Source organism: Halichoerus grypus, chromosome 9 (assembly GCF_964656455.1).
Source record: "Halichoerus grypus chromosome 9, mHalGry1.hap1.1, whole genome shotgun sequence".
NCBI classification, from domain to species: domain Eukaryota; kingdom Metazoa; phylum Chordata; class Mammalia; order Carnivora; family Phocidae; genus Halichoerus; species Halichoerus grypus.
In genome coordinates this window covers 105,830,376-106,061,484 of record NC_135720.1, presented here as the reverse complement: position 1 = coordinate 106,061,484, position 231,109 = coordinate 105,830,376, and the positions used below count along the sequence as shown (strand labels likewise).

The following is a 231,109-nucleotide window of genomic DNA, read 5'->3' as shown; positions in this document are numbered from 1 at the left end:
CCAAGTAAAGGAGGAAGCAGCTATGGCTTCTCGGAAGGAGACAAGGGCAGGAGGTCCTGCCAGGCCGGGCCCCCGCCCCAGCCCCACAGACCCCGTCGTGCTCCTGGCCTGGGCCTGGTGGGCAGGGGCGGGGGTGCACTGCCGGAGCGCCCCAGACTCCAGCTCCGGTGAAATGCTCCAGGGTCCGAACTAACTGAGGGCGAGGGGCCCCCTTGCAGCCTGGGCTCAGGCCTTCTCCCCTGAGGTGGGACAGCCAAGGCCAGAGAGGGTGGAGCAAACCGGAAGCTTTTTTCCTCCAGTTGGTGAGGCTTCCAAAAGGTCCTTGGAGGATACTTTTTTGGTTTAGTCCCCCTGCCCCCACCCATCTCTAGGACTGGTGCTGCCCCCTGTTGAAGGCGCTGTGGGCAGTGAGATTCCAGTCGAGACTCAGTCCCACCCTGGGCTCTGGGGGTGGAGCTCAGGGCTGGGAAACCATCTGCCGCTGCCTGGACTGCCTAGGATTTCATGGCTAGTCTCTGATAACCCCATTCTGTCACTGACCCAGAGCACTTCAGTGCCTGGCTTACGTCTGTCCCCAGAGCTTCATTGGTCCTTCGGGTAGGATGGGACAAAGACCTATCCCTTTGCTGGGGTGTGGGCCCAGTGGCCCAGTCCAGGCCCTGTCCCAGACCAGAGGGCAGACAGCCCTGTGACTGCTTTGCTCTTTGACCTGTGGCTGCTGCGAGAATAGCCCCTTCCTCCCCTTACCCCCCACGAGGGCCGGCGTGTTGCACATGCACTAGCTCTCCACCCACCTACTCCACCCCTGCCCCGGCCCAGCCTAGAAGAGCCAGAGGCGAGATCCAGCTTCCCAGGTTTTTCTTTTCTTCTCCCCACCACACATACAGGCCTTTCTGAACCTGAATATCACCTCCCACTTTCCCACACCCCTTCTCTCCATAAGGTAAGGGGACTGGCTGAGCTCGAGTTAACCAGATTTTAGTCCCTTTAGTAGAAATCCTGTTAGAACAGGGTTTCTTAAACTCACTTGAACATGAGTGTCATATGGAATGCCTGTTAGATGTCTGGGCCCACCTTGATCTGCTGGCTTAGGGACCTAGGAGTCTGCTTGTTTAACAAAGCTCTCATGGTCCTTAAGATGAGGCCGGCTGGAGCCCACCACAGCAGGGGAAACACAGGGTGTTGTGCTAAGAGGGGCAGGACCTCCATGAAGTCAAGGTCAGGTTCTTGTCCTCAGAGACACAGCTAGTCAGAACTCCAGAGAGGATCTGTCTCTGCCAGAAACTTGCATCATCCGGAACCGTAAAGGCTCATGGACCAACCAGAAAGCCAGTTTCTTACACAGGCCCTGATAGTGAAATCTCAGGGGTTGGGGCTGTAGTCTCAGGGTTGGCTGCACAGGGACTCTGTATTCATTTTATTTATTTTTTATTTTATTTTTAGCGAGGGTGGGGAGGGGCAGAGGGGGAGAGAGAGAATCTTAAGCAGGCTCCACACCCAGCGTGGAGCCCAACGTGGGGCTCGATCCCACAACCCCGAGATCATGACCCGAGTGGAAAGCTTAACTGACTGAGCCACCCAGGCGCTCCTCTGTATTCATTTTAGAGGGCAATTTCTAGAAAGCGGTTTCCTCTATTTCCCAGTTCCTGGATGCTATCCCCACGCAGCATCTTTTTTTGCAAGTTAGAAGATGGTACTCTTCACACCTTTGACTTCCATCTGTCAGAAAGTCATTTATTTAACGTAAGTTTTGTGAGAATAAGACACTTGGCTGCCAGAGCATAACGAATGGACGAACCTGTGTGGTTTGCGATAGGAATGGCAGTCCCTTAGATCCGGAACCTTGGCTCAGCACACGGCCGGCCACATGTCCCCGGCGGCCGTGCGGCCCTTCAGTTCACGAGTGAGAGCAAAATGCCTTTTCTTGTTTTTTTGTCTTAAAGCCTGTTTTTTGCGACAGATGCACGGTCTGCACCTGACTGGTTTAGAGGAGGGCTCCGTGGGCTGGGCCTCACAGCAGAGGCGGCGGAATCCCTCTTGAGCTTCCCCTGATGGCTCTAGTAAGTTTTGCCGCAATAACAGCAGCAGCTAGTTTTTGTTTTTTATTTTTTTTATTTTTTTTTTTAACATTTTATTTATTTATTTGACAGAGAAAGACACTGAGAGAGGGAACACAAGCAGGGGGAGTGGGAGAGGGAGAAGCAGGCTTCCCACGGAGCAGGGAGCCCGATGCGGGGCTCGATCCCAGGACCCCGGGATCACGACCTGAGCCGAAGGCAGACGCTTAACGACTGAGCCACCCAGGCGTCCCGCAGCCACTAGTTTGAGTGCTGTGTGACAAGCCCAGCTCACCGTGCTTTACGTACTGATTGACCACGGCTGTGGCCTCAGGCCCGGGGATTCCTAAAAACTACTGAAGTAAAACACACATACAGGAAAACATACCTAAGTGGACAGCTCACTGGTTTTTTACAAACTGAACACCTGAGTCACCAGCACCCAGCTCCTGAAAGACATGATTACCAGCGCACCCCTCCCCCACAGACGTATCTCCCACCACAAAAGGAACAGGGACTTTTGTCTGTTTGGTTCACTGTTCTATCCCCAGCACTTAGTCTAGTACCTGGCACAGAGTAGCTGCTTAATAAGTAGCTGCTGAATGAATGAAGCACAGGAAGGTTAAGTAACTTTTCGAAGGTCACACATTCTGTAAGTGGCCCATGCAGGTTATGAGCCCCGGTGGACCGGCTTCCGTGTCTTGGGGCAGAGCCATGATGCCAGAGCACCCTGCAGCTATGGCCCGGCTTGGGCACCATCCCCCCTTCCATGGCTCTCTTCTAGAAGGCAGACAGCTACAGTCTTCAGAGTTCAACGTGGGGAATGCAATTAGGAGGGAGATAATTTTCAAACCTTTCTCCCTTTCCAGAGTTTATAGTTGTGTATAACTGAAAGCCAGCTTGACCCTTATGCCGCTCTCAAGGGCTGGCGTTTTTGTTGTTGTTGTTTTTAAGTAACCTCTACACCCAACGTGGGGCTCAAACTTACAACCCCAAGATCAAGAGTCACATGCTCTGCCGACTGAGCCAGCTAAGGGCCCCTCAAGGGCTGGCTCCTGTTTACAGTTTTTTGAAGAGGAAGCCAAATTTATTCATTCCTTAAAATTATATTCTCCATCTACTAAGGTTGTACCGGCCAATAGAACTTAAACTTCCATGAAAATGATTATGATTCTTTATAAGGAGGTGTTGTTGCACATTGAGAGGGGAGAGAAGCAGGTTGAGCCAGTCACCAGTTCCAGGGGTGGTAACATCTATCACCACCAACCCCCCTAAAATATATAAATATATAAAAGGTTCTCTGTTCAAGAAGGAGAACAAAACGAAAAAAGATCCTCAAGGGGCTCCTGGGTGGCTCAATTTGTTAAGCATCTGACTCTTGATCTCAGCTCAGGTCTTGATCTCAGGATCATGAGTACAAGCCCCGCGTTGGGCTCCACGCTGGGCATGGAGCCTACTTAAAAAACGAAAAAAAAGAGGTGCCTGGGTGGCTCAGTCGTTAAGCGTCTGCCTTCGGCTCAGGTCATGATCCCGGGGTCCTGGGATTGAGCCCCGCATCGGGCTCCCTGCTCCGTGGGAAGCCTGCTTCTCCCTCTCCCACTCCCCCTGCTGTGTTCTCTCTCTCTCTCTCACTGTGTCTCTCTCTGTCAAATAAATAAATGAAATCTAAAAAAAAAAAAAAAAGACAGGATGCCATGTGCAAAGTCAGCTTGTTCAACAAGCAATGCTTACTTAGCCTGTTATCAGGGCTCAACTAGTGTATCATTTTTATGTGGAAGAACAGCTCAGTGAGCAGATTGGTATACACTGAAGAGATCTTACTGGACATTAGCACACCTTAAAATTACTTGTAACAAAGTGTGAAATGGTCAAAGAAAACCACTCTTCTTACACAGTGGTGGAATTCTTGTAGGTGCACTAAGCTTAAAGGAGCCACCTTTAATTAGTGTTGCAATCCACTAATGTAGGGACCAATTTTACACTCACTTAACAGGACTTTATTAAAGCAAATTAAGTCTTATACAGTATATTAAAAAGTCCAAAAAAGGAATCCATTGTGATATATCTGCTAGCAGAGTCCATGTGGGTGGGTGGTTTCCCTCCCCTCCCCCAGTGTCCCAGTGTCCCAGTGTCCCAGTGTTCAATCTGGGGAGACAGCAGACAAGAGATTTCTTCCAGCAGCTTTGGACTAGAGTTTGGAAATTGGCGTCCGTCCTCTGAAAAATTAATTTCTACCTCTTCTGAATCTAAACAAAAACAGGATGTCCTTCGCTTGTGGTTACTGTACATACATACTTCACAATTCTAGGATTTTAATGTGTCTTCAAATTGGAATAGCCTGGGAGTTTGTCCAGCTGCAGCCATATTCCTAAGCTAAGGTCTTTTGGCAAATATCACATATTTCGGGATGAAGAATTTACTCTTTTCAACTAATTCCAAGTAAGTACTGCATTTTATTTATTTATTTTATTTTATTTTATTTTTTAAGATTTTATTTATTTGACAGAGAGAGAGACAGCGAGAGAGGGAACACAAGCAGGGGGAGTGGGAGAGGGAGAAGCAGGCTTCCCGCGGAGCAGGGAGCCCGATGCGGGGCTCGATCCCAGGACCCTGGGATCATGACCTGAGCCAAAGGCAGACGCTTAACAACTGAGCCACCCAGGCGCCCCAATTTATTTATTTTTTAAAAAAATATTTATTTATTTATTTGACAGAGAGAGACACAGCGAGAGAGGGAACACAAGCAGGGGGAGTGGGAGAGGGAGAAGCAGGCTTCCCGCCGAGCAGGGAGCCCTATGCGGGGCTTGATGCGGGGCTTGATGCGGGGCTTGATGCGGGGCTCGATCCCAGGATCTTGGGACCATGACCTGAGCCGAAGGCAGATGCTTAACAACTGAGCCACCCAGGCGCCCCAAGTATTGCATTTTTAAAATGTCTCCTATTCTTATTTTTAGTTAAGTCAAACTGTAAATTGATTTAGATTCTGTGATCTTCTCTTCCACAGCCCAGGGCCTCACATTTAGTTTCTCTAAAATTCACCGAACTAACAAGTAAAACAAAAGGCAATTTCCGTATGTGTCAGTGGGCGGAGGGCATGGACAATTTAGGGATGAAGGACTGTAATTATTTGGTCCATTTTGGTGGCAATTGAAGATTACAGCACTTAGATAATAATTGTTCTACCTTGTAAGATATCAAGGAATAACATCTTCATAACACCCACATTTGATTTGGGTGACAGTATTGATTAATAGAAAAATTCCATTTGAAAACTGATTTGATTATAATTATCCAAGTGTTCACTCTCTTGAAAAATTGTGGGAGCATTTTAAATGTTCAGAACTTAGGGAATGATTAAACAAGTCACAACACATCTACTCAATGTAGCCATTGAAAGCATGATTAAGGCCAAATAATTTAAGGTCAAGAGAAGAAAACATGCTTTTGATGGTTAAAAGTTAAAAAAGAAAAGAAAGAAAAAAGGCCCATGAAATGTCATGTGTGTTATGGTGTTGACATTCTTTTAAATGCCTCTGGATGAGAAAGGAATCAAATTTATTAACTTCAGAACAAAAATCTTGTCTTTCAAATGGAAAGTACACTTAACAAGCTACTCAAAACCTTTATTTTTTTTTAATCCAAATATACCACCAGTATTCATTTTATTTTAAAAAATCATATTATGGCTCTGTGGGTGAAATTATATGTTTCTCAAAATTGTAAGCATCAATATTTAAATAAAAGCCAAATATTTAAATAAAATTCCTTATCAGTATGGAGAGTATGGCCTTTAGCGCCTAAAGGCTGCAAACCAATCACAAAAATGTTATACAAACATTCAGAGGTGTGCATTATGCCAAAAATTCAAATAACTTTGTTTTAAAACGGGTAAGAGAAAAATAAGAGCTGAAATCACTTCTGGACAAGAAAAAGTTCCTGGGTATTGTCTTTTCTTTAAATATTGAGGACAGGGGGTGCTTGGGTGGCTCAGTCAGTTAAGCCTCTGACTCTTAATTTCTGCTCAGGTCATGATCTCAGGGTTGTGAGATAGAGCCCCGCATGGAACTCCACGCTGGGTGTGAAGCCTGCTTGGGATTCTCCCTCTCCCTCTGTCTCTCTGCCCCTCCCCCCTCCCTCTCTCTCTAAAAAAATAAGAAAAAAAAATATATAAATAAAATCTTTTTAAAAAGTAAGTGGAAAAGAAAGCAGTAGTAAGGGAAAAATAATAAATTGCCCTAGGCCACTTATCTATATATTTGTAATTCCCGGTACTGTGCCCTTCTCAGCCTGTTGCCAAAGACCTGTCTATAGGGTCAGCATGAGCACAAGACTCCATTACTTGGGCAAGGCAAGCCCATTTGAGGCAGTCTGTGTGCTAAAAATAGAAAGTTAAGAATGATTATATAATCTTGGGTTCCTCCCGCTCCTAGATTCTACAGATAATGAAAGGGTGAGCGGAGGGGAGCCTCCTTCATTCTACATTCCATACTTAGCTCCTTCTGAAGCCAGAAGAACAAAGATAGGTGGGGAAGGCCACTCTCGCTGTCTTGGGGTTCACTGGGGGGCATCATATTGCTGAATCCATCTCAGTCCAGGATCTTGTCCTAGGAAGAGACCTTCTGCTTTGGGGAAGAAGGGTAGAGGTACACTAACCAAACCAAGGAGCCAATTTATGAAGTGACAGTGAGCAATATAACAGCAAGGGCACCAAGCATTTCCACCCCTAAGCCTGGACTTTCCACCCTGTGGGTACCTCTGTTGAAAGCAGATAGTGTTTACAAAATTAAAACTTTTAGGGTGCGTGGCTGGCTCAGACAGTTAAGCGGCCAACTCTTGATTTTGGCTCAGGTCATGATCTCAGGGTGGTGAGCTCAAGCCAAGCCCCAGGTGGGGCTCTGTGCTCAGTGAGGAGTCAGCTTGTCCCTCTCCCTCCTCTCTTGTTCTCCACCCACCGCCCCCTCCTGCACTCTGTCATGTTGCCTCTCTCTAAAATAAGTGAATAGATAAAATCTTAAAAAAAAAAAAGAAAACCCTAAAACTTTTAGGGGTGCCTGGGTGGCTCAGTCGGTTAAGTGCCCAACTCATGATTTTGGCTGGGGACATGATCTCAGGGGCTGTGAGATGGAGCCAGTGTCCGGCTCTGCACTGGGCATGGAGCCTCCTTGAGACTCTCTCTCCCTCTCCCCCTGTCTCTCCCCCCCAAAAATTTTAAAAATAAGAAACTTTTAGAGGCACCTGGCTGGCTCAGTCACAGTAAAGCATGTGATTCTTTTTTTTTTTTTTTTAAGATTTTATTTATTTATTTGACAGAGAAGGAGAGAGAGAGCGCACAAGCAGAGGGAGAGGGAGAAGCAGACTCCCCACTGAGCAGGGAGCCTGATGCGGGTCTCATCCCAGGACCCTGGGATCATGACCTGAGCTGAAGGCAGACACTTAACGAATGAGCCACCCAGGCGCCCCAAAGCATGCAATTCTTGATCTCAGGATTGTGAGTTCCAGCCCCATGTTTGGTGCAGAGATCACTCAAAAATAAAATCTTTTTTTTTTTAATTGAGATTTTTATTTTTATGTTTATTTATTCATTATTTTTTAAAATTTTTTGTGGTGATGCTGGGTTTCAAACAGGGGCCTCAAACAGTAAATAGTGCTTAGCAGCCTGCCTGTCGGTGAAGAGTTGGGAGGAAAGGGCCGACCTCGCCTTAGCCGACTCAGGGAAAAGCTTCACGCGTTACCTCCACGACAGGGGAGCACCTGCCTCCAGGTGGGCAGATGATTCGCTGGGCCAGAACTGCTCCTGGACTTGGGTGGCCAGACTAGCATTATCCCCAGATACTCCCTATTCCTCCCTTTCCTGGCTGACGAGGGCCTCCTGCAGCGGACAATCCTTCTTTAGATATGCTGATACCTTCCTTCGCTGGGGACGGTCCAGTCCGAGGCGCTGAGCTCGGTGTGGACTGGGAAGTTTTCTTTCCTTCCTATCCAGCTTAGGTGGCGGAGGAGTGGGCGATCTTACTGCCCCCCCGATCTGCTGGCCCCTCCCCGGTCCTCCTGAGGCCGGGCTGAAGGCGGTGGGGGGCTGGGAGGGCCCTTTCCCGCCAGGGGGTCGCCCAGAGGGCTGGCTCTTCCCGCCGGCGAGAAGGGCTGGTTCCGATTGCCCAGCAGCGCCCTCCCCGAGGCCGCGAGCCCCGCAGGGGCGTGTCCCCGCGCTCACCTGCCATTGGGCAGGTGGGGCGGCCGGCCTCGGCCAGGGCCGTACTCTATAAATGCGGAGCGGGCCGGCCGCCGAGCCAGGCGCGCCGCAGGATGGTGGACAGCGTGTACCGCACCCGCTCCCTGGGGGTGGCGGCCGAGGGGCTCCCGGACCAGTACGCGGACGGAGAGGCGGCGCGCGTGTGGCAGCTCTACATCGGGGACACCCGCAGCCGCACGGCCGAGTACAAGGCCTGGCTGCTCGGGCTGCTGCGCCAGCACGGCTGCCAGCGGGTGCTCGACGTGGCCTGCGGCACCGGGTGAGCCGAGGCGGGGGGCGGCGGGGGGCGGCGGGGGGCGGCGGGGGGGGCAGCCTCCACCCGCGACCCGCAGCCGGCGGGGGGGCGGGGCGGGCCGCGGGGTAGAGCGGGCGGGAGGCGGGGCCGAGAACACCCAGGGTGCGAGGGGGCTGTGGGCACCGCAGGGTGGGGACTCAGGGTGGGGACGGCCGGCTCCTCGGGGCGACGCGGCGGCCGGGCTTTGGGGCCAGACCGACGGAAGCTCTCACGGGCCCCGGCTCTGGCACTGCTCCCCAGTGATGGCCTTGGGCAGTGTTAACAGTTAACATTCGTTCAATATTTGCCCGCGCCACGCGCTGTGCCCGGAGCTGTCTTTACGTCCATTTTTAAGGTCCTTACGAAACCCCATGAGGTAAGGAGTGATGTCCCACTTACGGCTGTGAGAAAACCTGCTCCAGAGGAGCGAAGGCCCTCTACCAGCGGAGAGGAGATTCAGACCCGCGCTGGTTAGGGTCCGGCTATACCACCTCCCCGAGCACGGCTTCCTCAATCCCGGGAGCCGCAGGCTGCCCCATCTCCCCGAGCGGGGCTAACACCGCCTACCTCACCGCGTTGCCGTGAGGATTAGTGCGCACTGATAGAGGGCCTGGCTCTGAACGCGTGCTAAAAAAACAAAACCAAAAAGTTGCTACCTGGTGGTAAGGCACCGAGTGAGGAACCTCATTTGAGGTCAGTGGAGAGGGCCTGGGGCGAGGAAGAAGAGGAATGGACTCAAGACGGAAGTGTCCAGCACAGGGCCTCTTCCCGGCCTTCCCAGGCCCCCTGACTGCCCCCCTCTGCCTCTCCCCTCCGGCCCTGCCCAGGGTGGATTCCATCATGCTGGTGGAAGAGGGCTTCAGCGTGACCAGTGTGGACGCCAGTGACAAGATGCTCAAGTACGCGCTTAAAGAGCGCTGGAACCGGCGGCACGAGCCAGCCTTCGACAAGTGGGGTACGCAGGTCCAGTCAGGCCCTCCCTGCCCAGCACCCCTGGCCGCGGTGCTCTCTGCCCTGGGCTCCTTTAGCGCCTGCGCCGGGGTGCTTGTTTTCCTTAAGGGAACAGCAAAATTACTTTCCCTGGAAAGGGAGGCTTAGGCACCAGAATGAGGTATCTGGTAATGCGGGGCTAGTTTTAATGATGTTTGTAATGTCTTCTCCCTTCTCCCAAATAAAAACCGGTAAGCGCAGAGCCTTTCTTCTCAATCACAGCTTCCTCCCCCCTTGGCCCCTCCTTCCCTTCACCCTCCATATCCGTAATAATCCCCTCCGCCTAACTGGATGGGGAGTCCCCATGTGTCTTTAAGGGGAAACTGAGGCAGGGCTGCACTTGGTGGAGGTGGGTACCGCTGGGGCCGTGGTGCCACCCTGACCCCTCTTCCCCTTCCTGGTCCCAGTCATCGAAGAAGCCAACTGGATGACTCTGGATAAAGATGTGCCCCAGCCACCAGGGGGTGGCTTCGATGCTGTCATCTGCCTTGGAAACAGTTTTGCCCACTTGCCAGACTGCAAAGGTGAGACAGGGTGTGGCCTGGAGCCTGGCCCTTGCTTTGAGCTATACTTCTTTCCACAGACCCCTAGGTGCCTGCTCTCCTGCCAGAGCAGACTCCCGTTTTCTGCTCCTCTCTGCCTTGGCATCGGTATCCCCGGGGAGGAGAAAGATGGGAGGGAGGCTGGAGCTCGGGGCCCTCAGCAGACGCAGCCTCTCTGCCCCTGCCCGGAGCGCAGGAGACCAGAGCGAGCACCGGCTGGCCCTGAAGAACATCGCAAGCATGGTGCGGTCGGGGGGCCTGCTGGTCATCGATCATCGCAACTACGACCACATCCTCAGCACAGGCTGTGCGCCCCCAGGAAAGAACATCTACTATAAGGTGGGGCCCCCGGGGGTGGGAGGCCCAGAATGGGGGCTGTGGTCCCAGGGTCCAGGCTGCACGGTGGTTGCACAGGCTAATGCAGCCTGCACCACCGCCTACAGAGTGACCTGACCAAGGACATCACGACATCCGTGCTGACGGTGAACAACAAAGCCCACATGGTGACCCTGGACTATACCGTGCAGGTGCCGGGGGCTGGCCAGGATGGTTCTCCCGGCTTGAGGTACCCACTGGGCTCAGCAGGGGTGAAGGGGGGTGGTGCTGAGGCCACCAGTCCTCATGGCTGCTTGGGGGCTCTGTTGCAGTAAGTTCCGGCTCTCCTACTACCCACACTGTTTGGCTTCCTTCACGGACTTGCTCCGAGCAGCCTTCGGGGGCAAGTGCCAGCACAGCGTCCTGGGTGACTTCAAGCCTTACAAGCCGGGCCAGGCCTACATTCCTTGCTATTTCATCCACGTGCTCAAGAGGACGGACTGAGCGCTGAGCGTGGCCTCAGCTCCTACAACCCTCTGCCCAGGCACTGCTAGATCTGGCGGGGGAGGTGGGGACTAGCGGCCCCATACCAAGGCCAGCCCCCAGCGCAGATCCTCGGGTGTGGGGAGGGGCAGACCGCTGCTGCGGGTGCAGGGATTTGGGTTCAGGCAAATGGAAGTGTGAGCAATACAGTCTGTGCCTTTTTCAGTCCCCGCATGCCTTGTGTTTCTGTCAAAAGGCTCGAGCTCCCCGAGGTGCCCTCCCCTGGGGCTTACTCCTTCCGCAGGCTTGCTCTTCCACGCGCCAGCCTTTCAGACCACAACCAGCAGGGGGCAGCATACACTTTATTTTCAGCCAAGACTGGGGGGTCGGGGGGAAGCAATCCCCAGAGCTGCGTCCAGGCCCAAGCTCCTCCTCCTGAGCAGAGGGTCTGTAGTCTTGGAGCTGGAGCTGGCCTGGAAGGACAAACAGGTAGGCAGGGGATGACGCCCTCTGAGCTCTTGTGGGGCTACTCGGCACCGAGGGGGTCTCCTGGAGGTAGGCAGCCTTTGGGTGCAACAGCAGTATGCAGAGAGGGAGCCCTTTGCTGGGCGTCTGTGGGGACAACCTAAGTACCTCCAGCCCCGGCGGGCAGGGTCCTGGACGGCGGGAGGCCCCTAGCGGGCGGCAAGCTTGCGCTGGATGCGCCTGTAGCGCAGCAGCTCCTGCTCGCTGACCGAGGGCTGCAGCCGGGCCGCGGCCTGCAGCAGGTCCTCCATGGTGAGCAGCAGTGCCGAGCTCCCAGGCTCCAGCCCTGCGGGGTGACAAGGGGCCAACAGAGGCTGAGGCCTACGTCCGAGGAGGGCAGAGCCCTGGGGTGGGCGTCTGCTTGCCCAGAGGCCCCCAAATGTCAACAGTCCCTCCTCTGATATCCAGGAGCCGGCCTGGCTCCCGTTAGCTTTCTGGGTGACCTCCGGGGCGGGCAGACGGCTCACCTTCCTCCAGGTCCTGGAGCCTGCGTTTGAGGGCAGCTGTCATGGCGTCGGAGCAGAGGGAATAGAGGTCTGCACCCGTCAGCTGGGGAGGGCAGCGATCCAGCACGTTCACCAAGCTCACAGAGGGCTCTAGCTTGAATCTGTTGCGCAGATAGAGGAAAGAAACGGTTTAGTCTGTCAAAAGGCATCCCCGGCCAGCTTATTCTGCACGTTGCATTTATCCCCCTAACCACCCCAAGGCCCAAGCCCCTTGGGAGTCTCCCCCTAACAGGGCATACTTGCGTGTGATGGCACTTAGAACACGTAGCTGGGAGGCGCGGTCCTCGCTCACCCCCACAAACACCAGCTTGTCAAATCTTTAGGGAAACAGGCAGGCGTAAGTGTCAGGAAGCCCAGCACGAGGGTGGAGGAGGCACAGGACGGGGGTCAAGGGCCAGGCCCAGAAGGGCGCAGCAGAGGTGAGAGGTATGGGGTGCGCACCTGCCAGGCCGCAGAAGGGCAGGGTCCAGGAGGTCTGGTCTGTTGGTGGCTCCAATCACAAACACATCCTGAGTGCTGTGAAGCCCATCCAGCTCAGCCAGGAGCTGAGACACCACCCTGCGAGTGAGGACATGGAGGCCAGAGAGTCCTTGGGCCTTCCCCAGCCTCTGCCCTACCTGTGGGGCCCTTCCTTGCAGGCCTTCTCCACGGGGCCACCTGTGCGGTTGTGCCCTGTAGACCCCTCCATGCAGGCCCCCCTGTTCTCCTCAGTGTCCCCCACCTGACTCCACGGCCCCCCTTTTGCTGTTATACTGTTTCGGAACTGGAATGGCAGGAACTCTTTGGGCTCTGAAAACTGCTGCAACCTGTCTCCCATCCCTCCATCTCGGACCCCAGACTCCAATCTGGCTCAGACCCCCACCTGTCCATCACACCTCCGGAATCTCCGCTTCGCCCCCGGCTTGGGGCCAGCGAGTCCAGCTCATCAAAGAAGATAATGCACGGAGCCGCGGCCCTGGCCCTGGCAAACACTGAGGAGAGAAAGGGACCCACAGGAGGGGGAAGCTCAGGGGGGATCTGAAGTCAGGCGATGGAGGAGGGGAAGCCAGGAGTGAAAATTCACCACTCCAGGCACTAGGCCACCCTGGGCAGGTCCTCTGTAGAAAGGACCACGAGATGGTGGAAAGACCAGGAGCCGCCGGATGGGGTGGGGGTGGGGGGCAGCACAAGGACCCAAGGGTTTGGCAAGGGCTAGAAGCCTGGCCCCTCCTCACTCACCTTCTCGCACGTTCTCCTCACTCTGACCCACGTACATGTTGATGAGCTCAGGCCCCTTCACGCTGAGGGAGAGGATGAGACTCGTCAGATGCGTAAACACACAACTGACCTGTCAGCCAGCCCCTCCTGCCCCCCAGCCTGCTGCAGCTCCCAGTCTGCCCACCACCCCTTCCACACCCCCTCGCCACCTGAGGAAGGTGAGGCAGCATTCAGTGGCTACTGCCTTGGCCAGGAGGGTCTTGCCCGTGCCGGGGGGACCATGAAGCAGAAGACCCGAGCGCCTGAGGCCCAGGCTCAGCAGCTCGGGGTGCTCTAGAGGGAGCTGAATGGTCTCCAGAATCTCCTTCTTCACCTCCTGCAGCCCGCCCACATCATGCCAGGACACTGAGGGGATCTAGGAGATGGACAGTGTGCGGTTGGGGACAGGGTGGTGGAGAGAGCTCCTGTCCTACCTCGGAGGACCTGGAGTCTCTACCTTGGGGGCTCCAATGGCCTGGGAGTGGGCTGTCTGCATCTGCTCAAGTGCCTGCCCGAAATCCTCAGCCAGAAGAGGAAAGCCAGCGGCACAGAGCTCCCCCTCCTCCTCCTCACTCAAGCCACCTGCCAGCCTGCAAAGACAAACCCAGGAGGGCCTCTGGAGGACCTCATCAAAAGCCTCCTCCCCATCAGGCTCCTGGTTCCTCCTCCCCCCCCCAGGCCCCACCCTCCCCCGGCCGTATTTCCTCTTGCCTCCTTTTCCCTCCTGCGCCCAGTTTCCTCACCCCGAGTTCTTGACCCTGGTGCAGGCTGCCCGGCTGCTGTGGGTCAAAAGGGCATAGAGATCCCCTACGACGAAGCCCTGAGGAACCACAGCAGAGGAGCGTGAGCAGGGCACAGTAGGCAGGGACCCTCAGGGGGCCGGTCCCCCAGCGGGAGCCGCGGCCCAGGGTTGAAGCCCCCACGGGCAGGGCAGCGGGACTGGGGGGGCGGGGGGGGCCTGTCTCGGCACTCACTGCACACCGCCGCGCCAGCTGCGTCAGGTTCACCTCTTGGCCCAGGGGGAGGTGGGCAGTGAGGGCCCGCAGGACACTGAGCCGCTGGCCCTCTGACAACACGGGCACCTCCAGCTCGTGAGGGAACGCGGTCTGCACGTCGGCGGGCACGTCCCGGGCCTGGCTTGCGGTGGCCACGACCATCAGGGGCGGGCAGCTGCAGACACAGAGGGGCGCTGAGGGCCAGAGTGCGGCTGGCGGCCCCTGAGCGCTGTCTTGTCACGAGGCAGCGAGGCGGGTGGGTGCGGGCGTGGGAGAGGGAGGGGAGCGCCCCAAGGCTTCCTGCCTGGGGCTCCGTGGGCACACCTCGAGAGGGGGACCTGTGTCCCCCCCCCATACACAGGGAGCTCACCGAGGGTAGAGGCTGTGCTTTTTCTCTGACATAGTGCTCCCCACGAAATACTAGGGACCGTACCCCCGCCCCTCTGGATACCCCAAGCTCCTCAGCTCAGGACTGTCTGGAGGACAGCCAAACGGGCGAGATGTCTGAGAAGCCATTGAGGAAGAGAGGACAAGAGGCTGCAGAGAGGTGGTGGGGGGGGCCCTGCCCTTTTACAGACTCAGCTCTGTACAATACCTGGTGAGGGGGTCCTCATCGAGGAGGAGGTGACGCAGCGTGGCCACCACACGAGCGTCCTCACCTAGCCCGTCACGGTCCCGGCCCAGAAGGTCCACGGCTGTGAGCAACAGAACCACAGGCCGGCAGCGCCGGGCCCGGGAGAAGATGGCCTGCAGCTTTGTCTCCACAGCCCCGCTGCTGTCTGCACAGAGGCTAGAGCAGGGCACCTGGGGACGGGGCCCCAGCGGTCTGTGAGCCAAGGGCAGGCGTGACGGAGGCAGGAAGGGCGGGGAGAGGAGCCAGAAGAAGATGCAGGCCACCTTGTTTTAGAGGGCGGAGATGCGGAGCAGTAGCACCGGCCAAGTCCTACCTCCTCTTTACCCCAACCTCACTCCCTGGACTGCCCATCACAGTCTTCAAACCCCTTCCTTTTTCAAAGCATCTTTTTGGGGTGCCTGGGTGGCTCAGTCGTTAAGAGTCTGCCTTCAGGGGCACCTGGGTGGCTCAGTTGGTTAAGCGACTGCCTTCGGCTCAGGTCATGATCCCAGGGTCCTGGGATCGAGCCCCGCGTCGGGCTCCCTGCTCTGCGGGAAGCCTGCTTCTCCCTCTCCCGCTCCCCCTGCTTGTGTTCCTGCTCTCACTATCTCTCTCTCTGTCAAGTAAATAAAAAAAATCTTTAAAAAAAAGCAAGCAAGCATCTTTTTGTAGCTGAGAATCATGGGAATATGTCTGACCTACTCAGGTGCCGGGGCCAGGCTGGTGGCCAGAAGGGGGAGGGGAGAGGGAGAATCTGGGCTTCACCTCACCAGGTACCCTCACCTTCAGCAGGTGGAGCCCGAGGCGGCTGCAGGCTGCGGTGACAGCTGTGGTTTTGCCACTGCCTGGGGGACCCCGGAGAAGGACACTGCTGGTTCCTGTCAACAGGGAACCTCTGCAACCAGAGAGCAGACACTTGTCCCCTCCATTCTGCTCAAAATGAAGAGCCCCCAGGAACAGAGGGACCCTTGGATTGAGAAAGCAGGCACCCTCTCTCTCCTGGCGGCCCCCCTCCTCCTCCAGGGCTGGCGCCGTAGCTCGCCTACCACCTGGGGTGCCCTGGCAGGGGCGCGGAGCGTATCCAGCAGCTGGGACAGTTCCCTTTGTCATCACTGCCTTCAGTAAAGCCTTGACTGTTACATCTGGTCTGGATCATATGGAGAGGAATTAGGGGAGGGTCTGTGTCTACACGTAGGCCAGTGGTATGAGGAGCTGTATCTTTTGGGGCCAGGGTGGTGAAGGCCAGAATGGCTAGTGGGCTCCCTAAGGGGAAGGGCAGTCTCAGAGATAGCTGTCCCTGGTGGAGATTCTTCTTCCACAGCCAACCTTGGAGGCTGGAGGTTATCCCCAGAAAGGAGCCTAGGAATTTGCTTACAGGAAGGACATGGGCTAGCGGCCTGGGCATACTGGTTTGAGGGAGGTCCACCAACCCGACACTGGCCAGTGCATTAGGAACTGCTTGTCCGGCCCACTGCCCGTCTGGAGATGTTCCAAGCAGGCCTCTCTCCCCCGCTGAGGCCGCGGCCTCACTCACCCCAGCTGGAGGCGAGGCTTCAGGGCAGCACAGAGCTCAGTCACCAAGGTCTCCAGGCCCGGAGGAGACAAGCTGTTCCAGGGAATGGATTCTCCTGAAGCGAGCCTTGGGACAGGGCTCAGGGTAGAGCCCACCTGTGAAAGGTGGGAGGAAGCTTTAGTGTCTGGAAGCTGTTTCTGTTCCTTTTCCCAGGTCTGGTCCCATCCCCAGGGCCTCACCAAGTACAAAGAGGTATGAGCGGTGTCCGCCAAGTAGGCGCTGGTTGGCCCATCCGGAGCTTCCCCAACAGTTTTCTTCACTTTAAAAAACATCTCCCGCCACCTGCAGGAAAGAAGCCCAATGAGCCGCAGACCCAGAGCCCACATACACCCCTCCCCAAGGATGAGGTGGCTGTCTCAATCATAGAGGTTGACCGCAGGGACATACTCAAGAGTAGCATGAATAACTGCCCCTAGACATGGCAGGGGGTGAGGAAGGGGAGAGGAGGAGGGGTAAAAGAGAGCAAATGGTCTCTCTTATCTCCCTGGCTGGCTCCTGCACATTTTGAGGGCAGGAGCTATAACTGTCCTTACATCCCTCATGACAACCATCAGAGTGTTGGGATGTGTTTCTCCAGGTAAATGGCCTTCCCGCCCATTCCAGTGGGAGAAGCCACAGCTGCGCTAAGCAATGATCATCGGACCATTTTCACTGGCTTCAGAATACAGTCTTCCCTTCCAATTCATACCTCCCAAGGCCTTCCAAAACCTCAGCAGGAAGAGCCTTGGCTCTTACCCAATAATCCACAAAATCGAATTGCATATTCCTTATTAAAGACATCTAATGATTAATTCTCTGTTTGGCTGCATATTAGAATTATCTGTGAGACTTTTGAAAATCAACATCTCCCACATATTGTATGATTCCATTCAGCAGATTGGTAATTGCTGGGGGCTGAGGGAAGGAGGGAGTAGGGAGGGACTGCTAATGGGAAAGGGTTTTGGGGGGATGAAAATGTTCTGGAATTCGATAGTGGTGTTGGTTGCATAACCTTATGAATATAGTAAAAGCCCCTGAATTGTGCACATTAAAAGTGAATTAGATCTCAATTTTTAAAAAAGCAACCTCTATGCCCAATGTGGGGCTCGAACTCGTGACCCTGAGATCAAGAGTTGCATGCTCTACTGAGCCAGGCAGGCACTTCAATTTTTTAAATTAGCATTTTTCTCTCCTTTCTAAAAAATGAAAAGACTGCACAGGCCCCAGCCTGACCTTGACTCTGCTCCAATAGGTCTGGGGTGGGGCTCAGGCATCTGTATTTTTTGAAAGCTCCCCCAGCCATAACAGGGCTGTGCATTCACTGGCTAGTCTCAGAGTGAGCTGGGGCTACTCAACCTACGAAGGGAGCAGAGAGTGGGGAGCAGGTAGTAGTGACTAGCCCTATCTTCCAGAAAAGAAATGTTGAACTACTCCCCTCTTTAATCCTCAGGTGGAAAGGCAATGACTTGGCCCAGACTATAACTTGGGCCTTTTTAAGTTCCAGCCGGTGCAAATTCCTTTGTTCACATTGCCTCATTCATAAAGCTGCTTACTCTTTCTAACTAGGTGGAGGGGAGAAGCATACCAGATTGGTATTATGAATTCCCGCAATTATTAGGGTAGGAAGTTATCGTGATAAAAAGTGGAACATAAGGAAGCCTGTGTCTTACTGTTATTCAGTATAAATGAACAGTGGGTACTTCTACCCACCTGGTAGAAATCTACCGGGCCTCACTATTTTACATGGAACCTGGCATCTCGATCTTGAGTCACAGTATACATGGTGAGCAGTGGAATCCAAGGAAGAACAGCACTGTGGGAGGTTAGGGGGAAGTCCCCCCTCCGTGGACAGCAGTAGGACCATCTCGGTAAGTACAAGGATCAGACCTCTTGAACACATCTGGATATTGCTGGGGAAAGCTGGGTTGTGTTCTCAAGAGCCAGATGGGAGACAGTGGAGCGGGATCCTGCTGGCTTGCTCGGGAGAGGGGAACCGTGGAAGAACCTGCAGAGGCTAACCACCATTGGAATTCCGTTCCAGGGATCATAGGAGCCTCCTAGCAAGGCCTCCCTGAACAGGTCTGGGGGAGGAGGGCTAAAGCACTCATCTCTGTCTGTCCTTGGACCCACCTGCCCACCCGAACCTCACTTTCCAGGACCTGCTCAGGGGAAGGAACTGTGTGCTCAGCACCCAGAGGAGGGAGGCAGGTCTCTACAGGGCTGGAACAGCAGAGATCCAGGAACAGAACAGGCTTGCTCGTCTGTCTCAGAAGGGCCCAGGGCCTGGGCATTCTGTAGTTTTCCTACACAAAGCTAGCTCGTAGATATTGGCTATATTTAAGATGGGAGACACAAGTGGGAGGTGACTAATACATGCCAGCCTGGCATTTTCTACCAGGCCCCAGTTGTAGATTAGATTTGGGAAAGCTCAAAGAGGTGCCACGAGCATTAAATGGGGTTACAAAGGGTTCTACCAGGCCCTTCATGTGGGTACCACAGCTCTGAATGAACGAAGCTCTGAATGTTGACCAAGGATGAATCAGGCACTCCAAACTGCATCTGTCTTGGCAGAGGACCCAGGCTGGCTAGGCCAGAGACCTTGGGCATGCCAACTCTTACACCTCAGTTCCCTCCGGCTGGCCCCACCACCTCACTGAAATCCCCTGTGGACGTTGGATTAGTGTGTCTATCAGTTGTGCTCTCCTTCTAGTACATTGCTACAGGAAATCAGTCCTGGGGTATCAGGCTACATATTCTCCCGCTTCCCAGAAAGCCCAAGCAGTCTCTGAATTCTGTGCCTCACCATTTTACATGGAACCTCTATGATCAGTGTCTAGAGGGAGGAGAAAGCTGGACTCCTTGTTTTGGGTGCTTGGGTCACTTATGCTTAATTTCTCACTCTTTATTGAGAATAAGGAAAAAGAGAAGGCCTCTCAATGACAGCAGCAATCTGTCTCTCCCCCAATTGGGGAGATGGGATTGAAAAGCTGCATGTGCACACACCATTAATTAGTGCAGAAATCAAAGCCTGGGTCTCCTTATGTTGAGTATATGGGAGGTGTGGCCTGAAAACTGGCCCAAATGACCCTGTGGTTGAGAATGAAAAGCAAGGAATCTCATGTTGGGCTAGGCCCTTAAACTTCTTAATGCTTTCCTTTACCTATGACCACCCAATAATTTGAGGATAAACACCTCCCAAGGCAGCAGGCGGTGGTTCTTAATCTTTTTTTCAGTTCCCGTGCCTATTTGAGAACTTGAAGAAAGCATGTACCTTTTCTCTAGAAAAATGTACATGACAGGGGCACCAGGGTGTCTCAGTAGGTTAAGCATCTGCCTTTGGCTCAGGTCATGATCCCAGGGTCCTGGGATCGAGCCCCCAGTCGCATCTGGCTCCCTGCTCAGCAGGGAGTCTGCTTCTCCCTCTCCCTCTGCCCCTCCCCCGTGCTCGTGCTCTCTTGCTCTATCAAATAAATAAAATCTTTTTAAAAATGTACACAACAACCAAGTTTTCTTATATGCAAAATTATTCCACACAACCTGTGGGGAGGGGATCACAGAACTCTTGCACCCAGGTTAGGAATCCCAGCTGTAGGGTAAGAGGCAGCTGCATACCTGGGCAGTTTCTCTGGGCTTCCTTCCAGGATCTCTACTTGCCCAACTGTTGGCACACACAGAACATCCCCTTCTTGGACTGCCCTGCAACACAGCAGTGGCCCTGATCAGCTCACAGTGAGAGTCAAGAGCATGGACCCGACACATCCCCGTATGTCTACTCCCAACCTGCAGACCATAAGGGCCTACCGCCCACCCAGAGATCCCAAGCAGTTGTCCAGAGAACACATCTGACCTAGAATGAGCTGGGGGGAATGGCAGAGAGGCTAGAAAGGGGGAATCAAGGAGCAGTGAGGGGCAAAGCAGGATCCTGGCTCTTTGTGGGCCTGCTCAAATCAAAGAGGTTTCTCAGTTTAGATTGTCCAGATTCACCTCATGGTACCAATTTCTCTTCTATTGACCACCTACCACACCAAGAGGCATCTATCCACAACACTGCCCAAAATGCGGCTTTGTAAAGTAAGTCAGAGGCTCTGTGGGACCTGAATCTAAGGCATGGGATAGGAGGAGAGCAAGGGTGAGATGCTATCCTCCTGAAAGGGGTAAGCAGCTAACCTGGGTGTCCGAAAGTGCCGGTAAAGAACATGGTCATAATTTCCGTTGGTGCTGTAGTGGGGAGAGGACACAATTTCGATGTGTAACTCTTTGGCAAACAGAGGCCCAGGCAGCACTGAGCAGCTTCCTTTGTCTTCAGGGGTGCTGGAGCCTTCCAAGTACCTCTATTAGAGAAATAACGACCACCTTACAACCTTCTCCTAAGGAGTCAGGCTCTGCCCTACCTTAACTTTAGCAGCCAATATTTCTCTTTACATCCTCTAACCACAAGGCCTGTGGAAGGGGAGGCCTAAGGTAGCCAAACTGAATACCTGTATCTTCCCTAGATACAGAAACCTCTCCTTCTCATGGGCACCAGGAAGAGATTTCTGATTCTAGCTGCAAAAGGTTCCCCAGTACAAATAACCTTTCTGTGATACCTTTAAGTTGACCCTGAGCCAGGAAAGTGGTAAAGACATTTAATTCCCACAAGTCCTTTTGAGTGACACCAGGCAGCAAGTGGAATTGATATTAATTGGACATTAGTGGGGACACTGAATTCAGGTTGTGGGGAAAGGATATGATCTCACTGAAGCTGAAAGGGTTGGTTCAGCTGAATGAGCTCCAGTCTGAGGACTCCAGTTTTTCCTCCATTCGAAAGGAAACCCACACCTGACTCCCATTCATGCATATCTTATATCCTTTTTGACATCTTATAGCACTAATTGGCTATGCCAGCATTAGCTAACAGAACTTTCTAGTGATGGAAATGTTACCTACACGTGCTATTGAGCATTTGACACATAACTGAAGCAACTGAAGAACCAAGTTTTAAATTTTATTAGTTTTAATTAATTTAAAAAGCCACACTGTGGCTAGTGGCTTCCATATTGGACAGTATAGGTTTAAACCATGCATCTAGGTGCCTAATTAAACAGTAGACTATATTTGTGCCCCCAAATACAACGATCTTCTTGAAGTAATCTCTTAAAGGCAGAAACCAAAAATTTCTCTTGGGTATATTTACTAAAATATTAAAATCAAATACCAGGCACTAAAGATAATAACGAGCCCTTCCCTTAAAGGAATTTACAATATATAACTGAGGATTAGAGAGAGTACATAATCATAACGGGACAGAAAATAAATGCCCTAAGAAAGGTACAAAACGCTATAGGAGAAAGAAGTCATGTTAAATATATGGTAAGATCATGTACGGCTTTGGGAAGAAGGTGGCAACTTTAGATGGGCTTTGAAGGAAAGGATGGTAGGACTTTAACAGATGAGGCCAGAAGAACAGGAATGAAGTCAAGGATAAGCATGAGCAAAAGAAATGACGTTGCATCCTCCATATTACTCAGTACAATTCTGGATACACTGTAGCAATTCAAACAATTGATTAAGTAGATTAATATACTGTATATACCTGGTAATTTGAGGATGACTCTCTCCTTTCACCTGAATAGATGAAAGCCCTTCCCATGCACCACTACACCATGGAGGATTATATTTTGATTATAGAGAATAGATAAATAAGACTAAGAGACATTAAGATCTAAGGAGTAAGGGATCTAAATTCTACAGCTCTCTTCTTCCAATTCAGTTGAGGTAAGGAAGAGGGAATAAGGAGTGGGAGCATTCCTGACCTCAGTCTTGTATCCTACCTGAATTCTGAGCTCTCCCACTTCCAGGAGATCACAGCCGAGATTAAAAGCCAGAGTGGCAGGCACGAGGGCTAGTCCGTCAGCGAGGGGCTCTCCCGGCTGCCCAGAGCCGGGTCCCAGCCTTTCAGACAGGTCCCAGCGAGGCTCTAGGACCTGCACCCTGGCCAGATGTGGCTGGGAAGTGTTCGACGACTCTCCGGCTCGGGTCACCCACACCCATTCGCCCTGGAAGAGGCCCAGGCTACGGAGACAGCTCCGGCTTACCCCCAGTGAATCTCCAGTCCCTCCCAGAACTCCCCGGAGTCGCCGGACTGAGCGGTTAACCGCGAAGGAGGACACCACGGGTGGGGGTGGGGGCCGGCTGCTGTCCTCAGCCTCCTGACCCAGTTTGGCCCGCCCACGGAGCTCAGTCACAGCCAGCCGCGTCCCTGGGCCCAGCAGCCCTTGCAACGCCGGCCGCGTCTCCAGCACCCGCGGTCCGGGCACTGGCAGGGCCTCTCCGCGCCGCACCAGCAGCGGCCCGACTCGCGGTCCCAGCCCGGGCCCCGGCGGGGTCCCAAGCAGCGCCCAGCCCAGCGCCGGAGGGCGCCGCACGGGTCGCGCCCGCACCCACGCCCCGGAGCCCAGAGCCAAGAGCCGCAGCAGCGCGCGGCTAACCAGCAGCTGCGGGGGCCCCGGACCCTGCTCTTCGGTCTCCGCGCCCGGCCCCTCCAGGGCCGCCACTAGCAGCGCCGGCCCTGCGGGGCTCTCCTCTGCGGGCCGCAGGGCCAGCACCAGGCCCAGCCCCGCCGCAGGCCACGGGCTCCCGGGGGGCAGCAGCACCGCCAACGGGGGTGCCTCGGTCGGGAAGGGCTCCAGGACCCGCAAGACGGCCAGCGCCATGGTGACAGGAGACCAACGAGGTAGACGAAGGAGAGCGGCTTCCGGAGCCAGAGCGCCGCAGGCCGTTTCCGCTTCCGTCGGGGGAGGTGCGAGGAGAGCGGGCGGGGCGGCGGGTCCCTGGCGCGTGCTCCTGGAGGGCGAGCGGCGGCTCAGATTCATGGGTTGGTTCGTCGCTGGCGGTAACGCGTTCGCTGCCGCTGCGCAGTCTTTTGAGACTGTGTTTGCGCGGATCTGCCTTCCGCGCCTGCTAGGGGAGTAACGTCCTCTCAACTGCCCTGCCATGCACGTAACAGTTAATTGAATGATCAGCGAACCCTCAGCGTGCCCGGGACCAGCTTGGCCCAGGGCTGGGAGCTATGGGTGGAGTGTTTAGGAAGGAGTCCAGTCCTCTGTGGAACTCCTACAGTTTCCACGGTGGAACTGTAGGCACTGAGGTTTGGGGGTTGTGGGGAAGGTTGCAGGAGGGAGTGGTAGGATAAAACTGTCTCAGACATGCTGATGGATATGGTGGCTGCCGGCTGGATTACTACATGTGATTCACGTAGCCCTGGAGTACTTGGTGCTACCACACCTGGTCCAACACATCCTACACAAAACCCACGTCCCAGTGTTTCTTGTCCTGTTTATTGTCCTGTTCGTTCTACTCCCACCAAACTTGAAGCGAAGACAACGCAGCTTCGCTTTTTCATTCCTCCAAAACCAGTTGCTGTCCCCGCCCCACCAATCCTTGCAAACTGGAGACCCATGTCCTGTTTCTACCCTGCGGGGTGGGGGGGATGTGTGTTTCCGGGAGGGGCAGTAGAGCAGGCAGAAGAGAGGGGTTCAAGGCTTCAGTCATGAGCACGAACCAACAGCTTGCTTCCCAACTTTGCTGTTACTTAGATACCATCCTTGTGTCCACCTCCACTGCTCTGGACAAGACATTGGACACTGGCAGGCCACACCTCCAGTTACTAACAAAAAAAAAATATTTGCACTTAGAATCAATGGATTGGTTGGTGGTAATCTACTCTTTCTGGACCTTGCATTCTCCAAACACTGCCTAACTCTCCTTTCCTTTACAGCTGAACAACTTGAGTTGGTCAGTCTTCTACTATGTACGTTTTGAATTCCTGAGAATTTCCTGAAAATCTGAGAGTTGAATACTAGATTTATATGTTAGAAGGTATTTCTATTCCTAGCAAGACAAGAAGGTATTTTTTATGTATTTATGTATTTTTAATTTTTTTAAGATTTTTAAAATTTATTTGACAGAGCAAGTGAGCAGAAGCAGGGATGTGGCAGAGGCAGAGGGAGAAGCTGGCTCCCCGCTGAGCAGAGAGCCCAATGTGGGGCTCCATCCCAGGACCCTGGGATCACGACCTGAGCCAAAGGCAGACGCTTAACGACTGAGCCATCTAGGTGTCCCTATTTTTTTTTTTTTAAGTAGGCTCCATACTGGGGCTTGAACTCATGACCTTGAGATCAAAACCTGAGTTGAGATCAAGAGTCAGATGCCCACCCAGGCCCTCCAAGAAAATATTTTTTAGGGGTGCCTGGGTGGCTCAGTCATTAAGCATCTGCCTTCAGCTCAGGTCATGACCCCAGGGTCCTGGGATCGAGCCCCGCATCGGTCTCCCTGCTCCGCGGGAAGACTGCTTCTCCCACTCCCCCTGCTTGTGTTCCCTCTCTAGCTGTGTCTCTCTCTGTCAAATAAATAAATAAAATCTTTAAAAAATATATTTTTTAAATGTCTGATTATAGTTCCTGGAGTATATCTAGTCTTAAACTTGAAATTGCCCAATTCCACTTTTTGTTTGTTTTTTTGTTTTGAGAGAGAGAGAGCACAGGCACGCTTGAGGTGGGGACAGAGGGAAAGGGAGAGAATCTTAAGCAAACTCCACACTAAGTGTGGATCCCGACGTGGGGCTCCATCTTACAATGCTGAAATCATGACCTGACCTGAGCCGAAATCAAGAGTTGGACACTTAACCAACTGAGCAACCCAGGCAGCCCTCTACTTTTTTTTTTTTTTTTTAAATTAACCTCTCTGCCCAGCACGGGACTGGAACTCACAACCCAAGATCAAGAGTCACGTGCTCCACTGACTTAGCCAGGCTCCTCCTCTAGTTCCACATCTTTAAAAGAGCATGCAAGAATGTACTAGGGACCTGAATTCATTTGGATGAAAGTTCCCGTTTGGTAGTTCTGAACTGTATTATGTGGCTCTGTCCCTTGCTTCCCAGAGGGACCAAGATTTGGGGGATGGTGGTGTGAGTCCAAAAAGGATAGGCCTGCTTTACATAGGCAAGCTCTAGGCCTCAGGACTACAGTGCTCCTTGAGGGCTTGGGAATGGGTAAATAAATCTGGTCTCCTGTCTAGTTCAGCACCCATATAGACACAAATATCCATCCACAAATATCCTTCCTTCCCAGGCTTTCCCCCCAGCAAATAATGGTTGGGATACAGTCTGCTTTGTGTTACTTTGAAATTGTCATTAATCATTGGGAGCCAAATACTATTTCCATAAGATAAGAGCCTACATTTGTTGCCTTTACTTCCATACCTCTTGCTCACTCTTCAACCCATTATAACCTTCCTTCCACTTCTCTAAAACTTTCCTGCAAAGATCATTTACAACTATAGAATCAAGGTGGTGTTGTTTGATCTTTATCTTGTTCAATCATTCCCTGGAATCTGTCACTATTGACCAATCCTCTTTTACTTCCTTTGCCATTGCGACACCAGTTTTCCACCTACACCTCTGATGGCTCCAGAAGTCATTTTCAACTCCTCCCTTTCCCTTACCATCTTCCCCACAATTCAGTGAATCACCAAATCCTGTTGATTCTACACATTTCTCGATTCTATCTTTTCTTCTCCCTCCCATGGCCTTTGTCTTATAACATTGCTGTCCTGGTCAAGGGCCACAGGCTTTTTCTTGAGCCTTCTCCAGTTTCTTCATATAGTCAATAGTCTAATGGAATCAACTTTCTTAAGATTTATTTATTTTAGAGAGAATGAGAGAGAGAGTGTGAACAGGGGAAGGGGCAGAGGGAGAGGGGGAGAGAGAGTCTTAAGCAGACGCCAGGCTGAGGATGGACCCCGCCGCGGGACTCAATCTCCTGACCCTGAGATCATGACCTGAGCTGAAACCAAGAGTCAGATGCTCAACCAACTGAGCTACCCAAGTGCCCCCCCAAGTTGGATTTTTTTTTTTTTAAGATTTTATTTATTTATTTGTCAGAGAGAGAGCACAAGCAGGGGGAATGGCAGGCAGAGGGAAAGCAGGCTCCCTGCTGAGCAAGGAGCCGGACCCAGGACCCTGGGGTCATGACCTAAGGCGAAGGCAGATGCTTAACCGACTGAGCCACCCAGAGGTCCCTTGACTTTTTTTTTTTTTTTAAGATTTTATTTATTTGAGAGAGAGGGGGAGAGAGAGAGCAGCTCTTGAGCATGAGTGGGGAGAGGGGCAGAGGCAGAGGGGAGCCAGCGGGCGGCTGGGCTCCATCCCAGGACCCTGGGATCATGACCTGAGCCAAAGGCAGAAGCTTAACTGACTGAGCCACCCAGGCGCCCCTGGAGTTGACTTTCGGAAACATATTCCTTCAGCCACCTCTAGATTTGTGTAATTAATTACATTGTATCTTAAGCATCTGTTTATACAAGTCTATGAACTTCACCAGCCAGTGAACTCCCTGAGGGCAGGAAATAATCTTATTCATTAGGACATTGGCTTGGGCAGGGTGGAAGTAAGGGATGCATATCCTAAAACACTCAACAACGAGGTAGCTTTTCACTGTATTCCCAAGTGTTTCAATCTACTGGTTCCCCAATCCCAGCGCACTTGCAATAGGAACTGGGACCCTCTCTCCAAAATTGTAACAAACCCAGAATTTTCATCTCATCTCACCAAGGTCCCCGCCAGCCAGCCTTCCCCTTTCATTCTCTGCAAGCCCCGTCTAGGAAACGGATGCCGTGGAGGACTATTGGGAGATCTCTCCACCAATTTTGCATATGCAGTTAGTGCTAAGTTACCCTGATGAAGAAAGGTACCCTTCATTTTAGGGCTTCTTTCCTTCCATTCGGACTGGGCCAAGGAGCAGAGCAGGGAAAAGAGTGAGAGCCACTTTAGAAGGGCGCGGGCTACGAAGAATGGCCGAGGCCGACGCACACCAGACGCCGGAGTGCGGCACTGGGTGCTAAGCTGGGGCTTCCCCTTATCCCCGCCTCCTTTGTTAAGCTCGACCCACTTTAGGGCGGGACCTCCCACTTCAACCAATGCTGGGAGACGAACCCTGGCGGTTTGTACTCTTCCTTTCCAATGAGAAAAAAAGGAAGCGGCTTGGCCCCAATAACCAATCCGAGGAGGCGGCGCCTGGTTGTCAGGCAGGTTTGTAAGAGTTCGGGCCAATTGGAGGCGCAATCACCGCTCGACCCGGGCGCAGCGCGCAGGCGGTGGCGAGGAGACGCCGAGCGGGCCGAGTGCGGCCGAGCAAAGCCGGAGCCGGAGCGGGGCCGCAGGAGCCGGGCTGGGTCCGGACGGGCCGAGATGCCCTATAAACTGAAGAAGGAGAAGGTGAGTGTGGCCCTTTCCTCGCGCCTCCGTCTTGGGGCCTGCGCGGAGCTCTGGGAGAGGCCGAGCCAGGCCCGGGACAGCCCCAGACTGACCCTCCCGTCCGGCCCCCGCAGGACTCCCAGGGCCAGCCCTCCGCCCCCGCTGCTGGCCGCACCCCCAGCCTGTGCCGCAGCTGGGAAGGCTTCCTCACCTTGCCCGGGATGGAGTACCCCGCGTACACCTCCATCCTTTCCTCCCTTCATCTACCCCCGGCCCTGGGTAACCACCTCCGTCCAGATCTGCCCCACTCCCAGGTCACTCCCCTGCTTTTTCTCCACACCCCCCCCCCCACCCGTTTACCCGTTTGGGACAGCGCCTCGTCTGAGACTGCACCTCCCTCCAGCCCACCTCCCCCTCGCCCCCCATTGCGCTCAGCCCCTTCTCTTCTTACACGCCTGGGCCTGGGCCTGGGCCGGCCTTCTCCACCGTCCCCTACAGCCCCTTCTCCCTCCCCGCCAAGCTCCTTGACCTAGAACTGCTCTGCTTTCTCTCTCCTCCACCGAATCTGGCCTAGGCCCCTCCCTCTAGTTCTTCCTTCACACACAAACTTGTAAGCCAGGACTGAGCCCTTCCTTCTGTTGATGGAACCTCAGAACGTCAGTGCTCGTAGGGACCTTTGAGCGCATTCAGTGCAATCCTTAGTGATACAGATGAGGAGACTGAGGCCCCGATAAGTGAAGAGACTTGGCCAAGGTCACACAGCCTGTTTGGAGGCCCAGCTGCAATATCAGGTCTCTTGATTTAAAGGCCTCCTTTGTACCAAAGCCTCCCTAACAGGCATCAACCGACTTGCAGGTTCATCCTAAATCAGGTTACCTTTCCTAATCTGAGCAAGCTCCTCCCCTTATTCCAAATCTTAGGATAACCTTTGCATTTTTCCAATTTTGCACCAGTGCTGGATTCCTGCCTTTCTGGGCTACACTACCCTCAAATCGGGTATCTGCACTTACTATCAGATTAGTTTTCCTTCTTACCCCAGAGGCCAGCCAGCCACCCCTGGACACCCTTGACTTTGTCATGGTGTCCTGATACAGACTGTTGATGTTGCCTTCTTTACCTTCCTCTTCTACCTCCATACTGCCTTCCCCTGTTCTTCATCCCTGCCTTTCTCTACCTTCTATTTCCTGCTGTTGCTGAGGTCTGACTCAGAGGTGTGGTTCCTTTGAGGTACAGACTCACACAGAGGATGCTAGGATACCAGTTCCAGCCTCCCCCAGCTTCTCCCCTCCTGGGGTTGGCCCCTCGTGGTGGTGCTGGCTCTGGCCTGGCGCTCTGCTCAGCCACTTTATGACCCCAGAGGAGTCTTGCTTTCATTTGCCCTCTGATGGGCTGGGTTGCTGGGTTGCCGTCTCTGACCTTAGCGGTTCAACTCTTTATCTTGGGGCTTTCAGAGATCTGGCAGGCAGCTCTGATTCTGGGTTGTCCCCATAAGCTCCCAGGGACAGAGGTTCTGAATGGAGGGTTGGTGATGGCGTACTAGGCACTGAAGCTCCTGGGGTCCTGGGCTGGGCAGGTTGGTGTGCTCCATCCAGACCCTGTGTCCTTGGGGAGTGGGCCCGCTGAGGTGGTTTGGGCAGCGTAGCTGTGAATGATGCATACACAAGTCAGCCACACCCGAGGCTAAGGGGTTTCTCCAAGGAGTGTGGAGGGGTGTGGAATTCAGGGGAGCCTCGTGAGGTCCCCACCCATCTGTAGTTTTTAGTCTTGATGGAACAGATACTGTCCCATCTACAAAACACCTTCTACTAGATGATTGAGAAGAAAAATTCTTAGACTTGCTAGGACCATAGGTATTTGACCATAGTATTTGGCTGGGAAAGAGTATTGGAGGAATTGGGGTGCACGGAGCCAGGCATCTTTGATTCCCTTTAAGGTTTAACTTTCTGCTTTTGATTTCCAGTTGCATTTGGCCTCCTTCAATGGTTAACAAGTCCTGAGGGGGAGGTGGGTGACAATGTGACTGAGGTTTGCCTGGATGGGGTGGGAGCAGAGAGGAGGGGTGGGCGGAGGATCTTTATTTTGCATCCATCACCTCTCCCTGTTCTTCATCTCTGCTGGTCCCAGTCTTGGCCATCCTTCACAGCCTTCTCCCTGAAGCCTCTCCTGAACCCTCAGTTAGGAGGGAGCTCTCTCTCCTCCCCTGGATTTGCAGAACACTTGATAGGTCACTTAAGGTCTTTTTGTGTTCCCTTGGACTGGAATTTATTGTGAACAAATCTTTTCTTCCCCCTTGAGATAATAACCAAGCTCCATTTTGGTTTGGCATCTTCCTTGCACACAGTAGGCGCTCAGTAGATGGGTGCTGAGTCAATCCCTTGGGGGCAGTTTGCTTCCCTCCTCCTCCCTCATGTTCTGATCTGGGACATATCTCTTAGGTTCCCAGGCGGTGTGCCCCTGCTCCTTTCCACCTTCTTGTTTTTAATAATAGTAATAATATTGGCTAACATTGGGATATTCCCGTGCCAGACACTGAGCTAAAGGGAATTAGGTAATATGACTGTTGTCACTTAAAAGAAGACTGAGGCTCAAAGAGCCTAGTTCACCTGCTTATGATTATAGAGCTAGTAAGAGTTGGGCCCGAAACAGTGCGGGCTCCAAACCACCGTGCGGGCGGCACTTGACCGTGGGGCTGTGCTGGGGTGCACTGGGGTGCGCTGCGGGGTGTGCACCTCACCTGTTCTGCAGGAGCCAGGGAGCAAGGGTGGTGGGCGTGGTTTCCCCATGCCCCCACACACACCCACGCATGAAGGCAGCTGGTATCTCTCTTAGGAGCACTCCCTGATAGAGAGGTTTGAGCAGTCAGGCTGGTGGAGGGGTGCTAAAAGGAGAAGGAGCTTGCGGTCGAGCAGAGGGCTGAAACACATACAAAGATGGGTCAGCTTTGTCCAAGAGGCCCACGTATGGGGAATGTGCAGTTGCCTCAGTGACTCCCCCCCTGCACCCCTCGTCCTGTTCCTCTACACCCCACACTCTGAGCCATGCTCCTTGGCCCCTTGGCGAGGGGTTGGTGTGCCCAGCCTGGTCAGTGGGCAGTGGAGAGGGTGCTCAGCCCAAAGGAGGAGCACCTTGTGGCATCTAGAGCTGCTCCATACCTGGGAAGGGCTCTCTTCCTCCCTGCCCCCTCCTCTAGCCCACACAGAGCTCTGTTCTCGCAGAAATCCCTGTGCCCCCATAGTCACTATGACTTAACATTTGTCACTGAAGGGGCTCAGGTGCCTTCGAGCGGCAGAATCTCAGAGCTAGAAGTGACTTCAAAGGTCCTCCGATCGAGGCTTCATTTAGGGCTGGAATCCCTTCTGCCCGTGCTTTAGAGGAGTCAGGAATGCTCCTTTGCTTGAAGGCTCTTGGGATTGGGGAGCTTGCAGCCCCATGAGGCAGCCAGTTTCTGTGCCGCTGCTCTAGGAGAAAATTCTTCCTCCTTTGGAGCCTCAGCCTGTCTTCCTGCTACTTTAGCCCATGGCTCTTGGGCCTCTGGATCCACACAGAACAAGTTGCATCTTTAGTCCGCATGCAGCTCTTCATTTATTCGTACAACCCCTCTTGCTCACCCACCCCCGGGACTCCTCCCTTCCACTATTAGCCATCCCAGCCTCACAGCTGTCACTCTCAGGACAGGCTTTTGAATCCACTCCCAGGATGGGTTGTATTTCGCCAGAAGAAAACCTGAGATTTGTCTTTGTCCCTCCCAAAGCCTGATGCTCACGACTGAACCAGATCTTCCCAGATAGCCCCGTGAAGTGCCAAAGTCAGGGGCACTTCCCCGCCTTCCCGTGCCAAGCACTCTACACTCCGGCTGTTAATTGGATGGAAGGTCATGGGGTGCTGTGGCAGCCCTGGCACTTGGATGATTTGTGTTGAGCTTGCAGTCAGATCTGAATTCCCAAGGCTTTTTCACATTTTCCCTGTCCCGTCCCTGTGCAGTTGCTTTTTTTGGCCCAAAGCATAGGAAGAGACGCCGGGCTGGCCAGAGCTCTGAGCCAGTGGCCCGGTTCCCGATGGAGACTTCAGACTAGCGCTCATCTTCGTAGCAGTTCAGGGTTTTACCCCCATCCCTGTCTCTGTGCTTGTCCCCCGGGGTGTTCTTGGGATGGTTCCTATACCTGATTAGGCCAGTAGCATCTTCTAGTCTGGGGGTGATTTGTAATTTCCCAGAAAGGCTTCCAGGTCTTGGCAGATGGCCTTGGGGGAGAGTGGCGACTCCCTCCCCTCCAGCGTGACAGCCTGGGCACCTCCTTGCCCACTGTAGCCAGAAGCCAGTCTGAGTAGCTTGTTCCGTGGCGCTTCCCCTTAAAGTCCCTCACTCTGGTCCTTCCTGGACGGAGGCCCTCCCAGGCCCCACCTCATACACCGGCCATGTAAAGTGACAGAGCACTATCTTACCTGGTTACCCTATCTTCATGATGTCTTCCTGACCAGATTCCAGACTGTGTGGAGGGACTGACTCTCCCTCTGTGTACCCCAAGCCCTCCTCCCCTGGGCTGGGTACAAGGTAGATGCTCAGTGATTCTGATTGATTGATTGATTCGATTAGACAGAGGATAAGTACAACACAGACTTAAGGGGTCCAGATGAGGCCTCTCCCTCCCCCTGGCATCTGCTAACTACCTCCATCTTCCCCCTTCAGGAGCCCCCCAAGCTTGCCAAAGGCACGGCCAAGCCCAGCAGCTCGGGCAAGGATGGTGGAGGCGAGAGCACTGACGAGGTAATGACCATGGGCACAGCCCTCGTTATGGTGCAGGCACCAGCTCCAAGTACTTGACGGCTGGTGGGTGAGGGATCCCAGGGGGCCAGAAGTTACCCCGGCAAACGGGACGGGGATTTCCACAGCTGGGAGAGGGGCTTGGTGAGCCCAGCCAGGTAGCTGCCCTTGGGCAGCCTTCCCCTTTGGCTGGTGTAGAGCAAAGAGACTCTGCAGGTCTTCAGACTCCCCAGCAATTCCCGTGAAAGTCATTTCTCTGTCTACCAACTTTGAGGGATGAGAATTCCTTTCTCCTTAGGGCAAAAACCTAGGGCGTCAGGTGCTGGGGAGAAGGGAAAAAGTATACGGGTGCTCAGTGGGCCATGAGTGGCTTTAGCATGGCTTGGGGTAGGGCAGGGGGTGGGGAGAGGCTGGTGTCCCTGAATCCGGAAGGCAGGGCTGTGCCCACTGCCCTTGGTTCTGATTGTAGGGGAGCTGCTAAAGGACAGTCATGAGCAGAGGTCAGCACAGCTTGGCAAGCTAGGGCTGTAAAGCAATAAATGGCAAGCCGAGAGAGCACTGGAGGGTGGAGAGACTTAAGTCCAGAGTATGGCCAGGAAAGTTTGGGAGTGTGCTCAGTGGGATGCTCAAGATGGTGGCTAGTCCCGTGGACACGTTGACCAAGCAACCTGTGTTACTCAGAAATTGATGATCCTTGGTTTCTCTGTTTCTTCTCTCCTGTTCTAAACTGTTCAGAGGGATGGAGGACAATAGGAAATAGCTCTCCAATTATGGGCAGAGCTTGTGGGTTTTTTGGGAAGAAGAGATTGATTAACAAGTGTTTGGGGTTAACCCTGGATTTAGATTTTTTCTAGGTGCTTCCGGTCCCTGTCACCTCTAAAGAGATCCAAGCACTTTTCACACCTCTGACCACCGTTTTAGGCCTCACTTAAGTAATCAGAAGAAGCAGGGTAGGTTTTCCCCATTTTACAAACACGGGAGGTGAGGACCACAAAAGATGAATTCCTCCTTCCTCTGCACTTATAGAGTAATCTGAACCTGTCTCTAGGATAGACCTTATCACTTGGTGTTGTAACTATTTGTCCAACACGTGTTTCTCTCCCCCAGACTATGGACTCTGAGGGGAGGAGCTGGGTGTGCTGGGGCTGGTGCATTGCTTTTCCCACACACCTGTATGCTCATGCACTTGGTTCTTTTTTGGAGGTGGGGGGTATTTTTATTTATATATATATATATATATATATATATATTGAAGATTATTTATTTGACAGAGAGAGAGCACAAGTAGGCAGAGTGGTAGACAGAGGGAGAAGGAGAAGCAGGCTCCCTGCTGAGCAGGGAGCCCGATGTGGGGCTTGATCCCAGGACCCTGGGATCATGACCTGAGCCAAAGGCAGACGCTTAACGACTGAGCCACCCGGGCGCCCCTGTTTTTATTTATATTTATTAATTTTTTTTAAAGTAATGTCTAGGGATGCCTGGGTGGCTCAGTCGGTTAAGTGTTTGCCTTCGGCTCAGGTCATGGTCCCAGGGTCTTGGGATTGAGTCCCATGTTGGGCTCCTTGCTCAGTGGGAAGCCTGCTTCTCCCTCTGCCTGCCGCTCCCCCTGCTTGTACTCTCTCTCTCTTTCTCTCTGACAAATGAATAAATAAAATCTTAAAAAAAAAAAAGTGATCTCTACACCCAATATGGGGCTCAAACTCATGACCCCAAGATCAGGAGTCACATGCTTCTTTTTTTTTTTTTTTTAAAGATTTTATTTATTTATTTATTTATTCATTCATTCATTCTTTTAAAGATTTTATTTATTTATCTGACAGATAGAGAGACAGTGAGAGAGGGAACACAGCAGGGGGAGTGGGAGAGGGAGAAGCAGGCTTCCCGCTGAGCAGGGAGCCCGATGTGGGGCTCGATCCCATGACCCCGGGATCATGACCAGAGCTGAAGGCAGACGCTTAATGACTGAGCCACCCAGGCGCCCCAAGATTTTATTTATTTATTTGACAGAGAGACACAGCAAGAAAGGGAACACAAGCAGGGGGAGTGGGAGAGGGAGAAGCAGGCTTCCCGCCGAGCAGGGAGCCCGATGCGGGGCTCGATCCCAGGACCCTGGGATCATGACCTGAGCCGAAGGCAGATGCTTAACGCCTGAGCCACCCAGGCGCCCCGGGAGTCGCATGCTTCTACTGACTGACCTAGCCAGGTGCCCCTCATGCACTTGGTTCTTAATAAATCATCAGTCAGCACTCCTGGGAAACACTCCCTCTGGGCTCAGTCTCCCCTTTAGGAATGGTGACATCTGTGGGACCCACAAGGACGGTGGCTGGGAGGTGGCAACTCAGCATTCAAAGCAGCAAGAGGGACTTAGAAATAGGATTTAAAGGGACAGAAAGGAATAGTTAGGGGGCTGTTCTCATCTCTTGCCTAACTAACTCCTACTTGTTCGGTTACTAGATAGACTGGATGTCCTGTCCTAAAAGCAGCCTTCCTTGGCCACCTCCCCTTCCCTCCCCGCCAGGATGTGGTCGGGGCTTCTGCTCTTTGCCCTCCTGACACCCAGTATCACCCCATGGCAGCATTGAACCACAGCTGTAGTTAAACAGTTTGATGTGAATTTGTTGTTCGTCAGTTTTAACTCTTGTGTTAGCACGTGAGCTCTGTCAGGCTCCCCTTCCACACTGAAGGGCTTGGCACACCAGAGGTACCAGTATTTGAATGCATTAGTGACCAATCAGCAAACCCATCAACTTCAAAAAAAGTGCTGGAAATAACCTTAGAGTCTAACCCTCTCCTTTCATAGGTAGGAAAATGAAAGCTCAAATAGGCTAAGAAAGATGCTGAGACCAACTGCGGGGATTTCTCCATTGCCTTTCTGGACGCATGGGTTAAAGGCAGTGGGTTGATATGAGGCCTTTGAAAAAGGAGAGTGCTGAGTTCACCTTGGGCTCTGTTCTGTGAAATGCTGCCCAGGGCTCACCTGTATGAGGCGGTGGCAGGAATTGTGCGTGATTTTCCAGGCGTGTCCCCATGGGTCCCCAGGCAGAGGGATGATGGAAAAGTTGGGGGCTGGGCTCCCAGGCTCAGGTCATCCAGAGCCGTTTGGCACAGTCCTTCCTTTGCTTTTTCTAGTCCAGAATTTGGGGCTTTTCGAGCCAGATTTACCCTCTGTCGTGCATCTGCCAGAGCCTTTTCAACTGATCCTAATAATGATAGCGGCCACCATTTATTTTATTGAGCAGTTACTTGTGTGTTAGGTTCCTAGGGCAGCCGTAACAAATGACCACAAACTAGGTGGCTTAAAATAACAGAGATTTATTCTCTCACAGTTCTGGAGGCCCAAAATCTGAAATCAACATGTCAGCAGGCCATGTCCCTCTGAGGTGCTAGGGAAGAATCTCTCCCATGCCTCTCTCTCCCCCTAGCTTCTGATGGTTTTCAGCAATCCTTGGTGTTCCTTGGCTTATGGATACATCATTCCAGTCTCCTCCTCCGTTCTTCATATGGGGTTCTCCCCTGTGTGTGTCTATGTCTCTGTGTTCACATTTCCTTCTTCTTCTTTTTTTTTTAAAGATTTATTTATTCAGGGGCGCCTGGGTGGCTCAGATGGTTAAGCATCTGCCTTCGGCTCTGGTCATGATCTCCAGGTCCTGCGATAGGGCCCCTTGTTCGGCTCCCGGCTCAGCTGGGAGTCTGCTTCTCCCTTTCCCTCTGCTTGTGCTCTCTCTTTCTCTCTCTCAAAATGAATAAATAAAATCTTAAAAAAAAAAAGGTTTATTTATTCATTTGAGAGAGAGAGAGAGTGCGAGCAGGGGGAGGGGCAGAGGGAGGGAGAGATAAGCAGACTCCCCGTAGTCCAACTCGGGGCTCGATCCCAGGACCCTCAGATCATGACCTGAGCCGAAATCAAGAGTTGGACGCTCAACCGATTGAGCCACCCAGGCGCCCCTGCATTTCCCTCTTCTTTTGAGGACACTAGCTATATGGGAAGCGGACTCCCGACTTGATTATGTCTGCAAAGACCCTGTTTCCAAATAAGGTCATGTTCACAGGTGTTGGGTTGACTTGAATTTGAGGACAGACACTGTTCAATTTACCAGACTCTGTCCTAAGACCTTTGCTTGCATTTAATCTTTTAATCTCATTTAATCTAGACAGCACTACCCTGAGGTCATTCCATTATCGTCATCATCCCATTTCACAGATGAAACTGAGGCTTAGTGACGTTAAATAGCTTTTACTCAGCCAGTAAACAGTTGAGCTGGAATGCAACCCAGTGCGGTGTGGCTCAGGAGCCAATTCTCCCATGTTCTTAATGACATGATACGCTGGCTCTAAGATTCTTAAAGAGTCTTGGAACGGAAAGGAGCGTTGAGAGATTAGATCAGACTCACTGTTGACCCACTGCTGCAGGCAGCGGTCCTTCCTGGTCTGGCTCTGGAGAAAGCAGCTCACTGCCCTGGACTCTTCTAGGTCCTGTGCCCTGTCCTGAGTTCTGGGAGTGGGGACAGAGGGAAGAAAACATTATCCCAGTCTCACCCACCTCAGCCTGTCCTCCCAGTAGCCAGAGTTGTTACACCAAAAACATTTCTTTTTTGTCTTATCAATCCTCTACTTCAAAAGCTCTCTTGGGGCGCCTGGGTGGCTCAGTCACTTAAGCGTCTGCCTTCGGCTCAGGTCATGATCCCAGGGTTCTGGGATCGAGTCCCTCATTGGGCTCCCTGCTCAGTGGGGGGCCTGCTTCTCCCTCTGCCTGCCGCTCCCCCTGCTTGTGTGCGCTCTTTCTCTCTGTCAAATAAATAAATAATTTAAAAAAAAGGCTCTGTTGGCATCTCATTGCTTACAGGTTACAATTCAAACTCACACTCTGGACCCCTGTGAGCTGGCCCCACCCCATTCTTCCAGCACCCCTCCTGGTTTCTCGCCCCACCAGACTTCCCATCCTCCTCCGATACAAGCCCTTTATGACTCTGGGTCCTTACCGATGAGATTCTGTTGGCGTGGACTACTTTATTTTTCTGCTCTGTTTCTTTGCCTGCTAAATTCATGTTTGTCCTTTGAGGGCCACGTCAGAAGTCACCCCTTCAGGAGCGCCTTCACTAATAGTTCAGCCAGAGTTTGTGTTCCCAGATCCGCGGTGGCACACTCTGCTTTGTCATTTCCCCGCTACCAGGAGCTGCCTGTGCCTTGGTCTCGCCCACTGGGCTGTGAGCTCTCTGAGGACACGGGCCACCGTTTGATCTCTAAGGCTTAGCATGACGTTTAATCAATAAATGAAGGCAGAAAATAATGAAGCTCAGGGTGCCTGGGTGGCTCAGATGGTTAAGCGTCTGCCTTCGGCTCAGGTCATGATCCCAGGGTCCTGGGATCGAGCCCCACATCGGGCTCCTTGCTTGGCAAGGAGTCTGCTTCTCCCTCTGCCTCTCTCTCTCTCTCTCTGTCTCTTATGAATAAATAAATAAAATCTTAAAAAAAAAAGAAAATAATGAAGCTCAGCTAGATAGAGCTCTGGATGTCAGGATAGGACAGAATGCCTCTGTGATCTTGGGCATTTTAAACTAAAATGATCTTAATTTGACTAGTTAATTCATTAAGCAAAAGTGATGTTGTTAATCTTTGCGTTTTTCTTTTTTTTCTTAAAGTTTTTTTTAAGTAGTCTCTACACCCAGCGTGGGGCTCGAACTCATGACCCTGAGATCAAGAGCCACATGCTCTTCAGATTGAGCCAGCCAGGTGCCCCAGTCTTTGTGTTGTTCACTGTTAGTTTTACCTTTCATCTTTTTCTTACAATACTTTTTTTTTATATAGATTTTATTTATTTATTTGACAGAGAGAGACAGCGAGAGAGGGAACACAAGCAGGGGGAGTGGGAGAGGGAGAAGCAGGCTTCCCTCTGAGCAGGGAGCCCGATGGGGGGCTGAGCCGCCCAGGCGCCCCCCCCCCCTTTTTTTTAAGTACGCTCCATGCCTACCATGGGACTTGAACTCAGGACCCCAAGATCAAGAGTCACATGTTCTACCAACTGAGCCAGCCAAGCATCCCCTTACAATACTTTCTTTTCTTTTTTTTTTAAAGATTTTATTTTTTGAGAGAGAGAGAACGAGCAGGGGGATGGGCAAGGGAGAAGGAGAAGCAGACTCCCCACTGAGCAGGGAGCCCGACGTGGGGTTCTATCTCAGGACCCTGAGACCATGACCTGGGCCAGAGGCAGGCGCTTAACCGACTGAACCACCCAGGTGCCTCTTTAAAGATTTTGTTTTAAAGTAATCTTTACGCCAAGTGTGGGGCTCGAACTCACAACCCTGAGATCAAGAGTCACATGCTGTACCTGCTGAGCCAACCAGGCACCCCATAATCCTTTCTATAGTACTTAATTTCTATTTCTGTGTCCTGCTCTAGGTTTAAATATTTGGGTTTGATTATTACTGGTGGCTATGTTAGGATTGGTTTGGACTAGGATTGGTTCAGAGTGGGCAAGTTTAGTTGCAGTCTCTTGAATGTGAGCTTGGTGCATAAATTTGAAGTCCCACTTGATTGCTGGAGGCCTGAATCTGGGAAGGCTTCTTAGAGGGGGGAAGAGAAGGACCTCAGGCAGAGGAGATGGCCACTAGAGAGCCTCAGAGGTGAGACCGGGCAGAACATAGTAGGGGGTGGAGAGCAGGTTGGCTGGCTGGCCTTCGGTCAGTGCCCACCCATGCTGGGAGGGTTGCAGAACATTCCCCAGGGGACTCACCTGCTTCCCACCTCCAGCCCAGGTCAGTAGAGGAGTTAAAAGCTGAAGCTTTGGGGCACCCAGGTGGCTTAGTCAGTTAGTCAGACTCTTGATTTCGGCTCGGGTCGTGATCTCGGGGTCGTGGGATCAGACCCCACCTCAGGCTCCGCGCTTAGCACAGAGTCTGCTTGTCCCTTTCCCTCTGCGCCTCCCCCTCTAGTGTGCTCTCTCTCTCTCTCTCTCTCTCAAATAAATAAACAAAATCTTAAGAAAAATCAAACTGAAGCTTTTACAGGGCGCCTGGCTGGCTCAGTCAGCGGAGCATGCAACTCTTGATCTTGGGGTTGTAAGTTCAAGCTCCATGTTGGGTATAGAGATTACTAAAAAATAAAATCTTTAAAAAAAATGTTAAAAAAAAAAAAAGCTGAAGCTTTTAGGAGAAACAGTCGAACATGAAGTGAGTCGCTGGCACAGCCCCATACCTCCCTTCTGACAAGCATGTTTCCCGGTGAAGAGTGAACAGACCAGGGAATGCCTCCCTGAGGCTTGGCGGGCAGGCGCTCTGCTGGCTGGACCAGCTGTCCCTCAGATGCTTCTGGTGTCTGGGGCCCGGGAGCCAATGGTCCTTTTAATACCAGGGTGGCCCGGTGGGGTGGGGTGGGGTAGGCTGCACTCAGCTGCTTTCAGGCCACCCCCGCCTTCAGTGACGAAATCCTAGTGGGGAAGACACCTTAGGCATCGACCTATTGTTTTTTTGTTTTTGTTTTTGTTTTTTAAAGATTTTATTTATTTGACACAGAGAGACACAGCGAGAGAGGGAACACAAGCAGGTGGAGTGGGAGAGGGAGAAGCAGGCTTCCCGTGGAGCAGGGAGCCCGATGTGGGGCTCGATCCCAGGACCCTGGGACCATGACCTGAGCCTAAGGCAGACGCTAAACAACTGAGCCACCCAGGCGCCCCAACCTATTGGTTTTTATTTATTTATTTATTTTTTTAAAAGATTTTATTTATTTATTTGACAGAGAGAGACAGCGAGAGCAGGAACACAAGCAGGGGGAGTGGGAGAGGGAGAAGCAGGCTTCCTGCCGAGCAGGGAGCCCGACGTGGGGCTCGATCCCAGGACCCTGGGACCATGACCTGAACCTAAGGCAGACGCTTAACAACTGAGCCACCCAGGCGCCCCAACCTATTGGTTTTTAAACTTTGATCTTTAGCCATGCAACCCTCTATTCTCTTAACCTTACTTGGAGATTTGTCCATTTCTCTGTTAACAGAGAAAATTGAGGCCTTGCTTCTCCCTTTCTGGGGCGAATGCCTTCTTTCCCTGGACCCCTCCTCAGCGTGAGGTTTGTGGGGGTGCTGGGCATCTGTCTTATCTGGGAGGACAGAGAGAGATACGCTCTTCCTCAGAGTTTTGTTCCTCAGCCGCCCCTGAGCCCCTTGCCCTGGTATCACTAATGCTCCTCTCTCCGACTCTGCTCCTGACACTGCACAGTGCTCTGCTCTGATGGGTCCCGACGTGGGACAGGAAAGGCCTGGACTTGGCCCCCTGTCAGTCAACCATCCAGACCTTCATTGAATGACTGTTAGGTGCCATTGCTGTGTGGGGACCCAGAGGGGTGCAAACCAGGGTCCTGGCTTTCATGGGACTTATCTAGTTGGACATGTGACTACTCCAAGCAAGAGACAGCACTGGGGATGATCCCAGAACCAGTGAAGCAAACAAGTAGTGTCGAGAGGTCAGGGGCAGGGACTGGACACTGCAGGGTTGGAGTTGAGAAGGACTTTTGGAAGAGGGTGGGGCTTAAATGGATCTTGAAAGATGAAATGCTTTCTTGGGTGCCCCCATTGTATTTATTTATTTATTTTTTAGAGAGGGAGAGAGAAGGCAGGGAGGGGCAGAGAGAGAGAGAGAGAAACTTCAGCAGGCTCCAAGCCCAGCATGGAGCCCAACGCGGGGCTCCATTTCACAACCCTGAGATCATGACCTGAGCCAAAATCAAGAGTCAGACGCATAACTGACTGAACCACCCAGGCGCCCCTTGGGTTCCCCCATTTTAGACCAAGGAAGATAATGGACCCATAGGAACATTGAGGTGTGCTAGTTTCAGGAATTTCCAGGTTGCATTCCTAAAATCCAGGGATGGGAAATAATCATGATAACAGTAGAAGACACTTCTTATAAAGCACTCCTGTGAGCCATATAATGTTCTCCTAAATCCTTATTACAACCTTTTGAGGTAGATACTATTGTCACCCCACTTTACAGATGAGGAAACTGAGGCAGACAGACTATATGACTTTCTGGAGGTTACTTGGCTAATAAATGACAGAGCAGGAGTCAAACCCAGGCAGTCTAGCATGAGTCTGTGCTCTTGACCCCTAAGCTCCACAGTGGATTTGGTTGTTCCTATAACAGGAAATGAAGGCCCAAAGCAGGGGTGGGTCTGATGCACACCAAGCTCTGGTGTCCTGCCCTTCTGCCTCGCTCCCCTATCCCTCACCGAGGTATGACCCAGCTGCCATATGCAGGAAGAGAGACCTGGGACTCCAGGGTGCCTTGCAGGTCTACCCAAAACCACGCTGGCTGAGTGCTGGTCATGGCAGGAGAGGAGTGTGGTGGCCGCTCTTGCCCCATTTCCTTGCACTCCCCGAGACAGGTTAGTGTCTGAGCAGTCATTTTAGGTGGAGGAGAGGACCAGATGGCCAAAAAGGTAATGAGCTACCCTGGATCCACAGGCCTGCCCCGGGCTGGACCCAGTGCGTCTCTCCTCTCCTCTGATCCCCAGATAGGTCACAAGCTTGACATAATTGTTTCTGTAAAAAATTCAGAGCCTACAAAGCATAGCATTTCTGTCCTCCTCCCTTCCCCCTATCCCAGAGGATCCCACATTCTCCCATTGTTGTGACAGGAAGTCGGAGTTTGGGGAGGAGCGTGGAGGGGTGGTGGGGATGGCAGGTGTGAGGACAGAAGGTCAGCCTCTCCTGTGGTGTGGGCAGCCAGCTGGACTTGGCCTCGGTCCTCTGGTCCTGCTGCAGTCTCTGGGGGCAAGGGTTGTCCTCTGCCCTCTCCCTGCAGGTGGTTACCTGACGGGCCCTGGGGGTGGACAGCCCTGTGCACACCTGAGCGTAGCCTTCTGAAAATGGGCTTTGTGGGGCTCCGACACCCGTGTCTGGGAGGAAGGAAAGAGATAGCTGTAAAAAATCAGTGGTTTTTCTCCAATTATATAAAAGGGTCAGCTGGTAGAACATTTAGAGACATAGAAAAAAGCCATACATCATTGTGCTACAACGGGAGATAGTCATGAACACAGTGGTGGACTTGCTCTTGTTTTTTCCTTCTTCACTGGGTTTTGGTTTCCGTGCATGTGTTATAATGTGGGTGAGCTCATTCTGCACGTACAGTTTTGCATTATCCTTATTTAACTTAGCATAGGAAGCAATTTTCTGTCATTACGTAGTTTTAGGCTTCATTTTGTTTTATTTTAAATTTTTACCAACATGACAACGTGTACTTTGTCGGGTCAGGTAGTACCCTTGGCCTTGTAATGAAAAGAGCAGCGCCTGCCTAGCCCCCCGCCCTCCTGTTGCTCTGTGGCGACCACTCTCAACTCCCCTTTCCTTGGAAATTGACTTCTATTTTTTTTTTTTTTAAGATTTTATTTATTTATTTGACAGAGAGAGACAGTGAGAGAGAGAACACAAGCAGGAGGTAGCTGGAGAGGGAGAAGCAGGCTTCCCGCTGAGCAGGGAGGCCGATGTGGGACTCGATCCCAGGACCCTGGGATCATGACCCGAGCCGAAGGCAGACGCTTAACCAACTGAGCCACCCAGGCGCCCCGGAAATTGACTTCTGTACTTCCAAAGAAGATTCTTTTACTGCTTTTTGTTCTTTAATTTTCAAGTGTTAGGTATTATCTATTGACTTTCTACTATGGAAAATCAAGGCCTCAGCGTCTTTTATCTCCAACACAGACACTTCCCATGCTCCCAAGATACTTATCACCAATTTTGGGCAAATTACTATGGCTATGTAAATGTTTTCCACAGTTGAACCATGTATGATTACATTTAGTACCTAGTTTTTATAAACATAATTTTAACTCCATGATTTTCCATCCATCCATTTATTTATTTATTTGCTATTACAAATAGGACTGTAAAAAAAAGTGCACACAAAGCCTTCTTTTATATGTAGGATTTTTCTTTCTTTCTTTTTTTTTTAAGATTTTATGTATTTATTTGTCAGAGAGAGAGAGAGCGCCTAAGCAGGGGGAGCGGCAGGCAGAGAGAGAAGCAGACTTCCCGTTGAGCAGGGAGCCTTATGGGGGCTCGATCCCAGGACCCTGCGATCATGACCTGAGCCGAAGGCAGATGCTTAACTGACTGAGTCACCCAGGCGTCCCTCTTTTTTTTTTTTTTAAGATTTATTTATTTATTAGCACACATGTGCTTGTGGGATGGGGAGGGGCAGAGAGAGAGAATCTCAAGCAGACTCCCCGCTGAGCGCTCGATCCCAGGACCCTGAGATCACGACCTGAGCCGAAACCAAGAGTCGGACACTCAACCAACTGACCACCCAGGCGCCCCTGTAGGATTTGTCTTAAGCTATATTTTTCATAGTTAAAACTACTGAGACGCAAGAATGAATTTCTTTCTTTGAACTTTTTTATGGGGGGCGGTGTTTCTTTTAACTTTTAACCAAAGAATGTGATGCATTCAGTGAAGCAGGAAAGTACAGTAATCTCAAGTATGCTGCTTAATGAATTGAATTTTCACGTTTCCGCTAGGAACCACCTCCCAGATCCAGTCAAGATATAGAATATTTCCATTACTCAGAAGGTTCCTCAGGTCCCTTCTCAGTTAAGCCCATAGCCCTACCAGCCCTGCCCTGGCAAGACAGCCACTTTTCTGACTTCTGTTACCATTAATCCATCAATTAGATTTGCAGTTCGTGAACTAGAACAAACATTTTGAAGGCTCTTAATGCACAGGCAGTGGGCACCATTTTGGAAGACACGGCTTCTTGACCACTTTCTTCTAGGGATAGTAGACCTTAGTTCTCGCTGACGCTGGCCGGAGCTGCTCCAGGGTGGGAGACAGCAGCTTGACGGCCCAGGCCTGGCCAGGCATCAATGGACTGGGGGATGGGTGGCGGCCCAGGGTGGGAGGTGTACCTTGGGGAGCCGACTCCAACCAACCATTTGTTTGACTAGGCCCAACCCCAGCCTCAACCGCAGCCGCAGCCGCAGCCCCAGCCCCCGTCATCCAACAAGCGTCCCAGCAACAGCACGCCGCCCCCGACGCAGCTCAGCAAGATCAAGTACTCCGGAGGGCCCCAGATCGTCAAGAAGGAGCGACGGCAAAGCTCATCCCGCTTCAACCTCAGCAAGAACCGGGAGTTGCAGAAGCTTCCTGCCCTGAAAGGTACTTGGAAAAGGTCAAGGGGGCCGGTGCACCAGGCCTAGGGGTCACGGGGCATTGGCGGAATGGAGGTCTGGGGTATTTTGGAGGGATGGACGTTCTAGAGAAGCCAGGGGAGCAGGCTGGCGGCAGGTCAGGGTAGGGGAAAGCCCTGGAAGGCAAGTAGCGCATGGCAGTGAAGGGCTGGGGAGGAGAGTGTGACTGTTACCTCGTTCCCCCGCCCCAGATTCGCCCACCCAGGAGCGGGAGGAGCTGTTTATCCAGAAGCTGCGCCAGTGCTGCGTCCTCTTTGACTTTGTCTCAGATCCGCTCAGTGACCTCAAATTCAAGGAGGTGAAGCGGGCAGGACTCAACGAAATGGTGGAGTACATCACTCATAGCCGCGATGTCGTCACTGAGGCCATTTACCCCGAGGCGGTCACCATGGTGGGCACTGGGCAAAGGGGAGAGTGGGCAGGGACAGTGGCTGTGGAGAAGCCTGGATGGGAGCTCTCACCTGGGTCCTACCCCTCAGTTTTCAGTGAACCTCTTCCGGACGCTGCCACCTTCATCAAACCCCACCGGGGCGGAGTTTGACCCGGAAGAGGATGAGCCCACCCTGGAAGCTGCCTGGCCGCATCTGCAGGTATCAGGGTGAGGGGGCAGGCTGGCCCTGGCTGCAGGGAATGGGGCGCTCGGAGGCTTGCAGCCAGGGTGGGGGGATCTCCCAGTCCTTGGGGAACGCCCCCTAAGCGGATGCTCATTGCCGCCGACAGCTCGTGTATGAGTTCTTCTTACGTTTCCTTGAGTCTCCTGATTTCCAGCCAAACATAGCCAAGAAGTATATCGACCAGAAGTTTGTCCTTGCTGTGAGTCCTTGAAGTTCCCATCCTGCCCTCCTTCCAGTCCATGAACTCTAGCCCCATGGCCCCTCGCTGCAGGCCCCGCTCTTTCTGCATCTGCTGAATATATGGGCTTTCAACTGGGTCTGGTACAAAGGGACTGGTGGTGGTGGGAGGGATAAACAAACCTCTCTGCTCTCAAGAAGCTTCTGGTGTAATTGAAGGAAATAAGCAACAGTTACCTGTTCCCCGGCAGTGGGGCACGTAAACATGCATACCCAGACATCACCCTGGGGAGAGCTGTGTGAGAACAGCACTCTGCTTTCCAGAGACTTGTCCCCACACGCCCCATCCAGAGAATCTCTGGGTGTCCCCTGGCTAGGACCCTGTGTCACCCCAGCCCTGGCCCTCCCTGGCTCCTGCCTCACTCACCAGCTTTCCCCTCACCGGCTCCCAGCTCTTGGACCTGTTTGACAGTGAGGATCCTCGAGAGCGGGACTTCCTCAAGACCATCTTGCATCGCATCTATGGCAAGTTTTTGGGGCTCCGGGCTTATATCCGTAGGCAGATCAACCACATCTTCTACAGGTGAGGCCAGGAGCCAGGCTTAGGAGCAAAGCAAGCCCTGCTAAGTTGGGGTGGGAGCAGGGGCGTAGGGGTACTCTGCACAGTGCTGCAGGGACATCAGGGATTGTCAGGAGAGCCTTTCTTTTTCCCCGCAGATTCATCTATGAGACAGAACATCACAATGGGATTGCCGAGCTCCTAGAGATCCTTGGCAGGTGAGAGATGGGGTGGGGGCATGCGTGCCTGTAGAAGGCTGGAGGCATTGGAGCACTGAACTTGGACGTGGCCCTTTGGTCCTAACAAACCTCCTGTAACTCCTAGCATCATCAACGGCTTTGCCTTGCCCCTTAAGGAAGAGCACAAGATGTTCCTCATCCGTGTCCTGCTTCCCCTTCACAAGGTCAAGTCCCTGAGTGTCTACCACCCTCAGGTGAGCTGTCTTCCTCCTGACGATCCCTGACTCTGGCAGCAGAGAAAAGAGAGGGAGGGGAAGGTATTCCAGCAGGGATGGGGGTGGCGGAAGGAGTGGGTGGGATAATTCCTCTTTACACCTCTTCCTCCATTCTGGGCTCTTGCTTCTGTCCTGACCCCTCTGAGACCTGGGCCCCGCACCTCACCTCCGTTCTCCCTCACCCTTTTGCAGCTGGCTTACTGTGTGGTGCAGTTCCTGGAGAAGGAGAGCAGCCTCACAGAGCCGGTAATTCCCCTCTCCAGCCCCAGGACACCTCTCCTTGTCAGTTAGACTCGCCAGTCTGCCTGTCGAGGAACGCCATAAGCAGGGGCTCAGGAGGGGTGTGGCCCAACAGGTGACATGCTTTCCTCTCTGAAGGAGGAGTACAACCTATATATACCTAGGAAACAGATCCAGGTCAGAGAAACGTGAGCAGTTGGGGGGGGGGCGGCGCCCAAGCTGTGCCCTCCAGGGTGGGGAGAGAGTGCAGGAAGACTTCTGGCAGAAGCAGGCAGGTGTTAAGGGAGAATTTTATCCCCACGTCCTCCTCTTCTCACAGGTGATTGTAGGACTTCTCAAGTTCTGGCCCAAGACCCACAGCCCCAAGGAAGTCATGTTCCTGAATGAGCTAGAGGAGATTCTGGATGTCATTGAACCTTCAGAGTTCAGCAAAGTGATGGAACCACTCTTCCGCCAGCTTGCCAAGTGTGTCTCCAGCCCCCATTTCCAGGTGAGACTCAGACCAGCACATCCCCATCCCCTGTCTTCCAGAAGCCAAGGGAGGGTTTTCAGCAGAGCAAACCGGATCCCTGCTGAGTCCCACCTGTCCCCACCAGGTGGCAGAGCGTGCCCTCTATTACTGGAACAATGAGTACATCATGAGCCTGATAAGTGACAATGCTGCCCGAGTCCTCCCCATCATGTTCCCCGCCCTCTACAGGAACTCCAAGAGCCACTGGAACAAGTACGGGGTTGGGGCAGGGCTGGGCCGTGGGGCTCTGGTTTTGGAGCCTGTGTGGGTGGGGAAAAACTGAAGAGCCAGTGGCCTCATCTGGTCACCGAGCAGGGGGGCTTGTGCCCACTGCATGCTGATAGGCCCTTGAGGACCTGCCCAGGGAGAAGACAGCTATGTGAGAGAGGGCTGCCATACAGCAGAGCAGGGCTTGTGTCCTCTCTTACGGTCAGATAGTCTGCGGCTTTGGAGACCTAATTCCGTGCTCTGGAGAGGCTGATGCGATCTTTGTAGCATGTGCTGCACCCCAGTGTCGTAGAGGCTTTCCTGCTGAAGGCAGCTGCCCTGCGCTGCAGACGCCGTCCATCCTGCTGCTGGCAGGCCGGTAGCAGAGGCCGGAGAGCACAGTGGTGGGAAGAAGGTAGGGCTGGAGCATGGGGTGAGGCGAAGGATGGACAGGCAGACTAACAGCTATGAAGACCCTGAAAGGCCGGTGTGCAGTCACATGATCTGGCTAGAGAGAGCAGCTTACACTGCAGAGGTCTGTGAAAACTCTTAGCAGACACCCCTCCTAGGAAAGAGCAAACTGGGGTCCTGGCACTGCCCTCGGTGTCGGTGAGGCCTCCTACAGCCGACCCTTCTTCCCGGCGGCAGGACAATCCATGGACTGATCTACAACGCCCTGAAGCTGTTTATGGAGATGAATCAGAAGCTATTTGATGACTGCACACAACAGTACAAGGCAGAGAAACAGAAGTGAGTGTCTCTCTACCTGGGGGCTTCCATCTTCATCCCCGGGCCCCTTTGCTTCTCTCTCAAACCCACCCCCCATCCCGTCCTTGCTCTCTCAGGGGCCGGTTCCGAATGAAGGAAAGAGAAGAGATGTGGCAAAAGATCGAGGAGCTGGCCCGACTTAATCCCCAGGTGAGGTTTTGCTGCCACCGCCCTCAACCAGGGGCCCAATGTGGCCGAGGGAGGGTTTGTTTGAGCAGGAACACGAAGCAGACAGGCCCCCCAGCTTCTGAAGGGGCTCTCACCGCCTGCCCGTGCCTCTCCTTTCCTCATCAGTACCCCATGTTTCGAGCTCCTCCGCCACTCCCTCCCGTATACTCGATGGAGACGGAGACCCCCACGGCAGAGGACATCCAGCTTCTGAAGAGGACGGTGGAGACAGAGGCCGTGCAGGTGGGAAGGCACCGAGCGACGGGGAGCAGAAATAAAAGCTCTGGAAGGGAGAGGAGACAGGAGCCCGGGAACAAGGGGAGGAAACCATAGAATCTGTTGGGGATTGGTCAGCATCCCTCACCTTCCCTTTACCCACACACAGATGCTAAAGGACATCAAGAAGGAGAAGGTGCTGCTTCGGCGGAAGTCAGAGCTGCCCCAGGACGTGTACACCATCAAGGCGCTGGAGGCACACAAGCGGGCGGAGGAATTCCTAACTGCCAGCCAGGAGGCTCTCTGACCCCCTCACCGTCCTACCACAGGGCCACGGCCCACTCAGCCCTGGGACGCTGCCCTAGCCCTCCACCCTCTGCTCCCCACTGGCTGACTTGGGGCAAGGCGGTGCCTCTCTAGCTACTCTAGGGAGGGGATGTGGCACTTGAAGCGGGGACCCTCACGCAGTGGTCCCTCTTCTCCCCCAAATGTGTTCATGCCTCCCTGTGGCTAGTACAAACAGGCTGAGCACTGAGATCCTCAGTGCTCAGACAACTTGGGGATGCCTGTCTCCCTCCTGCTCCCAACCCCACAGCTACCTGAGGCTGCTCTGAGAAATACACACAGGAATACATATGCTCCTCTCCCCTTCCCTTCCCCCTCATTTGAACTCCAGGTGTCTCTCCTCCTCTCCCTCCCCTGCAGAAGCATATAGGGAGCAGGAGGTTACTCTCACCAAAGTTATGTCAAGCCCCATTGGCCCCTGGAGTAGCTGGAGGGGAGCCAACCCCCAACAGGCACAAATAGGCCCCCAGCCCCAGTAGTGTGCAGGCTGATGGGGTTGAATTACTTTCTTTTACCCCCTGCCTGACCAAGACAACATGGGAGGTCAAAAGGAGAAAAGCATAGGCTATGGACCATAGGTGATGAATATAGGGCCCAGATGGACCAAGAGAAGGGGGTGAACAAACACCCTACCCTGTGCCCCCTCTATGGTGAGCAGCAGCCCTGGGATTACAGACATGGAAGGGACCACCCTGGGGTTGACTGCTTTCCTGTGCTGTTGGTTCCCAAAGCTAGGAGGAAGCAGGGAGCAGTGCCCCAAGCATGGCTCCCCAAACACCTATTTATTTCCTTGTTTATGCTGATGATGGGCAGGCCCCCACTTGTCCCTTTCGGACACCTTGGAGGGGCAAGGGGCTGAGGAGGGCCAGACCCAGGTCCCAGGGGCCCAGGCAGTGCAGCTTTTGGCTGTGTACATAGGGTGCTTTATTCTCCACAGAGTGATACATGCTAAGATGGGTTGGGCTTGGGCCGATGTCCCCATATGTACAGAACTGAATAAAGTGGGTCTCTGAGAAGAAGTCTGATTTGCCTTGATGTGGAAAGGGAGATGGGAAAGATGGAGATGGACGTTACAACCACGGATATGTTCAGTCCTGTGCTGGTTCTGGCCTGGAATGCGAGGAGATAAGGCAGCTCTCAGGCTAGTTACTTCCAGGCTGGGGTCCCCTGCCGGGCTTGAAGGGCCTTCTGTACCACATCTTCCCACTGGGCATCTGATATCTCCCGAGCCCAGGCAGGAACCCCTGGCGCAGGCAGGCTTACTCCAGCCATCGTCCTTTTCACCAGCTCCACATGTTCTGAAATCACAGAGAACAGGGGATAGAAACTGCGGGACCAGCTTTGCTCCCCACTCCTTGAATTAACCCATAACCCTCGGGCTAGGAGGGTGACCAAATTCATCTTGTTATTTCCAGGCAAGCCTGCCCATCACCCAAGTCTAGCACAATAGCATTTCACCTGGATTCTTAAGTGTGTAAAATCTTAGAATACAAACTGTTGTTTTAGGAACAGGGTGTTCCTCCGTGACTCCCCTTTACTGGGTCTGACCAGTCCCTTTCCTCCATCATTATTCCAGAATGAAAAAATGCTCTCTTTACCCGGGTCCATGGGAATAGAGCTGTGATTGCTCAATCCTGTAGCTCCCTCCTCCTCTTCATCCTCGCTCTCTAATGGTGGGTCTGGCAAATGAAGCCCCAGGGCCTGCAGAGCCAGAGAAGACAGTTCAGGGCCAGCCCTTCAGGGATCCCAGCTTCACCTGGCCAGAACAGTGCCTCCTCCACCATACCTGGATCCGATCCTGAATATCAGCAACTACATCTTCTCCGTCCCCCACCGGCGCTAGCTCCACCTCCTCTTGTTCAGGATCTTGGTTCAGGGGCTGATAGGAGTAGCCAGCTGGGCCTGCCCCCGTTTCCTCCTGCTCTTCCTCAGGCTCCTCGCTGCTCCAATCCCCAGTGCCTTCCGTAGGGCCCTGGTGCGGCCCTAGTTCCTCAGTCTGATTGGGGAAGATACGCTCGGGGCCCATGGTGTCTCCCCCTAGAACTACTGCTGCCATCCGGGCAGGGGCTGCAAGGACAGGGAGGCAGGAGGACAGGGATCGGATAAAATTAGGTCCACCTTCAGCCCCTCATCCAGTTCCTTGTGGTCTCCTGGGTCCGCAAAACATTCAAACGCTCCCAAGCTTCCTGCACCCCACCCTCTCCTGGGCCCTCCACCTTTTAAATCGACTCATATCTTGAACCGAGGCCCACCCGACTTGCTCTGCCAATTCTTAAATAACAGCCCGAACGGAGTCCACGCCACCTCCCAAAAGACTCTACGTCCAGAACCCCGCCCTCTCCTACCCCCCGACTTGGGAACGCCGGGTCGCCAAACAAGCTCCCCTAGACAGGGAGCACCCACCCCCTTCTCCCCTCTCCAACGGGTTCCCTTCTGTACCGCCTGACAAACGTCCTTTAGGCCCCAGGGGCTCCCCTCAAATGGCCCCAGCTGCGGCGTCCGCCACCCGCCCCCACCGATTCTCGGCGCCGGTGTTTCCGCGCGCCTCACCCGCTCGGAGCCCGCGGCTGAACCCACACTTTCACTTCCGGCGGGGCAGGACGTACTCGGGCGCCTGGTCCTCCCGCCCCGCCCCGCCCCGCCCCGCCCCGCCCCGCCCCGCCCCGCCCCGCCCCGTGCTCATGATTGACGCGAACGAGGACGAGCAGTACGCCCCTTGTCCCGCCTCCGCCATCTCCTGCCCAGACAACAAAGGACTACATTACCCAGTGACCCGCACGGGTTTTGACACAGACATATATGCACATGCGCACAATCTCCTTCGGCTCCTGCCCACTCCTCGGCCCCTCACGACTCTCCGGAAACCCGTGGACTACAAGTCCCGGTAGGCTTCGGGCACTTAGCTCTGACTGCACGTGCGCACACGGCTGCCCGCCGGAAGGACCGAGCCTGGCTGTGTTTATCTCGTTGGGGACCGAGGTGTCGGTTGGCGCGCAACGGGTTCTAGACTGCAGGCAGCGCGAGGACCCGCGGCCCCGCCCCGGCCCGGCCTGGCAGGTAGCCCGGGATGGGTTAAGGGACAAGGAAAATTGGAGAGGCTGGGGTCGCCCATACCTGGATCTGGAGTCGTGGGGGAGGGGCCTGAGAATGATGAGGTGGGGGTGGGGAGGGAACTAGGGGGATGATGGGAAAGGAAAGCGTTAATGGGGAAAGAAGGGCTGGGTTAGGATGGTGAGGAAACGGGTGGAGGAGACCTGGTGGTTGGCGGAGGCACTGAAGGGAATTGGAAGGAAGACTGGGCTATGAGGAGAAGGGGAAGCTGAGGAGAATGGAAGAAAAGGGGAGGAGGGTCTAGTATTGTGGGGGAGGGGAGGTTGGGATGACTGGAAGAAGACAGGGATAGCGTCATGTAGAGTGAGGACTATCCCTGGCCGAAAGGGGTCAGTGAATATTAGCTTTTTCTCCCTTAGTGGAAGAGGGAAAATGGAGGGCTGTTGGGGTGGAGCTTGGTGCGGTGGGAGAAGGAAAAAGGAGAAAACTGCAAAGCTCTCAGGAGATCAAGAAGGGCCAGAAATGGGGAGTGAACATTGCAAGAGACCAGGGAGGGGGGTATGTACATGAAGGGAATGGAAGAAGCTTGAGAATGCAGCAATGATGAAGGATCCAGGAGACCCAGAGATAAGCAGGGACCCTGAGATGGTGGGGGCTTTTCTCCATGAGTTTGAGTTGTCCTTGTGAAGAAGCTACGATTCTGTCCACCTTTGGATGGAATTGCTTCTCTCTTCCCCTGTGAATTCTTTACTTTACCTTGATACAGTTGAAGGGGGGAGTAGAAGCTATGAGGGAAAATGAAAGACTCGAATTCCTAAACCCTTCAACCTCCTATCTCCCCGCAAGCCCAGATCCAAGATCTGTTGGATTGAGGACAGGAATAATGAAGTGAGAGTGGTTTCCTGCTGGGGCTATTTCAGGTTTGGCAGGCTGGCTATTTAAAGCATGGGATGGGGGGTTGAGGGAGGTTGAAGGGGGAGGGGGGTGGCAAGCCAGCTGAAGGCCATGTCTCTTTCTTTCGAGGGGCCTCCCTTGCTTTTTCTGTGTCTCAGGTTCTGTCAGACTCTTCCCTCTGCCAGGGCTTCTTGAACAGGGAGCAGATGATCCACTGAAACCCAGCAGGTGCCTGCCAGCGAAGGCAATACCAGTTGGAGGAGCATTTGTCTGACAGAGCCTTCAAGTGTACCCATTATCTCTAGGTTGGCAGGTCATGCCTGGGTCTATTTATTGTCCTGCCCTAGGGCGTTTTTTGTTTGTTTCCTTTCTCTCTGTCTCTCTTTTTTTTAAGATTTATGAGAGAGAGAGTGTGAGCATGAGTGGAGGGGCAGAGGGAGAGGGAGAAACAGACTCCCTGCTGAGTGGAGAGCCCACTCTATCCCAGGACCCCGAGATCATGACCTGAGCCAAAGCCACCCAGGCGCCCCTCCTTTCTCTTTTCTACTGCACCCCTACCCCATCCCCATTTCAGGGATCCAAGTGGGAAAAGAGCTGCTAAAATAGCTTGTTTATCCTTACAATAGCAGGGTTGGGGAAGTAGTAGGAGGCGAAAACCCCCCCTCCTCACTCCCACCCCCTCAGTCCCCAGCAGACACATACCTTTCTGGCTTGAGTTCCTAGTCTTGGCAGGATACCAGCACAGCTGCCAAAGGAACTCCGAGTGCCTGTGAGGGGCCCTGGATGACCCTGATGACAACAGCTCAGCTTGACAGGAGCTCCCTGTGAGGGGCTAACCATCCATGGATGTCCCTGCCCTGAATCAATCCCACCCTGTCCTGGATAGGGGGACTGTTTCACTCTAAAGGCCTAAAAGCTTTTCTGCTTTGAAGCACCAATGCCAGCTTTCAATGGACCGATTGGGGTTGGCTGGGCTATTAATAGTCCTGAGTATTTTGAGATCCCTTTCCCCACCTTAAAGAGCAGAGATTCTTAGAGAGGTGGCAGTAAGCGGAGCAGAGCCAGAGAGACAAGAGAATGCACTGCCTTGGGAAGGAGGATGGGGGATGGGGGGAGCGGGGGAGCACTTGGAGCTTGTGCCAGGCCAGGGACGCGATGGGGCCTCCATGAGTAAATGAGGATGACCATGCCGAGCCCTTGATCAGCAGATTCAGAGCTGTCAGTCAGGTCGGAGCGGCCCCACCCTTTGCTGTTGGAGAACACGGGGCCAGGGCAAACTCCCTGACCTCTGCTTCTCCCCTGGGCCACGGCCAGCCACCTGAACTTCGGAGGGGTGGTGTGGGAGGGAGGGCCACCAGGGTGACACTTGGAGTCAAGGGCTGGTCCTGGGCAGAGTCACGGTGAGCCAGACAAAGGCCTTGCCTGAGGAGCCCGTGGCCCTAACTTGTGTGCAGGTAGCAGAGGCAGCAGGCCGTGCCGGGGGGGCATGTGGCTGTGACCAGTGACCCAGGGGATGTTACGGTGGACAGTGCACCTGGAGGGCGGGCCCCGCAGGGTGAACCATGCTGCAGTGGCTGTTGGGCACCGGGTGTACTCCTTCGGGGGTTACTGCTCTGGTGAAGACTATGAAACACTGCGTCAGATTGATGTGCACATCTTCAATGCAGGTGAGCTAATGCTGAGGCCGTCCCTGGGTACCCACGTCAGGGAGGGCAACGGGTAGCTGAATGAGGTTTGGCGGTGGTCCCCGTGGCCAGAGGGGATGGGGGAATGAATATCTGATTTGGGAAACGGTGAGCAGCCTGGAGGGAGCTTTCCAGGGCTGAGCAGATCTGTGCCCACAGTGTCCTTGCGTTGGACGAAGCTGCCCCCAGTGAGGCCCTCCATCCGTGGGCAGGCTCCTGTGGTACCCTACATGCGGTATGGACACTCGACCGTCCTCATCGACGACACGGTCTTCCTTTGGGGCGGGCGGAATGACACCGAAGGGGCCTGCAATGTGCTTTATGCCTTTGATGTCAGTGAGTATGGGTCGCAGAGAAGCTGTATTCTGCCAAATGATGCCTCGGGGACGGGGGCGGGGAAAGGTGTGGGCTGAGGCGGCTGGGAATAGGACACCCCAGAGTCTAGGAGGGGGCGTCAGAGGTTGCTTACCTGGCCCATCTGCTTCTGTCTTTCAGATGCTCATAAGTGGTCCACACCCCGAGTGTCAGGAACAGTTCCTGGAGCCCGGGACGGACATTCAGCTTGTGTCCTGGGCAAGACCATGTACATTTTCGGGGGCTATGAGCAGCTGGTATGTCTGGGAGGAAAGTAGAGGTTTAGGGTGGGAATGAGAAAGAGAAAGGGAAATTGAGGGTGGTGCAATAGGAGGCTTTGACTTGTTCGCAGGTTTTGAGGGGACAGGTGGAGGGTCAGAGAGTGACCACTGATCCCATGTTTTATTCCTTTCTTCACTTCCTTTCTCTTCCCACTCAGGCGGACTGCTTTTCCAATGACATTCACAAGCTGGATACCAGCACCATGACATGGACCCTTATCTGTACAAAGGTCTGCCCTTTCTTCTTTCTCCCAGATCCTTACCCTCAGTTGAAGAAATCATAGGAAGCTGAGTGAGAGCAGATCCCCTCCTAGCCGCCATGTTGACCCCCTCCCTCTCATCTCTCTGCTCCTGCCCAGGGCAACCCTGCACGCTGGAGGGACTTCCACTCGGCTACAATGCTGGGCAGTCACATGTATGTCTTTGGGGGCCGTGCCGACCGCTTTGGGCCATTCCATTCCAACAACGAGATTTACTGCAACCGCATCCGTGTCTTTGACACCAGGACTGAGGCCTGGCTGGACTGTCCACCCACTCCGGTGCTACCCGAGGGCCGCCGGAGCCACTCAGCCTGTGAGTGTCTGTTTGTCCCTGTGGGGCCCCCCTTTCTGCCCGTTGTCCTCACGCTCCACGTTCCTCTCTCCTTCCAGTTGGCTACAATGGGGAGTTGTACATCTTCGGTGGCTATAATGCAAGGCTGAACCGGCACTTCCATGACCTCTGGAAGTTTAACCCTGGTACAGAGCACTGCCTTTAGGGGAAAAACAAGGAGCAGTTGTTGGAGGAGGGGAAAAAAATCCTAAGAGGGTGGGGGTGGAGAGGATATCTGGACTGGGCAGGTATTAAACCTCCATATACACTTCTCTTCAGTGTCCTTTACCTGGAAGAAGATTGAACCGAAGGGGAAGGGGCCATGTCCCCGCCGGCGCCAGTGCTGCTGTATTGTTGGTGACAAGATTGTTCTCTTTGGGGGTACCAGGTTAGGAGGAAAGCGGGGAGGCCTCAAGGAAGGGCCCAAGTCTGTAACTGCATGGGAGGCATTTGAGCAAGAGGGTCTCATGGGTAGTCTTTCCTCTTTCCTTCATCTCTTTTTTGATCCCTACAGTCCATCTCCTGAGGAAGGTCTGGGAGATGAATTTGACCTCATAGATCATTCTGACTTACACATTTTGGACTTTAGTAAGTACATGTATTCCCAGAGTGCTACTGCCACAGGGTCCCTGGCTTTGGGTGATGACATTCAGGACTGGACCCTTTCCTTGCCTCTGACCATTTCCCTCTCCGTGACTTCTCCTTTAAAGGCCCTAGTCTGAAGACTCTTTGTAAACTGGCCGTGATTCAGTATAACCTGGACCAGTCCTGTTTGCCCCATGACATCAGGTACAGTGAGTGGTTGGAGAGCAGGGCTTGGCTGAGGGTGAGTGGGCAGCACAGGCATGATCTGATGAGCTTGGTCTCAGTATAGAGGGGACAGGGGTTTTTGTTACGCTGGACACGTAGTGTACTTGTGGAGCGTGAAAGGGAAGGAGATTCAATTCCGCCCCAATTATGAGTGGTAAATTATATGGGGGAAAAAAAATCTGGTGTTTCAAACCAAGCTCAGAAGCATCACTTCTTGAGTCCCGAGCCTATTCGGTTGTTTTTAGCATGCTGAGAAAGTTTGATTAAATTTTCAAAGTTAGCTGCGAAGTACCAACAAGTTTAGGAATCTTTGGATCACATTAGTTCCAGAATTAAGGGAGGTCCTTCCTAGCTACTTCCTTTGAATTCCATTCTTAGGTCCAGATCAAGCACCAAAAGTTATTTGGTGTACAGTTGTGTTTTCCTGGGTCATTCTGGACACTTCCCTCTCCTTGTATCAGTTCACTTTAACTCTTACTTGCTGAGAGGGTGTGTGTTCAGCATCTGGTGACACAGTGTACAAGGCATAAGGAGGTACTTGGTAAATCTTTGTAGAATGATAGAATTGTCAAAAAGAGGGGAAAAAAGGGATTTAATTTTTATGTGGTGGGAGGGGCAGGGAAGGCTTTTGGAAGCCTAGGAGAGCTGAGTCAGGCCCTTTAAAGGGATAGGAGTGGAGAGCAAAAACGGGCATTCCTGGTTGGATCTGAGCAGAGGATGAAAGGTAGGTTGGGAAGTTTACTGAGCTGTGTACACAGATGATTTTTTCCAGGTGTTGGGCACAAGCACACATAAACATAGACAGGAAGTCCACATGAGGTTGCAGGTGGAGGAGTGGGTGATGCTGGATTTGGTGGTGGGTGGGGCCTGATTGTTAAACTCATTAGTAAGGCCCCAAGGAAGGAGGTGGCTGTGGGTGGTTGAGCTTTCAGATGTTGAAGGGACTGGTGTGTTCATAGCTTTGAGCAATTCTGGCCTTGGGGGTGGAGGCTCCCCCCCATCTGTCCTTTCTGCCTGTCATTGTTGGCCTTCCAGGTGGGAGCTGAATGCCATGACCACCAACAGCAATATCAGTCGCCCCATCGTCTCCTCCCATGGGTAGGAGAAAGTTGCTGCCGCCTCCCTTTCCTGAGCCTGCTATTCTCTTCACTGCCCCTTCCCATCCCTCACCTGCCTGCCCCTTTGGACCCTGGACTCGGTATACCTCTGCGTGGAGTTGTTGGACTAGAGGTGTTTCCTGTGCTGTGAACTCAGTGGGGAGCTGTAGGGGGGAGGGCGAGATCCCTCCCTCCCTTGGGCCGAGGGCCCCTTCCCCTTGGTGCTCTGTCCCATACACCTCCTTCCAACTGCTCCTGGGCCTCTGCTCTGCCCCAGGCCAGCCAGGCTCTGCTGGGAAGCGAAGGAAATGGGGAGAAGGGAGAAGCAAGCAGTGTCTGAGCCTCAGGAGCTTCCCCCCGACCCTTGTTTCCACCCCCTCCCCCCGCTTGAGCCATGAGCATCGATTGAGAGCTGAGAGGAGTTGCAGCTGTTGCCATGAAACCTCCTTCTCCCTGACCCGGGGAGGCGAGGACCAGCAGATAATCCCTCCCTTCCCTGAGCTGTTGCTGTTCCCTGGCGCTCCCAGCCAGCTCAGATTTTATAAAAATGAATTAAAAATCTCCCAACAAACGTGTGATCTGTTTTTGTGGAATACGATGGGGGTGGATGGCAGAAGCTTGCAGAGGGGCAAGGTGCTGAGGTTCTGGCCTCTCCGCCAGGAGCAAAAGGAAACCAAAACCCACCAAGGCCCGGCCCTAGTTTCTCTTGAGCGCGGAGCCCAGGGCCATGCGACAAAAAGGTGGCGACCTTACCTCGAGTGGGCGCCCGCGGGCCCGGCCGTTTCAACGACCGAGTTGCGCAGACGCGGCCTCCGGGTGAGGCCGGAAGAGGCGGGGCGAGAACCGCCAGGGCGGAAGTAGTGCCTTTCGGTGCCGCGGCGTTTCACAAGCCGATGCCGAGAGAGAGTTCCCGCGCCGCGGCGGCCGCCGGGTCTGCCCGCGGGGCCCGGGGCGGCGGGGAGGACGCCGGGGGCCTGCGGCAGGGTGAGGGCCTGGTGCCGGGCAGAGGGGCACGGGGAGAAGGGCAGGTGGCGGCGCAGTCACCGTGAGAGGTCTGAAGAGGCCGCCGTGGGGAGCGCCTCCGACGCATTGGACAGTGAGGGGGCGCTTCCTGGGTTAGGAGATCTTGGGCGGTTTCTGAAAAGGAGGATGAGGGTTTTCCGCAGGGAGAAAACGCATGTATAAAAGTACAGTCAATCAGGAGAGGCATGGGTTGCTGGGGAAGGGTTAGTAGGTCAGGTTTCGCCAATTTCAGAAACATTTGTTGAACATCTACTGTGTGCAGGCTGTTTTAAATGCCGTTTTAGCTGCTGAAGTTACAGCGGTGAATAAAGCAATCAGAAACTCCTGTTCCTGGGGCGCCTGGCTTGCTCAGTGGCCAGAGCATGATCTCGGAGTTGTCAGTTCAAGCTCCGCATTGGGTGTAGCGATTACTTAAAATCTTAAAAGAAATCCTGTTCACATACCTTTCAGAAAGGGTGAGCAAAAAAAAAAAAAAAAGTAAACATTAAAAGGCAACAGAGCATGGGATTGTGTGTCTTTAAGGGTGAATTCTATGACGTTTGAATTATATCTCAGTTTTTCAAAAAGTTTATAAGGGCTATGGAGAGAAAGCAAGGGAGGGGTTGTAATTTTAAGCAGTCAGAGAAGGCCTCACAGAGAAGGTGACATTTGAGCAACAGTTTGAAGGAGCTGAGGGAGCAAGCACTAAATATATCTGGAGAAAGCTTCCAAGCAGAGGCTATATCAAATACAAAGGAACTGAAGCAGGAACATAGACCTTTTTGCTCAGGAACTGCTAGGAGACCAGTTGACTGGAGAGGAGTGGGAAGGACATGAGATTAGAGATCACATGGGGTCTTTCAAAGCATTATAAGGCCTGTAGCTTTTATTCTGATCAAGAGGAAGCCATTGAGGAGTTCTGAGTTCTGGAGCAATGTGATCTGAAGCATATATATGTGGGAAAGAGATGGGAGTGATGAGATCAGCTTTGCATTTTATTTTTTTAATGATTTTATTTCTTTATTTGACAGAGAGAGACACAGTGAGAGAGGGAACACAAGCAGGGGGGGTGGGAGAGGGAGAAGCAGGCTTCCCACCGAACGGGGAGCCCGATGTGGGGCTCGATCCCAGGATCCTGGGATCATGACCTGAGCCGAAGGGAGACACTCAATGACTGAGCCACCCAGGCGCCCCTCAGCTTTGCATTTTAGATGCCTCTGTCAAACCTGAATTGGGAAGCCTAGCTTCGGGAGGAGACAGAGGTTGGGAGACCAGTTAGCAGGCTAGAGCACTGGGTAAGGTGAGAGGTGCTGAGAGTATGAAGCAGAGCACTGACAGTGGTCACTGAGCAAGGGAGACATGCCCTGTGGGGAAGCCTGTGGAGGCATGATTCAAAAGAGAAGATGACTGTGGCTTGGCCCACCTCCAGCCTTACAGTCCTTAGCCAGGTGAGGCCTCAGGTGGCTGGAGTGGTTGGGAAGTTAGGTGTCAGTGTAGCACCATTATGACCTGTGCTGCCTGGGGCCTGTAGTGATTGGTCTGATGGGGATATTGGAAAGGGTCAGTTACCTAAGGAATGAGGGTGGGATGAGGTCTCTGCAGCACTGGGAGATGCTTTGCTGAGTTGTGTCCCCACCCTTCCTTCCACAGACACATCTAACATGTCATTTGAAGAGCTGTTGGAATTGCAGAGCCAAGTGGGGACTAAGACATACAAACAGATGGCAGCTGGAAACAGTTCTAAGAAGCAAGGTTCTAGACCACGTGTCCAAAATGCATGTGTTGCAGATAAGCACAGGTGAGGAGCAGGGCCTGCTCCAGGAACTGGAGAATACCTGGGACCTTGGGTAGGTGTCTGAATTCTTAGGTGGGAGGCCTTTGATCATGTTTGGAGACCCTGGGGCGCCTCTTGGCTTGGTAGAGCATGTGACTCTTGATCTCAGGGTTGTGAATTCGAGCCCCACATTGGGTATAGAGATTACTTAAAAATAAAATCTAGGGGGGTGTCTGGGTGGCTCAGTTGGTTAAGCGTCTGCCTTCGGCTCAGGTCATGATCCCAGTTCCCTGGGATCGAGTCCCACATTGGGCTCTCTGCTCGGCGGGGAGCCTGCTTCCTCTCCCCCGCTTGGGCTCTCTCTCTCACTCTCTCAAATACATAAATAAAAGCTTAACAAAAAAATAAAATCTAGGGCGCCTGGGTGGTTCAGTCAGTTAAATGCCCAACTCTTGATTTTGGCCCGGGTCATGATCTCTGGGACGTAAGATCGAGCCCTGCATCGGGCTCTCACACTGGGCGTAGAGCCTGCTTGAGATCTTCTCCCTCTCCCTGTAGCTCTCCCCTGCTCATGCACATTCTCTCTCTGTCTCTCTCTCTCTCTCAAAAAGTAAAGAAATTAACTCTTAAAATAAAAAAGACTGGAGACCCTAGACATGTTCTTTAATTTCTCCGTAGGCCTCTGGAAATGTCAGCCAAGGTCCGGGTGCCATTTTTGCGTCAAGTTGTCCCCATCAGTAAGAAGGTGAGGAAGAGGTGGGAAGAAGTGTCTCAGGGGAGACTGAACAGTTCTTTCATACTCTCTCATTCTCTCCAAAGGTAGCCCGGGACCCCCGCTTTGACGATCTGTCAGGGGAATATAATCCTGAGGTGTTTGACAAAACGTATGAATTCCTGAATGACATCCGAGCCAAAGAGAAAGAGGTTTGGAACATGAGACTGGCTCATGGGGATTCCGAGGGGTGGGAAACTAGGGTAACAGGTTAGTCAGGCAGAGGGGAACAGGGTGCATAGTGGTGGGCAGATTTATTTCTCCTTAACTGATTTAACTCTCCCTAATTTGCTTCCTATTTTCATATCCTGGTTCATTAGTTGACTAGCTGTGTGACCATTGGCAGGTTCCTTAACTTTGCAGTTTTCTAATTATAAAAAGAGGTAATAGGGTGCCTGGGTGGCTCAGTCGTTAAGGATCTGCCTTCGGCTCAGGTCATGATCCCAGAGTCCTGGGATCGAGTCCCACATCGGGCTCCCTCCTCGGGGGGAAGCCTGCTTCTCCCTCTCCCACTCCCCCTGCTTGTGTTCCTGCTCTCGCTGTGTCTGTCTCTGTCAAATAAATAAATAAAATCTTAAAAAAAAAAAAAAAAGAGGTAATAGTAATGCATATCTCAGAGCGTTATTTGCATTAACATGTGTGAACCTCTTAGAATAATGCTTGGCACAGAATTGCGGTTAACATGTACCGACTCCTAACCATCGTGTTCATTTTGCACTGTGGAGCTGGTGAAAAAGCAGTTGAAGAAGCACCGTTCGGGGCAGGAGCATGAGAAACTGCAGCAGCTGCTTCAGAGGATGGTGAGTGGGTCAGAACTGCAGGTGGGTGGTGAGAACAGTTCAAGGCAGTCAGGAGGTGATTCTCAGTCCCTCCTGCCCACCCATCTCACCCACCTCCTCTTGGCTTCTCAGGAGCAGCAAGAAATGGCACAGCAGGAACGCAGGCGGCAACAGGAGCTGCGCCTGGCCCTGAAGCAGGAGCAGAGGGCTCGGGCCCAGCAGGGCCATCGGCCATACTTCCTGAAGAAATGTGAGTGGGGCACAGCTGTCTCAGGCTGCTTACAGGGACGGGCTTGGGTGGCCATGGAGGCAGCATGCTGTGTCGGGGGTCCATGAGCTCCCTGAGGGAGGCAAGAAGGCTGGATGCCATGGGAAGTTGGAAGAAAGTAGAAATGGTAGGGAGGAGTTATTTGTAACTATTCTCCTATCCCTAAGTATAGATTACGAGCAAGGAGTGTTGCTTTTATCTCTCTCCTGCCTCCCCTCCATATGCTGCGCCGGGCACATAAAAGGAGCTCACAGTTGGTGTAATAGAGAAAGCAGCGGATCATAGAAAAAGTCCACGTGCTGCACTTGCCAATGAACTCCAAGTCATGTATCCCAGCGTAGTGGTTGAGAGGTACAGACCTGGGGAAAGGGAAGAGTGCCTCCTCCTTTGCTCACCAGCCTTCTTTCTCCCTGTCCTCTAGCTGAGCAGCGCCAGTTGGTCCTAGCTGAGAAGTTCAAGGAGCTAAAACGCAGCAAGAAGCTAGAGAGCTTTTTGAGTCGAAAGAGGCGCCGAAATGCAGGCAAGGACCGGAGACATCTCCCCTTGAGCAAAGAGTAAAGAACTGTCCTGAGCTCTGCCATTGCTCCAGTGGGAAATGGATCTGTGGGGACAGACTTGGGCCTGGCCTGTTCTGGTTCTTTTCCGTTCAAGGGCAAGGATCATAGCTGCCCTTGAGCTAGATTGGCTCAAAGACGACTAGAGGGCTCTGGGACTGCCCCAGCATTGGAGAAGAAGAGCAGCTCAACCTTGTGCTATGCCACGCTTCCTCCGCTTGGATCTGGTTCATCATGTCCTCATGTCCTCCCATCCTTGCTTTAAACCAGTGGTTGTGGTATAGAAGAGAAAGGGCCAGTGAGTGGTCTTAAGGCTGGTGAAGGCCATGAAGTCCTTGGGCTCAAGGCTCCTCGGGCTGGGACTTTATGTAAGAGTCGATTCATAAACATTTCTGTCACTCTTCTTTTTTTTCTGCTTTTTTGGTGGGCTTTGTGAGTGGCCTGGAACTACTGTTTCAGCGGGCCGCTTGTGGGGGCTGGCAGCAAACATAAGGCTCCCACAAAGAAGGAAGTCAGATCAGAGACTCCTCCTACTTAAACCTCAGAGAAGACACAGTCATTGGAGGAGTGAACCACTCCCACAACTGACCTACTTAGCTTTGGTTTTGGATACAAGGGGAGGTAGGGGGTGAGGACAAAAAGTTTGCCCCGTAATGTGTGAACACAGCTGGCTCTTAGGACTGTTTGGGTCCAGAGTTCAGATTACCTGTGTAGACTGGAAAATCCTCAAGCTAATAATTCAGTTTGAAGTGGTCTCAGGTTGGTAGTGCTCCCAGGCACCTGGCAGAAGCAAATGTAATCTTCTCTTGAGGTTTGTACTTTAAACCCCAGCCTCAGGGAATTCCTTCAGATAAAATTTGAAGGAATGTGTGCTTTTGGTGAAAATACAAAGCACACAATGAAAGAAATCACCATGAGTAAGAGTCATTAGGGACAATAGACAACAGAATCAGACCAGCAAAGACATGTTAGAAATATAAAATACAGGGGCGCCTGGGTGGCTCAGTCGTTAAGCGTCTGCCTTCGGCTCAGGTCATGATTCCAGGTCCTGGGATCGAGCCCCACATCGGGCTCCCTGCTCGGCGGGAAGCCTGCTTCTCCCTCTCCCACTCCCCCTGCTTGTATTCCCTCTCTCGCTGTGTCTCTCTCCGTCAAATAAATAAATAAAATCTAAAAAAAAAAAAAAAAAAAAAAGAAATATAAAATACAAAATAGGGGTGCTTGGGTGGCTCAGTAGATTAAACGTCAGACTCTTGATTTTGGCTCAGGTCATGATCTCAGGGTCGTGGGATCGAGCCCTGTGTCCTGGTCCTCATTCAGCAGGGAGTCTGCTGGAGAATCTCTCCCTCTCCCTCTGCCCCTTCCTCTCTCTCTTTCTCTATAAAATAAATAAGTAAATTTTAAAAAAAATACAAAATATAAAATACCTTATATTTAAAGAAAAAGTATGACTAAAGAAAAGAATATCTAAAAGGACCAAATTGGTTTGATAAAAAAGTAAAGCTTTTAGAAATTAACAATATACTATTTGAAGTTAGAAACATCATGGTTAAACAACAAATTAGACCTACCTAAAAAGAGAATGTACTGCAAGTAGATCTGAAGGTGCACAGGTGGAGCACAGGGATACAGAGAAATGGAAACTAAGGAAAAGAGGTTAAAAAACATGGAGAAAACAAAACATGGAAGATAGATTGAGACATATAATCAAAATTCCAGAGGAGAGAATATTTTAAAGAGGCTGGGTATTTTGCAAGATTGAAATTTATAAACCCTAAGCCTCAGAAAGCCCAGTTAATTCTAATTGGGCTTGATGGCTGGCTTAGTCGGTAGATTGTGTAACTCTTGATCTCAGGGTTGTGAGTTCGAGCCCGACATTGGGCATAGAGATTTTTCTTTTTTAATTGATAAATCATAAGAAATTACAGGACATCTGAAAGACATCTAAAAAGCAGCTATCAGAAAAAGGAGAGAATTAGAAGCTAGGATATCTAATGTTTGATGCATCTGGGATGGGGGAAAAGATGTAACTGTGATGACTGAAATATGAGATAAGCATAAAATGTTTGTTTCCCAGTGACTGTAAGCCGAGGAGTGAAGCTACCAGGATAGTTTGCCTTGCCCAGAGGGATCCAGTGCTATGGGGTCCCTGATGTCACATGTGTCAATCCTACTTTAGAGCCAAAGAACAGATTCTGGCTGATAAAAGCAGAAAAAGACTATTGAACTCTTAGGCTCACAGAAACACTAAGGCTTGAGAAAAGTGTTTTTTAAGATTTTATTTATTTATTTGACAGAAAGAGACACAGTGAGAGAGGGAACACAAGCAGACAGAGGGAGAGGGAGAAGCAGGCTTCCTGCAGGAGGAGGGAGCCCGATGTGGGGCTCGATCCAGGACCCTGGGATCATGACCTGAGCCGAAGGCAGACATTTAATGACTGAGCCACCCAGGCACCCCAAGGCTTGAGAAAAGTTTAAAAAAAAAAAAAAGAGGAATGGTGGTTGGCAGATAAGTCTGAGCCCTTACAAGCACCCTAAATCCTACCTGGGAACCAGAGTGTGGTGAAGATCTCCTGGCTGCCACCAGAGGTATTTCGCTTTTCCTTCCTGCTTTGCTCTAGATTGAGAAATTCCTGGCAGAGGCATTTTCTTGGCTAAGCCGTGGTTATATGGCTGCAGGGGGATAGCTGGGAAAGCCAAGTATCTGGTCCTGTATGTGGTGGGAGGTGGGCTCTGTTTCCTTTCGTGATTTGTGTGGAGTTCCCAAGTATGAGAAGGGGCTTCAGATGAACGGTAGTCAAAACACGATGCACGGCCACCACTGGGTTGTATTGCCGCCCCCACCCCCAGGCCTTCACTTTTCCCCTTCACCAAGGATCCACGGGAGACATTGGAGAGCTCGGAGCTTTAGCTACGGGTTAGTTGGTCTGCTTGTTTCTGGTTTTTATTGGCAACATACTGAGATATAATTCAGTTTACCCATTTAAATTGTACAATTCGGGGGCGCCTGGGTGGCTTGGTCGTTAAGCGTCTGCCTTCGGCTCAGGTCATGATCTCAGAGTCCTGGGATTGACTCCCGCATTCGGCTCCTTGCTCCATGGGAAACCTGCTTCTCCCTCTCCCACTCCCCCTGCTTGTGTTCCCTCTCTCGCTGTGTCTCTCTCTGTCAAATAAATAAAATCTTTAAAAAAATTTTTTTGAAAAAAAATTGTACAATGGTTTTTAGTCTATTCACAGAGTAGTGCAACCATCACAATTTTGTAACATTTTCGAGTGTCTAGCAGACACTCCCCATTTCTTCCCAATCTCCCCAGCCCTAGGCAGCCACTAAACCACTTTGTCTCTAGATTTGCCTATTTTAGAACATTCCCTGTAAGTGGAATCAATATGCGATCCTTTGTGTACAGCCAGCTGTCTGGGATATAAGGAACCGAGGCTGTGAGGAAGGTCTCACAAGGGGGGCAGGGGAGCAAACTTCTGTCCGAGTCAGACAGGAAGCATGTGCCCTGGATGGACGGCAAGTCCTGAGGGCAGGGGGGGAGGCTCACGTTTTCACTGGTGCTGGTGAGCGGGCAGTCGGGACTGCTCACCTGGGTGGCTGCGTTTGGACAAATAAGGCCAGAGTGGACGTGGGGTTACATTGTGTGCTGAGGGCACAGGAGCTGGACTGCAGGCAGGAACATGCAGGGAACTGGGGCCAAGGCGGGTGTGTTCTTCCCGTAAGAATTTGCAAGAGACTCGTCCGTTACAGATAAGCAGGTAGGCACCCTGTGGGAGGCTGAGGGGTTGAGCCTACAGCACGGCCCATGCGGGAGCCTGTGGGCACAGCAGCAGTGCAGGGGGGCAAAGTCCCCTCCTGTCCCCTCCATGTGCTGCATTCTGATCTGGCTACTAGAGCTTGGAGCCTCTCTGGGTTTCTGATGGAGAAGGATAGGCTCAGAAAGAGCATGAGAACCCAGAAAAGGGCAAAAAGTTCTGGCTCGTAAGAGCTAGCTCAAGAATAAGGGCACGGCCTGGGCCCATAAAGGAGCTAGGCCATGATCTCTGGCACGAAGACGGAGAGGCACCCAAGTGACAAACTGCAACAACCCTGTGTGCCCTGGGGCCCAGTGCTGCCCTGGCCTGCTGCCAGTCTTCTGTGTCGTGGACTAGCGTGGACCTACCAGATAGTTCTGCTCTGAGAACCACCCACAGCACCATGGGGCCACCATACTGCAAAGTAAAGCAGGCACGGGCCCTCGGTGGCTACCCTGTTTGCCCTCCGTTTTGCTGTCTTGTCCTGGGCGTCCTGACTCTCCCAAGCCCTGGCCTTTTTCCCTTACAGATTCTATTCCAAATCTCTGTCTTGGGTGGCACCCAGTTCCCTCGGTCTGGCCTCTGTGCCCTCTCTCACCACGTGACTCCCTCACTCCTCCCCCACCGTTCTGTAGCCTTCTCCTAGTCATCTCTTGGCTGCAAGAACCTTGGACTCAGGATGCCTGCGTCACTCCTTCCTGACCCCCGTAATAGCGCCTGCGAGATGCAGAGCTCCTCCCCTGGCACTGGGTCCCCCAGCCCACCCCGCCCTGCCTCAGTGTGGGCGGGGCCAGGGGAGGCAGGCAGCAGCACGGAGCAAGCCTCCCCAACAGTGGCCCGCCTATGGTGCTAGTGGGGGTCTGGCTTTGGCAAGAGCGGCTCTACACGACCCGAAGAGGGCAGCGAGGAGGGGCTCAAGGGAGCTGCAGTTCCTTCTAGGTCTGCTTCCAACCCAGATCCTAAAGCTTCGGGATGGAATGCATATTCAGGCTCCTGGGTGCCTGCAGTGGCCACCAGGGTCCTTTATCTTACCGTGCATTACACTCACTGCTGGGTGCGGTGGCCAAAAGAGTGATTCACTGGCACGTCAAATGCTCCCATACCTGGTGCTCGTCAGAACCCACGGGGACTCTGGTCCAATTCCACAAATGAAAACGGTGGAGCCCTGCTTAACAATCTGCCCAAGTTACAAGCCACTGAGCGTGCGGCAAGGGGGACTTGGGTCTCCAGCCTGCCAGGTGAAAGCACTTCTGACCACAGACTCTCTGAGAAGGACTGAAGGTCCAGCCCTGTCTTGTCTACTTACCGCCCACACACACCTGACTCCCTCCAGCGCTCTCCCCAGGCTGCCAACTTCACCCTGGCAGTGACTCCCGGCATGGGACGACGTGGCCTCAGAGCCAGAGGGCTCCGCTCCCTCTCCGGCCAGGAAGTCTCCGCTGCCCGGCAGAGCCTTAGCACTCACCACACAGGCCACGTAATCAAACTCCCGCACTTTATTTCCGTAGAAAGCACTGGTCCCATCTCCAGGGCTACCGGAAGGTGGAGAAGCTCTGGGGGCCGCTGCAGGAGGCGTAGGGCACGCCCCGAGAGCGGATCTGCAGGGTATGGAAGGTGAGGGGGGGGTTGGGGCCTGAAGAGCCTGGGTTCAGGGACTCGGTGTGAGGCTCCATCACCGTCACGGGGACCGCATAGGACAGTGTGTGGGGCCGGTCGTCATGGCGCCTCACGGTGCCCTGGCCCAGGAGGTGCAGGATACAGGACAGGACGTCGGTACTGTTGCAGGCAGACCCCCTACCGAGGCTGCTGACCAAACCCCGGGGGGGACATGGGCCCTTCTGCCAAGCGTCCAGGACCTGGGAAGGAGAGGGAAGGGGACACAGCAGGTGGCAGACACCCAGCTGACTCCACCTCGAGCTCCCGCTCCGGGCACAGGCTGCCAGCCAGTGAGCTCTAAGCCTTTAGGCGTGCCCCAGCCTCCCCCCCATCCACCTACAGGCTCCATGGTGAGCCAGAGGCTTCCACGGTGGACAGGCCTCCTCCTGTGGGCTGCCCCCGACCCCGAAGCGCCCTCCCCCGCACCCACCCCCGCCTACCCGACAGACAAGCTGGTCGATGTGCAGCCCCTCGTCCCCATGTGCCTTGAGCATTCGGACAATGAGGCAGTTCAGAAGGTTCCGTCTCTTCTCCAGGTTCCGACCCTCTTCATCCTCAGCTTTCAGGTACGTCTGAGGTGGGATGAGCCACACGTTGCCCCTCCTTGGCCTGGGCTCCTCGCTGGCATCTCGAATCTTGAGCACCCCTGAAATAAGCGCTAGTCACCAGTGGGGGGCCCACGAGGAGGCTGAGAGCAGAGGCCCCTCTCCCCAAGTACATACCTCCTGGGACACCCTTTTGCTCTTGAAGGTCCAGGGGGCCTCTCGAAGAGGTAAGAGGCCCAATCGCCTGATCGAGCATGTCTGGAGAGAGCCCAGAGAGTGCCAGCAGACTCTCCACGGAGACAGCCTTCGAGAAGACGAAGGAAATACTCAGGGCTTCCCCAAAGAGTGGAGCAGAGAAGGGAGAGGGAGGGAGGGTAGGGAGTTGAGGTTTAGGGAAGAGGGGTGAGGGACAAGGTAGAGAGAGCAGGGCTGCCTAGCTGGGCTGGGCCACCTTCAGCTCGTTGAGATACAACAGCAACCACATCTGCACGGTGGACACATGCAGGGTCTGGTCCCCAAACTGCAGCTCAGCCCGGCCCAGCCACGTCCACTGCAGCCGCCGATGGGGTCCCACGTCCAGGGCCGGGTAGCTCTGACCTGAGACAGGTCAGGGAGAGAAGGAGGTCAGGGCTGGTGAGGGGGGACTGTTGGTTGAGCCCTGCCCCTGCTAATCTCTGCCGAGCGTGCACCCCAGTGTTCATGGATCCTGTGCTTCCTGAACTTCCAGAGCTTGGCCTTCACCGTGCCCCTCTTGGGTAAACCTCAGGTATCTGGCAGCCCACCCTGTGCCTCGCCTTGTGCCAGGGGGCTCTGATCAGTGCCTTCCAGAAGTTCCCCCCCCTTTTTTTTTCCTAGGGAGACAAAACCATGAAGTGAGGAAGGCCTGGGGCTCTCATGAAACTGGACTATCCACGATGAAAGAGGGAATGAGGTCTCCCTGGTTAGTCTGGGAGCCCCCCAACCCCCCCTGAGGGCAGGGTCTGAGTCTCTTCTCCCTATGTTGCTGCCCAGCCCAGGACCAGCCCCCAGTGGGAAGTCAGGGGACAATGACTGACCAGGAGCCAGACCCCTGCCACGGGGGGCAAGTCCTTCCTGGTGGCCTCAGGTGCCCCTGCCTCCATCCTCCCCACCTCCCACTCTCTAAAGAGAGTCCCGTGTTTGTTTTTAGGACAGAAAAGGCAACAGTCTGGGGACCAGGTGCTTGATAGCCCCTGCCCTCACCCCAAACGTAAGCTCCTTTCTTCTCAAATCCACTCCACTGAGGCTCTCACCCCAGGGCCCACCCCACCCGCAGGCTCCCTCCCTGAATGCCATCCTCTTCCTGGCTCCTCACTCTTGCTGTAGAAGTTGGAGTAGCGGTTCAAAGTGCCCCTGAGGTAGGAGGGCAGGCAGGTTCGGGGGTTCAGCGTGTGGCGGATGGAGGCAATGGGCCAGCAGCGTGGGGACAGGACTAGCACGGACACTTCGGGCATGGCCCCCTCATAGTAGAGATCCTCATCTTCCTCCTCGTCCTCCTCCCCCGCCATGTCTGTGGCTGCTGCTGCCCCAGCTCCCTCTGCTTCCTCTGCCTTCTCCTCCTTGTGCTCCTTGTCACTGGCCTCGAGGCCCCCCTGAGGAAGAAACACGGGGTGCCCGACAGCCGCTGGGCCTCCTCTGGTCTACTCCTCACCTCCCTCCCTTCCCACCCTCCCTTGGCCGGCACCCACGCCCACCTGTATCTTCTTCTCGGTGTCGTCCAGCTTCAGGAGTTCCTGATCGAGCCGCTGGAGCTGGTAGACGTGAAACTGGCGTTGCAGCTCCTCGGAGGTGCTCAGGCTGAGCAGCATCTGCTGGGGGAGGCGGTTGGGGAAGCAGAGGCCGATCTGCTCCAGCACAGCCCCCTCCAGCCAGCTCGAGCCCAAGCTCAGGAGACGGTCTGCCATGTAGTGCCTGCAGCACACGCAGAGCAGGGCCGAGCCTCAGTGCGGCGGCAGCTCGGCCCCCCCGCTCGAACCGCGAGCTGGCGCCGGCCCTGCCCCCGCCTCTGCCATCCGTGCCCCCCCGCGCCCCCACCCCCCAGGTCCGCGCTCACTGGTAGTAATGCTCGAAGGTGGTGGCTATCTCCAGGCCGGAGAAGATGAGGACCGTCTCCAGGCAGCGCTGCAGCTGCCCCAGCATCTCCATCCCCCGGGCTCCACCAATCCGGCTGCCCTGGATCCGCTGGTCGATGTGCCGGGCGAACTGCTCGCTCACCTGCACACGGAGAAGGGCACAGGGAAACCACGGTCAGGCGACTGGAGGAGGGGAGCGGGGCAGAGAGGAAGGTCTGAGCAAGTGCATAGAACAGCTGAGCTGCTTCCCAAGGTGGGCGACATTTTACGGAACTCTTTTATAAAACCATCAACAGTTGTGCAAGTTAACAATTAGGAGGTAGGGTTTTTTTTAGAGATTTTATTTATTTATTTGACAGAGAGAGACACAGCGAGAGAGGGAACACAAGCAGGGGGAGTGGGAGAGGGAGAAGCAGGCCTCCCGCTGAGCAGAGAGCCCGATGCGGGGCTCCATCCCAGGACCCCGGGACCACGACCTGAGCCGAAGGCAGACGCTTAACGACTGAGCCACTCAGGCGCCCCAGGAGGTGTTTTTTTCACACTGAACGTTTCTAAAAATTAATCTAATCACAATAATTTAATGTGAGGAAATGATTTATGTGCACAGAGGTGGTCCCACTGCAGTGTCACTGATCAGACAGAAGGGCCGGAAGCAACTCGAGCAGCCGCTGTTCAGCCCCCCTGCAGCGCTTAGCCTGGCTGACTTTATCACCTGCCCAACCGTGTGCCTTCCCAGGAACCCTGCAAACTTTAAGGAGAGGGACTTTGTCTATCTTCAGCTCTTATCACAGTGCCGGACACATTTGAAGCACTTATTACACATCTATGGAATGCTGGGAATGGTGGAGTAAATTCTAGTACACCCGTTAGATGGAATTCATACAAAAATAAAAAATAAGGACAAAGCAACACTGAAAAAGGCTTTTAAGGTAACAGTCAAGGGCGCCTGGGTGGCTCAGTCCTTAAGCACCTGCCTTCGGCTCAGGTCATGATCCCAGGGTCCTGGGATCGAGCCCCACAACGGGCTCCCTGCTCAGCGGGGAGCCTGCTTCTCCCTCTCCCTCTGCCCCTCCCCCCCACTCATGCGCTATCTCTATCTCAAATAAATAAAATCTTAAAAATATGTATATATAATGGTCAAAAGACACCAGCATAAAGCATTTTAGCTACTTGTGGGTAAAGTGTTACACCGTGCACACCAACAGAAAGAGCAAGCGTATCAAGATAGTATTAGGAGAACACGCTGCAGGTCACTATCTGTGTCTTTGGTGTTTGAGCTTTCAAACACATGGTTCTACGCAAGCCCCGGCCCTTGCTGAATGGGCACGGAAGGGACGCCGCTGTGAGGAGGGGGGCACGGAGCGACTGCAGGGAGGGGCGCGGGCCAGAGGCGAGGCGGGAGGCTCACGTGGGCAGCTTTGAGGAACGGGAGCTTCAGCAGGCCCCCAGCACAGCCGTTGTGCAGGGCTAGCAAGAAGGCCGCCCTGGGCCCGAACAGCTCGGAGCTGGACTTCTGCAGGCTGTGGAAGTGTTCGCAGTAGCGCGGCACGAAGTCGTCATCCCGCCAGCGCGAGGTCAGGAAGCTGCTGGCCTGCAGGGAGGCGGCCGCGGCGTGAGGGCACGCCCCGCAGGCCGCCAGCCGCCCTCCCCTCCCCTCCCCTCCCCGGCACCTGCGCCCGCCCACCTGCTCCTCCACCACCGCCCGCCAACAGCGGGTCAGGTTTCTCACGATGCTGCTGGGAAGCCCCCGGGTGGCCAGGGAGCTCCAGTCGTGGCTGCGGTTTCTGCCCTCTGTGGAGACAGGCAGGGGCAGCCCTCAGCTTGGGGGTCCTCAGACCAGGGTGAGCCCTGGGGCCTTTCCTGACGTGCTACCCGCCCCCTCCCCGCCGTGAGGCTCCTGGGTGGGGGTGACACAAACCGGGAAGATGAACAGCTGGGTGGGGCGGGAAAGCGTGAGAGGGAAGGCTGTAGGGTGCGAGCGGGGGGCCGCAGAGAAACGCTTCTCACCGACCTCCCACCGGAGCCGCAGGTACTCACTGGGCCGGGGAGCGGCCACCGCTGGAGGGGGCGCCTCGCAGGGCTCCACGTGCACTAGCAGGTGGGTGAGGCGGCGCACCCGGGAGGAGAAAGCGGCCGCGCGGCTCTGGGGGTTGTGGGCCGCCTCCCGACACTCCAGGTACTGGTCCAGCAGCCAGCCCAGGGGGCTGATGCCATCCTCATCTGGAGGTGGGGAAAAACAAACCAAGGCAGGGCGTGTCTCCAGGGCAGCGGGAGAGGCTGGGCTGGACAGAAGCACCGAGAATGAGGGATCGGACGGAAGGTACCGGGTGGCGGGGGTGGGGGCAGCTAGCAAGGCCCCCTTTATGGTGTCAGCTGGGAGACATGGGAAAGGAGATGGCCCCTGGGCTGGGAGAAGAGGGGCACTGGGGTACCAAACCACTGCAGGTACCGAAAGGGCCAAGAACATAATGCAGGTGGCTCTAGGGCAGAGCAAGAAGGGGCTGGTTAGTGGGGCCAAGGGTCAGGACGGTTACCGGGGGAGGTGATGTTCTGCACCAGGGGGCTGACCAGGGCCTCCCAGCAGGTCTTGCCCAGTGCTTGGGCAGCCTCGTCATCAGGGAGGAAGCGATCGGCAAAATTCTGCTCCTGGCGCAGAGCCCCGTTGAGTCTGGGGGTGAGGATGGGGGAGGCAGGTGTCAGGGGCTCGAGGCGTAAGTTACCCCAGCATCTGCCCAGCCTAAGACGGCCCGGCTAGCCCCTACCAACCAGACCCAATCTCTACCCAGTACTTCGAAGCTCCCCTGCGTTAACTGGCACATCCCACCCCCCGCCCACGAGAGAAATCTCTTCTTTCCATTCTTTCTTCCTTCCCCAAACTGTAGAACACCCCAGCTGCCTCCCCAAGCATGTTAGCCCTCCATCGAACCCTACCCAGGGTACTACTCTTACCTTTCACACACACACCCAGCCACACACACAGGCTCGCACACACCTAGAACTCAGGTGCAAGAGGCTCCGGCGGTCCTCTGCTATGTCCTGGCTCCAGGCCTGGGCCCGCACCATGTAGAAGAGGCGAGTGTGACGGCACAGCTGCTCCCGAAACACCGGCCAGAAGGTGGGCTTGGGGCCCAGGACCTCCAACCCCCGGATGCGCGTGTCGATGCCACCCTGCAAAGGACGCAGGCCTGTCTTCAGCTGCCCCACGCCCCCCTCAGAGTGCGCTGGGGTCAGGCACACCTTTGTGCCTTACTCCTGGAGTTGCCCTTGCCCCGGGCTGGAGCCCTGGCTCAAGATCTGCAACAGGTACAGAACCCAGAGCTCCATAGCCCCAGACCACACCCCAGGCCCCTGGCAAACCTGCTGGCAGCGCTTTATGCGGATCTGGATGATGGGCCAGAAGCGGTTCAGGTTCTCCAGGAGGACCACCCGGCTGGCGGAGGGCATCACGTTGACCTGGTGCGGGGCACAGGGGCCTGTCAGCTCCCCGTGTGTGGATGGCAGTGCTCAGAGCACCCACACCGGCTCCTGTTCCCCCCTCCCTCAGCCCAGGCGGGTGTGGGGTCCTGACCAAGGGCTCCCAATGCCACCCTCACTGCTTGGGGCCTGATGCCGTCACAACGGCACAGGGAGAAAGGACTCTACTTTCTAGGGGGCTCCAGACGGGAAGAACTTAGGCGTTCAGGAGTCTGGGCAGGAGGGCGGGCCCTGTGAAGGCTGATCTAATGGCATGCGGGTCCCTACCGAGTTGAGTTGTGTGTTAAGAGAGCTGGCGCTGTCGCCCCCAAACACCACCACCCTGGCCGGCATGTAGCTCGAGTCTTCACCAGCCACCAGCAGAGTTAGCTGCCTGGGAGCAGGGATGAGGAAACCATCAGGACCGGAACGAGTCGTGTCCTTGTAGACACAGCCAAGGGGACTCTCTGGTCACGTGTGGGCTCGAGGGGGGCCGTGGTGCTTCCCCCAAGACAAACACAAGGAAGTCACGACAAAGCGCGTATGTCGTGGGGCGCGTTACCTGATGAGGACGCCCTGGCGCATGTGCAAGGTGATGTAGTGGGAGCCGGCGCTGCCGCTGGACTCCCAGTAGGTCTTGGGGTTGCGGTCCGTCAGCTTGCTGGCCCGGTGCGGGTTGGAGGACACCTCCACCTTCTCCCAGCACTTGTCCTCCTTCACTTCCACACTGGAGCCTGGGGGCAGGGGGGAGGGGCGGCCGTCAGAGCCCGGTAGGTGTGGAGGGAAAACAGACACAGGCGTAGGGGTGTGGCGTAAGGCGGGGACAGGCACAGACCCTGGCACAGATATCTGAGGAACACGTCAAAGAAGGGGATGTTGATGGGTCGGTGGGTCCGTCTGTGGTCTTCGATCTGGCCCAGCACCATCTGCAGCCGGAACATCAGAGAGAAGGGGCTCGGGGAGGAGGGAGGAGCACATGTGGAGAGCACATGCAAACATGTATGGAAGAAAGACCCAGCAGCAATGGGACTTCCTCCAGAACCCTGGCGCGGCAGGGCCCGGTGGGGAAGGGGGTGCAGAGAACAAATGCCCTTGGGTTCACTGGACTCTCCTGCCTTTCCCAGCTGCAGGAATACAGCCTCTTCCCCCGCCACTGCTCAGAGCTCATGTTCTTACCCAGAGGCGAACCCACAAGCAGCCCCCTGTCCTCCCTCCTGACCTGGATACAGCCTCCCAGGATGTTGGTGGTGAGTTTCCGGTAGAGGTGGGCATGCTTCTCACACTTGAACACCATGTCCCGCAGCTCCTGAGCCAGCTCCAGTTTTCCCAGGTGCTTTTCCAGGGCCTTGGAGATGGCATCTCGGGCTCCGAGCTGATTCAGCACCACGGCATAGTCCCTGCTCACGGAGGCTAGGCGATGCAGGAAAAAGATCAGCTCCTGGAGCACCTGAGGTGGGGACAGGGCTGGTGAATAAAGGGGACGAGGCCCGGGCCACAGGGAATCTTCTGGAGTATTTACTATGCACCCACTGTGGTATATAGGTGCTGGGGCTACCGCAGTGAATGGACAACAGGAACAAGGGCTGGGTGGAGTTGGAGAACCCGAGGCAAACAGACACGGAAAAGCTAAGAGATGCTCTGCCATCCTGGGGTGCTTGATGACTGATTATGTTGGCAATAGGTGCAGAGAGCTTCCCAGGTGGTTCCTTTTTAGGCCATGTCCCAAGAACCAGTTGTGGGGCTGCATTTTGAGATGCTCAGGCCCCAAGCACAGATACCTGGTGGCAGCGAGGGGGCGGAGAGGGACACTCAGTGAGTCCACCTGCGAAATGAAAATCTGGGTAACCGCCAAAGGTGTGCACGGCAGACACACCCTGCCAGGCCTTCCAAGCCCAGGAGCTCTCTGGGGCGGGGGGCCCTGAGGTATGCTGACCCCTCTGCCTCCTGCATCCCCCCGTCCCCCAACAGGCCCAACCAAACAGGAGCTACTGAGGCTTCTCATGTAATATAGACGTAACCTTTTGTGTAAGAAAGGAGATGGCAAATAAGAGCAAATGCTTGGGCTTATTTATATTTGCATAAGGCCCACAGGAAGTACACATAAATTAATACGAGTGGTAACCAATAAGGGACTTGGGGAGAGGCAATGGGAAAATTAGATGGAAGTGAGAACAGTGGAAGTGAGAATTCTCAGTGTAGACCTTGTTCTACTGTTTTGATTTGTAACTGTATGAATGTATTACCTATTTGGAAAAAAAAAAATTCGATTTTAAAAACAAATCCCAAACCAGAGCACAGAGGCTCCATTGTGCCCTCCGGAGCCTCGCCCAGGGGGCCTGCCTCGTCGGAGGCTGCCTTGCGGCCTCTCCCTCCAGCAGCATCTCCGCAGAGCAGGGTGGGGGTACCTCTCGGTCAGTGTCTGGTGACCGCAGGCAGGCCATGCAGGCGTCCATGGCCTCGTGCCAGGGGAGAAGCAGTGCCTCGGGGAAGTCCACCAGCTGCATCAGGATTCTGGGGAGTGGGGGTGGGGAGGCAGGAGGAGAGAGATGTGCAGCTAGCCTCAGAGACCCCTTGGCCCCATGCCCTGCCCCACCCCCTCACCTCAGAACGGTCAGGTGCAGGGGCTTGTTGGCCGCCGGGCTGGCCAGGCTCCGCATCAGGGTAAGGAAGGGCTGGGGCTGCCGCTGCAGCTGGAGCAGGAACGGCTTGATCTCTGTCTCCTGGGGCCGCCCCGAGCTGAGGGCTCGCTCCAGGTCCAGGAAGTTTCTCCCAGGCGGACCGCAGCCCTCCATCAGTCGCCGCAGAGGAGTGTCGGGATACTGAGTTGGGGGTTCTTTTCCTACAGGAAGGTGGACGTCACAAGAGTTGGCCGTGGTCGGTGAGGTTAAGATCAGAAAAGGACAGACACAATTATAACTCCTAATTTCTCCTAAAAATGTTTTTTTTTTGCGGGGGGAGGTCCCCCTAAAAATTAGTATGGGGATCTTAGAGCATCTCTTAATGTATTTATAAGACTGCTCTGTGACAAATCTTGTGTTTTATATTCTTAAAATAGCAAAGGAGCCTCCCGTCTGCAAATAGCAGAGCATTTCCCTGTATCTAAAAGCACGCAATAAGTTGGCTTTCTCTGCAACAGAAAAAGTTCAATGTGGGGGCATTATGAGGCTTCAGATCTCTTTCAATGTTCCGACTTTCCATCCTCTCCCGCTCGCTGGAGGGAGCTGCTCTACGCTTCATCTTCTTCCTCAGGTGCCAACTCTTCCAGACAGGAGGGCACCAGAATGGGCACAGACACTTCTCCTGGGCTGAAGCCCTCCCAGAGGCCCGCCTGCAGAGCTGCTGCAAAGTCTGTCTAGCGCCCCACCTTCCCCTCTGGCTGCACCTGCTGATTCCTGAGGCTGGGCCTGGGCTTCCAGCAGGCTTGGGTAAGCTGGCTGCCTCGCCAGGGCCTCGGGCCCATATTTCCTGTAGACACGGCAGTTGAGCAGGTCCCTGAGAGCGCTGTCATCGAGTCGCTGTGGCAGAGCCAGCAGCACGTCCTGGGCCAACTCTATGGGCACGGCCAGCTCAGCTAGGATCTCATCATCCAGAACCTGTTGTCGGGGAGAAGGGCTCACTGTGGGTAGCCCTGCCGGCACAGAGGCTCCAGGGGCCACTCGGTAGGGGTGGGGATCTCCGCACAGGCCTTCTCCAACCTGAAGCTCTCCTGGCTGGCAGCTGCCTCCTCCCACACAGCTTGCCAATGCCTCTGAACATTCTAGATCCCTCCCCTGCAGCCCCTTACACTGTGGACCTCCACTCCCCATCCTAAGCCTCCCAAATGCTCTATCAGTCCAGCCCTTGCCGTGAGCCCTCCGACTTCTGGGTATCTCCAGGCTGGCTCTACCTCCCCATCCAGGTTCTCCTGGAGGATCTGGAGAACCTCCTGATGGTTGGGTCCATCGAGCTTCTTGATGAAGAAGAGGAGCTCCCACCACTCCGCCTGGGACAGGTGTTCACTCTCTTCAGCATCCTCATCCTCAGGCAGAACATAGGGCACTGCATAGAGCTCTTTCATGGGCTTCCACCGCCAGGAGGGCAGAGCTGTGGAAACAGGTCAGAGGGCCCAGAGATGTCACTGCTTGCCGGGCCAGACCACTGCTCCTGCGCTCAGCGCGGACCCTGCTTCCTCTCCGGGCTCACCTACGCCCAGGGCTCCACTGACCGCTGCCCCGTGGTACTCATCAGCCTCAACCACATCCTCAATGTCTTCCTCAAAGCCCAGAATTTCCAGCATGTGCCAGTGTACCCAGTAGGTGCGGCCCGTCGACTCCCACAACACCTGGAAGATATGGGGAAAAAAGAGAGGGAAAGGGAAGAGATGGCTCACTTAATGGCTAGTGGTGGCCCAATGATGAGAACATACAGCTCTCTGGCTGACCACCCGGCCAGGTTTGGAACAACCTCCAAACAATACAACGCTGGCCTATGGAGGACACGAACATACACACAAAGGCTGCCTTCTCCTATGGGAATAGGCTCTGCTTCTCCCACCCATCCTTGATGGCTTATGCCCCCCCCCCACTTCCTCCTGGCCTCAGCTACTCTCTCCCTGACCCTGACCTTTGGGAAAGTCTTGTCGTATCCGTTTCTTCCTGAACTCATGGCCTCCCCAGCCCCGATTTTCTCGGCCCTCCAAATGGCCCCCCTCTTACATGCTGACCCCCTTTAACCATTCCAATCCCCAGGTTTTCTCCTGGTGTGGCCTGCCAGAGCCCCCTGCATAGAAGCCCCAGTTATGCTCCCCCAGCTAGATCCCCACCAGCGTCCCCCACGCACCTTTGCTCACCTGCACGGGGGGCACGCCATTGTTGCTCTGACGGAACTCGCCCTCGTCCCCAGCGCTGACCTCCTCATAGTCCTCCAGCATGCGCACTCGCATCCCGGCCTGCAGCGTCTCTCGCACGTACAAGGCGTAAGTGTTGCCACTTGCAAACTCAGAGCGAGGGCGGAACCTCCTTGACCTCCTAATGGAGGGCTGGGCCCGGGTGGGAGGCAGCCCCGGGTTGGCCTCTGCCAGCTGGGGCTGGAAGATGGAGCAGGAGGACCGTGCCGAGGGCCCCTGTCTGCTCGAGGCCCAGTCCCAGCGCATGGCCTGCACCAGCTCTGAGATCAGTGTGCCCATGGCCATGCTGAACTCCAGCTCCAGTCGATCCCTTTCCCCACTCAACTCCTCGGGAGCAGAGTTGTTCTGGGCTCCCGGTTCTGCAGCGCTGTCATTCAGCTGGTCCAGAAGGGAAGTGACATGCAAATAGCGCTTCACCAGGGAGAAGAGCAGCCTTCCTGGGACCTGTGGGATGAAACCGTGGGCCTATATCCACCTTGTCCCAGCTTTAGCTCCTCTTTCCACTCCATCCTTTAAGGACAGGTACTAAGGCCTGGTCCCTAGATCTTGTTTAGAGCCCCCGCCCCCGGTACCTCCCCACAGAATACCTGTGGCAGCTGAATGCCCTCGAAAGACATGGGGTGTTCAGAGAGCGTGGCCTGTGCAAACAGGGCTAGCAGAGCACAGCGGCTGTCAAAATCCAGGTGTTTCTCAATGGCCTCTTGCTGGCTTAGCGACAGAAGGATCTGGGTCCGGGTCCCTGAAACCCACACCCCAGAGTCAGTAACGGCTCCCTCACATGCCCTTCCCAGGCTTCCCTCCTAGACCCTCTACCCTCTCAGTCCAATCCCTTTGTCACCACCCATTAGGGATGACATGATATGCTGATTTGCTTCAAAAGCAACAATTTACTATCTTTTCTATATACGTATTTCGTATACATATATCTTGCAATAGTCTAATATCTTAACTCTTCCTTTGCATAGAGATCCAATTAATATGAGGTTCTTGAGGATTCAGCCCTTCCTCTTTCTTTTATTATTTTTTAAGTAAACTCTATGCCCAACATGGGGCTTGAACTCACGACCCCTGGGAGGAAGAGTCACATGCTCTCCTGACTGAGCCAGCCTTCCTCTTCCTACAGAGATGTCCCCACCTACCTTCCTACCTCCTTTTCTTCCACCTCAAAGAGAAGGGCAACAGAATCATTCAGGCACTGATGAGGCAGAGGCTCCTGCCACAGTGTCCTGTGAGGCCCTGGGCTGACCTAGCTTCCCCTTCCTTTGGCCCCACACTGTTCCTCACCAGCATCATGGGAGGCCAGGGCTTGGATCATCCGGCCCGCGCTCCAGCGGATCTGATAATCAGGACTACTCAACATGTGCATGAGCAGGTCCAGGACCCTTGGGTCTTTGAACACCCCGGTCAGGGGTTCGATGCTGGCGTAGGCACTGAGTACGTGGACCGTGTGAAGCAGAGGGGCAGGAGGGATGGTGCCCGCACACTCCTCCAGCTGCCGGAGGGCCCTCTGAATCAAAGACTTCACATCGGTTTCCATTTCCCCCAGCACAGATTTGTCCAGGGCCCCAGCGTCCCCTGCAATCTCCTGCGAGGGCCCGATGACCTGTCCATCCTCGTCCAGCATCTTGTGGCAGTTGGCGTAGATCTCGTCGTTGGACATCCACAGCAGGATGTGCTCAGCCTTGCAGTCCACTTGGCTAGAGTCCCCTTCCCCGTCTTCTCCGCGCCGGAGGACGAGCCAGCGGATCTGGTACTCAGGATGCCCATCGTGGCCCACCCGCTGGCGGATCAGCTCGTCCGGATAGGCGTGCAAGCCCGGCCCCAGGGGCACTCTGAATTCCCTGTAGCGGAGCTCCCCTACCATGCCGGCACCTGAGACACACAAGCAGAAGAGAACAGGGAAGCTAAAATGAAAATCAAGGACATCCAGGAGTTGGGGAAGCAAATGTGGTAACAGCTGTCCCGTTGACTGGGGTAAAGCAGCGCCCAGGAGTTGCCTGCTGCAGGCTGGGTGGGGCCAGGCCTCAGCAGGGGAACACTGGGGTGTTTGTTCTAAGAACACAAAGTTTGGCTGAAAGGAGGGTCCAAGGCCCTGCAGCCTGGAGTGGGTTGGTTTGGAGCAGTGGGAAGGGGACAGTGGGGGCAGGGCAGCCTTGGAGTTACAAGTGAATCCCAAGGCCCTGGGACAGGCAGCAGCCCTGAGAAGGAGATACAGGACGCCCAGAGGGGTGTGTGTGGGGGTGCAGGTGCGGGGGGGGGGGCGTGTTGGGGAGTGAGACCCCGAGTGTGTCTGGGAAGGGACGCCAGGTCCAATGGTTGAAGCGCAGGAGTGTGTCACAGAGACAAGAGACCCGGAGAACTGTTGGTGGAGTGGGGTGGGGGGAGGGCAAGGCGCTATGGGCTGGGAGAGGCTGGTGGGCTGCGGGCGCGGACGACTGGAGACGCTGGAGCAGCAAGCCGGTGGGGGAGACGGGAGACCCAGGACAGGGTCACGGGAGACCCGGTGGGTGAGTGGCGGGAGGCAGGTGGACGCGAGGGGCCGGGGGCGCGCGGCAAGGTGCGGGGGAGGGGGCTAGGCCACATGAACGAGAATCCCAAGGCACTGTGGAACTGGGGTGAGGGGGGGTGGCGCGAGATCGGGTGGGCGCTCGGCCGGTGGCGAGTGTGCGGAGGAAAACCCAGGGAAGGGGCAGGGGCCGCGGCGGGGCTCTGGCCACCTCAGAAGTCGATGGGGGTCCCGGCGCGAGGCCTGTCCTTCGCTGAGCTAGGGACGCGTCGCAGACGATGGCGGCGATGCTGGCGGAGATTTGGGCCCCGCCTGGGCCCCTGAGGGGGTCGAAGCGGAGAGGCGGGAGGGGGCGTGCCTCCGAAGGACAGGCGGGCGGGCAGGGGGCGTGGCGCGCAGGGACCGAGCACCTCGGGGCGGCCACTGTCACCGCCCGCGCGCACAAGGCCGCCGGGGCGGGCCAGCCAAGGCGGGGTGGGACCGGGCCCAGCCAGCGGCGCCGCCCGCCCAGCTCCGGGGGCTCCGTCACCCGCCCGGAGCCGCGGCTCGTTTCCGCCGGGTCCAGCGGAAAGCTGGGGGCCCTGGGAGAGCGCCGGGGCGGAGTCGCCGGTGCCACCTCGGCGACGCGCGGCACCTCCTCCGCGCCGCCTTTTCCTCTTCCTTTTCGCCCTCCCTCCTCCCACCGGAAGTGCTCTCCCCAATTCCCGAAGTCAGAATTGGAGAAGACCTTGGAGGTCATTTATTTCCGCCCCCTCCGTTAGAGAAAAGAAATGAGACGGGGGCGGAGGGGGGGGGTAGGCTGGAAATGAGGGGGGAGCAGCTCCGGTCTTTGCCGCATATTGTCCTTTCCTTTCTCCTCTCTCATCCTTGTTTGCGCCTGTGTTTTTTCCCCCCCCCGGTCTAGTATGTACCACCCTCCCTCCCAAAAAGACAGTAACAGATAAAAGTGGGGGGCGATTTTATTAGAATCCAGGGATATCAGCCCTGGGCAACTGCCGAGGGCAGCTTCACATAACTCTTCATGGGGGGCAGTGGCCGAATCTTGCGGCCAGCCCAGCCCCCCTTGCGGTGCCATAGCCCACTGGAAGGCCTCTTGCCCAGCCAGCGGTTCCGTCCAGCCTTGCCGATGACGCGTTTGTTGTGATCGACGTTGGACACCCGGCCTACTGTTGCCACGCACGTTTCCAGAACCTGACCGAAAAAGCAGATGGAAGAGAATGCACCTCGGTGAAAGAACCTGACATTGTTGCCTGCGTGACTCTGGGGAGGCTTCTTACCCTCACCGAGAGAAGGGAGAGGACAGGAGAAAACCACAGCATAATTGAACCTGAGTGCAGGTCCTATGGTAGTTGAAAACAAAAGGCACTGTTCCCTCTCCCATTATAGTGCCAGCCTGACAGGGCATGTCTAGTCACATGGCAGAAAGGGACACACCTAGCTCATGGTGGTTCCTAACATAAAACACCTGGGAACTATCCCAGCCAAGAAAGGTACATTCCAAAAATTCCTCCTCTGCTGATCCCTCCCACGTGTACCCACACACACACCTGCATCTGTCTTTTGGAGGGCAGCTGGATGATGGCCGTCCCATTCACTTTCCGTAGCAGCACACCACACGTCCCTGGAGAAGGGAGAAGCAGCTTTGCCACCCTCCACAAGGGAGGAGTTGGGGGCAAATTTATAGGGGGACATACCCCATACCGTGCCCTTGCTTTGCCCTTTGGGAGCAGACACACTGAAGCAGGATGCATGCAATGTTTTAGGTCAAAACACAAGCACCTCTCCACCCTTGTTTTCTGTGTTTTTTCCTTCCCTTTCTCTGCCAGTGGACCACACCTGGCCCCGGAGGTTCAGAGCATTGTGACTTCAGGTACTCTTTGGCTTCCCAAATTGTAAGACCCCCAAGTAGCTCATTTCCTCATACCTGCAGCTCGGATATACTGGGCCCCCCGGCCTGGCTCACTCTCCACATTGTTGATGAGGGTCCCCACAGGCAAGGCCCCAAGAGGATGTGCGTCCCCTTCCCGAGCAGCAACTAAAAGACAGAATTTTTTTTTTTTAGAAAAAAAATTTTTTTTTTAAGATTTTATTTATTTATTTGACAGAGAGAGACACAGCGAGAGAGGGAACACAAGCAGGGGGAGTGGGAGGAGAAGCAGGCTTCCCACCGAGCAGGGAGCCCGATGTGGGGCTCGATCCCAGGACCCTGGGATCATGACCCAAGCCGAAGGCAGTCGCTTAACAACTGAGCCACCCAGGCGCCCCTAAAAGACAGAATTTCATCAGCCCTAGACCCCTTGCAGCCTCCAAGCCCATACACATCTGGCAGCCATCTCTTACCTGCCATTCGGCCTATGTGGTCAGAGTTCAGGATGATATCTCCAGCCTGCATGTTTTCTGTGGCAATGATCCAACGTTTCCGGCTGCCCCCAGCAACCAGAGCTATGTCTGCTGATCTGTTCAGGGTGAGGGACATATGAGCAGACCATCTAGGCAGCCCTACATCTTCTGAAAAGCCACAGAACAGTCATGCAGCCACACCATCATCATCTCACATCCCAAACTTGCCTACAGGGATCATAGCGGACCACGATGACCTTCTCCTCAAACGGTCCTGGCTTCGTTTCCAGCTCAGGCCGGAACCGCAGAAAGTCAATCATGCGATAACGCTGCTTGTGGCCCCCGCCAATACCATGCACTTGGATTCGGCCTGTGGTCAGGAAAGTGCAGAGACATGACCCAAGTCAGATGAATCAGCTCCCAGCAGTGGAAACAGGCCCATCCTGGGCAGAAAGCAGTACTTCCTAACATTATGACACAAGCAGAAAATAATAAAAAATTTGCACAGCACAGGGGGGTAAAAGGGGGTGGGGAAACACCTACATGGAGCTTGGTAAAAACATAATTATAGGATATTGAAATTATATAAAACCTCCAGACAAAATCTCTACAAATTACTGAATTCAGTAAGTTTACCGATGAGTGCTCAACTGTTGTAGATTTCTGAAGGGCATGAAGAAGAATGTCATGTGTATGTTTGGTCTTCTTCAACTACCTAGATGGGTCTTTAGGAGCACAGACCACCTTTCTGTTGCATTGTATTCTACTCTCTCGTTCTTACACACATACTATATACAGAAGGAGTCCAATAAATGCTTTTTATTTACATTCCTCTCCCTGTCAAGAAATAGAACTAGATCACCACATCAAAAACCAATGATTTATTGTATGGTGACTAACATAACATAATAAAATTAAAAAAAAAAAAAGAAATAGACCTAGAGTCCTAACATGTGTTTCCCCTTTAATGCTTAAATCCTCTTGCTCTTGCTCTCACCTGTGTGGTTTCGGCCCCCAGACTTCCTCATCTTCACTGGTGTAATGGTGTACTTGGTACGACTCTTCCAGGACACAAAATTGGCACTAAGGGCCACGGAGGTAAGCAGTGGGCGGCAGGGGAGCAACACTGAGGAAGAGGGCAGCTGGAGAAGGGTAGTACTTGTCACCTAGAGATTAACAGAAATCTCTTTGACTTGAAAGGTAACTGAAGGAGAAGCCCCGGAGGACCAAGGGTGAAGGCATAGACCAAGTAGCCTACTTCCTTCTAGGAATGTCCCAGATCAGCTGTCCAAAAACTCCACCCTTCACTGCTTGCAGACATACCAGGGTGGAATGTTTATCTAGGTATATATGTGTTGATTATCTCTCCTTATTTGATCCTTTAACCTCTGAAGTATTTCTTCAATGGAATGGTCTCCCCTTGGTGCATCTCCTTCCAAATTTGGCTCAAAACTCTCCTTCTCTGGGAAACTGTTCCTTCGTTAAACAACTCCCTTTTCCAATGCTGGTAACTTTCACACATCCATATGCCACCATCAGCACCAATGCCTTTTGCCCCTCTGCATTATGTTTCTGGGAGTTTTCCAGGTGTGAATGGAGGAGAGGGATGATTTCTGTCTTGTTCCCTGCTGTATTCCCAGCATTTTAAAGTAGGTTGCTTTGGTTTTGAATTTTAAGTATGCATCTGCTAAACTCTACCATCATCCAGAAAGGTCCAGAGAAACAAGATTTACACTTTTCTTTTCTGTGACTCACCAATCACCCACTAGGGACATTGAGGATACCTTCACTTTAGGCTCCTAATCTTGTTATTTTGCCCTGCATTCTCTAACCTCAGCAATAACTCATCTTCAGTGGTTAAGAATCCAGGCTTTTTTTTTTTTTTTTTTTTAAGATTTTACTTATTTATTAGAGAGGGAGAGAGAGCACAAGCAGGGGGAGGGGCAGGCAGAGGGAGAGGGAGAAGCAGGCTCCCTGCTGAGCAGAGAACACAACATGGGGCTGGATCCCAGGACCCTGGGATCAAGAGCCCAGGTTCTGAAGCCAGATTGTCTACTAGCTTGTCTACCAAGCTACTACTTGGTGTATGGGGCGCCTGGGTGGCTCAGTCAGTTGACCGTCTGCCTTTGGCTCCAGTGGTGATCTCAGGGTCCTGAAATCGAGCCCAGCGACAGGCTCCCTGCTCAGCAGGGAGTCTGCTTCTCCCTCTCCCTCTGATCCTCCTCCCCACTTGTGCTGTCTCTCTGTCTCAAAAAAAAAAAAAAATCTTAAAAATTACTGGGTGCCTGGGTGGCTCAGTTGGTTAAGCAACTGCCTTCGGCTCAGGTCAGGGTCCTGGAGCCCATGGATCGAGTCCCGCATGGGCCTCCCTGCTCGGCGGGGAGTCTGCTTCTCCCTCTGACCCTCCCCCCTCTCATGCTCTCTCTCTCTCTCTCTCAAATAAATAAATAAAATAAAAATTATTTAAAAAAATACTTGGTGTATGACCTTGGACTGATCAGTTTTCTCATATGTAAAATGGCAATGATAACCACCTTATACAGGGGTTGAAAGGAGCTGATTTATTTAAAATGCCAATTACTTATGCTTGGCTTATGATTGGTACTCATTGTCAGTTACTATTGAAACCTGTAAAATACTTTCACTTCCAATATCTCGTCTGAGGAATCCAGCGGCCCTGCGGGTCAGCAACACTTAATAGAAGAGAAAGCTGAGGCTGAGAGTGATTTATCCAAAGACCCAGGCCGGCGTGATTCCTGACCAGACTCACATCCTCCGCCTCCCATCCCAGGGTGCCGTCTCCGGCGGCCCGAACAGAAGCAGCCTCATTTCCAGATAGGGTGAATTACCTGGGCGGCCGGGAGCAGGCTGGGGCCGAGGGCGGGGGCTGGGGGCGTCAGGCTCAGGGAGCCCAGAGCGCGAGTCAGTGCCCTCAGAGCCATGAGGGCACCCAAGCTCCGCCGGGGTCAGCACACCACCATTACTTCTAGCCAGGCCGCCCGTCGTCTCTAGATGACGCTAACAGATCTCGGTGCCGTCGCTCCCTCCTGACGTAAGGAGGTGGGCAGAGAACCCGAGACCAAGGTGGATACACACCTCCTTTCCTCCTTGCGCGTGGTCAAAGCCAATCCTCTGGCGGCACTTACGTCGCGTGACTGGGGAGCAGGCCCCGCCCCTCGGAGCCGTCAAAACAATTGTCTCGAGCGGCAGCCATGATGAATTTAAAGGGGCAGTACCGGCAAGGGAGGAAGCCAGACCGACAGACTGCGGGTGAGTCTTTGAGGGTACTTCAGGGGCTGAGGGTTGAGGTCCGCTACCCCTTTTCTGCATTCCGGGACAGATGAACAAACCCCCACCAGCCGACCTCACACAACTCCAGACAAGCTGAAAAACTCCGCCCCTCACGAGTCTTCCCGCCCCTCGGCGTCCAGACGGACAGACAGACGGCCTGCCCCGCCCCCTGGGCTACCGACCGACTCGTTGACCTCGGGATTGTCGGGCCCCTGGGTACTCGCCCGTGACGTGGAGCTCGGCGGTCCACCCGCACTTCCCCCATCGCCCCCGCCCGTCTCACTCTGTCCCCACCCTGGGCCCCAGGGCAGGTCGACAGCCGGAGACATTTCTCGACCGCATGCCCAGGCTGGGAGACCAAGTCCCAGCGCCGCGTTTCCCTGTGACCCTACAGCCGCTCAGAAGACCTGCCACTCTTTCCTGCATCATCAGGCGTCCGAGAGGCATCCTAGGGTGACTCCTCTCAGAGCCTGTTAGTAGGTGGTCATCACAGAGACAAAGCCATGAAAGTGAATGGGTCAGGAGTGACCAGGTCTGCCTCCTCACCCTTTCCCAGCACGCCCCTTGCCGCAGGTCTCAGATCAAGTCTCATTCCCTTCTTGGGAGAAAATAGGTCTCGTGGCCTGGGGTGGGAGGTTGGCTTCGGGAAGGAAGAGGGACATTGGTCGCCTTTGAAGGCCTGTAGGTAGAGACAGGGAGGGTGTTTGCCCTGAGTAGGGCTCTGTGCCAGGTCCTCTGGGTGGCTGTGAAGTGGTGAGAGGAGGGTTGGGAAGGCTGGACTTCTGGACTTTGGGCAGGGCCGATCTTTGTGAGTACCTGCCTACGGAAAGGGTTTCTTCCGGGCTCTGGCCTGAGTGCCACAGGCAAGGGCTGTGCTCTGTATACCGGTAAGAATATGGAAAGGTGAGAAGCAAGGCTCTTTTGGGGAAGTAGGAAGAGAGCCTGACATCTGGGGGTTGAGAAGTATGGATTGAAGGCCTAGTGGAGAAAGAGGCAGAGTTTACTAGGTTTGGAGATGCTGGCCTTGGCTCTGAGGGTGACGCAGTCTGAAGACCTTGAGCTTTCTGGGGCCCTCTCATCTGGGTCCTGCAATGAAGGCGCCTTTCTGCTTCTTCTCTCCCTCTTCCCTGTAACTTTGAAACCTGTACCTTTCCTACTTTCTGAAACCTCTGCACCATTTTCTTTATATCTCCTGTCTGCTTTAACCCTGTTTCCTTTGCAGTGTTTTCCAGACACCCTCTTGTGTTCCCTACAGTGCTGTCTCTCATCTGATTGCTTTTCCTATTTCTGACCCAAGCTCTCTTTCCAACAACTTTTGTATTCTCTTCCTAAGTTCTAAATCCGTCTGCTAGTTCTCAGAGCTTTTGTTCCTTCCATAGTCTTTTTTCATTCAAGTCAATTCCTCTCCCTCTCTCTTTCCCACAACCTTAGCTTTGTGCTTAGTGTTGTAGGCTCCCTCCCCACTGGTTACTCTCTCCAATTAAACCAGAAGGTCACCCATACTCTCTTTTGTCCCTTCCCTTGGATCCTCACCACCCTCTAACCAAGGTGCTCAGCCTCTCTTTCTTATCTTTACCCCCGCTGAGCTCTGTTGTTTCTCCTCAGCCCAGGCAAGGTCCCCCTGGCCAAGATGTCAGGCCTGGTGTTGGGGCAGCGGGATGAGCCTGCAGGGCACCGGCTCAGCCAGGAGGAGATCCTGGGAAGCACTCGGCTGGTGAGCCAAGGGCTGGAGGCCCTACACAGTGAACATCAGGCTGTCCTGCAAAGTCTGTCCCACACCATTGAGTGTCTGCAGCAGGGAGGCCATGAAGAAGGACTGGTACACGAGAAGGCCCGGCAGCTGCGACGTTCCATGGAAAACATCGAGCTGGGGCTGAGTGAGGCCCAGGTGAGCGGAAGGAGGTGATGCCAAGTGGCCCTTGGAGGAGCATTTGTCTGATTGGAGTTTTGGGGTCATTTAGGATTGCCTTGTCCTAGATGCTTGCATTCATTCATGCAGTAAATATATATTAAGCCCCTACTTTGTGCCAGGCACAAGTCCTCTGGGCACTGGAAGAACATCACTGAACACAACAGTCAAAAATCTTCGCCGTCTCAGAGCTCACATTCTAGCTGCAGGAGGCAAACAATACACAAATAAAGTAAAGGATTCCGTATGTCAGAGTGACAATTGCTAAGGAAAAGGGATAAAAATAAAACAGAAGGGGAGGAGGGGGTACAGAGAGATGATACAACTATAGATAGGGTGGTCAAAAAAAGTCTAACTGAAAGGTGTCATTTGAGCAAAGATTTGAAGATGAGGGAGTGAGTCATACAATAAATGGGGGAAGAACATCTAAAGCAGAGTGGGTAGTACCTACAAAGGCCCTGAACTGGAGCCTATCCGGTGAGTCCAGTGAGGGACCAGTGTGGCTGCAGTAGAGTGGATGAGGTGAAGCAAAATAGGAAATGAAGTGCAGGGGCACCTGGCGGGCTCAGCTGTGGAGCGTGTGACTCTTGATCTCGGGGTTGTGAGTTCAAGTCCCACATTGGGTATAGAGATTACTTAAAAATTAAAAATCTGAAAGGAAGGACGGAAGGAAAAAAAGAAAAGGAAGGAAGGAAGGAAGGAATAAAGAGAAAGAAAAAGAAAATGAGGTGTAAGAGGTAGAGGGGTTAGGAGTCAAGGGGACAGATCATGTGGAACTTGTAGGTCATCACAAGGATGTTGCTTTTACTTTGAATGAAATGAAAGTTATTGGAATATATAGAGCAGAGGAGTGATGTGGTCTAACTTAACATTTTAAAAGGATCATCTGGCTGCTGGGTTGAGAACAGACTCTAAGAAAAAAGGGCAGAAACAGAGAGGCCAGTGAGGAGGTGATGGTAGTCGCCCAGGTGGGAACCGATGGTGAGCTGGCCCAGGGTGGTGGCTATGGAGGTGGTGACAAATTGGATTCAGGGTGTATTTTGAAGGTAGAACCATTGCTACCCAACCCCGCCTCCTGGCCTCTGCCGGTCTTGCTGCCTCCCGGTAGGCTTCCCTCCCACTTAATCCCAGAATGCTCCAGTCCGGAGTCTGGCGCTCACGGGCTGTGCCCACCTAGGTGATGCTGGCTTTGGCCAGCCACCTGAGCACAGTGGAGTCAGAGAAACAGAAGCTGCGGGCTCAGGTACGGAGGCTGTGTCAGGAGAACCAGTGGCTCCGGGACGAGCTGGCGGGCACCCAGCAGCGGCTCCAGCGCAGCGAACAGGCTGTGGCCCAGCTGGAGGAGGAGAAGAAGCACCTGGAGTTCCTCGGCCAGCTGCGGCAGTACGACGAGGATGGGCATGGTGTGGTAAGCGCACGCCAGCGAGGCTGGCTACGGGGCAGACAGCTGGGAGTCACCAGAGACGTGGGGGGTAACTGCTCATCAGCTGCAGGGACCAGCAGTGCTGCGCGACCTGCCCCCACCCGGCAGAATTCAGGTCCTGACACCAACTCCAAATAGCAACAAGGCGGAAACCGTCTTAACTCATTCAGTCTACATTTAGTTACATGACAGCTGTGTATGCCGGGCACTGCGCACTCTGCTGGGGATGCCACAGTGAACGAGGCAGACGGAATTCCTGCTCTCCCAATTAGAGGTTTTGGGGTTGGGGGGAGACACATAAGCACCCGGACAATTCCAGTCCAGAATCCTAAGTGCTACAGTGAGGGAAAGCATCGCACAGTCGAGCAAGACCCTCCTAAAATTTGCTCTCAAGATGTATGAAATATAACCCTCACTCAACAGGCATGTACTTATCTCTCTGCCTTAGGCGGTGCAAGAGGATGTATGTGGGGGAGATGTAAAGAACTATAAGAGAGTTCCTGCCCTCTCAAGCTTATAATGTAGCTGTAGGGCCAAGGCTTACACACGAGAACACGTATGTGACGCCACTTCAAATGCTCAGTATTGGATGAGTGGTTCAGTCAGTAATGGGAGGAATTCCAAGATTGGTTCATGGGGACTGGAATGGCCTGAGAAGGATTCACAGATGAGGTGGGGTACAGGGATGGGTAAGATTTAGGTTGGATTTTTCCTTATACAGGTTAGGAGTTGGGCTGGATTTTGATGGATGATGAGGGGAAAGGAGGAGCTTTCTAGACTGGGGGTGGGTATGTGTCAATAGATAAGTCTCCAGGGCTGGTGAGCTGATCTCTCCCAGGGAAAGTGGGGTGATTTGCATGGGACACATTGACAAGGCTGGGTGGGAGTTGGAGGTGTTTATACAGGGCTGACGTGCCTGGTGGGGCAAAGCAACTTTCCCCATGTGGAAGAAGGTGAGACAGTGAGGGTTGGGCACTGAGTTGAGAGGGAGTGACGGCAGATGATGGGGACGAGGTTGAGCTAGACGCTTTGGGTATGCTTTGGGTACGTGTCAGTAAGATCAGACACACTCCCTGCCCTTAGGAAAGATAGGACAGACATATAATCAGTGTAAACACACAGGGATCAGCACTGGGCTATAATTACAAGAACTGAGGGGGAGATGGGTGGAGGCTAGAGAATGAGGGTGCTTAGGAAGCTCTCAGTGTGAAAGAAGGAGACTTACAAACAAGAACGGGGTGAGATTGGTGGGCAGATGCCGGCCTTCCCAGCAGCGGGACATGAACAAGAGTCTTCTCCACCTGTCAGTGCTTTCACGGGTTAGAGGGGCCCTGAAGAGGCTACTGGGGATATCTTGGCCTTAGACATTCTGCTTCTTCCCTTCCAGGAGGAGAAGGAGGGTGATGCCACCAAGGATTCCCTGGATGATCTTTTCCCCAATGAGGAGGAAGAAGATTCCAGCAATGGCTGTGAGTCTGCCTTTGGAGTTGGAGGGTAAAGAGGGGCAGCAGAGGGCTGGTCCCAGTTGTGGCCCGCCTTGCATACAGGATGCTCACCATCCAGAAATAGGTTCTTCGCTTCCCCTGGAGATAGGGCAGGAACTGGGCTACTGCTCCCATTTCCTCAGCCTCCCCATTATTCACCAATATTTATTACACAGTTAATGTGTCCTGGGCCCTATAGTAGGCACTAGGGATACCGAGTTGAGAATGACAGAGTTCTTGCCCGTAAGGAGCTCAAAGTCGAATGGGATAATGACCCTGGAGTGAAAGAACATGAGCTCCTCGAGGGAAAGAACCAGTTCTTTCTTTCTTATTTTCGTATCCCTGACACAGTCCCTGGCTCATGCTTGCTGAGTAAATTTTGTTGAATGAATGAGTGATTGGGTGAACGAGTGGGGTTGTGAGGGGCACAGGGACCAGGGAGTGGGCGAAGGAGGGCCTGGTTGGGGGGGTGGGCACAGGCGCAGAACGAGATGCGGGGCGGGGGTGGGGAGGGCGGACAGCAAAGGGGAGAGGAAGAGTGCCCTGAGGACGTCTCCTGTTCATTTTCTGGGATGGTTAGTGTCCCGTGGCCAGGGCACCCAGCACAGCGGATACGAGATCCCAGCGAGGCTGCGGACACTGCACAACTTGGTGATCCAGTATGCTGCCCAGGGTCGCTATGAGGTGGCTGTACCGCTCTGCAAGCAGGCACTGGAGGACTTGGAGCGCACTTCTGGCCGCGGCCACCCTGATGTCGCGACCATGCTCAACATCCTTGCTTTGGTGTATCGGTGAGGCCTGGCCTCTTTGTCTCCCAACTCTGCCTCTGGGTTCCCATCTTGATCCACCTTTGGCTCCCATTCCTCCTCTCCAGAGGGTACCTCTTCTCCCTGCTGGGCCTCCCAAGTGACCCCACTAGGGGCTTTCTCCTGCACCAGCACTCTCGTTCTTTCCATACCTGAGCCCTTGACCTCAGAGCCGCTCATCTCTCAGGCTCTTTGCTTCTCTATTCCCTCCTTTGGGAGGGTCTCTTTCCCTCTCTGTTTCCATCTCTTGCATCCTGTAACTGGTCTCCTCTTGGCATGGCAGTGTTCTGCATCCACATATAGGCGTGTTGGTGAACTCTCACTGCTCACCCCCGGGTTTCCTGTCTCCTCTCTGAGGCCCCAATCCCTAAATGTACCTCATTCATACCGAAGGGAAGGAGGGAAAGAGATGGCTTGGGGGCCGAGTTCAGGGTAACCCCTTGTCACTTCTCTCCTCTTCCAGGGACCAGAATAAGTATAAGGAAGCTGCCCACCTGCTGAATGATGCCCTCAGCATCCGGGAGAGCACCCTGGGCCGGGACCACCCTGCTGTCAGTACTCCTTGCCCTCCTTGCCTCCTGCTCTCTTGGCTTCTCTTGTTCGTTTATCCACTGCCCTCAGCCCACTCACTAGGGGTGTTGAGGGAGGAGGTGTGAGGGCTCCTTTTTACCAGGCCCTGTCTGCTAAGCCCAGTGGTTCTCAACTTTCTGAGACACAATGATTCTTTCTTATAATTAGTATTTTCCTGAAGCATAATTCATAGACACTGTAACTGACCTACACATACAATTCCAAAAAATGTTGAGTGATACCTTATTCATATAAAAATGAGGAAAGTAACTTACAATTCAATAATACATAGGATATGTTACAATGAAATGAAAACATGACGTGGTAACAGTTATTATTGAGTACAACTACAATAGAAGACATAATATAGCAGATAACTTACAATATAATATGATCTACAATTTTAGATTTAGAAAAAGTGAGACCAGTAAGACATTGTATATAAGAAGTATTAAAAAATGACAGAGCAGGGGTACCCGGCTGACTCAGTCAGAAGAGCCTGCGACTCTTGATCTTGGGATCTACACTACGCCCCACGTTGGGCATAGAGATTATAAAAAAATAAAAAAACGACAGAGCAGAAGTATTGGTGGATACAAGATTAAAAACCCATGCCAGACTCAGTAACGACAGGCCAGATTTATTCGTATATGATGAGAGAAAGAGAAATGATAGATTGTCACAGTGGAGAAAATGAGAAAAAGATATTTTTTGCAAATGAGCTGACTTTATGAAAATAGTTCCTTATGTTACAACATGTGATAGGGATGATGTAGCTGAGAAAACAACTCCCCTCTCGATACCCCACTAAGTGTCAAGGCTTACACTGCTCAAATGTCTGGCCGGACACTCCAAAGCTAACAGACCTGTCCCACACGTGCAGAACATCTGTACCATCCTTACCTGCCCGAAGGTGATAGTGCCCCCAGTCTTCATGGCAACCAAAAACCACACCAAACCCCACCTCCAGAAATATCTACAAATCCCCCTAGAGGGCGGTCCCACTCCCAGAGAGAACCTCAGAACCTCCAGGTCAGCAGCTCCCCCCGCCCCGCCCCCGCCCCCCTCCCCCCGCCGTTAGGCTTGCGGAGTCCTCTTCTCTTGGGAATCATGCAGTGTGGGGCCCTGTTGTGCAGGGGGAGAACCTCAAGGCACCCACGCTGAGGGGACAGGCCTGTCTTCCCAGGTGGCTGCCACACTCAACAACCTGGCTGTGCTCTATGGCAAAAGGGGCAAATACAAGGAGGCCGAGCCGCTGTGCCAGCGAGCACTGGAGATTCGAGAAAAGGTGCCTGTGCTCTCTCATTCTTCCCTGATGCTGTGGCCCTTCCTCCACCATCTTTCTTCCAGCCTACCCTCCTCCCTCATGTTTTTCCTTACCCACCTTTCTCTGCCTTGTTGCCTCTCCTGTCATTCCCTTCCCCTGCTCCCCACATGGGTATGTGCGCACATGGTTGTACACACACACAATCATAGCCATCCATCACTCCTTTACTCCTTCTAGGTCCTGGGCACTGACCACCCAGATGTGGCAAAGCAGCTGAACAACCTGGCCCTGTTGTGCCAAAACCAGGGCAAGTATGAGGCCGTGGAACGCTATTACAGGCGGGCCCTGGCCATCTATGAGGGGCAGCTGGGGCCAGACAACCCTAATGTAGCCCGGACCAAGAACAACCTGGTAAGGGAGGAAGGGAAGAAGTCAGTGGAGGGAGGGGAAGGGAAAGCACCCTACTGTGGTACGCTAACCTCGTCACCTTTGTGCATCTGGGGCTGTCTTTGGGGCTGAGGGATCTGCCTCATTCCAGTGGGAAGGCGAAGACCCGTAGCCTCCTGGGAGTAGAGTGAACACCCTTGACCCTGCAGCTAGAAAAGGCAGTATGAAGAGGATCTCTGGGGAAGGTTATAAGGAGACCAAGAAATCTCCTGCTGAGCCCTGTTGAGACCTTGTCTCCGTCCTGTGGTTTTGCCTTTCTGCCTACAGGCTTCCTGTTACCTGAAACAGGGCAAATATGCTGAGGCTGAGACGCTCTACAAGGAGATCCTGACGCGTGCGCATGTGCAGGAGTTTGGGTCTGTGGATGGTGAGTGGGGTGGGCCTGCGGAGGGAGCTGCAGGATGGTGAAGAAATGCAGACTAGGGGTGCCTGGGTGGCTCAGTTGGTGGAGCATCAGACTCGTGATCTCGGCTCAGGTCTTGATCTCAGGCTCATGAAATCAAGCCCTGCGTTGGGCTCCACCTGTGGAGCCTATTTAAAAAAAAATGCTGACCAAAGGTAGGGGGTTAGGCCCTAGTGCTTCCCAGGCAGAGCCAGACCACTTTAGTTCAGCCCCATGGGCCTCGGCTCCTGGCTCCCCACCATACTGTCTAGCTCTGGTCTCTAACCTTCACCCCATCCCATGTATCATTCCTAGATGACCACAAGCCCATCTGGATGCACGCAGAGGAGCGGGAGGAAATGAGCAAAGTGAGTGTGGGGCCCAGCCTGGGGAGCCTGAGGCTACCAGGGCCTCTGGCTTACTCCTTGCATGAGCGTAGCTCCTTGCCTCTTTCCCACCTGACCACCAGTCCCAGATGCCCAGTGCCTTCCCCAGCCCAGCCCGCACCCTAGCCCCCAGCCATCTCTGTGCTCTCATCTCCGGCTTCCCCTCTGCTATGTTCTGCAGAGCCGGCACCGAGAGGGCGGCACGCCCTACACTGAGTATGGAGGCTGGTACAAGGCCTGCAAAGTGAGCAGGTGAGCTGCTGGTGAGAAGCTGGCTTGGCCTCCCACACCCTCCATCCAAACCCTGAGCCTGGCCTCTGGGACCTTTTCCCTTCTTCCCTTTGGCCTTCCCTTGGCTCTGCTCCCTCTCTTTCCTGTTTCTTTTCTGAACCCATCCTCACTCCTTCCCACAGCCCCACAGTGAACACCACTCTGAGAAACCTAGGAGCTCTGTACAGACGCCAAGGAAAGCTGGAGGCAGCCGAGACCCTGGAAGAATGTGCCCTACGCTCCCAGAAACAGGTCAGTGACCCGGAGGGGAAGGAGGCCCGGAAGGTAGGTCCTGGGGATGGGGGACCACCAAGGCTTCTTTAGAGTCTCAGAAGAATAAGAGAAGAGGCCGAGGAGAAAGCCAGGAAAGGGAGGTGAGACTCTTTTGTGGTTGTGGTTGTTTTTAAGTGTGTTCTTTTTTTTTTTAATTTTATTTATTTGAGAGAGGATGAGAGGAGAGAGAGCACATGAGAGGGGGGAGGGTCAGAGGGAGAAGCAGACTCCCCGCTGAGCAGGGAGCCCGATGCGGGACTCGATCCCGGGACTCCAGGATCATGACCTGAGCCGAAGGCAGTCGCTTAACCAACTGAGCCACCCAGGCGCCCTGTTTTTAAGTGTGTTCTTACCCCCCCTCCCCATGCTCTTTATGGTCAGGACTCCCAAGTTCAAGGTTCACATCACTAAGTGGGACTGTTAAAAGGACAGCAATGTCCTTTAACAATTTGAAGAATTTACTGAGGAGGGCCGTGGGTGGTACAGGTGAGGGGGTTGAGGTTGAGGGGAGCCCAAAGTCACTTTCTCAAATTGTGGGTCATGACTCATTAGTGGGTCTTGAAATCAATTCAGTGTGGACCATAGTGAAAATTTATATCTATTTGTAAGTAGGAATACATTGCAAAGAGAAGAGGCGAGTACTTTCCAGTATGTGTGTACTGGGACATCACAAGGAAAAATGTCTCCCCTGTTGGGGCTGATGGTGAAAAAAAGTTTGAAAGCCCCAACCTGAGGAGCTAAGGAGTGCAGATTCCCAGCGCCTACCTTTTCCTTCCAGGGCACTGACCCTATCAGTCAAACCAAGGTGGCCGAGCTGCTTGGGGAAGGTGACAGTGGAAGAACCTCTCAGGAGGGCCCTGGGGGCAGCGTGAAGTACGAGGGAGGTGAAGATGCTTCTGTGGCCGTGGAATGGTCAGGGGTGAGTCTCATTATTGCCCCTTGATCTCTCCGGCTCCCTCCTGCTGGTGTGGTGAGAGGTTCTGGGCCTGCCCATGTAGGACATGAGGGCATGTTGTCCACACTGCAGTTCAGTTTGCCCAGCCCTCTCAGGGGGATCTGCAAGCCATCTATTGATAGGGCTCTTGTTTTCTTTTTCTTTTTTTAAAAGATTTTATTTACTTATTTGTCAGAGAGAGAGAGGGCATGGGCATGGGGAGTGGCAGGCAGAGGGAGAAGCAGGCTCCCCGCCGAGCAAGGAGCCTGATGCGGGACTTAATCCCAGGACCCTGAGATCATGACCTGAGCCAAAAGCAGATGCTTAACCGACTGAGCCACCCAGGTTTTCAATCACTAGGCTTTTGGGGGAGGCGGGATGGTGTGCAGGATAAATGGCAGCAGTAGACTCAGAAGCCAGTCTGCATGGGCTCCCCTTAGCTTCTGTTCCCTATCCCTCTCTCCCAGGATGGCAGTGGGACCCTGCAGAGGAGCGGTTCTCTGGGCAAGATCCGGGATGTGCTTCGTAGAAGCAGCGAACTCCTGGTGAGGAAGCTCCAGGGGACTGAGCCTCGGCCCTCCAGGTACACAGTGAGACTGAGATATGGCAAAGCAGACCAGTAAGCCCTTGCCTCCAACTCCTCTTGGCCCCCCATCTCTGGAGAAGTGTCTTGGAGAGAAACATGGAGGAGGTCAATGGGATGGCCATGGCGAAAGAGTTTGGGAAAAATGGGTGCCCCAGGGGTTGGGAAAGGTGCCTGAGGAGATGCCAGTTACTGCTGAAGATAAGAGAGTGTGCATGTGTACTCATGTGGGGGGGTGTCAGAGGGTGGGTAGGCCATGATCTGATGCGTGCAGCAGTGCCCAAGAGGCCCACGGTGTTAGGGCCTCTAATAGGGAAGAGAAGGGGCCTCAGTTCTTTCTTTTTGCATTGTAGCAGCAACATGAAGCGGGCAGCCTCCTTAAACTATCTGAATCAACCCAGTGCAGCACCCCTCCAGGTGAGAGCAGTGCTCGGGAGCATATTGGTGGGTGAGCAAGAAAGGGGAGCCATGGGACCCGTGCCGCAGGAGTTAGGGAAGAGGAGAGTCCTGTGGGTCGAAGACTCCAGCCAGAGAACTGGAGTTGGGTAGACAAGAATCAAGCAGACACCTTGTTGGGGGTGGTGACCACTACGGGAGTGTTTTGGGCCAGAGATGGTAGCAAATAAATTAATCAGGAAGGGAACAGGAATTGATGTTCTCTAAACTGGTACTTTGGAATTATGAATAATTCAAGAATGATTTGGGGATAGCAACTGCTCTTCCTCCTGCAGCCACCATATTCTTCACCTTGGGGACTCAGTGGCAGATGAGAAGGGAAAAAGAAAAAAAAAAGTATTAAATCCTCTACATTTGAGAAAACAATAGCGACATGTTAATGGCAACTGACCATTTGTATCAACACATTCAGAATATAGGCTGATATTCATGTGGCTCTTCCGAGCATTCTCTCCCCCAGATCATGGCCTTCTTGAACATCCTAGCAAAGGCTACAACTGCACAGAGCCCCAGAGCTTGGGATTGAAGTTACAGGCTCCATCCTAGCTCTAGAGATAGACTGCAGCCATGTAATGGGTAGACTCCAGGGGACAGTCTTTGGGAGGCCGAGGTCCCTGGGCTGATGACATGGTGTTGTCTGTTTCAGGTCTCCCGGGGCCTCAGTGCCAGCACTACGGACCTCTCTTCAAGCAGCTGACATTCAACCCACCCCCCAGGTCTGCTGGGTCCCCCCCACAGCCCTCTCAGCATTCCCTATTGCTCCTGGCTCTTCCAACCCCAAGGTGGGACAGGGAAGGGAGAGCAGTTAACCAGAAGATTGCTGCTGCCCTTAGGGTCTTGGCTCCCTCCTCAGGAATCCCCCTCAGGAAGGACCCTCAGGACATCCTCTCCCCATAGTCCTCTAGAGTAGCTAGCTCTGAGGCCCCTCAAGATGCTTAAAGAGCAGACACGCATCTCGGAGATGGAGCCTGCTGCTGGCTTTTTGGTCAGAGGTTTTGGGGCTGGCCAGCCAAGCTGCCTCGCTCTGGCCTCTCTTGTTCCCTCTGCTGCCTCACTTCAGGTCCGTGTATTTCACTTTTCTTAAATAAAGAATCAGGTAACCGTTTTGCCTCTTGAGTCCTGACCGAAGAGGATAGGGAGCAAGGGTTGTGTTGGGGCCCTTCACAGAAGGGCAAGGGACAGTGATGGATGGGGCAACACGAGAAGTGTTGATTCTTGGATCTCTCCTCTCTTCCTTCCCGTTTGTATCCTCTGCAGCAGGGCCTGCAGGAAGGCATCTGGGGGATGGGGGAGGAGGCCCACAACCCAAGGAGAAGGTGCTATGGACTGGGTTGTCAGGGACATGTGGTGGCCATGTGGCAGGACCCTGGAGTCCTGGCGCCACTGCTCCCGGCCTGTGAGGCCCTCTGTGGCTGCCCCTCCTCCTCCCAGCTGTTTGGGGGAAGGGAGGTCTAAGCAGGCCTGGGGGGCCCTCCCGAGCCAGAGCGGGATGAGGCACTCACTATCCATCCCCTCTCAGCATATCCTGGAGGCCTGAGCAGCAGCTGGGGCCCATCTTCTAAAGCTTGACTCCTTCTGACCCGCCTCCTACACCCCTTGCTGCTTTCACAACAAAGAAAGAATGTGGGGGTGGTGGCGCTGGGAGTGGGGGGTGCCTGGAACAAGGGCTGCGCTGGGCCTCCCCACAGCTGGAGACTTGGCCATGCCCTGCGGCCCAGACTGCCTGGAGATGGACTTGGGATAAATTTGTCAGTTTAACAGCCTTCAGCCAGGCATTCAGAGCCCAGTGTGTTTCTACCTTTGGGTTCAGATTGGTCCAGAGCCAAACCAGACCCCAGCCATGCACGAGTCCCTCACTTCTCCAGGCTGTATCTCTCCTGGGGTTCCACAGTATCTCCAGCTTACCTTGCTTGGGGACATCAACGACACCCTTCTGTTCTAGGTCTCCCTCAGGGTTTTAGGTCGTTGAGAAGTGAGCCAGAGCCTTTCCCCTTCCTACCCAAGGAATTTGGGGGGAACTGTTGTCAGAGCCCCCAGGAAGGCCCAGAACTGACCATCCTCTCCAGGGGCCACGAAAGTCACTTTGGTTCCCCGCGTCCCTGCAGAATGGGCGGTAGGCACAGCCTATGCTCCCCTACCTCGCTCAGGTTCCCCACACTCCCCAGGGCCTCCCTCCCTCCCTCCGTCCCCTAGCCATCTCCAGACCCCTCCCCCTACTGCGAGCTCCTCCCCGCCACGACGGGGAGGGGGCGTCGAAGGGGCGGGGCGCCGCGCGGCGGCCGGCGGGGAGGGGGCGTCGCGGGGCGGGGCCTGGCGGCGGCGGCGGCACCAACAGCGGCGGCGGCGCGCGAGGGCTCGGAGGTATCAGGGGCGCGCGGCTCCGGCTCGGGACGCCTCGGGCTCGGGCTCCGGCTGCGGCTGCTGCAGCGGCGCCCGCGCTCCGGTGCGCTCGGCCTCCCGGGCCCGCCGCGGAGCGCAGTTCGAACGCCCGCCGTGCGCCGGTCGGCTCCTCTTCCCGAGCCTGCCGCGATGGCAGCTGCGCCGGGAAACCCGAGCAGCCTCCGCCGGCTGTCCCTGCTCAGCGTCCTGCTGTTGCCGCTGCTGGGCGGTGAGTCGCGGCGAGCTGCGGGAACGGGGCTCGGGAAGCGCGGGAGCCCCGCGGGCAAGAGGGGGCACCGGGGAGGTGGCTTTGGGCGGCTGGGCCGGGCAAGACACCCTGGAGTGGTGGAGAGGCGGGCGCGAGGTCCCAGCGCCGGGGGTGGCGAAGCCCCCGCGGACTCGCCCGGGCCCCTCTTCCTTCGCGCCGCGAGGACGCGTTTCCAAGCCGCCACAGAGTTTTCCCGGCCTGAGCGGAGAGTTTCCTCGGGAACTGCCGGGAGTTGCTGGCTCCCGGCCCCAGTGGGGAGTTTCTTTTCGGGAGGGAAACGGCTCCCTCCCGACTTAGGGGGGCGCGGTGAGGTGGCTGGCGGCGAGGGAGACGGAATCCCCCCCAGCAGTCTCAGCCTAGGTGAGGGGGGCCGGCCTGGGGCCGGATGCGGGACCGACCTGCGCGGCGCAGAGCGCGGAGCTTTGTTACCCACGCCGGCCAGACGCTCCCGGCTTCCCTCCTCCAAGTTCCCGGGCCAGGCTGGGACCCTTGATGGCCCTGCTGGTGCGGGCGGGAGAAAGGCAGAAATAGGGGCAGCCCCGTCTTCTCCAGCTCCTGGGCCCGGGGCCCGAGCCCCGAGCCCACCCCCAGCCGGGTCGGATCTGGGGAGCGGAGAGTCCGAGGCTGTCGTGGTGACTAATGTGAAGGCCGCTGCCAAAATCGGGCATGGCCGGCCTGCAAAGGTGCGGACGGGGTTGTTCTGCTCCTTCCTGGATTTCCATCCTGTCTCTCCGCACCGAGGAAAGAAAAATCTCTCATTCTGCGGGCAGAAAGGCAAGAAGAGTTCATTCTGCCCTTTCTTGGAGGGCCTCAGCGTTTTGATGAGGGTGTGGCTTGTATATACAGGGCAGACAGGACCCGACCCCCCCTTCCCCGCGGCGCCCCCCCCCCCCCGGCCGCCTTTATTTCCTGGCTTGGTCACACCTGAGAGTCACCACTGAGGTGTTGAAGTGCTTTACAGGAAAGCACCAAGCTACCTGCACACCACAAACGGCCTGGACTGGAAACATCCCCCCCCCCCCCCCGCCCCCTGCCAAAGAAACCCACAACACACACAATCTTTGGTGATGATCCTGGCAGCAGCCCTTTCTGGGGGGAACTCTGCCCAGGACACCTGGTCCTAGCTTAATCACTTTCCTCTTTCTTGGAAGAGTGGCCATAGGGCGGGTGGGGGTAGAGAATTGCCTTTTTTGACGTCTCCCTGGCTTGCCAGCTGGTGAGGGGTTTTGGTGGTGATGGACTTAACATCTACCCCAGCCCTAGTTTAAAAGGAGAGGTAATTGTAACTCAAGACGGAGAGGTAAGAACAAGCTCCTGGGACTCGTAGGAGGTGTTTCTGGAGCTGCCCTGTGTTCCTTGTGATGTGTAGGGTGGTTATTGCTCGTGGCAGAACGCACATCTGCTCCCAGAGGAAGTATGGAAGTTTTTTTGTGCAGCCAGGATCGGGGGCCCAGCCATATGGACGAGCAGCCCCAGCTCATAGGCTTCCTAGGTTGGTGGCTGTTTGGGTTTGGGTTGTGTGGGTTGCCTGATCTGGCTGTCTTCACTGCTGATGTTTAGAGTTCTGGAGTCAAGGGGAGATTCTGGTGGAGACCCGGTCCTTGTTCGTTCAACAAATACTAAATTCCTAAATTCCTTCCGTGAGAAGAGGACTCTGATGTTAATTGATGTTAATCCGATGACGGGTGTTTAGTGGGGGGGGGGGTTCCTGTGGGGGAAAGTTAGGGCAGGCTGAGGGCTTGGGACTGGAGGTCTGCAATCTCCTCTGGGGGTGGGGAGATGTCTTGTGCTCAACAAAGGAACATTTTAATGAGAGCCTTAAATCAGTTCCACCAAATGTGCCTTGGTGTGGAACCTGTCCATGTGCTGTAAACAGTTTCAGCCGGGGCCGAGGCGCCTGCTGTCTTCCAGTGAAATCCGGGACTCAACCCACCCCGGGACGGCATGACTTCAGGGGGCAACGATTTTTTTAATAGATTACAGTAGAATTTTTCCATCTCATTGTTTAACTGTGTCACTAACTGGAGTTTAAGTGAGACCCTGCTGTTAATAAGGCCAGAGTGAGGGACCTAGGCTAGCTTGGTTTGTGGATTGGACCATTTTGAAGTTTGGGTAATTATGCTGTAAATGGTTGAGTAGTGTTCCAAACTTTGAGATTCCTGTCGTGATAAATACGGTGGAGGGGGAGGAGAGGGCTTGATGTTGGAAATCTGGGATTCTTAGCCCCAGCTGTTTGTATGGTCAGTTGTGGTCACTACTCATTCCTGTCATCCCCTCCCCCACCTTCTTCCTTTCAGGCTCTTGTGTCTTAGGGGAGATTGAGTTGTCACATTAAGAGCTAGGCTGTCCTGCAGATTCCTCGAGGCTCTGCAGCCTGTCATTCAGGCCTAGGAGTTGCTTTTATCAGTGATGGGTTTCCTCAGTCGTTGGGATGCAGGAGGGCAAGGGTGATCTCTGTACATCGCTTGCTGAAGAATCTAGTCACACTCCTGGCGTTCAGAGCAGGGCTGAGTGGTGGAGAGAGCTCAGGCAGGGGAGACAAAGTATTTGGCAAAACAGCAACTCAAATTTTGACAGGCCCCGTGGCCCTGGGCAAATTTCATGACCTCCCAGTTTGCCTCCTCTGTAAAGGGACTTACTTCCTGGAGTTGTGCGGAGGATTAAATGTAATGAAGTCTATAAAGGGCCGTTTTCTCGTTCTTCCCTCTCCTGAGGTATGCTTCCCACATACTTTTCCAGCCTCACAGTCACCCCCAACAAGAAACGTTTTCCACCTACTGGAGCCTTCCATTGCTACCCAACGAGTCAATTTACTGTCCCCTGAAACAGGCGTGGTTTCTCAGCCCTTTCCTTCCTCTCGGGCCAGTCCTTGGTGTGTGTTGCCTGGCCCATCTCTCTCTTGCCCAGCCCCACTTCCTCCCCAAAGCTGTCCCCGTTCTCCTGCCAGAAAGAGGCCTGTAGAACTTTTGGACTCTGTCATTCTTAGGACACATCCATATTTTTGCCTCGTTTTGAGTTTTAACTAAAGCGCTTCCCCCTTGTAGAATTCATTATGGGATCATTTATAATGGGTCCTTCTCTAGATTTATTAAAAAGGTGAATGAACCTTTTGGGTACAGGGCAGAGTAATCAAGGGCAAGGGTAAACGTCCCCTTTGCCTCTTGGCTTTCGGGGGTCTTTTGTGTCCCAGCTTCTCTGGGTTGGGGCTGCCTGTTGTTCCTCCTTGTGCCTGTTCTACCGTGACCGAATCAAGGGACCAGACCTTCCCTGTTTCTGGGCTGCCTGTTCTTTGTGGTGGTTTTCAGAGTGTGATGTGGCAGGGCTTCTGGCTTTCTCCAAGAGTTCTGGGTGTGGGCAACCACCTGCACATATGAAGCTGACCTGCCTCGAAGGGCCACACTTCCAAAATGGTGAACTGTATAGGGGCCACTCAAAATAAGCGTGGCATCAACATCGCCTGGGAGCACAAATCAGAAACCCAATCTGCATTGAATAAGCTACCCAGGTGACTGCACCCCATAGTTCCAGGAGTCCTGGTCTCCCCCCCCCCTTTTTTTTTTAATTTGAGAGAGAGAGAGAACACGAGCAGTGGGGAGGGCAGAGGGAGAGAGAGAGGGAGAGAGAAGCAGACTCCCCACTGAGCAGGAAGCCGATGTGGGGCTCCATCCCAGGACTCCCAGGAGATCATGACCTGAGCCGAAGGCAGACGCTTAACTCACTGAGCCACCCAGGTGCCCCAAGTCCTGGTCTCCTTATAGAGAAACTTGAGGTGCAGAGCTTTCAAATTAGGGGCCCTAGATCTTGCACAGTATTTGAAGATTTACCTTAAATAACTTTTAATTCCTGTGAACACTCTTTGGTGTGATGTCTGCAGGTAAAAATTGCCTCACCAAAAAAAAAAAAAAAAAATTACCTCACTTTGGGTTGAATCTGATTTAGATTTTGTCAGGAAACTTGTCCATTAAACGTGGGACTCTGGAAGGTACGCAGCGTTACGTGTGGTGTTCACTTCCTCTTGGAGCCTCAGCTTTTCCTCGAGCGTATGCTCATTTTATAACGAAAGGCAGTGGAGAAATTGGATTTGTGAGGCAGAAATTTGGTCGGCGGATGACCTTTCAGGAACACATTTGATTCCTAAAGGGAGGCAGCAGCGTCTGTGCGGGGCTTCGGCGCTGTAGGGTTGTTAAGTCTTCGGACGACTTCGTATTTCGGAGTGCGGGGCTTTGTGTGAGTTTGTGTTTAAGCCAGTGGAGCTTCCGTGACACTCATCTGGGATGGATGTTGGCCGGTTCAGACTCTAATATTTGAGCCAAGAGCGGTTTGGGGCCAGGGATTCAGTCTTGGGTGTTCTCCTGACAGAAGAAAGGGTCATTGAACAGGCCTGGGTGCCCTTGGTCTGTACCCCCCAGCCTCTCTGCTGGCCCTAACCTCAGTAGCATGCTTTTTTTTTTTTTAAAGATTTTATTTTATTTTATTTTATTTTATTTTATTTTTTAAGATTTTATTTATTTATTTGACAGAGAGAGACACAGTGAGAGAGGGAACACAAGCAGTGGGAGTGAGAGAGGGAGAAGCAGGCTTCCTGCGGAGCATGGAGCCCGATGTGGGGCTCGATCCCAGGACCCTGGGACCATGACCTGAGCTGAAGGCAGACGCTTAACGACTGAGCCACCCAGGCGCCCCTAAAGATTTTATTTATTTGACAGATAGAGACACAGAGAGGGAACACAAGCAGGGGGAGTGGGAGAGGGAGAAGCAGGCTTCCTGCCTGAGCAGGGAGCCCGATGCAGGGCTCGATCCCAGGGCCCTGAGATCATGACCTGAGCCGAAGGCAGACACTTAAGGACTGAGCCACCCAGGCGCCCCAGTAGCATGCTTCTTGGCGGAGCCACGTGGTGGGGTTACAGGCTCAGGGCCACGCTTGCTGGCGCCGGCGCTCGCCTTGCCTCTCTCCTGGGTTCCTGCTCTGCCCCCCTCCCCCCCATCGCCTGGTCCTCTTGTCCCTGACACCGTGGAAGTTCTACCGTGGCGGCTGGGTGAGAGTCCTGTCTTGGGGTTCTCCGAGCTCAGCGCGGAGTGCACACTGGGCCCTGCCGAGCCCCCTGGCGCTTTGTGGAGCTGGCCCAGGAGCTGTTACAGCTAATCCGTGGTTTGAGGAAGCCCTCTGCAGTATGTCACTTTTTCCATCCTCTTCTCTGCGTTTAGGCCATTTCCCTCCCGGTAATGCCGCACAAGCAGCCGTGGGCCAGGGAGGAAGCTTTGTTGGAAGGGCGGACACACGCAGGCGCCTTGCCCCTCTTGCAACTGGGGCTGGGGTCACCAAGCTCCGGGGAAGGGATACACAGGTGAGTGGGACACAGCCTACTGGGTGTCCTGCCCATCCCGAGTTCCTGCCAGAGCCTTAGAGCCTGATGAGCGAGGATATGCATTTGCTGGGTTGGGGGGGGGGGTGTCTTTAATTTCTGAAAACTAGGCCCTGAGTCGTGGGGTAGGGATGGTGAGTCACGTGTCAGGAAGATGTAGATTTGTGGTCCAGAGCCCAGGTAATACAGTGGAAAGGCAGGTAACCAGAGGACCTATTTAAAATTTGAGCCGTCTGGGCCTGACTGCAGACCTGCCCATCAGAATCATTGGGGAAGGAGGCAGAAAAGGTATTTTATTTGCTTATTTGTTAGATTCTGTCGCAGTTTTTGAATAGTAAGCCCAGTCCCAGTTCAATCTCAGAAGGAAACTGCGTTTTAAAATTGCTTCCCAGGAGAAGTAAAATAAAACAAAATTGCTTCCCAGGAGATTCTTACCGACATTCAGGTTTGAGAACCCCTGGGTCGCCATAAGGGGTTTGTCAGTTAAAGTGGAGGTGTGGTGATGAGAAAGGTTGATGTTGAGGGGCTTAGAATGGGGTCAGTTCCAAGTGTCTTTGAGGGTCTTCTGTGGGTGAAGTGTCTCAGCTGGGGCGGGAGGCAGGAAGGAGACGCCATGGAGAGATGGGAATCACATGAAGCGTAGTGAAAGACACCACTTGGTAAAATGCTAAATAGAAGACCATTCTAGAACATGTAGGACAGTAAGTCCATGACGCAGGAGCAAATGGGGAGGGGAAAGGCTTCAGAGAAGAGAGAGAATTGAATTGCTAGTAGGCGTAGGCTGCGGTGACTGATCAGAATGACATAAAGGCATTGGACCAGGAGTCTGAAAACTTGGCTGGTTCTTGTCTAACGTCACACACATCAGTGCATGATAAAGGAGGAGAAGCAACATCTGTGGTCCTGTGACACCTGCTTTTCTGTATTCTGGTCCTGACTCAGTTGCTGCCTAGCCCCATGACCCTGAGCTGGTTAATGAACCTTTCGAGCCTCAGTTTCCTCATCTGCAAAGTACAAGTGCTGCTGATTGCTCCCTCGCCCACCTCCAGAAAGTCGAGGGAGCACTCCCCCTGGAGATGGTTGACCCAGGGGTGCAGCCCTTCTGGCCAGCCCTCATGTCTCTTCCCAAAGACTGCCCTGACCCTTTGTCTCCTTTTAGGGTGTCAGCCTTTCTTTCTGGTCCTCTGTCTCTAGAATGGTTTGCCAGGGCTCGACAGAGTTGCTTTGGACCGGCAGCTTTAGGAGTGGTTTCCTTATTTGAGAGCGCAGATGTTCTAAATGGGTCTCAGTATTCCAACAGCGGCCCAGAAAGGTGGGCACAAGCACTTTGCATTTCCTGGTGGGAACTCTTCTCCCTCTGTGCTCCTAGCAGATTCTCCCAGAGTGGTCACTGCTGGTTCGGAGCCGCCGTCTCCCTGGTTGTGCCGATGTTCTAGGGAGTGGGTAGTGAGCTGTGCTTCCTGCAGCCTCGGCTGACTTGTAGAACAGCCCAGGGAGGGGCTTCTGTGATCACGGGATGGCTGCGAGGCTTCCCCAGTCACTCTGGGTAGCTTGTGTGAACTTCTGTCAATACCATAGGGAGGTTCCCGAGGTGTGGTGCGCTCAGGGATGGACGGCTCTCACTGTGGGTGGTTAAGGAGGCCAGGGCGGGCACTAGCATGTACGGCCTCCGCCCGGAGATACACTGGCTCCTTTTTGCCCCTTCTGGGGTGCCGTTGGTGAGGCAGTGAAGAGAATGATGGTCTGTTTGGGGGATGACTGAGGTGTCCCAGCAGCTAGCTCATAGAGTGCCTTTGTGCGCATTAGAAATAGGCGCCCTTCCTCCAAGTGAATGCAACCCTGCCTCAGGACCCAGGGCAGTATTTCAGTGTTAACACCTTGGCTGGGCACCTTGAGCATCTTTCTCCCTCTATACAGTCACATGCGGCTATCCCGTTGGCAGGAGTGGCCCTTTGCTTCTCAGCTGATGGGCCAAGATGATTTTGGTGACCTCTAATCTGTTTTAGATGAGCCATTTTCTCTACTATTCGCCTGCCTCCTGTGGTGGGGGGCTGGGCACTGCTGCTTATCCCATACTGTAGGAGAAGCCTGGGAGGCTGGGGCCCCAGTGCTGTGCCCGCTCCACAGTATATGTCTGTAGCTGCTGGGATCTCGGTCTGTTTCTGGGCTCGTCCCCCCACCGGAGGATTTTACTGCCTTGCACATGCAGGCTTCTAACACCTTATATAAGAATTAATACGGAAGGCTGGCTGAGTCTTCAGGGAAGAGGGGCTGCTCAGAGTTTATTCCACATCTCATTAAGAAGTACCAGGCTTGCCTCTCTCCCTGGACACACTGGAGCCTCCAACGTAAAGTGCGTAGGCTTTCCTGTTTTAGAGGAAATCCTGCAGTAATGGTAGAATCTCTTCAGTAGCAAAGATGGGTCTTGGGCTCCAGTTCTGGGTACCCTGGAAGTGTATGTCCCTCCTCAGGAGGCACTGGGAGGGAAACACGGGCCCTGCTCCCACATTTGCCCCAGACTGCTCATGTGACGTTAGACAAGTCCCACCTGCCACTCAGGCCTCAACTTGAGGACTCAAGACCTTGGAAGACCTTTAATGTGGGGACCTTTGGGGGCTGACCCAGTATTGCCTTACACAACCGCCAGCTGTGTTCCTGTCATACCTTACAGGCCCTCTTCCTCACCCTTGGTTTTGGGGAGAGGACTTTAAGGGCCGTATTTTGTTCTGGAGTCTCTAGTGCGTGGGCACAGATGTGTTTAGACTCGATCAACTGGTGATGTGGGTATTAGGGTTTAATTCTTTGGGTGCAAGGGGAATGGAGTAAATTCTAGAAAGGTTTGGGAGAGAATTCTTACGAGGGGAAAAAAAGTTTGTGTGGTTTTTTAAAAGATTTCATTTATTCATTTGAGAGAGAGAGAAAGAGAGCTAGAGTGCAGGAACAGGGGGGAGGGGCAGAGGGAGAGGGAGAAGCAGATTCCCCCCTGAGCAGGGAGCCCGATGTGGGGCTCAATCCCAGGACCCGGGGATCATGACCTGAGCCGAAGGCAGATGCTTAACCAACTGAGCCACCCAGGTGCCCCCCAAAAAGAAGGGTTTTTATATGAGTAAAAGGAGGCAGAAACTTACCTGGTTAGTCCTCAAGTACTCGAGGGACTGGTGCTTTGGCGAGGAATACCTTTTCCTTTGCACAGAAGCAGGAGCAACTGAAGGGCGGCTTCTAGCTGGGAGAAGTGGCTGGGTGTGCTTTGGGAGAGCCTCCTCTGTAATCCCAAGTGTACCCACCATGGCAATTGACAAAATGCTTTCACTCACACTGACATTTGATCTTATTAACATGGCTCAGAGGCAGGCAGGATGAAGATGGTTGGTTTTGGGGGTGGGGGGAGCGTCAAGGGATGGGAGGCATTTGACAAGTAGAGAAACTGAGGTGCAAAGTAAGATCCGCTCAGAACTGCAGAGCTGGTAAGTAGGAGAGCTTGTGTTCTCGTATGTCCTCGGGGCTATGAGGTGTTACAAACACATGCCTTGGAGTGGGGTGAACGCTGGGGAGTGGACTTGGCAGACGAGATAACTGTCTGGGTGGGTTTAGGAGCAGCCCTGTTAGAGTCAGAGGGTGGAGGAGCCTTTGCTCTTTCTACATAAGGAGCGAGTGGATCAATAACTTTACGCATGGAGAGACCTTTTGCACCTCAGCATTCAAGATTGCCAAATTTTCTCCCTCTTTTAAAAAATTTGTTGTTGTTACAAAACAGCACGGTTACAGTTTTCAGTGGCCCATTCAGAGGTTTGTGTACATCCTAAAGTTTTTAGAGTTATGGTCAGACCGTGTAATCTAGAAGTCCAGAACACTGCCTCAATCCCCACGATTTGAGCGGAGTCCTCCATCTCTTCCAGCTGGTGCTTCTGGAAGGTCGCGGGCAGTTGCAGGCCCTGGCTTGCAGGGGTGCCGTCACATTCCAGACCCGTGTGCCTGCTGGGAGGTGTATACTGGGTAATGCTGTGCTAGAGACCACGTAGGTGGTAATAGAGTCATCGCTGCTGTGGTTAATAGAGTTGCTGCCTCTCACCACTGTTGTGTAGATGGATGGGCCCACACTTGGTGGTACAGGCCCTGGCACACAGTAGGGATGCGATGGACGTAGGTTTCCCTTCCATTTCTGATTTTGGAGGCAAGCCTTTTAATTCTCAAGAGATTTCAGAATTGCTTGGACAGTGACCTCTGACATTCTGGAACATGCACACGTTTTGGGGCCAGGTAGATCTCCCTTTAGCCGGAGCTGCTAACCGCTCTTGGCTGACCTGCTGAGTTTTGTTCTTCTGTGTCCGAGGCTCTCAGGGTCCAACCTGGGAACCTGGGTCCCATCACTGAAGGGTTACAAAGTGATACTCTGGTGTTCTGATTCTGGTGTAGCTCATCTGTTAAAAAAAAAAGAAAAAGAGAGAGAGAGAGAAGGATCCTTCACGTCAGCAAGTCCTTAGAGAGGAGATGTGCTAGGATAGCATTTGAGATCCCAAGTTCATTTCCAGCTACCCGAAAAACAAAACAAATCACAAACAAAGAAAATGGTTGTCTTGCAGCCTTGGGAAAGGGGTAGGGGGCGGTGGAGAAGATTTGCTGTTGGTCTTGTAGCTCTAGCTACAAAGAGCAAACCATTCTATCTGTTTGGTTAATTTAGCAGATTAACCAGTTGTTAAACTGACCAATTTAAAAAATGCCCAGCTTGCTAGCAGCTTTGTGCCTGTGATCTGGCCTGTGATCCGGGCCCCTCCTCCACCGCAGGGGTCCGGGCCTCCTATAGGAGGAGCTTCCAGGGGAGGAGGAGTGGCTGGGCCCCCAGGGAACAGCCCCGGGGGGCCTGGAGGAGGATCTCGGTCTTCTCTTTACCACCACCCCCACCTCCTTTCTGAAAACTCCTTAAAACAAAAGGCTTTTATTTAGTAAACATCGCACCCTGCCTTGAAGAAGTGTCCTGAGTTTTGTTGGTGGGGTGCAGGAAAAGGGGGTGGCGAATTGGCCCCTTTGTTTCTGGGTAAGGGGCTGGGGTGCTTCTTTGGCCTTGCGTACCTTTTTCGCTCTTAACTCTACCTTTGTTCCCGGGGCCTCTCGAACCTGGTCTGAGAGGTCCTGCTGAGCGGGCCTGCTCCTGTCTCTCCGTGAGCCTCCCTGGGAGACTTCCCCAGATTGCTGCCGTGGGCAGTCCAGAAAGGAGGCCGGCGAGCGTGGGCCCAGACGGGCCTGAGCTTGGGTGGCACCTCTCTCTGTCCCCTTCCCACCCAGCCCGGATCAAAGGAGCCTCCTCCGGGAGCAGGGAAACACTTCTCCCAATAGCCCCACCAGTGAGTAAACAGCCAGGGCCGCTTTTGAAGCGTGGTGCTTCAGGCCGGAGGAATGCAGAACATTTCATTTTAGGAGTGGACTTAGGTTTCCACTGCTTTCGGTATTTGCAAATTTGAAACAAATGCCCTCATTTAGCAGCAGGCAGGCTGGGCAGTAAACGGGGGCTGTTTAAGGGCGTTTATGGCGGTCACAGGTATTTGTGGGTAGGGGGACCCCAGCAGGTTTGGGAAAGGACAGAGGGTTTATGGTTAGGTGGGTTGTACAAAGACCCCAGCCAGGTCTGTGGTAGAGGGTTGTTGTTAGGTGGGCTTTGTCATAAAAAGCTTTGCTGCCCCCTTCCCTCCCCTCCCCGGAAGTCTCTCCTTCTGGCAGACAAAGAGGTTTGAGATGGTGTTTATCCCCCTGGGGCTGATGCTGAGGGCCTTGTCCCTCTCGTTTGGCTGCCAAAGTATCAGATTTCCAATGAACCCTGCCTTCTCCCACCCCCGCAGCTTGAAAGGCTCATTAAATGTGCTTTATATATAACAAGTTGGCTGAGAGGCCCCCCCTCACTTCCAGCCAGTTTTGTGAGGAAGGAGCTAGGAAAACCTGTTTTCCTTTTGTTGTTGTTTCTGGAAGTAGATCTGTGAAGGAGCAATTGCAAAAAGACCCTGATTTTAGCAATCAGCCAAGCAAGTGTTATTTGCCTTTGATGGGGCAGCTTAGCTGGGGATGATCTGCCCCAGGCCTGGTGGGTGCCACCCGCCCGCGCACAGGGAAATTCAGAAATCTGTTCAGGAAGGGAGTTCTGGCTTCACAGCTTGCTCCCTCAGAGACCCGAGATAGTTCACTTCACCTCGCTGAGCCTCAGTTTCCCTTTTGTAAGATGAGGGTAATAATACCGACCCCATTAGGGTGCTTGTAAGGATTCCGTGAGATAATACTGTCTTTCTTCAACTCGAAAGTGCTCTTTTTTTTTTTTTTTTTTCAGTTTCACAGCTTTGAAGCCTGGTGGTAACGTAGTCAATTATGTAGTATTGTGTCTTAGTTTAACTGGGACCATCTCCTTTTAGCGTAACACAAATAACAGTGCATCTTAAAATTGGTGACTCCTTTGAAATTCAGTGTATGGGAAGGACTTAGTCTGTCATAGAGTGAATGCTCCATAAAAGATAGTTATCATACGATGAGGGTGATTTATTTACAGGTCTGCTTTTGTTTGCCATCCACCAGTAACTTTCAATAGAAACTGTTTTCCTTTTTAGTCTGGCACATAAATAACAAATGATGCTTAAGGCATAAGGCATCACGCTAGGTTGTGTATGTGAGAGGGTTGGGGGGTGGGGAGGTACTTAAAGTCTTTAGAAGGCAAGAGATTGTCTAGAGAAGGAGGTGGATGTCCCTAGGAGGGCAAACAGTCAATTATGGAAAGAAAATGCCTTTCTGATGGTAGAGTCTCCACTTTAAAAAGCTGGGCTATTCCTGGGGGAGACTCGAGACTCACTCCAGGAACGGATTGTCTGGTAGGCACATCAAGACAGAACCAGAAGAGAGTAATTAACAAGGCAAGGATGCAGAGAAGCACCAAAGAGGGGGGACCCAGAAAGTGCCAGGCGATGTGAGTGGGAGCAGGCAGGAGAAAGACAGGAGCTGGTTGCATTTCCTTCCCCTCCCAGGTTGCACAGTTGTGTGGGGTTGATCCAAGCTTTGTGGAGACAACTGGGGCTATTCATTCTGCTTTGTGCTACCTCAGCATTTGTCTGAGGGCACCTTCCTCTCCCATCTCCAGGACAAAAGTGGCCCAAAGGCTGGGGAGTTCATCATTTGCTTGAGTTCTGGTTTATTTGATGGTAGGATGGATTAGCTGTGGGGTTGGGGTTTAGATGGTAGACAGAAAGAGAAAGAGATCTCTTTCATATGCATTAGTGAAAGAAAGTGAAGAGCAAAACTTTTTTTTCTTTTTTTTTCAATAGGTTGCTGTGTAGATTTGTGCTCCCGGCCTTCCAGATGTTCACTTCTACCTTATAGGGGTTTCAGAATACATTCTTTCTGTGTTGTTGTCCAGAATTTTAGCCCTCGGTAGGTGTGGCCAGCTAGGAAAGGGTCTGATTAATGGATCACTTTCGGAACGCAAGAACTCAGACGTCCCAGGGTCCAGGAGACGCAGCTCCTGTATGATGTGAATGCCCTGTTTGCTTCCTTTGGCCGCCTTTGGCAGTGTCTTGAAGAAGAATAAGGTATTGTAGCTGATGTGTCTTGAACAATCAGGAAGAATGGTGTTGAGGTTAAGAAAATTCCAGTGCTCTTCTCCTAACAGCCTTTGATGTACTGGTATTTATATCATCAAAAAAGGCATTTTTGGTGATACAAAACTTACTTCGAAGGCCGTCTGAAACTCAGTGTGAATTTTCTTCTGAGGAAGCCAGTCTCCCCGGCTTCTCTGTCCTGTGAGGATTGAAAGAGGCAGTGGTTCTTTTCAAACCAGGTCAACAAATACTTTGGAGCCCTTTTTATATCTCAGGCACCCAGAGAGATACCTGTGGGCCCTCAGTGGTCCTCAGTTTGGTCATTGCCCAGTTTGGCTCTGACACCCCAGATTCCTTATTTACACCCACGACCAGAAGAACCTAGAGAGGACTGGGATGGACCTCCATGGGTCTCTTGCCTGCTGCTGGCCGGGGGGTGATGGCTGTGGCGTTAACAGCTGCCTGTTCTGTCCCAGGCTGCTGCCCCAGCCCCGGGGAGAGGTGTTGATCAGGCCGACGGGATGGCAGATCCCCCTGAGCCCTAGGTTGGAAGTAAATTAGCTAAAGGTTGCTCTTAGACTCCTGACAAATTGCTTTCAGTTTTTGCGGCCAAAAGAGAACTCTGAAAACAGGGTGTAAATTGGGTTATTTACACTACCTCTGTTTTTGTTGCTTCCATGAAGTTGGTGAAGGAGGGCATGGATCCAAGTGAGCTTTTCAGGTTCTTGGATGCTCTGTTCCCCAGGTACCTGGCATCAGGTGAAGAGGAGGGGGTGGGTGGGCACGTCGGGGTGTAATGCCCTTGAATGCAGGAAGTGTGGTGACCGGACAGGCCTTTGAGGTGCCTGGGACCAACCCCTTTCATTAGATCAAAGACATACCTTTTGTTTCCCCGCTCACACTTTCCTCTCCTGGAGCCAGAGTTGTAAAGAGGTGGAGTTTGAGGGTCTGCATCTGGTGGCCGGGTTGGCAAGTGGAGTGGGGGGCAGAGGGAGGGGCCCTCCCTCCTGCTGAGCACTTCCTGCCTTCTACGCTTGCTGCCCTCTGTGTGCAGGGGGTCTGCCTGGGCTAGCCTGGGCACCTCAGGCTCCGCTGGGCCCCTGCCCGGTAGGGCCCTGCCTGAGCTGGGCTGTAAGCTGGTGAAACCAGCCACACAAAGACGGATTTCACTCCGGGCTAAGTGTTTTGTTGCTGAATCATTTGCATTCATTAAAAGTAGTGAAGGGCCAGTGATATTTAAGGCAACACGCCGGGTTTGCTGGAGGCTGCTGCCTTAGAACCTCATTAAGAATTCTTGGGGCGGCGAGAGGATGGGTGCAGCTCATTCAGAGCTTACTTAACTTCTGACTGCTTTGGGCATAGGCCAGCTACTAAAATATGAAAAATGTTTGCCCAGCAGCCCCCAGTGCTTGGCCAGACTGCCCTGGCCAAAGAAAACACACACTTACAATTCATTATTTAGCCTCCTCCTGCGAGCAAGCTCGTGTCTCTTCCTCCCATGGGACCTTGCTGAGTTGGGGGCACGGCGGTGGGGGGGGCAGCGGCGGCCGGGGGGAGGCGCGGGAAGATTCTTACCTATTTTAAGAGGAAGCTTGGCTGAAAGCAAGTGCTGTCTATCCTCGCCTCACCCCACCCCTACCTCCCTTCCCTAGGTTATTTCACTCATTCCCTACTGAGGGATTACAGGGTGTTTCGGTATTCTTTTTTTTTTTTTTTTTTAAAGATTTTATTTATTTATTTGAGAGAGAGAAAGCATGAGAGGGGGGAGGGTCAGAGGGAGAAGCAGACTCCCCGCTGAGCAGGGAGCCCAATGCGGGACTCGATCCCGGGACTCCAGGATCATGACCTGAGCCGAAGGCAGTCGCTTAACCAACTGAGCCACCCAGGCGCCCCTACAGGGTGTTTCTTAGGATTTGCTCTTTAAAACAATGCCATCACAAATGTCCTTGTACCTACGTTTGCCCTTGTGCTTGCGTGTCTGTAGGATAAAGTCCCAGAAGTGGAGCTGCTCTGTCGAAGGACATGAACATATCAAAATTGTGTACAACATTCTGCATTTATGTAATTTTTCTGAAGTGGGAATTTATAGCTTTTATCAAATTTCTTTTTCTTTTTTAAAAAGATTTTATTTATTTTTAAAGATTTTATTCATTATTCATTTGAGAGAGAGGGCATGGGGGCTGGTGATGGAGAGGCTGAGGGAGAAGCAGACTCCCCACTGAGCCGGGAGCCTGGTGCGGGCCATCCCAGGACCTGGAGATCATGACCTGAGCCAAACGCAGATGCTTAGCCATCTGAGCCACCCAGTACCCCTTTAAAGATTTTATTTATTTATTTGAGAGAGAGAACAGGAGCAAGGGGAGGGGCAGAGGGAGAAGCAGACTTCCCACTGAGCAGGGAGCCCTGACTCGATCCCAGGACCCTGAGATCATAACCTGAGCCGAAGGCAGACGTTTAACCGACGGAGCCACCCAGGCGCCCCTTTGATCAAATTTGTGAATCACCGCTCTACGGTAGGCCTGTGAAAAATCACACGGGATAATGTGTGAAAACTGGTAAGCATGGTTCAGATGTGGAGCATTGCCAGGGGGACCAGAGAATTAATCGTCCAGACGGGGACATTATTAATAATTGTGCCAAGATAGCCAGCACCAGTCAGGGATGTTCTAGAGAACTTGGGAGTGTGGTAGCCCAGCACCCACCAAGGCTCTCATTCCCTCATTTCTGAGACCGTGTATGTTCTGTCTTCTACACCACGTAGCTCTGAATTACCTGCTCCTCTTCATTTTCCATTCTATCAGATGTATTCTTTTTGTCACCCGCAACTTGATGATAAGCTTAGTGGCTTGAGTTGCTGTCCTCTGTTTTCCCACAAGGCCGGTAACCCTATCCCCAATGTTCCGTGTTTGCTCAAGAAGTTGGATTCCACAGACCAGAATTCTAGTTCTGGAAGCAGTTTAACTTTTCTGAGCTCCTTTCTTCATCAGTATGAGGAAAATGATAATGTCCAGCTCATAGGCTATGGTGAGGGTCTTTGCAGGGAAGTTTGTCTGGAGTGGGGGGGGGGGTTGTGGTGTTGCCATTGTGTTGTGGCAGGTGAGCTCCAGGGACACTTACAACTCCTCATGGACATATGCTTGGAGCCTTTAGGCTCTGCTTGGCTGGCTAGATTTGTTTTTTCTGCTTCTCCATTTATTACTGTCCCCTTCATCGCTCTTGTCGCTCTTCCCTTCCATCCCATTGCCCGTGGCTTAGTTCAGTTCTTGTCATTTCTCCCTTGGAATACTGCTGGAAAAAAGAATGATTTTTTTTTTTTTTTTTTGAAGGCAGCATCTTTTTTTTCCCTCCTCAAAAACATCAAGAAGATATGTACTTTATGAAACCTGAGATAAAAAAAAAAATCAGATGAGAAGCAACAGACCAAGATCAAAAGGAAGCTGACCAAGAAGGGTGAGGAGATAAATAGGGGACTGGCTGAGATAACGAATAAGTATAAGGGAACACAAATGCAATAGCAAATTAAGTTTCCAGCATCATCTTTAAAGGGCCTAATGGGCTGTACAATTAACCTAATCAGTGCCATGTAGTTGTGGAGCTCTCAGAATCCAGGGGAAAATGTACAGTGAGATGAAAATGATAAAAAAAAAATGTGATAATTCGAGAAATAGAGTCAAGATTTTAAAAAGCAATGAACAGGGGCTCCTGGGTGACTCAGTCGGTTAAGTGTTGGACTCTTAGTTTCAGCTCAGATCATGATCTCAGGATCGTGAGCTCAAGCCCCATCCCATGATGGGCTCTGCGCTCAGCGGGGAGTCTGCTGGAGATTTTCTCTCCCTCTCCTGCCCCCCACCCATTCTTTGTCTCTCTCAAATAAATAAATCTTTTTTTAAAAGAAAGCAATGGGGCGCCTGGGTGGCTCAGTCGGTTAAGCGTCTGCGTTTGTCTCAGGTTATGATCCCAGGGTCCTGGGATCGAGCCCCTCATCTGGCTCCCTGCTCCGCGGGAAGCCTGCTTCTCTCTCTCCCACTCCCCCTGCTTGTGTTCCCTCTCTCGCTCTCTCTGTCAAATAAATAAATAAATAATCTTTACAAAAAATATAAAAGAAAGCAATGAACAAAGAGTATACTAGTCAAATTAAAAAGCAAAAAGTATATCTTGTAGATCCTAGGAGGCAATGAAAGCAAACAAAACACAATACATACAGCAAAGGAAGAAGCATTGTGGTATTAGAATGTAAAATAGATAAAAGCAAAGACAAATATGTCAGTGGTGATGGTAGATTTCAGTGGAATAAGTTTCCTGCTGAATTAAGACAAAATGAAGATTGAATAAAAAAGTTTCATGCTCTTCACCTGGGACAAACCCAAGATAGCGATAAAGTTTGTTTTATTGTTCTTTTTCTACCTTTAGACAAATAGCTTAATTTATTTCATTGTTTAGGAAATCATTTAAGTTTATTTTCTTCGAAATAGAGCTTTGAAATTAATTTGAAATGAAAACATGTAGAATTGATAACTTAAGATCCTTGCCTGAAAGAAAATAATGAAAGAAAACTTTGGCAGGTCCAATCAAGAAAAAGAGAAAAGGTCACTATTAGGCAAAACAAGAAAGGAAAAAGAGGCTTTAACCTCATTCTTGGCTTTACAACAATTTCTTGAGCACATACTGAGCACCTGGGAGACACTGGGGACACGTAGCAGGGAACGAGACAGAGCTCACTGTTCAGTGAGGAGGGCATACGGAAACGTTTACTAGTAATCACAGTTGTGATCATTGCGATGGAAAGATTTAAAAAATTTATCCCAGGTTACCCTGTTCAATGCCATGCTAAGTAGTCTACGCAAGGAAAATATAAATTACCAAAGTTTATTCAGGAACCGTTAGAATGACTAAGGACCGGTGTCTATTGAAAACAGTCGGAATATCGTAAAAACAACTAAACAAAACCCAAAGCGGTTGTATCTGAAGGCATTGACAGGAAATTTCAAAAATGCTGAGGAAATAGAGCTTTGTGATGCAAAGACTGTCACCGAGCCCAAGAACAGATGGATGGCCACCCCACTCCTGTCACAACGTTGATACAACCTTGCTTCCAAACGCTGACTGACGGTTCAGAAAAGAGAAGCACACTGATTAGAGAGCCATGTAAGAGTGTAATATAAAATACTGTCAGCTTACATCTAATAATATGTTAAAGGATAATCTACTATAAACAACTAAAGGATTCATTCCAAAAATGCACAGGTAGTTTAATCAAATAGAATTCATTAAAATAAGACACAGTCACACAAGTTATTGCAATAGATGCAAAATGACATGAGATACAAATTAACATCCATTCTTGATTTTTTTTTTGAAGAAAAAATTTTAAACCACAGCCCACATTACACTTAAAAATGAAATTATAGGGGCGCCTGGGTGGCTCAGTCAGTTGAGCATTCAACTCTTGATTTTGGCTCAGGTTATGATCTCAGGATGGTGGGATGGAGCCCCATGTGGGGTTCCTCACTCAGTGGGGAGTCTGCTTGAGATTCTCTCTCTCCCTCCCCTTCTAATCCTTGCCCTGCGCTCTAGCTCGCTTTCTCTCTCTCTCAAATAAATAAATAAATCTAAAAAAAAAAAAACTATAATGCTGTTCTCATTAAAATAAAGAAGGCATTATTATATTAACGTAATATCACTACTATTTTAACATTATCCTGGAATTTCTACTTGAAATAATACTGTAAGAAAAATGAAAGTCAAAATAAAGTTAGTGGTTTTTTGTAGATGGCATCAATTTTTTTTTTTTTTTTTAAGTAGGCTCTACACCCAGCATGGGGCTCAAACATACAACCCAGAGACCAAGAGTCACATGCTCTACCAACTGAGCCAGTCAGGCGCCTTGATTTTTACATGTGAAACTCAAGTATCAACTGAAAACCGCTAGACTCAATGAGAGAGTTCACTCATTTGGCCAAATACAAAACTACACAAAACCCAGGTTTGCTACTTACCAGCAAATAACCTTTTAGAAAATACAAAGAAAACCTTTATCACATTCACAAAATCAAAAATCAAAATACTCAGGCATAAAGCAGTTATCATGGAAACTGTATGTTGAAGGAGTCTAAATATCATCCTTCTCCCTCTGAATTTGGTGGGGCGGGGGGAAAGACAGACACAGGAATTGGACAGATGGAAATCAGTATATCATCTTTATTATTGATAAAGACCAGGTTGAGGAACAAGGTTTAAATCTGAAGAGGATAAGCTTGACTGATTCATCCCTGAGTGTGTGTGTGTGTGTGTAGGCTACCTATATAAAATGTGTCCTGTCTGCAAGGGGGTGGATCCCTTAAGTGGGTTGGGGAGGAAGGGTCAGAGCCAACTTGCCCAATCAGACATCATCCCTCCCTGGGGTTCATAAGAGTGGGGATCCACTGGCACCCTCTCTGCTGTGATGGAGAGGAGTTATTCCTTCTTCAAACTTCCTCCCTTTGCTCTCAGAACTCACTGGGGCTTAATTGCCCTGTCCCTAGATGCCTGAGGGTGTGGGCACCTGGGGGTGTGGCTCTTCCCTCCAGGGAAGGGGCAAAGCTATCCCTCAGCTATTCTTGCTTCCACTTTACTAACCACCCTGCTCCTTGGTGGATCCTTCTAGGACCCCTGGAGAGCATGGGTAGATTTCTCCCCAGAAGGCTCTCATATGGATGAAAACAGGACAATATTTAAATGAATTGGAAGGAACTCAGTACCCAGGGGTGAAAATTCACTTCCTGTCTATTTCCCAGCCCAAATCATGTGCAAACACTTTTTCTTCTGAGAAGTTTAACAGTTGAGAACAGGAACCTTCATTACTTTGTTCATTACTGTATCCCCAGCACTTAGAACAATGCCTGACACGTGGTAGGCGTTCAGTAACTTAATGACCGTTCTCAGGAGGGAGAAGTGTAACATGTAATGCAGCAAAGGCCTTATAGTCTTGATCTTATTGATTACAAGCTAATAAAGAAAAAAGTAGACATGGGGCACCTGGCTGGCTCAGTTGGTAGAGCATAAGACTCTTGATCGCGGGGTTGTGAGTTCAAGCCCCACATTGGGTGTAGAGATTACTTAAAAATTAAAAAAAAAAAATCTAAAAAAAAGTAGACAACAAAGTTGAATAGGAAATGGACAGTAAGGGTTGATGGAGGGAGGTGGGTCGGGGATGGGCTACATGGGGGATGGGCCTTAAGGAGGGCACTTGTGATGAGCACTGGGTGTTGTATGTAAGTGATGAATCACTGAATACTACTCCTGAAACCAATATTGCACTATATGTTAACTAACTAGAATTTATTTATTTTTTACTTTTTTTTTTTTTTTTAAAGATTTTATTTATTTGACAGAGAGAGACGGAACACAAGCAGGGGGAGTGGGAGAGGGAGAAGCAGGCTTCCCGCTGAGCAGGGAGCCCGATGCGGGGCTCCATCCCAGGACCCCGGGATTATGACCCGAGCCAAAGGCAGACACTTAACCGACTGAGCCACCCAGGTACCCCTAACTAGAACTTAAATAAAAATTTGAAAAAAAAAAAAAAAAAAAGGAAATGGGCAATAAGAAATTCAGCTAACCAGTAAACACATGAAAGATTGCTTTATCTTGTTAAGGACAAACTAAATGTGTCGAATGAATTGCAAATTGCAACAAATCATTATTTCACGTCTCTCAAATTGACAAAGATTAGTAAGTGTCAGTGTGGGAAGGACACATAAGTTGGCACAACCTTTAGAGCCATTTGTCATTTATCAAAAACTGGAAATTGTATTCTCCTTGGTCCAAGGGGGTTCTGTTTCTAGGAAGTCATCCTACAGAAACACTCATTATTAGTGTACCTAGGTGCCTGTACAGAGAGGTTTAGTTGGAGCATTGTTTGTAATGGCAAAATATTAAGCCATCCAAATGTTCATAATTGGGGATTATTATGGGATAATGCCATATTTGTCCTATTCTTTCCCTAGGGTGCCGGACAAATAGATCATGGGTCATTGACGCAGTGAAATAATACATAGCGGTCGAAGTGAATGAACTAGAGCCATGTGGACAGACACGGGAAGATATCTGTAGTTAACCGTACAGCGAAAAAAGCAAGCGGTAGAGTAGCAGGTGTTCAGGGTTGCACTGTGTTCCCCAAAAGGTTAACGTCCAAGTCCTAAACCCCAGTATCTGTGAATGTGACCTTATTTGGAAATAGGAACTTTGCAGATGTAATCAAGTTAAGGTGAAGTCATTAAGGTAAGTTCTTTTTTTTTTTTAAGATTTTATTTATTTATTTGACAGAGATAGCGAGAGAGGGAACACAAGCGGGGGAGTGGGAGAGGGAGAAGCAGGCTTCCCACTGAGCAGGGAGCCCGATGCGGACCTCGATCCCAGGACCCTGGGATCATGACCTGAGCCGAAGGCAGATGCTTAACGACTGAGCCACCCAAGCGCCCCATTAAGGTAAGTTCTAATCCTCTGTGACTAGAAGTATCCTTACAAGAAGAGACACAGAGAGACACACTCAGAGAGGAAAGACGGCCACGTGAAGGAGGTAGAGCTTGGAGTGATGCATCTTCAAGCCAAGGAATGCCAAGGATTGCCGACAACACCAGAAGCTAGGAGGGAAGCATGGAATAGACTCTGCCCAGAGCCTCCAGAAGGAACCAGTCTTACCAACACTTTTGAGTTCACACCTCGGCCTCCAAAACTGTGAGAGAATAAGCTGTTGTTTTAAGCAACCCAGTTGTGGGAATTTGTTGCAGCAGCCCTAGGAAGCGGATGGGACAGATAAGGCATTATCCCACAGTCATGCCTTCTGTGGGTGCACCTGCTGCCCTCTCCGTGACAAAGCGCTCTTTCAGTCCGTCTTGCACACTAACAACTACCTTGTCAGAGGCAGGGACCTGCTGGCATGGTGATTTTTTTTTTTTTTCGGACAGCCTGAGCAGGGTAAATTTGTATCTCACTTTCTTTGCCTTCTCCCGCACTCGTGTCTAGTGGCCTCTTGCTGTGGTCCCCCTTATCGCCTCTTAAACTCTGAGCATCCTGAATTACCTGGAGTTCTCTGACCATGCTTTGTCTTTGTGCTTCAGTCTTGTACTTGCCAAGCCCCATTCCTTGTGAAAAGCTTGTTTTGATGAGCCTTCCTCCAGGATTCTTCTCTGCGCCCCTGTTCCCCCCACTTTGAGTTAGAAAGCTTGTCTTGTGCATCCACCCACCGCATTGTGTGATAATGTGGTAAAGCCTTGATGATGATCGGGTGTCCTCTGCAGGCAGATGACCTGAGATTTGAATCCTGCATTTGCCACTTAGTAGCTGTGTGACCTTGAGCAGGTTGTTTACCTCCCTGTGCCTCAGTTTCCTCATCTGTACAATGGGGATCGCAGTATCTACTTTAGTGGGTGGTTGTAAGCATTAACAAGCTAGTATGGTTAAAATGCTTGGAACGGTGCCTGGGACATAGTAAGTGGTCAGTAAGTGTTAGCTATTATTGTAATTATATGTTTACTTGTCTGACTCCCCCACTATACTGAGATACTTAAAGGCAGTAATTGTGTGTTTTTCTCTCATCCCCAGTGTCTTGCAGAGTACTTGGCACATGGTAGGCTCTAGATAAATGTTTGTTGAATTAATAATGATAATTAACATAATTGCCTACGAGGATCCCATATTGGGCTTTGACCCTCTGCTTATTCCACATCATGCAGGGATAATGGAGCTAAATATGGCTCAGTAAAACCACCACAGATCAGTTCGTGCTTCCTGAGCACCTCCCAACGGGCAAGGCACCTGCAGTGGAGGGGAAGGAGGAGTGTGAGGCCAGCCCTTGTGCTCAGGGAGCTTAGAATCTAGTGGGGAGGACAGGTGGTGAGCATAGGAAATGTTTTGTTAACAATAGGAGGTTTTAATAACCATTTGTGAGAGCAATAGAAGACACAGGAGGTACATTCATGGTTATTATTTCAGCTGGTGGCACGTTGTTACCTAACTTCTTCCTTGTTTTCCAAGTTCATTCTAGAAATTTTCTTAAACTTTTTAACAAGGAAACTTAAGTCTAGAGGCTTCACCAGATTCAATTCGATTTTTTTTTTCATGTGTACTTCCCTCAGCAGACACGTAACATCTGGTTGTCTCTCTGGAATTAGCAACCATCAATAATCATTGCTGGATCCATTATTTCATTAGGGGTTGTAAAATGGTGATATGGTATTTATCATCTGGAGACTCCTGTAAAGACAAACCTCCCCTCGTTGACTGGTTTTCCTGAGGTGTAGCTATTCAGAAAGGGAATATAAAGCTTGATGCTTAACCAGTTTTTAAAATAATAAGTTGTTTTTCTAGCATCCTTCAGAGGTGACCAATGGAAGGCGTTAAGGCTTTTCAATTTTTTTTATTTTTAAATAATCTCTACACCCAACGTGGGGCTCGAACTTTTACAACCCTGAGATCAAGAGTCACACGCTCTACCGACTGAGCTAGCCAGGTGCCCCGTTTTGGGCTTTTTAAAAACATCATTATGAAGTCATGGATTTTGGGGTGCCTGGGTGGCTCAGTTGTTCAGTGTCTGCCTTCGGCTCAGGTCATGATCCCAGGGTCCTGGGATCGAGCCCCACATCGGCTCCCTCTCCCACTCCCCCTGCTTGTGTTCCCTCTCTCGCTGTGTCTCTCTCTGTCAAATAAATAAAATCTTTAAAAAAAAAAAAAAAGAAGTCATGGATTTTAACTTGGTGTGTGTAAGTCCATGTGGTTCTTACCCTTATGGATGCTTAGTCCCGTCTTTGGCCTGTGGGAGCCTCTTCAAGCTGGTCCTGAACTGTTTGATGTGACTTTACTGGTCTTTGCATGTTCCCTTGTATGTGATGATGTTTCAGGCTTGTCTTGTGCATTTCCTGCCCCAGACCTGGAATCAGGCACTTCTCCAATGAGGAAGGGCATGAATTTTTTAAGATAATTGGTCCAATTTCCGAACCACTTTGCAGGAGGGAATTATTATAATTTATACTCCCATCAGCAAAGCATGAAGACCATTTTCTCCATATACTCACCAATGTTGAGTGCTATTTTAAAAATCTTGGTGTTCATTTGATGGGCAGAGTAACTTATTCTAATTTGCATTTCTTAGATTCCTAGTGCTTTGGAATGTTTTTTTTGTTTTGTTTTTAGTATTTTATATATTTGAGAGAGTGACAGAGAGCATGAGCTGGACGGGAGGTTGCAAGGGAGAGGGAGAAGCAGACTCCCTGCTGAGCAGGGAGCCCGAGGAGGACACAGGGCTCCATCCCAGGACCCTGAGATCATGACCCAAGCTGAAATTAGACCCTTAACCGACTAAGCCACCCAGGTGCCTTTAGAATGTTTTCTTATATTAATTTTTGCTTTGAGAACTCTTCATATGTTTTGACCATGTTACTTTTAGAATTTTAGTAGTTATTTATGATTGATTTGTAACTATATATCAAGACTAGCAGTCCCTCTCCTGCCAATTGCTGGAAATAATTTTCCTAATGTATTGTTTGCCATTGAGAGTTGTTTACAGCTCCTATTTTATGTAGTCTTTTCCTTTACAAAGCATAGAATTTTCCAGGCCTCTCTTGTGAGGGCCTTACGGGACCAGAAAGCTGCAGCCTAGTACTGATCACCAGGTATTAGTCAGCACACAAACACTGTGCTCTCCTTACCTGACTGCAGCTGTGTTCCTTGAGGCCAGAGACCTGCCTTGTACCACGAGGGTCAGGATCCTTTCTCACCTGACAGGCTTGCTCCGATTCTTTTTTTTTTAAGATTTTATTTATTTGACAGAGAGAGACACAGCAAGAGAGGGAACACAAGCAGGGGGAGTGGGAGAGGGAGAAGCAGGCCTCCCGGCTAGCAGGAAGCCCGATGCGGGGCTCAATCCCAGGACCCCGGGACCATGACCCGAGCCGAAGGCAGACGCTTAACGACTGAGCCACCCAGGCGCGCCGCTTCTCCGATTCTTGTTCATGTCCAAGGTGCCTCTTACTTGAGCATCTTTGGGAGGGGAGTGAAGGACACTGAGCAACTGCTCATCTGCACAGCCCGCGGGCCCCTAGGGCAGCGGGCAACCGAATGCCAGGTTCCCAGCAATCGGCAGCTACGCTGTGGGGCTTCCCCACGCAGGGCAACCCCTCTCGAACCGTGGAGCCCCACAGGTTTGTGTCCTGTGATGAGGGGGCTCTCAGGGTCTGTTCAGAGAGAACCGCTGCGCTCAGATGGCAGCGATTGGGCGAGTGACAGATCAGACAGGGCACTTTGCCCCTGCCAGCGGTCTGCATGAGAGAGATGCCCGCAAAGGCCTACACCAGGTGAGGGATGTTTGTGATGGCATGTACTTCCTAAAAGATAAAAAACATCTCGAACATAATAAGGACAATAAAGGACTCACATAGCCCTTAACTTAATACGTGCCAGGCAGGGTTCCAAATGTGCTACATTTATTAACATGTGAATTTACTTTTCACAAGCCTGTGAGGCAGATAATGTTATTTTATACATTTTATACAAAAGTAGAGGCACCGCATGGGTAGACAGCTTGCCTGAGGACATAACGCTTGGTGAGTGGGAGAGTAGAAATGGAGTGCGGGCAGCCTGACTCCAGACTCTGGGCTCTTGCCACATCTCCATCCTGCCTGTACTTCAGAGGCCAGGGCCTTAAAGTTGTGTAGCTCTTCAACCTTCCCAGAGGGCACTGCATCCTCCTAAAGGCCTTGCATGGTAAAGAGCAGCCAGCTGATTTTACAAATGGGGAGGCGAAGGCCTGCAGAACAGAGTGACTTGCTCAGAGCCAAGTCGAGGATGCAGGGTTTTGTGCATTTGGTAACTGACAGTCATCTGGCACCAAAGTCAAACCCTTTGAACTAGGAACAGAATTACCCTTAGATGCAAGCAAAGGGATAGCCTTTTCCCTTTCAGGGGGGCCAAAACCTTCAGGGTCTGGTGAACATGGCAGTTTTACTCAAGGCTCTTTCTGGGCATCCCTCTGACTTGGCAGCAGGCTCTTGAGGGCTGTGTAGGGGCCTTCTCTTGAGATCTTGTGGTCCGAACCCAGGCCTGGCCCCTTGTGGAAGTCGAATGCTTTGCCCTTGTGTGAGGAGTCGCAGACTGAGTTCCAGAAGCACCAGGACTGCTGGGTCAGAGGTTCTGGAAAGGTGGGGTGGAAACTGCCCCGCTGTCTTCTTGCTCCAGGCCTAATGGCTCAGACCATTTTTAGATGTCAGGAAGTATAACAATATGGTACATTTATCTTGGTGAATAATGGATGAGCCCAGGGAAGGTACTGTACTTTTCCTGGTGAATTATTTACCAGGAGCCCTCTAATTTGAGGGCTCTCCATTATAAATGGCCTGAATCTGGTATATAGAGAGCTCCTCCCCCTTCGCTACCTTCCCCAGGTCTCCTGCGCACAGGCAAGCTGTAACCTTTCACATCTAGTCAAAGAGTGAGTAGCCCTGGGGCCCAAGCCAGGGACTGTCTGAGTTTGGAGTCCCTGAGGCTGCTGGGAGGGGTGAGGAGGACCTCCCTACTAGAGACACAGGGACGGACCTGCCAGGATCATGACCTGAGCTGAAGTCCGTCACTTAACCTCTGAGCCACCCAGGTGCCCCAATTTTAGTCTTTTATTTAATCTCTTAACTGCAAATCACTACTAGTGACTTGCTCCTTTATTTTTTAAGGAAAATAACCAAGAAAGTCATTTTTTTTGAGAGCCAGGGGAACTTGGGGTAAATGTGGGGCCGGGCCCTGCTCTACAGGCGTGAGGACTGCATGCCTCCATGTGTGTGCAGTCGTCTGCTCTGGGTCTTTGTTTTTCTTGTCCCTTTCTCTGCGTCTCCATGACTCTCTGTTACTCTGTCTCTCCTTGTGTCTCTGCCCATGTATCTCTACGTGTTCACCTCTTACCTACTCCTCTGTCAGGGTCTGGGTTTCTCTCTATTCTCTCTGCCCGTGTCTCTTCCTCTCTAAGTCAGCCATCTCCCGCTGTCTCTCTGTCAGTTGTTAGTCTCTGTCTGTCTGTCTGTCTCTGTCTCCTCTCTTTTTCTGTCTCTGTCAGTCTCCCTCCAGCTCCCTTCATCTCATCTCCCTGTCTCTCTCCATCAGTGTCTACTCGCCCCCCTTCCCTCTCTCCCTCCCCCCGCCTTGCCTCCCTCTCTTCCTCTTTTTCCCCCACTCCTGCTCCCCTCTCTCTCCCTCCGTGACTTTAGAGGTCTGTAAGAAGCACCTCCTGGAATGGAGGGACAGCCAGTTCCAGACTTAAGTGAAGCCAGATCCTGGTGCCTTCCAGACCCTGACTCAAAGATTGACAGAGTAGGCATGAAATAAACTTTTAGGTCTTTGTCATTTTTTTGGCTATTCAATTCAGTTATTGCATCAGCCACTCTTAGGGGCTTTTTTTTTTCCCTTCAGCTATTTGTGTGTGCTTTATGTTTTATAATGTTTTCTCCCCAAAGTCGGTTATCCCTAGGCTTGAAGCGTCTGGTGATGAGTTGCACGTTTTTGCTGCTTTTAAAAATAACTTACAAGGAATTGTTTCTGTTATTCATCAGTTTGTGTTTTTTTTCATCTGTTGTTATTGATTTGAGGATTGAAATAATTCATTTTGCCATCTTTAGCCAGAATGCTTTCTTTAAACAGCTGATTAAAAAAAAATGACTTTCTTGGTTATTTTCCTTAAAAAATAAAGGAGCAAGTCACTAGTAGTGATTTGCAGTTAAGAGATTAAATAAAAGACTAAAATTGGGGCACCTGGGTGGCTCAGAGGTTAAGTGACGGACTTCAGCTCAGGTCATGATCCCAGAGTCCCGGGATCGAGTCCCACATCCGGCTCCCTGCTTGGCAGGGAGTTTGCTTCTGCCTCTGATCCTCTCCCCTCTCATGCTCTCTCTCACTCTCAAATAAATAAAATCTTTAAAGAAAGTTTATATTTTAAGCAGGAAAATGAGGTTTATAAGGAGTCTAGGAAGTATCTATGGTTTGATTTTAACTCAGCAGATTTTAAACTGGCCTGCCTTCCACTTCCCCTCTGTCCATGGCTCCCCCTCACCTTGTAACACGAGGCCAGATCCCGTCACATCTGAGTAATATTTGAGCAGTATGTTCATGGCTGCAGGATTTGGTCCCCACTACAAAACAGTCTTCCCCTCCATCGTTTTTTCCAGCCACGCATACATGCTAGCATAGGTGGCTAAGAGAACTTTTGATGGTGGGAGCAGATCTGTCTTCACAAGGAGGCAGTGGGCACTGTGGACAGCCCTGCCCCCACACCTGTCCCCAGCAGCCTAAAGCCCAGGAGGGCACCCTTGTCTCCTCAAGCCAGTGGTTTTTCCAAGCATCCTCCCTCAGTCTGGATCTTTTGTGTCCCAGGTTGAGGCCTAAAGCCTTCAGCATCCCTTTCTCAGACTTGTCCCTCCCTGGAGAGATGGGTTGGTTTCCAGAAACAGCTGTTGGTCAGACAGGTGGAGAAGGAAAGGAAAGAAAAGAAGGCTGGGGGAGGGGCACTTTGTGGATGGTGTCTGCTTCTGACTCCTGGGCCCTGCCTTGTGCCCTGGCCCCGAGAGGACAGCCAGGCCGCAGTGTGTGTTGTCCAGCGGGGTCTCCTGCAGGCCGCCCGGGGGCACATTCGTTTCCTGCACATGTGTTAGGCCTCGCCGCGTGTCACTGGCTGTGTGGTAAGTGTAGCCCGCTGCCGCAGGCCCTGAGTGGCTCGTGCTTTCCACATCACACATAGCAAAGCGATTTCCTCACATTCCCCACTCTTGTCTGCTCCGGGAAGTGGTTTGCAGAGCGCTTCTAAATATAAAAGTCTGAGACCGACTCTTTCTCTTATCCCTTTGAAACCAGCTGAAGTCCAGCCTCTCCAGGGACTTTCTGGGTTTACGGGGGAGAAGGGAGGGAGGCAGGAGAAGCAGGGGTCTGTGTGTGTTCCACCAGGCTCCAAGGACACCCAGCGGGCAGAGTGGGACCAGGTGCGGTGATAGAGGCCAGGGTGCTTGGGGCACACCAGGAGGAGGGTGCAGGTTTAAAGACCCGTCTTCAAACTGTGGACAGCTATGTTTGGCCACTTACTTGTTTAAAAAAAAATCCACTTGCGTCTTCCGTCCCCAAACCTAACAGCCTGTTCATCTACTGGGAGAACAGCAGGAGGTAGGAGATGGCCACAGGGAAGAATCTTCAAAACACAGCGCCAAATGGAACAAAGTAAGGAGCAGAGTGAGGGATAATGCAAGACCACTTACAGAAGTTAAAAGTACCCGCCCTGGAACCGATCACATTTTCCCAGAGCACATGCAGTGAAAAGCATTTACATTAAACACGATAGAAGGGTTGGGGGAGGGTGTGGATCAAAGGGAATGAGTGAAAGGAGAGAAGCAGCCAGCGTGGCATCGTGGAAAGAACGTAGGCAGACACAGACGGGCAGACCCAGGGGCAGGACAGATCCAGGGGATACTTCCAGACCCTGCCATTTACTGGAATAGCCTTGACTCCACTTTGCTCCTCAGGAAGATGAGGCTGACCTGGGTGGGGGGTTCTTTAGGTTAGAAATAACGTGCCCGTGCTTGGGGCCGGCAAGAAGCCGGCAGTTAGAGGAACGAAGGCAGTGCCATCTAATGGAGCTTTCTGTGGGGACGGAATGGTTTTAGATCTGCACTGTCCGATATGGTGGTCTCAAGCTAGGTGTAGCCCCTGAGCACTTGAAATGAGCCGATCGATATGGAGGAGATTAACTTTCAATTTTATTTCGTTTCAATTAAGTTACATTTCAGGAGCCCCACGTGGCTAGTGGCTACCATATTGGACAGAGCAGGCCTAAGGGATAGTTTAACATCTTTACGGGTCAGGGAGGATTTTCTTTTTCTTTTCTTTTTTTTTTTTTTAAAGATTTTATTATTTATTTGAGAGAGAGAGAGCACAAGCCGGAGGAGCTGCAGAGGGAGAGGGAGAAGCAGACTCCCCACGGAGCAGGGAGCCTGATGCGGGGCTCGATCCCAGGACCCCGGGATCATGACCTGAGCCAAAGGCAGATGCTTAACTGAGTCACCCCAGGTGTCCCAGGATTTTTTCACTGAAGTAGAGGCTGCTCCACCTAAAGGGCAGGGAATCGTGTCCTCCCTTCCACAGGGAATTTGGGGTGAACTGCTCTGGCTGCTCCGGTTGGGTCTGAGATCTGTGCTCACTGCCTTATTAGCCTCCCAGGGAGGAGGCAGAGATGGGTAAAAAGAGCTCAGAAAGCAGAGTCTCCCAGAGTTTTCTGAGCCTGCCTTGAAAATTAATAAACTAAGGCCAGGCCTCCCCAGTTGCAGGGTGGTAGTCTCCAGGCTGTCATTTAGTTTGTTCCCTGCCTCCCCAGGAAAGACCACAGGATGCTCCCCAGGCTCACCTGGTGCTGTTCTCACTGTGCTGGAGCCCTTACCACTGCACCTGGGAGTCTAATGAGTGGTTGTGGAGCCTGCAGCCAGAGGCTGGGCTCTCTGTCCCCTCTGGAGCCCTGAGTGCACTGACTGAGCACCCCTGAGGTCTTCCTGGGACTGAGCCCTGGCTCCTTTCTCAGTGCCCCAGTCCAGCAGCTCTGTCGCCTTGCCCGAAGTGTGATTTCCGCAGGCCTCTGACCGGTGTCTTTAGGGGACAGCTGGTTGCTGTCTGTCCTCTCTCCTTGGGGCAGAGAATGGATATGTCCCCAGGCAGGGAGGGTGGAGAGAACTCCTGGTGCTCCCTGGCAGGCCTGTTCCAGCAACCCCCCCCCCCCGCCCCCGTCCCATTCACCAAGCCTTTGGACTCCCCAGGCATCACCTTATCCAAGGACATTTTATTTTTTATTTTTTTAAAAAGATTTTATTATTTATTTGACAGAGACACAGCTAGAGAGGGAACACAAGCAGGGGGAGCGGGAGAGACAGAAGCAGGCTCCCCGTGGAGCAGGCAGGACCCTGGGATCATGATCTGAGCCGAAAGCAGCCGCTTAACGACTGAGCCACCCAGGTGCCCCTCCAAGGACATTTTAATCTGGGGTCCCTGGTTCCCTAGCCCTTCTAGGGTTTTTTTACTTCCCTGAAAAGTATGCAGACTTTTGTGCATCTATACGTAATGTGTATTTCATTTTGAATATTGTTGACTGTCCTAGGAATCCAAAAAAGAATCACTAAAATTGGTTCCAAGGCTGCCATTTTCCAGGAGAAGAAACTGAGACCCAGAGAAGAAAATTAGGTTGGCCAAGATTGGATAAAGGTAGCCCTAGGACAAGATTTCAGGTCAGACAGCTCTTCAGTGACTTCATTCCCCCATAAATGCTAGTGGGGTGTTTATGGTGCCCAGGCACCACAAGGGGCACAGCTGTACCCTCTTGGGCCCCAGTGTCTGCGCTGTCCTCAGGCTTACAGCCTAGCTTGGGCTGCAGCGCTCAGTCACGGCACAGATGGGACTCTCAGGGGTGTCACAGGCAGTGAGCTCTTAGTGCAAGTGTGTGGCCAAGGCAGAGGCCGGATCTCCTGGTGAGGGAGGATGTAAGCTCAGCCGTTGGAATGGGAGCAGTTTGTCAGAAAGTGGTGCTGGGTCTCTGCTTGCAACCCCCAGCTGCCTCCGACCTGCACACCTGCCATTTACAGCATGGCCCTTAATCCTCCTGGGCCCTGCCCTGCCTTTACCTTCCGGCGCTGGGGGCTGGGGGCTGGGGGCTGGCGGCGGGGACTGAGCCCTTTGTTTCTGTAGCTGCCTTTGAGGTTCTTTGCAGCTAATCCAGTGCTGGGTCTTGGGGACTGTCCCGTTACATCCTCTTGTGTATTTAATTTTATAGGTAATAAATCTGCCTGGGAAGGATTAGTGATTGGCTTGGGTCACTCTGCTTGTTAGCAGTTGTGTGGAGACTAGAACCCGGGTTTCACCCCTGCCATGTTCCTTTAGCCTGGTCACACTACCTCACGGGGCTGGGTGTTTAATTCATTGCTGCTTCCTTGAAGACATCACAGCCATTTAAGGGTTACCAAGGGTGAGAGATGCGTCCCAAGTAAGGCCCTCCCAGTCCCAGCAGAAGACAGGCTGGTTCCGGGACCAAAGGTGTGGCCACTGGCTCGGGAGCATTGTAAGCCTCATTTGTGGGCATATTTGTCCCTCTGGCTTGGATGCCACATGATGCTGGACCCAGGGACCTGCTCCTGCCATCAGAGGGGCCTCCCAGGAGCGGGCAGGACAGGTTTGAGTTGTGGTTTTCATCTAAGGTAGACGAGTTGGCCGCTAGGTTGTTTCTGCCCTAATCTCTGGTGATTTTGTTCTGTTCCTCTAATCTGAATGTGGGAGCCTCTCCAGATATTTACAGTTAAATCCCAGGCTGGGTCCCTGGCTTTGCTCCTCCTGCGCTGCTCAGAACAAGGACTGTGATGGCTTGCCGAGGGCTGCGGGGCTCCCATCCATTAACCTGGGGCCTTTTGTAGACCCTGGAAAGACAGAAGAAGGGGGTAGAAACTTTGTGCTCTGCCTCTGGGTCTCACAGTTTGCTGTGGTCGATTTTCAGTGACTCCCTGAATCCTTATGTTCTGGGCTTATCATCAGTCTGGGTTGCTGGTGCTAAAACCACATACAATATCTTGCTGGTATATACTGGTGGTAGAGAGGGACATTCCAGAACCCCAAATTCACAAATACCTCTGTGGCATTTGTGTTTCTGCTGACCTGGGTGAATAGGTGAGAGGTGGGGTAGCTGAGCTTGCTATTCATCCATTTGACTTATTCATGCAGCAGTTGACATTTGTTCTTCAACAAAATGACAAATGTGTATGGGCCATGGACCTTTGGAGTGGTTCAAGGGCAGGAGAAAGGCCAGTTAAATCCAGGAAGGCCAAGGATCTGCAGTCCAGTGTGTTGACCCCTTGGGGAGGACGTTGATGCAGGGATCCTGGTACCCCTGGGGCCTCTTGTTGGCACCCTTAGAGTTTCTTGGATGGAGGAGACTTGTGAGGAGGGCTGTCCTCATGTGGGTGAGGGGGCCTGAGGCTGCTGTGTTTCCTGGACCATTTGTGCCTCTTAGGTTGAGGGCTGCCTCTCTTGGCCTGTGTCCTGAGGCCGTTGCCCAGACAGGGCACAGGGTGTTGGCAAACCTGTTCCTTGGGGGTTTGTGTGCTTTAAGAGGAGCCGCCTCAGTCTAGGCTCTGGGGGCCACATGGGAGTAAGGATGGTCCCCCACAGGGACCCAGGCTCTGGAGCCAGAGACTGAGTCTTAGGTGTGGAGGAGTCGGCCACTTCTCATATGGTCACACATTACTGTGCAAAATGCCCGTGTCAGGGCCAACCAGCGTCTTGGTAGCTCAGCCTGGTCCTGAGGCATGTGTCTGAAAGGTGGCATTTTCTTTAGTAAAAGGGAGAGAACATAGAATCAGCTGGTCAGGTTTGGCAGGTTCTGGGGCCTGCACAGGTCCTGGGGTGTTCTTCCTCGAGCAGGAGGACCAGCCCCCCTTTGAGATAGGTAGTTAAGTGGCCCAGATGGATGCTTGGACCAAAGTAGCTGAAATTACTTCAGAGCAGAAAAACTTCCTGCTGCTCTCTGCTCTCCATAAAATCATGTTTACACATATGTGTGTGCACACATGCATACGTAGACACACATGGGTCTGCTGGGCCTGGAGCCCAGAGAGCAGCCAGGAGGGCGGGGAGCGGAGTCGGTCGCTGCCCACACAGCCTTCCTCCGGGGGCTGGGGCCAAGGCGCAGGCAGAATGTCTGCATGGAGATGGCTGTTGGGGGAGCCGAGGAAATGGCTTGGAAAATGTCCTTATTGGGTATTTGCAGCTCCAGCTTTGTTGGGGTTGACACCTGGTGTGGGCAGATGGTTCTGCCTGCCTGTCGTTGCAGGGAGACTGCTTGAGGCCTCAGCCCCGTACCCTCCGCGTCCTCCGTGCTGCGCTGCGGGCTCTGTGTATGCGAACCCACTTAGCCTCACACGGCCTCAGGGGTAGGGGCGGGGTCCCCATTGCTCGGCGAGGGCAAGGGTGCGGGGAGGCCAGGCTAGGGTGGCATGGCTGGGAGGCCAGGGGCAGCACCGGTGGGCCGCTCTGAAGTGGCTGCACGGCGCGGGCTGCCTCAGGTACCACACCAGCCTTGTGTTCTCGGGGGCCTACGTGTAGGAGGCACGATGCACGGTGTGGTTGGACCGTGAATGAGGGGGCAGCTTTGGGAGGCCCCGACCAGTGTGCCACCGGAGAAGGCCTTCCCCAGACCACAGCCCTGGGGGCATCCTCAAGTCAGTGGTGGTACAGGGACAGGAATGTGCTGATGACTGCACCACCTTGGGGCAGGTACCACCTCAGTGCCCAAAAGCCTTCCGCCTCTCTGTCACTGCTGTCCTCCACGTCTTGTTGGGACCAGCGGAAGCTTCTGAAGAGTTCCTCACTGCCCAGCCCCTCCTTTCCTGGAGTCTGGCATTTCTGCCAGGGGACTCCTCGATCTGCCCCTGAGCCTTCTGCCCATTTTCCCCCCTAAGCAACACAACAGACCGAGCTCTCTTGCAAGCCATGCACTCTGGGCACGCCTCTGGTCACCTTCTCAGCAAATGTGGGTGCCACGGCCCTGGGCCAGCCTCCCAACAGCGGCTCGGAGCAGGGGCTGGGGGCTTGGAGAAGGCCCGGTGGCTGTACTCCCTGCCTTTTATAACATCTAAAGTCTGCCCCAGCCAAGCACTAACCAGGACCTGCTGTGAGCTGACGTCAGGACAGAGGGCCCCTCAGGGCCAGCTTTGATGTTTCCCAGGCCCTGTCGTGGGGGCGCAGGAGGCTCTGAGTGGCGGTCTGGGAATGCAGCATCTCTCACCACAGCGACAGAGCAGCTCTCACCCCAGGAGGGGATGCCGGAGGCAGAGCTGGGGTCCCTCTGAGTCATGCCGTCTCTTCTTCCAGCTCAGATTTCTGTGGCCAATGGTCTGTGGTTCCTGCCAGCCTGTGGCCCCTTTCCCTCCATCCCACCCCCACCTGATCATTCCCCTCAAACTTATCTGTTGCGGAGGCTCCTGCCCGTCCAGGGTCTGGGAGTCGTCCTGGGCCTCTGGAGGGGGAGTTTCCTAATGTTCTTCACATGAGAGTCCTTGGGCAGGACGGGTGACAGTGGAGATCGGAACAGTAGCTACCGTTCCCTGGGTTAGCTCTGTCTGAGTCTCTTCACATGAGTTTCTGCGTTTGTGACTCATGACAACCCCATGAGAGAGGCAGAGGGAGCCGAGGCAGAGACCATCTGCATTCCTTGCCCAAGGTCAAACACCAAGCATGAGGGGCAGGAGTTGAGCCCCACCTGTCTGATTCCACACCCTTAACTAAGGTGCACGGGCGAGACTCCTGGCTCCCCGGGTCTGGAGAAGCTGAGTGGGAAGTGGGGTGGTTCACCTACACTTTGACGGCAGGTTATCTCTCTTTGGCCTTTCACAAGCATCCTGGAGTTCAGAGTCGAGGGCCTCAAGAATTCGGTGAGTCACATTTGCAGAGGCCCACTGGGTGCTCAGCCTGAGTCTGCCCATCTGCCTCATGAGAGGTGGTCGGGAAGTGTTCCAGACGCCTCCGCCTTCACCAGCTCTTGCCCCACACTTCCTCAAGGTTACCTCAGTCAGCCAGTTAGCTGAGCGCCTTTGTGTGTCTACCTCTCTCCGTGGCCACGGGAACTGAGCCCCATTGTGGGATCAGCCACTTCCAGGTTGGTTTTGAGTTCGTGGGTGGAGCTGGGAAGAGCATGGGGCTAGGAGTTGGCTTCCTTGGGTCCTGGTCAAATGAGCTGGTTGATTTGGGGCAAATCCCTTAATTTCCCAGGACCTCAGTTTACCTATCTATAAAGAGGTTGTAGCGAGTTGCCCCGTCGGGGCAGGGCCACATTCCTGTGTAGTGATTGGAAGTGAGTGGGGTGTTTGGGATGTCAGGGTGATCGGGACTGTGCTTGGCAGTGCCCCGAGGACAGATTTCTTAACTTGCACAGTGGGTGGGATAGCCCAGCATCGAAGGCAATGGTCCCACCCGGAGAGCCAGCAGGGCCCCGCTGAGAAGCAATGGAGGTGGCTCTGGGCCCCTTCTGGCTCCATGACTGTCTTGTGGGCTGGCACCTCTGACAGTGTTGGGAGATGGACCAACACTAAGGGTTGCCCCTCATCTGGACCTCACTCTGAGAGGTCCGGGACTTGTCTTGATGCTGACTTTATGAGGAGACTGGCTCTTAGGTCCTCAAGAACCGAACTCGACCGTCGGGCTCGGAACAGCACTCTTTGGGCCGCGATTAGCCTCCATTGGTTTGGGTGGGGATGGCAGGACCCCATTAGCCTCCTCTTGCCCTTACCAGGCCCAGTTTGGTCAGAGGCAGAGCCTGCTTCTTCATGTAGCAGCCCCAGGAGGCCTATTTCTTCTTCCCGGAGGGACTGCACATCCTCTTCTGTGTCGTCACCCACCCCTGGCAGGTGGGCCGGTGTTCTTGGCCCCACAGCTCAGGGCCTCTGCAGGGCGCCCACGTGGGCCAGGAACAAAGCCCGGTGTGTTACTCCTGCTGTCACCATGCCACCTGCCCAGCCCTGCCCTCCACCTCCTCAACCCATCTGCTGCTCAGTACAGGTTTCTCACTTTCCCTTTGTTCCCACTGGCTCTGGTTCCATCCTTGGTTGCAGGACCCCCCTTCTCTGTGGGTGCCCCTGCGGCCCCAGCGGAGCTGAACTGTTGCAGTGCAGGAGGGGGAATGGATTCAGGTGAAAACCTGGAACCACTGGGCTCACCTCTCAACTTCGCCCAGAAAAGCCAGCCTTGGCCAGACATATTCTTAGCGATGGAGGGTAGGACGTGGGGGTGGCGCTGGCGTGCCTTTGGCAGTAGCCCCAGATCTAGAGAATGTTGGTTTCTCCTGTGATGGGGTGGGTTTTCCCAGAGAAGACCCTGGGGGACGCTGGGCTGCAGAGCATCTGTGGGTGGAATTCAAAGCCACCTCTGATGCTGGACCCTCAGTGGGGCTGTGAGCGTGAGTAATCCTTCCAAGATTACTTGGAAGTCAAGATCTGCAGATCTTGACTTAACTCTGCTCAACATCCTGGTTTCTGAAGATTGACGGGGAGGGCTGCCTGCTAATGTCCCCTGCTCCTCAGCCCAGCATCAGAACCCGTAGGTTTGAAGCTTGTTGTAGGGAGCCTCCCTGGTGTCCCTACCCCTCACCCCAGCCCTTGGAACTCCCTCTCTTTCCTGGCTGCCTGCACCGTTCACCGGGCCCGAGCCTTGCTGTGTTCTGCGTAGTTGCCCTGTGCCCCCTACCAGCTGGTGTGCGCTGCGTCTTTGTATCCTGCAGAGCACCCAGCGCAGTTGAAGAGTTTTTCAGTGGACACTTGGCAGTTGTGGTCTCATGATCCTTCTCTCCTGCGCTTCCTGGACACCTCCTTATTGTGCAGAGCCCCTTTCCTTCTCCTGTGCACAGGGTGATGAGTGACCTGCGTGAGGACGGTGGCTGTAGCTCCTCCTGACGGTGCCGCTCCCGTGTCCCCATTTGCAGGTGCCCAGGCAGCCATTGTCTTCATCAAGGAGCCGTCCTCCCAGGATGCACTGCAGGGGCGCCGGGCACTGCTCCGCTGTGAGGCCGAGGCTCCAGGCCCGGTACATGTGTACTGGCTGCTGGATGGGGCCCCTGTCCGGGACACTGAGAGGCGTTTCGCGCAGGGCAGCAGCCTGAGCTTTGCCGCTGTGGACCGGCTGCAGGACTCTGGAGCCTTCCAGTGCGTGGCTCGGGACAACGCCACTGGAGAGGAGACCCGCAGTGCCAACGCCTCCTTCAACATCAAATGTGAGAGCGGGGGGGACTGTGCTCGCTCCCTGCTAGTTCCCCCGTTACTGAGCCCTGTGGGACCCGTCCCTCCTTTCCCTCAGCTTCTCCCATTTCCAGTTGAATGGGGCAGGCAGAAGGCAGTTGCGGTCCGTTCTTTCTGTGTGTGTGGAGAAGAGAAGTTTTATTTTTTCCAAAAGATTTTTTTCCCCCTTCAAGTCGAGGACCCTTGACCTGCTGGATGCTTTTGCAGATGGCAAGGGCAGCGAGGCAACGTGGCCAAGCGTCAGGGTTGACCCACTGCAGACTGGGTGGACGCTCTGTTTCTGGCCCCCCACCCCACGCCCTGTGTGCAGCCCTGGCCTCAGCTCTGCGGGGCTTCGCTGCGCTGTCTCTTGGCTCCAGAGCCTGCAGGCCCGCGTCCTTTTCTGATTTTCTTCCTTCCCCTCTGCCCTCCCCACCCCTTTGCTCTGCTCTGCCCCGCCCCTCACTCTGCAACCATGGCCTCTGCTGCAGGGATTGAGACTGGTCCTGTGGTCCTGAAGCATCCAGCCTCAGAAGCTGAGATCCAGCCACAGACCCAGGTCACGCTGCGCTGTCACATTGACGGGCATCCTCGGTAAGGAGCTAACTTTGAGGGCGGGAATGGAGACGGTTATTCTAGACCGGAAGGGGTATCTCCCCGAAACCCGGACTCTATTCAGAGGCACCTCGCTTCATTCCATAACCACCCCTAGTGACCCGAGGAGGAGCAGCGTTGCGGCATGATCCTGCATTCTGGGAGCAGAGAGTTGTAGAAACTCAACCTGATTCTGCCCCGGAATTGTTGTTTGCCTTTGTGCAAGATGCTTCCCCTCCCAAGCTTCAGTTTCCCCATTTGTAAAGTGAGGGGTGTAGCCCGGACCCTTCGATTCTGTATCTTGTCCACCGGCCACCTGAGTACCCCCTGCCTCCCTGCTGCTGATCCCCTCGGCCCTGCAGGCCTACCTACCAGTGGTTCCGAGACGGGAGCCCCCTCTCCGATGGCCAGAGCAATCACACGGTCAGCAGCAAGGAGCGAAACCTGACCCTCCGGCCGGCCAGCCCAGAGCACAGTGGCCTCTACTCCTGCTGTGCCCAAAACGCCTTTGGCCAGACCTGCAGCAGCCAGAACTTCACCTTGAGCATTGCCGGTGAGCCCGGGGTGGGGATCGAGAAGGTGCAGCAGGGATGGGAGGGGCCTCCCCACTCTGCCTGCTCACATACCTGTGCTCCTCCCACCCCAGACGAGAGCTTTGCCAGGGTAGTGCTGGCCCCTCAGGACATCGTAGTGGCAAGGAACGAGGAGGCCATGTTCCACTGTCAGTTCTCAGCCCAGCCACCTCCGAGCCTGCAGTGGGTCTTTGAAGATGAGACTCCCATCACAAACCGCAGCCGGTAAGGCATCTGGCAAGGGGCCTTCAAGTACGGTGGTACCGGTGCATTCTCTAAAAGGATGGGATTAGTATTGCAGACATGCTAGATCTCTACATGTATTACTTCAAGTTTCCAGCAGATGGCAGTAGAATGTCTTGCTGTTACAAAATGAGTTCCACAAAGGGAAGCCCCCAGGAAGGGCATCTTTTTCCAGTTCACACAACGGCACTGTATGAGCTAGTAGTGGCTCTGTTCTCTCCCCACTCCCCTCCTGCCTATATGGGTCTCCTGGGATGGGGAGTAGAGATTCAGTTTGGAGGGACACAAGGGACCTGGTAACCGTAGTCTGGATGGTAAGGTTACCTTACACACATGCATACACACACACACACACACACACACACACACACACACACTTTTTGGAGGAAGCAAGCACTTCCAGAAGGTTCTGGGTGGTGCCAGCTCCTTTATCTGGACTTTTGTCCTTCCCCGTTTGAGAGCAGAGAGCACCTTTGTGGTGCCAAGCATAGGCTTGGTCCTTGGGGGTATGGCTCCCTAGACTAGGGGATCCCACCTGGCTTCAGCCCTGAATATATCATCAGTAGTTCATCTGGTGTAGCCGAGGAGCTTCTGGCTGCTGGGGCTGGGGGCCTTACTGGCAGGCTGGTGTTAACCCTGCAGGGAGGTGGCTCTCTGTCTCCACATTTGCACACTGTTGATGACTCACTGTCTCCCACTGACACTGTGGCTCACCTCACTGCCCCAAAAGCTGAGTCTCCTGTAGGTGGAACACACCTGTGCACACTCGTGAATGTGTACACTCACGCACATGGACACACACACCTACACACCCCGACGTGGCACGTGGGCTTCCTTCGCTCTGTCCTGTTCCTGGCTGATTCCTTCCTACACCTCTGACCTTTGCAGCGTGGGGTTCCATCTCATTCCCTTCCAGAAGGAGGCCTGTGGGCCACTTCTTCCACATAGCACTCTCTTCTCTTCGCAGTCCCCCGCACCTCCGCAGAGCCACTGTTTTTGCCAACGGGTCCCTGCTGCTGACCCAGGTCCGGCCACGCAACGCAGGGGTCTACCGCTGCATAGGCCATGGGCAGAGGGGCCCTCCTGTCGTCCTTGAGGCCACACTTCACCTGGCAGGTGGGTCCCTGGGTCTTGGGTGCTGACGTGGGGGCTGCCTTCAACATTGTGGGCACGTAGAGAGTTAGGCTCCTGATTCCACTCAGAAAGCAGCTTGGCAGGCAGAGAGAGGAAGAGCATGCTGAGGGCAGGAAGAGGAGAGACAGTGTTCTCGGGGTTTGTGCTACAAAGGGCCAAAGCTTGCTGTGGGAGAGCATGAGGAACCCTGAGACCCACGGTAATCGGGTGGTTGCCTTCTGCTCCCCTCCCTGCAGAGATTGAAGACATGCTACCACTTGAGCCACGGGTGTTCACAGCCGGCCGCGAGGAGCGTGTGGCCTGCTTGCCCCCCCAGGGTCTGCCGGAGCCCCGTGTGTGGTGGGAGCATGCGGGAGTCCGGCTGCCCACCCACGGCAGAGTCTTCCAGCAGGGCCACGAGCTGGTGTTTGCTGGTACCGCCGAGAGTGATGCTGGTGTCTACACCTGCCACGCAGCCAACCTGGCTGGTCAGCGGCGACAGGATGTCAACATCACTGTGGCCAGTGAGCACCTGTGCCCCGAGGGGCGAGGCGAGGTGGAGGGGAGTCCGGGGCCCACGGCGAGGCCTGGTCTCTGGGTGCGATGTGCAGAGGCTTGGTGCTTACCTGAGGCCCTCTCAGCTCTGGGTTGTGCACACTTGGGACTCAGTCAGCTGCTGGGAGGTGATGTTGGGGTAGACTGTGAAGAGCCAGGCACAGAAGTTGGGGTGACAGCCCACACAGAAAAACAGCCCTCTGGCTGCAGAGCAAGGGCAAGGGACTGGGATTCTAGAGACCCAGGTCCCACTCTTTCCCTAGTACATGGAGTGACGATATGTAGCAAGCCACCTGCTTTGCCAGGGCTCAGTTTCCTCATCCATAAAATGGAGCTAATAACCTACTACCTACCCTACAAGATAGTCAGAAAGATCAAATGTGCTTGCAGTCAGCTGGGAGGTCGACTGGTGGCTGGCCATTCCCTGGTGGCCTCATTCACATGTCTCAAGGTTGATGGAGGATGGCTCTGTCGGGGTGCCTCAGGTGTTTCCCCCACGGCTGCTGAAGCAGGCCAGCTCAGGCCTCCTCACACAGTAGTGGAAGCCACAAGCCTTCTCAAGCCATCCACTCAGCAGTTGCCCGGCCTAACTTCCACTGGGTTCTGTGTTGGGCCAGGCCAGTCATGGGCCACCCAGACTCTAGGCAGGAGAGAAGTAGACTGTCTCCTGATGGGGAAAGTGGCAGCAACACAATGCAAAGAAACAAGGGATGGGAGAACCATTTATGACCATCTTTGCAAACAATCTGCCACCCCACATCAGACAGGAAGTCCTTGTAGGGTTTTGAGTCGGAGAGTGACAGTCTCAAAAGATCATTCTCCGCTGTTCTGAGAAGACCGAATGTTAGGGGCAGGAGTCAAGACAGGGAGTCCAGTTAGTAGATGACTGTAATCGCCCAGGGGAGGTGTGGGAGGGCCTGGAACAGAGCGGTAGCAGTGGAGGTGAGAGAGGTGGTCAAAGTCAGGATTTTGGGGGAGCTCAAGTAGATGGGGTTGGTGTAGAATGGATGTGACAGGGAGAGGGAAGTCAAGGCTAGGTTTTGGCTTCTGCTGTTGGCTGCATGGGGGCAGTATTTACTGAGACTGGAAAAACCGGGATGAGCTGGTTCCAGGGGAACTCACTTGTTCTCTTTTGTACATATAAAGCTCAAGATGCCTGTTGGATCTCCAGTCGGAGATGCCGGTAGGCAGCTGGGTTTGCAGGTCTGAAGCTTGTGAAAGGGGAGGGGTCAGGAGTCAGGGTATAGGTTTGGGAATCATGCACTTCTATGGCATTGAAGGCCACGGATGGGCTGAGATCATTCAGGGAATGAGGATGGCTAACCCCAAACAGGGATCTGAGGACCAAGCCTTGGAGCGTTTCAGTGTAATAAAAAGAGCAAGGGTTTTGGAGGCACATGGACCGGGGATTTGAATCCTATCTATCAGGTATTAGCACATCACCATTACTACTTTAAACCTCTGTCTTCTCCACTGTAAAGTGGGTATAGGAATACATATGTATGGACATCATGTTCCAAAGGTTGTCCTCACTAAGGGGCCATTGTTGCACTTTTACTGGAGCAGATGGGCTTCTGAACTCGAGGTCGAGCATGGGATTAGAGTTTTGAGGAATTGGACCCTTTGGTTTTGCAGACATGTTCCTCGGTCTTCTTTTCCCTCTCTGTCCCTCTAGCTGTGCCCACGTGGCTGAAGAAGCCCCAGGACAGCCAGCTGGAGGAGGGCAAGCCAGGCTACTTGCATTGCCTGACCCAGGCCACGCCAGAACCCACAGTCATCTGGTACAGAAACCAGATGCTCATCTCAGAGGTGAGAATGAGGCTTGCTCCTGGCAGAAGGGGGCAGAATCCCCTTCCAGGGCTCTCCTCTGGGATCAGCTCCCTAGCACTCCTTCCCCCGAAGCTCCCCTGAAGACGCTTGTGGGGCTGAGACCTCCCACAGTCCCGTAACGTGTGCCACAGGACTCGCGGTTCGAAGTCTCCACGAACGGCACCTTGCGTATCAACAACGTGGAGGTGTATGATGGCACATGGTACCGCTGTGTGAGCAGCACCCCAGCCGGCAGCATCGAGGCCCAAGCCCGTGTCCAGGTGCTGGGTGAGTGCCCGAGTGCGGGGAGAGCAAAGGGGAAGGAACAGCAGGGGGCCCAGATCCTCAGGCCCGCCCCGGCCTATCGAGCCGCCGCAGTTCCTCCTCTTGCCACTCACCCACCCTCCCTCTGCTGAAACAGAAAAGCTCAAGTTCACACCACCGCCCCGGCCGCAGCAATGCATGGAGTTTGACAAGGAGGCCACGGTGCCCTGCTCAGCCACAGGCCGAGAAAAGCCCACTATTAAGTGGATTCGGGCAGGTGGGTACCATGAGGGCATGGAGTGGGGGCAGGTCGGACAGTCCACTGGTCAGATGTGTGCGTGTCTGAGGACCAGCTGAGGACCCGGCACCATGCCAGGAACTGTGGGAAAGACAAGAAATGTGGGCCGATTTATAGTCCAGGTAGGAAGAAAGGAGCCAGACACCAAGGAGGTCAGGTTATGGCATTAGACATCATGGGCGATGATTGAGGCAGCAAGTGATTGGCTTGGCCCAGATGGTGCTGTGAAGTCTTCCCTCTCCCTTCAAAATAGTCATCCTCGGGGACAGAAAGGTAACATGGGCTCCTTTAGAAAATTTGTGGGGGCACCTGCTGGGCTCAGTCGGTAGAGCACGCGACTCTTGATCTCGGGGTTGTGAGTTTGAGCCCTACATTGGGGGTAGAGTTGACTTAAAAATCAAATTTTTAGGGGCACCAGGTGGCTCAGTTGGTTGGACGTCCAACTCTTGGTTTTGCCTCGTGTCATGATCTTGGGGTCTTGCGATCGGGCTCTGAGCTGGGTGTGGAGCCTGCTTGGGATTCTCTCTCTCCCTCTCCCCCTCATCCCCCACCTGCATGCGCATTCTTTCTCTCTCTAAAAAAAAAAAAAAAAAAAAGGAAAAAAAGACAATTTTAAAAAACAAGAAATTTGGGGGGGAAATGCATAATCCCACTATCCATCATCTTTGGGTGTGTGCCCCCTTCTTTTTCTATGTGTATCTTTCTGTTTGCATGTAGCAATTTTATTGAACATACAATTTTCACTTATTAAACTTACATGAGTAAGTCATGCTTACTATAGAAAAAGAAGATAGTTAATTATGTAATTTTACATCCTTTTTTTCTTAACGTTATCAAGCATTTCCACATGAACATTGGTTTTGATGATTGTAATAATACTCTGATGATTGGATTCACTGTAATTTACTTAAATATTCCCTAAAGGTTGGAAATTTGGGTTGTTAACCATCCTCCCTCTCTCCCTCTCTGCCTTTCTCGCTCTCTCGTTTTATTGCTGCAATAAACATCTTTAAGCCAAAGTTTTTTCTGGATTTGGGTTTATTTCCTTTGGGAGAGATTCCCAGAAGTGGAATAATTATGTATGAAAGGGTATGCATGCTTTTGCCACCCTTGCTGTAAATTGCCAAGTTGTCTGTCAAGGGTCTGGACCAGTTTTTACATTTCCGTGAGTAGTACAAGCGAGAGAGTAGGACTGCAGGTTTCATGGAGGAAGTGGGCTCTCTCCGCTCGGGTGGTCGGGGGCAGCTTTCTGTTGGAGCTGGAGCTCCAAATGGATCTGAAGCCTGGATGCTAAGAGCAGGAAAGGATTCTAGGAGTGAGAAGTGACAGGCGGTGAGGATGAGAACGAGGCAAAGTCGGGGCCCCTTCGGAAGTCCGGTTTTGCAGGAGTGAGATGTTGTATAGGGCAGCGGAAGGAGGCGAGACTGAACAGTTGGAATGGGAGCAAGTAATGGGGAGTTCCCAGTGCCTGGTTCAGGAGTTGGGACTTTGTGGGTCGTCAGGAGCAACAAACAACACATTTTTGAGTAGAGACAGGTGACTGAGCGCTCTGCCGGCCACCCCTGTGATTCGGGTCGAGCTTATAATTTTCCTCTGTCGCCCCCACAGATGGGAGCAGCCTCCCAGAGTGGGTGACGGACAATGCCGGGACCCTGCACTTCTCCAGGGTGACCCGTGATGACGCCGGCAACTACACTTGCATCGCCTCCAATGGGCTGCAGGGCCAGATCCGTGCCCATGTCCAGCTTACCGTGGCAGGTGCGACCGTGGCAGGGCCCTGGGGCTGGGCTGTTGGGCCCCAGGGCGGGTGTGGGGGCAGCCCACAGCCTGCCAGCCCCATGGCTCACTGCTCCCCGCCCCTTGTTGGGCTCTTCCCATCCAGTTTTCATCACCTTCAAGGTGGAACCAGAGCGCACGACCGTGTACCAGGGCCACACAGCCCTGCTGCGGTGTGAGGCCCAGGGAGACCCCAAGCCGCTCATTCAGTGGAAGGGCAAAGACCGCATCTTGGACCCCACCAAGCTGGGACCTAGGTAGGGCCGTCTGCTTCCCTGGCCCACCGCACCTCTCCTACAGCCGGTCTTCCCAGGAGCTGGTGAGGTGGGCAGCGCTGTGGTTTCTCTCTTGGCAGAATGCACATCTTCCAGAATGGCTCCCTGGTGATCCATGACGTGGCCCCCGAGGACTCGGGCCGCTACACCTGCATCGCGGGCAATAGCTGTAACATCAAGCACACGGAGGCCCCCCTCTATGTTGTGGGTATGTGCTGGGGAGTGGTGTCCTGCACAGGAAGTGCTGGGGCCAGACTTCTTTCTTATCTTTGTCTGCATTGGCCCCCTGTATACGGAAGACACTGAAATCATTTTTGTGTTGGGGGCTGGGATTCAGCTGGGTCCCCTCCACCATGCGTGGCGTCGTGTCAGTTTCCTTGCCGGCCTGTTGCTGATTTAACATTCTACAGCTGGTGTGCGTGTGCGTGTGCGTGTTGGGGGGGCCTGGGGGTGGTGCTCTTGTCCTAAAATGTTTCTTCCCAGGTCTCCTGCGGCAGCCGCACATATCTCTGGGTGGAGGGAGGGGAGCAGGCCAGGGTGCAGCAGGGAAGGGTTCCTTTGCCCTGGAGGCCCAGAGAGGATGATGCATCAGGTAAAAGGCTCTGCCGAGAGTCATGGACTCGGGGTTCAGGTGTGGCCCTTGGAGGTGTTATTTCCTCTCCAGGGGCTTGGTTCTGCATCTGTAAGATGAGAGTGGTTTCAATGAGAAGTTCTCAAACTTGTGGTTTAGCAGCAGAACTGTTTTTCTAGACAAAATATTCTGTGGAACTTTGAATGGATAATAGCGAAGTGATAAGGCCCCTTGGTTGAAGCATTAGGTGTGGGCGAGAGTTCGGGGATCCTGGATGGTCTCTCCCACGGGCCTCTCTCCCTCAGTTTCCCTAATGATTCCTGGCTCCTCTTTCACCGTGAGACCCTAGGCCATCGAGAGCCCCTAGACTAGAAGATCCTTTCCACAAACAATGTTTCTTGAAGAACTTGCTCGGTGTCAGGCAGTGTCTGGGGTCCTAAATCAGGAATTCCCAAATGCTGCTCTTCGGGGCCTGGTTCATGATACCAAGTCACTTAGGAAGCTTGTTAATGATAGTGTGGGTTTTTGTTAGCATCCTGACAGGTGTGTTTTTTTATGTGTGTCCCTAGCCTCAAATTCAGATGCACTCCAGCTTGGGAATCACTGGCCTCATGTCCTTCAGAACTCTCTGTGACCTTGGTGGGGCCCAAGGACCCACCCCTTGTTAAAGCCAGTGACAGTGGTGACCCTCCCTGGTTCTCTGGTTTGGTCAGGCCATCGAGTGTCTGGGAGGTGGTCTTCGGTGTAGGATGGGAAGGGGTGGTAGCGAAGGAGGGCTGGGTTTGCTTCACTGGCCCCTGGCCCAGACCCTTCTGTGTGTCTCTCAGACAAGCCGGTGCTGGAGGAGTCCGAGGGCCCGGGCAGCCCTCCCCCCTACAAGATGATCCAGACCATCGGGCTGTCCGTGGGTGCTGCTGTGGCCTACATCATTGCTGTGCTGGGCCTTATGTTCTACTGCAAGAAGCGTTGCAAGGCCAAGCGCCTGCAGAAGCAGCCTGAGGGCGAGGAGCCAGAGATGGAGTGTCTCAATGGTGAGAGGCAGTGGTGTGGAGGCGGGGCCGGTGTGCAGGCGCTGAGCGCCCCCTGGCGGCCACAGAGAGAGCTGTTGCGCTGGGGAGCCGGGGCTCTAGCAGAGCTGCCCCACCCCTAGCTGGAAGCCTGGAGTTGGCCCATTCCCAGGCGGTGGGGGCTGAGCAACCGGGCTCAAGACTTCCTCATTGGAGCCTCGGGGCCAGCGTCTACGTTGCCTGGCTGGCTCCTCCCTGTACCGCTCAACCACAAGTACAATTAGTACTCACATTCGTGTTTCTGTGGCACATCTGTCTCCCCCCATTCGTCTTTGAGTTCCCCCAGGGGCATTCGGTCGGTTTCCCTGCTCCTACCCTTCCGCTCAGAGGCATTGCTGGGCTGCCCCTCTCCGTTTAGGCATTCAGGAGCAGAGCCTGGGTCTCCCTCATTGCGATTCACCTTTGTGCCCAATTAGGGCTTTGCACAGAGGAGGCCCCATGAAAGCAGAGCCCCTTATATTGATGTAGTGTCCAGGGGCCGGCAGACCAGATGAGACTTGTGCACCTGGTTCCATTTCGGAGGTGGTAATCAGCTGCATCAATCAGTGGTTGTACTCTAAGGGATGCCTGTACCCCCTACTCCATCAGTTCACCAGTTGGACTGGCCTTTTTGTGTGGAACACCATGATTGGACCCACTTGACGGAAGTAGAGGTTTGGGGGAGAGAAGTGAGGTCCCCGTGGTGGCCAGAGTGTCTGGTCTCATGTGGCTACCTCCCCCACCACCATGCCCCTTCTTCCCAGGCGGGCCTTTGCAGAATGGGCAGCCCTCCGCAGAGATCCAAGAGGAAGTGGCCCTGACCAGCTTGGGTTCCGGCCCTGCGGCCACCAACAAACGCCACAGTTCGACTGATAAGATGCACTTCCCGAGGACCAGCCTGCAGCCCATCACCACCCTGGGTATGCTGCCTTGGCCACAACTGTCATGGCTTAATGACAGGCCTGTCTGGAGGCTAGGTTAGGGCTGGTGGCTCTGAAGTCCCTCAGACCCAGCACCTGGGAGCCACGGGCGGGAAGCAGAGGGGAGATAAGTCCACTGTGTCCCCAGCACCTCGCCAGCTTTGGTCATTCGTGAGCATTATTTACTTGGCGTTTCCTTCAGATTGGCTGCCTTTAAAAACAAAACAAAATTAATGCAAGTTAGTGTTGTTCTAGGAAAAAATGTGAAAAATTATCGATTTGTGGTAGTTACATTTTTTCTGCATATACATTAAATTAATACATGTAACTATTAACGTGTTTATCGAGAGCCACCTAAAGTTCTCATACAAGCCATCCTTTGGAAAATGCTGGATATTAATTCCAGCCCTTCGTTTTACTGTTGGAGACCGTGAAGCCCAGGGTGGGGTGGGGAGTGGTCTGCTCAGGGTCACCCAGCAGGTGGGTGGGGTGCAGCGAAGACTCCCCTCTGTGTGACACAGAGAGGCAAGGCACCCTCCCGAGTCGGGAGCGTCCCTGTTGGGGTGAGGGTAGCTGGCTGACCCCGACCTGTACCCACAGGGAAGAGTGAGTTTGGGGAGGTGTTCCTGGCGAAGGCGCAGGGCTTGGAGGAGGGGGCGGCGGAGACCCTGGTGCTTGTGAAGAGCCTCCAGAGCCGAGACGAGCAACAGCAGCTGGACTTCCGGAGGGAGTTCGAGATGTTCGGGAAGCTGAACCATGCCAACGTGGTGCGGCTCCTGGGACTGTGCCGGGAAGCCGAACCCCACTACATGGTGCTGGAGTATGTGGACCTGGTATGCTGTGGGGACCTGGGAGTCTCGGGCAGGGTAGTGCCCTGCCGGCAGGTGGGGGGGGTGCACCCTTGGAGCCCCGTCTCCCGTGGTCTCAGCCTGCCTGCTCTTGCCGCCTGGAGACGCTCAGCTTCCTGTCCCCGCTAGCTCTCTGACACCTGTTGTTCCTTGACCGGTGCCCCTGCCTTCCTGTCTGCCAGCCCCGTGTCTGGGGGCCGGTCCCCAGTTCTTCCCAGCTTCTCACTCTGTGCACCACATGGATGCATCCCAGGTCTTCTTCCTTGACTCGGGTTTTCTTTGGTTTGTCATTTTTCCTTCCCTGCAGAGCTCATCATCCCTTGAGAATAAACTTAGCAGACCTGGCTTTCCTTCCTCGAAATCCTTCCTGGCATCCTGTCCCATCTGGGGCCCCAGTGTTAGCCCCGGCACCAGCTTTCTCTTTCCATCTCAGCTCTCATGCCCTGAGCTGCCCCTTACTCTGAATTCCGCAATCCATCTAGGCCTTACTCCCTTGCTTCTCAAGCTGCTGCTTGTCACATCCCCCAGCTCGGCAGGAAGGAGGAGGAGCAGTCCTTCTTCTTGCCATTGGCAAGAGTTTATGACTACTTTATGTATGTTGTTGCTGCTCCCTCAGTATATTTCTTAGATGATAAACCCCCTGAGGACAGGGGTTTCCTCCCAGGGGTCTGTGAGGGTTGGGATCTGTGTTTTCCTCTTGGTTCCCTGAGGGCAAGAGCCTTGTCACCTGCCTGTCTGGGGCTCTGCTGAGGGTAGGAATGGCAGTCCTGTCTTTCTGACCGAGGGAGCTTCTAGAAGCCATCTCCTATATGTTTTTTAAATTCCCACTGGACTTCCCACCAAGGTAGGGAGGCTGGCTGGGGTGGGGGTGCAGGGCCAGGGGTTCTCACCTGCCCAGGTAGGTGCTCTGGGAGCCCCTGCTTGGTTTGATGCTTTGGAGATAATAGAGATAATTTGACCTGACAGAGATGCTTGGCTTTTCCCTTAGGGAGACCTCAAACAGTTCCTGAGGATTTCCCAGAGCAAGGATGAAAAATTGAAGTCACAGCCCCTCAGCACCAAGCAGAAGGTGAGGACAGGGCGGAAGAGGTCCTCAAGGGTGGGCCAGGATCAAGGGCAGTCATAATGTTAGAGGTGCAGCAGATGGAATGTTCCCTGAGGACCAGGCAGGACTTTACATATGTTATCTCAACCATCACGATAGTCCTCCGAAACAGATGTCATTAGCCCCATTTTGCAGATAAAGAAACTGAGGTCTAGAGAGGTTAAGGGACGTGTCCCAGAGCACGTAGCCCCCTAATGCCTTTGTGTTGCTGCAGTGCCTTCATTTGGAAGGGCTGCTCTTCGCCCTTGCTGCTGGAGCAGGACGTCTGCCCCCTGCAGTGAGCGCTGGGCTGGGGCAGCCCAGGTGTCGAGGGACGGGCAGGGCAGGGTGAGGCTCTGAGAGTGTTTCGCCAGCCTCTGAGCGTGGAAGACTCTGCTTTGAAAGGGCTGCTCATGTTTGACCCACTGTGGTTTTCACACTCTCCGTCTCACTTGGGCTTTGGGCTGCCCAGCCTTTCCTTCCGGTTCTCCTCCCGCCTTCTGGGCACAGATCCCTGGCTGGCGCCCCACGGTGAAGCAGACCTGGCTTGAAACAGCGAGGAAGGGAAAGCTTGCCTACTACCCTCTGCCCACCTCAGACGATACTTCTGTGGCCCAGTTCTTCCTGCCCACAGCCTCCTTCCCTCCTCTCTGAAATGGGTCTGCCTTCTTCTCTGAGATTGGGCATCCTGCTACCAAGCTGACAGCAGAGTCACCTCAGAGACCAGTCACAGCTCAGGGCAGGTAGGCAGTGACTGCTAGGGCCCTCCCTCCCAGGTGATCTTTGCTTGCGCCTTGTAGGCCAACCCAGGTCACAGATTCTGGGGGCAGGCCAGAAAGGCATGGCTGGTTGATAAGTCAGGCGAGTGGGACCCTGGTCACCCCTGGTCTCTCTGGGGAAGTTGCTCTGTGCCCCTCAGGCTGACTTTCTCATAATTATAGGTGAATTTACTGTAGCCCACACAGGACAAGTGACCTGGCCCCACATTGCCCACAGCTGGCCTCCTGACGCCAGGCCCCCGCCTCCATCCCCATGAAGCTGCAGCAACTGTCTGCAGTGGCTGTGGATGGAAGGACAGGATGTGTTCCTGTCCCTAAGTAGGATGTCAGGACCCCAGAGTTTACAAATCAGGACATGCAAGGAGCCCGTGAATCTACTGAGCCGGTCATGGCCGTAAGGGCCCTTGCGGTTGCAAAATGGAAACTGCCAGGCATCCTTGGGGCATTCAGGATCTAGTGGGGGAGCTTGGGACAGTGAATATGGCATGTACCTTGCACACTTCAGGGATGACACGGAAAGTGAGTGAGAGACAGAAATTAGGAGACATCGAAGACCTCCATGTCCTTTAGGGGGACAGACGGTGTGGTTAACAAAGAAGGTTTCCTGGTCGAAAAAGCAATTTGAGTTCAGTTCTCAAGGAGAGGAAGTAGTTGAATGGCAGGAAGGGGATGGCTTCAGGAAAGAGGGGAGTCAGGTAGGTTTCTTTGGGACCAGGACGTAGGCAGGCAGACAGGAAGTCATTTACCTCTGTCACATGACCTGAAGGACTTGTTTTGGCTGAAAGTCATTACCACCTGTGCTAAAGATCTGTCCCCCATTTTTCTCCCCTAGCATCTTAAATCTGATGGGGGAGCTTTAGTAAGTTGGGTTCTGCACACTCCTAGGACAATATTCTGCATCAGATGGGAAGTGGGGTTTGCGTAAAATAAAAAAATGCAGGTTTCTAGAGGGAATTGGAATATCTAAGGATGGAGTCTGAGGACCTGCATTTTTCAAACAGGCTCTCCAGCTGATTTTTTTTTAATTAATTAATTAATTTATTTGAGAGAGAGAGCGAGAAAACACAAGCAGGGGGAGCAAGCAGAGGGAGAGGGAGAAGCAGGCTCCCCCGTTGAGCAGGGACCTGATGTGGGGCTCAATCCCAGGACCCTGGGATCATGACCCGAGCTGAAGTCAGATGCTTAGCTGACTGAGCCACCCAGGCACCCCTAAAGTTACACTTTCAAAATACTGTATTTGATGCACTTGATATTTTCTAGCTTATTTTTTTTAACTCACTAAATTGATTTTGAGACACATGTGGGTCTTGATCAGTAACTTGAAATATGCTGCTTTTTGGGGATTCCATGAAAATGAAACTTAGTAGGAAAGATATACTAAAATCATAGATATTTTCTTATATTAATAGTGAGCTGTTATATCACTTTATATTCCTAGGATTCTAGGGGGATGGAAGGAGGAAGAGTTAGTTTGTAAGGGGAGGTGGGATGGTAGGAGGGGTGCCCCCTGGTCGGGTAGAATTGGAACGAGAGTGCCTAGCTGCTATGGGTGGGCCGTGGGAAGTCCTGGGAGAATTTCAGGACAGCAGTGGGATAGTGCCAGAAATCAGACCTGGGCCCTGGGTGTTGGCATAATTAGAGGTAATGCGTGTTTGAGTAGCTGATGAGATGATGGAGATTTTGAAGTCCGGTAGCTGTAACCTGTGACTTGTCTGTGGGTCCCAGCAAGCTAAGGACAGGACAAGGAGCAGGGTCAGCTTTGCACGCCTCGAGGACAGCGGTGTGTGTGGTCAGATGCCGTAGCATGAGAATAGCAACAGTGTCACACGGGTTAGCCAGAAGGTGGGCAAGCCCTGAGACTGGCATGTTGGAAGGGATGGGGTGGGTCTGGCTTTCCCAAAGAGCAGGCCCTTACGATGGTATTTGAAAATGAATCCTGTGGTCGTCTGATGGCACCTTACCCAGCAGTAATTGGCCGGGGTCTAACAGAATTCCCTTTTACTGTCTGCACTTAGCCTGTGTTTCCAGAAGCACTGCCCCTCTGGAAAGATAGCAAGTTAGTCACTATGCCAAGTCCACTCTCTTCTGTTTCCCTTGACTAGCAGCAGACTGTTGAGCTAATGAGCCAGAACAGAGAGAGCAGGCTGAGGGGAATGGCAAGTCCAGTGAGGGCACACTGCAGAAGGCTTTGTCCCTTACAGATAACCTGGCAAGGCTGGACAGTGCCCTGCAGTTTTGAAGCCTGAAGTAGAGTCCGTCTGTTAATGATACGACCACTTCCGTGGTCATCTGGCCCTTTGACCACCATTGGCATGTGGGGCATTCTGAGGATGGCAGTCTGCGGGCGATTTGGGGAGTGTGGTGGCCTCTACTTTTCCGTGGAGACACAGTGGCGGCGGGGGGTGCGGAGGCGGTGGGTTCTGTACCCAGGGGGGAATCCGTCATCCTGGTGGACCTGTTCACCTGACCTCTTCTTAAACCCTCATCGCTGATTTTACGTGTTTGGTTGGAAGCTGTCTGGAGATTTTGTGTCTTCACTTAAGATAAGGAAAATACACCAAGAAGATGAGATCCTTTCCCAATTCCCGATGGTGTCCTTTGTTCGGCACCTCGGCATATGCAGTGTCAGCCAATATGTTGGGTATGTAGATAGGTCCTGTGTGGTGGTGGCTTGGATCAGTGGTTCTAGAGAATTTCTGGCCACGATGGAAATATTTTATAGCTGCTGCTGTCCAGTGTGGTAGTCACTAGCCTCATGTGGCTGCTGAGCATTTAGAATGTGGCTAGAGCTACTGAGGAACTGAATTTTTAATTTTATTAAGTTTTCATTCACTTAAGGAGTCACACAGGGCGAGGGGCTACTGTTTTGGACAACATGGGTTTAGACCATTGTTTAATTTTGTTTTTTTCTGATATTAACGAAGTAGAGTTTTAATGTAACTTTTTAACATGTTCTGCATTCAATTTGCTTTTTCCCCAAACCATTTCTTATGTGTGACTTTTAAAATTTTTAAATTAAAAAAGAAATTTTTAAAAATTTATTTAAGTAATCTCTACACCCAATGCAGGACTCAAACTCATGAGCCTGAGATCAAGAGTCTCACGCTCTACCAGCTGAGCCAGCCAGGCGCCCCTATTTTCAGGTTTTTGAGGAACCTCCATACTATTTTCCAGAATGGCTGCACCAGTTTACATTCCCATCACCAGTGCATGAGAGTTCCTTTTTCTCCACACTCTTGCCAACATTTGTTATTTCTTGTCTTTTTGATACGAGCCATTCTGACTGGTATGAGCTGATATCTCACTGTGGTTTTGATTTGCATTTCCTTGATGGTCCGTGATGTTGAGCATCTTCTCATGTGTCTATTGGCCATCTGGATGTAGCCCATTATTTTAAAAACTTTTCTTGACTGAGACCCAGTCGCAAAAAAACATTTTGTATCAAAAGCCATCACATGCGTGTATATATATGTATTTTTTTAATGAAATATGTATATATATTTTAATGAAAACAGTTTTTTATGAATGATATTAGTCCTTACTAAGTATTATGTACTCTGATATTTTCTATTCCATTTAAAAGTTTTTATTGCTGGGGCGCCTGGGTGGCTCAGTCGTTAAGCGTCTGCCTTCGGCTCAGGTCATGATCCCAGGGTCCTGGGATCGAGCCCCACATCGGGCTCCCTGCTCCGTGGGAAGCCTGCTTCTCCCTCTCCCACTCCCCCTGCTTGTGTTCCCTCTCTAGCTGTCTCTCTCTCTCTGTCAAATAAATAAAATCTTAAAAAAATAAAAAATAAAAAAAATAAAAGTTTTTATTGCTAGTTAAGATTGACTGAATTGGTTTCATGACATACTAATAGGTTGTGACCACAGTTAGCAAACCACCAGTGGAGGCAGGGGCGTCCACAGGGATGTCACTGGCCAGTGCACACAGATTGAGATCTGTCTTTGGAGTGACCCCCACCTTGGTGTGCAGGCTTGGCTCCTCTGCCGGCCTTTCCGTGCCCCTGGGAGCTAGGCCAGTGAAGCGGTTCAGAGCCAGCCAGGGATGCTAAAGGGTCCGTCCGTAGCCAGCACCCCACCCCCGGGCTTGCTGATGAGCAGACAGCCCTTCCTGTGCCCACATCACGCGATATGACCCAGGAGAGGTAGCTGCTGCATTGAGGAAAGAGCTAGGCTCTGGCATTGGGGGGTACAGAGCCTTGCATGGGACTGTGGGTAAAGCTGAGGATGGCCCCCACCCTACAGAGTGCAAGCAGGCGAGGCAGCCAACCTTGCTCAGGGCTCGGCACACAGCAGATACTCAACACGTTCCTGTGCTCTTCTCTCTGATTGGGTGGTCTCCTTGGAGCAGCCCCCCTACCACTCCACTTGTTTGCGTTTTTGAACTTCAGGAGCATAGAAGCAGATTGACCAGGACGCCTGGGTGGCTCAATCGTTTAAGCATCTGCCTTCGGCTCAGGTCATGATCCCAGGGTCCTGGGATCGAGTCCCACATCGGGCTCCCTGCTCAGCGGGGAGCCTGCTTCTCCCTCTGCCTACCGCTCCCCCTGCTTCTGTGCTCTCTCTCAAATAAACGAATAAAATCTTAAAAAAAAAAAAAAAAAAGATTGACCATAATCTTTGTAGCTCTTTTTTGTTTTTAAGATTTTCATTTATTTGAGAGAGAGAAAAAACGAGCGGGGTGGGGGGAGGGATAGGGGGAGAGAGAGAGAGAGAGAAGCAGACTCCCCACTGAATAGGGAGCCTGACTCGAGGTTTGATCCCAGGACCCTGAGATCATGACTGGAGCCAAAGGCAGACACTCAACTGACTGAGCCACCCAGGTGCTGGGACCATAATCTTTGGTTAACCTATGAGCTACTGTCATTATTGGTCCACACATGGACTTTTACTTAGTGTTATTTTTTAATGTGTTTATTGGCCATTTGTGTGTGTGTGTGAGTGTGTGTGTTTGTTTGGTAAGTTTTATTTTGATGTTTCAAGCTTAAAAGAGTTTAAGAATAGTTCAAGGAATTCCTACAAACCATTTATTAAGAGATTCAATTGTTTGCATTTTGCCCCATTGACTTTATCATTTTCTCTCCACTGATACATGGATATTAGTTTCATGCATTTTTTTTCCTGAACCACCTGAGATAAATTGGCGGCAGCCTTTAGACCTTTCACAATCGGATATATGTAAAATGATATCATGGGGCCTTGATTATTATTTCTTTGCTGACATCGGTTACTGGCCACATTCTCATCTTCACCTCTCCATGATTCCATTAGGTGGGAGGTGACTTCTCCCTTATGGATCCTGAGAGTGATCCCGTATGCCAGGAGAAACACACAGCTGGCCAGTGACTTGTTAAATAATCTTCTCTAGGGACCTCTTTTCATTTGTTTGCTTTGTTTTTATATACAAGGAAATGCTTCAGATCACACACGTCCCCAGTGGTTGCTCCCGAGGTTTGTCTATAAGGCGACAGAGGGGCCATGGATTTTTACAACCACTCTTGTGGCCTTCTGCTTTTCCCTGTGTGGCATGGGCCATCTTCTCCCTGCTGGTGGCAACCCTGTGCGGATACGGTTCTCATCCCCCCTCTAGACTACCCTCTTGCTGAGAACCCTGTCCTACCATGTCTACTATATTCCACCGGCATCCAGCGGGGTACAGTGTGCATTAGGTGCTCAATATTTGTTCAGTGCATTGATACATACTTTGAAAATGTTAATATAACTTAATCGTAATTCCATCTAACATGTTACGTAATGTATTATATGTGACATCATACACATGGCTCAACATTTTAAAAAGGATATCAGTGAAAAACATCCCCCGGAGAAGCAGGTTCCCCGCTGAGCAGGGAGCCCGATGCGGGGCTTGATCCCAGGACCTGAGCAGAAGGCAGATGCTTAAACAACTGAGCCACCCAGGCATCCCGTTTCCCTACTTTTCTACTCTGTAGTCCCCAGTTCCTCTGCTTGGAGGCAGCCAGTCACGTGTGTTTGTACATTCCCACACACGCACACATGCGCACACACACACATACACACGCGTTTTGTTGTCTTTTTTAAACACAACTAGAAGAAAATTCATAATTTTGACGTAAAAAAGGAACAACCCATAAACATGTAAGCTATGATTACTGCCCAGTTATTTTTCTTTTTTTCTTTTCTCTCTTTTTAAAAAAGATTTATTTATTTTAGAGAGAGAGTGTGTGTGTGAGCATTGGGGAGAGAGGCAGAGGGAGAGGGAGAGAGAGAATTTCAAGCAGACTCCCTTTTGAGCTGAGCCCAAAGCAGGGCTGGACATGGAGCTCTGAGATCATGACCTGAGCCGAAACCAAGAGTCAGTCGCTTGACCAACTGAACCCCCCAGGCGCCCCCTGCCCAGTTATTTTTCACCCAACAAGGGGTTACTATGTGTTCTCCCTGCCCCCTGTGCCGTTCACCTAATCTAACACCTGCTGCATGTCACAGTGGTTCCAAGAGCTTAATTTCATTTACCTCCTTTCTTCTAACAAGCCAGCGAGACAGGTGCTGTTAGTATCCGCATTTTACAGAGTAGGAAAGCGAGGCTGTTGGGTCTTTGCTTTGGGGCTTCCTGTGCATCACACTGATGGCACTGAGACCTCACCAAGGGTTGTGCGAGGACGGTCGTCTGGATCTCTAGTCCTGGGCTGCTCTGACAGGCCCCTTTCTCGCTGCAGGTGGCACTGTGCACCCAGGTGGCCCTGGGTATGGAGCACCTGTCCAACAACCGCTTTGTGCACAAGGACCTGGCCACTCGAAACTGCCTGGTCAGCGCCCAGAGACAGGTGAAGGTGTCGGCCCTGGGGCTCAGCAAGGACGTGTACAACAGGTAGAAGGGCGCCGGTTGGGTGTGGCGAGGGGTAGAAGGCAGACGGAGCTTGGGGGTGTGTGGGGAAGGGCTTCGAGTCTGCTTGGCCCAAAGCTGGAGGGCTTGGAGGGGACAGAGCCTCCCCACCCTTCCTCCACAGGGGCAGCAGCCTTCCTAGCCAGTGGGCCCTGACGCTTATAAATTTTCTCTGGGGGCAGAACATTAACGTTTTTTTAAAAATAACTAGTCAAACTTTATAACAGTTTATGTGTAATTTAACTATTCATATGGTTCCCTCTGCAACTTGCTGAAGTCGGTAATCGCTGTCTTGAAGCCCAAGACTTCAAGCTCAGCAGCCACGGCCAGAGATGGCTCTGGAATGCCTGCACACGCCACACGGCCTCCCGGGGACTTCCCTGCGAGTCACCCCGGCTCTGAGTCACCACAGCTCTTGTCTGGCTGTTGCTTTAGTCGTAATCGGTGTATCGCCAGTCAAGCTCTTTAAGTTTTCTTTCCACTTAACGTGTTCTCGTTTTTTACATTTTGTTTTAAACAGAAAAATATATATGATTGTTAGCTTTTAAATCTACTAACATTGAGGCAAATTTTGATTCTTTTTTTTAAGATTTTATTTATTCAGGGGTGCCTGGGTGGCTCAGTCGTTAAGCATCTGCCTTCGGCTCAGGTCATGATCCTGCAGTCCTGGGATTGAGCCCCACATCGGGCTTCCTGCTCAGTGGGAAGCCTGCTTCTCCCTCTCTCGCTCCCCCTGCTTGTGTTCCCTCTCTCGCTGTGTCCCTCTCTGTCAAATAAATAAATAAAATCATAAAAAAAAAGATTTTATTTATTTATTTGAGAGAGGGGGAGAACACCCAGGCAGAGGGAGAGAGAAGCAGGCTGCCCGCTGAGCAGGGAGCCCGACACGGGGCTCAATCCCAGGACCCTGGGATCATGACCTGAGCCGAAGGCAGACGCTTAACCGACTGAGCCACCCAAATAAATTTTGATTCTTAATGGAATTTTTAACCATCAGACCCCACATGGATGCCTCCAGATTTTCATCCAACATACCCCCGTGCTCAGCATAAATGCTACCAATTTTCTCTGAGTGCCTTGATGGAGAAAAGTTGGGTTCTAGCCTGGGTATGAGAGCCAGACCTGGGTTGAGGTTGGGGATCCCAGGCCATGTACCCCATTGCACCCTGTGAGGCATGGAGGCCCCGCCCCATGCCTGTGTGTGCTTCTCTCCTGCAGTGAGTACTACCACTTCCGCCAGGCCTGGGTACCGCTGCGCTGGATGTCCCCCGAGGCCATCCTGGAGGGCGATTTCTCCACCAAGTCTGACGTTTGGGCCTTTGGTGTGCTGATGTGGGAAGTGTTCACCCACGGAGAGATGCCCCATGGTGGACAGGCAGATGATGAAGTGCTGGCAGGTAGGCACTTTGTGTTTCCAAAGGACGGTTCCAGATGTTCTCCAGGTGCAGGGTCTGCTCAGGGTCCTGGGCCCCACGAAGCCCGCCTCACTTCCCAGGGTTGCTGTTAGCAGATGTACAGATATGGCTACTCCAGCTGAAATACTAATTAGTACTTTTACACTGGTTGGTAAATAGTCCTTGATCCCAATGCCCAGTCCGGCCACTCTGACACCTGCCCATTGACCCCGCTTCGGTCCTCATGCATTGGCTGCCTCCTGTGGACCCTGCCCTCACCAGCCAGAGAGAGCTGGGGCCAAGGTCATGGGAGTCATCCTGTGATTGCAGGATACTTCCCATATGCCCCTTGAGTCAGTGCCCTCCCACCACTCACTGGCCCTCGCCCCTGACCCCGAATCGCCCTCCCGTGGCTGCTTGGGGAACTACAGGCTCCACAGAGCTGGACAGGTGGTGAAATGTTTTGACTGACGCTCCATCCACCATCTTCCCTGCAGATTTGCAGGCTGGGAAGGCTAGACTCCCACAGCCTGAGGGCTGCCCTTCCAAGCTGTACCGGCTGATGCAACGCTGCTGGGCCCTCAGCCCCAAGGACCGGCCCTCCTTCAGCGAGATCGCCAATACCTTGGGAGACAACCCCGCAGACAGCAAGCCGTGAGGAAGGAGCCCAGGCAGGCTGTGCCTCAGGATGGCGTGGGCAGGGGAGGACTTCTTCAGGGGCGCCCACAGCATGATGGGCAAGATCCCTTTCCTCCTTGGCCCTAGGGGCCCTGCTCTGGGAACACAGGCACTATTTAGGTCTGGGCAGGGCCTGGGCTTTCCTCCTCTTCCCCATCCTCAGCCCTTGGGCAGGCTGATTCAGACTCAGACTAAGTGACTAGGGCCTTGAGCTGGGCAGCATTCTCTGCCACCCCTTCCCCCATCAGGGACAGTGTGGGTGCCTCAGGTAACCCCAATATCTGGCCTGGGTCTCCTCCCATTGACCAGGTCCAGTTCTGCCACTCACCTGCCAAGTTGGCCTAGGGAGGGCTAGGCTGGAGATGAGCTGGGTCTGAGGGGAGTTCCTTAATATACTCAAGTTCCTGGATAGTTCTGGTCCCTGGGGCCCACCTTGGGGTCTGCACCAGGATTACGGAGGATGCGCCAGTGAATCCTCACCCCATGGACTTGTGCACGCTGACCCAGACCCATGCCTCCTTCCCACCCTTCTCTCCTTTCCTCATCCTAAGTGCCTGGCAGATGAAGGAGTTTTCAGGAGCTTTTGACACTATATAACCCGCCCTTTTTGTATGCACCATGGGCGGCTTTTGTATGTACTTGCAGCGTGGGGTGGGGGGCATGGGAGGGAGGGGTGGACCCTGGAGAAGGTGGGGAGGGTGGGCCACCCCTGCCTCACACCTTTATTGTTGTTGTTCGTTCGTTTGTTTTGTTTTGTTTTTTTTAACACTCGCTGCTCTCAATAAAGAAGCCTTTTTTACAACCTGCTTCTGATGCTCATTCCCTCCCCTTGTCCATGCATAGTGTCCCTTCATCACTCACTTATCAGAAGTGTCCATGTGCCATCATGAAATCTAGCAGTGTTTGGATGGGAATAACAAGTAGACACTGGCCTTTCTCTCCGGTTCGGGGAGCATTGAGAATATGGGCTCAGAGGACGCAAGACCACCTCTTGTCTGCGTGACCCTGTGTTGCTCTCTGACTGCTAACTACTTATTCTTTGCTGGCTGGCTTAATCCTCATGCTGGGGGGGCGGGGAGGTAGAAGGCAGGGAGGGGGGCAAGTTAGAGTAGGATTGGAGAAGGAGTTAATGACGGATTCAGGTCTCTGAATCCCTGTAGGACTCTCGCAGGGAGATAGAGCAGGTCGAACCGAGCAGAGAGGTGGTGCGCGATGCCCCATCGATGCCCTTGTTGGGGGCACTCAACTGGTTTGATTCTCAGCCCTTTCTTAGTTAGACCTGCTGTCATCAGTCACACTCTGCCTTATTCCAGGAACGTCAGCCTGGTTCCCCATCCAAGAGAAAGTAATCCACAACTCAGTCTTAACTCTGAAATTGCTCCGGTTCCTTCTGTTACTCACCACACTTCTCAGTAATGGAAATAACAGCTAATAATTATTGGATACGTGCTTTATGCCAATGACTTTGCTCAGGACTTAACATGCATTATCTCATTTAATCTCTGTACCTACTCTAGAGCCAGATATTCTTGTTCCCATTTCTCAGATAAGGAAACTGAAGCTCAGGGTGGTCAGGTAGTGTCCCCAAGGTCGCACAGCTAGTAAGCGAGCCACTTACTTGTTGATACACAGTGTGTTCTATCCCTCAGATGTGTTGGGGTGAAAAAACCCAAGAGCAATTTTTCTAGAACATAGCTTTTCAAAGTGTGGGTTGTAGCCAGTATTCAAAAAAGAATGAAACAGGGGCGGCTGGGTGGCTCAGTCGGTTAAGCGTCTGCCTTCAGCTCAGGTCATGTTCCTGGGGTCCTGGGATTGAGCCCTGCATAATAAGCCCCAAATCTAAGTTCTTGAAACAATTTAGTTTTGTCATTCGTGGATCTGCAGGTTGGTGAGGTTCGGCTGATCGTGGCCGGACCTGGCAGAGTTGAGCTGGGTTTGGCTCCAGGCTATAGGTCTAGTCTGGGTCTGCTCTGCAGGCCCCAGAGCACGCTCTCCTGCAGGGGCAGTAACAGAAGGGGTCACGCCAGATCCCACATGGACATATATAACCATGAGTGTGTTAATGTTTTCTTTTTCTTTTTTTTTTTTTAAGATTTTATTTATTTATTTATTTGATAGAGACACAGCGAGAGATGGAACACAAGCAGGGGGAGTGAGAGAGGGAGAAGCAGGCTTCCCGCTGAGCAGGGAGCCCGATGCAGGGCTCGATCCCAGGACCCTGGGATCATGACCCGAGCGGAAGGCAGACGCTTAAGGACTGAGCCACCCAGGCGCCCCCTGTCAATGTTTTCTCATCCAAAGCAGGTCACATGTTGAAACCCAACATCAACACCAGTAGGAGGCACTGCAGAGTCACGTGGCAAAGGATGTTGGACGTCTAATTCCACCCACAGGGTGTGAAGAATGGGGGCAGCGATCTAATTCACTGTAAGCTGTGATGTAAAATGAGTTCTTACTGTGGGTTGTGCTCAGAAGTACTAGGAAGGTGCTACTCTAGAGGGTCAAGCAGTAACCCTCCTCCCACTCCTGGTCTTCCTTAACCACGAGGCCATGGCTACACTGCTTGTCACATCTGCCTTTTCAGACTCTCCTCTCTTGACTTTGGTGATGGTACACCATCTCCATCTTCTGCCTGCCTGCCCCAGAGCCAGCTGTTCTGGATCCTCTCCTTGGATTTGCTCTCCCCATGTGCTCACCCTCAGGAATCTCATCTCGCCTCATGTGACTTTAATCGGCCCTTCGGTGTGGATAGTTCCCCAGAGCATTAGCTCCGATTCTAGCTTCTGCCTCAAGCTGCAGACACACACTCCCCATTTCCTACAGGACATTTCCCACTGCCTGCTTCCCGGGGCCCTCACTGAACTCTCTCTCACAGCCCTGCTTCTCCAGCCAGGTCCTCTTTTTATCAATGGTACCGATTTGGGGGTGATAGTCACCCTTACTCCATCCATCGTGAGCCCTCCTCTCTATGAACCCCCTTCCCTGTGCAGTCCGTCATTAAGATCCATTTATTCTACCTCTACCCTGTTTCTATCCTTGCTTAATTTTAAGAGAAAAAAATACATGAAAAATAGTAATGATCATGGAAGAAGTCAAATGGTACACACTTGTATAAAGCAAAAAACACGCCTCTCTCTCCAACTCTACTCTCCAGTGGGAAGCACTAGTAGTGTCTGGAGTGTGGCTTTCCAGACTTTTCCTGGGCGCACTGACTCAACGACCTCTTTTCTATTCTCTCTAATGCTGCCATCACCACTGAGATCTCTTCTCCACGAAGAGTCCTTGTGTAAAGGTTAATTCCAAATGCAAATACTTTTTAGAGTGGTAGTTTTTGGTTTTCTTTTTTGTGTGTGTGATGGTCATTTTTTAAAGCAATCCTTAATTTTTGTTCTGGTATAACTTGGGTGATAAAAATCCAGAGAAAGAAATAAAGGTCAAGGTGGGAATGGTGTGGTATCTGGGGCATCTGGCTGGAATTCTGATGCCCCTCTGGAGGTCCTTCATAGTCTGGGGTGGACATGAGCTCCCATCTTCCAGGGGGCTACTGTGAGACAGGCCTTATCTGAGAAGCAGCAAACTCACATTCCAGAGAGGCCAGGCCAGGCACTTATCTGAGCTCAGTGAGCTGTGTGGAGCCTATAGTGAACCTGAGAGCAGAAGCCTCTGCTATGGCCACTACTCAGTTCAGCTCCGGGCTACAGTGCTCTTGTGGGTACAAGACCCAGAGTTGCTAAAAACTCTTAACGTGTCGAGAGAATCCAGACTTTTATGTAAAATCTTCTGATTTCAAAATACTATATGGCTCGAATAAAACACATCTGTGAGCCAGTTTTTGATTTTGCCTTTATTCATATCGACAGTTTTGGCTCCTGAGCCTGCAGTAATCCAGTCTGATGTGGCTGTAGTGTGTCTCCCCCCCCCCCCCCCGTGGTGACAAAGGATTGTGAAAATGAAGCCATCCCAAGCAGGCAAAGGAGCTGGGGCACTAATGCTGGTGTGCAGTGGCCCAGGGATTGGGTGAAATGGGAGAGATCGATCTATTTGAAGGGAAACTGAGAACTGTGTTCATTCCACACACCATGTCCAGTGCATGTGGTAGACAGTAGTTGTCCTCTGGAGTGCCACTGCTAAGGCTTGTCAACCCTGCATGTGTCTAAATTAGGGGTCTCAAAAGTCTTTAGAAGTTAGGCAGGAATCAGCCCAGGGCTGTGGTTGTTAAGACTGCACGGCTCAGACAGATCACAGTCCCAAGCACCATTTGTGGCCCCTAAAGCTCTTCTGGAACCTATTTATGTATTTGACCTGTTCTTCCTCTTGAGCTAACACATTCCATATGTTAAACTACCTGTTATGTAAATTAGGAAAAGGAAAAAAACCCTCTGACACTACTGGGAAATGGGGAAGAGTAGGGCTCTTAATTCCTGTAGTTAGGGGTTTGATGAGCCTATATATACACACATTAGTTCTCACAAATCAATTGAACATACCTTGTTTCCGTATTTCTCAAAGTCCTTGGACTATGACTCAGTAGGAAATGCAATTCACATTGTTATCCGGTATGCACATTGAGCCATACAAAATCGACAATATGCTACCCTCTTGACCTATAAAATGGTCATTTTATGTGATTAAACCTAAACATATGCAAACAGAAGTTTTATGCAAAAGTATTTGCCCTTGTGTTTTGTAATACTCATTAATTTATTATTTTATTTTATTTTATTTTATTTTTTTAAAGATTTTTTATTTATTTATTTGAGAGAGAGAGAATGAGAGAGAGCAAGCACATGAGAGGGGGAGGGTCAGAGGGAGAAGCAGACTCCCTGCCGAGCAGGGAGCCCGATGCGGGACTCGATCCAGGGACTCCAGGATCATGACCTGAGCCGAAGGCAGTCGCTTAACCAACTGAGCCACCCAGGCGCCCTAATTTATTATTTTAAATGCTCATTGCAGTACACTAAATTCATTTCATTACCACTACCACTAATGGGTCACAACCAACTGCTTTATTTAATCTTCACAAAAACTTTTAAGGCAGGAATCATCATTCTCCCATCCCCTTAACGGCAACCCGATGTTTATCCCAGGGATGAGGTTATTACCCCAGTAGCTTCTATTAGCTATTCACTGACCACTTACTCTGTGCTTTAGCCTTTATCTCCTTTCATCTGCATTAAGATCGCAACATGGGATGGGTACCAACAATGAGGAATATGATGGGATTTGGAGAGGTCGAATACTTGTTTCCTGGCACAGGGCTAGAAAAAGGCTGATTCCAGATTTGAAAAATTTCTGTAACAGCAAAGCCCAGGCTATTTTCACGGCTTTGGAGCTGAGACGGCCACCCACACATTGAACCTGGGCTTTGCCCCGCTCCAGTTCTAACTCCTCCCCCCCCACCCCGCCCCGACCGTGGGTTATCCACAGAAGTGTGTGTGTGTGTGTGGTGTGTGTGGTGTGTGTGGTGTGTGTGTGTGTGTACGCGCTGCGCTGGCTGGCTGGCTGGCTTGCTTACTTGCTGAAACTTTCTGCCTGGTTCTACTTTTTCCCAGGCTTTTGCACAGGCGGTGGGGTGGGCTTTATCCTCGGGACCACCCCCTCCCCCAGCCCAGCCCGCAGCTGGAAGTCTTCACTGATCTTCATCTCGTCTCCCTGCCCCCTTCGGGGACCGGGAGGCCGACTGTCTCCCTCGGTCTTTTCCAGATGTCCGTCTGCCAAAGATCCCTCCAGTATAGAGGATGATGAATGAGGACCGGGGAGCCGGCCTGGTGGGAAAGTGTCGTCGCCTTGAAAAGAGAGGGAAAGGGAAAGGAAGTCGGGGGGAGGGGAAGGGTTGGAGCCGAGCGGCGGGGAAGCGACGAGTCTGGACACCGGGGACCCAAGCCTCTTCTGTGCAGCCAGTAAATTTGCCTCCCTCAAGAAGGCGTGGGGAAGTGCTCCAATCCCTGCACCCCCTTGGAATTTGGGCTGTATTATATCATTTACTGCAACCCGCACAATCCACTCAGGGACTGCTCTAGCGTTTGCTTCCAGCCCTTCCAGAGCCTGGTTCCCAGTGCTGCTCCCATTCCGCCGCAGGACCGCGTTTGGGTCCACTCCCAGGCTTCCTCTCCTCAGGTCCCTCCCAACTCCACCATTCTCTGGTCAGGGGGGCGGAGTCGTACCTCCTCTCCTGTTCCTTTAAGAGGCCTCGGCTCCTCCCCTTTCGGAGTCGCCGTCTGACGCGGGATGACAGCAGCGAGTTCGGTATGTCTATGCAAATAAGAGCTCCCTGTGGGCCAATGGGAAGCGGAGGTGCCGGAACCGCGGACCAATGCGGCGGGGGCGCAGGGGCTCACCATATAAGGAGCGGCCTCGCCATAAAAGGAAACATTGTATCTCTTTATATGGGGGGAAGGGTCGGGGGATCCCTCCGCTGCCAGCGCGTGGTCCCGGCCCCCTCCACCCGCCGTCTCGGCCGCGGCCAGCAGCCCCTGCCCCCCGGGGGACGCTGACGGCCGCCGGGCGCGCCGCCCTAGCATACGGACAGGGGGCGCTCCGCGCGGCCTGGGGCAACCCGGGCCACAGGGGCAAGAAAGTGAGGGCCCAGGTCGGCCCGGGCGTGCAGGGGCCCCGGGTTCGCGGCGGCGGCGGCAGCGATAGCGGCTCTAGCAGCAGCGGGAGTGCCGGGTTGAGCCGGGAAGCCGATGGCGGCGGCGGCGGCGGCTCCGATTCCTCGCTGACTGCCCGTCCGCCCTCCTGCATTGAGCGCCATGTTACCGAGCCAAGCTGGGGCCGCGGCGGCGCTGGGCCGGGGCTCGGCCCTGGGGGGCAGCCTGAACCGGACCCCGACGGGGCGGCCGGGAGGTGGCGGCGGCGGCGGGACTCGCGGGGCTAACGGGGGCCGGGTTCCCGGGAACGGCGCGGGGCTCGGGCCGGGCCGCCTCGAGCGGGAGGCTGCAGCAGCAGCGACAACCACCCCGGCGCCCACCGCGGGGGCCCTAGTCTACAGCGGCAGCGAGGGCGACTCGGAGTCGGGCGAAGAGGAGGAGCTGGGCGCCGAGCGGCGCGGCCTGAAGCGGAGCCTGAGCGAGATGGAGCTCGTCGGTGGGCCCGAGGCAGCGGCGGCGGCCACCGGAGGCTATGGGCCGGTGAGTGGCGCGGTAAGCGGGGCCAAGCCGGGTAAGAAGACTCGGGGCCGCGTGAAGATCAAGATGGAGTTCATCGACAACAAACTGCGGCGCTACACGACCTTCAGCAAGAGGAAGACGGGCATCATGAAGAAGGTACCGGGCCCGGAGGCTGGCCGGCCACGGGGGACCGGGAGGGTGGGGACACGCAAGGGGAGCCCGGGAGGAAGACAGAGCCGAGGCGGAGGTGAGAGGCGGCGAGTCCGCAGGAGGTGTGTGGGAGGGGACGGCTGTTACCCCGGGAGGGCGAAAGGGGAGGGGCCGCCGGGGAAATGTGGGGAGAGGGGAGATGCCGGGGACGTCCAGAGAAGAGGGGAAAGGCGCCGAGGTGGGAGTGACGGGCGCGAGAGAGGAACAGGGCCCTTGGAGTGAAGGGGTGAAGAGTGGTAATGGGAGGCTGCTCGGGAGGTGGTTAATGAGACGCGGGGGTCACTAGATCCAGTGCCTTCTGGTGTCCCAGGGAAGGTGCCGGAAAAGCAGGGAGCCGAAGGGAAGGTATGGAGGTGAAGAGGCTAGAGCTCTATAACAACAATGAGCCAGCATGTGTGGGAGGAAGGTGGGCACCACAAGAGTAGTGCTGGCTGGAAGGACAGGCAGGGCTGATGGCCGAATGGGGGCTCAAGAGCCCCAGGTAAGGGCGCAGGGCAGGAGAACTGATGCTGCCCTGAGCAGCAGGGACTGAGTCCCACGATGGCCATGTGTCTTCCCTTGCATCCACTGGAAACCGGTGCACTCCCTGCAGGACAGCCTTCAGGACCATCTGCCTTTGGGACAAGTGGGATTTCCAGCCCCAGAGAGAATCTGTGCATGGAGTTTGGGGGAAGGCAGGGAGGTTTGTAGAGGTACCTAGAAATTCTTCCTCTTCGAGCCAGCTATCCAGTGAAAAGGGGTGAGGAAAGGAGCCGTCATGAGGTGTAGAAGATATAGGAAGGGATGGAAGCAGATGAACAAGAAGCTAAAACCCTGGGGACATGGGCTGGTGTTTATTTCTGTCCCATATAAAAACCAGAGCTGCTTCCGAGGTGGGTTGTGGAACTTCTTTGGGAGTAAGGAGGCCATCTGTGAGGCCACCCTTGAAGGTCCCCTCCCTGGGGTCATGGCAGGGTAGTAGCTGCTAATCTAGCCCCCATCTCCCATCACTCCAGACCCTGTTGCATCAAGACAAAGAAAGGAAAAAGCTGGTAGCACAGTGTTATAGGGCATAAGGACAAAATGGCAACAGGTTAGGACCTGTGCAGTTTCTGGGAAGAAACATGGGACAGTTTAGAACTTATGTGACCCCCTTATCCTTAATGTCTTATGGGACTTCCAGTGAGATAGCAACTTTATTCTGTCTGGTTCCTATGACAGTGAAGAGTGGGTGGGTGGGAGCCCTCTCTCAGGCTCCTGGCACCTCCGTGTCCCCTGAGGTTATACATTCTGTCACTAGGGGGCTGTGACTGTTTGCTTGGGCTATCTGCAGGTCAGTGGCTGCTCCTCAAAGGAGGAGCATGGGTAGTTTTTCTGCTCTCCAGCTCTTCTTCAGATATTTTGATGGGGGGGGGGGTGCGGCAGGGGCTTGAGATCGCTGTGTGTTTCCTCTCTTCCCTACTTCCCTAGGAAGGTAGAGAGAAAAAGTTTGGCTGACCTACCCATCTCCTCCCCCCTACCCCCAGGCCTATGAGCTGTCCACGCTGACAGGGACACAGGTGCTGTTGCTGGTGGCCAGTGAAACAGGCCATGTGTATACCTTTGCCACCCGCAAACTGCAGCCCATGATCACCAGTGAGACTGGCAAGGCACTGATTCAGACCTGCCTCAACTCGCCAGACTCTCCACCTCGCTCAGACCCCACCACAGACCAGAGAATGAGTGCCACGGGCTTTGAAGAAACAGACCTCACCTACCAGGTGTCGGAGTCCGACAGCAGTGGGGAGACCAAGGTGTGTTTGGGTCGCCTATCTGAGGGGAAGGAAGGGGAGGGACTTCACCAGCAGAGAGGGGAGGGGGTGGGTGCCTCTCTCTCCCTCACTCAGGATAGGTGCCCACTGATGTGGAACGGAGCCGGGTTAGTGCCCCTCATCCTAGGGCACAGGTGTCCATCCTCGCCATCCTGACAGGAGGCCGGCCCCCTAGATAAGCGGGCGGCCTCCGTGCCCTTATAAGGCCGGCTCCGGCTCCAGGCCGGCCTCCCGCCTGCAGCCCGCCCGCCTGGCAGGGCCCTTGCATTCCTCCCGCCAGCTGTCTCCCTGCTGGGGGCGGGGGCGTAGCTTAGCCCTGCCCTCGCGGCAGGCTGGGTTGCCAGGGAGTAGGAAGCACTCGTGGGCTCCAGGGTCCTGGGAACCCAGCACTGTCGGCAGGCGGGCTGGTTGACTGGGCTGGAGACTACCTAACTAGCCAGCCGCCTACCTCTTCAGGATGTCCGGGCCTGGGCACGTTTAGGGAGTGTATTTGCGGCTGCTAGGGATGCCGGCCCTAGTTACGCCTCCCCCTTCCTTTTCCCGGTAAGGGGAGGGGGCGGGGCTTCCTCCGTTGCTTCTCTGGGGAGCTCCACCTTCCGGGTGGCCCTTCACTAACTGGCCAGTCAGAAGAAGCGGCACTGTTTGCCTTAGCAACGCCTTCGCCAATCAGGGGCCTTAAGCTCGGCTGCCTAGCAAACATCCCGCGGTGACCCACCCCCAGTATTTGAACCCCCTCAGTTCTCTGGGCTTGGTTCTCAGCTCGTGGCTTCCTCCTTCCCCTTGTAAAGAACAAAGGCTCGCCGAGGGGAGAGTCAGTGCTCCAGGTGCCCCCCCACCCCTTGCCGGCATATCATAGGTAGTTGCAAACTCTTTTAAGCAGTAGGGCTCATTTATTCCCAGGGAATTTTGCTGGAGGAATAATTCCTTTGGTAGTTTAAATCTTAAGTATTTGGCATGAGTGCTTAATTGCCAAACACCCAAGATCTCGCTGAAACCCTAAGTTCCCTGAAAAACTCTTCGTCCCTATCTCAGAAGCCTGGCAAATCAGAGCCCGAAAAGAGGTTTTTAAAGGGGACATAGTAGCTCAGCCCCCTCATGTTTATAGACCAGGAAAACTGAGGCTCAGAAAGAGGAAGTGATTTCCCCGGGATCACACAGATGGTCATTGCCAGAGCTGGGAATAGACCCCGGTGCTTGATTCCCCAGCCAGGGTGATTACCATAGTCCACTGGGGCAGAGAATTCAGGGACTTATCAAGATGACATCATCATCATCATAAGAGCAGCAAAAACTTATTGCTCCTTTTAGGTGTCAGGCACTTTATTTATGTTCACCTATTAATCTTCACAACACCTATGGGCTAAGTCTTCTCCTTTTATGGACAGGAAACTGAAGTTCAGCAGCTCAGTAACTTGCGCAGGGGTCAGACAGCAGGTAAATGGCAGAGCTGGGGTTTGAACCCAAGCCCACCGGTTCCAGTCTGGGCTGTCACTCCATACAAAGCTTCTGCAGGGGCAGGGTCTGGTAGAGGCTCACTGCTGCATCTTTATTCTGGGTGTAGGACACACTGAAACAGGCGTTCACGGTCACCAACCTGCCGGGTACCACCTCCACCATCCAAACAGCACCCAGCACCTCTACCACCATGCAAGTCAGCAGCGGCCCCTCCTTCCCCATCACGAACTACCTGGCCCCCGTGTCTGCTAGCGTCAGCCCCAGCGCTGTCAGCAGTGCCAACGGGACTGTGCTGAAGAGTACAGGCAGTGGCCCCGTCTCCTCTGGGGGCCTCATGCAGCTGCCTACCAGCTTCACCCTCATGCCTGGTGAGTCACAAGGGGCAAACTGAGCACGCCACGAGTGGATTGAGGGCTGGTACAAGGAGAACCTCTTTCCTTGCTCAGAAGGAGGGTGGACAGGGGCCAGCCAGAGCCTGAAAGAAGCCTCTTCAAGTCCCAGTGGCAGGCATGCCCTTCCCCCCCCCACCCCCCGGGACCCCTACTATCCTTGTCAATAAGTTTCAACCATACCCTGTGGCCTTTTCTAGCAGCCCAGCCCTGTGCCCCCTCTGCCACAGGGACAGTAGACATTGCACCACCTCCCTACCTTGAGTGAGGGATGGGGCATGTTCGTGTTGGTTCAGTGCCAGCTCCTAGGTCACCCAAGGAGGCAGAGGCAAGGCCTGGGGTGGGAGGAGGGGGGAGGGGCAGGAGCAGAGTGCAGAAACCCCTGGAGACAAGATTCAGGCCATGAAAGGCCTCATTAGCCCCTAGGAAAGATAGCTATGGGAGTTGGGGAGCAGCGTGCCGGACCCTGGGCCTGGGGGTGTTTGTGGGTGCTTGGTGCAGATGGTGGCCGGGTAGGACAGAGCATGAGTAAGTCTCTGTGTCTCCTAGGTGGGGCAGTGGCCCAGCAGGTCCCAGTGCAGGCCATTCAGGTGCACCAGGCCCCACAGCAAGCGTCTCCCTCTCGTGACAGCAGCACAGACCTCACGCAGACCTCCTCCAGTGGGACAGGTATCGCCGGAAGCTCTCCCCTCCCTGCCCCACCCTGCAGTACCCCTCCTGTAACTAAGGTCAGAGAATTCCTTAATGTGGAGATGGAGCCTTTTGGCTTAACCCTTATCCTAATCCTTATGGGACGGTCAGGTGAGGATGGCTGGGTTTGGAATCCTGTCCTGCGGTAGGGCTATGGATTTCAGGAGGAAATTAGGGACCGTTGGAGCCACCATTCTCCTCATTCAGGTGAGAAGCTATGGGCCCAGAAAGGAGAATTTACTTACCCAAGGACACATGTTTGCTTAATTACCAGGAAAGATTTATAGAGCAGTTGTCTCCTTGTGGGAGGGCATCCTAAGTTTTGAGTAGCTATAATTCTAGTCATTTCAGAAATGATGAAACACTTTCAAAATAAAATTACTTTTAAGTTCTTGCTCTTGACAGCCTTGTTACATGAGATGTGGTCTAAGGACAGAGGACCAGCATCACCTGGGAGCTTGATAGAAATGCAGACTCTTAAGCCTTACCCCAGATCTGCATTTTAACAAGATCCCAGTTGACCTTATGCACAATAACCCTGGATGTTTAAAAGATGAGTTTGTTAGCCACGCGTTTAGGAAGAGGGAGGAAAAGTGAGAACGAATTAAAAAATGGGATGATGGCGCCCCCTAAAAGGGGAGTATTTAAAAAAAAATAAAGTGAAAGGGGAGTATCTGAGTTTCCCTAAGAGTGGGTCAGTCATTGCAATCCTTGTTTCTCCCAGGGCCTTATGGTCTTGGAATGAAGAATTCAGCAGATAGAAAATTGAATTGTATAATGTGATAGGATACAATTAAAGGTCGGTACTCCGGTGTTCAAGAAAAAATAAGGCTTTTCTTAGTCGATGACACAGGGAGCAGAGGAATGAGTCTTGTCAAGCTTCTGACCTGGGCAATAGCATGAGGGCTCCAGAGCCCTGGAGTTCCTGGAGGTGGGATTGGGGATATCAGTAGGGACCAGGGCCAACCTCCTTAATGTGTGTCTGTGTTTGCCAGTGACATTGCCTGCCACCATCATGACGTCATCTGTGCCCACAACTGTGGGCGGCCACATGATGTACCCTAGTCCCCACGCGGTGATGTATGCACCCACCTCGGGCTTGGCTGATGGCAGCCTCACCGTGCTCAATGCCTTCCCCCAGGCGCCATCCACCATGCAGGTGTCCCACAGCCAGGTCCAGGAGCAAGGTGAGTTGTGGGGTGGGGCTGAGGAAGGAGGACCATTTCCTCCCTTACACACCCAATGTTCAAATGGGCCCCCACATACACACCTAGATGTCCACACTCGCACGCCACATACACAAACTAGGCTGCCCACACATAGCCCTACACACGCACACACGGATGCTTGCACACATATTCCAACACCCATGGCTGTCCACTAGGGTACTCATGCACACTTGAAAACTCACGTCCTCGTGCACACATGGACACATTTGGACACTCGCCCTTGGGCACTTGCATCTGAGACTTACCGGGTCACTTGTGCATTTATCACCACTTCTCCAGTATCTGGAAGTTTCTCTTGAGCAAGCAATTTGAGGATCTCCTGTGGTTTCCCAATGCAGGTGGCGTTCCTCAGGTGTTCCTGACAGCGCCGTCTGGGACAGTGCAGATCCCTGTTTCTGCAGTTCAGCTTCACCAGGTAGGTGTGTGTGTTGGGGGGGGGGTACCCTTCACCTCACCCCAGCCAGCCAGCCATTTCTTTATCTTGACCCTGGGCATTCCATTTACCCATTGGTCAAAGCCGAGACCCCTAGGCAGGAGGCCTGTCTGTTTTCCCGGTCAGGCCTGTGGTGGACAGGCAGGCAAGCGGGGCGGGGGCGTGAACTGCCTGGTCAGCCCCTGCCCCCTCTTCCTCACACACCCCCTTCCCTCCAGATGGCTGTGATCGGGCAGCAGGCTGGGAGCAGCAGCAACCTCACCGAGTTACAGGTGGTGAACCTGGACGCCGCTCACAGCACCAAGAGTGACTGATCCGCCCTGCCACCCTGGACAGATGGCCCGAGGGATGGCACCACTTATTTATTGTTGCCTTTTCACGTTTTCTTTACACACACGTTGACGGGCCGCAGGAGGGAGGCAGGGAGGAGGAGTGGGCAGCCGCAGGACTGAGCCCTCTCACTCCAGCCAAAGAAATGGGCCAGCCTGCCCTCCACCCTCCCCTCCTTCTAGCTCCACCTCCCGTTTTCTGTTGATGGTGGGGCCATCCTCCCTCCTCAGACTCCCCTCGCCAGCTTGGCGCCATGTTTGCCATGAGTATTAGCTTATCCAATGGGACCGTGCCCCACCTTCCCACACACAGGCCCCTGTGGGACTAGGCACCGTGTTCCCCCTGAGGAAGCAGTTGGGGTCCTCTCCCAGCCTCCTTGCTGACCCCAAGTCAGCACTGTGTCTGTCACAGGCTGGGTAAAAAGAGCCCTACCCCTGCCCCTAAGGGAGCCACCTGGGGAGATGGGGCTTCTTCCCTCACGCCGCCGCCCTGTTGTCCCTGCAGCTCCTGAGAGCTGGGCCTGTGCACAGAGCAGGTTCCCGGGGCCAGCTGCCCTGCCCTGCCTTGCCGATCCCCTCGGGACTCCAGGGACTCCTGGGTTGGAGGGAACCATCAGGGTTCCCTCTCACCCTGTCTATCCCCCCCCCCCCCAGCTGCTTTACTTAAAGTTGATTTTGAACTTTTTATTTGAGGAGACGAAGTGAAATCTATAAATATATATTTTTAAAATATTTAAACTTTTTTTTATGGCGTTTTTCTCGTCCCCCTCCCTGCCCAAACTCCCCTTCCCTGGGGAGCCCTGGGGCTCCCCGGAACTGGCTGGGCCTCTGGGGACAGAGCCACCCCATGAGCTCGGGGCCCGTCAGTGTGTAGGGGAGATTCTGGGATTGCCCGGTCCTGGGTTGTTTCCAGGAGAAAACCGGGGGAGGGGCCCTCAGGCCATGCCCCAACGGGGTGGGGAGGGTGACCCATAGCCCTGGGTCTCTTTTTGCCCTTTAGGGCTGTTGCAAGGGAGAGGGAAGAGGGAGACCAAATGTGGGGGTGGGGGTGGGAGGGTGTCAGGTAGAGGCAACTGACTTCATTTGTGCCACACGCATGGGCATTGCAGCCTTGTGCTCCCCCAGGCCTGCAGCTGCCTGGGGCCCAAGTTGCAGTGAGCAGGGTGGGGTCTGGGAGGGGGTGAGAGGCAGGAATGGGGGTCAGAAGAAATGGGAGCAGCTCTTGGGCTGAGTATAGAGATAGGGGAGCCAGAAATGGGCAGCTCTCCCAGGGAGTGAGCAGCTACTGTAACTTTTTTAAATTAAGACAAAAAGCCTTGAAGAAAATGACTTTATTTTTCTAAGTGTAACCTCAGTATTTATGTAATTTGTACAGGGGCCGTGCCCTACCCCACTCTGCCCCCTTTGGGGTAGACCTTGAGGATGGGCCAGCATAGGGGGAGGGTCTTTTACCCTGTGTCAGAGCCTACCTTCACCCCCTTTATCCAGAAAGGGAGCTTTTTCAGAACAGGGCAGCAGTTGGGGTGGAGTTTTATTAACCCCCGTGACTGCCTTCAGGAGGAACAGTCCTGCTTCTGTGATTAGGTGAAGGGGTGGGGGAAGTTTTTGTGCACAGCCTAGTTATCAAGGGGATGATTTGCCGGCGTGTTTGAGAACCCCCGTAACCTCTAACCCCCATTGCTGTCTTGCCCCGGTTTGGGGTGCCAAGATGGAAGTCACCATTCTGGGCTTTCTCCTGGAGATAGCTGGGGCTTATGGGTGGCTTACAAGGCTGGTGCATGGCAAATCAGGGGCCAGAGAGTGGGGGAGCTTGGGACTCAGGTCTGTAACTGCCCAGCCCCCTTTCTCTGCTCTTGTTTCACTCCACGATCACTCACTCACTCCCCACTCCCCCGCCCAGGGGAGGAGACTGATGAATTCCTCCTCTCCTTCCCACAAGAGACAGACCCAGTGAGTGAATCAGGCAAAGTGCTTATGATGTGTGTTGTGTGAGCGTGGCCTTGGGAGAACATGTGTGCGTCAGGGATGAGGTGGCATTTATATGTGCAGCAACCCTTGGTGTTTCCCTTCCTTGGTGGCTCTGGGGTGTGTGTGCGTGCATGTGTGTGTGCGCGTGCGTGTGCCTGAGTGTGTGTGTGTGAATGTGGAGTATGTCAGTGGTTTCTACTTCCCCTGGGATGCTGACCCAGGAATAGTGGACATGGTCACAGTCCTATGTACAGAGCTTTCTTTTGTATTAAAAAAAATACTCTTTCAATAAATGTATCATTTTTGTGCACAGACTGTGGGGTCTTTGCCTCCGTTTTTCTGCATAGGGAGGGAGGGAAGTATCAAACCCCAAACTGTTGCTCTGAGCAGCAAGCCTGGCTGCCTAATAACAACGGCAAAGCTAAGGGGTGCTCTGGGCTGTGGAACTCTGCGACTTAACTGAAGGAACATTTCGGGGAGTTGGAGCCTTTGTCTCTGTGCGTGGCTTTGTTAGGTTTTTAGGCCAACACAGAGATGAGCAATTTTAATTAATAGGCAAAGTGACTCAACCAATCCAAAGCACTGCCGAGGGGAAGTGCTTGGGAAACTTATGGCCACGTGATCTAGTGAAAACTCAGAGGACAGACAGCTCCAGGGTTGGGAGTGCAGATTTCAGGGGCATGGGGAAGGCCGACCTAGGAAATGCGAGAGGTGGCTCGGAGATGAAGGAGGGAAAGTGCTGCGTACTTCTGCGGCGAGGAGCAACGCGACTGTGAGCGCGGGCTCCGCCTGCAGCGCGCCGTGCGCGCAACGGCGCGGCCACTACGCATGCTCCACTCGCGCGCCCTTCCGCCACGCTCGGCTCTGGGCCGCCGGGGCCCCCGTAGAAGCCGGGCCGCGCCCGCCCTGGCCGTGTGACCCGGAAGGGAGCTGCTGAGGAGGCGGGGCCAGGACGGCGGGACCGGCCGCTGGCTCCCAGCGAGGGCCAAGCCGGGCGGTGGGAGGTGAGAGGAGAGTCCTGCGGCGACCCGGTCCCTGCCGCGTCCCCTTCCCGCTCCCTGACCCGCTCTCCGTGGGGCTGATGACGGGCGCCAGGTCTTTTCTCCGAGATTCGCCCGGTCCTGTTCAGCCTCCTCGGACCGCACCCCCCCTCCTCACCCCGCCCCGAAAGCCGTTCCGCTGCCCTGTGGCCTCCCCCGGCACCCCTGATGGTCTGCAGGCTTGGGTCTGACCTTGCTACCTGCTTCTACCTGCTGTCTCATCCCCAGCTCCAGACCTCACCTCTACACCTCAGTTTACTGCTCCTATTCCAGGCCCATGATAGTTCCCCCTCTCCCCCCCACCCCCATTTAGGCCTATCAGTTGTTTTACTTCACCCTGCTCATCGGTTGTCCGCTGCCACATCACCGATTACCTCCCGGTCTTGCCCCGCTCCCCATGCTACCCGGACCCCTGCCCCCATCGAGGTCCACATCCCATGTTTCCCCTCCTCTTCACACCTTTCTTCTGTCATCTTTTATCCCCCCCCATTCCTACTCTCACCGCTCCCCAGTTACCCCCATATTGCTACATACCATACATACCTTTTCCTGATCGCCAGCAGAGCCGTCTTCCTATTCCCATTTACCATTTTCCGGCTTAATACCTCAGTTTATCTGAGGACTGCCCCTCCCTTCTCCAGCTAAGAATAATGATATTAGGTTGTGTTTAGGGAGCTCTCACTATGTGCTAGCGGCTGTTTTAGATGGTCTACATACATGATCTTACTCAGGTTTTTACAACTTTACAATACTATCACCATGTTGCAGAGGAGGGAACTGAGGCTCAGTGGTGAAGTAAGTTGTCCAAAAGTGCTCTCAGAGTAAGTCAAAGAGCCAGAATTCAGAGTCACACCTGAGTCTCACCTGTGCTATATATTGCCTTTCTAACATCTTCACCATCTCCTGATCTCATTTCCTACCCTTCAGCTGCATGATTACCACCTCCCTATATATCTGCCTGACTTAGACCCTCACCAGACATACAACTTATGTGCCAGGTGGAACCTGGTCTTTTTTCCTATAATTTTATCTGGCCCCCTCAGCCCCTCTCCTGCTCACAATACCCTGGTACACTTTCCCCATCCAGCCATCCGGATGTGGGGGCCCACCGCCCAACCTTCTTTCCTCTCCATTCTATCTGCCATGGCCCACTCCTTTATATCCACATTCCAGCTTTACGCTATCATTTTTACTCCCTGTCCTGCCTCTCCTCCACCCTGACTTTCCTCATTTGTTCTGGCTCCACTGTCCCCCATGCTGCTGTCCTGCCTGCTCACCCCTGTTACCTTCTAAGTCTTGATCTGTATCCCTCGGCCATCCTGCTCTTCTGTCCTACCTAGCTGTCACTCTTTTTGTGACCTTCTTGTTCTTATCCTCTTTCATAACCTCTTCCATTTCTTAACCCCCTTCATTTCACCCTCTTGCCATTTCCACTGCATTCTCCTTCCTTCTAAATCCCCAAATATATTCAAGTTATGTATTCTGTCTCATTGTTGGCTTTTTCTCTTTGGTCTGTAAATTCCATCATGCAGCCTACCAGTCACCCTGCACCTGATCTGTGTCTCAAGGTTCCATCTCCTCCATGTAGTCTTTTCCCTTGCCCTCATTGCCTTTATCTTTCTCCTTGTGTGTCCCAGGAGGTCAGGATGGTGGGGGAACGGCGCACCAGGGACCTCATGGTGCCCTTGGGGCCCCGGCTGCAAGCATATCCTGAAGAGCTTATTCGACAGCGGCCTGGGCATGATGGGCATCCTGAATACCTGATCCGATGGAGTGTTCTGAGGTGTGGGGAAGTGGGCAGAGTGGGTGTGGAAGAGGGCAAGACAGAGCACATCCTCATGTGGCTGTCAGCCCCCGAAGTCTACGCCAACTGCCCCATGCTGTTAGGTGAGCGGGCACTATCTAAGGGACCTCAGCATGAACCAGCTGGGGGTTCAGGAAGCTTTCCCCGAGATCCAGGAGGTCTGGATGACACAGCAGTGGGAGAGATGGAGGCTGATGTGCGGGCGCTGGTGCGCAGGGCTGCCAGGCAGCTGGCAGAAGGTGGGACCTCGAGCCTCACAGCTGCTGTGCTCCACACCATCCATGTGCTCAGTGCCTATGCCAGCATCGGGCCCCTCACTGGGGTCTTCAGGGAGACGGGAGCCCTGGACCTGCTCATGCACATGTTATGCAACCCTGAGCCTCAGATCCGTCGGAGTGCGGGCAAGATGCTACAGGCTCTGGCAGCCCACGATGCTGGTAAGAGACAGCCAGGGGAAGAAGGAAAGCACTGGAGAGAGTGGGGCCACAAGGAGTAAGAACAGAAGGAGGAGGGATTTCCCAACTCTGGAAGAACACCTAGCATTTGGTGAATACCAATTTATTGCCAAAAAAAAAAAAAAAATGTACAGATTAATAAACTATGACAGGTATATAAATAGAATAAAATAATAGTACCCAGTTTATCTGTCCATTTTCAGTGCAGTGGCAGAGAAGAGAATAGGATAGGTTTCTATTTTTAAACGGTAGGTTGAGATTTATTCGTTGATTGTGAAATCAGTTTGGTGGGCTACAACCAACATTTTTTTAATGTAAAATAACTAGCAGGTAGCATAAGGTAAGTTTTGTAGCATTAAATATATGTTTCAGTTGTACGTGGGTGTGTTTGTATCAGGTTACCATGTAAAATGTATACCTTATCGTGAACCTCAGTCACAAAGAAGTTTGAAAACCTCTAGGGTAGGGGATAGATAGTCTAGGAGAGGCAGGGGAAAGTCTTGGGCATTGAGGAGAAGATACAGATTGGGTGTGGATTACAGGGAGTCGGGCTCACGTCCTTCTGTCACTGAGCCAGCAAGATGGCATCGAGCAGCACATGGATTTTGACAGCCGCTATACTTTGCTGGAGCTGTTTGCAGAGACCACCTCCTCTGAGGAGCACTGCATGGCCTTTGAGGGCATTCATCTGCCTCAGGTACTCTGGCAGCTATGGGGGAAATGCCGTGTACAAGGCCGAGGGCATCACTTCTGAAAGTGTGGTTCAGGATTATGCATCAGCACCAGAGCCACTTGGGGAGCTTGCTAAAATGAAGGGTCACGCTTGCTCCCCCACTCAGAATTTCTGAGATTAGAACCCAGGAATCTCTCTTTTAAGACACTCCTTGTGTGTTCTATAAATCACAGTTTGAGACCTTCTCAAAGTGTGGGGCTAGGCGTTCATGTTTCTCTGTAGAGGATGATATTCTGGGGAAAGGAGAGGGGCTGAAGCTGGGAGAAGATGAACCTACACCACAGACTGTGTCCTACAGATCCCAGGAAAGCTGCTCTTCTCCCTGGTGAAACGCTACCTATGTGTCACCTCCCTGCTGGATCAGCTGAATAACAGCCCAGAGCCAGGGGCTGGAGACCGAGGCTCCCTGTCCTCAAGGGAGTTCGGCCGGGAGAAAAGCCGGGGGCAGCGGGAGCTGGAGTTCAGTATGGCTGTGGGCAACCTCATCTCCGAGCTGGTGCGGAGCATGGGCTGGGCCCGGAACTTCAGTGAACAGAGCACATTGCCACTACGGCCTGCCCGCTCCATCTTTCAGCCCTGCATTTCAGGCCCTAGCCTTTTGCTCCCCACCATGGTTGCCACCCCCAGAAGGCAAGAGCGGGCCTTCCGCCAACGCTCTGAATTCTCAAGCCGCTGTGGCTATGGTGAGTATGTGCGAGAGACGCTGCAGGCCGGGATGCGAGTGCGCATGCTGGAGGACTACGAGGAGGTCAGCGCTGGGGACGAGGGCGAGTTCCGTCAGAGCAACAATGGCGTGCCCCCCGTGCAGGTGAGCGAGGGCACGTGGGGGACACTGGTGGGGATCTAGCTGGGGGAGCATAACTGGGGCTTCTATGCAGGGGGCTCTGGCAGGCCACCCCGGGAGAAAAACCCCGTGAGGATTGCAGTGGTTAAAGGGGGTCAGCAGGTGAGAAGGGCTTGGGAAAATTTGGAGGCCTGAGAAAATGGGGTGGGCTGTGAGGTCAACCAGAGACCCACACCCAGGAAGCAGAGCTGTTGCATGGAGACACTCCCTGCGCCCGCACCCGTGGAGTTGGTTAGGAGGGAGTGTCAGAGCAGAGTCCCATCAGGGTTAGGAGGAAGTGAGTGGCAGGGCCCACCCCATAGGGGAAGGTAGCCTTTTGCTATATGGAGGCTTTCCCAAGCCTAGCCAGCTGTGCATCTGAGGACCGTGTGCCCCAGCTCTGGGCCCAGCCTTGTCCTCTCGAGCCTGCACCACCCAGGGCTCAGAAGCCTATTCTTTGCCTCTTTCTTCCTCCCTCCATACAGGTCTTCTGGCAGTCGACAGGCCGCACCTACTGGGTGCACTGGCACATGCTGGAGATCCTGGGCCCTGAGGAAGCCGCCGAGGATGTGGCTTCAGGAGCTGTGGAGAAGGGGGCAGAGGCTCCTCTGCTGGGCACAGGTGAGCCTTGGAGGGCAATGGACAGCATGTCTCTGAACAGAGGAGTAGGACTGGGACGCAGCCACTCCTGAGTAGGAGGTGCCCCAGAGATTCAGAAATGCCCTCTGTTCCCATTGGATGATGGCACCCCTGTTCTTGTATCCTTAGTGCTTCCTTCCTGGGACTGGAAACCTGTGGATGGGCTCTACTCTTTGCCATACCTCCAGCCCGAGCCCCAGAAGAATGAGCATTTGGGATACCTGACCCAGGCCGAGTGGTGGGAGCTGCTCTTCTTCATCAAGAAGCTGGACATATGTGAGCAGCAGCCAATTTTCCAGAATCTTCGGGAGAACCTGGATGAGGTATCATAGGCCTGAGATACTTGGGTTTGGAGTGGGTTTGGAGGTGGGATTCTCTAAGGGAGTTCTAGATAAGGGGGTGCTTAGAGGGAGGCTGGAGCTGGAGATTAGAGAGTATGAGGGGGGCCTGCTGGGGAAGGAGACAAGTGCTGTGAGGTCTAGTATGCAAGGCATGGTGGGAGGCGGCCACCCTCTCTATTCGTGTCCGCAAGACCTTCGCATCTGCTTGTCCCTGAAATGCGTACCCTCTTCTTTTGACAGACCCTGGGTGACAAGGCCCTGGGTGACCTCTCCGTGCCTGTAGAGATCGCTGAGGGTCTGCTGCAGGTGCTCAGCACTCGGTTTGAGGGCAGCACCCTCAGTGACCTGCTCAACTCCCAAATCTACACCAAGTATGGGCTGCTGCCCGATGAACTAAGCATCTCGTCCTCTTTACGAAGTCACTCCTGTACCCCAGATCCAGAAGAGGAGTCCAAGTCAGAGGCCAACTTCTCAGAAGAAGAGACCGAGTCCCCCAAAGCAAAAGCTAAGCCCCCGAAGGCAGATTCAGAACCTGCCAAGGGAAAAACTGAGCCCCCTGTGGCACAGAGTGATTCACAGCTGTTTAACCAGCTTCTGGTGATGGAGGGGATTGCTCTGCCCCCTGAGATGAAGGAGGCAGCCAGTGGTGAGTCAGGTGCTGGGAGGGGAGGGCAAAGAAGTTGGAGCAAGTCCTGGCCTCCAAGAAATAGGGTAGAGGAGAGCTGTGGACTAAGGTTGCTGTTGCATGGGAAAATGCTCTGGAAGCATGCATCCATCTTCCTTCCTTTGACCTTGAGTGTATCTAACCAATCGCTGCTCCCTTCAGTATCCCTGGAAAAGGAGGCTCCGCTTTCCAGAATATCTTCATCTTCAGTGTTTGGCTATTAAATCTCTCACACAGAATTGGAAAAGCTCTGAATACAAAGCTACAGGAATGAATAATGTATTAGAATATCAGTAGGATAGCTGGGCTTGACCTTTAAAGACTTCCAACTTGGAGGAGCCTCAATTTTTTTTAAGCCACTACCTTTCCCTCACCGATTTCAGAAATGGCTAGAGGCTTGCGGGGTCCTGGTCCGCGCAGCTCCCTGGATCAGCATGTGGCAGCGGTCGTGGCCACCGTGCAGATATCCAGCTTGGACACAAACCTGCAGCTGTCAGGGCTCTATGCCCTCTCTCAGGCCGTGGAGGAGGTCACTGATCGGGACCACCCTCTGGTCCGTCCCGACAGATCCCTGAGGTTAGTTAGAATGGTGGGGAGGGAGGGGGGGTTTGGTTTAAGCTGCCATCGGGGGAGGATGTAGGGTGGGAAGGAGCTATATCAGGAATTTGAAAGGCTGAGGGTGAAAGAAGGGTCAGCCTGAGGAGCAGCTGAGCAGAAGGATGCCGTATTATAACAGAATATTATAATATCCTTGGAGGACTTATTCTGTGCCAGGGTCTGTGCTTAAAGTTTTACATGCGTTCTCTCATTAAATCCTCCTCTCTGTCTTCCTTCCCGAGGAAGAGTTGATGCTACGCGCTTAGGCCATTGTATGGGTGAGGAAACGGAACTGTAGAAAATTTAACTCTCGGGGCTTTTTTTAAGCCACTTTTTAATTATACAAATAATACACAAATACATTCTCATTTTAAAAGATCTGAAGAATGTAAAAGAGCATAGAAGGAAAAGACAGAGTCCCTTTTTGCCACTGTTGTCAGTCTGCTGTGGATTCTTCAGACCTTCCACAGATTTACATTTGTCAATGTGTTTGAAAACTGAACATTTTCTGAGTTTGTGTTTAAATCTGTGTAATCACGCTACATGTTTCTACAACTTTCCCCCCACACTCAGTATGTCTGAGAGGGCTCTCCATGTCCATCCACATAGAGCTGCCTCATTACTCTCACTGCTGCATAGGACTTTGCAATAGGATTATCTCCAAGTTCAAGTACAGTGTTCTACTGGATCTGTTTTCCTCACGTCTGCCAACACTGGATATTATAATTTTTTTTTTTTTTTACTCTATCAGATTGGCAGAATTTTAAACGATTGGTATCTTTGTTTTAATTTCTTAGCGCTGATAAGTTAAGCATATTTGCATGTATTTGTTGTGTTTCTTCTTGTATAAATAATCTGTTCTTATCCTTTGCCCATTTTCTTACTGGGTCTTTCGTTTTTTTCTTACTGATCTGTAGGCAATCTGGATATTAATCTGTTACTTATGTTTCATATATCTTGCTGTGTTTTTTTTTCAAAATCATATTAACTCTTTCCTGAATATGAAATAATATATGCCTCCTATAAAAAAATTAGAAAATTATGAAGTTAAAAATAATCTGAAAACCCTTTGCAGAGAGAGTCACTGTTAACATTTTGGTAAACATCCTTACTTATATTTCTATATCCATTCATATATATGATTTATGTGGTATTAACTTGTTTATAATAAATTGTGGCTACAGAAAGGGATTTATATCTGAAGCACATTTGATTCATGTTGTTGTCATCATAAAGCTCATGAGAAAAGACAAAGACAGAACTTTCCTAGGCCACCTCCTCAAGATGCATCTCTCTCACTGTGGAGAAAGATAATTCCAGTTTTTTCCTTCTTACGGTGCTCAGTGTGATCTAGGGACTCTGGAGCACTTCTTCCTTCCCTTCAAATCAGCATTTCTGTAGGACTCTCTCTTTTTCCCTCACATTGCTTCTCTCTTAACTTTGTAGACAGCGTCTTTCATTATGCTCAAGTTTTAGAATTTTAGGTTAGAATATTTTTAAACTTTAATGGCTTCTAGGTTTTGAGTAGGTCTGTCCTATTCTAGGATTATAAAAAATATTTCCCTTTATTTTCTAAATATTTTAAAATCTGTTTGCAGTGTCCTTATGCTGATGGACGGAGGCAGAGTCCCAGCTATAACTGTTTCGGGTGTTTGCACCTCATGGGTTGTGTGGCCCTTGCTGTTCTCACTGGCTGGGATGCCACCCTTATCTAGTGATCCATATCTGCCCTGTGTCATTTCTTAGAGTTTTAATTTTCACGAGTTTATATTTTGATAACTAGCACGCAAGTCTACCACTCTTTCTTTCTAAACATTTCTTGACTGTTCTTACATATTTTCTCATCCCGTGCCTGAATCTACCTGTCCTGTGTTTAGTAAAAAACCTTTTAGGCATTGTGATTAGAATTACATTGAATTTTTAGATTTATGTGCAAAGGTGAGCCAGAGTTTGTAACCATTTTGCCCTATGGCCTCCTTCACGTGGCGAGGGGCCAGAGGCAGTCAGCCTGCAGGGGAGAGGGGCTGAGGAGAAGAGCACGTTGGAGAGGGGTGGGGGGCATGGGTCTTGGTGGAGAGGGCTGGGCAGGGAGTCAGGCGTGACTTTTGGGCTGGGGAACTCCAATGTCTCTTCTCTCTAAGAGAGAAGCTGGTGAAGACGCTGGTGGAGCTGCTGACCAGCCAGGTGGGCGAGAAGATGGTGGTGGTGCTGGCCCTGCGCCTCCTCTACCTGCTCATGACCAAGCATGAGTGGCGCCCCCTCTTCGCCAGGGAGGGCGGCATCTACGCTGTGCTGGTTTGCATGCAAGAATATAAGACTTCCGTCCTGGTGCAGCAGGCGGGGCTGGCGGTGAGTGGACTGGGCCTGGCGGGAGAGAGCGATGGGCAAGAGGGGCAGGCTGAGGGCTGCTGATCTGAGGAGGAGATTTAGACCAGGGAAGAGACCTTGGGACAGAAAGACGCACGGGGGTTGAAGGTTCCAGCTGGACGGTCTTGGAGATTGAGTGCATGTTTGGAGAAGGGGAGAAGGATGTTTTTAAGAATGACTCCCAGGTTTAAAACCGAGCAGCAGAGGGGGTGTGGAGGCCATTTACTCAGTAGGGGAATGTGGGAGGAGGAAGAGGTAGAGGGAGAAGATCCGGAGTTGAGTTTTTAGGTTTGTTGAATTTCCCGTGTCTTTTGAGTTACAGTTAAGTGTTTGGTTAGAGACTAACTTTCTGCATGTGACAAAGTAATTTTTTACCCTTTGATCCGAGTGGTACCCTTATGTAGAAAATACCCCCTCGCCAGCTGTGGGTGCCTTGCCGCCCACGGCCTACAGGATGGGGAAAGGGGGCCCCGTTCAGGAGCTTCCTGACTACTCCAGACAGTGCTGGCTGGTAGGAGGTGTGGGCAGGGTGTGCTCTGTATAGGCTGGGGTCCCTGAGGGGGACGGGTAGGCCTCATCCAGATCAGTTCTGAGACTGGATTCCAACAGTATAATGGCAACAGCACGGACAGGAACACAGGTCCCCTTAGAGCTGGCTGTTCCAGGGCGAGGCTGGGAGGCTCTTTCCTGTAAGGGGCCAGCTAGGTGCTGCTCCTCTGAAGAGCAGCCAGGCATTCATGTCTAGGCCGTGTTTGCTCAAAGAATGCCCTAACCCTTCCAGATTGCATGGCCAAAATACAACATTTGCCCCTAAATTCAAACTCTTGCCCCGTAGCAGAATTGCATCATCTTGTTTATAACTTCAGGTTTATAGAATTCAGCTAATTGGGGGGGGTTAACGAAAGGGAGAAAGCCTCATTATGAGGCTTATTAGCATATGCCTGGAGGGTTCAGGCCTTATAAGGGAGAGTGTCCTGAGAATTGGTTCTAATCTCCATCCCTGGCGGGTTTCTTCTCAAGTGTCAACTCTTTCCCCAGGGATGGTAGCCTCCACTCTAATGGTATGGCAGTCATCTTAATTGAATTTTCTTTCCAGTGCCAGCGAACAAGTTCACGGATTCCAAGTATTTTTTCCTATAATTCCAACCGCTTTTCCTATGAGACAACCCAGGTAGTCTTGTTGAGGAGAGTTGGCTACTGGCTTTGGAGGCCAAGGGACATAGTTTGGGAGTGTCAGCCTGTTGGTGGTAATTGAAGCTGTGGGAGCAGATGAGGTTGCCCAGGGAGAGAGTGCAGAGTAAGAAGGGGACAGGAACTTCCATGCTGAAGGATTAAGCAGAAGAACTCCAGAGAGGCAGGCCAACCAGGAGGCTATGGAGTCTTGGAACTCAAGAGAAGGGAGGTTTTGCAAGGGGAGGGGTGGTCCAGGGAGATGGAAGACAATGTCAAGGAAAGCCTATGAAGACACCTAGATGCTGTGACAGGTCTCCCCCCCCCGGAGGAAGCTGCGGGATGGGGTGGCCATGCCATTCGGCCTCGGTGCCGGCAAGTGAAGGGGCGGGCTGATTTTACTACTGAGCCTCATTTTTTCCTCTGCTTTCTTTCCTTCTCGCTCTTTTTGTTCGTAGCGGTTGATAGCCCATCACGACCTCTTCCGTCTCCTACTTGACCTATTTGTAAACAGCTCAGCTGCCCCAAAGTTTGGAGTCGAGAATGAGGACCTGGCTCTCCTCTTTCTCTGCATGGTGACCCTGCCCACAACTAACTGCTTCCACATCCCCGTTGCAGGCACTGAAGATGCTGGCCATTGCCAGCTCCACGGAGATCCCCACTTTTGTTACTGGCCGAGACCCTCTCCACCCTTTGTTTGATGCCCAGATGACCAGAGAGATCTTCGCCAGCATCGACTCAGCTACCCAGCCAGGCTCTGAGAGCCTTCTCCTTACTGTCCCTGCAGCCGTGATCCTGATGCTGAACACAGAGGGGTCAGGGCATGACCCTCCAAACTCCCGCTAAGCCCCAAGCCCCACCGCCGCCCCACCCACATCTCATGGGCTTCACAGAAATTCCCTTTATGTTGTTACCTCTGGATGAAACGGTGGTGGCCCTCTCTGACTGTTGTTGGTAGAGGGGCCAAGTGACTGGGGGGAGGGAGATCCCCAGAGAGAGCAGGGGCACCCTGACCTTCCTTCCTGGGGTTGGGAGGAGTGACCTGAGGTCAGGGAGCTGATGTCCTGGCCTCAGAGGGAGCCCTGGAGCCCTTTCCTCCCTCCCCAGCCGCAGTCCCCCTCCCCTCTGTACTTGCTTTCTGCTTCCATTGCGTTCACTCCCTTTCCATTTCTTCCCGGGATACCTCCCTCCTCCCAGGTGCTCCTCCGCAGTGAGAAACGGTCTGCTCCTGCTCAACCTGCTTCTGTGCAACCACCACACTCTGGGGGACCAGATTATAACCCGAGAGCTGAGGGACACCTTGTTCAGGCACTCTGGGATAGCACCGGGGACAGAGCCCATGCCTACCACACGCACCATCCTCATGATGCTCCTCAATCGCTACTCAGAGCCACCGGGCAGTCCTGAGCACACAGGTACCGTCGTGGAAGGGGCGGTTCTTCTGAGGAACGAGGCAGTGCCGGCCTGTGGCTGGGAGGGCTAAGGCTTACGTACTAGCACCTTCCTGGGAAGACACGATGAACCTTCAGGAAATGAGTAAGGGTTTTGGCGTTTAAGTTAAGTCTTAAGTAGAACTTCGTGACCGAAAGGAGGAGACTCTAGAATAGCTAAGGAAAATTATATATCTAGAGCCAACATGCGGGGCGCCTGGCTGGTGCAGACAGAGCGTGCGACTCTTGATCTTGGGGTTGTAAGCTCCAGCCCCACGTTGGGTGTAGAGATTACTTACAAATCAAATCTTTAAAGCCGCCATGCTAGGTAGTAGGGGGATGTGATTATAATAGCTTATATTTATTGGCTGATGTAATAGCATAGCTACCATTTAATAATAACAAGTAATTGTAAGACTATATGAGATTAAAAATGTCTGTGTTGAACATGACAGTGTTTGCCATACTAAACTTTTTTCCAGATGCAGCTAGCTATATATTTGGGGCCAGAGAAGAAAATCCCCCACAGTTTGATACAAACTACAGACATCCTCCAAACAGGAGGAGAATTTGGGGGTGATTTTCTGGACCTGCCCAGTTCTTGGTTTGACCAACTTGCATGACTCCTCTTCATACTCGTTTTTTTCCTCCCATGTGTCCGGGCAGCAGCACTGGAAACCCCTGGTGCCCAGGGCCAGGATGGGTCCCCTGAGCGCCTGATCCGATCCCTGGTGGGGGGCCCGTCTGCAGAGCTCCTTCTGGGCTTGGAGCGGGTGCTGTGCCGTGAGGGCAGCCCAGGGGGTGCCGTGAGGCCCCTCCTCAAGCGCCTCCAGCAGGAGACCCAGCCCTTCCTCCTGTTGTTGAGGACTCTGGATGCCCCGGGGCCCAACAAAACTCTGCTGCTGACCGCACTGAGGTGAGGGGCCTGTTGGGGCACCCATGCATCAGAGGTGAGGGGGGGCCCGCAGACCGCAGGGACTTCGCTTATTTCCATCCCCTCACCAGGATCATGACCCGGCTGCTGGATCACCCTGAGGCGATGGCCCTCCCCTGGCATGAGGTCTTGGAGCCCTGCCTCAACTGTCTCAGTGGCCCTAGCAGCGACTCTGAGGTATCAGAACCCTGGTGAGCGTGGGGGAGGGAAAGGCCGCATCTGGGGCACCAGCTACGTTGTGAGGCTCTGCAGGGCAAAGTGGCCTTTCTGGGTGGGTCTGAACAATGAGAGGGGTGGAGAGGAAGGAATGTTATCTAAGAGTCCTCAGAACTGGGGCCTTTGAAGTATAAATCTTTGGGCTGCGGCTGGATTTTAGATTCTGGGTTTAGAAGCCCACACTCACCAGGCCAAACATTCCTGACTCTCCACCCTTCCGGGTTTGTGCGTTGTGGACCAAGGCTCAGGCACCAAGGTGGGCTGTTGAGAGAGCTTCGCCCTGGCAGGAAGAAGCATCGGAAGCTGTGCCCAGGCTCTGCCGGCTTGGGAGTCCCAGCACCCTACTGCTCTGTCCCAACTTTCTTTGGTACTCTCCTGCGCTTTCCAGGTTCTCCAAAATCTCATCCCACCACATTTGCTTTTCTAAACCCACCCCTCATCCCTTCTGGGGCCCGCCCTTCATTTCCCATACATTAATCTCTGTGGCTCTGGACTCAGATTGTTCAGGAGCTGCTCTGCTTTCTGCATCGGCTGGCCTCAATGCATAAGGACTATGCTGTAGTTCTCTGCTGCCTGGGAGCCAAAGACGCCCTCTCCAAAGTCCTGGACAAGCACTCGGCTCAGCTGCTGCTGGCCTGTGAGCTTCGGGACCTGGTGACAGAGTGTGAGAAACACGCCCAGCTCTACAGTAACCTCACCTCCAGCATCCTGGCTGGCTGCATTCAGGTGAAGAGACTTGGGGAGCCAGAGCTGAGGGAGAACAAAAGCCAGAAGCAGGGGAAGGGGATTCAGTGTGGGTCCCTGTTCGGCACAAGTAGCAAATCTGGGGCACTTATTTCCCAACCGTTACCCCACGTAGTCCTGTTCTGCCAAAATGTGTGAAGAAAGGGTTTGAGTGTTTTGCTGCCCTGGGCTTGTTCTCCATACATGTTTCTCTATGTTCTTCATATCCTGCCTTCCTCCCCGCGCCCCTTCTCTCTGATGTTCCGGCTGCAGATGGTGCTGGGCCAGATTGAAGACCACAGACGGACCCACCAACCCATCAACATCCCCTTCTTTGATGTATTCCTCAGGCATCTCTGCCAGGGTTTGTGCCCCCATCTGCTTTCTCCTGGCTCGCACCCCAGTATTTGTTCTCCCTGTCCCTTGCCTTTCTTCTCTGTCACCTAACCAGGCCGTGACGGCCACCCCTCCCCTCTGCCCCCAGGCTCCAGTGTGGAAGTGAAGGAGGACAAGTGCTGGGAGAAGGTGGAGGTGTCCTCCAACCCACACCGGGCCAGCAAGCTGACGGACCGAAACCCCAAAACCTACTGGGAGTCCAACGGCAGCACTGGCTCCCACTACATCACCTTGCACATGCACCGTGGTGTTCTTGTCAGGTAGGAACATGCCCACGTGCACATATGCGTGCACACACGCGTGCGCGAATATTTCAACACACCCCAGTGTACATTCTCCAAGCACCCACATACGCAACTCTGTAAACCCGATGCGTGAGGGACACACTCAAACCCATTTTGTGCAGTGAACAGATAGACACATTGATCCGCATTCCTTGTGCAGTGTAGACATCCTCGTTCCCTGAGCCTGGTGACGTGCTCCTCCCACCAGGGACAGAAGTCACTGCCCTGTGCATGGTGTTGAGGGAGATTGAGAACTTCCTCATTCACTCTTCCCATGGCTGCTTGTTTAATGTATACCCTGTGCCAGGCACTGGGCCAGGGTCTGGGGCTATAAGGACAATAAGATATGGTACCCGTCTTCGGGGAACCTGTGGTCTTTTTGGGGAGCTAGCCTGGAAAATCAGTAAGAGTAAGAAGAGGTGACACGGACCCTGAGGCCAAGTGAGAGGCTAGAGAAGGCTTCCAGAAGGAGGGGTTAAATGAGCTGAGCTTTGAAATTAGCTACATAAAGAGAGGGCAGTGGCTAGCCCAGGCAGAGGGACAGCATATGTGCAAAATGGAAATAAGAAACACAACGATGTGTTTGGGGGAAGTTTAAATGACTGTGTTTGGCTGGAATGTAGGGTGTGTGTCGTGAAATGGCAGGAGACAAAGCCAGAAAACTAGGCAGAGCCAGACCACAGAGAGTTTTGTGAACTAAGAAGTTTGAGCTTTATTCCAAAACTGGGGGAGCCACTGAAGGATTTTTAAGAAGAGAAGAGACAAAACTAGATTTTTTTATTATTATTTAGAAAAGTCACTCTTGGAGCACCTGGGTGGCTCAATTGGTTAAGCATCTGCCTTCAGCTCAGGTCATGATCCCAGGATCCTGGGATCGAGCCCCATGTTGGGCTCCCTCCTCAGTGGGGAGTCTGCTTCTCCCTCTGCCTCTCCCCCTGCTTCTCCCCCTGCTTGTGCTGTCTCTCTTTATCAAATAAATAAATAAAATCTTAAAAAAAAAAAAAAAAAAGAAAAGTCACCCTGGCGATTATGGGAGTTTGGGTTGGAGGCCAGAGAGTTGGAAGGTTTATGCGGTGGTCTCATTGAGAAACGAATGTGTTCAGTTAGGCAGAGGGAATGGGAATAGTGAAGGGGTGGCGGACTGACACATCTCGAGGACCAGAATCTCCAGGATGCGCCGTTGACATGAGGGAAGCGGTGAGCAGAAGTCACAGTGACAGAGCTCCCTAGGGAGAAGGCAGTTTTCTTCCCAAGAGGGATGTAGGAAGAGGAGCAGACTTCTGTGGATGGATGATGCTTCCACTTGGGCATGCTGACTTTGAGGTGCCTGTGGGGTGTGACATGGAAATGTCTGGTGCACAGCATGAAAGCTGAGAAGAGCCGTCTAGGGTAGAGATGTGGATTTAGAGTCATTAGGGTATTAGTTTTTGATTGAAACTATGGTTTTAAATAAAGTCACTTTGGGGGAAGATAAGAGGAAAGCAGAGGCTCAGGGGAAGACTGACACTTAAGGAGGCAGCAGAGGGACAGCAGGCTGAGGAGGAAGTGGTGGCTTGAAGTCATTTTGAACAAAGACCAGGGCCCCAGTTCTAACTGTTTTCTCCTCTCCCAGGCAGCTGACTTTGCTCGTGGCCAGTGAGGACTCAAGCTACATGCCGGCCAGGGTGGTGGTGTTTGGGGGCGACAGCGCCAGCTGCATCAGCACTGAGCTCAACACGGTGGGGACCCTGGTGCCCCCCGCCTTGACCTCACTCCCCATCCTTCTGTCCCAGGACCTCCTTTAAAGGACTCAGTCCCTGGAGGATTCCCACGTTCCTTCCCCCAGGCAGGCTTTGCCTCCGAAGCAGTGAGAGCAGAGTTTGGCGTGCACGTTTGCGCGGGTCTGTGGGCTCAGTGCAGAAGTGAAGCGCGCACACCATCCCAAGATGCGGTTGCCGACAGTAGTCCCTCCACCCCCACTGCCGGAGGTGACAGTCCTCTCTCCTTCTCCCCTACGCTGTCAGGTGAATGTGATGCCCTCCGCCAGCCGGGTGGTCCTCCTGGAGAACCTGAACCGCTTCTGGCCCATCATCCAGATCCGCATAAAGCGCTGCCAGCAGGTAGGGTGAGGGAAGAGGCTGAGCTGGGGATCACGGGGTGGCACAGGGTCTTCATAGTGATTGCCTCCCCCAGCATGGGGGGGCCAGGCCCAGGCCATGCATCTGCTGGGGGGATGGCCCAGGAGCCCGTTGAGTTCCAGAGATGTGGGAATGTCTCACGTGCCTCCGGGGAACTCAGGACCTGAGGCCTGGCTTTTTTTTTTTTTTTGGTAGTGCTTGGTGGCTGGGTGGCTTAGGTGGTAGACAAGTCTGTGCGTGTTACAGGGCGGCATCGACACGCGGGTCCGAGGCGTGGAGGTGCTGGGCCCCAAGCCCACTTTCTGGCCACTGTTCCGGGAGCAGCTGTGCCGACGGACGTGTCTCTTCTATACCATTCGGGCACAAGCCTGGAGCCAGGACATAGCGGAGGACCGCAGGCGCCTCCTCCAGCTCTGTCCCCGGTGGGTGGAGCAGGCAGCGGGCCCGGTGGAGGAGAGGGAGGGGAGGTTAACACAGCAGGAGGACACTGTGCAGCAGTAGCTGGTGGGAGGGGCGCCTCGGCGGCTCAGTCGGCTGGGCATCGGACTCTTGGTTTTGGCTCAGGTCATGATCTCACAGTCATGGGACCGAGCCCCGCGTTGGGCTCTGTGCTCAGCGTGGAGTCTGTTTCAGATTCTTTCTCCCTCTCTCTCCCACTCACTGTTTCTCTCTCTCAAATAAATAAATAAAATCTTAAAAAAAAAAAAAAAGTAGGTGGTGGGAGACTTCTGCAGGAGTCTGAAAGGTGAGGCAGCAGCTAGGACACGAGGGGAAGGGGGCACGGGGGCAAGTGTGCGCTGATGGCAGCAAGCTGGGTACGGGACCAAGCACAGTGAGAGTGGGAGCTGACTGCACTTGAGTGGAGGCCGCAGGGAAACTTGTGTCTTCGACCCTTGACCACACTTTCCTTATTCCCAGACTCACCAGGGTTCTGCGCCACGAGCAGAATTTTGCTGATCGCTTCCTCCCTGATGACGAGGCCGCCCAAGCATTGGGCAAGACCTGCTGGGAGGCCCTGGTCAGCCCCCTGGTGCAGAACATCACCTCCCCTGGTAACCATCCCGACCCCTGGCCGCACTAACCAGCCCCTCGTAATGATTCCCAGGGATCACCTGAGTGATCACCTCTTGGTTCTCTTGGTCTGTCTTTATCCCTGAAGGCCTGTTGCCTCAGTGTTCCTCTCCTTCCTGCCCCAGAGACTGCTCCCTGAGACTCTGGTATTTGAATCCTCTCCTCCACCCCCACTCCCACCCAGTTAGCACCCACCCAGACTCCAGCTGAAGTAAGCCTCGGCCCGGCTGCCCCCCAGACCTTTTTGTGTAATTGGGCCTTCTCTCTCCTCTTCCTGGGCTCTCTGTCCCCCTATTTCCCATCACCTGTTTCTGACCTGTCTTCTTTTAGATGAGGAGGGTGTGAGCTCCCTGGGATGGCTGCTGGATCAGTACTTAGAGCAAAGGGAGAGCTCTCAGAACCCACTGAGTCGAGCAGCATCCTTTGCCTCTCGAGTTCGTCGCCTTTGTCACTTGCTGGTGCATGTGGAGCCCCCGCCTGGGCCTTCTCCTGAGCCATCCAGTCGGCCCAGTAAGTCCCAGCAACGGCCTGTTGAGCTGGCTTCTCCCCGTCTTGGATCTTACTCTCTCTGACTGCTTCACTCTGGGCCTTTCCAGGGGTCAGTACTCAAGACCCCTGGGTCCACTCCAGGGCTGAGACCAAGCCACTTCCCTTGCCCTCTGTCTCCACAGTCAGCAAGAACAGTAAGGGCCGGGATCGGAGCCCCGGGCCCTCAGCAGCCCTTCCAAGCAGCAGCCTGAGGAACATAACGCAGTGCTGGCTGAGCGTGGTGCAGGAGCAGGTGAGAGCAAGGAAGCTGCAGTCGGGCGGGGGGGTGGCGGGGGGGGGGTGCGGCGCGGCCAACCTCCTGAATCTGCTGTTCCTTCTCCCTTCTCAGGTCAGCAGGTTCCTGGCCGCAGCCTGGAGGGCCCCCAACTTTGTGCCTCGATACTGTAAACTCTATGAGCATTTGCAGAGAGCAGGCTCAGAGCTCTTTGGGCCTCGGGCAGCCTTCACGCTGGCTCTGCGCAGTGGCTTTTCAGGCGCCTTGCTCCAGCAGTCCTTCCTCACCGCTGCCCACGTGAGTACCACCAGCCTCCTGGTCACCCGGTCACCCGGTGCAAGCTCGCCTCTCACCTCCTCTCACCCCCCACTCTCCTGCTGCACGCCCTCTTCATGCTTGGCCGGTGCCCTTTCCATTGCCCCCAGATAAGTGAGCAGTTTGCCAGGCACATCGACCAGCAGATCCAGGGTGGCCTGGTTGGCGGAGCCCCTGGAGTGGAAATGCTGGGGCGGCTTCAGCGGCACCTGGAGCCCATCATGGTCCTTTCTGGCCTGGAGCTGGCCACTACTTTTGAGCACTTCTACCAGTGAGTGCAAGTCTGAGAGGTAGGGGAGGGGAGGCCTGGAGTCTAGAGAGGGTGAAGGTTTGAGTCTTGGTGGGAAGAGGGGGGAGGAGGCAGTGGAGAGGAGAGATTAAGATACAAAGATGGCCGAGGCACTGGTGGAAAGGGAGTAGGGAGGGAGAGGGGAGGCAAGGCCTGTGACCCAAGCCTGCCGTGACAGAGGAACCTACATTCTGGAGGGGCAGGCAGCGGGGCCGGGCCAGCTGCCGCCGCACTGAGGCTCGGCCCTGCTCTGCGTGTGCTGCAGGCACTACATGGCAGACCGTCTCCTGAGCTTGGGCTCGAGCTGGCTGGAGGGGGCTGTGCTGGAGCAGATCGGCCTCTGCTTCCCCAACCGCCTCCCCCAGCAGATGCTGCTCAGCCTGAGCACCTCCGAGGAGCTGCAACGCCAGTTTCACGTCTACCAGCTCCAGCAGCTCGACAAGCTGCTCTTGGAGCAGGAGAATGAGGAGGAACAGGGCCTGGAAGAACAGGAGGTAAGAGCAAGGGAAATGAGTGGGTGAATAGGAGAGCGAAAGACTAGACCAAAGAAGGGAGCCCAAGAGCCCTTGAAATCCTTCTGTCTCTCAGGAGGAAGCAGAGGAAGAGGAGGCTGAGAAAGAACTATTTATCGAAGATTCGAGTCCAACAGTTTCCATACTGGTCCTGTCACCACGCTGCTGGCCGGTCTCCCCACTCTGCTACCTGTACCATCCCAGAAAGTGCCTTCCCACTGAATTCTGTGATGCCCTTGACCGCTTCTCCAATTTCTACAGCCAGAGTGAGGAGATAGGGACAGGCAATTGGAGATTGGGGTGAGATTTGGGGTGGCAGGAGAGGAAGAGGAGAGGACCTGTGGACAGGAATGCGTAGATAGGAAGAAAAATGGTCTCTAGGGACAGCAGTCTCCTAGGGAAGGGGGAAAAGGTGAGTTAGATCTTTCTTAATGTCTCTCATCATTGCCTTCATTTTTGTATGAATTTGTTCCATTTTTCTTTTTCTAACTTCAAGTTGCATGCTTACTTAATTTTTACCCTTTTTAGGCTTCTTTCCAAGTAAAAATGTTTAAGGCTATTCATTTTCCTCTCAACATTACTTTAGCTGCATTCAGTTTCGGGTGTTTTTGTTTTTTAGATTTGTTTTTCTTGTGGTATAGTTTTCAGTCAAGTACACAAGTCTTAATTATGACTTAATGAATTTTATATACACATATCCTCCCATAACCAGCCCCAGAGCATTTCCAGCACCCCAGACTTCTTGCTTCATGTCCCTTTCTAGTTAGTGTGTTTTTCCAAGAGAAACCATTGTTCTTCCTTTTATCACCGTAGATTCTTGTCTGTATTTGAACAACATATAAACGGAATAATAGGGTATATACTCTGCTGTGTGCAGTTTCTTCCAGTGGGTGTAATGTCTGCAGGGCTCTCCGGGTTGGCAGTTGTATCATTACTTTGTTCTTTGTATTGTGGATTCCTTCCCATTGTATGAATATCTTTACCCTTTCTGCTGTTGATGGACATTTGGGATGTTGCCTAAATTTTTATTATGCTGTGTGTATTTAGTATTTTTTTAGTTCTGAGAATATTCTAATTTCCATTATTATTTCTGTTTTGATCTGTTACTTTTTTATGAGTCTATTTTAAAATTCCCAAACCAGTTTTTCTTCATTTAGTTGTCTTTTTGTTTTAGATTTCAGACCTCATTCCATTGTGGCTAAAGAACGTGGTTTCTTTGATTCTAAATCTTTGCAATGTCTTGAGACTTCCTTTATGGCCTAGTAGATGGTCAGATTTTGTAAGTGTTCCATGTGTGATTAAGAAGAATGTGTATTCTTCGGCTGCTGTTTAAAGGCTTTTACACACATTCCACTAAATTGACTTTGTTCATTGTATTCTTCAAATTTTCTGTAACCTTACTCATTTTTGTCTGCTTGATCTATTACTGAGAGAGGTGTATTAAGATCTATCATTATGATAGTGAATTTTTAAAAAGATTATTTATTTATTTGAGAGAGAGCGTGCCCAAGTATGACCTAGGGGGAGGGGCAGAGGGAGAAGCAGACTCCCTGCTGAGCAGGGAGCCCGAGTTGGGGCTCGATCCCAGGACCCTGGGATCATAATCTAAGCTGAAGGCAGCCGCTTAACCGGCTGAGCCACCCAGGCACCCCGATAGTGAATTTTTAAACTTTTCATCAGGTCAGCATTGCTTTATATATTTTTTGACTATGTTGTTAGATAAAAGTTTAGGGGTACCTGGTGGGTGGCTCAGTTGGTTAAGCATCCGAACTCTTGATTTTGACTTAAGTCATGATCTCAGGGTTGTGAGATTGAGCCACTCTTTGGGCTCCACGCTGGGCGTGGAGTCTGCTTAAGATTCTCTCTCTCTCTCTGCCCCCCCCCCCCCACGAGCTCGCACTCTCTCTCTCTCTCTCAAAATTAAAGTTTAGATAGAGGCGCCTGGATGGCTCAGTCAGTTAGGCATCCAACTCTTGGTTTTGGCTTAAGTCATGATCTTGGGGTCATGGGATCAATCCCTGTGTTGGGCTTCATGCTCAGGGGGGAGTCTGCTTGTCCCTCTCCCTCTGCTTCTCCCCACCAACACACCACTCTCTCTCTCTCTCTCAAGTAAATAAATAAAATCTCTTAAAAAATAAAATAAAGTTTAGATAAAAGTTTCAAATCATTTGACAGTGTTGTCCAGTAGAACTTTCTGCAGTGATGGAAAAGTTATTTTCTGCACTCTTCAGTATGATGGTCATTTGTGGCTACTGAAATGTGACTAGTTCGACTGAGGAATTGAGTGTTTAATTTTATTTACTTTAACCAGTTTAAATACCCACATGTGGCTACCATAATGGACTATGCAGGTTTAAAATCTTAATTAAACTTTATTATTATGAAATGACCTTCTTTCTTTCTAGTAAGGCTTTTTCTCTCAAAGTCTATTTTTATCTGGTGTTAATAATATACCAGTTTTCTTTGGTTAGGGTTTTTCCAGGATATCTTTCTATCCTTTTACCTTGTCAGGGGAGAATGATAATTCTTTTGGGTTTCTTTTATTGTGGTGAAAGATGAATATAAAATTTGCCATTTAACCATTTTTTAAGATTTTATTTTTAAGTAATCTCTACACCCAACGTGGGGCTCGACTTACAACCCTGAGTTCAAGAGTCATATGCTCCACTGACTGAGCCAGCCAGGTGCTCCTCCATTTTAACAATTTTAGGTGGACAATTCAGTTATCCTTTTACTTAAAATTTTTTTTTTATTTGGAAATAATTTCAAATTTACAGAAAAATGGTAAGAATAATACAAAGAACACTCATATACTCTTTTTTTTTAAAGACTTTGTTTGAGAGAGAGAGAGAGCACAAGATGGGTGAGGTGCAGAGGGAGGCAGAGGGAGAAGCAGACGCCCGGCTGAGCAGCGGAGATCATGACCTGAGCCAAAGGCAGACACTTAACTGACTGAGCCACCCAGGTGCCCCAGGAACCCTCACATACTCTTTATACAAGTTTACCTTTTGTTAACATTTTGCCCTGTTTCCTTTTATCATTTGCTCTTTGTGTATATATACATTTATAGAATGTGTATTTGTGTGTGTGCATACACACACATACACACACACACACACATTTTTTCCCCTTGAACCACTGAGAATAAATTGTATATATGCTGGCCTGTTGCCTCTAAATACTTGGGTATATATTTCCTAAGAATCATGGTGCTCTCTTACATAATAATAGTTCATTTATCAGTTTCAAAAATTTAACATTGGTGTAATACTTTAAATCTATTTTTCACGTTCCGATTTTGTCAAGTGACTCCATAATGTCTGTTATTTTTTAGTCCAGGACAGCATCCAGGCTAGGATCATCTATTATATTTAGTTGTCATGTCTTTAGTCTCCTTAATGTGGAAGAATTCCTTAGCCTTTTTTTGTGTTTTACAACATTGACACCCTTGGAGAATATAGCCATTTAAAATTTTCTAAACGTTTTTCATTTTATATTTGTACATTTCCTCATAATTAGATTCAGGTGATACATTCTGGGCCAGAATCCTAAGTAAGTGACATTATGTCCTCTGTGTGTTTCATTTGGAAGCACACAATTTCTATCTGCTCCTCTTTTGTGATGTGATTTTTGACAACCTGATCAAGAGGTAGTTTGATTTCCTACTATATAGTTAATATTTTCCCCTTGCCACTATTAATAAGCAGTCTGTTGGGGAGATACTTCCAAACGATGCCTATATTCCGCTCTCATCAGAATTTCCCCCAGTATCATTTACTTTTGTCTTTGCCTTACTCTTACTTTAGGCAGGTGTCTTATAAATACCTAGAATTTGTTTTTTATTCAACCTAACAATCTCTCCTTTTGAGTTGTCAATCTTAGCCTGTTTATAATTAGTATGAGTAAATGATATATTTGGCTTTTATTGCTAAACTCTTACATTTTAGTTTACCTTTCTTATAATTTTAAATTTTAGTTATTTCATATACACAAAAGAATATAGAAAACACATGTACAGTTAAAAGAAGAATAATAAATTGAACACCTTTGTAGATATGTTTCTACCTTGGGTTTTTGTGCATTTTTTTCTCTTCTTTTGGATTGATCTTTTTTAATTCTTTTCTTTGTGTCTACCAGTTTGGGAAGTCACACATTCTGTTTTTGTAGTTGATGACCCTAATGTTTGTAACCTGTATGTTTGACTTGTTAATATCACTCTCCCACCTTCCTGAGCAATAAAAGGACCATAGAAAATCTTTTTTTTTTACGATTTTATTTATTTATTTGAGAGAGAGAGAGTGGGAGAACACGGAGAGTGAGAGGGAGAAGCAGGCTCCCCACTGAGCCGAGAGCCAGATGAGGGACTCAATCCTAGGACCCTGGGATCATGACCTGAGCCAAAGGCAGACACTTAACTGACTGAGCCACCCGGACGTCCCAGGACCATAGAAAATTTTAACTGCAGTTCTCACTCCCATCTTAATTGTTATTGTTGTTTGATACTTTAGGATTATCTTTTTTTTCCTACTTTTTAAAGAGTCATTATTATTATTGTCCTATTCAGTTGATGTTTAGATTTGCTATCATACTAGTTGCTTCCGTCACTAATCCTTTTGCATCTTGATCCTTCTTTCTGAGTTCAGTCTCCTTAAGTATATCCTTTAGAAGTCTCTTCATTGAGGGAGTATTGGTGGAAAACTTCATCAGTTTTTGAGAATGGCTTACCTTCACTCTCATTTAAAAATTTTTTATTATGATAAATTTCAGATGTACACAAAAGTAGACAGAATGTGGGGCGCCTGGGCAGCTCAGTCAATTGAGCATCTGCCTTCAGCTCAGGTCATGATCCCAGGTCCTGGGATCGAGCCCCACATTGGACTCCCTGCTCAGCGGGGAGTCTGCTTCTCCCTTTCCTTTTGTGTGCGCTCTCTCTCCCTCTCTAAATAAATAAATATTAAAAAAAAAAAAAAAAGTAGACAGAATAAACTCCAGTGTACCAACATGGGTCAGTTCATGGCCAATCTCATTTCTTCTGTACCCCCACCCACTTTACCCAGTTCTCCAATTTAAAGGATTAAGGATTTTAGGGGCGCCTGGGCGGCTCAGTCGTTAAGCGTCTGCCTTCGGCTCAGGTCATGATCCCAGAGTCCTGGGATCGAGCCCCGCATCAGGCTCCCTGCTCCCCGGGAAGCCTGCTTCTCCCTCTCCCACTCCCCCTGCTTGTGTTCCCTCTCTCGCTGTGTCTCTCTCTGTCAAATAAATAAATAAAATCTTAAAAAAAAAAATAAAAATAAAAAAAAATAAAGGATTAAGGATTTTATTTTTAAAAGCAAGGACACTACAGTGATCAAACTTTGAGAAATTAATAACAGTTCCTAATATCAAACAGCAAAGTGTCCATATTTCCCCCGTTTTCTCAAGTTTTCAAAATTAGTTTTTTGCTTATTGGGGATCCACACAAAGCCCACACCTTGCATTTGATTGAGCTCTATCTTCCGTCTCCATTAATCTATAGGTCCTGCTTTCCGTTTTTGCCCCCTTAACAATTGTCTGTGGAGGAAACTGGATTGTTCGCCACACAGAATTGTGCACAGGCCGGATTTTGCTGACCATATCCACATGGTGTCCTCTGGCCTGTTCCTCTGTCTCTCATTTCTGGAAAACAGATACTTAGATGTGGAAGTTGATTCCAATTTGGGTGTGATTTCTGGGGCTAGAGCACTTCATAGGTGGTAGTGTGTACTTCCACCTGTCTCTGGGATGTTGTAAGATGGGTCAGTGGATTTCAGTGTTGCAAGTCTGATCTGTACATTATATAATAGTTTCCTGTCAGCTGTTCACGAGGCGGTCACTCGTTACCATTGCTTAGCTCTGTCATTTCATTAGGGCGGACAGATTGCGCCATTCTAGTTTTGTCATACCTTCTTCACATATCAGCTGGAACGTTTTCTCTATGAAGACAAACTTCCTCTCGGCAACTTTTTGGTTACCCTGAAGTACGGTTGGTACTGGAGAGGCTTGATTCTCTCCTCCTCCCCCTTATTTTTAACCAGTTTTCAAAATAATGTGTTGGTTCCTCCAGCATCCTCCAAAGAGATAACCAATGTGGTCTTTTTAAAAAAAATATGTCATTATGAACTCATGAATTTTAAAATATTTCATGTGTTTCAATCCAGCGCAGATGTTACCTTCTTGATGTTCAAACTGTCCCATCTTTGGCCAGAGAGCACCTCTCAGATTGTCTCCTTTTGATATTCTCTGCCTTTGACAGCATCCTTGCTTTCTAGTATGAGTGAACATCCAGGCTCGTCTTGCCTGAGTTGTGACACAGGAGGAGGAAGAGACGCAGCCTAGTGGGTCTTTAAAAACCGTCAGCTCCTTGAGGGCAAAACCCAGGTCTCTCCTCTCTGGTGTTTCTTTCATGGAACCTGCCTGGTGTGGGGCGAGGCACAGGGTGGGCTCCCAGATACCTGTGGCTCAGCAGGGAGGCAGAAACAGAGGAGGCTGAGCTCTGGAAGCTTGACAAGTCACTTCAGTGGGGGCCCTCCTCCCCACAGACATCAGCAGGAACAGAGCTTAACTAATAGTACACCCTGGCCTCAGCCTCTAACCCCCTCGCTTCCCCTCCTCTTTGTCTCTCCTCTTCTCTTCCCTGCTCTCCCAGGTCAGAATCATCCAGTCCTAGACATGGGACCCCATCGGCGGCTGCAGTGGACGTGGCTGGGCCGGGCTGAGCTGCAGTTTGGGGACCAGACCCTGCATGTGTCCACCGTGCAGATGTGGTTGCTGTTGCATTTCAATCAGACAGAGGTGCCTCAGCTCCTCAGCCTCTCTCTCTGTTCTCTTCCCCCTGTCTGTCACTGTTCTCCTAAACTGCCCCTTCTTCCATCCTTCCCCCCTCTTATTTTCCTTTCCCCTGACTATCTACTCCTGACTGGCCCTGTTTCTCCTCACCAGGAGGTGTCTGTAGAGACTCTGTTGAAGAATTCTGACCTCACCCCAGAACTACTGCTCCAGGCACTTCTGCCCCTCACCTCAGACAATGGCCCTTTGATCCTGCATGAGGGTCAGGGCTTTCCACACAGGGGTAGGTCAGCGGGGGCTGGGCTGCGCCGCTGCTCCTACAGGGTGGGGTGCTCATGGTGGGCGTGTGGTAGGGAATGAATGGGCTCCCCTTTGCCGCCATTCACCTCTCCCTTCCCCTCCTCGGGTGCTGACTGGGAGTGAGTTCCAGGTGTGCTGCGGCTTCGGACGCCTGGGTCCCGGCGCTCTGGGGAGGCCCTGTGGCTGATACCTCCGCAGACGTACCTGAATGTCGAGAAGGATGAGGGCCGAACTCTGGAACAGAAGAGGAACCTCTTGAGCTGTCTTCTTGTCCGTATTCTCAAAGCCCATGGGGAAAAGGGCCTCCATATCGATCAGCTGGTTTGTCTGGTAGGCCGAGGGGACCGTGGAGTTAAGGGAGGGAGAGAGTCAGGCTCAGGGTTGGGGCTTAGAGCCAGGGATCATCACAAGAGAAGGTAAACATTCTCAGTACAAGACCTCGTAGGGTGACATTTGCGTCTGGGTTTTCTCTTCCTGACAGGGCGCTTAGTTAGAAAGTAGAGATGAGACATGAGTGTTCACCATGTGCCAGGCCCTATTCCAAGAGTTAGCATGATTAAGTCATTTAATCTGCACAACAATCTTATGGGATAAGTGAGGGTGGTGGTATTACTATTATTATTATTATTATTATTATTATTATTTACTGTTACTCTCGTTTGACAGAGAAGAAAAGTGAGGCATGAGAGTTAGTAACGCATCCATAGTCACACAGCTAGTAAGTGGAAGAGCTGAGCATTGACCGCAGGCAGGCTAGCTCCTTTAGGTAAAAGTGGCCTCCTGTTTCCGCTTCTCCCATGCAGGTGCTGGAGGCCTGGCAGAAGGGTCCAAATCCCCCCGGAAGCCTGGGCCGCACTGTTGCAGGAGGCGTGGCCTGTACCAGTACAGATGTCCTTTCTTGCGTCCTCCACCTCCTGGGCCAGGGCTACGTGGAACGGCGCGACGACCGGCCCCAGATCCTGATGTATGCCACCCCAGAGCCTACGGGGCCTTGCCGGGGTCAGGCAGAGGTCCCCTTCTGTGGCAACCAGACCACCAAGACCTCCAAGCCTAGGTAGCCATCCTCGGTCCCGTTCCCCAGCTGCAGGGGCTCCAAGCCAGCAGGGAGGGTTGGGCTCCCCAGGACAGATGGCCCTGCAGTGACACAGGAGGAGGTTTAGTGCCAAAGTTAGGCTCTTTTGTGGAAAGATGCTTCATTTTTCTCTTTGTCTTACCCTGTTTTCCCTGCCTCTGTAATTTCTCCCACTTTGCTAGTCCTCATTCCCTTGTCAGCACTGGCACCCCCTTCTCTGCCTTCCTAATTGGGGGCCTTGCTGTCCCCATCCCCTGAGAGCCAGTCCTTATACAAGGGACCCAGACACATAAGCTCCTGTGTAGATGCCTCTCGTTCTAAGCAAAAATGAAATATCATACAGATATGTACTGAGTGCTGATGATGCACTTTGTTCCGTGAAATGTACAAACTCTAGTTTTCAAGAAGCGTGTTCCACAGAGGAATTTGCCATAGGATCCCCCTAATTAGCTGGCACCCTAAAGCTTGCCCCGTCACATCCAGTTCACGAGAAGTATGTTTTGGCACCGTATGTAAAGTGAGTTCTCTAGAGGAATCATTTGCATACACATCATGGGGTGGGGGGGGGGGTCTCATTAAAAGGCAGATCCTGAGTCAGTAGAGCTCCCTGTGGTACTCAGGCTGCTGGTCCTTGGCCCATACTTTGAGTAGTAAGGCTGCAGACTCCGGTTTCTCACCAGACGGACTGTTGGTGTTTGGGGTGGGGTTTACAGTGGGATTATCCCATCCACTGTGGGGATCCTGTGCACACTTAGCATCCTGATCCCTGCCCACCAGATTCCTGGAGTGCCCGAAATCACAGTGACAGCCAGCCCCAGCCCTCACTTACAGATGCTTCTGTGGAGAGCCGCGCTCTGACAGTGGGTTTGGGTGGTCATCCTGAGGCCGGTTAAGCACACACAAGCAGGGGTGCACAAATGGGGAGCTGAGGGCCGGGGTGGGGTTTGTTTAGTAGATAAGCAGGGCAGGGAGACTGATTGCTGCTTCTTCTCTGCCCTCAAGCCCGGAAGCTGTAGTTGCCCTGGCATCTCTCCAGCTGCCTGCAGGCCGCACCATGAGCCCCCAGGAGGTCGAAGGGTTGATGGAGCAGACGGTACGGCAGGTGCAGGAGACGCTGAACCTAGAGCCAGATGTGGCTCAGCACCTTTTGGCTCATTCCCACTGGGGTGCTGAACAGCTGCTGCAGAGCTACAGCGATAACCCCGAGCCCCTGTTGTTGGCGGCTGGGCTGTGCGTCCCCCAGGCCCGGGCCGCCCCTTCCCGCCCTGACCACTGCCCTGTGTGTGTCAGCCCGCTGGAGCCCGACGACGACTTGCCCTCCCTCTGCTGCATGCACTACTGCTGTAAGGTGAGGCCCGCCTGCTTCTCGCCTGCCGCTGGCTTTCCACCCTCAACACGGTTCCCTGGCAGCTCTGGGGTTCTACCCCAGCACTGCCATTTCCTAGCCGGGGCAATGTTGGACAGACCACTTAGTCACTCTCAAACTGGTTTTGTCATCTGTAAGTGGTGCCACCAGCCTCAACAATCTGGGGAGTGGTTGCCAGGATCCAGCAATAATGTATCAGTGGCTGTAAAACTTTATTGTATATTATAATCACTGGGAGCTTTTAAAAAATCCTCATGCTCGGGGTGCCTGGGTGCCTCAGTCAGTTGAGCATCCGACTCTTGATTTTGGCTCAGGTCATGATCTCAGGTTTGTGAGATCGAGCCCCGCATTGGGCTCCATGCTGGGCGTGGAGCCTGCTTGGGATTCTCTCTCTGCCCTTTCCCCCACCCTTAAAAAAAAAAAAAAAAGAATCCTCATGCTCAAACTGTAACCCAGACCAATTAAATCAGAATCTCGGGGTGAAATCCAGGCATCTGGAGTTTAATTTTTTTTTACATTTTTAAATTTTTTATTTTATTTTATTTATTTTTAAGATCTTATTTATTTATTTGACAGAGAGAGACACACTGAGAGAGGGAACACAAGCAGGGGGAGTGGGAGAGGGAGAATCAGGCTTCTCGCAGAGCAGGGAGCCCGATGCGGGGCTCAATCCCAGGACCCTGGGATCATGACCTGAGCCAAAGGCAGCCGCTTAACGACGGAGCCACCCAGGTGCCCCTATTTTATTATTTTTTACGATTTTATTTATTTATTTATTTATTTATTTGAGAAAGAGAGAGAAGAGGCGGGGAGAGGGACAAACAGACTCCATGCTGAGCACAGAACCCGTTGCAGGGCTCGATCCCATGACCCTGAGGTCATGACCTGAGCCAAAATCAAGAATCAGACGCTTAACCGACTGAGCCACCCAGGTGCCCCTATTTTTCTTTTTTTAAGATTTTATTTATTTATTTATTTATTTATTTATTTATTTATTTAGAGCGCAAGCAGGGGGAGGGGCAGAGGGACAGGTCGAGAGAGAATCTCAAGCAGATTCCACGCTGAGCACAGAGTTCCATGCGGGGCTGATCCCATGACCCTGAGATCATGACCTGAGCCAAAACCAAGAGTAGGACGCTTAACTGACTGAGCCACCCAGGTGCCCTAGGCATCTGGAGTTTTAAAAACTCAGGTGATTCCAGTGTTCAGCCAAGTTTGAGAACAACAGATAGGTAGATAGATAACGCACACACGTAAACCATACATCAAGGCACTTTATAAATGAGAAATGTTATTAAATTGCTGATGACAGTAGGTTTATGGTTTTCTTATCACCAAGTCTATCTCAGAACATCAGCACTTACCATATATTCTCACTGAATATAAAAATGAAAAGAAATGGTGTAAACCAGAGAATAGCACAGAAGTAGAGGGAATTATGGGAAGCCAGGTGTTGCCACCGTGAAGCGGAGCAGAGCAGGCTGTAGACGGGGGAGTGAGCGGTCCTCAGTGACGGCGGAGAGGGGCCGAGGTGCAGGGAACCGGGGTGCTGAGTGTCGCATATTCCCTGCCTCACAGTTCTTAGAACTGGTGCCAGGCCCAAATACCTCAACTTAACAGGACAAGCACGCTTGTTGCCATGAATCTAGCCGCCTCTGCCAACAGCGTCTCTGCAGGGGTGGGTGATCTGGGACGTGAGCGCTGACATGCATGTATATGGGTACTTTTTCTCCCTCCCTTTTTCTCGGCTTCAGCTTACTCTTCTCACACTGTTGCCTGTGCTCCCTTTTTCCAGGTTCTTAATTATTTCCTTTCCACTTTCACTTTATCATTCAACTAATATTTGTCACGAACTCACTGTGTGCACAGCACTGGATGCTGCTGTATGAGGAGGTGGGGAAATCCAAGCAAGAAATAACCCAAGAGCTAATAATACCAGCAGCTCATACTTATGGGGGATGCGTTCTGGGCCATTCCGCTGTGATACATGCGTTACCTTGCTTAATTTCCGTGGTAGTTGTGTGAGGTAGGTATTTTTACTGTCGCCATTTTGCTGGAGACAGATGGAGGCGCCTGGAGAAGTCACCTGCCCAAGGCCAGGATTTGGACTTGGGCGGTCTTGCCCCAGGGCCCTCCCTCACACTCTCATGACAAGTGCAGGAAGGAAATACAACAGGGTCACGTCATAGGAAGTGACCGAGGTGAGGACTGGGGGAGGGGCCTGTCAGGGACTTGAGACTGGGGAGGTCAGGGAGGGCCATCCTGAGGAGGTGACGATCTAGGGGAAGAGTGTGGCAGACAGAGGGGACAGTGAGTGCGAAGAAGCTGAGCCTGGTGGCTAAAGCAGTGACGTGGTGGGACAGCTGAGGGAGAGATTTGGGAGGGACACAGGGGCCCAATTGGGTTGGGATTGACAGACGGTGGGCTTGACTTTACGGAAAGCCATGGTGGGGTTAAGCAGGGGAGTGATAGGAAGGATCTGATTTATATTTTTGAAAAGATCACTGCGTGTGGAAGAAGGGCTTGGGCGGATCAAGTGTGGAAGCCGGGGCACCCGTCGGGAGACTGTTGTACCAAGAGCCCGGAGGTGGTGGGAGTTTGGCCCAGGGTCAGGGGTGAAGAGAGAAGTGGACGGGTTGGGGTACAGTATCAGGAGGCAGAGCTGACAGGGCTCGGTGGAGGCAACATGGGGACTTAGGACAAGGGAATCAAAGGTGCTTCTTGGATTTCTGACCTGAGCATCTGGGCGGATGAGATGTGTCATCCGCTGAGTTGAGCAAGATGGGGGCTGGGGCGCAGTGTGGAGGGCAGGTTTTCGAAGGGGAATTCAGTCTGTTCTGGCCATGTGAAGTTTGAGCTTCTTGTTGGACACCTGTCTGAGACTGGACGGGGGAATTTGGAATTAAGTGGAGAGGCCTGGCTAGTGTCCTGCAGGGAAAGAGAAGCAGGCCCAGGGTGCCGAGCTGCACAGACACCCCTGTGGAGTTGTAGAGACAGGGAGCCTGGGGAAAACAGGCTCACTGGACAAGTCCCAGCCAAGGAGGAGCCTGTGAATAAGTCACAGCTGAGCAGCACAGCGAAATGCAAGGGAACTCAGAGAAGGGAAATCCTGGGGCTTGGGGCTGTCCCAGGAGGCTTTTGTGTGTGACCTTGAGTGACAGGCAGGGTTGGCAGGGGCAGGAGGGGGATACAGGCTGGAGACTGCATTCCAGGCCAGCCAGACAGGGAGGACAGCAGAAGCTAGAACAAGCCCACAGCAGAGGGGCTCCTTAGGGAAGTGGGATGGGCTCCAAACTGAGAAGCCAGCCTTTAGCCTCTAGGCCATAAGGGACCCCATGTGCCTGCAAGTGTGCGGTCTGAATTTGGAGCGTTTTCCTGTTTTATCTTAAAAATGCAGGAATTCTGCATTCAACTTCCCAGTTTGCCTGAGTTTGTTTCACTATAAAAAGGGTTTTGTTCTGTTTAGTACTTTGCTTTGAGTAAACAGAGTCTGGTAAGGCACTTTCCATTTACCCTGGAGCTTTGGTACCACTGATACAGATTCATGCAGTCTCCCGGGGTCTAGATGCATCATCTTGGAAAACTCTGCAGTCGGCAGTGTGAAGGAAGGGAGTCATTAATGGGGTATTTTAGGAGGCTCAGGCTGCTGATCACGCCTGAACCAAGTGGATTGCATGGAGGAGGGATCGGGGTAGGAAGACCATTTATGGGGACAAGCTCCTGCCGCAATTTAGGGGTGGGGGGATAAGGGCCTGGTTTAGGGTGGTGCAGTGACGTGGGAGCTAGAAAAGGATTGAGAGATGTGAGGCTTCCAACACTGGTGACTGGGATTGGGGGGATGCAGTGGGCAAGGCTGTTTTGTGGAGAAGAGGCTGAGTCTGGGGAGATGGGAGCACCCAGGGACCAGGTGAGCAGATGGAGCTGGGAGGAGAGGCCACAGAAGCGTTCACGGCGTCCAAGGCCAGCCACCGGGTGGGGGAAAAGGCGCCCTACTGCCCTAGGCCTCCCTCTCTGACCTTCTTGCTTTCTCCAGATCTTTCTTAGCACTTGAATCATCTCCTTTTTCTTGATTCTCTTACCCATTCTCTCCATGTCCATCCCAGCAATAATTAAAATGAGGCCACCATCCCGACCCACACATTCTCGAAGGCAACTGTGATTTGGGCCAATCCCAGGAAAACCCATAGAAGCCAGAAAGGTTAGGGTCCGTTTTGAGATGGGTCCAGAGCAGGCTTGTTTCTGGCGTTCCATATTGTCGGGGATGGGTGCGAGGTGAGTTACCAGGACACCGGCGTCCTGTACTGCATCCCTGCTGTCCCTGAGCAGCCTCTCCTTCCCCTCCCCCCGCCCAGTCTTGCTGGAATGAGTATCTGACAACTCGGATTGAGCAGAACCTTGTGTTGAATTGCACCTGCCCCATTGCTGACTGCCCTGCGCAGCCCACGGGAGCCTTTATCCGGGCCATTGTCTCCTCACCAGACGTCATTTCCAAGGTAGCCCCTCTTCTGCGGGAGGCCGCCACGTGCAGCCAGAGGGACAGGCCCCAGGGAGTGGACTGGCGTGCAGAGGGTGGGTGGGGAGGGGTGGTGGTTACAGAGGTGTGGCGTCCTGGAGAGCCGTGCCCTCACCTGGTGGCGCCTATGTCCCCACAGTACGAGAAGGCCCTCCTGCGTGGCTACGTGGAGAGCTGCTCCAACCTGACCTGGTGCACCAACCCCCAGGGCTGCGACCGCATCCTGTGCCGCCAGGGCCTGGGCTGTGGGACCACCTGCTCCAAGTGTGGCTGGGCCTCCTGCTTCAACTGTAGTTTCCCTGAGGTGGGTGCCTGCCCAGCCCTGCCCCTGCCAGCACCCCTCTCCGCGCCCCCCCACTCACACACTCACACACTCTGCCTTGTCCTCCCCTCTGCCACCGGGTCGAGCTCTGTTCCTCCCCCTGCAGTCCTCCACATGCGACCTCCCTGCCTTGCACACCCGCGGCGCCACCCTTGGCCAGGGCTCAGGGCTCAGCCGTGACCTCCCCGCCCCCTCTCTAGGCGCACTACCCTGCCAGCTGTGGCCACATGTCCCAGTGGGTCGACGACGGCGGCTACTACGACGGCATGAGCGTGGAGGCCCAGAGCAAGCACCTGGCCAAGCTCATCTCCAAGCGCTGTCCCAGCTGCCAGGCTCCCATTGAGAAGAACGAGGGGTGTCTGCAGTAAGAGGGGTTACTGCGGGCATTGGTGGGGTCAGAGGGCACGGGAGAGGGTGGGAGGCCTGGTGGTGCGGAGGGCCCATGGGGCTTCCCAGAGGGCTGAGCGAAGGAGGGCAGTCACTCACCACCCCCAGCGTGGCGCCCTCTGGTGACGCCTGCACCTTAACGCTCCTTGCCCTGCTTTAAAGTCTGCACCACATGGGGCTCGGAAGCGAGGGTGCGCTCACTAGAGGTTAGTAAGGTTAAAGAGACTGTCAGGGCCCGGAGGGGCCAGGGCAGGTTCGGTGGGGCCTGCAGCCCTCTGACCAGCCAGCTTCCTCCATAGTATGACCTGTGCCAAATGCAACCACGGATTTTGCTGGCGCTGCCTCAAGTCCTGGAAGCCAAATCACAAAGACTACTACAACTGCTCTGCCATGGTAAGGGGCCGGGGCCAGGGCCAGGGGGCCCAAGGGCAGCCAGGATGGGATGTGGCTGCAGGCCTGGGCAGAGAGGGTTCTGTGTCCTGAGCTATTGGGACGGAGGCTCCATGTGAAGACAGAAGCCACCTGGGCCTACAGGCGCTGGGAGTTCTGTCCTGGGAGGTGTGTGCATTCTCCGAGGCACCAAGCCAGAGCAGAGCCTGTCCCTCGCGTCAGAGCCTGGCACCCCTGCTTAGTAGGTGGCTTTGGGCCAGTTTCCTTGCCCACGCCTCGGCATCCTCCCCTGCAGAGGGGGAGAGTAATGTGACCTACTTCACGGAGTTAGGATTAAATGAAAAGGTCTGGGTGAAGAGTCCGAAGGCCTGCATGCGGGGTGCCTTGTGTGTTCGCCCCGTCCTGCCCAGGAAAGCACCCAAGAGCCCTCCCTCTCCACCTGTCCTTACCAGGTAAGCAGAGCAGCTCGCCAGGAGAAGCGGTTTCAGGACTATAACGAGAGATGTACTTTCCATCACCAGGCCCGGGTGAGCTGGGAGGAAACGGTTGTGTGGGTGAGGAGGTCAGAGGGCTGGGGTGGACGGCAGGGCAGGGGCCCCAGATCTGAATCGGGTGGGTGGCGCTGATCCGCCTCGCCCTACACAGGAGTTCGCCGTGAGCCTGCGGAACCGCGTGTCTGCCATCCACGAGGTGCCACCCCCCAGATCCTTCACCTTCCTCAGTGACGCCTGCCGGGGACTGGAGCAGGCCCGCAAGGTGGTGGGGGCGGGGGCGGGGGGGATGTACCAAGGGGTTCTGGCGGGCCCGGCCGCTGGCCTCTAACCCCCGGGGACGGACGGAATGAGGCAGCGGGGAGAGGGCGGTGCCGAGGCTCAGCAAGGAAAGGCCGACTCGGGCTCCCGCAGGTGCTGGCCTACGCCTGCGTGTACAGCTTCTACAATCAGGGCACGGAGTACATGGACGTGGTGGAGCAGCAGACCGAGAACCTGGAGCTGCATACCAACGCCCTGCAGATACTCCTCGGTGCGGCCTGGTCCCCCGCTCGCACACTCCTTTCCCCTGCCTGTCCACCCCACAGCATCCCCTCCCAGCAAACAGTGGGCAAAGTGGCACCCCCACCCCAGTCCTCCTCCCCCTCCTTCACAGCCTTATGCGACCAGCCTTTTAAAATTCAGATATGAAGGGATGTGGTACTTGCCGTAGGTGCCTAAGGGCACAGGCCTTCACCTGACCTGTTCGATTACCATCTGCCCCTGTCCACTGGGATGGAGGCCCCATGGAATGTCTAGTCTAGAGCCCTGCCTGGTAGGTGTGGGTAGGACTTGGTAGATGTTCAGTAGGTGTTTGAAGGGAGGAACAGAAGGAGCAAGGGAGCCCCTGTGCCCTGCCCCCTCTGCAGAGGAGACGCTGCTGCGGTGCGGAGACCTGGCCTTGTCCCTGCGCCTCCTGCGTGCCGACTGCCTCAGCACCGGCCTGGAGCTGCTCCGGAGGATCCAGGAGAGGCTGCTGGCTATCCTGCAGCATTCTACCCAGGTATGCGGCCCAACCCTGGGCCTCCTGGGCCCAGCACAGCCCCTGCTCTGGGGGGATGCAAGAGGAAAGGCGGCTGTTTGGAGACCTGGGCGTGCACCCCAGCTCCTAGGCCAGCCTGCCGGATGTGGCTGGGCTCTGCCACGTAACCACCTGGCAAGTGCTACAAAATAGAGTCAGCCCACATCAAGGGTATTTGCCCAGATGCTTGCTCATCAGAATCACTCAGGGAACTTTTCCATACTTCCCAAGTGGGAACGTTGGGATGGGAATCCACTGAGGTCCTTCCCAGCTCTAATACACTGATGTTGTGTCTGAACAAGGAGTCCTGCCCTCAGGGAGCTTACAGAGGAGTAAATAACTTGGGTAGATAGGACAGGAACATACACTGTTAGCTCCTGAAGCACAAGGGCGGGGTGCCTCACCGGCACGACCCATGTCCCCCGGAGTTCCGTGACGCACAGGCTTGGGACTGTGGAGTCCCAGGATGAGGGAGGGAGAGGAGCTGGGAGAATCTCTGTGGCGGGGGGGGGCCCCTAGGAGGCCGGCAGAGAACGGTGGGTGAAGGAATGCTGGGCAGAGGCCCAGGTACTCCTCTACTCTCCGACTTCCCACATCTCCCCGGCTCCTCGCCAGGACTTCCGGGTCGGTCTGCAGAGCCCATCGTTAGAGACCCGAGAGGCGAAAGGATCCAACGTGCCTGGCAGTCAGTGAGTAGGGTGGGCAGAGCCGCCGCAGGGGTGTGGGAGGCAGGGGTGTGGGAGATGCGTGGCTTCGCCTCAGGCTGAGAGTGGCTCCCTCCCTCCCTAGGCCCCAGGGCTCCTCTGGGCTGGAGGTGGATGAGGAGGAGGATGAGGAGGATGATGTGCCCGAGTGGCAGCAGGACGAGTTTGATGAGGAGCTGGACAACGACAGCTTTTCCTATGACGAGGAGTCCGAGAACCTGGACCGAGACACTTTCTTCTTCGGTGACGAGGAGGAGGATGAGGCCTACGACTGAGGGGCAGGACACAGGGAACACGTGGAGCCACCCCAGAGTCCTGGGGGCCGAGCGGGGGAGGTCGCCCCTTCCTGCCATTGTTGGGGGAGGCGATTCCCAGTGTCTGCAGTACCTTCTGTTTACCGAATAAACTTTTTTCCACATCCTTCTCTGGAAGCAGGCTGCGCAGCTGCGTCCCCAAAGGCTAGCGTCAGCTCCCCGCTGCCTCTATATACCCCCAACCCTCATTCTTCCCTTTTCTTTTAGACCTCCAGACGCTTGTGTTCTCCGAGAAGGCCCAAAGCAGACCCATTTGACCTAAGCTGGACAAAGGGAAATGAAGGTCCGCATGGTCCAGGGCCAGGTGCAGGCCTGCCCATTTGTCCCAGAACCCCACCCAGCGTCAGAGGAGACCGAGAAACGGCCACCCTCTGGGCCAGCCTTCCTCAAACTCTTGAACGTTCCTGGCATGAGTCTGAGGGCATTAGGAAGTACTCTCTCTTGGGGGCCTACAGAATGTTAACGGGTCTCTCTACATCTTGAAGTGAAGCAGGAAAGAAAATGATATTCCTGAGGACCTATTCCGCCCCATCACTCATATAGACGACATAGGTAGAATTTTAAACATACCTTTAATTTGGTAGTGGGGCTAAGAGGTAGGAAGGGTACTAGGGCAGAGTCTGGGATTAGAAGAATTAACAAAGTGGGGTTAAATCAAGCAGTTGGGTCAGGGGAGGCAGCCATCTGCTAGGAAGGGTCACCCTCAAAGTATCGATCCAGCATGGCCTCCACCTGGCCCTCCTCGTAGTCCAACACCTGGAACCTCGAGCCATCTGCTGCTCCCCGGATCATGGCTGAAAGCACTGAGAAGGGTGGAGGGAGGTGAAGGTTCCTTCCATCCACGTTCCCCCTCTCTGCTCCCTGCCCTGTCCCGTTTTGGGGATAGGCACTGTCCTCAGAGCCCCCCAGGGCTGGGTCTGCAGAAGGCTGGGGTGGGAGGAGGGGCAACCCAGGGCTTGGAGCGCTCACCTCGGCCAGACTGCGGACGGAAGAGGCACAGGATCCGCTTATTGAGGGCCACGGCCCGGCCCAGCTCGTAGCCCACACCCAACGATGGCTGGGTCACTTCTGCCACCACCACTGGGAAGAAATAAGAGACCGTGGCTCAATATCTGGGGCTTGTTAAGGGACAGATGACAGAGTCTGGGCGTGGTGAGAAGGGAACTCCCTCCCTGGTGTGGACGACAGGCGTGTCCAGGGGATCTAACATCCCAGAGGAGTTTGTGGGTAGGAGGGGGGACCACTCACCATCTGCCTCCTGCAGCCAGGCCAGGTCCCGCTCATGGATGAGCCTGTCACCCCCAGCAGCCTCTTCCCCTGTGGAGGAAGAAAAGCTGGTCAAGGCCAAGCCCCTGCCTGGTCCTCAGCACTCAGTACCTCTCCTGTGCCCTCACCACCCCTCTGTCTGTCCTGCTCAGCGAGGGGGGAAGGCATGCTAGATGACCTCCGAGGACCCACCCAACACTGAGGCTCCAGGCAAGGGATGAAACGGAATATAGCCACAAGAAAACTTCCAGGGGGGGCGTGATTAGGGCCAGATGAGGGGCACAGAGGAGACTACGGGAAGGACTGTTCCCTCACTGTGGGTCAGGGATCAGAGATGGAGAGGAGATGAACAACCAGAGTCTAGCTGAGTGGCTCGCAAGGTTTGGTGGGTGCTGCATCAACTGAACGCTTGACAGGACACCCGGCTGCCCCAAGGGCTCTCCAGGCGATTGGGAGCCCCACCAGACTTCGAGCACCAGTGCGGGAATACAATGCACGACCAGTAGGAGGCGGTGGGAAGGAAGGTAGAGGAGAGGCTCTTCCTGGGGTCAGAGGATAAGGCCCTCAGTTCTGGCTTGATGAAATGTTACTGCCCACATCAGAGCAGAATCCCCAGAGAGCTTGTTAAAAATACATCCGGGCGCCTGGGTGGCTCAGTCGGTTAAGCGTCTGCCTTCGGCTCAGGTCATGATCCCAGGGTCCTGGGATCGAGTCCCGCACTGGGCTCCCTGCTCTGTGGGGAGCCTGCTTCTCCCTCTCCTCCCCACTTGTGCTCTCTGTCTCACTATCTCTGTCTCTCTCTCTCAAATAAATAAAATCTAAAAAAAAAAAATACATCCTAAGCCTTCACCCCAGACTGCTATGTGAGCCTGCATTTTAAACAAGTTCCCTCAGACGACATTCGAGCACACTAAAGTTCCAGTACCACTGGGTGGGGGGCGTGGACAGGACATGCCCTGAAACCAACGAACCTTAAGCTTCAGGGCCCTGCACTTGGAGGGCCCTTTCCAGCGCCCTAGCAATTTTGCTTTGTGATTTCACCTGATGAGGGAGCAGAAGGCAAGCTGAAGACAAAGCACAAGCTGACACAGGGCAACCCCCGCCCCACTCCCGGGCGGGATCCGTGTGACCTTCCTCAGGCACTCCCGGCTGCCCTAGAGCCAGGGGAAGGGAAACACAAAGGGTGAACTAATAGAGATCACAGTCCTGCAGGACAGGAGCCTTCCCTCAGTTTACCAATGTCTTAGTAATTTACAAGAAAAAAGCATTCGTATCAATAACCTAACTTCCAGAGACCCATCACTCCATTTTCCAGAGCCCTAGCATCACCCTCCCCTCCACAGTGATGTGGGACACAAAGGTAAAGGAAATGCAGGTAAAAATTAAATGTCCTTAACCTGCAGCGCATTGACAAATACTTGCAGGCAGGGTATAACATTCCTCCAGGAAGCTCCCAACAGTCTTAATGCTTTGCTAAAGGGGAAACCACCTTAGCTTGACAAGGGCAAGGCCTCCAATATCTTCTTCAGCATATCAAAGTCCTCTTGGACACCTTCCTTTCTCCTTACCTCCCCCCATTCTCAGGTATATAATCAGCCATTCCTCAAAACCCCAGGGCAGCAGCTCTTTCTGCCCACGGGCTCCTGTCCCCGCACCTTAATAAAATCACCTTTCTGCACCAAAGACATTTCAAGAACTCCTTCTTGGCAGCAGGCTCTGGACTCCAACCTCACCAACATTCCAAAAACTACATCACACCTTTTTAAAGAGGTCTCCAAAACTGCATTAGGTCCCACAAATCCTGGATCCGCTCCTGGGGCTGGCGAGGGGAAAGCACTTAAAGGTTTTCTGAGCAGAAGTACAAGAGTTCAAGCACAACTTTCAGACTAGAAGACGCGCGGAGATTCCAGACGAAAACTAATCAAAGCGGCGCTTTAGAAAGACCCAGCAGTCAGGAAGTAACAGCCTGATGAGAGGGCATGAGAGAGATGGTGGTGGTGAAAACTGGGGTCCTCGGGGTCCAAGAGAGGGCGGATACCTTGACCGCCGAGGGGGAAGCAGGAGGATAAGCTCTGTCTTAGGTGGGGGAGCAGATGCCTGCGGGTGAGGCGGGAACTGCAGCTGCCCCATTCATTCCCATTCTGCTCCTCCCTGCTCCGTCCCTGGAAAGAGGGGAAGAAAGTTCTCCAGGAAAGAATCAAGGTCCAGAGAACAACTGAATGCGGAGACCGGGCTCCCACCGCAAGCTCACTGGGACCCCCGCTGTCCGAGCCCCGGCTCCCTTTCCCGGCTGGGCAGGAGGGGACCGGCTCCGGGCCAGAGGGACGCGCGGCCGGCTGTCGGACGGCCGCCGCGGGGGCGGGGGGAGGGGGGAGTGCAATCTCGGTAGCCGGGCGGGACCGGCCCGCCTCACCGCGCCCCGCCGCCCGCCTCACCGCGCGCGCCCAGCTCGGCGGCCGCCACGTGCTCCGTGAGCACCGCCCCGAAGCGCCGCAGCCGCGACACGATCCGCCCGTACAGCGCCCGGTCCTCGCGCCCGCCGCGGACGCTCCCGCAGAAGTACAGGGCCCGGCGGCCCGGCTGGCCCGGCTGGCCCGGCTGGCCCGGCTCCCCGCTTTCCCGCGCTCCGGCCACGGCAGCCGCCGCCATCCCGCCGCCGCCGCCGCCGCCACGCCCCTCCCGGCGCCAGGGGGCGCCCGCTCGCGGTCACGTGACTCGGCCAACCCCGGGAGGCAGCGCCTGCGAGTGGGCGGGGCGAGCTGCGAGCACGGCATTAGCCTCCGGACGCTGACGACGGCGCGGCTGGAAACCCACCGCTTCCCCGACCTCGTCCCTGCAGCTAGCTGGTCGCCCATACCCCACCCGCTCCTGCGCCCCTCGGGCCCGGGCCTTCCCCGTCTCAGCTAGACGCAGGTGCATCCTCTGGTGACGCCACCTCCTAAGCCCACCTCCTACTACTCTCACTCTGCGCAGCAACGCTGGCTTTCCTCAAGCATGCTGGCCATGCCCTTTGCTTTCGCTGTAGCCTGGCAGCTCCCCGGAGCACTCCCTCACCTCTTACAAGTCTTCACAGGTCACCTTCCTTGACCATCCTATTCAACATGGCAGCCTCCTGTTCGCAGTCCTCCCTGTTGCCCTCCCCTGCCTTACCTTTTAGCCTTCTCCCTAGCATGTTGATGAATTTCGTTGTTTGTCTTTCTATACCCAGTAGAACGTAAGTCCCCAGGAAGGCAGGAACTTTTCTCTGTTTTGTTAACTGCTATATCCCTAGCTTCTAGAACTGTGCTGGACACGTAGGAACTATTTAACAAACATTTGTTGAGTGAATGAGTGGATTCAGATGAGAAATTATATTTGCCAGCACTTTGTAATCTGCTCAGCCCTATAGTAGGCTGATAGAAGCAGGATCTTCAGGGAGGCTGGCAAACACACCATTGTTCCCTGGTAATAACAATGATTTCCCCCTCATTATGTGATGGAAATATACAAACACAGGACCAAAAAAAAATCAGATGGAACAAGAGAGTACTTAGTGGAAAGTGAGTCCTGAGACCCCAATCCCATTCCCTAGAGGAAAGCTCTGTCATGCTTCCTTCTGAATTCTTCCTGAATGAAAACTATAAAATACCAAGGTATGGGGTTACAGGGCTGACAACAATAATTTTTAAAAACACAAAGACAGGGTGCCTGGGTGGCTCAGTCGGTTGAGGGACTGACTCTTCATTTTGGCTCAGGTCATGATCTCAGGGTCGTGGGATCAGGCCTCGCTTGCTTGCACACTCTCTCTCTCTCTCAAATAAATAAATAAATCTTAAAAAAAACTAAAAAAAAAAAATAAAAATGCAAAGGCACAGGGCGGCCTGGCACGCTCAGTTGGAAGAGCATGCCACTCTTGATCTCGGGGTTGTGAGTTCGAGCGTTGGGTGTAGAGATTACTTAAATAAATAAACCTTAAAAAAAATGCAAAGACACAAAGAGAAGGCAAAGAGATTTTAGGATATCTCTGTCTTCTGGTGGGCCCAGCCACAGGTACCCAGACCATGGGGCAAACATACATGCAGAGCCGTCTGCTAGGGCTCCAGGCCCCCTCACACACACACAGACACACACACACACACACAGACACACACACCTTTAGGCACCTTTCAGAAAGAAGCCTCGTGTGCCATATGACTTCACCGGCAACTTCCTCTACCCTCCTTATCTTTGCTCACGCCTTCCCTCCATTGTTCCCACAGAGAGGAACCCACACACACATGTACACACAGAGCATCCTATTTCTGCCTCTGTGTCTTAAAGAAAATAAACCAGCCTCTATATCCTTAGGGCTCACACTGGTGATGTGGCTGGCATCCCCCTTCCACCTCAGGCTGAAGGAGAAAGAGTAGAAGGACTGGCAAACAAGACCCTGAAATTGGTTCTATGTCCCTGTCAGGTGGGGGAGGATGCAGAGCCAGCCGTGGCTTGCAGCTGCGATCCTCCAGCTCCATGGAACAGGCCCGAGGTGGAAGGATGGGGCACTAAGGGGTGGGATGGGGGAAACGAGGCAGGTGCACAGTCTAGTGAGGCAGCCTGATGGGGGCCGGTATGGAATCCTAATTCCATTAACTACTTGTCAGACAAGTTACTACTTGCTAGCTCCGTGATCTTGAGCAGGTCCCTTAAAGCCTCTGAGCCTCAGTTTCCTCATCTCTGAGTAAGAGACGTTCTCCTGCCTCACTTGCGCAGTTTGAGTACGGTGCGGCTCTGATGAAGTATGTGAGAGCACTTCACAGAGCCCAAGGTACTCTACAAATGCCGTCATTGTTCAGTTCCACGGAACTTTTCACATTACAGTGTCAAACTTACACACATAGTGCGTAATTCCATTAAGAATTTTTTTACATAAGTTTTTTTTTTTAGAGAGAGCACTCTTGAGTGGGGGGAGGGGTAGAGGAAGAGAGAGAATCTTTTATTTTTATTTTTTAAATTTAAATTCAATTAATTAACATATAATGTGTTGTTTAAGGGGTACAGGTCTGTGATTCATCAGTCTTATATAACACCCAGTGCTCATTACATCACATACCCTCCCCAGTGTCCATCACCCTGTTACCCCATCCCCCCACCTCCCTCCCTTTCTCCCCTCCAGCAACCCTCAGTTTGCTTCCTAAGATTAAGAGTCTCTTATGGTTTGGAGAGAGAGAATCTTAAGCAGGGTTCCACGCCCAGCAGAGGGCCTGACACGGGGCTCAATCTCACAACCCTGAGATCATGACCTGAGCCAAAATCAAGAGTTGGACACTTAACCAACTGAGCCACCCAGGCGCCCCAAGATACTTTAAAAAAAAAATGTAACCAAAATACCATTATCCCAACTAAAATACTTAACAAGATTTTTTAAGATCATCAAGTATTCTACCATGGTTCAAATCCCCAGTTGTCTTAGAAGTGTTATAAATGTTTGTTTACAGTTTATTTGTTTAAGAGCAGAAGCCATGGGACGCCTGGGTGGCTCAGTCGGTTAAGTGTCTGCCTTCAGCTAAGGTCATGATCCCAGGTCTTGAGATCAAGCCCCACGTTGGGCTCCCTGATCAGTGGGGAGTCTGCTTCTCTTCTTCTCCCTCTGCTCCCCCCCTCATGTGTATGCACTCCCCCCCCAAATAAATAAATATACCTTTTAAAGAAATAAAAATAACTAAAAAAATAAAAGTGGAAGCCACATAAAGTCCACATGTTGTGATTGGTTCATATGTCTTTGAGAGTATTTTATTTATTTATTTTTTTAAGATTTTATTTGTGAGACAGAGAACACAATCAGGCAGAGTGGCAGGCAGAGGAAGAAGCAGCCTCCCCGCTGAGCAAGGAGCCCGATTCAGGGCTCGATCCCAGGACCCTGGGATTATGACCTGGGCTGAAGGCAGACGCTTAACCTTCTGAGCCACCCAGGCATCCGTTTTGAGACTATTTTAATCAACATATTACTACTGCATATTGTCTCCCCCCGGCCCCCTTATTTGTTCTGCTGAGTTTCCTATAGTCTGGACTTTACTGATTATATACCTGTAGTGTCATTTAAAGGGTTCTTCTGGGGCACCTGGGTGGCTCAGTCGGTTAAGCATCTGCCTTCGGCTCAGGTCATCTCCAGGTCCTGGGATCGAGCCCCATGTCAGGCTCTGCACTCAGCAGGGAGTCTGCTTGTCCCTCCCCCTACTCACTCACACTCTCTCTCTCTCTCTCTCAAATAAATAAATAAATAAATAAATAAATAAATAAATAAATAAATAAAATCTTTTAAAAAAAAGTGTTCTTCTGTCCTGTAAATTGGAGTTGGATCTAGAGACTTGATCAGATTCAGATTCCATTTTGGGCAAGACTCCTTCCCAGGTGGTGGTGTGTCCTCCCATCCTGGGGCGCATGCTGTCTGGATGTCTCTCTTTTGATGCTAACAACCACTGATGCTCAGTGCCCCAACTGATTCATTCACTCATTCATTCATGCATGGAACATACCAATAAAAATGTTTTTATTATAAAATAAAATCCACTTGCAGCAAGCCACCTTAAAGCAAATTAATTATTATAAGACACTCTTGTAACCACCACCCATGTCAAGAAATAGGTCTTTAGCCACCCAGCAGTTTCCATGTGCCCCATCCCAGTCACAGCCTCCTTCTTCCCTCCAAAAGTAAACACTGTCCTTACTTTTTAATTTTTTTTATTTTTTTTAAAGATTTTATTTATTTGACAGAGAGAGAGAGACAGCCAGAGCGGGAACACAAGCAGGGGGAGTGGGAGAGGGAGAAGCAGGCTTCCCACTGAGCGGGGAGCCTGCCACGGGGCTGGACCCTGCGATCATGGCCTGAGTGGAAGGCAGGCGCTTAACGACTGAGCCACCCAGGCGCCCCGGCCCTTACTTTTATGGTAAGGACAAAAAATGGGCATAAATAAACTTCTTTATGTTTCTTTATGGTCTTATCACCCAAATGTGCATTCCTAGTCATACAGTTTTAACCGATTCATTTTTTATATGTTTTTAAAGTCTCTTTTAATCTCCAGCTTCAAGGGTACATTTTTTTGAAGTATTTGTTTTGTGCGGGACACTCAGTGGGCACTAGAGGAACTACACAAAGGAGTAAGGACTGAGACTTTAGACTCTGGTCTGGGGAAGGGCCAGCCTTGGCTCAAGAATAGAGGTCAATTTAATGCCAAGCAGCAAGGTACAAAGTGTTGAGCAATTCAAAGAAAGCAGAAATCAAGCATGTGGAGCATCCCTTCCAGTTTATCCTCACACTCCTGCCGGTTAACACCCAGAGCAAACAAACACCTGCTTCTTCAGCGACAGGGAGGAGCAGGAACCAGATTTACCCTCCCATGTTTTTTTTTTTTTTTTTTTTTTAAAGATTTTATTTATTCATTTGAGAGAGAATGAGATAGAGAGAGAGCATGAGAGGGGGGAGGGTCAGAGGGAGAAGCAGACTCCCTGCCGAGCAGGGAGCCCGATGCGGGACTCGATCCTGGGACTCCAGGATCATGACCTGAGCTGAAGGCAGTTGCTTAACCAACTGAGCCACCCAGGCGCCCTACCCTCCCATGTTTTGTGTTCATTTGTTTTTCAAATGTGATACTGCTTTCTCAGATTTGTTGTGGAGAAAGGAGGGCTGAGGATCTCTGCCCTAATATATACTGTACCCGCCTGTACCCGCCTTACCTGAGTACATTCCGAGTCTCCTCCCTCCCTCCCTCCTTTCCTTCCTTCCTTCCTTCTTTCCTTCCTTCCCAAAAGCTCTCTGCCCAATGTGGGGCTTGAACTTACGACCTTGAGATTAAGAGTCACATGCTCTTCCGACTGAGCCAGTCAGGTGCCCTCTGACTCTTATTTCCTCACCATCCCAGTTGCTAGGATGGTTTCTTATGATGGGGATTTTGTGCAAGGAGGGAGCATCTGGACTCTTCATCTGCTCTTCAATGTCAGGCATCTGTAGAGGCCAAAATGGGGAGTTCAGCCTTAGTGCTCAAGTTTAGATTTTTTTGTGAATAATTATTAATTTAAAAACTTATTACAAAATATATCAAGTATGAGTAAAGTTTGGAGAAGGGTATATCATATATCCTTGTGTCCACTACTCAGAGTTATCAAATCTTAAAATTTTGTTATATCTATTTCAGATCTATATACATTATATATATTATAATATCTATTATAAATATTATCTGTTATTTTTATAATAGATATGTATGTATATAAAATCTATTTATAATAAATATCTATGTATCCAACAGATATCATATCTAAATAGGTATAATAGATTACTTATATGTAATCGTCTATACACACATGGTTATGTTTGTATTTTTCAAATCTTCTGTATCTTTACTTTTTTCCCATTTATCAATTACTGAGGTAATTTTTTTGAAATCTCCCTTTGACAGTGGATTTAAATTTCTTTCCTTGTAATTTTACCTATTTTTACTTTGTATTCTGAGACTATTATTAGGTGAGTACAAGTTTAGAATTTTTATATGTTCTTGGTGGTATACTTTTTGTCCTCATGATGTGACCCACTTTTTCCCCAATAAATTCTTTTGGACTTACATGTTTTTACATCTTCAGTTTTAACCTTTTTGTCTCTCTTAAGCAGCTTATACCTGCATTTTTACAAACCCGATGCTCTATCAATGAATTTCTTCCATTTATATATATTGTGATTACTAACATATTTGGATATTTTTCTGTTATCCTCTTTTGTGCTTTATATTTGCCATGCTTTTCCTTGCTCTTTCTGTTGTTTGTCATGCTTTTTTTTCCCTGTGATTTAAAGAAAATTTTCTTTGGCATTGCATTAATGTTAGGTGTACAACATAATGACTTGATATAAGTATGTACTGTGAAATGATCACCACAATAAGTTTAGTTAACATTTATCACCACATAATTACAAATATTTTTTTCTTGCAATGAGAACTTTTATGATCTACTCTCTTAGCATCTTTCAGATATACAATGCAGTATTATTAACTATAGTCACCATGTTCTACCTTACATCCCCAGGACTTATTTATCTTATAACTGGAAGTTTGTACCTCTTGACCACCTTCTTCCACTTTGCTCATTGTTCCTCCTCCCTTGACTCTGATAACCCCCAATCTGTTCTCTGTATCTTTGAGTTTGTTTTTGTTGTTTTTTCTTAAGATTGAACATAGCCATTCTAACAAGCACGAGGTGACATATCATTGTGGGTTTTTAAAAAGATTTTTAAAAAAGTAATCTCTACACCCAGCATGGGGCTCGAACCTACAACCCCGAGATCAAGAGTTGCACACTCTACCGACTGACACCCAGGCACCCCAAAGATTTTAAGTAATCTCTACACCCAATGTGCGGCTCAACTTATAACCCCAAGATCAAGAGTTACATGCTCTACCGACTGAGCCAGCCGGGCACCCCTATCATTGTGGTTTTGATTTGCATTTCCCTAATGATTAGTGATATTGAGCACCTTTTCATGTTCCTGTTGGCCATTTGTATGTCTTCTTTGGAAAAATATCTGTTCAGGTCCTTTGCCTATTTTTAATTGGATTATTTGGTTTTTTTATGCTATTGAGTTATATGAGTTCTTTGTATATTTTGGATATTAACCCCTTATCAGATATATGATTTACAAGTATTTTTTTCCCATTCCATAGGTTGTCTTTTCATTTTTCTGATTTGGGGGGTGGGGGTTGGGGTGTTTTTTTTTGCTGTGCAGAAGCTTTTTAGTTTGTTGTAGTCCCACTTGTTTATTTATTCTTGTTGTTGACTGTACTTCACATGTCATATTAAAAAAATCATTGCCGGGGCACCTGGGTGGCTCAGTCAGTCGAGCATCTGCCTTCGGCTCAGGTCATAATCCCAGGGTCCTGGGATCAAGCCCTGCATTGGGCTTCCTGCTCAGTAGGGAGTCTCCTTCTCCCACTCCTCCTCCCTCTCCTCCCCACTCGTGCTCTCTCTCGCTATCTCTATCTCTGTCTCTCAAATAAATAAATAAAAAATCTTTAAAAAAATCATTGCCAATAAGTATGCAAAGGAGCTTTTTCCCTATGTTTTCTTCTAGGAGTTTTATGGTTTCAGGTCTGACATTTAAGTCTTTAATCCAATTAGAGGGGCACATGGGTGGCCCAGTCAGTTAAGCATCTGACTCTTGGTTTTGGCTCAGGTCGTGATGTCAGGGTCACGGGATCAAGCCCCATGTTGGGCTCCGTGCGCAGCTCAGAGTCTGCTTGAGATTCTCTCTCTCCCTCTGCCCCTCCCCCTGCTTTCGTGCTCTCTCTCTCTCTCTCCCTCTCAAATAAATAAATCTTAAAAAAATAAAATAAAATGAGGGGCGCCTGGGTGGCTCAGTCATTAAGCGTCTGCCTTCGGCTCAGGTCATGATCCCGGGGTCCTGGGATCGAGCCCCGCATCGGGCTGCCTGCTCGGCGGGAAGCCTGCTTCTCCCTCTCCCACTCCCCCTGCTTGTGTTCCCTCTCTCACTGTGTCTCTCTGTCAAATAAATAAAATCTTTAAAAAAAAAAATAAAATAAAAAAAAAAAATAAAATAAAATAAAATGAAAAGAGGGACACCTGGGTGGTCAGTCTGTTAAGCGTCTGCCTTCAGCTCAGGTCATGATCCCAGGGTCCAGTCTCCTTGCTCAGCGGGGAGCCTGCTTCTCCTTCTGCCTGCCACTCCCCCTGCTTGTGCTCTCTCTCATTCTGACAAATAAATAAAATCTTAAAAAAAAAAAACAAAACAAAGAAAGAAAATTTAAAAAAAGTTTAATCCGAGTTAATTTTTGTGAGTGGTATAAAATAGGGATTTAGTTTCGCTTTTTTTATATGTGAATATCCAGTTTTCCCAGCACCATTTATTGAAGAGACTGTCTTTTCAAAATTTTTTTTAATTGAAGTATAGTTGACACACAATGTTACATTAGTTTCTGGTGCACCACATAGTGATTGGACAAGTCTAGATATATATTCACCACAAGCATAGCTCCCCTCTGTCACCATAAAATGCCATTACAGTACCATTGACTATCTTCCCTGCGCTCTTCCTTTCATCCCCATGACTTATTCCATAACTAGAAGCCTGTATCTCCCACTCCCCTTCACCCAGTTTGTCCATTCTCCTCCCACCTTCCCCTCTCAGCAGCCATGTTTGTTCTCTATATTTAGGAGTCTGTTTCTCTTTTATTGTTGGGTTTTTAAAATTTGTTTGTTTTAGATTCCACATATAAATCAGATCATACAGTATCTGTCTTTCTCTGTCTGACTTATTCCACTTAGCATAACGCCCTCTAGGTCCATCCATGTTGTCACAAGGGGCTGGCAAGATCTCATTCTTTTTTATGGCTGAGTAATATTCCACTGTCTCTATATACCACATCTTCTTTTTGTTTGTTTGTTTGTTTAAAAATTTTATTTATTTATTTGACACAGAGAGAGAGAGAGAGCACAAGCAGGGGGAGGGGCAGGCAGAGGGAGAAGCAGACTCCCTGCTGAGCAGGGAGCCCGATGTGGGGCTTGGTCCCAGAGCCCTGGAATCCTGACCTGAGCCGAAGGCAGACGCCCAACCAACTGAGCCACCCAGGTGCCCCACATCTTCTTTATCCATTCATGTATCAGGGACACTTAGGTTGCTTCTATATCATGACTCTTGTGAATAATGCTGCAATGAACTACAGGGGTGCTTATATCTTTTTAAATTAGTGTTTTCATTGTCTTCAGGTAAATACCCAGAAGTGGAATTACTGGGTCATATGGTACTTCTATTTTTTTAGGGTTTGTGTTTTTTTAAGATTTTGTTTATTTATTTTAGAGAGAGAGGGAGTGCACAAGCAGAGGAAGGAGCAAAGGGGAAGGGAGTGGGAGGGAGAAAGAATCTCAAGCTGACTCTGAGCTTAGCATGGAGCCAGACGTGGGGCTTGATTTCATGACCCAGAGATCACAACCTGAGCTGAAACCAAGAGTCAGACACTTAACTGACTGAGCTACCCAGGCTCCCCTGACTGACTTATTTCTCTCAGTATAGTACTCTCTAGCTCCATCCACATTATTGCAAATGGCAAGATTTCATTCTTTTTAAACATTTTTTTAAAAGATTTTATTTATTTATTTGACAGAGAGAGACACAGTGAGAGAGGGAGTACAAGCAGGGGGAGTGGGAGAGGGAGAAGCAGGCTTCCTGCAGAGCAGGGAGCCCGATGCGGGGCTTGATCCCAGGACTCTGGGATCATGACCTGAGCCGAAGGCAGACACTTAACAACTGAGCCACCCAGGCGCCCTTAAACATTTTATTTTTGAGTAACCTCTACACCCAACATGGGGCTCAAATTTACAATCCTGAGATCAAGAGTCTACGTGCTCTACCAGCTGAACGAGCCAGGTGCCCCTATTTTTAGTTTTTGGAAGAACCTCCATACTGTTTTCCAAAGTGGTTGCACCAATTTACATTTCCACCAATAGTGCATGAGGGTTCCCTTTTCTCCACATCCTCGCCGACACTTGTTATTTTTTGTCTTTTTGATACTAGCCATTTCTGAGGTATAAGGTGATATCTCATTGTGGTTTTGATTTGCATTTCCTTGATGATTAGTGATCTTAAGTATCTTTTCATATGTCTATTGGCCATCTGTATGGAAGAAATTGTCTTTTCTTCACTGAGTATTCCTGGCTCCCTTGTCAAATATCAGTTGGCCATATATGCATGGGTTTATTTTTGCACTCTTGATTCTGTTCCATTTGTTATATGTCTGTTTTTATGCCAGCACCATACTGTTTTGATACTCTAGCTTTATAACATAGCTTGAAATCAGAAGGTGTGATGCTTCCCACTTTATTCTTCTTTCTCAGGATTGCTTTAGTTATTCAGGGTCTTTGTGGTTCTATATACATTTTAGGATTGTTTTTTCTACTTCTGTAAAAAATGTCATTGGAATCTTGATAGGGATTTCACTGAGTCTATAGATGGCTTTGGGTAGTATGGTACATTTTCTTGTACCTATTGGCCATTTGTAAGTCTTTTCTGGAAAAATGTCTATTTAGATCCTCTGCCCATTTTTAATGTGGACTATTCTCTTTTTTTCCTATTGAATTGGATGAGTTCTTGATATATTTTAGATATTAACCCTTTATCAGATCTATGATTTGCAAGCATTTTCTCCCATTCCATAAATTGCCTTCTCATTTTACTGATGGTTTCCTTTGCTGTCGAGCCTCCCATGTTTAACAAGCAAAAAACTGGGCAGAATATATGAAACAATGATGTTTGAACATTGGCCATCAGGCAGTGTCGGACAGCGATCCCCAAAACACCGAAAACAGCCAGGTGAGCTTTTGTTTGCCCCAGCATATTGCCTGCAGGTTTTGTGGGCTTCCAGCGGGAGGAACCCAGGCTGAGCCCAGCCATCTCCTGGAGCTGAGGAGACAGAGTGGTGAGTCCACGGAGGCCAAAGCAGCTGGTGTGTGGAACAGAGCACAGGACAGAAGAGAGAGCTTTGGAACCTTCAGACTGATCTCTGTGACGGTTTCAGACTGATCAGCACATGTGTGTGAGGAAACTCGCTGAGGCAGGAAAAGAACCACCTGAAAGCAGCAAAGTGAACAATCTCCAGAGCTCACGGAGCAATGGAAAAAGTGCCTGTTCCCTCCAGCCGATGTGGAAAACCTCATAATTCATGGGGCATGAGGTAAATTATGCTGAAGCCTTTTGCCTCTGGGGTGGGGATAATGATCCTGAGACTAGAAGCTACTTAGGTCCCACCTAATAAAGCTTAACAAATAAGCCTTAATGGATCAAACTGTTTCTGAGTAAATTAGTTGCATTCTAGAACAAAGCTTAAGAATATTTGCTAAAATATAAAAATATTGTATATAAACAAAAACACAAACCCAACAAAGTAAAATTCACACTATTTGGCATCCAATAAAAAATTATGGTATGGAAAGAAGCAGAAAAATATGACCCAGAGTGAGAAGAAAGATCAATTGAAAGCGGAAATTATTCAGATAATAAAATTTGTAGGCAAGTACATTAACATAGTTATTATAAGTATTACATATGCTTAAGAAGTTAGAAGAAAAATCGAACGTGAAAGATTTTTGAAAGACCCAGATTGTGGGGCGCATGGGTGGCACAGTTGGTTAAGCATCTGACTCTTGGTTTGGCTCAGGTGAGATCAAGCCCCACGTCGGGCTCTGTGCTCAGTGTGGAGTCTGCTTGTGACTCTCCCTTTTGTCCCCTGCCCCTCCCCTGGCTCATGCCACACACACACACTCTCAAAAATAAATAAAACTTAAAAAAATAAAAATAAAAAAGAAAGACCCAGATTAAATTTCTAGAGATGTAAACTAGAATGAAAAATACATCGGATGGGATTAATACCAGCTCAGATGCTGCAAAAGATAAAATTAATGAACTTGAATACTTAGCAGTAGAAACTATGCAAAACAAAACACAATGAGAATAAAAAAGCCTGGGGGAAAAAGGAACAAAGCATCGGTGAGCTGTGGAAAACTTCAAGTGGGTAATTGGAGTCTCTGAAGGAAAGGGAAGGCAGAAAAAATATTTGAGAAAATAATGGCTGAGATTTTTCCAACCTTGATGACAACTATAAACTCACAGATACAAGAGCTCAACAAACCTCAAGCACAGGAAACATGAAAAAAACTATGTCAAGTCACATCATAACCAAATAGCTTTAAAACCGTGATAAAGAGAAAATCTTAAAAGTAGCCACAGCAGTAACAGATATTACATACAGAGAAACAAAGATAAGGATAATTGCCAATTTCTCATCAGAAACAAGGTAAGCTAGACCTACATTTTTATAGTACTGGGGACAAAATTGTCAACCTAGAATCCTAACTCAATACTCAGATCAGGCTGTGTTCTTCAGTGATTTCCTGTCTGAAGTTCCAGTTCCCCTGACATTGACTCTGAGATGGAGAGGATCATGCAAGAAGTTGATCGGGAAGTAGTCTGAAGATCAACATCTGTGAAGGAGTGAAGACAGCAGGATTGGGCAGAGCTTTAATGCAGCCTCAACAGAAGCCTCAGCTGACCGTATCAGGAGTTTTGAAAATGGATGTCCCTTCAGAAATGTCCTGAGTTGGGGTGAGGGGGCTAGGCCTTTGTCCTCACAGGCTGATCATCAGTTGGATATGGGTTGCACCAGAAAGGGTGCATGATTTTGAGTGAGGCAGCATCCTTGGCCAGGGGCAATTTCCAGAGAGGGAGTCAGCTGAGAGCACTCAGACTTCAGCACCCCAGGCAGCCGAAAGAATGAGTACCTAGATTCTGGAGGGGGATCTGGTTGGCTCATGACACTATCCACTACGCTCCCAAAAACTAAGTGGAGAAGATCCAATCTTCTTAGCATGGCGCACAGGGCCCTACATGATCTTGTGCATGCCCACCCCCAGCTCACCTCATGCCCTCTTCTCAGCTTGGAAGTCTCTCCCACCCTCTGCCCTGGCCCCACTTGTCTGTTGCAAAACTCCTAATCCTTCAAATTCCAGTGGACTGCACCTCCTCTGAGTGGTCTTGCTGACTCAATGGTCCTTCCTCCCAGCATCGTGGTTAGGAGCATGGACTCTGAAGCCAGAGTTTGAATCCCAGCCGTGCCACTTGCTAGCTGTGTAACCTAAGGCAAATTACTCAACTTCTCTGTATCTCTGTTTCCTCCTCTATAAAACGGGTGTAACATTAGTACTGCTGCATCATAGGGTTGTTATGAGGATTAAATGAGTTAATATGTGTAAAGTTAGAACAGTGTCTGGCAAGAGTAAATGGTTGCTGTTTGTCGTTGTTAATGGAGGCCTCAGTATGCATTTGTTGAAGGCACAAAGGATGAGAGAGACAAAGTGCAAAGTATGTTCAGAGAATGTTGAGTAATCAAATTTGTCAAAAGGGTGGTAATAGCCTCTATATGGTATTATTACCATGTTGGGAAGAATTTTTAATGTCACAGTAAAGAGTGTGCATCTTGGGGCGCCTGGGTGGCTCAGCGGGTTAAGCGTCTGCCTTAGGCTCGGGTCATGATCTCAGGGTCTTGGGATCAAGCCCCGCATTGGGCTCCCTGCTCAGCAGGGAAGCCTGCTTCTCCCTCTCCCACTCCCCCGGCTTGTGTTCCCTCTCTCACTGTGTCTCTCTCTGTCAAATAAATAAATAAAATCAGCAAAGAGTGTGCATCTTGGGGCAGCTGGGTAGCTCAGTCGGTTAAGCGTCTGCCTTCAGCTGAGGTCATGATCCCAGGGTCCTGGGATGGAGCTCCGCATAGGGCTCCCTGCTTAGCGGGGAGTCTGCATCCCCCTCTCCCTCCGCCCCTCCTCCCCATCCCCACCCCCGCTTGTGCTCTCTGCTCTCTCTCATGCTCT

At 52.4% G+C, this 231,109-nt stretch overlaps 12 protein-coding genes and 1 long non-coding RNA gene across 25 annotated transcripts; 7 read left to right on the top strand and 6 right to left on the bottom strand.

The window, feature by feature from the left end:
• Positions 1-8,342: 8,342 nt before the first annotated feature.
• Positions 8,343-11,139, top strand: GNMT (glycine N-methyltransferase). The gene is made up of 6 exons (XM_036124061.2): positions 8,343-8,566; positions 9,409-9,536; positions 9,979-10,095; positions 10,310-10,452; positions 10,557-10,678; positions 10,761-11,139. Exons 1-6 carry the CDS (start codon positions 8,361-8,363, stop codon positions 10,930-10,932), a joined length of 888 nt encoding a protein of 295 aa, XP_035979954.1. The 5' UTR covers positions 8,343-8,360; the 3' UTR covers positions 10,933-11,139.
• Positions 11,140-11,255: 116 nt separating this feature from the next.
• Positions 11,256-23,076, bottom strand: PEX6 (peroxisomal biogenesis factor 6). 2 transcript variants are annotated; one of them, XM_036124049.2, is made up of 18 exons: positions 22,149-23,076; positions 20,506-20,669; positions 19,951-20,034; positions 16,539-16,641; positions 16,321-16,454; positions 15,570-15,681; positions 14,769-14,977; positions 14,153-14,348; positions 13,922-13,998; positions 13,636-13,768; positions 13,349-13,554; positions 13,161-13,222; positions 12,805-12,913; positions 12,384-12,500; positions 12,182-12,259; positions 11,904-12,043; positions 11,545-11,722; positions 11,256-11,384 (listed from the first exon to the last, which is right to left on the bottom strand). In XM_036124049.2, exons 1-17 carry the CDS (start codon positions 23,028-23,030, stop codon positions 11,586-11,588), a joined length of 2,943 nt encoding a protein of 980 aa, XP_035979942.1. In that variant the 5' UTR covers positions 23,031-23,076; the 3' UTR covers positions 11,256-11,384; positions 11,545-11,585. The 2 variants fall into 2 exon arrangements, with proteins under 2 accessions (XP_035979942.1, XP_035979941.1); XM_036124048.2 differs by having other exon boundaries at positions 11,256-11,722.
• Positions 23,077-27,356: 4,280 nt separating this feature from the next.
• On the top strand, positions 27,357-49,773 carry PPP2R5D (protein phosphatase 2 regulatory subunit B'delta). The gene is made up of 16 exons (XM_036124052.2): positions 27,357-27,589; positions 32,253-32,330; positions 44,253-44,463; positions 44,687-44,886; positions 44,975-45,085; positions 45,216-45,308; positions 45,739-45,869; positions 46,004-46,063; positions 46,170-46,278; positions 46,492-46,545; positions 46,859-47,029; positions 47,136-47,263; positions 47,906-48,007; positions 48,103-48,175; positions 48,320-48,436; positions 48,579-49,773. The coding sequence occupies exons 1-16, from the start codon at positions 27,563-27,565 to the stop codon at positions 48,714-48,716; spliced, it is 1,803 nt and encodes a 600-aa protein (XP_035979945.2). The 5' UTR covers positions 27,357-27,562; the 3' UTR covers positions 48,717-49,773.
• MEA1 (male-enhanced antigen 1) lies at positions 49,655-54,995 on the bottom strand. Of its 5 annotated transcripts, none has more exons than XM_036124068.2 (4): positions 54,854-54,995; positions 50,541-50,821; positions 50,353-50,455; positions 49,655-50,052 (listed from the first exon to the last, which is right to left on the bottom strand). In XM_036124068.2, the coding sequence occupies exons 2-4, from the start codon at positions 50,808-50,810 to the stop codon at positions 49,901-49,903; spliced, it is 525 nt and encodes a 174-aa protein (XP_035979961.1). In that variant the 5' UTR covers positions 50,811-50,821; positions 54,854-54,995; the 3' UTR covers positions 49,655-49,900. The 5 variants fall into 5 exon arrangements, with proteins under 5 accessions (XP_035979961.1, XP_035979959.1, XP_035979957.1 ...); XM_036124066.2 differs by lacking the exon at positions 54,854-54,995 and adding an exon at positions 53,402-53,582; XM_036124064.2 differs by lacking the exon at positions 54,854-54,995 and adding an exon at positions 51,305-51,397.
• Positions 51,656-63,069, top strand: LOC118555759 (kelch domain-containing protein 3). 3 transcript variants are annotated; one of them, XM_036124058.2, is made up of 15 exons: positions 51,656-51,811; positions 54,154-54,366; positions 54,544-54,720; positions 54,880-54,995; positions 55,178-55,249; positions 55,379-55,592; positions 55,670-55,756; positions 55,890-55,998; positions 56,125-56,198; positions 60,170-60,317; positions 60,972-61,038; positions 61,113-61,217; positions 61,791-61,865; positions 61,977-62,094; positions 62,534-63,069. In XM_036124058.2, the coding sequence occupies exons 2-15, from the start codon at positions 54,213-54,215 to the stop codon at positions 62,668-62,670; spliced, it is 1,653 nt and encodes a 550-aa protein (XP_035979951.1). In that variant the 5' UTR covers positions 51,656-51,811; positions 54,154-54,212; the 3' UTR covers positions 62,671-63,069. The 3 variants fall into 3 exon arrangements, with proteins under 3 accessions (XP_035979951.1, XP_035979950.1, XP_077911435.1); XM_036124057.2 differs by lacking the exons at positions 60,170-60,317; positions 60,972-61,038; positions 61,113-61,217; ... (1 more) ...; positions 61,977-62,094; positions 62,534-63,069 and adding exons at positions 56,321-56,399; positions 57,456-58,088; XM_078055309.1 differs by lacking the exons at positions 51,656-51,811; positions 60,170-60,317; positions 60,972-61,038; ... (2 more) ...; positions 61,977-62,094; positions 62,534-63,069 and adding exons at positions 52,967-52,987; positions 56,321-56,399; positions 57,456-58,088.
• A 4,873-nt stretch (positions 63,070-67,942) lies between these two features.
• On the bottom strand, positions 67,943-82,231 carry CUL7 (cullin 7). The gene is made up of 26 exons (XM_036124045.2): positions 81,808-82,231; positions 80,375-80,962; positions 79,678-79,829; positions 79,034-79,534; positions 78,388-78,526; positions 78,092-78,288; positions 77,588-77,798; positions 76,807-77,044; positions 76,611-76,716; positions 75,425-75,652; positions 75,041-75,131; positions 74,768-74,939; positions 74,494-74,599; positions 74,110-74,205; positions 73,745-73,920; positions 73,287-73,420; positions 72,790-72,972; positions 72,437-72,543; positions 72,161-72,343; positions 70,734-70,894; positions 70,375-70,591; positions 69,996-70,272; positions 69,114-69,259; positions 68,840-68,966; positions 68,558-68,763; positions 67,943-68,317 (listed from the first exon to the last, which is right to left on the bottom strand). Exons 2-26 carry the CDS (start codon positions 80,952-80,954, stop codon positions 67,994-67,996), a joined length of 5,058 nt encoding a protein of 1,685 aa, XP_035979938.1. The 5' UTR covers positions 80,955-80,962; positions 81,808-82,231; the 3' UTR covers positions 67,943-67,993.
• A 306-nt stretch (positions 82,232-82,537) lies between these two features.
• MRPL2 (mitochondrial ribosomal protein L2) lies at positions 82,538-86,971 on the bottom strand. Its single transcript, XM_036124060.2, has 7 exons — positions 86,786-86,971; positions 84,934-85,102; positions 84,165-84,306; positions 83,937-84,052; positions 83,521-83,631; positions 83,144-83,217; positions 82,538-82,787 (listed from the first exon to the last, which is right to left on the bottom strand). The coding sequence occupies exons 1-7, from the start codon at positions 86,876-86,878 to the stop codon at positions 82,575-82,577; spliced, it is 918 nt and encodes a 305-aa protein (XP_035979953.1). The 5' UTR covers positions 86,879-86,971; the 3' UTR covers positions 82,538-82,574.
• Positions 86,972-87,106: 135 nt separating this feature from the next.
• On the top strand, positions 87,107-99,522 carry KLC4 (kinesin light chain 4). Of its 3 annotated transcripts, none has more exons than XM_036124056.2 (16): positions 87,107-87,206; positions 88,833-89,115; positions 90,314-90,544; positions 91,947-92,028; positions 92,624-92,834; positions 93,313-93,400; positions 94,606-94,707; positions 94,924-95,097; positions 95,401-95,500; positions 95,831-95,883; positions 96,083-96,153; positions 96,315-96,423; positions 97,223-97,363; positions 97,846-97,961; positions 98,315-98,378; positions 99,064-99,522. In XM_036124056.2, the coding sequence occupies exons 2-16, from the start codon at positions 88,858-88,860 to the stop codon at positions 99,112-99,114; spliced, it is 1,851 nt and encodes a 616-aa protein (XP_035979949.1). In that variant the 5' UTR covers positions 87,107-87,206; positions 88,833-88,857; the 3' UTR covers positions 99,115-99,522. The 3 variants fall into 3 exon arrangements, with proteins under 3 accessions (XP_035979949.1, XP_035979946.1, XP_035979947.1); XM_036124053.2 differs by lacking the exon at positions 87,107-87,206 and adding an exon at positions 87,350-87,759; XM_036124054.2 differs by lacking the exon at positions 87,107-87,206 and adding an exon at positions 87,778-87,800.
• Positions 99,523-100,730: 1,208 nt separating this feature from the next.
• Positions 100,731-161,263, top strand: PTK7 (protein tyrosine kinase 7 (inactive)). The gene is made up of 20 exons (XM_036124043.2): positions 100,731-101,025; positions 138,486-138,773; positions 139,269-139,371; positions 139,734-139,924; positions 140,018-140,168; positions 141,154-141,302; positions 141,557-141,823; positions 143,530-143,663; positions 143,816-143,951; positions 144,085-144,204; positions 145,834-145,983; positions 146,108-146,258; positions 146,357-146,484; positions 147,675-147,878; positions 148,658-148,813; positions 149,414-149,646; positions 150,650-150,730; positions 158,223-158,374; positions 159,608-159,786; positions 160,281-161,263. The coding sequence occupies exons 1-20, from the start codon at positions 100,947-100,949 to the stop codon at positions 160,439-160,441; spliced, it is 3,213 nt and encodes a 1,070-aa protein (XP_035979936.1). The 5' UTR covers positions 100,731-100,946; the 3' UTR covers positions 160,442-161,263.
• LOC118555753 (uncharacterized) lies at positions 113,695-115,063 on the bottom strand. Its single transcript, XR_004927137.2, has 3 exons — positions 114,874-115,063; positions 114,651-114,741; positions 113,695-114,191 (listed from the first exon to the last, which is right to left on the bottom strand). It is a non-coding gene; the product is annotated as an uncharacterized LOC118555753 (long non-coding RNA).
• Positions 161,264-167,050: 5,787 nt separating the features above from the next.
• On the top strand, positions 167,051-176,377 carry SRF (serum response factor). Its single transcript, XM_036124040.2, has 7 exons — positions 167,051-167,726; positions 169,286-169,552; positions 171,132-171,393; positions 171,964-172,083; positions 173,100-173,291; positions 173,672-173,748; positions 173,985-176,377. The coding sequence occupies exons 1-7, from the start codon at positions 167,214-167,216 to the stop codon at positions 174,078-174,080; spliced, it is 1,527 nt and encodes a 508-aa protein (XP_035979933.1). The 5' UTR covers positions 167,051-167,213; the 3' UTR covers positions 174,081-176,377.
• A 552-nt stretch (positions 176,378-176,929) lies between these two features.
• CUL9 (cullin 9) lies at positions 176,930-213,578 on the top strand. 4 transcript variants are annotated; one of them, XM_036124036.2, is made up of 41 exons: positions 176,930-177,067; positions 178,741-179,344; positions 179,905-180,059; positions 180,394-180,903; positions 181,404-181,539; positions 181,687-181,880; positions 182,139-182,544; positions 182,946-183,138; positions 185,301-185,508; positions 187,315-187,511; positions 187,894-188,111; positions 188,793-189,042; positions 189,132-189,237; positions 189,775-190,002; positions 190,273-190,363; positions 190,484-190,655; positions 192,292-192,397; positions 192,683-192,778; positions 193,043-193,218; positions 193,715-193,848; positions 194,198-194,377; positions 194,539-194,648; positions 194,745-194,927; positions 195,056-195,216; positions 195,500-195,728; positions 195,823-196,012; positions 202,411-202,556; positions 202,704-202,833; positions 202,981-203,180; positions 203,654-203,904; positions 204,925-205,270; positions 209,641-209,781; positions 209,941-210,105; positions 210,324-210,487; positions 210,810-210,903; positions 211,353-211,427; positions 211,546-211,656; positions 211,806-211,923; positions 212,300-212,433; positions 213,067-213,140; positions 213,241-213,578. In XM_036124036.2, exons 2-41 carry the CDS (start codon positions 178,750-178,752, stop codon positions 213,428-213,430), a joined length of 7,563 nt encoding a protein of 2,520 aa, XP_035979929.2. In that variant the 5' UTR covers positions 176,930-177,067; positions 178,741-178,749; the 3' UTR covers positions 213,431-213,578. The 4 variants fall into 4 exon arrangements, with proteins under 4 accessions (XP_035979929.2, XP_077911432.1, XP_035979928.2 ...); XM_036124035.2 differs by having other exon boundaries at positions 176,995-179,344; positions 188,796-189,042; XM_036124034.2 differs by having other exon boundaries at positions 176,995-179,344.
• A 444-nt stretch (positions 213,579-214,022) lies between these two features.
• DNPH1 (2'-deoxynucleoside 5'-phosphate N-hydrolase 1) lies at positions 214,023-217,421 on the bottom strand. Its single transcript, XM_078055307.1, has 4 exons — positions 217,171-217,421; positions 214,718-214,786; positions 214,439-214,549; positions 214,023-214,272 (listed from the first exon to the last, which is right to left on the bottom strand). The coding sequence occupies exons 1-4, from the start codon at positions 217,382-217,384 to the stop codon at positions 214,157-214,159; spliced, it is 510 nt and encodes a 169-aa protein (XP_077911433.1). The 5' UTR covers positions 217,385-217,421; the 3' UTR covers positions 214,023-214,156.
• Positions 217,422-231,109: the final 13,688 nt, after the last annotated feature.

Excerpts from the sequence above, each read along its gene's own strand:
- PEX6 (XM_036124048.2), bottom strand. The coding sequence starts at position 23,030 with ATGGCGCTGGCCGTCTTGCGGGTCCTGGAGCCCTTCCCGACCGAGGCA. Across the intron at positions 20,035-20,505 it reads CGGCACTTTCGGACACCCAG|GGCAGTCCAAGAAGGGGATG; the intron begins GTTAGCTGCTTA and ends GCTGTGTTGCAG. Across the intron at positions 11,723-11,903 it reads GCTCCAGGACCTGGAGGAAG|GGCTGGAGCCTGGGAGCTCG; the intron begins GTGAGCCGTCTG and ends GTCACCCCGCAG.
- CUL9 (XM_036124034.2), top strand. The coding sequence starts at position 178,579 with ATGTATTCTGTCTCATTGTTGGCTTTTTCTCTTTGGTCTGTAAATTCC. Across the intron at positions 190,364-190,483 it reads CCTCAGGCATCTCTGCCAGG|GCTCCAGTGTGGAAGTGAAG; the intron begins GTTTGTGCCCCC and ends CTCTGCCCCCAG. Across the intron at positions 211,428-211,545 it reads CTTTCCATCACCAGGCCCGG|GAGTTCGCCGTGAGCCTGCG; the intron begins GTGAGCTGGGAG and ends CGCCCTACACAG.
- LOC118555759 (XM_036124058.2), top strand. The coding sequence starts at position 54,213 with ATGTTACGGTGGACAGTGCACCTGGAGGGCGGGCCCCGCAGGGTGAAC. Across the intron at positions 54,721-54,879 it reads GCTTTATGCCTTTGATGTCA|ATGCTCATAAGTGGTCCACA; the intron begins GTGAGTATGGGT and ends TCTGTCTTTCAG. Across the intron at positions 56,199-60,169 it reads CTTACACATTTTGGACTTTA|ACACATCTAACATGTCATTT; the intron begins GTAAGTACATGT and ends TTCCTTCCACAG.
- DNPH1 (XM_078055307.1), bottom strand. The coding sequence starts at position 217,384 with ATGGCGGCGGCTGCCGTGGCCGGAGCGCGGGAAAGCGGGGAGCCGGGC. Across the intron at positions 214,787-217,170 it reads CGCCGAGCTGGGCGCGCGCG|GGGAAGAGGCTGCTGGGGGT; the intron begins GTGAGGCGGGCG and ends CTTCCTCCACAG. Across the intron at positions 214,273-214,438 it reads CCGTCCGCAGTCTGGCCGAG|TGCTTTCAGCCATGATCCGG; the intron begins GTGAGCGCTCCA and ends CACCCTTCTCAG.
- PTK7 (XM_036124043.2), top strand. The coding sequence starts at position 100,947 with ATGGCAGCTGCGCCGGGAAACCCGAGCAGCCTCCGCCGGCTGTCCCTG. Across the intron at positions 138,774-139,268 it reads CGCCTCCTTCAACATCAAAT|GGATTGAGACTGGTCCTGTG; the intron begins GTGAGAGCGGGG and ends CCTCTGCTGCAG. Across the intron at positions 159,787-160,280 it reads AGATGATGAAGTGCTGGCAG|ATTTGCAGGCTGGGAAGGCT; the intron begins GTAGGCACTTTG and ends TCTTCCCTGCAG.
- CUL7 (XM_036124045.2), bottom strand. The coding sequence starts at position 80,954 with ATGGTAGGGGAGCTCCGCTACAGGGAATTCAGAGTGCCCCTGGGGCCG. Across the intron at positions 76,717-76,806 it reads CTGCACCTGACCGTTCTGAG|AATCCTGATGCAGCTGGTGG; the intron begins GTGAGGGGGTGG and ends CCCACTCCCCAG. Across the intron at positions 74,600-74,767 it reads CGCCAGGGCGTCCTCATCAG|GCAGCTAACTCTGCTGGTGG; the intron begins GTAACGCGCCCC and ends CCCTGCTCCCAG.
- MEA1 (XM_036124068.2), bottom strand. The coding sequence starts at position 50,810 with ATGGCAGCAGTAGTTCTAGGGGGAGACACCATGGGCCCCGAGCGTATC. Across the intron at positions 50,456-50,540 it reads ATATTCAGGATCGGATCCAG|GCCCTGGGGCTTCATTTGCC; the intron begins GTATGGTGGAGG and ends CTGGCTCTGCAG. Across the intron at positions 50,053-50,352 it reads CTCTATTCCCATGGACCCGG|AACATGTGGAGCTGGTGAAA; the intron begins GTAAAGAGAGCA and ends CTGTGATTTCAG.
- GNMT (XM_036124061.2), top strand. The coding sequence starts at position 8,361 with ATGGTGGACAGCGTGTACCGCACCCGCTCCCTGGGGGTGGCGGCCGAG. Across the intron at positions 9,537-9,978 it reads GCCAGCCTTCGACAAGTGGG|TCATCGAAGAAGCCAACTGG; the intron begins GTACGCAGGTCC and ends TCCTGGTCCCAG. Across the intron at positions 10,096-10,309 it reads CCACTTGCCAGACTGCAAAG|GAGACCAGAGCGAGCACCGG; the intron begins GTGAGACAGGGT and ends CCCGGAGCGCAG.
- SRF (XM_036124040.2), top strand. The coding sequence starts at position 167,214 with ATGTTACCGAGCCAAGCTGGGGCCGCGGCGGCGCTGGGCCGGGGCTCG. Across the intron at positions 169,553-171,131 it reads ACAGCAGTGGGGAGACCAAG|GACACACTGAAACAGGCGTT; the intron begins GTGTGTTTGGGT and ends TTCTGGGTGTAG. Across the intron at positions 173,749-173,984 it reads CTGCAGTTCAGCTTCACCAG|ATGGCTGTGATCGGGCAGCA; the intron begins GTAGGTGTGTGT and ends CCTTCCCTCCAG.
- KLC4 (XM_036124053.2), top strand. The coding sequence starts at position 87,731 with ATGAAAGTGAATGGGTCAGGAGTGACCAG. Across the intron at positions 87,760-88,832 it reads AATGGGTCAGGAGTGACCAG|CCCAGGCAAGGTCCCCCTGG; the intron begins GTCTGCCTCCTC and ends GTTTCTCCTCAG. Across the intron at positions 97,962-98,314 it reads ACTGAGCCTCGGCCCTCCAG|CAGCAACATGAAGCGGGCAG; the intron begins GTACACAGTGAG and ends TTTGCATTGTAG.
- PPP2R5D (XM_036124052.2), top strand. The coding sequence starts at position 27,563 with ATGCCCTATAAACTGAAGAAGGAGAAG. Across the intron at positions 47,030-47,135 it reads TCTCCAGCCCCCATTTCCAG|GTGGCAGAGCGTGCCCTCTA; the intron begins GTGAGACTCAGA and ends TGTCCCCACCAG. Across the intron at positions 48,176-48,319 it reads TGGCCCGACTTAATCCCCAG|TACCCCATGTTTCGAGCTCC; the intron begins GTGAGGTTTTGC and ends TTTCCTCATCAG.
- MRPL2 (XM_036124060.2), bottom strand. The coding sequence starts at position 86,878 with ATGGCTCTGAGGGCACTGACTCGCGCTCTGGGCTCCCTGAGCCTGACG. Across the intron at positions 84,307-84,933 it reads TGGGGGCCGAAACCACACAG|GCCGAATCCAAGTGCATGGT; the intron begins GTGAGAGCAAGA and ends TCCTGACCACAG. Across the intron at positions 84,053-84,164 it reads GTCCGCTATGATCCCTGTAG|ATCAGCAGACATAGCTCTGG; the intron begins GCAAGTTTGGGA and ends CACCCTGAACAG.